At 42.6% G+C, this 282,671-nt stretch overlaps 12 protein-coding genes across 25 annotated transcripts in view; 7 read left to right on the forward strand and 5 right to left on the reverse strand.

The window, feature by feature from the left end:
• The first annotated feature begins 270 nt into the window (after positions 1–270).
• On the forward strand, positions 271–19,642 carry LOC110530133 (ras-related protein Rab-3A). Its single transcript, XM_021612974.2, has 5 exons — positions 271–423; positions 10,558–10,782; positions 15,294–15,412; positions 16,852–16,976; positions 17,249–19,642. The coding sequence occupies exons 2-5, from the start codon at positions 10,558–10,560 to the stop codon at positions 17,437–17,439; spliced, it is 660 nt and encodes a 219-aa protein (XP_021468649.1). The 5' UTR covers positions 271–423; the 3' UTR covers positions 17,440–19,642.
• Positions 18,490–21,831, reverse strand: LOC110530134 (transcription factor jun-D). Its single transcript, XM_021612975.2, has one exon. The coding sequence runs from the start codon at positions 21,505–21,507 to the stop codon at positions 20,602–20,604; it is 906 nt and encodes a 301-aa protein (XP_021468650.1). The 5' UTR covers positions 21,508–21,831; the 3' UTR covers positions 18,490–20,601.
• Positions 21,832–29,806: 7,975 nt separating this feature from the next.
• On the forward strand, positions 29,807–36,333 carry LOC110530136 (pyroglutamyl-peptidase 1). The gene is made up of 5 exons (XM_021612978.2): positions 29,807–29,991; positions 30,673–30,725; positions 31,566–31,682; positions 31,953–32,185; positions 35,347–36,333. Exons 1-5 carry the CDS (start codon positions 29,961–29,963, stop codon positions 35,564–35,566), a joined length of 654 nt encoding a protein of 217 aa, XP_021468653.2. The 5' UTR covers positions 29,807–29,960; the 3' UTR covers positions 35,567–36,333.
• A 261-nt stretch (positions 36,334–36,594) lies between these two features.
• On the forward strand, positions 36,595–47,600 carry LOC110530135 (regulator of nonsense transcripts 1). Of its 4 annotated transcripts, none has more exons than XM_036985690.1 (23): positions 36,595–36,960; positions 37,459–37,595; positions 37,745–37,834; positions 38,137–38,304; positions 38,481–38,661; positions 38,817–38,978; positions 39,096–39,183; positions 39,460–39,558; positions 39,755–39,863; positions 39,953–40,112; positions 40,219–40,337; positions 40,529–40,693; positions 40,967–41,081; positions 41,219–41,362; positions 41,687–41,900; positions 42,239–42,356; positions 42,483–42,639; positions 42,836–42,978; positions 43,205–43,379; positions 43,551–43,641; positions 43,729–44,126; positions 44,245–44,364; positions 44,518–47,600. In XM_036985690.1, exons 1-22 carry the CDS (start codon positions 36,793–36,795, stop codon positions 44,359–44,361), a joined length of 3,318 nt encoding a protein of 1,105 aa, XP_036841585.1. In that variant the 5' UTR covers positions 36,595–36,792; the 3' UTR covers positions 44,362–44,364; positions 44,518–47,600. The 4 variants fall into 4 exon arrangements, with proteins under 4 accessions (XP_036841585.1, XP_036841586.1, XP_021468651.1 ...); XM_036985691.1 differs by having other exon boundaries at positions 39,096–39,180; XM_021612976.2 differs by having other exon boundaries at positions 36,596–36,960; positions 43,560–43,641.
• A 4,113-nt stretch (positions 47,601–51,713) lies between these two features.
• Positions 51,714–86,335, forward strand: LOC110530137 (homer protein homolog 3). Of its 3 annotated transcripts, XM_021612979.2 has the most exons (12): positions 51,714–52,013; positions 52,110–52,250; positions 52,613–52,661; positions 60,536–60,692; positions 62,022–62,153; positions 62,322–62,429; positions 64,788–64,796; positions 76,404–76,537; positions 77,255–77,411; positions 84,088–84,195; positions 84,553–84,633; positions 85,641–86,335. In XM_021612979.2, exons 3-12 carry the CDS (start codon positions 52,639–52,641, stop codon positions 85,824–85,826), a joined length of 1,095 nt encoding a protein of 364 aa, XP_021468654.1. In that variant the 5' UTR covers positions 51,714–52,013; positions 52,110–52,250; positions 52,613–52,638; the 3' UTR covers positions 85,827–86,335. The 3 variants fall into 3 exon arrangements, with proteins under 3 accessions (XP_021468654.1, XP_036841587.1, XP_021468655.1); XM_036985692.1 differs by having other exon boundaries at positions 51,714–52,250; XM_021612980.2 differs by lacking the exon at positions 64,788–64,796.
• Positions 86,336–87,386: 1,051 nt separating this feature from the next.
• LOC110530139 (ubiquitin-60S ribosomal protein L40) lies at positions 87,387–89,479 on the reverse strand. Its single transcript, XM_021612981.2, has 5 exons — positions 89,326–89,479; positions 88,604–88,715; positions 88,157–88,243; positions 87,666–87,768; positions 87,387–87,537 (listed from the first exon to the last, which is right to left on the reverse strand). Exons 2-5 carry the CDS (start codon positions 88,704–88,706, stop codon positions 87,444–87,446), a joined length of 387 nt encoding a protein of 128 aa, XP_021468656.1. The 5' UTR covers positions 88,707–88,715; positions 89,326–89,479; the 3' UTR covers positions 87,387–87,443.
• A 996-nt stretch (positions 89,480–90,475) lies between these two features.
• LOC110530140 (ceramide synthase 2-like) lies at positions 90,476–109,973 on the reverse strand. Its single transcript, XM_021612982.2, has 11 exons — positions 109,706–109,973; positions 103,409–103,570; positions 102,447–102,564; positions 101,982–102,100; positions 99,256–99,313; positions 98,690–98,740; positions 95,827–95,919; positions 95,232–95,360; positions 92,519–92,628; positions 92,070–92,226; positions 90,476–91,977 (listed from the first exon to the last, which is right to left on the reverse strand). The coding sequence occupies exons 1-11, from the start codon at positions 109,966–109,968 to the stop codon at positions 91,753–91,755; spliced, it is 1,485 nt and encodes a 494-aa protein (XP_021468657.2). The 5' UTR covers positions 109,969–109,973; the 3' UTR covers positions 90,476–91,752.
• Positions 109,974–122,181: 12,208 nt separating this feature from the next.
• Positions 122,182–130,030, reverse strand: LOC110530141 (mitochondrial import inner membrane translocase subunit TIM44). Of its 3 annotated transcripts, none has more exons than XM_021612984.2 (13): positions 129,719–130,030; positions 128,123–128,227; positions 127,814–127,987; positions 127,523–127,603; positions 126,567–126,716; positions 126,141–126,274; positions 125,910–125,995; positions 125,536–125,628; positions 125,195–125,319; positions 124,862–124,912; positions 124,319–124,408; positions 124,064–124,199; positions 122,182–123,812 (listed from the first exon to the last, which is right to left on the reverse strand). In XM_021612984.2, the coding sequence occupies exons 1-12, from the start codon at positions 129,746–129,748 to the stop codon at positions 124,095–124,097; spliced, it is 1,224 nt and encodes a 407-aa protein (XP_021468659.2). In that variant the 5' UTR covers positions 129,749–130,030; the 3' UTR covers positions 122,182–123,812; positions 124,064–124,094. The 3 variants fall into 3 exon arrangements, with proteins under 3 accessions (XP_021468659.2, XP_021468658.2, XP_036841590.1); XM_021612983.2 differs by having other exon boundaries at positions 124,064–124,174; positions 129,719–130,028; XM_036985695.1 differs by lacking the exon at positions 129,719–130,030 and adding an exon at positions 129,018–129,690 and having other exon boundaries at positions 124,064–124,174.
• A 3,160-nt stretch (positions 130,031–133,190) lies between these two features.
• On the forward strand, positions 133,191–142,224 carry rb11a (Ras-related protein Rab-11A). 2 transcript variants are annotated; one of them, XM_021611238.2, is made up of 5 exons: positions 133,191–133,414; positions 136,277–136,472; positions 141,122–141,315; positions 141,702–141,782; positions 141,939–142,224. In XM_021611238.2, the coding sequence occupies exons 1-5, from the start codon at positions 133,375–133,377 to the stop codon at positions 142,079–142,081; spliced, it is 654 nt and encodes a 217-aa protein (XP_021466913.2). In that variant the 5' UTR covers positions 133,191–133,374; the 3' UTR covers positions 142,082–142,224.
• A 395-nt stretch (positions 142,225–142,619) lies between these two features.
• Positions 142,620–151,745, reverse strand: LOC110530142 (E3 ubiquitin-protein ligase MARCHF2). Of its 4 annotated transcripts, XR_005052906.1 has the most exons (6): positions 151,350–151,745; positions 148,706–148,963; positions 144,736–144,931; positions 144,428–144,637; positions 143,968–144,121; positions 143,220–143,356 (listed from the first exon to the last, which is right to left on the reverse strand). XR_005052906.1 is itself a non-coding variant. In XM_021612988.2 (5 exons), exons 2-5 carry the CDS (start codon positions 148,879–148,881, stop codon positions 144,092–144,094), a joined length of 612 nt encoding a protein of 203 aa, XP_021468663.1. In that variant the 5' UTR covers positions 148,882–148,963; positions 151,350–151,745; the 3' UTR covers positions 142,620–144,091. The 4 variants fall into 4 exon arrangements, 3 of the variants coding, with proteins under 3 accessions (XP_021468663.1, XP_021468661.1, XP_036841591.1); XM_021612988.2 differs by having other exon boundaries at positions 142,620–144,121; XM_021612986.2 differs by lacking the exon at positions 143,968–144,121 and having other exon boundaries at positions 142,620–143,356; positions 151,350–151,741.
• An 18,937-nt stretch (positions 151,746–170,682) lies between these two features.
• Positions 170,683–200,390, forward strand: LOC110530143 (solute carrier family 25 member 36-A). The gene is made up of 7 exons (XM_021612989.2): positions 170,683–171,140; positions 174,436–174,600; positions 181,660–181,737; positions 185,202–185,302; positions 194,287–194,353; positions 194,725–195,017; positions 195,357–200,390. The coding sequence occupies exons 1-7, from the start codon at positions 171,100–171,102 to the stop codon at positions 195,548–195,550; spliced, it is 939 nt and encodes a 312-aa protein (XP_021468664.1). The 5' UTR covers positions 170,683–171,099; the 3' UTR covers positions 195,551–200,390.
• Positions 200,391–202,209: 1,819 nt separating this feature from the next.
• Positions 202,210–282,671, forward strand: part of LOC118965528 (SPRY domain-containing SOCS box protein 4-like) — a 112,163-nt gene continuing 31,701 nt past the window's right edge. The window contains exons 1-3 of one of the 3 annotated variants that reach the window (XM_036985697.1): positions 202,210–202,400; positions 250,130–250,210; positions 267,845–268,781. In XM_036985697.1, coding sequence (XP_036841592.1) covers positions 268,049–268,781 — 733 coding nt within the window. In that variant the 5' untranslated portion in view covers positions 202,210–202,400; positions 250,130–250,210; positions 267,845–268,048. Of the gene's footprint in view, positions 202,401–250,129; positions 250,211–256,859; positions 257,152–267,844; positions 268,782–282,671 lie in introns of those variants that run through there. The other 2 variants (XM_036985698.1, XM_036985699.1) reach the window with 2 other exon arrangements.

Consider the following 282,671-nt stretch of genomic DNA (forward strand, 5'->3'; position numbering starts at 1 on the left):
CACTAGTTACCACAGCCACAACGTCATAAACCCCGCCTATTTTTTAAACGTATCTTCTTAAAATTTTATTTTAAACCTAACCCTAACCTTAACCACACCGCTAAGATGACCCTAACCTTAAATTAAGACCTTAAAGCAACCCACAATGTTTTTACATTTCTACTACGTAGCTGGACTTGACTTTGTGGCTGTGATAACTACTGTAAAGCGGTAGAAAGACGCTCCATCTTAACTCCTCCACCACATTTACTGGATTGGTTGAATAGTGCCTCAGGTTGCTCAGCAAGCATAACAGTATTGATTGGTCCTCCAGTCTGCCAGTCATTGTCTAGCTCTACTATCACGCAAGTGACGCCCTAGTTTCTGCAGGTGCAACACTGGGTACTACTGCAACGGAGCTACAGATAAAACAGACAATTCACGGTAAGCCGCAACCTGTATCGTCTGGCGAGGCATTTAAACAAATAACAGTAGCACCAAAAAGTGTTTGAATATTTTGGCAGATGTAAATCAAATAATGGAGAGGGCAAATGTAGTCGCAAAATAAGGAAGAGTAACCTTCATTTGACATATAGACAAGGATGCTTCGCTAGCATCAATAATAGACTAGTATGCTAGCTAAGCCTAATTGCAGGGAGACATGTATTTTCTGGTGAACTAATGTTTATGCTGTCAATGCGGCTCTTTAAAACGAAGAATAGCGACATTTTGTCATTAAAGCAACAGTCCTTTTGATTGACCGTGAGCAGCTATTATTGGGTAGAAGTGTTATTTTTTTTTCTTCTGATTGAGTTGTGCGCGAGACCCTGTACCCTTTATCCAGTTTGTGGACCTAGCTAGGAAACAGTGGTGACCCAAAGGGATGGTCTTAGCCTAATTGATCTCCCTGTGACCAAGACGGCTAACCCATGCAAATGCAATTAGCTACCAACATACGTTGACTATAGCAAATGTCAAGTTAAACCGCCTGATGTAACTGCATGTCCATTCAATGTTAGACATGCGCTAAAATCTATTCTCAAGACACCCAGCCATAGCTTGTTAGCCAGTTTAGCCAATGATTGCCTAAGCCGCAACGTTTCCGCCTTGCTGATCTTGGTCGGGTGCGTTGGCAAAGACAGGAGTGCCATAGACGATTTTAGTGTCTGAAATGTCCAAGCAATGTAAGCAGTAACTATATACGTTCATCTATAACATGTTTTTTAATTGAATATTGAATTGCTAAACTGTGAATAATAAAAAGATTATCGCAGTATCGTTTATTTCTGGTTAAACGTTATAAGCGCACTATAATATACAGGGGCAGACTATAGCACCCCAGGGCACGACATGGGACGCTCACTTTACTGTTTTCCCCTATGTTGTCGAAGAAGGGGGGGGGGGGGAATTGAATAATATGCAATACACGTTCCTTTAGGAATACCCTACATTTGGGAAGAGATGCTAAGGAAATGTCCACCTCCCCAAGATGGGGTTATGGACATGTTATTTGGGGGGGGGGGGGGTAAATCTGTTTTGATCCTGTGCTTTAGTGGAAAGATGTATTTTGAAAGTAGGTTAGCTGATTAAACTCAACTCCACGATTTACAATGGGGTTGAGTGGCGACTAGTGTGGGCGGGCTGCAGCGCTGACATCACACAATTGTTTTTAATCAAAAACGACTGATTACAGCACCCAAAGAATGGCCTGCAATTACAGGGAATTTGGAAAGTATTCAGACCCCTTGATTTTTTCCCCCCCACACATTTATTCTAAAATGGATTCAATTGTTTCTCTCAATCCACACACACTGCCCCATAATGACAAACTGTTTTTTTGACATGTTTGAAAAATAACAATTAAATATCAAATGTACATAAGTATTCAGACCCTTTACTCAGTGCTTTGTTGAAGCACCTTAGGCTGCGTTTACAGCCTTGAGTCTACTTATGTATAACGCTACAAGCTTGGTACACCTGTATATGGGGAGATAATCTCATTCTCTATAGATCTTCTCAAGCTCTGTCAGGTTGGATGGGGAGCGTTGCTGGACAGCTATTTTCAGGCCTTTCCAGAGATGTTCAATCGGGTTCAAGTCCGGGCCACTCAAGGCCATTCAGAGACTTGTCCTGAAGCCACTCCTGCATTATCTTGGCTGTGTGCTTAGGGTCGTTGTCCTTGTTGGAAGGTGAACCTTCGCCCAGTCTGAGGTCCTGAGTGCTCTGGAGCAGGTTTTCATCAAGGATTTCTTTACTTTACTCCGCTCATCTTTCCTTCAATCCTGACTAGTCTCCCAGGCCCTGCAGCTGAAAAACATCCCCACAGCATGATGCTGACACCACCATGCTTCACTGTAGGGATATTGCCAGGTTTCCTCCAGATGTGACGCTTGGCATTCAGGCCAAAGAGGTATTGGTTTCATCAGACCAGAGAATCTTGTTTCTCATGGTCTGAGAGGTGCCTTTTGGCAAACTCCAAGCGAGCTGTCGTGCCTTTTACTGAGGAGTGGCTTCTGTCTGGCCACTCTACCATAAAGGCCTGATTGGTGGAGTGCTGCAGAGATAGAACAACTATCTCCACATAGCAACTCTGGAGCTCTGTCAGTGACCTTTGGGGTTCTTGGTCACCTCCCTGACCAAGGCCCTTCTCCCCCAATTGCTCAGTTTGGCCAGATCTAGGAAGAGTCTTAGGGGTTCCAAGCTTCTTCCATTTAAGAACATGGAGGCCACAGTGTTCTTGGGAACTTAAATGCTGCATAATATTTTTGGTAACCTTCCCCAAATATATGTGCTTCGACACAATCCTGTCTCGGAGCTCTACGGACAATTCCTTCGACCACATTGGTTTTTGCACTGACATGCACTGTCAACTGTGGGACCTTATATAGACAGGTGTATGCCATTCCAAATCACGTCCAATCAATTTAGTTTACCACAGGTGGACTCCAATCAAGTTGTAGAAACAACTCAGGGATGATCAATTGAAACAGGATGCACCTGAACTCAATTTCAAGTAGTGATGCACCGATATGACATTTTTGGCCAATATCGAAATCCAATATTTTCCTTGCCATTAAACCCGATAACCGGGTTAAATAGTTAACACAAACACACGCACATACACGGATGCAGCGGTCTAAGGCACTGCTTCTCAGTGCAAGAGGCGTCACTACAGTCCCTGGTTAGAATCCAGGCTGTATCACATCCGGCTGTCATTGGGAGTCCCATAGGGCGGCACACAATTGGCCCAGCGTCGTCCGGGCCGTCATTGTAAATAAGAATTTGTTCTTAACTGACTTGCCTAGTTAAATAAAGGTTACACACACCACACTGACCAAATTGTTATTTTGTTGGCATTTACGTATGTTCCCATTTACCAGTAAAACATAATCAAAACATATTTATTTTACTTACTTGCTGTACTGTTTTGTTGTTCAGGATTTCATGGGTCTTTGCGTGTCAAGAGTCAGGGTCAGGGTATATGCAACAGTTTGGGCCGCCTGGCTCATTGCGAACTAATTTGCCAGAATCTTACGTAATTATGACATAACATTGAAGGTTGTGCAATGTAACAGCAATATTTAGACTTAGGGATGCCAGCCATTAGATAAAATACTGAACGGTAACGTATTTCACTGAAAGAATAAACGTTTTGTTTTCGAAATGATAGTTTCCCAATTCGACCATATTAATGACCTATTTCTGTGTGTTATTATGTTATAATTAAGTCTATGATTTGATAGAGCAGTCTGACTGAGCGATGGTAGGCACCAGCAGGCTCGTAAGCATTCATTCAAACAGCACTTTTGTGCGTTTTGCCAGCAGCTCTTCGCAAGCACAGCACTGTTTATGACTTCAAACCTATCAGCCTAATGGCTGGTGTAACCAATGTGAAATGGCTAGCTAGTTAGCGGGTTGCGCGCTAATAGCGTTTCAAACGTCACTCGCTCTGAGACTTGGAGTAGTTGTTCCCCTTGCTCTGCAAGGGCCGCGGCTTTTGTGGAGCGATGGGTAACGCTGCTTCGAGGGTGGCTGTTGTCGATGTATTCCTGTTTCGAGCCCAGGTAGGGGCGAGGAGAGGGATGGAAGCTATACTGTTACACTGGCAATACTAAAGTGCCTATAAGAACATCCAATAGTCAAAGCTTAATGAAATACAAATGATAGAGAGAAATAGTCCTATTATTCCTATAATAACTACAACCTAAGACTTCTTACCTGGGAATATTGAAGACTCATGTTAAAAGGAACCACCAGCTTTCATATGTTCTCATGTTCTGAGCAAGGAACTTAAACGTTAGCTTTCTTACATGGCACATATTGCACTTTTACTTTCTTCTCCAACACTTTGTTTTTACATTATTTAAACCAACTTGAACATGTTTCATTATTTATTTGAGGCTAAATTGATTTTATTGATGTATTATATTAAGTTAAAATAAGTGTTAATTCAGTGTTGTTGTAATTGTCATTATTACAAATAGATTTTTAAAAATCGTCCGATTTAATCGGTATCGGCTTTTTTTGGCCCTCCAATAATCGGCATCGGTATCAGCGCTGAAAAATCATAATTGGTCAACCTCTAGTCAGGAGACACTGTGGCTCCATCCGACTATACCCCCGGACAAGGCCAAACAGGCAGGATATAACCCCACCCACTTTGCCAAAGCACAGCCCCCAAACCACTAGAGGGAAATCTTCAACCACCAACTTACTACCCTGAACAAAGGCAGAGTATAGCCCACGAAGATCTCCCCCACGGCACGAAACCGAGGGGTGCGCCAACCCGGACAGGAAGATCACGTCACAGACTCAACCCACTCAAGTGACGCACCCCTCCCATGGATGGCATGGACGAGCACCAGTAAGCCAGTGAATCAGCCCCCATAATAGGGTTAGAGGCAGAGAATCCCAGTGGAGAGAGGGGAACCGGCCAGGCAAAGACAGCAAGGGTGGTTCGTCGCTCCAGTACTTTTCCGTTCACCTTCACACCCATTGGCCAGACTACACTCAATCATAGGACCAACTGAAGAGATGAGTCTTCAATAAAGACTTAAAGGTTGAGACCGAGTCTGCGCCTCACATGGATAGGCAGACCATTCCATAAAAATATAGCTCTATAGGAGAAAGCCCGTGCCTCCAGCTGTTTGCTTAGATGTTCTCGGGACAGTACGGAGGCCTGCGTCTTGTGACCGTAGTGTACGTGTAAGTATGTATGGCAGGACCATAGATAGATAGGAGCAAGCCCATGTAATGCTTTGTAAGTTAGCAGTAAAACCCAGCCCTAGTCTTACCAGGAAGCCAGTGTAGAGACTAGCATTGGAGTAATGTGATCAGAAGATAGCCCTATTTGGTAAAAGACCAAGTCCATCATATGGCCAGAACAGCTCATATAAGCAAAGAGAAACGACAGTCCATCAGTACTTTAAGACATGAAGGTCAGTCAATATGGAAAATGTATATCTTTATATCTTTAGAGTTTAAGTCGGGAGATAGTAACTTGTTAAACAACTTTTCCCGTGGCGCCCCAAATTCCATATGAGTTGATTGTTACATGAATTTAATCGAGTAACATTTAAACATAGTTAGTTGATAAAATAAGTAAGTCATCAGATTAACTCTTAGTGCTGAAACCCTGCCAAATTCAAAATACAAAATTGTAATATTAAACATTCATGAAAATACAAGTGTCCTACATCATTTAAAAGCTTAACATCTTGTTACTCCAGCCGCTTTGTCAGATTTCAAAAAGGCTTTACGGCGAAAGTATACCATGCGATTATCTGAGGACAGCGCCCCGCGTACAAAAGCATAACAAACATTTTCCAAACAAGCAGAGGCGTCACACAAATCAGAAATAGCGATAAAATAAATCACTTACCTTTGAAGATCTGCCTCTGTCCCAAGGATCCCAGCTACACATCAAATGATAGTGTTGTTCTATAAAGTCCTTCTTTATGTCCCAAAAAAGTCAGTTTAGTTGGCGCTTGATTCAGTAATCCACCTCTTTCCCTCGTTCAAAATGCATACAAAGGAATCCCAAAAGTTACCAATGAACCAACAATGTCCAAACAAGTCAAACAACGTTTCTAATCAATCCTCCGGTATCCTAATATGTAAATAAACGATCAAATTTAAGATGGGGAATAGTATGTTCATTACCGGAGATAAATAACAAAGTGCGCACCCTCATCCACGCGCGCCACAATACTGCAGTCAAAATGGGAGCCACCTAGAAAAACTACAAATTCTAGCTCATTTTTCAAAAACCAAGCCTGAAACTCTTTCTAAAGACTTGACATCTAGTGGAAGCCCTAGGCTCCATCAATTCCATTTATTTTCCCAATAATAACGATTAGAATGGGCAGACACCTAAAAAAATAAAAATAAAATCTGGATGGATTCTCCTCAGGGCTTCGCCTGCCATATCAGTTCTGTTATACTCACATACATTATTTTAACAGTTTTAGAAACTTCAGTGTTTTCTATCCAATGCTACCAATTTTATATGCATATCCTAGCTTCTGGGCCTGAGTAATAGGCAGTTTACTTTGGGCACGTCAGTCATCTGAATTTCCAAGTACTTCCCCCGGCCCTCAAGAAGTTAATGAAAGTCACGTCACGACAATGCGTAGGCACAAATCTGTGCGGAAACCATGCGTGGGATCACAAACTTGAGTACCACCACCACAGTTTTTCCACAGCTAGAGTTCCTGCACCTCTTATGCCTCGATCACACCGACAGCGTCATTGAGCAAAATAGTACGAGGCATCATCTGGATATGTGTGCAACCAAAGTTTAACATTTACCTTCTGCTACCATTTCTGTCAAACCGTCTACGAATACAGTTTGACACACGTTCGATAAATCAAACGTATGCACCACACAGAACGCACTGCAACTGCCTCTGCGATGCTGCAAGGAAAGCTCAGCGTTCCATTGGAAATGAATGTACTTCTGGTGTACCAAAATGAAATAACGCTAACGGTGTGATCGAGGCGTTTTTATAGAGTATTAGCGCAAAAGTATTGCAGAGTTCTTGCACCTAAAGGTAAACAGTACCGGCACTTAAAATGAGTAGCGGCACCTATTTCAGTCCAAGTCGAGCCCTGATAGCATTCCACAAAAATATATTGCTTTAGGTTATTTTAAGACCTCGTTCTCTTTAGTTGATTTAAATACATTTTTGACGGTTTTTCTCTGTGTAACTTCCCAAGTCAATAATTTAGTAAAAGGCTTTATGGCTCATTGAACATAGTCAACATCAATCATTATGATCTAATGTACTGCAGTTTTGACATAGTTATCTGTCCCTTTCCCAGCAGTAAACTTCTCATTCTATTGGCCACTGCTGTTGAAATATTTCAAAACTAGTTTGATGCCAAAACATGTGGACTTTTATTAAAACTCTACTTTTTTATTAAACTATTTTTCATAAAGTGGAATACTGGTGACATGAGTGATAATAATTTGGTAGGTCAGTCTACTTAACTGCACTAATATAAATGAGTCATCCCGCAGTGTTTGTCATTATACCCTGATGAAGACCGCTTATCTGTTAACGTTGGACATAAATATTTTTGCATCTGACCTCCTAGAGTGTGCGGCTCTCCTTTTATTTATTTTTTATGTGTTCCACTCCGCTAGCCAGCCTAAAGAGGTGTGCGTTTCTTTAGCCTCTAGATCAGTCTACTTAACTGCACATTTCCTCCATGGATTTCTGTCATTTTGAATGAAGACATTAATACTTTTGTGTCATCCATCCTCATCTACAGTGTGCAAATTAAAGGGCCCAGGGGGCTCAGTTGGTTCATGTTCTTTCAATCGCATTCATCGCTCTACTCCCACTGTCTTTCGCTAGCGAACTTACATCATTGTATTGACTGGGTCCAGCCAGCTAGTGAACTTGCAACATTGTTTCAACTGGGCCCTTCAGTTGTATTTGCCTCCTGTATTTCAGACCCTTTTCAGGTCTCCCAGCTTTCCTTTTGACAAAGAAGGTCAATTTGTCAGCAAGACGCATCAATTAACTCGGGCTACAAGAGTGTAGGCCTAATGACAGTCGCTGAATGTCATTACAGTTTTTGGTGTTTTGTAACCGATGTCTCTCTCCATTCCTCAAATGGCAGGTATAGTGGCGATTCCCTATGAAAAGCCACTGGCAGAGGAGAGAGCCGTCAATCACGCTTCCACAAGAAACCGCTTTCCAAGCGTTACTCTTTTAAAGTTTTAATGTCACATGCACAAGTACAGTGAAATGCCTGTCTTGCGAGATCTAAACCCAACAACAATGCAGTAATATAAAATAAGAACACGGGAATTAAGTAAGCTATATACAGGGTCAGTTCCAATACCATATTTACAACGTGCGGGGATACTGGAGTGAGAGCGGTAGATATGTATAGGAGTAAGGTGACTAGGCATCAGGATATGATAAACAGAGTAGCTGCAGCGTGTGTGCATTAAGCTTGGGCGGTATGTCGTTTACTGAGTTATTTGGAAATAGCCATGGGATGATTTTTCACTACCTTCAATACCATTTGAAACTCTTTCTTTAAAGTATTTCAATAAATTGTAATATTTGTAGCTACTTTTTAAAGTAATAAATACCGGCAGTCAACTTGTGCAATACGTTTGGAGATAAAGCAGATCGCTTTTTTTCCCTCTGTCACATTATTTCACATTAGGAAGCTTACCGTAGTTCCCCAGAACAGTTGAGACAGTCGTGTTTGTTTGTAATTGGCACAACGGGAGAAAGCAGGCGCAGGTCCAGCTGTGTATAGACTGGGGTCGTGTTTTGTAATGCAAGTAAAGGGTTCTTTTTTTTCTTCAATATAGTAATCAGGGACGTGCAACTATAGTATTCCTTCACAGAAAATACATTAGTGCAACACATTCATGAGAAAATAGCTTAATTGTCATCAGATGACAAGAGAAGTGCAACACTATTTGGCTAGCAGCCACACAAGTGGGCTAAATGAGCTGGTCTTTTTTGAAAAAACTATGCATGGCCATCAGATTTCTAATGTTTATTATAAAAATAATGTAGCCAGCTACATTTCCTAAGGTTTTGCTTAAACATAATCTTGCATTTAAAAATTGCATTTTTACCGGAGAAAAGTAGCTACACATCAGTCAGAGCGCTGTCTGCTGATAGAAAGCCCGTAAGAGGAATTCTCAGTGGAGAAGTGCAGCTGAAGCACTAAATGTGTCTTGATGTCGAGCAGAAATGACAATAAGAAGCTTTTCAGATCTGCATTTACAAAACGCAGAAAGATACAACGCATAAGAAATATATTATTTTCCTGTAAGACAAATGCAGAATTCTGCATTAACCCAACCCCTAAATTTGACTTGCTAGTTAATCAAAGTAAGTGGCTGAATTAAGGTGACTGGGCATCATATTGCTCTCTGCCATGTTTGAGATGTCTAAAGCCCTTTTGGATGAGTTAGTGGCAGCTGTACAAATATCTAGATTTCCTAGTTTTTTTTTCTCCTCTCACTTCTCGGCTGTTTTCTCTCTTCTCTTCTTAGAGCAGAGCAGGCCTGTTGCCCTAGCGACTTAAGATTTACACACAGACACCACGTGTACACATGCTACTTCAGAGCCGGTACTGTTCTTCCTTCAGACGATCATGCGTCAACTTTGTTCATTTGCACAGTTTCTCTCATTCACATTTGCTTATCCAAACTCACCAAAAATGACATTCGGTAGCTCCTAACTATATATGTATGACTTTATGAGCTGGATTACCTGTCTTTGCAATTAGTTTATTTTTGTTTGCGCTCGTTAGCATATTTAGCTAGCAGCCTCCATGGAAATCCCCTATTGTGCTTTTTTTGTTAACATTCTGGTAATAGATGCATTTTTTTGGCGCCCCCTTGTGTACTAAACCAGTAATACCGTATATTCCGGTATGATGATATGAAAATCTGGATACCGCCCAACCCGTGTGTGTGTGTGTGTGTGTTGGCGTGTCAGTGTGCATAGACAGTGCAAAAATAAAATACAAGGGGCAACTCTGATAGTCCGTGTAGCCATTTTGTTACCTATTTAGCAGTCTTATGGCTTGGGGATAGAAGCTGTTCAGGAGCCTGTTGGTGTCAGACTTGATGCACGTTCGGAAGCCGATAGAACAGTCTATGGCTTAGGTGGCTGGAGTCTTTAACCATTTTCCGGGCCTTAAGGTGAAGTCACCTTTTATATTAGGCATATAAAATATAAATAGCTCCAATACACATATTCCCATACAAAAGGTGCAGAGAGATGCAGTCTATAAGCTTCATGGCTCCTACAGCGGGCTCAAAATGCACTGTTTGAAAACTAATTATTTTGTAGTGGACCAACGTGCACAGGTCTACTAAGTGATTTGTTTGACAATCGGAAGAGAACCTCTAGGCAGGTTGTGTTCATGCCACATTAATAGGTAATGCATATTTACCATTAAAATGCATGTCTTTACTATTAGTCCCGTATAAAAAAAATATATAATAATCACAAACTGAAAGTCCTGGGAAAGAAATTTAGACCCCGAATGTCCCGGTGTGATTTGCGCTCTGCTTTTCTCCCTTCAAAGATGGCCTCAGCAACAGCCACCTATGGACAGAAGGAGTCCTCCGACCAGAACTTCGACTACATGTTCAAGATCCTGATCATTGGCAACAGCAGTGTGGGTAAAACCTCCTTCCTGTTTCGCTATGCTGATGACTCCTTCACGCCGGCTTTCGTCAGCACGGTGGGCATCGACTTCAAGGTGAAGACCATCTACAGGAACGACAAAAGGATAAAGCTGCAGATCTGGGTGAGACACTGACCTTAACTGATTCTGTCATCCCTCTGTTAACCACAAATGAGGTCATGTTTGTTATTAGGGGTCTTCTGGCTTTAAAGGTCCAATGCAACTGTTTTTATCTCAATATCAAATACTTTCTGGGTAACAATGAAGTACTTTACTGTGATTGTTTTCAATTAAAGTGGTTTAAAAAAAAGAAACAAACACAGCTTCTTAGCAAAGAGCAATTTCTCAAGCAAGAATTTTGCTTGAAGTGTCTAAGAGTGAGGAGAGAAACTGAAAACGACCTGTTATTGGCAGAGCGGTTTGGAACCGTGATGTCACAAGGCAGGCCAAAACTCCATCCCACCAACACAGGCTGACATTTCAGGCAGTCTTTTGAAACCGCTCTTACACTAAAAGAGCAGTATCATACTTTTCACAATTTCACATTATTTCTAACTTCATAGTGTATATATATATTAGTTTGGACACACTTACTCATGCAAGGGTTTTTCTTTATTTGTATATAATAATAATAGTAAAGACATCAAAACTATGAAATAACACATGTATTAATCAAAAAAGTGTTAAACAAATTTAAATATATTTTAGATTCCTCAAAGTAGCCAATCAATCAAATGTATTTATAAAGCCCTTCTCACATCAGTTGATGTCACAAAGTGCTGTACAGAAACCCAGCCTAAAACCCCAAACAGCAAGCAATACAGGTGTAGAAGCACGGCGGCTAGGAAAAACTCCCTAGTAAGACCGGAACCAAGGAAGAAACCTAGAGAGGAACCAGGCTATGAGGGGTGGCCAGTCCTCTTCTGGCTGTGCCGGGTGGAGATTATAACAGAAGGGGTTGGGAGACACTGTGGTCCCGTCCGACGATACTCCCGAACAGGGACAAACAGCCACCCTTTGCCTTGATGACAACTTTGCCCACTCTTGGCATTCTCTCAATCAGCTTCACCTGGAAGGCTTTTCCAACAGTCTTGAAGGAGTTCCCACATATGCTGAACACTTGTTGGCTGCTTTTCCTTGACTCTGTGGTCCAACTCATCCAAAACCATCTCAATTGCGTTGAGGTCAGGTGATTGTGGAGGCCAGGTCATCTGATGCAGTACTCCATCACTCTCCTTCTTGGTCAAATAGCCCTTACACAGCCTGGAGGTGTGTTGGGTCATTGTCCTGTTGAAAAACTAATGATAGTCCCACTAAGAGCAAACCAGATGGGATGGCATATCACTGCAGAATGTGTGGTAGCCATGCAGGTTAAATGTGCCTTGAATTCTAAATAAATCACAGACTGTCACCAGCAAATCACCCCTACACCATCACACCACCTCCATGCTTCACGGTGGGAACCACACATGCGGAGATCATCCGTTCACCTACTCTGTGTCTCACAAAGACACTGGGGTTGGGACCAAAAATCTCAAATTTAAGCTCATCAGACCAAAGGACAGATTTCCACCTGTCTAATGTCCATTGCTTGTGTTTCTTGGCCAAAGCTGGTCTTTTCTTCTTATTGGTGTCCTTTAGTAGTGGTTTCTTTGCAGCAATTCGACCACGAAGGCCTGATTCACGCAGCCTCTGAACGGTTAATGTTGAGATGTGTCTGTTACTTAAACTCTGAAGCATTTATTTGGGATGCAATTTCTGAGGCTTGTAACTCGAATGAACTTATCCTCTGCAGCAGAGGTAACTCTGGGTCTTCCTTTCCTGTGGCTGTCCTCATGAGAGCCAGCTTCATCATAGTGCTTGATGGTTTTTGCGAATACCCTTGAAGAAACTTTCAAAGTTCTTGAAATGTTCCATATTGACTGACCTTCGTGTCTTAAAATAATGATGGATGATCGCTTCTCTTTGCTTATTTGAGCTGTTCTTGCCATAATATGGGCTTGGTCTGTTACTAAATAGGGCTATTTTCTGTAAACCACCACTACCTTGTCACAACACAACTGATTGGCTCAAACGCATTAAGAAGGAAAGATATTCCACTATTTCTCTTTTAACAAGGCACACCTGTTAATTGAAATGCATTCCAGGTGACTACCTCATGAAGCTGGTTGAGGGAATGCCAAGAGTGTGCAAAGCTGTCATCAAGGCAAAGGGTGACTACTTTGAAGAATATAAAATATAAAATATATTTTCATTTGTTTTACTTTTTTGGTTACTATATGATTCCATACATGTTTTTTCATGGTTTTGATGTCTTCACTATTATTCTACAGTGTAGAAAATAGTAAAAATAAAGGACCCTTGAATGAGTAGGTGTGTCCAAACTTTTGACTGGTGCTGTATATAACACAGAACAATCTGGGTTTTGACTGCACTGGGGATTGCTCCCCCAAATGACAAATGTATCTCATCTTATGGATACATAGTCGCCTGGTTTAGGTGAAAAACTAACATTGACAGATTTAACCACAGTGGTAAGTAATCGCCAACCCTGGCCTTGGAGAGCAAATGTACAGGCTTTTGTTTCAACCAAGCACTAACACACCCGATCCAAAGAATAACTGCTCGACAAGAGCGTGATTAATTGACTCGGGTGTGTTAGTGTTGGACTGGAACAAAAGCTTGCATAACCTGTATGTAGCACACCAGGACCAGGGTTGGTGACTACTGTTTTACCTTATTTTCATATGAATGAGCTCAAAGGTCTTGGCATGCAGGCTAGTTCTCCAAGTTTGATACCAATAGGCTATACAGTAATGGGGGAAAGATGGGAAATATCGCATGACAATAGGCTAGACTCATACTATAATAGTAATATATGCCATTTAGCAGATGCTATTCCATACGAAAGTTTGGCTTTTTAGGGGGAGAGTTTGTTTAGGATTTTGGCAGACCTCTATGCTTTCATGCACACATCTCCATTAGAGGCCTATGACAGCGGTGCCTGGAGAGGGAAGGGGGCGGAGAGGAGCAGTATCCGCAGTATCGGTACACTGGCAGGAGGTTTGTGTCTCTAGTGCCAGTCTCTCTCTCTCTCTTTCTCTCTGTCTGTGGCTCCTGTGAGAATATGTTTAGTTCTGAAGAAGATTGGTTGTGACACCACGTGCGTCATGGTGGGTCGTCTGCATCCACCCCCTTCAGCAGAGTAGACCTCGCTGTCGAACAACATACAGTACCAGTCAAAAGTTTGGGGACACCTACTCATTCCAGGGTTTTTGTTTATTTTTACATTGTAGAATAATAGTGAAGACATAAGGAATCATGTAGTAACCAAAAAAGTGTTAAACAAATCTAAATATATTTTATATGTGAGATTCTTCAAAGTAGCCACCCTTTGCCTTGATGACAGCTTTGCACACTCTTGGCATTCTCTCAACCAGCTACATGAGGTAGTCACCTGGAATGCATTTCAATTAACAGGTGTGCCATATTTAAAAGTTCATTTGTGGAATTTCTTTCCTCACTGCGTTTGACTAAATCAGTTGTACTGTGACATGGTAGGGTTGATATACAGAAGATAGCCCTATTTGCTCAAATAAGCAATACACACACTGCTCAGATCTAAGGTGGTGGTAGCTATTCTCATCACAAGACTTTAATAAGGAGGGTACATCCACACCCAATATATAATCTTGATTTATATGATGCTTGACGTGTGGAATAAACCAAGATTAAATGCTGTCAGTGTGGGTTTACTATCTTCATATGATCTTGGGAGCACGACCACGTCCCTGTGTCATAAGATAGCTGAAGACCGAAAAAATGAACAGAGATGCTGATAAATGTGTGTGGTTTCCTAAATCGCCTCGATTAATTTGCCAAAGCGGCTGCCATTGCTGTCTCTCAAGTGTAGAATCATTTATGGGCTAATGACGCCCATCTATCGCACTGCTATCTCACTGCTTGTTTAAATGTGAAATATGCATAAATTGCTCCGCCATTTCCGGGTTGCTAAAATTCAAATAGTTCGCCTAATTTCAGTTTGTGACAAAACAAGCAATGGATAATGTAGAGAATCATTGTACCATCTAAACCGTTGTGAAATATATTTTTAATAAACCAAAAACATTGTTTTCAGCTGTTTGAAGCTGGTGTTCAAAACCGAATGTAAAAGACACAAACTAAACTTAAGCATAGAAATAGAGCACATAGAACCGATCTACCACTTCTTAAACAAGCTTTCAAAGAGAGGGGCAGATTTATAACTCGCATTTCAATGTGAATGTGGTCGGCTCGCCCCAAAAGTTACATATTTCAGGAATAAAACAGTGTTTTACCCTGATATACTGCACTGCGGCATGTGCTGGTTATAAATTGATACTATAACTAAACTTCTGACATCACATAGAATATTCTGATGTTAGTATCTTGTCTTTTTCTTTTTATCCACAACTACATTGTTATATGCAGCTACAATGTTTAAACGTGGATGTGGGGTTCAACTTAATGCGTTCTTCTTATATGCTGTAGTACATTGGGATTTGGAGTGCTTTTTCTGCTGCAGGACTATTTTTGTGCGTGATTATGTGTGTGTAAGATAATGATTCATTGTGTGATATGTGTGTTTCTCCCAGGATACTGCCGGACAGGAGCGCTACAGGACCATCACCACGGCCTACTACAGAGGAGCCATGGGCTTCATCCTCATGTATGACATCACCAACGAGGACTCCTTCAACGCCGTGCAGGACTGGTACGGGACCTGTGTGTGTGTGAAACAACTGTATGCATGTTTGTCTGTCTGTATCGGTATTTACACGATATACAAAAGTATGTGGACAGCCACACCCGTTGCCGACAGGTTAATAAAATGGAGCACACCGCCATGCAATCTCCATAGACAAACATTGGCAGTAGAATGGCCTTACTGAAGAGCTCAGTGACTTTCAATGTGGCACCGTCATAGGATGCCACCTTTCCAACAAGTCAGTTCAACAAATTTCTGCCCTGCTAGAGCTACCCTGGTCAACTATAAGTGCTGTTATTGTGAAGAGGAAAGATCTAGTAGCAACCACGGCTCAGCCACGAAGTGGTAAGCCACACAAGCTCACAGTACAGGACCGCCGAGTGCTGAAGCGGGTAGCGAGTAAAAATCGTCTGTCCTCGGTTGCAACACTCACTGTCGAGTTCCAAACTGGCTCTGGAAGCAACATCGGCACAATAACTGTTCGTCAAGAGCTTCATGAAATGGCTTTCCATGGCCGAGCAGCTGCACACAAGCCTAAGATGGTATTGCGAATAATGTCGCAATACCAAGCGTCAGCTGAAGTGGTGTGAAGCTACCGCCATTGGACTCTGGAGCAGTGGAAAAGTGTTCTCTGGCGTGTTGAATCATGTTTCACCACCTGGCCGTCCGTCGGACGAATCTTGGTTTTACTGATGCCAGGAGAACGCTACCTGCCCCAATGCATAGCGTCAAGTTTGGTGGAGGAGGAATAATGGTCTGGGTCTGTTTTTCATGGTTCGGGCATTGCCCCTTAGTTCCAGTGAAGGGAAATCTTAATGCTGCAGCATACAATGACATTCTAGATGATTCTGTGCATCCAACTTTGTGGAAACAGTTTGGGGAAGGCCTTTTCCGGTTTCAGCATGACAATGCCCCCGTGCACAAAGCAAGGTCCATTCAGAAATGGTTTGTTGATCGGTGTGGAAGAACTTTACTGGCCTGCACAGAGCCCTGACCTCAACCCCATCGAACACCTTTGGGATGATTTGGAACACCGACTGCGAGCCAGGCCTACTCGCCCAACATTCGTGCCCGACCTCACTAATGCTCTTGTGGCTGAATGGAAGCAAGTCCCCCGCAGCAATGTTCCAACATCTAGTGGAAACCCTTTCCAGAAGAGTGGAGGCTGTTATAGCAGCAGAGGGGGGGGGACTAACTCCGTATTAATGCCATGATTTTGGAATGAGTTGTTTGATGAGCAGGTGTCCACACTTTCATTTTTTTGGTCATGTAGTGTATGTTCTGCAAAATGTGAATAATTTGACGACTGGGTGAAACAATTGCAGTACCAGTCAAGCGTCACTTGCTTTGCCCGCTAGGATGAGGGTCATTGCATGGAACTCAATTTTCTTTAGCTGTGATTGGATCCGTAATATAACTACAACAGTTGAATGCGTGTGTGTCAGGTCCACCCAGATCAAGACGTACTCCTGGGACAACGCCCAGGTCCTGCTGGTGGGAAACAAGTGTGACATGGAAGACGAGAGGGTGGTGGCAGCAGACAGGGGCCGGCAGCTCTCTGACCAACTTGGTGAGTTGGAACACTGTACTTAATTACCCAATAATATAGTAATAAATCCTGTGTCCTTTCCCTAGAAAATGAGTCATTGTTTTATGTGCCTACTCTGCTGTTACTGTGTACAGCTGAGTAATTACGTTCTGGTTGCCGGAGTAGTTATTGAGCAACTTCACGCCATAAGTACAAGTTTATGTAAAGTGTTGCTCATTACAACAAATACACATCAAGTTACATTCATACGACTCTTAATTAAATCAGACATCTGTCTTTCCTCTCCTTTGCAGGCTTTGAGTACTTTGAGTGCAGTGCCAAGGACAACATCAACGTCAAGCAGACGTTTGAGCGGCTGGTGGACATCATCTGTGAGAAGATGTCGGAGAGCTTAGACAACGCCGACCCCGCCGTCACAGGGGCCAAACAGGGGCCCCAGCTCACCGAGCAGCCCGAACGCCCCCACCAGGACTGTGCTTGCTAAACACCCACTACACACGTACCACACACACCTGACCCCTCACACACCCCTTCCTACAGCCTCCTCAGCTGGTGGAAGAGGTCTGTGATGGGTTTGTGTTTTAGATGGAAGAGCCTGGCTGAATACTCCGTTATTCCATATTTCAGTCCCCCGTCCATCCATAGGTGTTTAGAGTCCAAAGTTCACATTCTGACTCCCCTTACTGCGGCCTCGAACCTGAAGGGATTTCATGTATTTTTTTTGAAGGGCCACATTGCTGATGATCTGTTTACTGTTGAGAGCTTTGTTGTTTTTTTCGATGTCCTCGATTAGCTGGTTAACAATCAAATCCATTTAAGTGGCGTGAGTGAGGTATGTTCTAAGTCCACATTTTGGATAACAAATGTTTTTACGAGATTTGTTTTTTCAAACATATCTGACCAAAATCCCATGCATATCGGTTATCAGTCATGGTCATTTCCTAATATTCTATCATTGCTGGATGTAAGAAAAAGAGAACTTGATGATGTGGTCCCTGTCCCAGTTTTTTTTTTTTTATTGTTATTTTTTTAACTCATCTTTTTTTTTTTTTTAGCAAACCTAGAAAAGTGTCTAAGTAGAAGAGTATATATAAATGTTCAACTTCGTAATATAATAAATATGCATTTTAGAATTCTAAAATATATAAACAAATGGTGTAAAATTACAATAATTTAAAGGTGTAAAAATATCTGTGCTTTGTGAGAGGTGCATGTTGTATTTTATTTTTTTTTTTTTTACCATGGAACGTCTAAGAGCTGTTGGACACGTCCCGCTGAATCAAACTGGCTTGTTTGTTTCGCTGTTAGGGTCGTGTGAACAACAGTTGAAAATGTAGCTTCTTATTCCTTGTCAGTGTGCATCACTGCTATTCTACAGCACAATCGCCTCTAATTCATGTGTATGACACGAGCACACACACACACAGTCAGGACAACACTGGGCTACTGCACCCATATACTACAACACTGACCAATGTTAACATCACATTCCAATCTCTTTCCCATAGTCCGTTTGACTTATTTATTTTTGGGATTTTTTTTTTTTTTTTTTTGCATGTTCAATGTCATGTTTGTGTGATTTTGGTCTGTTTCAGTGTAGAGATAATTGCTTGTTGGTATATACATGAGGATAACGTAGTCAATGAAATGCACTCAGGCACATTAAGGTATTTGGTCAGTTATGTCACGACCATCTATATTTACACACAGTATTATGTCTTATTTTTTTAGATGCGCTCTATCACGGTTGGAAAAAATACTTATCAGTATTGTGTGGGGGGGGGGGGGTTGAATTGGGTTGACATACTCCTGCCCGAAAACACTTACATTCCACTGTATGTTCTCCTGATTATGTACAAGCTGTTTCAAGGAACTGCTTTTACTTCCATTTTCCATGTTTCTAAGCCAACTGAACCTTTTAGGGTGGGTGTAGTACCAGTGTGAATACTGTATTACTCTCAGAGAAATACTGTGTCATTGGCCAGCCTGGTTCTCCAATATTAACTGCCAACAAACCTGCTAAAGGTCATGTCTGTTACAAATACTGTTTGTGTTTAGTCTTAAGGCAGCTTTGCTTTCATGTTTTTTCCAAAGACGTCCCAATTAGACTACCAAGCCAAAAATGACACCCACTAGGACAAGACTTGTTTGACATGTTTTTGGAGCTGCACTGAGTAAAAGGCCTGTAGTACAAGAGAAGCATTTGGTATGTATGCCTACTCCCTGTGGCAGTTTCCAATAAGGGAGAAGTATAATCGGTACTTTTTTATTTAACTTAGCAAGTCAGTTAAGAAAAAATATTATTTACAACGATGGCCTACTGGGGAAAAGTGGGTTAACTGCCTTTTTCAGGGGCAGAACGACAGATTTTTACCTTGTCAGCTCGGGGATTTGATTACTAGCCCAGCTCGGGATTTGGTTACACGCCCAACGCTCTAGCCACTCGGCAACCTGCGCCCCTAATCACTTCCTATTAAACAACTTTAGTTTTCTTTGTTGATTTTGTGTTTTGCTGTAAACTTGCCTCTGACTTAGGTATGTGTCCAATTCAGCTTTCTTAGCTCTCCTCCCTTCCTTCATCTTGTAAATAAGCATTTTTTTGTTGGGTTTTAGTCTTGAATTGTGCTGTAATACTGTAACTCCAGGTTTGCTAAAACCAAGGAATTAATAAACAAAATATAAAAGCAGTATTTGTATAAACTTAGTTAACATTTATTTGAATCTGAGGCAACTCCACATTTTAGCTTTCGATGTCCCTTAGTCCAAAATGATAGAATTATCACCCTCATCGAGCCACTAGGTGGCATAAGTGTAGAGCTCCCAGTACATCAAATGCATTTAGGGATGAAGTTCAGTTCAAGCATTATTTTTTTCCCCTTTTCATTCTGGTGACCTGTATTGTACTAATGTAATACAACAGGATAATAGAGGGGGTGGACATATGCACCTATACTAATGTCTCTGGGAGAGGCCCTAATAATAGTTGGCACAGTGTGTGATAGGGCAGTCAGCCCACAATAAGACTTGACAGATTAAATAATTCAGTGAATTTAATAAACATCTTTGAGAGATAAAATCCCATTAAAAATGGCTACATGGGGCCAACAACAATGAAGGCTACATTCATGGTGACAACACAGAACTGCACAACAGAATCAACAGAATTACTGTACACGAGCTTACAAGACATGCACAATTCATATTTGCAAAATAAGACGTTTTGGTAAATAAAATATAAATTTGTCATTGGTAAGTGCTTGTAAACAAGTAAGGCATATATTACACAGTGGATGACAGGCACTCAATGACATCCTGGTGTTTAGTTACACTCATTGAGATTGTCCAGTTTACATGCAGATAATGCTATCCTTGTAGGTAGGCTATGTATTGAATTTGTCCATTGGAGAGCTGATATGCATGTTGCCCGACAGAGGGCAGCAAAAATGGTCTGTTTGCTACAAAACGGGCTTATAGCCAACATTTTTAAGATAACCATAGTGTTCCAGTTCTAATGGATTTTCAGGTATGAATGTGTATTCTATTATATGAGAAAAGGCAAATAGCCTACTGTGTTTCAGTTAGTCAATATCCTCAGAGGATAACTAACCCCATAATGTTGGTTGCCTCAAAAGGCCTAAACAATCCTCTAGTAAACTTGTACTTGCTTTGGCATAAGCTGACATCCATTACTGACATGGTTCATAACCTTTTGTTTCAACTGGGCCACCTGCTCTCTGAGCACACTGGCTGTGGAGGCCAGTTCAGTGTTCTGAGTCTTCAAGTTTTTGACCTTGTCTTCAAGACGCGATATTCTCTCCAGCTTTCTTTTGCGGCACTTGGACGCCGCTATTCTGTTGCGCAGCTTTTTCCTCTCTGCTTTGATGCGCTCCTGGTTGTCCATGTCAATGGGAGACAACGGCGGGCTGTCTACAAAGCACTGCATGTCGGGGACCGTCTGCGGCTCGTCCTTGAACATCTGTAGTCGTGACAGCGCTGCCGCAGCCGCCTGTTGATGGGCGCTCATCAGATTAGAAGGTGGCGGTGGGAATGGAATGGTATCCGTGGAATAATTCACTGTGGTGCCCAGTGGGCTATTTCCATAGTCGTTCAAAGTCGTGTACACTGGCAGATCTGACGGCAAGCCGACCGGGGCTGCGTTGGAGCCGATTAGGTCCAGTCTCTCCGGAGGTGCGCACGTCCCCTCGCTCAGTTGGTTCTGCTTGTGAAGATCCTCCAGCGCCTTCACGAAGCCTTCCGCGAATTCTTGTTCGTCGCTGGCTGACTTCGGGTAGAGGAACTGAGAGGTTGGGGTCGTCGTAACCATTCCATTCGATTGGATAATCAACCGTTCTAGGTCCGGGGTGGCCAATTTCAAGAGTCCCAAGTCCGAAGAGTTCAGAATTCCGTCTGCGTCCCGGAGATTCTGTTTCAGATTGGAGCTTTGGTCGTCCAGGTTTAGACTCATGTCTTTTTTCATCATGCTGTTGTAGGAATAGAGGCTTGCGATCCCTCGAGTATTCAGCACACTACCAGGGTAGAGGGTTATTTCCATTATAACCCTTCACATGAGGGTCTGTTGAGCTTCACGCATAAACTAAGACGATTCAACAGTTAAACTCTGGCAATAAAACACAGTTCAGGTTAATTTCCTGTATTTTTTCCTCTCTTCAAACTCTGATCGAGTTAATCGACTGTCCCCCTTTAGCCTACCTTTTATGCCTGAGGCTAAAACAATAGTAGTGGCTTAGCTTTTCCTGCTCTTCTCGCCCGCGTCCAGCGCTTTTTCCCAATGGAACGACTGCTATGCACACACCCAACCCTCTGCTTGCTTGCTTCCTAACCCTAAAAATTCCATTATGTCACTTCAGCGCGCTAAGATTGGCCCAAAATGACGTATGCTTCCGGTCTGATTTAAATAATGGGCTGAACCAGTCATTATTACCATGGAGACTTTAGGTAAACTGCAAACAGTGCAGTGCATTGTGGTTTGATGTCATAAAATAGAATACTCGGGGTCGCCAAAAGAGACTGGGCGGGGCATTATTGGAAACTAGGAAGGCGCAAATAAGGTATATTCAGCTCACTCAATTTTAATTTAGACAATGGGGTCGTTTTGAGTGGTAAAGCGAAAGCAACCGACTGTAGATTGAAGTCGACGAGTGAAGTTGGGGGAGGTGCATCTGAGACAGCCGAAAATCGGACACGTGGTTTTCCAAAATCTAGGTTTAGTGCGACACGGCAGTGTTGCCATTGTTTATAATGCCGAAATAAACAACCCCCATATCACACACTCACAAGCTGAAAAAATATGTGTGCATTGTAAACCAATTGTTGAGAGTTCCTCAAATATCACGTTCATTTGAATTACAGTAAAGTTGGTTCCTGTTTCAGTCACGTCTTTGGTCACGTTCGCGTGGGTCAAACAAAAACACCCTAATGATTGGTTGACAAATGAACCTCCAACAATGCAGGCGATTGCTGCAGGATGAAGTTGGAGAAGAGCAACTGCAGAAACTTGCAGTCGACTACAGTCAACTTCAGGAGCTTTAATCACATGATTTTTTTGCAAGTCAGACACTTTTTATCCCCAAAATGCAACACACTGAAAGGCGGTGACCATGACAACTGATCCACTTGAACGCGCCCATTGTTCACACGCCATTTCAAATCAAATTGTATTTGTCACATGCGCCGAATACAACCGGTATAGATAGACCTTACAGTGAAATGCTTACTTACAAGCCCTTAACCAACAATACAGTTTTAAGAAAAATACCTACAAAAAAAGTTACAAATAATTAAAGCGCAGCAGTAAAATAACAATAACAAGGCTATATACATGGGTACTGGTACAGTGTCAAGGTAATTGAGGTAATATATGCATGTAGGTTGAGTTAAAGTGACTATGCATAGATAATAAACGGAGAGCAGCAGTGTAAAAGAGGGGTCTGGGTAGCCCTTTGATTAGCTGCTCAGGAGTCATATGACTTGGGGGGTAGAAGCTGTTAAGAAGCCTTTTGGACCTAGACTTGGCACTCCGGTACCTCTTGCCGTAGTAGAGAGAACAGTCTATGACTAAGGTGGCTGGAGTCTTTGACAATTTCTAGGGCTTTCCTCTGACACCGCCTGGTATAGAGGTCCTGGATGGCAGGAAGCTTGGCCCCAGTGATGTACTGGGCCATACCCAGTACAGATGGAAAGATTGTTGTCCTGGCATCACACGGCCAGGTCTCTGACCTCCCTATAGGCTGTCTCATCGTTATTGGTGATCAGGCTGACCACTATTGTGTCATCGGAAAACGTGATGTTGTTGGAGTTGTGCCTGGCCATACAGTCATGAGTGAACAGGGAGTACAGGAGGGGACTCAGCACGCACCCCTGAGGGACCCCGTGATGAGGATCAGCGTGGCGGATGTGTTGATACCTACCCTTACCACCTGGGGCGGCCCGTGAGGAAGTCCAGGATCCAGTTGTAGGGGGAAGTGTTTAGTCCCAGGGTCCTTAGCTTAGTGATGAGCTTTGAGGGCACTGTGGTGTTGAACGCTGAGCTGTAGTCAATGAATAGCATTCTCACATAGGTGTTTCTTTGGTCCAGGTGGGAAAGGGCAGTGTGGAGTGCAATAGAGATTGCCTCATCTGTGGATATGTTGGGGCGATATGCAAATTGGAGTGGCTTTGGGGTTTCTGGGATAATGGTGTTGATGTGAACCAATACCAACCTTTCTAAGCACTTCATGACTACGGACGTGAGTGCTACGGGTCGGTAGTCATTTAGGCAGGTTACCTTAGTGTTTTTTGGGCACAGGGACTATGGTGGTCTGCTTGAAACATGTTTGTATTACAGACTCCGACAGGGACATGTTGAAAATGTCAGTGAATGCCAGTTGGTCAGCACATACTCGGAGTACACGTCCTGGTAATCTGTCTGGACCTGCAGCCTTGTGAATGTTGACCTGTTTAAAGGTCTTACTCACGTCAGCTACGGAGAGCGTGATCACACAGTCGTCCGGGAACAGCTGATGCTCTCATGCATGCTTCAGTGTTACTTGCCTCGAACGAGCATAGAAGTAATTTAGCTCCTCTGGTAGGCTCGTGTCACTGGGCAGCTCGCGGCTGTGTTTCCCTTTGTAGTCCGTAATATTTTTCAAGCCCTGCCACAACTGAGCCGGTGTAGTCGCTGGTGTGGTAGGATTCAAACTTAGTCCTGTATTGTTGCTTTGCCTGTTTGATGGTTCATCTGAGGGCATAGCTGGATTTCTAATAAGTGTCCGGATTAGGGTCCCGCTCCTTGAAAGCGGGAGCTCTAGCCTTTAGCTCGGTGCAGATGTTGCCTGTAACCCATGGCTTCTGGTTGGGCAATGTACATACGGTCACTGTTCGGACGACGTCGCCGATGTACTTATTGATGAAGCTGAGGTGGTATACTTCTCAATGCCATTGGATGAATTCCAGAACATATGTGCTAGCAAAACAGCCCTGTAGCATAGCATCCGCGTCATCTCACCACTTCCGTATTGAGTGAGTCACTGGTACTACTTGCTTTTAGTTTTTGCTTGTAAGCAGGTTTCAGGAGGATAGAATAATGGTCAGATTTCCCAAATGAAGGGCGAGGGAGAGCTTTCTATGCGTCTCTGTGTGTGGAGTAAAGGTGGTCTAGAGTTAGTTCTTTTCACCTTCTGTTTGCACATGTGACATGTTGGTAGAAATTAGGTAAAACAGATTTAAGTTTGCCTGCATTGAAGTCCACGGCCACTAGGAGTGCCGATTATGGCCTTATACAGCTCGTTGAGTGCGGTCTTAGTGCCAACATCAGTTTGTGGTGGTAAATAGATGGCTACGAATAATATAGATTAGAACTCTCTTGGTAGATAGTGTGGTCTACAGCTTATCATAAGGTACTCTACCTCAGGCGATCAATACCTTGAGACATCTTTAATGTTAGACATTGCGCACCAGCAGTTATTGACAAATAGACACACACTCCCACCCCTCATCTTACCAGACATAGCTGCTCTGTCCTGCCAATGCACGGAGAAGCCAGACAGCTCTATATTATCTGTGTCGTCGTTCAGCCAAGTCTCGGTGAAACATAAGATATTACAGTTTCTAATGTCCCGTTGGTAGGATAGTCTTAATCCTAGATCGTCCCGTTTGTTTTCTAGTGATTGCACATTGGCCAATAATACGGAGGGAAGTGGTGGTTTACCTACTCGTCGGCAAGTTCTTACAAGGCACCCTGCCCTGTAAGAATTCATTAACATGGGCTCAGTAATAGGTGTGCAGTCAAACACTGAGTGGAAACATTTGATCTCAAAAATGGTTTAATACTGTGTCTTTCAATCCAAGCACTTTTCTAAGAGAGACGGTACAGCTTCGCCAAATAGATTAAGGGGCGTTTTATTGAGGATGCAATTACCTATAGGTTTTAACAAAAAAGAGGAAGGAAATACTGCAGAGAGAAATGGAAACCATGTTTTTTCTTAGTCAAACATTGGCTGTTATTTTCTAAGAACTTAACCAAAAAAATGTGAATGGTTAGCTTATAGCTCTTCTGTTGGTTATTGCAAATGATATTTAATCTGCCTGGAAACACAATATTAGACTGGTTAAGCATGAGAGATATGCCACCTCAGACCAGAAAGCCCGAGTGAGAAATAAGGAGTGATGAAAAATGGTTTCAAGCTCTAGGCCAATAAGACTGTAAAGGGTGATGGCGGTCTGCTGTTCCTATGAATAGCCCGGCGCAGCAGGGTGGTAGGCAGCCAAAATAGCCAAATTCCCCCAGTAAAAAGTAATGACGTCCATAGACTGGCTGCATCAGCACCACAGAATAGCAAGGGCATCATTTGTTTCCATGGCAACATTGACATAGGCTGTGACGCAAGAGCAGGTGAATGAATGGGGCGGGGAGGGGGGGGGGGGGGATGCGTGGGTGGTGAATGGAGGATCGGGCAGTATGTGTGTGTGATTGTGTGTGTGTTTATTGGTGAGAGACAATCTCCAGATTTACATCTTCCAGCATTCTTCAGAATATTATACATTAAAAATACATATGGTTAGGATGTCATCAATTAAAATATGTTCCTTTAGTGAAATCATCTCCCTTTGATGTCTCTTTCTTGGAATAGATTACTCAAACCAACCAAACGTTTCCTATTTTGTCAGAAACAACTGCCTTTTTTCTTTATTCATCCAGAATCAGCATGGCATTTAAAATCAGGCTAGAATGTATGAGTCATGTCCCGAAACAGGGGTGTGGCCTGAACACAAACCATGTTATTATGGTGAACAGATATCAACATGGGAGTGCCTTTATTATCAAATTCAATTAATGGATTCATATTTTGCTTTACATATGTGATAAAGCTGAGAAGATAGCTGAAGTGAGATGTAACAAACAACATTTCCCTTTTTTGTAATGAAGTTTATAAATGGCTAAATGCAAACCCTATCAGGTCCTATGAATTTAAAGGCCTCTACAGCTGACATTGCTCTATTCTGCTGAACCTGTCCTCATTTTGGAAGTTGGGATTTTTTAAATATTATTTACATTTTATTATATGCAAAGTGCCAATGTTACCAAATGAAGAGATTATAAATGCATGAGGAAAATACATCTGATAGTGAAAAGAAAACTTGAAATGCCTTATAAATACAAACATTTATTAATATACATTTGCTATCTTCTGGCTTTAGACAGACTTTACAAATTGATCATCGCATGTGTCATTTCAACAATAGGCAAAGAAAATTAGTCAAGCCAATAAACTCAGGAGAATGAACTATGGGAGCATGCATGCAGGGTCAGCTCTAGCATTTTGGGGGCCCTGGGCAAGATTTGGTTGGGTACCCCCCCACCTTGCGGCAAAACAAGTTTTAAAGATAATTGGGCACAGAGAAAATGTTGCAATTTCATAACAAATTTCATGCAATTCTACTAATTTTGCCATGGAACAGAGATATTTGTTTTCTCAGTTTTAAAGCTAATTTCCTGCAATTCTACACATTTTGCCATGACTTATGCCATGTTCATATGATATCTGAGTGAGAATGACTAACAAAATGATCGGCCATGATTACTACAAGTTTAGATAGCTGGCTAGACTAACTACCAATCTCAAAATTGTTAGCTGACAAAGGGAAGCCCAGCCTCGAGCTACCCAGTGACACAAGCCTATTAGACTAGCTAAATTACTTCCATGCACACTTCAAGGCAAGCAACACTGAAGCATGCATAAGAGCACCAGCTGTGGCGGACGACTGTGTGATCACGCTATCCGTAGTCGATGTGAGTAAGACCTTTAACAGATCAACAATTCACAAGGCCGCAGGACAAGACGGATGACCAGGACGTGTACTCAGAGTATACGCTGACCAACTGGCAAGTGTCTTCACTGACATTTTCAACCTGTCCCTGACCTACATGCAGACTACCATAGTCCCCGTGCCCAAGAATGCCAAGGTAACCTGCCTAAATGACTACCGACCCGTAACACTCACGTCTGTAGCCATGAAGTACTTTGTAAGGCTGGTAATGGCTCACATCAACACCATCATCACAGAAACCCCAGACCCACTCCAATTCGCATGACGCCCCAACAGATCCACAAATGACGCAATCTCTATTGTACTCCACACTGCCCTTTTCCACCTGGACAAAATTAACCCCTACATGAGAATTCTGTTCATTGATTACAGCTCAGCATTCAACACCATAGTGCCCTTAAAGCTCATTACTAAGCTAAGGACCCTAGAACTAAACTCCTCCCTCTGCATCTGGATCCTGGAATTCCAATTGGCTGCCCCAAGGTGGTAAGGGTAGGCAACAACACACCTGCCACGCTGATCTTCAGCATGGTGGCCCCTCAGGGGTGCGTGCTCAGTCCCCTCCTGTACTCCCTGTTCACCCACGACTCTGTGGCCAAGCACGACACCATCTTTAAGTTTGTTGATGACACAACGGTGGTAGGTCTGATCACCGACAAGCTTCCTGCCATCCAGGACCTCTATACCAGGAGGTGTCAGAGGAAGGCCCTAAAACTTGTCAAGGACTCCAGCCACCCTCGTCATAGGCTGGACCTAAGTCTATGTCCAAAATGCTCCTTAAGAGCTTCTACCCCCAAGCCACAAGACTGATGAACAGTCAAATGACTACTCTATTTACATTATCCGCCCCTTTTTTTAAAAACTCTGCTGCTACTCGCTGTTTATTATCTATGCATAGTCACTTTACACATTACCTACATTGACAGTCACTCAATTATCCATGTCAAATCAAATTGTATTTGTCACTTGTGCCGAATAAAACAAGTGTAGACATTACCGTGAAATGCTTACTTACAAGCCCTTAACCAACGATGCAGTTTTAAGAAAAATAAGTTAAGAAATGATTTACTAAATAATCTAAAGTAGAAGAAAATAGGTAACACAATCAAAGAACAATAGCGAGGCTATTTACAGGGGGTGCCGGCACTAAGTCAATGTGCGGGGTACAAGCATCTCCAATCCCAAATTAAATCTAGAATCGGCTTCCTATTTCGCAAAAAAAGCATCCTTCACTCATGCTGCCGAACATAACCTCGTAAAACTGAGAGCATACAGGTCGCAGTGGTGGGTAGTATATGGGTCTTTGGTGACAAAACGGATTGCACTGTGATAGATGGCATTCAATTTGCTGAGTGGAGTGTTGGAGGCTATATTGTAAATGACATCGCCGAAGTCGAGGAACGGTAGGATAGTCAGTTTTACTAGGGTATGCTTGGCAGCATGAGTGAAGGATGCTTTTTTTGCGAAATAGGAAGCCGATTCTAGATTTAGTTTTGGATTGGAGATGCTTAATGTGGGTCTGGAAGGAGAGTTTACAGTTAACCAGACACCTAGGTTTTTGTAGTTGTCCACATATTCTAGGTCAGAACCTTCCAGAGTAGTGATGCTGGACGGGCGGGCAGGTGTAGGCAGCGATCGGTAGGTAAAGCACCTTCCTTATCTAAGCTCACTGGTCACCATAGCAGCACCCACCTGTGGCACGCGCTCCAGCAGGTATATTGCACTGGTCATCCCCAAAGCCAACACTTACTTTGGCCGCCTTTCCTTCCAGTTCTGCCAATGACTGGAACGAATTGCAAAAATCACTGAAGCTGGAGATTCATATCTCCCTCACTAACTTTAAGCATCAGCTGTTAGAGCAGCTTACAGGACATTGCACCTGCCCATAGCCCATCTGTAAAAAGCCCACCCAGCTACCTCATCCCCATATTGTTATTTATTTATTTGCTCCTTTGCACCCTAGTATCCCTACTTGCACATTCCTCTTCTGCTCATCTATCACTCCGGAGTTTAATTGCTAAATTGTAATTATTTGACCACTATGGCCTATTTATTGCCTTACCTCCCTAATCTTATTTCATTTGCACACACTGTATATAGACTTTTCTATTGTGTTTTGACTGTACTTTTGTTTATTCCATGGGTAACTCTGTGTTTATGTCGCACTGCTTTGCTTTATCTTGGCCAGGTCTCAGTTGTAAATGAGAACTTGTTCTCAACTAGCCTATGTGGTTAAATAAAGGTGAAATAAAAAAAATAAAAACAGGTTAGTCGAGGTAATTGAGGTCATTTGTATGTGACTGACAAAACAAGAGAGAAACTGCCAAATGATGCCATCCTGATGTATTCTACTATTGTTACTCTCAATAGCAAATTGCGTTGCTAAATTACTCATATTTTTTTGTTTGTATTTTATTTATCTATTGGGTTGGTGGCCTTGATTGGTCGAGAGAGCCGGCCCTGCATGCATGCCATTCCAGTAGATGGCGATAGACCGCAGGATGTTGAGGTGTATGTACAGTGTTGTCAAAGCGTCGAAGAAAGAACGAGAACGCTTGAGCTCCTGCAAAAATAACGAATCAATAGATAGCGAAAGAGAACCGAGGAGGAATTCTCAACTCAACGGCGTTAAGAAATAATTGATGAAATCTTTGCAGAATTTACAATAACTCACAAATTATGGCGACTAAAAGCACGGTAATAGTGACAGGTAATTAATTTATGTAAATTGCGGATAGTTTGCTGTCAGTTTTCACCAAACTGTTGATTGAAATTAGTTGCCTGCACTATTTGAGCCATAAGAATAACCATTTTAGGTTTGAATGACTTTAACCTATAATGTTGTTTCTACACCTTGAAAACTAAATTATTTTTAAACTACTGTACAGTATTGTCATCTTCCATTCAGGAAATGTCTGTCTGTCAGATAGCCGACGAAACTCAACTCCGTGATGAAGCAGAAGAGCAAACCAACCAATGACAAGCATATCAAGACAGAGGCGGCAATGTAGTCATTCAGCCATTCATGGAGACATTGTTGCGGTGTGATACTCCTGTGAATTATGTATTGACAAGAAGTCTGGTCTTCTCCTATACAACTAAAATGAAAATTATAGCAGCCTATAGTGTCACCTCATCTATAAAACCCATACACTGATTGGCATATATTGTTTGACAATTGACTGTAGGTGTCAGCTGTTGTAATGGATAATATTTAACTTGATCTAACCTTTAGACTTTGAATGAAGAGTCTTGCCACTCTCATTTACATAGGCCTAGAGTGATAAAGCAGCCAGCTATAAAAACAGTGTTTCCCACCGGCGTTGGGGTATACTGGTGTTGCTATGCGATGACTTTAAAAGGCTATCAATATCATCTGTTTTTTTTTTAGGGTTTGAACCTTTTGGAGATCACACCATCAATGCTAGCTGGGTGGCAGTACAGGTACGTGAGTTCGAGTGCTCTGCAAGGCGCTGTCACGGTTTTCTGTATGTGAAGGAGAGTCGGACCAAAATGCGGCGTGTAGATTGCGATCCATGTTTAATAAACAAACGTAAAACACGAATCGATACAAACACTACAAAACAATGAACGTAACGAAAACCGAAACAGCCCTATCTGGTGAAAACACAGAGACAGGAACAATCACCCACAAACACACAGTGAAACCCAGGCTACCTAAATATGGTTCCCAATCAGAGACAATGACTAACACCTGCCTCTGATTGAGAACCATATCAGGCCAGACATAGAAATAGACAAACTAGACAATCAACATAGAATGCCCACCCAGCTCACGTCCTGACCAACACTAAAACAAGGAAAACACACACGAACGATGGTCAGAACGTGACAGGCGCATCATTGCATCATTAGGAGGTCTAAACTTATTGGTAACACTGATTGCACGTGTACATCAGTAAGTAGTAACACTGCTATTATTTAGTAGCAAAATTGTATCACATGAAATGTAATTTAGTAATTACATAGTAACACTGTTATTATTTAGTAACACAGTTGTATAACATTAAATGTAATTACATAGTAATGGAGTTTAGCGTTTTTCTTTATTACACAAGTGGAATAAAGAATAGCACAAATACCTATTTAACAATGTGTGAATGTTGTTACTACAGTTATTAGTGTTATCACGGCACACTACACAGGTATAAAATCAACAGGTTTTTAAAACAATGATGCACAACTCAAGAGGTATAATAAAGCTTTAGCAAATCAAATTGGTTTTGTGGTTTCTCGCACCCTTCCTGTTTCCTCTGTGTACAGGAACTGGAGCGGTTAGGCTTGGCTCAGAATGTGGATCTGCACATCTGTGAGGTGCCAGTGGAGTACCAGGCAGTTCAAAGTCTGCTTCCATCTCTATGGAAACAGCACCAGCCACAGGTAGCCAAAAGAAATCATAGCAAGAGTCAAGTGTTGTTCCTCACTTTTATATTTATTTATGGCATGGTATAAAAGCCCTGACAGTCTGCACACTTACTGTATGACATACAGTAGGCTATTTATTTCTACTGTATGATGTAAACATAATGACATCATTTATTGCCTTTATTGATATTACTCAGTATCTCATGTTACAGTGAATACAATAATCTCTTTAAATTCCCGCTAACAACCCCCACCCCACACATCCTCTTCTCCGCTGGTCAACAGTTGGTGGTCCATGTCGGAGTCTCTGGCATAGCCACCACGGTCACCTTGGAGAAATGTGGCCGCAACCACGGCTACAAGCGGGTGGACAACTGCAGCTTCTGTCCAGACTCTCAGTGCTGTATGGAGGGGGGCCCTGAATGCATCGATTCAGTCATAGACATGGACCTGGTATGCAAGAGGGTCAACTCCTCAAGGCTGGGTGTGGCAGTGTCGGTATCAAAGGACGCCGGCCGGTGAGTGATGTGCTAGACTCTACTCTCAATCAACCAATCATACTGTATACATCTGGCTCTTCTTTGGACACTGTGCTAACAAACCTCCAAACGAGCTTCAACGCCATACAACACTCCTTCTGTGGCCTCCAACTGCTTTTAAATGCTAGTAAAACCAAGTGCATGATTCTCAACCGATTGCTGCTCGCACCCTCCTGCCCGACTAGCATCACTACTCTGGATGGTTCTGACTTAGAATATGTGGACAGCTACAAATACCTAGGTGTCTGGTTAGACTGTAAACTATCCTTCCAGACTCACATTAAGCATCTCCAATCCAAAATTAAATCTAGAATCGGCTTCCTATTTCGCAAAAAAAGCCTCCTTCACTCATGCCGCCAAACATACCCTCGTAAAACTGACTATCCTACCGATCCTTGACTTCGGCGATGTCATTTACAAAATAGCCCCCAACACTCTATTCAGCAAATTGGATGCAGTCTATCACAGTGCCATCCGTTTTGTTACCAAAGCCCCATATACTACCCACAACTGCGACCTGTATGCTTTCGTTGGCTGGCCCGCACTATATATCCGTCGCCAAACCCACTGGCTCCGGGTCATCTATAAGTCTTTGCTAGGTAAATCCCCGCCTTATCTCAGCTCAGTGGTCACCATAGCAATACCCACCCGTAGCACGCGCTCCAGCAGGTATATTGCACTGGTCATCCCCAAAGCCAACACTTCCTTTGGCCTCCTTTCCTTCCAGTTCTTTGCTGCCAATGACTGGAACGAATTGCAAAAATCTCTGAAGCTGGAGTCTTATACAGTGGGGCAAAAAAATATTTAGTCAGCCACCAATTGTGCAAGTTCTCCCACTTAAAAAGATGAGAGAGGCCTGTAATTTTCATCATAGGTACACTTCAACTATGACAGACAAAATGAGAAAAAAAATCCAGAAAATCACATTGTTGGATTTTTAATGAATTTATTTGCAAATTATGGTGGAAAATAAGTATTTGGTCACCTACAAACAAGCAAGATTTCTGGCTCTCACAGACCTGTAACTTCTTCTTTAAGATGCTCCTCTGTCCTCTACTCGTTACCTGTATTAATGGCACCTGTTTGAACTTGTTATCAGTATAAAAGACACCTGTCCACAACCTCAAACAGTCACACTCCAAACTCCACTATGGCCAAGATCAAAGAGCTGTCAAAGGACACCAGAAACAAAATTGTAGACCTGCACCAGGCTTTGAAGACTGAATTTGCAATAGGTAAGCAGCTTGGTTTGAAGAAATCAACTGTGGGAGCAATTATTAGGAAATGGAAGACATAGAAGACCACTGATAATCTCTCTCGATCTGGGGCTCCACGCAAGATCACACCCCTTGGGGTCAAAATGATCACAAGAACAGTGGGCAAAAATCCCAGAACCACACGGGGGGACCTAGTGAATGCCCTGCAGAGAGCTGGGACCAAAGTAACAAAGCCTACCATCAGTAACACACTACGCCGCCAGGGACTCAAATCTTGCAGTGCCAGACGTGTCCCCCTGCTTAATCCAGTACATGTCCAGGCCCGTCTGAAGTTTGCTAGAGTGCATTTGGATGATCCAGAAGAAGATTGGGAGAATGTAATATGGTCAGATAAAACCAAAATATAACTTTTTGGTAAAAACTCAACTCGTCGTGTTTGGAGGACAAAGAATGCTGAGTTGCATCCAAAGAACACCATACCTACTGTGAAGCATGGGGGTGGAAACATCATGCTTTGGGGTGTTTTTCTGCAAAGGGACCAGGACGACTGATACGTGTAAAGGAAAGAATGAATGGGGCCATGTATCGTGAGATTTTGAGTGAAAACCTCCTTCCATCAGCAAGGGCATTGAAGATGAAACGTGGCTGGGTCTTTCAGCATGACAATGATCCCAAACACACCGCCCGGGCAACGAAGGAGTGGCTTCGTAAGAAGCATTTCAAGGTCCTGGAGTGGCCTAGCCAGTCTCCAGATCTCAACCCCATAGAAAATCTTTGGAGGGAGTTGAAAGTCCGTGTTGCCCAGCAACAGCCCCAAAACATCACTGCTCTAGAGGAGATCTGCATGGAGGAATGGGCCAAAATACCAGCAACAGTGTGTGAAAACCTTGTGAAGACTTACAGAAAACTTTTGACCTCTGTCATTGCCAACAAAGGGTATATAACAAAGTATTGAGAAACTTTTGTTATTGATCAAATACTTATTTTCCACCATAATTTGCAAATAAATTCATTAAAAATCCTACAATGTGATTTTCTAGATTTTTTATTCTCATTTTGTCTGTCATTAGTTGAAGTGTACCTATGATGAAAATTACAGGCCTCTCTCATATTTTTAAGTGGGAGAACTTGCACAATTGGTGGCTGACTAAATACTTTTTTGCCCCACTGTATCTCCCTCTCTAACTTTAAGCATCAGCTAGCTGTCTGAGCAGCTTACCGATCACTGTACCTGTACACAGCCAATCTGTAAATAGCACACCCGACTACATCATCGCCATATTATTACTTACCCTTTTGCTCTTTTTCACCCCAGTGTCTCTACTTGCACATCATCATCTGCACATCTATCACTCCAGTATTAATGCTTAATTGCAATTATTCCCCCCTCTAGGGCCTATTTATTGCCTACCTCTCTACTCTTCTACATTAGCACACATAGATTTTTCTATTATTTTTTATTTTGTGTTATTGACTATACGTTTGTTTATGTGTAACAGTGTGTTGTTTTTGTCGCACTGCTTTGCTTTATCTTGGCCAGGTTGTAGTTGTAAATGAGAACTTGTTCTCAACTGGTCTACCTGGTTAAATAAAGGTGAAATAAAAAAATAAATAAAAAATACTGCACTATTTATGATCCCTTACTTTTTTTCAATGAAACTCCATTAAAGGGATAGTTTACTCAAATTACAAATGTATTCTATCTAGGAACATCCAAATCTGTAATTGTAGCATACTTTTTAGGTATTGATAAGATAGTGCTATGCCAAAATTTGGGTGGTGTATGCCTTTATAATCTGAATTTCTCATTTTAGTTTCTGCTTCAGAAATCCTATTCACCTGAATGGCAAATCCATTGATTCTGATAAAAGCTAATGCCTCTTTTTATCTATCTTACCCTAACTCAACCTCTGTCCCTGTCAGATACCTATGTGACTACACCTACTACACGTCACTGTACCTGGGGAAGGGCAGGTCAGCGTTCGTTCACGTTCCTCCTCTGGGGAAGCCCTACAATGCCCAGGACCTAGGCAGAGCCTTGCAGGCCATAGTGGGGGAGATGCTGGAGCTTGTGGGTCAAGCTGAGGGTGATGACCATCACCGCCACCACTGCAGCCACCAGCACCATCAGCATGCTCACTAAAGAAAGACTTCCGGTGACCTTTGTCCTCAACTCACTGCTGCTGTCCTCAATGGACAGATAAAGCACTTAAAACATAATCAGCATCTACCCATGGTAGTCTGGGGAGCGTTAGTTAAAGAGAGGGGCATCGGCACTCCACTGTTGTAGAAACTAGAGAAAGGAAGAGTATGTGAATAAACATAGGCAGAGCCATGGCTCTATCCATGGATAGTATATCTATGGCTCTGGGTGTGGATGTTTGACTGCATTTCACAAACAAGAGTAATGGTCCAATGAACGGTGCTGTAGATGAGAGAAACATCTTTGTGTATCCAGTGTGCATGGACGTGTGCTTTTAAGCCAAGTCCTCCTGACAGCCATACCATTGGCTGCTTCTCACTATTTTCAATAGTTCCCCTTTTAGTTCCTTATTCACCTCACCAATCACTCTCGCTTTGACATAATGGTTAATGTAGTGTGCCGTTTATTGGACCAGCTCCAGCTCCCCTTTTGTCTGTCATTAATATTTGTTGTGAAATTGTACAATATCTGTATATTACTATAGTGTACAATATAAGGAGGAAAAAATATGTTTTCTTTGATAAATGTACCTCAATCACGTGTTAATATCTCAGGTAATTTATTGCATATACAATCAATATTTATAATGTGATGAATAATGAATGATATGACGTTTTTTATCTTGTGTTCGGTATCTGTATTCTCTACTTCAGAACAGGTCTAATCCTGTGATTAAATCACTAATGTCAGAGTTAGCCTCTTCTGTATTTTTGTAAGAAATTCACAAAATAACTATTGCTGTGGTGTATACGGTAGTAGAGTACTTGCTGTTCTTCATTACATCAATTGCAAATGAAAAGCATTCAGTTGAATGTCATCTGACATAATATTATCAGGAAGGGTAAGCACTTGTGCTAAACCATTTCTGACTGTGCCATAAAGCTCCGTGGACTGTACAGTGGGCCTAATCAAGGATGGTGAAAAATATAGACTTTTGTGTAAACGTCATGGACACTCCTGTGCTCCATGCATTTGTTCTGCGGTGCAAGGTGATACGTCATTATTTCGAGTGGGAGTTGAGGCTCTCGATCTCGTCAGTTCTTTATTCATTTGCGCAGGTTTTTCGACATTTGTTCAAGTACACTTTTGACAGGGATATCTACACATTGCTGAGTTAGCTACTGTACCTAAAATATCATTCTGAAATATCACTGTTGGTGGAGAACATGAGTGTTGAGGCGTACGGGCCGAGCTCGCAGACTCTCACGTTCCTGGACACCGAGGAAGCCGACTTGCTTGGAGCAGATACCCAGGGTTCGGAATATGAGTTCACAGATTTTACCCTACCGAGCCAGACTCAAACAGGCCAGACGCAGAGTCAGTTGGACAACCAGGTTCGTGGAGTAATTGTTGCTTGTTGTGGGGCAAACTAGCTCGCTAACAGCGTTCTTAATATGGATCTAGCTAGCTAGTTAGTTAGCAGAAGCTGCTAGGTTAGCATAGCTAGCTTTCGAGCTACATAGAAAACACATGCATCTGCCCCACAGGCCACGCAGCTGGCTAACGAATTAGCTTAGCCAGAATGTTTACATAATGATTTAGCATGCTAACATGAGTTAATATGCGTTCTGAGATGGACACCAGGAGTATTTGACGAGCAGTCTGTCGTTTTCTTGATAAGGTAGCCATGACTGAAACCATTTATCTGCATGACAGTCACAACAGGTAGTTGGCATGCTTTAGATAGTAGGCATAACGTTACTAGCTAGCTGCTGCGAGTTTGCTACAGCAAGTGCATGTGATAGCAAGTTATCTAACTAGCCGTCAAATGCACCTTTTCCAGGTTTACATTATTTTTGCCACTGTCTTTAAATGTCCACGTTACTCTCCAGGTGAATGGGCCTGATGGAGTTCTGCAGAATGGGGAAGACTCTGTTGTAAAAGCAAGTCAACTCCTTGCAGAGTTGAACTTTGAAGAAGACGAGGAGGACACCTATTATACTAAAGACCTCCCAGTCCATGCATGCAGGTAATGTTCAGAAATACTTTTTAGTTCTGTCGGACGGACAGATAAAGAGAAGAGGTTTGAAGTGTTGATAGCTTGTTTTATCCGACGTTACCTTGCTATGAACACCAATATTAAAGTTGTCATTGTGTTATTTCTTTCCTTTCGCCCAGTTACTGTGGTATTCACGATCCGGCATGCGTGGTGTATTGCAACACCAGCAAGAAGTGGTTTTGCAATGGACGCGGCAATACGTCTGGCAGGTAGGCTTCAAAGACCAACCAACGGGCGGTTGTTGACCTTCCATCTGTGGTGTATTTAGCTAAATGTGGTTGTTGTCTACTCGATGTGGGAGGCTGCACACATGAAGTAGAAATGTGATGCAAATGGAGACTGAATTGACTTGTACCATTTTAACATGGGTCAGAAAGACATTTACCTGAAATGTTGATATACCTACATTTCACAATTACATTTGAGTAATTTAGCAGACGTTCTTATTCAGAGCAACTTACGGTAGTGAGCGCATACATTTTTGTGCTTTTTCTCTCATCTACCATCTCAGTCACATTGTGAACCACCTGGTCAGAGCAAAGTCCAAGGAGGTGACTCTGCACAAGGACGGTCCTCTGGGGGAGACGGTACTAGAGTGCTACAACTGTGGCTGTCGCAACGTCTTTCTCCTGGGGTTCATCCCCGCCAAGGCCGACTCTGTGGTGGTACTGCTTTGCAGGTAAAGCAGATCTATGGTGTTTGTTAACCTTCTTTATACCATTCTGTATCACAATGATCAGATGCCCTGTTCTTGGGCCTTCTCAGACCCAGATCCAGTGGCTCTAATCATTGAATCAACGAGATTTTGTAATAGAGTGTGTTGATAGGCGTAATGTGTGTGTTTTGGTAATGCAGGCAGCCATGTGCCAGTCAGAGCAGTCTGAAAGACATCAACTGGGACAGCTCCCAGTGGCAGCCGCTGATCCAGGACCGCTGCTTCCTCTCCTGGCTGGTGAAGATCCCCTCAGAACAGGAACAGCTTCGGGCCCGCCAGATCACCGCCCAGCAGATCAATAAGCTGGAGGAGCTCTGGAAGGTTTATGAGATGCCTTATTTAGCATAAGTTAACCAGCAATTTGCTACAGGCCAGTGGCCTACTACTTTGGTCCTTTTGATATAAAAGCCAATTACAGAGCAGCACTCTTTTAGTTGTTGTTGTTTGACTGTATCAATCTGTCTTGGTGTCTTCAGGAAAACCCCACAGCCACTCTGGAGGACCTTGAGAAGCCTGGCGTGGACGAGGAGCCTCAGCACGTGCTGCTGCGCTATGAGGATGCCTACCAGTACCAGAACATATTTGGCCCCCTGGTCAAACTGGAGGCCGACTACGATAAGAAACTCAAAGAGTCCCAGGTAAGACCAACTGTGTTCTGCCGGACTGTTCAGGCTAGCGCTTCCTGCTTTTGGATGTAAAAGCAGTTTTGGTTTTACATGTTTGATTGATCGTTCTCTCGTCTGTTTGTTTCACAGACCCAAGACAATATAACTGTCAGGTGGGACTTGGGACTCAATAAAAAGCGGATTGCTTATTTCAGCCTTCCCAAGACGGACTCAGGTGGTAATTCCTTTTTTTGTTCATCTCCATCAACGTCACGTGGTCCATGTCCATTCCATTCCGGCCACAACCTCCCCTTACATTCTCCCTGACGCGCATGCTGGCCTGTCTTCTAGTCTAAGTCTGAATATATATATATATATGTGTGTGTGTGTGTGCATGTACGATTACATTTTTGTATGATGAATGTTCCAAAATCTATCAATTCTATATTGTGCCTTTCATAAGCTAATTCCCTTTCCCTTGCTGTCCCTCTTTTCATTCTCTGTATTTCTGTAGACATGCGCCTGATGCAGGGTGATGAAATTTGCCTGAGGTATAAGGGAGATCTTGCCCCACTCTGGAAGGGTATTGGACATGTCATCAAAGTACCAGACAGTATCCTTTTCATTGCTATGCTGTAACGTTGCTATCTTTTACTCTTCAGCATCTTGTTTGCCGCCCAATTGATTGACGTAATTATTTCTTTGTTTGGCGTTATCCTTTCAATAGCACCACATTATCGCCACATTAGTTTCTGGGAGGAATAGGTGTAAGGTTTTGTGGTGTATTGTCCTTAATCCTTCCCTAATAGACTATGGCGACGAGATAGCCATCGAGCTGAGGAGCAGTGCTGGGGCTCCCGTGGAAGTACCACATAACTTTCAGGTTGACTTTGTGTGGAAGTCCACCTCTTTTGACAGGTAGGAATCTTCTGACACAAATCAATATGTGATGCAATGGGTTGGGCTCAGCTGGCTTGACACGGGGACTTGTTTCAACTTTCCTCCAGGATGCAGAGTGCCCTGAAGACCTTTGCCGTGGACGAGACCTCTGTGTCCGGGTACATCTACCACAAGCTGCTGGGTCACGAGGTGGAGGACGTGGTCATCAAGTGTCAGCTGCCCAAACGCTTCACCGCCCAGGGCCTGCCTGACCTCAACCACTCACAGGTGGGTGTTATCGTAGACGGAATCTATGAGTATATTTGAGTTATTCCTTCGACGATCACGTTCGCTGACCGTTTGCCAGATGCCAACGTCGTGTGTCATCACGTAGGTGTATGCTGTGAAGACCGTGCTGCAGCGTCCTCTCAGTCTCATTCAGGGGCCCCCTGGCACGGGGAAAACGGTCACCTCTGCCACTGTAGTCTACCACCTGGCCAGACAGGGCAACGGGTAAGATGTGCTCACTTAATAGGGGACACTATACACAGTACTTAGTAAACAACTTCCACTACAATAGTGACTACATTAGTGTTGGTAGAGGTCATCATTGCAAATGACACATTGTTCTCAGTTGAGCAACCAAAGGGTTAATAAAAGCCCCTTTTATCCCTCCCTAACACCAGTTGTGTGTGTTTCCTCAGGCCAGTGCTGGTGTGCGCTCCCAGCAACATCGCTGTGGACCAGTTGACTGAGAAGATCCACATGTCGGGCCTGAAGGTGGTGAGGCTCTGTGCCAAGAGCAGAGAGGCCATCGACTCCCCCGTGTCCTTCCTGGCTCTGCACAACCAGATCCGCAACATGGACAGGTAACCTGGGACTGCTGCCCGGGGAGGAATGGTATCTTTATCTCATCAGGTGTCCTGTTAACTAGAGACAAAGGATCGATTCCACTTGAGAACTTGGCTATGGGCCACGAGAGTTGCCTCAGTTTGGAAGCATAGATGCGCAGGTCATGTTCCCGAGGTCTTTCCTCTGTCTTACAGCTTTTCTGCACGTTAGCCTTCATTATAGGCTACATAATTTCAGCACAGTAAAGAGCACTGTTTTCTCAGTTTGTGTTTTGCTGTATTTGTGTGCAGTATACCAGAGCTTCAGAAGCTGCAGCAGCTGAAGGACGAGACTGGGGAGCTGTCCTCCTCTGATGAGAAGCGCTACAGGGCCCTGAAGCGCACCGCCGAGAGGGAACTACTCACAGTAACGCCTGCTCCTTTTCCACACTCCCTTAAAACAAAGTCCTTCAAATGTCTTAATTCCACTGTGAATAAATATCTACTTCCTCAAGTTGATTATCACTGACCACGTCTCCCTTCACTCCCATCTCTGCTCCTCAGAATGCTGATGTGATCTGCTGTACCTGTGTGGGGGCAGGAGACCCCCGCCTGGCCAAGATGCAGTTCCGCTCCATCCTCATTGATGAGAGCACGCAGGCCACTGAGCCCGAGTGCATGGTGCCTGTCATACTGGGGGCCAAACAGGTACGTCTCAGTCTCTTAAGAAATCTCAAACCTCTAAGAAAAATGATGCCCAGTCACTTAGTTCAATGACAGGCCCCAACTTATCTCTGTTTCTTGTACAGAATGTTTATCAAAAGTTGTTGCTGATGGAAACGTGTAGTGCCATTTATTGCCTGCAGGTGTCTGTGCTTGGTTGAATTCAACATTGTTGCAGGTGCAGAACACTGAGTGAGGCACACTACCTACACCCAATGCTAGTTCCCAAACCACACGACATTGGATTTGAATTGGAATGACCTTTCTGTTCATACTAAATCTAGGATTTCTCGGTCTGTTTCTCTCCAGCTGATTCTGGTGGGAGACCACTGCCAGCTGGGTCCAGTAGTGATGTGTAAGAAGGCAGCCAAAGCGGGCCTGTCCCAGTCCCTGTTTGAGCGTCTGGTGGTGCTGGGCATTAGGCCCATCCGTCTGCAGGTGCAGTACCGTATGCACCCGGCCCTCAGCGCCTTCCCCTCTAACATCTTCTACGAGGGCTCCCTGCAGAACGGAGTCACCGCGGGTAAGTCACTGAGGGAGAAGGGTTAGGGGCCATTGTGTAGAACCCTCACAAACAGAGGTTAGGGTTAGCTTGTTCTGCTGATGTGCTTGGCCATCAAGCCTGGAATGGACTCCCTGCTGTCTACTAGCTAGATGGGCAGTTTACATAATCTGTCTCGAAAAGACCAAGAAAACAGAACAATCGTGTATTGCTTTATAACAGCAAGTTTTTTACTAAGTTTGCACAAGGTGGAAAACAAAGCTAAAACATGTCACTGGCTTCTACACTTAATTCTGGATTAACCTTCATGTAAATGCGCTAACTCTCCCCATCTTGACCCCTTTCTTTTATTTATACAGCTGACCGCATCAAGAAAGGCTTTGACTTCCAGTGGCCACAGCCAGACAAGCCCATGTTCTTCTATGTGACCCAGGGCCAGGAGGAAATCGCAAGCTCCGGAACCTCCTATCTAAACAGGTATTTGACAAATGGAAGCATTTGTCATTTTTGACCAAACAGACAGACTTCTTTCATAAAAAGTGTATTATTATATATATTTTTTTAATGAATAAGCTTTTCTTTTCTCTTTCTCTCTGTGTACAGAACTGAGGCTTCCAACGTGGAGAAGATCACCACTAGGCTGCTAAAGGCCGGGGCCAAGCCTGACCAGATAGGCATCATCACCCCCTACGAGGGCCAGAGGTCCTACCTGGTGCAGTACATGCAGTTCAGTGGCTCTCTCCACACCAAGCTCTATCAGGTACAGCATTCTCACAGGGTTAGGGAGAAAGAACATAAAATAATGGCACGCCACTGTGGCACTCAAGTCTGTAGTGCTTTCTGCAGTGACTTTAAAAAGAAAGAAAAATGTCTACCTTTACTGTTTTTAAGTGGAGGCCAGATGGTGATTGGAACAGTACTAGTTCATAGTTTCTCTGTCTCTTGGCTGTCCCCAGGAGGTGGAGATAGCCAGTGTCGATGCCTTCCAGGGCAGAGAGAAGGACTTCATCATCCTGTCCTGTGTCAGAGCCAACGAGCACCAGGGCATCGGCTTCCTCAACGACCCACGACGTCTCAACGTGGCTCTCACCAGGGCCAGGTAAGTAACACCAGGACATGTGCAGTCCCTCTTCTCCTCCCTCAGTCTCCTGATGCTCAACAGATATTTTGAAACATTTTATTATCCTGTCTTTAAAAAAAAATATATCTTTTGCAAGACTATTTAAATGTTTGTCTTTGGCGTTATGCCAACTTTTTGCTGTGATGATTCACAAATGATCATTACTCTGACAGTAAAGGGACTGTATATATGTGTGTGTGTGTAGGTATGGGGTTATCATCGTGGGCAACCCCAAGGCCCTGTCCAAGCAGCCTCTGTGGAACCACCTTCTCAACTACTACAAGGAGCAGAAGGTTCTGGTGGAGGGACCCCTCAACAACCTGAGGGAGAGCCTCATGCAGTTCAGCAAGCCTCGCAAGCTGGTCAACGCCGTCAACCCTGTGAGTCTTGTCCGGCCCCTTGAACACGCGCGTGTGTCTGACCGTGTACATGTTTACGCGGTGCGCTGTTTTTCCTGATTTTACTTTAGTGTAGACGGTACACCGCTATTAAAAAAAGAATGTGAGTCAGCTTCTGTTTCGACTTAGTGAAGTGTTTTTTTCTATGTGTGGGTTTTTCAGGGGGGCCGTTTCATGAGCACAGCCATGTATGATGCCAGGGAAGCTCTTATTCCTGGATCTGTGTATGACCGCAGCAGCACTGGTGAGAGGCGACGTCAAACTGTAAACTTGTGTCTTTGTACTTGTTTTGCCGCTGTCTAAAAATGGTCTCTTTTTATTCTCCCTTCAGCACGTACATCCAACATGTACTTCCAGACCCACGACCAGATTGGCATGATTGGCCCAGGCCCCATGGCCTCTCTGAACATCCCCATCCCCTTCAACCTGGTCATGCCCCCCATGCCCCCGCCAGGCTACCTGGGCCAGGTCAACGGCCCCCAAGCAGGCCGTGGCGGAGGTATGAAGGGTAAGGCGGGCGGAGGGGCACGAGGCGGGCGCCAGAGGAGCCGTGGTATGGCGAGCCATGGCGGGGGCAACGGGCAGCACGGCCACATGAGTGGCAGCCAGGCCAGCCAGGACCTGGGCTCCCAGCCCTTCTCCCAGGGACCCCTCACACAGGGCTACATCACCATGAGCCAGCCCTCCCAGATGAGCCAGCCTGGCCTGTCCCAGCCTGAACTCTCCCAGGTAAGTTAGCAGAACCCTTTACATATTCATCTTTTAGCAGACTTTATAGGTCTGACGTAGACATACAGGCATGAAAATCAGCAGGCTAAAAGCTTCTCCTTTGTTGTTTTCCTTACAGGACAGCTACCTTGGCGATGAGTTCAAGTCCCAGATTGACGTGGCCCTCTCCCAAGACTCCACCTACCAGGGTGAACGAGCCTATCAACATGGCGTGACTGGACTGTCCCAGTACTAGAGTGTAAGACGACAGTTATCTGTGAACTTTTTGCACTGTACATTCTATGAGCTAAACCAACAGTTACTGTAAGATGTTATCAGGTGGAGTAAGTAGGATACCAGAAGCTCTCTATCAGGGTATTACAATTAACTTTTGTTTTTATTTTACTCTTAGGTCGTGGGAAAAGGAGCTAAGCCTGTGCTGAGCTTAGTTCGCCTGCATTTTAATCTGGGTAAAATCAAAAAAAGAAACATGGATACCCGTTTTCCACGGCTACAACTGAAGCACCACTGTGTGAAAGCAACAGGAGAGAGACCGAGAGAGACCAACCAATCACAAGAGTGAGAGCAAAATGGGGGTTGAGCTGGACAGGCCGAGCGAGTGGGAGGGAGGGAGAGAGGAGGCCCTGCTCGCACACGGAGACATGGAGAAAAAGGAGAAGCAGCATACGTCGGAAGTAGCGCCATCGGAGAGACGGGACCTTCGGTGATGATTTGAGGGACGAAGGTTGTGGATCCTCTTGGGGGACACAGGAGTCACATCTCCCCGCCTCCTGGGATCACCAGTTAGTTGGCTGAGTTCCTTGCTCTTGGAGCAGAGAGACTGAGAAGAGGAGTTCTAACACAACCCTTCAAGCTCAATCCACAAAACCGTCTCCTGCCAGCCGGGGGGGGGGGGGGGGGGGGGGGGGAGCAGTCAGTCGATTTGGGAAAATTTCTAACATCAAAGTTGAACCGTGCTCTGCATTTGAACATGTTTGAGAGAGGGGGAGAGAGGAGAGTGCTCGTGCGGACCAAGAGGTCTTGGTGGAACATCTCAAGCGGAATCAAATGGTGCAGGAGTCGGGAAAGGATTCTGACCGTTCATCTTTTTCAGCTTTGAGTTGGAAAGTTTTCTACACGAGGTCTGTCGTCGCAGAGGTTCTGAAATAAGAAGCTTGTGAATTTCGCTGGCTTTCCGCTTGGGTCTTTCTCAAGGTGGTCTACTAAGGAAAAGTGGTAGAATGGCTCTTGGAAACTATATTAAAGGAAGACATTATTGTCTCGAGATCCAAAGTGGTAGTTTGCGAGACAAGTTTTCATTTTTTTCCTGCTGTGTATCGTTCTGTCGTACAAAAAGAGTAAAAAGAATATCATAACCAACTGATTGTAATCGATTGAAGCAGCTATCACTTGATCTTCTAAATGACATCCAGGTTATTAGTTTAAAAAGCATCACAGCTCCACAGACATGAAAGTGCTTGTAGGACACATCTTTTCCATGGCTACAATTCATTAACCCCACAGTAAGGGGGGAAGTTATCCCTAGAGCCCTAAGTTTAAACATGAAATTCTGTATTAAATCATGTTTTCCTTTTATTGGTCATGATTCGCCTAGCTTCAGATAAGAGGTGCTTCACATGGGAACATGAATTTATGTTCAGAGAGGTTCTAGACATGAAGCTTGTGAATACTACAGTCATAAGACTGGAAGTCTTGAAGTATAACTGACTACAAAGGAAGGTTGGAAGCGTCTGGCACCTTCTAAATGTAGGTATTCAGTGCTGGCTATCATTGGCCCCATATGAAAAAGATAACTGAAATTGATGAGTTTCTTGACAGATGGGAGGCATTTCTGTCTGCCAGAGGACGTGAATTCATTTTGGTCCACGTTGGTGTTGTAAACACAGGTAGTTTTTATTTAGTGCCCATTTTTAAAGGGTGTGGTGTAGATTTGTCTAGCCCCCACCACATCTTGCCCCCTTTAAAAAATGTTGGGGGATGTAGTAGATTGCGTGAACTGTATTTTCCAGTTGAAGTTGACATTTGACTTTTGCCCTCTGAATGTCCTTTAGTTTTGATGAAAACGCCAATACCTACATCTTCAAACATGTAGTAGGCCTACCCTGTCTCACACAGAGAGAAGATGTTGATGTTGTTTGTATCATTGATGGTAAAGTTTCCCACATGTAAAGTAGTATTTTGTGTAAGTCCTATTTCTGTCACTTCCCTGCCATGCAGTGCTTGACTTGGACAGAAATAGGTGCCGGTACTTATTTTGTGTGCCGGTACTGCTTATATTTATGTGCAGGAGCTAGGGTTGGGCGGTATCCAGATTTTCTTACAGTTTCTGTACCATACTGGGGTATACGGTATTACCGGAAGTGCACACAAGGGGCGCTATTTCAAAACAATAATAACCACAAACCCTCCCACCCATACTGTGGGCAGTATTGAAAATCATACTGTCTGTATTTTGAAATATCCTGGTATACGGTATATCGCCCAAGCCTAGCAGGACTCCACAATACTTTTGAGCAAATATTCTATAAGAGGTACAGCAGTTCAAGCGGTAGAACATTTTAGGTGCCGGGTCTCCACTCCGGTGAGCTCCTGCCCAAGTCTAGCGCTGCTGCCATGTTCGTTTTAGGTCTGAGATCTTTCACTCTGATATGAAATGTGTGTAACCATCACTCAGTAATTGTGGTACCCTTCCTTCCATGCTTGTGATAATTAAGTATCATTTGACATTTTTCATGTCATTCTGCTGAGTCGTGAGAGGCTACGATTTTCACAAGTCATAGTTGTATGCTAGTGACGTGGTTAAGCAGTCTGTTATGAACACCTGTGGAAAGATGTTTAAGATGCCACCCATTCTGACTAAATGTTTGTACTTACAGATATCAGATATTTTGGTATCTTATAGACATTAACCACTACCCTCAGATAAATTATGAAAATCTGTTATTTTCCCGTGACAACTATCCCTATCTGACAAACTGTGTATGTGCCATTCAATAGTACACATCAATTGGCAGGTTTCATCACTAAACATTCATGTATTTTTGTTGTTCCTTTATGAAATCGGCCTATAATTTCAAAGGGGGAACTACTGAAGAGAAAGGAAATGTTGCTACAACTAAATGCAGAGCATTGAAATTCAAGTAGATTAATTATCAGCAAATTATCATTTGAACTGTGTTTGAAGATGAGCAAACAACATCACTTTTGAGTGCCCCATGAGGTACAGGGAATTTAGAATGCAAAGAACCTTCAATTCGGACAAAATAGCCAAAACCCCCCCCCCCTGCCTGTCTGATCTTAGTATTATTTGCCTCTGAGGGGGTTTTGTATTGATGTGAGCAAAGTGATATTTCTTTCTCTGTGGAAATAGTTTGAATATGATTGTAGTTCTTTTGGTCATCTGTGTCGCTCACTGAAATATCATCCTTGCAAAATCTTTGAAAAATAAAGGTTGCTTCTTTTCGTTCATTTTAAGTGATTTAACTTCTTTAACGAATCACTGGAATTATGATTAACTCAACTGCTGTCAGCACTGAGCTTTAAAGACTTGACATCTAGGCCCCCCCTTGACATCTAGGTTATTGCGGAACCCAAAACTCAAGCTTAGGCCTACATGTGGACTTCAGAATTGTTGTCCTCGTTAGCCTATCATTGTAAACCCTTGTGTGGTGTTCATGTTCTTGATATTCACTTAATGTTCGCGGGTCTGATGGACCATAACAATTTACGTAAAAATACTTCATACTTAGATGTTGCCTTATATAAATTAGAAGCAATAGCGACAGCATACATGGTTCATATTTACATCTGCTGGATCACATTTATCAATAAAAGCGCACATTTTTTGGCAAATATCTATGAAAATCATGACGGGTGGAATAAATCATGTTTATCTTGAACAAATATAAGTGAAACAAGGTTTTCATCACTAATGTTTATTACTTTGAACTGAACAAATTGGAAGGACAAATTTTTGTATTTTATGGAAATGATAAACGAGCCCCATTGAACACAGGCCGGTCTACACCACAAATGAAGGCCTGTCTACACCAAATGAGGGACAGAGTTTTACTGTGTGTGTTGCATATGTATTTCTTGCACTTGATGCATGTGTACTGTGTCTTCCTGTCCTTGGGTCCACACATTACAGCGCTGCTTCTTGTTGCTACCAGCTTCATTTAGAATGATGAAAACACTTAGTTCAGGAATTTTACTAACATCTCACTCACTCACATATATACAGTTGAAGTCAGATGTTTACGTACACTTAGGTTGGAGTCATTAAAACTCATTTTTCAACCACTCCACACATTTCTTGTTAACAAACTATAGTTTTGGCAAGTCGGTTAGGACATCTACTTTGTGCATGACACAAGTCATTTTTCCAACAGTTAACAGACAAATGAATTCACTGTATCACAATTCCAGTGGGTCAGACGTTTACATACACTAAGTTGACAATGCCTTTAAACAGCTTGGAAAATTCCAGAAAATTATGCCATGGCTTTAGAAGCTTCTGATTGGCTAATTGATATAATTTGAGTCCATTGGAGATGTACCTGTGGATGTATTTCAAGGCTTACCTTCAAACTCAGTGCCTCTGCTTGACATCATGGGAAAATCTAAAGAAATCAGCCAAGAACTCAGATAAAAAATTGTAGACCTCCACAAGTCTGGTTCATCCTTGGGAGCAATTTCTGAATGCCTGAAGGTACCACGTTCATCTGTACAAACAATAGAACGCACTTATAAACACCATGGGGCCACGCAGCCGTCATATCGCTCAGGAAGGAGACGCGTTTTGTCTCCTAGATATGAACATACTTTTGTGCGAGAAGTGCAAATCAATCCCAGAAAAACAGCATGGACCTTGTGAAGATGCTGGAGGAAACCGATACAACAGTCAAACGAGTCCTATATCGACATAACCTGAAAGGCCGCTCAGCAAGGAAGAAGCCACTGCTCCAAAACCACCATAAAAAAGCCAGACTACGGTTTGCAACTGCACATGGGGGCAAAGATCGTACTTTTTGGAGAAATGTCCTCTGGTCTGATGAAACACAAATAGAACTGTTTAGCCATAATGACCATTGTTATGTTTGGAGGAAAAATGGGGAGGCTTGCAAGCCGAAGAACTCCATCCCATCCGTGAAGCACAGGGGTGGCAGCATCATGTTGTGGGGGTGCTTTGCTGCAGGAGGGACTGGTGCACTTCACAAAATAGATGTCATCATGAGGCAGGAAAATTGTGGATATATTGAAGCAACATCTCAATATATCAGTCAGGAAGTTAAATGGGTCTTCCAAATGGACAATGACCCTAAACATACACAATGTTGTGACAAAATGGCTTAAGGACAGCAAAGTCAAGGAATTGGTGTGGCCATCACAAAGCCCTGCCCTCAATCCTATAGAAAATGTGTGGGCAGAACTGAGAAAGCGTGTGCGAGCAAGGAGGCCTACAAACCTGACTCAGTTACACCAGCTCTGTCAGAAGGAATGGGCCAAAATTCACCCAACTTATTGTGGGAAGCTTGTGGAAGACTACCCAAAATGTTTGACCCAAGTTAAACAATTTAAAGGAAATGCTACCAAATACTAATTGAGTGTATGTAAACTTCTGACCCACTGGGAATGTGATGAAAGAAACAATAGCTGAAATAAATCATTCTCTCTATTATTATTCTGACATTTCACATTATTAAAATAAAGTGGTGATCCTAACTGACCTAAAACAGGGAATTTTTTACTTGGATTAAATGTCAGGAATTGTGAAAAACTGAGTTTAAATGTATTTGACTAAGATGTATGTAAACATCCGACTTCAACTGTAGTTACAGCAGACCAAAGTAGGAGAGTCAGACACACACACACACACATATGAAACATCACACACTTACTTCCGGTATTGGAGTTGTTGGTTCTGTGGGCCGGGTGGATGGGGCACCAGCATCCTTCTCATGAATCCTCCTCACGATGGCTGCAGAAGCTCTGGTCCTTGGATTGTAGGTCTGACCAATGCCTTGCCCAGCTCCTTGAGAAAGCTGTCTCCTCTGGAGCTTCCCTCCGTCCCAATCTGGGTTCAACATCATCCAGATGACAAATGTGCACGTTGTATGAGCTGGTCTGATGTCTCGGTTATCGAAGCGGATAATCTTGGAAATAATGTGGAAGTTTTCCAGAGACGTTGCATGGAAAAGTTATCTGCCAGTTTCTGCATCCCACATGGATTCTGTGGATTACACATTGGATCTGAAAACACCAACAAGGATAACAACCCTAAAGTATGCATGTAAATGAGTTTGGTCCATCTCTCCCCAATAACACGCCTTCCCTCCATATTAGTGCAGCCCAGAATTATTTTCTGGATGGTTTCTGGGATGAACAGTTCAAAAGAAGACTATGTCCTGCACATAAGTAACCTCCATCCGCGTCGGTCCTGGTTGCATCCTTATCACATTGGCAGCCATGCTCATTCCTTGAGCAAGAAGACCATTCAATTTCACCGTTTTTTTTTACGTCTGTATTTCTTCTCCTTCAGGCTGCTGATAATCTGGTTGCTGACGGGCTGGTCCTGGACTGGCTGAGGGTCAATCTCATCCTCTCCTTCCAACTCACTGTCAGACTCCGAATTGACAGAGACATGATCCTCATATTCAGAAGATTTTTCATCTTCCCAAAGAGGAAGGACGCTCCTTCCACACCAGCTTCTCTCTCTGCAAAAAAATATTTCTAAGGCCCTCTGAGCAGAGATTATTTTTGCCATACTGATTGATTGTGGTAAGGAGCCACACATGCAAAGCTATTTATTTATGTCCCTCCTCCAATTTGCACCTGGCTGGGGTCGAATGTGGGATAATACATTATTTAGATATGTTGTAAAAAAATATATATAAAAAATAAAAATTTGAAATAATGTATTAACATTAAGTAATAACATTGTGCAGGATCCCGCAAGACATTGTGTAGTTTCACACACTACCAAGGGTAAAGAGTGCGAGAAAAGCGGGAGACGGGCAGGGAGACAGACAGATTCTTGCTGTAATGTTGAAACAGCAGGCCCAGGGAGGAGGAAGACAAAGTGAAGGCACACAGCAAACCTTTTTGTTTAGTTTTTACTTGTTTTCACCTACACACACACTTTTCCACACTTTTATTACCCTCGGGTCAAGTGGACCCGAATACCACATATGTAATATAAATGTGTAGGGAGGGGGGTACACAGTGTGCACTCAATAAAAATGTGTAATTTTACAGAAAATGTGCCAAGGCCCATGAGTCTCAGGTTGAAAACAATAATGAATTGTATAATTTTTATTTTAGTAAACTTTGAAAATGGGTCCCACAGTCCCCAACACCACACAAGGGCTAAGGAATTTGTTTTAATGTGAGCAATGTGAAAATTAAATAGTGTATGGCCTTAATTAGTGTTAACTAGGCCATATTTATTTGCCTATGGTCAACAATGAAGTAGTTTACAGCACGAGTTTTGTCATTAAAATGAAATGGAATTTGACCCACCACCAAACTGTAACCAGCAGGTGGTGGTATATCGACTGGTTATAAACACAACTGTAGGAAATCGTTACCATGAAGCGCTGCACCGCGCGAGGTTCTTGACGGGATAAGAAATGTAACCAATATAAAAGTAGCGATACTTTGTAGCCTACCAGTGCATAACACTGTATGCTTGCGTCTCACATTGAGCCGTCAAGAGGAGTATAGCCTAGAACCAGAGCTTCGCGGGGCACTGCGCTACAACAAGGTTACTGAAGTACAGCCAAAGAGAAGAAAATCGGAGAAATATGCACATGATGGACCGCCCGGACTGTGGCAACTGATGCACGTTGCTCCAGTTTAGTGATGCCATCGATGTCCAACGTCGTGGTAAGCCTTTCCAAGTGAAGGGACAGAGCGCATATCATTTCATTGGCAGCTAATGTCCACAGTAGCCTATTCACAGTCAAGTCTTGCCCTTTGCAGTGAAATTCCGGTGGTAAATTGGGAAGCATCCGTATCCGGACACAGGAGAGGAAGGATTTCAGCGCCACTATTCTAAAACATAAAGGAGCCCATATTAGAGCTGGATCAATACATCTCATTAATATTTTACAACGACATGAGGTGAGTGTTTCGAGTAACAACTATTCAACTCTCACTGACTTATTGCATTGGACCGCTGCTAAATTTGCTATGAGAGAAAAGTTTAGGCTATGCTGCAGTCAGGACCATATTTCAAAAGTCGGGACAATTCGTTTTAATATTGGTGTACACAAACCTTGATCTGTAAATTGAAAGGCTATTGATACATTGACCAACCGGTCACTTTTTTCCCCGGTCATTATTATCTAGTCCAGTTGTCTGTTAATGTCAAAATATTGTTTGTTGTTGAAACCATAATCTTGATGTGCATACATCAAGATGACGTTTTCACCCGAAACATTTTGTAACACTAATCAGTGTGTGTTCATTTCCTTCTTCCATAGAAAGAACACATCTCCTGCCTAATAAGATGTATCCACACCATCGAGAAAGGTAAGTGGCTGTCATTTCAGTGGTGATATCCTCTCCTGAACACCTACTCAATAGCCCCTGTTGTCTGTTGTCGGTGGTGGCATAATGACCACAAAGTCCAAAGAGATCCATCCCAACAGTTGGCAGTAAAAGTATTGGTGTAATGACCTTGGGATGCCTATGACTCTTACAGGACCTCTACTTCAACAGGACGAGAGAGAGTCTTCTCTTGTGTCTTATGGAGTAGTAGTCTGATAGTGCACGGATCTGTGATCACAACGCAAGTAGGTCAAATGGCTCTGGAATTACATTTACAAGTTTTGGAGTGATGTTGATTTGCATCTGAGAATATCGCACTAGATTCATTGTTTCTTGATGTTATATTGATAATAAGTGGTTTCAAACTTGATTTACAAAGTAAACCAGTTAGTGTTTATGCTGTTTATCCATTTATCTCATGTTATGTTAGTGGTACTGCAGAGACCAGCACTACCTTATTTGAGCAGTACATTTATGTAATTGCTCTAAGGCCACTGTTGGGCTATTATTGCTGTACTCATTCAGGGAGAGTAGTACTCGCCCAGCACAGTATGCCACCAGAATCTCCTCTACAGAAGCATCCATGTAAATTGTTCTGTTTACAGCATGGAGAGGAATCTACTGTAATACTATGCCAAGAAACCCGTTAGAACTGATAGTGGGAGTGGTACACCATTCTACAAAAAGAGAACATGAATTAAAGTGGTTGTTAATCATAATAGATATAGGAAAAGCATCGTTGTGGAATTTCCATCACCAGAAACTTGTTTTTCATTATCTGAAATCGGATTCTTCTCCCTACCTCGATCCTGGTGGAATTCAGCTCACCTATTTAACAGCTGGAGCATATCTAATGAAACCAATCAATATTTTCAAACCGTGTGCAGGGTACAAATTAGGGCCCCCTATAACAATTCAAATATAAATGTGAGCACCCCCCTGAAATTGTGACTGTGTGTGCGTGCGCGACTGTGCACATACTATTTGTGTGTGTGTGTGTGCGTGTGTGTGCGTGTGCATGTGCGTGTGTGTCTGTGCAGCATTGGTACACACAGCACACGTACGTACGCACATCCCACTAAGCCATGTCCATCTGTTTAATATGAAGGATGAATAGTGGATCCTGGAAAGAGATCCGTTAGCCATTTAGCTCCCACAGAGAGACAGACATCTGAAACACTGAAACATCTGGCTTGCGCTGTGCCTGATGCAAGCCCTCAGGTCTCTTGTAGCGCCACACCTCCTTGGCACTGGAGGAATGTGTGTGGAGGTTAAAGAGGCAGCTCCCTGGCGTCCCGGTGGCTCAGGCTCTGCAGGGTGATCTCATCGCATTGGGGTGATCCCTGTGGAGCCGGGAGCCAGTAATGTTGCTCCCTATGATAGAGGTTTGAAGGACAAACCCCACTGACCAAAAGACCAATCAGATGGATGGTGGGTGTAGCTCAGTCCCCATAGAGGATCATTTCTCATGCCTGGTCAAAGTTGGGCTAACAAACCCTTCCCTAATTTCGGCACCAAACGCTCCATGGTAATAACAATCTAACCCAGAATGTCAATCAATTTTCTCATATGTAAACTAATGTTCTGGAAGCTTCGGTGCCAACATGGTAGTCGCTGAATTTCCATGTCTCAAAGTGAGATTGCCGAACTTTGTAGTCTACCGTTTCTGTCCGACTCTGTTCCACAGCACTGCTTCCGTCCCCTGCCTGGCCAACCCTCTGATCAGTGTCTGTCTGAGCCTGGGGTGACTGCCAGCCTTATAGAAGCTGGTTATTAAGCACGAGATCAGCTGACAAGAGTGGGATTACTGTGTGATGAGACAGAGAATTACAGCTCAGGGTTTTTATCAGGGAGTTTGCCAAACATGGTCCACAAGCCCATCGGGGGATGTGTGTGTCTTAGAGAGGGGGAGAGCGAGTCTGTGGGTCTGCTTTGATGGTGGTAGTGGTTATTAGCAGTAGGGTTAATGTGAAGAAAAGTCTTGACTTGGAAAGCAAAAACGCTGGCTAGCAACCAATAGTTGTCATTGTAAGCTAATTGTTTTTGTACACTTGGGATTCTTGAGGTTGGAATGTTAGTCCTACGCTAATTTACACCAAAACTCATGCGATTTAGAGATCCTGGCACATAGAATTAGAGCAAAGATTCAACACCCATTAACTTAAATCTGATCCTGTGTCTGCTTACCTTCATCATCGAAGAGGTCAGACTAGAGTTCATTTGAATACAGTTTAATGTGCACAGTGACCTGGTATTTGCCATGTCTTAAATCATCCATAAATGATCTAGTTGATATTTGTGCTAGGTTTATTTTACTTATCGCAATCATCAGCCAACGAAATGGACGGGATCGTCACTACCATATGTTGTTGTAATAATACACACTAGTACTCATCCAATACACATTAAATCAGACACTTAAACCCATATAAATGTCGTACATGTCAGTATGAGATTTAGTGGGTACTTTATAACATCAACCCTCTAACTGCAGTGGAGTGTATGTCCTGAATAGTTTGTACAGCTTTGAATTGAATACGATGAGGGTGAAAAAGGCAAACTATCAATCTGCAGCTACGTGTCAAGGTATAGTCCTTTTGACCTTACTGCGTACGTAATCCAAGTTTTTTTACAGCCTATACTCGTCTCCTCACATTTTACATTAGTTGTTAAGCAGACGCTCTTATCCAGAGCGAGATAGTGCGTTCATCTTAAAATGACTCGGTGTGTAACATATACGCTGGGAGTCAGAAAGCAGGTGCAGAAGGTGAGTTTAATACTGAACAAATACAAAAAAACAAACATGGGAAGCGTACTGAACGTGAGAGAAAACCAATGACACCTGACAACTGAGGGTTAAATAAAGGGGGAGTAATCAGGGTATTAATAAAGTCGAGGTGTGCTTAATGATGGGTTGCCAGGTGTGCTTAATGATGGGTTGCCAGGTGTGCTTAATGATGGGTTGCCAGGTGTGCTTAATGATGGGTTGCCAGGTGTGCTTAATGATGGGTTGCCAGGTGTGCTTAATGATGGGTTGCCAGGACCGGTGTTTAGTAAACTGGCGACGACGGGAGTAGACGTGACACTAACCCCGTGCGTTCTGGAGGGCAGGTAGCAGGAGCAGGTATGAAGTTCAGGGAGGAGGTGAGGCCCTGGTCGATGAAGTTCCCAGCGGCACCGGAGTCCACTAGAGCTGTAGAGACAACACTTGAGGGACAGCCAGCCAGTGAACTAGGAACCATAAAGGGTTTGGTGGGAAACGATGATAATGGCGTACTCACTCCTAACCTGGGAAATGGAAGATCACGGGGCTGCCTGGGTTAGGGCGCACCGGACACCGCTGAAGCTGGTGCCTCTCCTGGCCGCAATAGGAACAGAGCCCCAGCTGTCTCTGGCGACGCCGCTCTGCCACGGAGAGGTGTGTGGCCCGTACCTCCATCGGTTCAGGCTCTGCCTCAGGACAGCCATAGGAGGGAGGAGCGTGGCGATGTGTACACCGGTGCTCCCGAAGAAGGTTATCCAGACAAATGGCCATCGAGATGAGAGTGTCCAAGGATATGTTGTCATCCCGACATGCCAACTCCGTCAGGACCTCCTTGCGCAGTCCACTGCGGAATAGAGGGCGGAGTGGCGGCTCATTCCATCTGCTGGAGGCTGCCACAGTCTGAAAGGTGCTCCGCAACAGTCTGGGCCCTCTGCCGGTGCTGGAAAAGTCGCTCACCTCCCTCTCTGCCCTCTGGAGGATGGTCGAAGACTGCCCTGAACAGAGCCATGAACCTCTCATAGGAACCCAGCTCTTTCTCTCTCCCAGATGGCCGTAGCCCACTTCAACGCCCGTCTGGCCAGCAGGGATATTACCATGGCAACCTTGGACCTCTCGGTGGTGGGAGGTCTCGTCTGATAGGCGAAATAGAGGGAGAACTGGAGTAGGAAGCCACAGAATTTTGATGGAGTACCGTCATATTTCTCTGGAAGGGACAGTCCCTGACCTGGGTGGAAGAATGGGTAGTGTGGGGGGCTGGCTCACTGTAACAACCCATGGTAGGAGGCCCTCTGAAAGAGGTATAGAGAACCTAGAGAACGTACCCAGTTTTGCCAGCTGGTCATGGTGTTTATGGAGTAGATACTGTAACCTTGTTCATTAACCGTCTGGAAGAGCGTTGAATCTTCTGCTGCTTCCATATTGTGAGGTGTCATTCTGTAACATACAGGTGCAGAAGGTGAGTTTAATACTGAACAGATACAAAGAACAAACATGGGAAGCGTACTGAACGTGAGAGAAAACCAATAACACCTAAGGACTGATGACAACTGAGGATTAAATAAAGAGGGATTAATCAGGGCATTGATAAAGTCGAGGTGTGTCTAATTATGGGACGCAGGTGTGCATAATGATTGTTTGCCAGAACCGATAGTTAGTAAACTGGCGACATTTTTTTTGTTAGTGGGGGAATAAAACTGAGATGTCTTATTTATGATACTCTTTGTTTGAAGAAGTAGGGTTTCAGACATTTTTGGAAGATGGGCAGGGATAGGGGGAAGCTTCTTCCACCATTGGGGTACCAGGACAGAAAATAGTTTTGACTGGGCTGAGCGGGAGCTGACCCCTGTAAGGGTAGGAGGGCCAAGAGACCTGAGGTGGCAGAACGGGGTGCTCGGGTTGGGGTGTAGGGTTTGAGCATAGCCTGAAGTTATGGACCAGGGTCTTGAAGTGGATGCCAGCTTAAAATGGAAGCCAGTAAAGTGTGCTGAGGAGCGGAGTGACATTGGATAACTTGGGAAGGATGAACACAGTGGCGTCAGTTCAGCTAACCGTGGGTATGGCAAAGTGGGTATGGCAAAGTGGGGTGTACACCAAGCCGAGTGATTTGGTGTACAGAGAAAAGAGGAGAGGTCCTAGAAACGAGCCCTGGGGGACACCAATAGTGAGAGCATGTGGTGCAGACACAGATCCTCTCCACGTCACCTGGTAGGAGCAACCTGCCAGGTAGGATGCAATCCAGGAGTGTACAGAGTCTGAGACGTCTATCCTTGAGATGGTGGAGAGGATGTGATGGTTCAGTGTTGATGGCAGCGGGTAGATATAGGAGGATGAGAATAGAGGAGAGAGAGTCAGCTTTTGCAGAGAAGAGAGCCTCCGTAACACAGAGGAGAGTGGTCTCAGTTTAGTGAGCCGTCTTAAAACTTGACTGGTTAGGGTCAAGAATGTCGTTCTGAGAGAGATAACAAGAAAGTTGGTCATAGACAGCATGCTCAAGTGTTTTGGAAAGCATAGAAAGAAGGGATACTGGTCTGTAGTCAGAGGGGTCGAGTGTTGGTTTCTTGAGGTGGGAAGCGACTCTGGCCGTCTTGAGCCAATGGTCAGGGAGGAAGTGAAGAATGGGAGGTCTCCAGAGATCGTCTGGAGGAGGGGATGGGGTCGAGTGGGAACGTTGTTGGGTAGCTGGACATCACGGGTATAAGGATTTCATCTGGAGAGAGAGGGTAGAAAGAGGTCAAGACATAGGGTAGTTCTGTGTAATTGGGACCAGTGGACTCAGTTGGCTGAGTGGATGTCATCAACCTTTCTTTGAAAGTGGTTGACAAAGTCGTTTGCATAGAGGAAAGGGGAGCTGGTGGAGGATTAAGGATGAGAAGAAGGTGGAAGAGAATTGGAGGCAGGAACTTGAAATTTATAGTGATAGAAAGCAGCTTTAGCAGCGCATGCAGAGGAAGAGAAGGTAGAGTAGAAGGATGATAGGTCCTCCGGAAATTAGTTTTCCTCCATTTTTGATTAGCTGCCCACAGCCCTGTTCTGTGAGCTCGCAGTGAGTCACTCCGCCATGCAGCAGGAGGGGAGGGCCGAGCCGGCCTGGAGGAAAGGGGATAGTGAGAGTCATAGGATTCTGAAGGAGAGGAGAGTATGGTCAAAGGGACAGGAAACAGGAAATAAAAGATTTAGCAGAAGGGAGAGATGATATGATAGAAGAGGAGAGAGTGGTGGGAGAGAGAGGGCAAAGAATGTGATGGTGCATGCCCATCTGGGAAGGCTGAGTGGGCTAGGTGGACTAAGTAGGTAGGGTTGGAGGATGGGGTGAGGGGGTTTGCAAGGAGATTAGTACGAACAGCCTCTAGAAAATGAGGCACATTGCCTGCCTTGTGAGTGGGAGGGGACTGGGAAAAGTTGAGGTCTAAAGAGTAAAGTTGTGGAAAGAAAGAGGTGGAAAGAAATTGAGGTCAGGCGTCGGGATGTTGAAGTCGCCCAGTACAATGAGTGGTGAGCTATCGTCAGGAATTTAGTTTATCAAGGTGTCAAACACATTGAGCAACTTTCCAAGGGCACCAGAGGGGTGTTCTACAAAGAAGATTCAATGAGTTAACCAGATAACTTTGATAAACAACCCGAAATAACTATTGATTTTCTGGTTCATTAAGAAATCTAAACGTATGTGTTTTTGGTGTTGAGTCAATTGGACCATGCCCATTTCAAGCTTATCTTTCTCAAAATATCTAGTTTTAAATATTTTGTGGAAGTTCGCTAGCTAATTCATTTATTGATCCTGCTTTGTAGTGTACCCCTCCTGTCGGTGATAGGTAACAACAGCTTGAGTGGACAAGTGACAGTGGCAGCATGGAATTCAAATGAGGAGATGGACAGGTGAGAGAGGGGGGGAAATAAAAAATATCCACTGAAGAGAAATTAGTATCCTTTTGCCACCACCGCCACGACCAGATGCTCTTGGACTATGAGAGAACACATAGTCAGATGACGAAGTAGCAGTGCTCTCTGAGGTAATCTATGTCTCCGTTAAGGTCAAAAAATGTGGGGACTGAAGGACAGCACGCCGCTCAGCACTGATTGATGATTACCTAGCAAAGATGAAGAAAGACAACCCCCTCCAAAAGACACACCCACCAATTATCACAAAGCTACTACTCAAACTGACCTGAAACCAGTTCAAGTCAATGTTTCAACCCTTCACAGACACAAGTACTGAGCATTCAGCAGTTCAAACAGCAATGATTTAGCAGGCTACTTGGTAGAGAGACAACACTTAACTACAATTGCCCAAGCCAGACTATACCAACAACAACAACTTATTGAAAAAGAAAAGACACTTAGGCTACTCTTGCAGAGATTGGTTGTCTTCCCAGGCTATAGATGAGGCGCAGCCTCTCCACTTTGTCTAATTGCATTGCACAGTAACTGGACTTTAACTCCCCCTCTGTGTACAATCTTTCCACTGCTGTCATTCAGATTTGGTTGGGTTTCCATTTTCCGTGCCACAGTTGCCAAACTAAACTCGAACACCAGTGGCATTGTTGCTTTGCAATATTTACCTCGTTTCTAGGATACCTAGCATGGTCACACTGGCAGGAGCAGGGGTTGGGAGGGGACTTGTGCAAAGGTTCTGAGCTTTTTAGTCAACGGTCTTGTGCCAACCACAACCCACTGGCAAATGAGAATAGGACATAAAGAGCTGCCAAAGGTGACGCCAACGTCTGTAGCATTATGGCAGCCAGTCAAGTTTGGGAGCTATGCTCCATTATGGGAGGAATAGGAGGTTGTTTTTCCTCTGCGAAAGCACAAAGAAATTGTAGACATTTCATATTCATCAGAAAATGAACAGTAGGTCTTGATTAGAATATGAGGGTTGTCCGGAATCATGAGTTGTCAATTTGTTTAGTGAACTGTGTTCATTCAAAAAATTTAAACTGAGAAGAAAATAATTATTTAGAAAAATGGGAGCCTTGGTCAAGTTGTCTTTGCATTAGTCTTCACATACTCTAATTTGCTGGGCCATGTTAAGGAATATAAAATTATTGGCCACAATTTGTCTTCACATGCTTAGCTCCATGTCCCCTCCATGCCCCAGGGAGCAGCCAATCTTCAGCGCCAGGGCCCATGTGTTCCAGATCGACCCGAACACCAAGAGGAACTGGATCCCTGCCAGTAAGCATGCCGTCACCGTCTCCTTCTTCTACGACGGCAACAGGAACGTGTACCGCATCATCAGCGTGGGCGGTACCAAGGTGAGCCAGGCAGCTGTGCTGTCCTGTACAGTGACTCTCTGGAACATGAATGCAGACCACAGTTAAGAGTATGTGAATGTGTGGTCTTGTCGAAAGCTCTGATTTAGGGAAACATCCTTTTCGAGAGATGTTCTTAGGACATTGCGGGACGGTTGAAAATATGGTCTCCAGAGGTGCTTTCAGTTCACAATCATTTGCTTCTAGCCAACAACAAAAAAGCAATTTACAGTTTGACAAAGAGAGTAGATAAAGATGGGTCTGGTATGTGTAGTAGATCAGCATTGGCATGTTTTAAGATTGTGTTCACTCTTACTTTTGCCCGTACTCTCATTTATCCTTCCATCTCCAAAGACCTTGGTTGTTCACGAGGCTAAACATAAAATAAGTGGTTGTGGGCTTTTATTAATTTAAAAACAATTGAGCCATTGTTCAGTCAGTAAGAACTGGAGTGTGAACAGAAACTCAATGTCACCAAACAGCGCTCAGAAGATCAAGGCACAGATTCCTCACACGTTTTGAATTTAGATTCCCCAATGCTGCCCTGTAATTTATCTGATCTCTTCTTAACACCTCTGGTCTGACCCACATTCCCCACTCCCAGCAGACCCTGTGGTCAGCAACCTAATTCCACCCATCTGTTGTCTGGCAACGTGGTAATCTTTTGTACCACGTCATGTGAAACATGTTGCCCCTGACTCTTGTAATCGTTTGTTTAAAAAGCTCCTCTTCTTTAAGTTTCCCTTGCCCTCTGATTCTGGGGTTTTACGTCAGTCATATTATAGTAATTCTGCAGCTGATGCAGAAGTTTATAAATGGGTCTGCTTAATGTGTTTTCTCATGTGACGTGAAACCAAATGGAGGGGCTGTAGCCACTTCTCCGCACTGCCTGATGCAATGTTTGTTAATCTGTTAAAGGGTCGGCCAGTCAAATAAATGGCATTTGTTTGTTATGTCCTTAAAATAATGCAAGCCATTGATTGCCATGCACCCACAGTCCAATCTAAAAGATGGGCATGTCATGCTATCAGAATAAGCTCAGAAGACATTTCCAAAGGAGATAACTGTTTACAGAGAAGATGGGTATAACCATCTGTTTGTACAATGGATTTGAAACGATCCATTTGGATATTATGAAAAGGCAAACGGATGCTTCCCGTTATGATCGCAGATGTTTCACTTCTCTTTGTTCAAAGTCCGAGAGAAAGAGTCCTCACATTGGCACCAACGTGAACAATAATCTGTTGTGCATGATAGCTTTTGAGGTTCATCAGGTGAGGTGAGGAACTACTACTGCATTAAGCAATGATGTCCTCCTCCCTCTATCCCCAGGCCATTATCAACTGCACCATTACACCCAGCATGACGTTCACCAGGACCTCGCAGAAGTTTGGCCAATGGGCGGACAGCAGGGCCAACACGGTCTACGGCCTGGGCTTTGCTACAGAGCAGCAGCTGCATCAGGTGAAGATCTTCTAACTTCACTCGACACAAGGGTCTGGCGTCCCAAAATAATTCAGTTGTTGAATTATGGACAACTCATTTATCTTGTGCGATCATCATTTTTAGGCACATTATCCAAGGCTTACTGCAATGTCAAACTAAATGCATTTCGCTCTTGTCCGTCCTCAGTTTTCTGAGCGGTTTAAGGAGGTCAAAGAGGCTGCCCGTCTTGCACGCGAAAAGTCCCAGGATAAGATGGAGTTGGCCAACACAGCCCTCAGCATTGCTGCCCCACAGGTGAGCTCAGACAGAATGCTTTTAAGAGAAAAGCTTCTGAGGAGGATCTTTTGAATGTCTGCGGAACTCCTGCGGTACACATCGAGGTATTGCTATCTCCCGCCGGCTGCGAAAGAGAAACGGGATGGGAAGGAAGGCGTAGGAAGTATGAGCTGGGTCATTCGTCTCTGAGGAAAGTGAGAGGAAATCTAGGGCGATGGTAAAATTATCCCATGCAGCCCAGTGCTCTGCCTGGCTGGTTATGTCTGCTCACTGCAGAAACCTCTGAAATGATTTAATTGCATTGATCAATAGGCTATTCTGGTTATGGTGGTCACGTTAACAAAAATGTGTAATATACAACAGGGCCTGGGACCCCTTTTGTGGTAGCAAATTCATCAGTGGACCCTTTCGTAATCAGAACACAACTTGAGTGAGATATAAAATGACATGCAAGGAGTTTTGCTATGACTTCAGCAGTGCATGGCCGGACGAACCAAGTCTCGGGGAGGAACATTTTAAAGGCCCGCCTCTTGGCATCGGAGAGAACCTTTTGCAGCTTTAAAAGCGAATATCCTGCAATTCTACAAATGTTTCCATTTGTCAGAGAGAACGTTACAGTTTTAAAGATGGAATCGGCAGTAGGGGGAAACGGCGCCCCTGGCTGCTCCACCGGCTGCCTCGCCACCGTTATTGTTTTTGTTGCAGAGCTGAGGAGCGTGGTGAAGCATGGTAAAAAAAGAATTGCACTACATATTGTGCTCTTCTATCGCACGTGCAAGGATGTCCAAGGGGAGTAACTTCTTTGTTGTTGTAATATCGAAAAACGTCTGTGTCAGTTTTACCATGAATTATTCCAGCTTTAAATTACAGTGCATTTATCTAGAAATGTAACATTTTGGGGGGGGAGTACAATAACTATTGAGTTGAGAAATGTATAATTGGTGTGGAGTACTGTGATTAATAATATTAAGTTGTGTTGTATTTACACACTCTAAATGTATTCCACGGATCCATTGGCCAAAATTCATTTAATTTGTTAGCAATATTTAGAACAAAATAAATAATAATAATTGTAAAAAAAATATATATATATATATATATACACATATACAGTACCAGTCAAAGGTTTGGACACACCTACTCATTCCAGGGTTTTTCTTTATTTTTTCTATTTTCTACATTGTAGAATAATAGTAAAGACATGAACACCATGAAATAACACACATGGAATCATGTAGTGACCCAAAAAAGTGATCAAAATATATTTTAAAACCAATCAAAATATATTTTATATTCTTCAAAGTAGCCACCCTTTGCCTTGATGACAGCTTTGCACACTTGGCATTCTCTCAACCAGAATCATGAGGAATACTTTTCCAACAGTCTTGAAGGAGTTCCCACATATGCTGAGCACTTGTTGGCTGCTTTTTCTTCGCTCTGTGGTCCAACTCATCCTAAACCATCTCAATTGAGTTGAGGTCGGGTGATTGTGGAGGCCAGGTCATCTGATGCAGCACTCCATTACTCTCCTTCTTGGTCAAATAGCCCTTACACAGCCTGTACGTGTGTTGGGTCATTGTCTTGTTAAAAACAAATGATAGTCCCACTAAGCGCAAACCAGATGGGAAAGCGTATCGCTGCAGAATGCTGTGGTAGCCATGCTGGTTAAGTGTGCCTTGAATTCTAAATAAATCACAGACAGTGTCACCAGCAAAGCACCATCACACCTCCTCCATGCTTCATGGTTGAAACGACACATGCGGAGGTCATCTGTTCACATACTCTGCGTCTCAGAAATACACGGCAGTTTGAGCTGTTCTTGCCATAATATGGACTTGGTCTTTTACCAAATAGGGCTATCTTCTGTATACCATCCCTACCTTGTCACAACACATTTGCTCAAACACATTAAGAAGGAAAGAAATTCCACAAATGAACTTTTAACAAGGTACATTGAAATGCATTCCAGCTGACTACCTCCTGAACCTAGTTGAGAGAATGCTAAGAGCGTGCAAATCTGTCATCAAGGCAAAGGGTGGCTACTTTGAATAATCTAAAATACACATTTTGATTTGTTTAACACTTTTTTTGGTTACTACATGATTCCATTTTGAATTCAGGGTGTAACACAAGAAAAGGCTGAATAGGTCAAAGGGTATGAATACTTTTTGAAGACGCCGTATTATTTGTATCTTTTGAGATCTGGCTGCGGACCCCTTGGGTACCTTCATGGGAACCCCTGATATACAGTATGAGATGCCCTGATATACAGTATGAGATGCCCTGATATACAGTATGAGATGCCCTGATATACAGTATGTTTAATTGATATTGCTGTGTTCTTTATTCTCTTGCTATCGGACGACTTTTCTCCAGTTCTCACAGGTAGGTCTCACGTGTGTTTGATTTCCAACCTTCACCGTTCACGTCTAAGAAGTGCCAGTTGGGGTACCAATGTGCTATGACAAGAAAGTAAATCAAACAGAAAATCTTGTGTCTTTATCGTCGCGAGGTTGAGTTGCTCAGAGTTTGATGAACATTTACAGGGTAATAGTCACTCCTCAAACTGTTCTTGCTGCTGAAATTGATATCCTTTTAACCCAGCTAACAATTGTAGGGAGAGAGAACGTTTTTGAAATGTTACCCGTAATGTTCCTGTGATGTTTGAAAAAATGTTAGCCAAAACCTCCTGAGAATCTATTTAGCATGTTTTAGAGGTAGGAGAGCATTCCCTTGATGTCAAACAGAACATGGCTACCATGTTCTCACAATATACAGTATTAATGCATCTCATGAGATGCTGCAAAAACATTCGTGTCCAGTTTTCTGAGGGTTAGGAGAATATTCCATCAACATCACTCCAAGCATACACAGAACATGGTTGCTATGTTCTCAGAATATAATATATTATTGTTCAAGACATGTTTCATGGCAACGTTGGAAGAACATTCATGGGTCCAGTTTTCTGAGGTTTAGGAGAACATTCCATCAATGTCACATGAAACAAACACAGAACATGGTTGCCATGTTATCAGAATATCTACTCAACAAAAATATAAATCAAATCAAATCAAATTTTATTTGTCACATACACATGGTTAGCAGATGTTAATGCGAGTGTAGCGAAATGCTTGTGCTTCTAGTTCCGACAATGCAGTAATAACAAGTAATCTAACTAACAATTCCAAAACTACTGTCTTGTACACAGTGTAAGGGGATAAAGAATATGTACATAAGGATATATGAATGAGTGATGGTACAGAGCAGCATAGGCAATATACAGTAGATGGTATCGAGTACAGTATGTACAAATGAGATGAGTATGTAAACAAAGTGGCATAGTTTAAAGTGGCTAGTGATACATGTATTACATAAGGATACAGTCGATGATATAGAGTACAGTATATACGTATGCATATGAGATGAATAATGTAGGGTAAGTAACATTATATAAGGTAGCATTGTTTAAAGTGGCTAGTGATATATTTACATCATTTCCCATCAATTCCCATTATTAAAGTGGCTGGAGTTGAGTCAGTGTCAGTGTGTTGGCAGCAGCCAGATAGAAGCTGTTTTTCAGTCTCTCGGTCCCAGCTTTGATGCACCTGTACTGACCTCGCCTTCTGGATGATAGCGGGGTGAACAGGCAGTGGCTCGGGTGGTTGATGTCCTTGATGATCTTTATGGCCTTCCTGTGACATCGGGTGGTGTAGGTGTCCTGGAGGGCAGGTAGTTTGCCCCCGGTGATGCGTTGTGCAGACCTCACTACCCTCTGGAGAGCCTTACGGTTGAGGGCGGTGCAGTTGCCATACCAGGCGGTGATACAGCCCGCCAGGATGCTCTCGATTGTGCATCTGTAGAAGTTTGTGAGTGCTTTTGGTGACAAGCCAAATTTCTTCAGCCTCCTGAGGTTGAAGAGGCGCTGCTGCGCCTTCTTCACGATGCTGTCTGTGTGAGTGGACCAATTCAGTTTGTCTGTGATGTGTATGCCGAGGAACTTAAAATCTATAAACGCAACATGCAATGATTTTACTGAGTTACAGTTCATATAAGGAAATCAGTCAATTGAAATGAGATAATTAGTCCCTAATCTATGGATTTCACATGACTGGACACAGGCCCACCCACTTGGGTGCAAGACCCACCCACTGGGGAGCCAAGCCCAGTCAATCAGAATTAGCTTTTCCCCACAAAAGGGTTTTATTATAGACAGAAATACTCCTGTTTCATCAGCTGTTCGGGTGGCTGGTTTGAGACAATCCCTCAGGTGAAGAAGCCGGATGTGGAGGTCCTGGGCTGGCGTGGTTACAAATTATCTGACATACTGCCAGATTATCTTAAAACAATGTTGAAGGCGGCTTATGCTAGAGAAAGGAACATTAAATTCTCTGGCAACTGCTCTGGTGGACATTCATGCAGTCAGCATGCCAATTGCACGCTCCCTCAAAACTTGAGACATCTGTGGCATTGTGTTGTGTGACAAAACGTCACATTTTAGAATACTTTTTTTGTACCCAGCACAAGGTGCACCTGTTTAATTAGTTTCTTGATATGCCACACCTGTCAGATGGATGGATTATCTTGGCAAATGAGAAATACTCACAAACAGGGATGACATTTTTTTTTGCAATAATTTAAGCTTTTGGAACTTTCTGGGATCTTTAATTTCAGCTCATGAATCATGGGACTAACACTTTACATGTTGCATTTATATTTTTGTTCAGTATAAGTTGGACTCTCAAATGATTAGAACATTTAAACAAGTTAATCGGAGGATTTGCTCAAATTCCGAATTTGCTCAAATTGAGCTGTAATTTAATAGTTTTTATACAAAAAGCATAAGATTATTGATGTCTTGATTTTGTCTAAAATAATGGTAAGCAAAATCTGGCAAATTACTAAAGCACACTATCTTTAACCTTAATGTAAACTTGTATTGACATTGTTGTTTTTAGCTGTATATGTATTTTGAATGTTTTCAAAAATTGATTTGATTATTGGTGGATTTTTTTTTATTGTGCCCTAAAATTACAAAACGTTAACTTGAATTAACTGATTAACTCTGACAGCTAATAAACTCAGCAAAAAAATAAACGTCCCTTTTTCAGGACCCTGTCTTTCAAAGTTAATTTATAAAAATCCCAAAAAATTCACAGATCTGCGTGAACGTGCCTTTAGGCATGCTGCAAGGAGGCATGAGGACTGCAGATGTGGCCAGGGCAATAAATTGCAATGTCAATACTGTGGCATGCCTAAGACAGCGCTACAGGGAGACAGGATGGACAGCTGATGGTCCTCGCAGTGGCAGACCAGATGTAACAACACCTGCACAGGATCGGTACATCCGAACATCACACCGGCGGGGGCAGGTACAGGATGGCAACAACAACTGCCCGAGTTACACCCGGAACGCATAATCCCTCCAACAGTGCTCAGACTGTCCGCAATAGGCTGAGAGAGGCTGGACTGAGGGCTTGTAGGCCTGTTGTAAGGCAGGTCCTCATCAGACATCACCAGCAACAACGGGTGGGCACAAACCCACCGTCGCTGGACCAGACAGGACTGGGAAAAAGTGCTCTTCACTGACAAGTCACAGTTTTGTATCACCAGGGGTGATAGTCGGATTTGTGTTTATTGTCGAAGGAATGAGAGATACACCGAGGCATGTACTCTGGAGCGGGATCGATTTGGAGATGGAGGTTCTGTCATGGTCTGGGGCGGTGTCTCTCAGCATCATCGGACTGAGCTTGTTGTCATTGCAGGCCATCTCCACGCTGTGCGTTACAGGGAAGACATCCTCCTCCCTCATGTGGTACCTGTCCCGCAAGCTCATCCTGACATGGCCCTGCAGCATGACAATGCCACCAGCCATACTGCTCGTTCTGTGCGTGATTTCCTGTAAGACAGGAATGTCCGTGTTCTGCCATGGCCAGCGAAGAACCCGGATCTCAATCCCATTGAGCACGTCTGGGACCTGTTGGATCGGAGGGTGAGGGCTTGGGCCATTCATGTCTCAGTTGTTGAATCTTATGTTCAAACAAATATTTACACGTTAAGTTTGCTGAAAATAAACGCATTTGACAGTGAGAGGACGATTCTTTTTTTGCTGAGTTTAAATACATTTCCAGTCAAAAGTTTGGACACACCTACTCATTCAAGGGTTTTCAAAACTATGAAATAACACATGTGGAATCATGTAGTAACTATGCAGTAACCACCCTTTGCCTTGATGACAGCTTTGCAAACTCTTGGCATTCTCTCAACCAGCTTCATGAGGTAGTCACCTGGATTGCATTTCAATTAACAGGTGTGCCTTGTTAAAAGTTAATTTGTAGACTTTTTTTCATTCTTAATGTATTTGAGCCAATCAGTTGTGTTGTGACAAGGTAGGGGTGGTATACACAATATAGCCCTATTTGGTCAAATACAAAGTCCATATTATGGCAAGACCAGCTCAAATAAGCAAAGAGAAATCACAGTCCATCATTACTTTAAGACATGGTCAGTCAATTCGTAAAATGTCAAGAACTTAGTTTCTTCAAGTGCAGTCGCAAAAACCATCAAGCGCTATGATGAAGCTAGCTCTCAGGAGGACAGCCACAGGAAAGGAAGACCCAGAGTTACCTCTGCTGCAGAGGATGTTTATTAGAGTTACAAGCCTCAGAAATTGCAGCCTAAATAAATGCTTCACAGAGTTTAAGTAACAGACACATCTCAACATCGACTGTTCAGAGGAGACTGCTTGAATCAGGCCATCATGGTCGAATTGCTGCAAAGAAACCACTACTAAAGGACACCAATAAGAAGAAGAGACTTGCTTGGGCCAAAAAACATGAGCCTCCAGGCTGTGTAAGGGCTATTTGACCAAGAAGGAGAGTGATGGAGTGCTGCATCAGATAACCTGGCCTCCACAATCACCTGACCTCAACCCAATTGAGATTGTTTAGGATGAGTTGGACCGCAGAGGGTAGGAAAAGCAGCCAAAAAGTGCTCAGCATATGTGGGAACTCCTACAAGACTGTTGAAAAAGCATTCTAGGTGAAGCTTGTTGAGAGAATGCCAAGAGTGGGCAAAGCAGCCATCAAGGCTCCTTTGAAGAATCTAAATATATTTTGATATGTTTAACACTTTTTTGGTTACTCTTTTATTGTGTTATTTCATAGTTTTGATGTCTTCACTATTATTCTACAATGTAGAAAACAGTAAAAATAAAGAAAATCCCTTGAATGAGTAGGTGTGTCCAACCTTTTGACTATATAGTGTGTGTGTGTGTTCTAGACACGATTCATTGGGACGCTGCAATGACATTCCTGTGTCCAAGAACGTTTCAAAAACATAGGACATTCTGTGATGATCCCCTGGAGGTTTTTGTCTAGTTCCTGGCTATTTCCAGGGGACGTACCTTAAGACGTTTTTCGCCTGATGGTCCCAACGAAATGTTTTAAATAAACATGTTTCATTACACAGCACCCCTTGTTACTGATGCCGAGCCCATCAAGGCCCTGATTGGTGAACCACTGATCCATTGAACGCTATTTGTCTGTTGGCAAGGTTAGGGGCACCCACACTGTGCTTTCACAGTGTGGGTTACATATTTGACATTCATTATTACATTGTGCATGTATACAGTCATTATTATTCAACATGTCCCCACAACCGCTTGGTTCACGGCATTCCTTTGCACCCCACAGTAGCTCTACTTGCACATTCATCTTCTGCACACCCGACCATTCCAGTGTTTAATTGCTATATTGTAATTACTTTGCCACCATGGCCTATTTATTGCCTTGCCTCTCTTTATCCTACCTCATTTGCACATGCGGTTTATAGATTTTTTCTACTGTATTATTGATTCTATGTTTGTTTTACTCCATGTGTAACTCTGTGTTGTTTTATGTGTCGAATTGCTTTGCCAGGTCACAGTTGCAAATGAGAACTTGCTCTCAACTAGCCTACCTGGTTAAATAAAGGTGAAATAAAATAAATAAAATAAAAAAATCTGATCATCCAGCTACGCCACCATGTCTGTAACCAGGCTTCCATCAACCTTTTGATGTGGATGAATTAACTGACGCATGAAAAAAGTCATGCCCGGGCTGATGGAAACAGAAAATGTCAGTACAATTTCATAATTGTCGAAAGACAATTTGTTCGTTCGGCATGGTTTAACCATCATATTCTTATCTTGGGAGTCACGCGATATGTTGTGTGGTCCTCCCACTACGATTCAGAAACGCATGCAGTTATTAGGCTGCAGATGAAATAAGTTATGTTGAACTTCACAGGGTGGTGAAAGTACACAGTTATGAGCTTGATGCTGCTTTCCAATAAATATTGAGGGTTTTATTCTGGTGACGTGATTATCGATGCTTGGCTGAAGTTTGACAAGTAAACATGATCTTGCTTTTATCCATAATAGGCTAATCTTATCAGGCCAATCTTATCAGGCTAATCTTATCAGGCTAATCTTATCAGGCCAATCTTATCAAGCCAATCTTATCAGGCTAATCTTATCAGGGTAATCTTATCAGGCTAATCTTATCAGGCTAGTTTTAATAGGCTAATCTTATCAGGCTAATCTTATCAGGCTAGTCTTAATAGGCTAATCTTAGCTAATCTTAATAGGCTAATTTTAGCTAATCTTAATAGGCTAATCTTAGCTAATCTTGTATTTACAAGCTGTTGGCTAGAGCACACGTGCCAAGACCAGAGTGGGCACATTTACCATTAACGCAACAGTGTTTGTGACCAAATCATCAGTAGAGTTGAAAATGTGATGGAAATACATTGAACTTTAGATTTTTATTCGTTACGTGAAAACTAAAGCGAAAAAGTACCTTTTTATGTGCACTACGTCATCACACACTGCTTTATATCTGCAACAAGTCCGTTTGGTGGAAACACACCACTGGTGGGAAAATGTCGATTTTTGAATATTTGCATGGAAATCTGTTACTAATTGGATAGAAACCTAGCTCATTTCTGATTTCATCTGATTTGCTACACTTTGCACTTTGAAGTAAATCTCAGCTCTGTTAAAAGTACACTCAAAAATATATGTATTTTTTTATCATAGTGATCAAGGACGATACATAGATTAGTGGCTCACCAATCAGAGCCTTGTCTGTCTTTGTAAAACAGTAACAAGGGTGACGGGTTATTTGGGAACATCAGGCAAACACCTTCAGGGATGTCTCCGGAACAAGCTTGGAACGAGACCAAAACCTCCAAGGGATCATGACAGAACACCCAATCTTTTAAACATTATTGGACACAATGTTTCCATGAAACGTGTCTAGAACATTAATACAGTATCTTATATTCAGAGAACATGGGAACCATGTTTTGTGTATGTTTAGGTGTGACTTTGATAGAATATTCTCCTAACCCTCAGAAAACAAGGCACATTAATATTCTTGCAACGTCCCATGAAACATGTCTATCACATTTAATAAGGAATTTTCTGAGAACATGGTAACCACATTCTGGCTAAGTTCTATTTGACATTAAAGGTCCAATGCAGCGGTTTTTATCTCTGTCAAATCATTTCTGGGTAACAATGAAGTACTTTACTGTGATTATTTTCAATTAAAATGGTAAAAAAAAAGAAACAAACGTAGCTTCTTAGCAAAGAGCAATTTCTCAAGCAAGAATTTTGCTTGAAGTGTCTAAGAGTGAGGAGAGAAACTGAAAACGACCTGTTATTGGCAGAGCGGTTTGGAACCGTGATGTCACAAGGCAGGCCAAAACTCCATCCCACCAACACAGGCTGATATTTCAGGCAGTCTTTTGAAACTGCTCTTACACTAAAAGAGCAGTATCATACTTTTCACAATTTCACATTATTTCTAACTTCATTGTGTGAATATATATATATATACAGTATCAGTAAAAAGTTTGGACACACCTACTCATTCAAGGGTTTTTCTTTATTTGTACTATTTTCTACGTTGTAGAATAATGGTGACCTCGCCAGGCAGGCCAAAACTCCATCCCACCAAAACAGGCTGAAATTTCAGGCAGTCTTTTCAAACTGCTGTTACACTAAATGGGAATGATCATTTTCACAATTTCAGTATTATTTCAACCTCATAGTGTGGACAGGTATATAAAACACATGCAAATCACGTTTTGGAGTGCACTGGGCCTTTAAGGGAATGGTCTCTTAGACGCAGTCCTTGCGCAACACTGAAACATTCATATGAAAATGTTAGGTAAGAACCTAATGAGACTTAAAGGAGAAGTTTTCTTTTTAACAGCCAAATCTCAATTTTTCATGTAAATGGGATATTATAGAAGGTTCTAGACACCTTTTTTTGTGATTTCACTTGTTTTTGAGAAACTTACCCCAAACCGTAAATCACATCCTCACCCTAGTTGTGTAGTATGGGGGCCCTGAAAAAACATGAACAAAGGCTCCAAAAACACCCAAATACATCCTTTTAGAAATGTCAAAGCACTCAGTGTTGTGATCCAGGTCTTTAGATGTTGTACACATTAAATTGTGTCATTCCATTTTCTGCAGCGTTATATTCCTTTTTTTGCGACTCGAGCCGTTTCCCCTATCCAGCTGTCCCATTCTCATCTAGCCTGCTGCTGCATGTAACTGCCAAAATAAAGGAAACACCAACATAAAGAGACTTAATAGGGTTGGGCCACCACGAGTCTACAGAACAGGTTCAAGGCACCTTGGCGTAGATTTTACATCTGGAACTTCTTGTGTGGAAGCATCCCATGCTTTCAATATACTTTGTATCCCTTATTTGCTCAAGTGTTTCCTTTATTTTGGCAGCTACATGTCTAATGGACAGAGAGGGATCGCTCGAGTCGCAACAAAATGGAATATAACTTGCAGATAGGGTTCGGAATGACCTGCATCACTATATACTGAGAGCTTTGCCGTTTCTAAAAGGACGTATTTGAGTGTTTTTGGATCCTTTGTTCAGGTTCTTTTTCAGGGCCCCCATACTACACAACAAGGATGAGGAAGTGATTTTCTGTTTGCGGTAAGTTTCTCAAAAACGATTGAAGTCACAAAAAAGGTGTCTGGTACCTTCTATAGCATACCATTTACAGTTGTAAATGTTATCTAAAGCTGTGGGAACGTTTATTGTTAGCTGGTAATATCCTCTGGTGACCTCAGCCTCTCCAGAACTCCTGTTGTGACTGAGGGCTACAGAGCCTGGGAAGATCCACAGTGTGGACTCTCAGAGGAAAAAAGGGGGTAGATGTAATTCACTTCCCATGCCAAATCTATAGTGTAACAGGAAATTAAGATAGGAGCGATGTAACTGAAAGGATGACGTATAAACCATGATGGGAAGGGAATATTTAGCTAAATAACGCTAGACTACATTGATATAATAATCATACTTTCCATCAAGGATGGTAAACTCAGGACATTATATATGTAGCCTCAGCTAGAAAGAAAGTTGAAAAATAAACAAAAACATACAGTGACTATAAATACTGTTCCATGAATGAGAGAAAGGAGGTACAACACAGCTATGGGGAGTTTGTGGGTGCATAACGTTCAGAGGTACATCAGATTGGATCTTTCAGGTGCCAGACATGTCCCTGCTCCTGGGACAACAGGTCCCTGCGCTCCAGGAGCTGCCACGGGTCCCCGCCTAAAGGCGAATTATCTCCGCGAACCAAGGTTGTTTGGGTCAACGGGAGCCATAAGGATCAACGCCGCACCCTCCCTATCGTGGGCTGAATCAGTTCCACGGGGGAAATGCGTAAAGGAGGTTCCGAGGCCACTGGTGCACAAGAGCATCCGTACCCAATTGAGTATTCAGGTCCCTTATTGCGAAAAACAGCCAACAATGTGCGTTTTCTCGTGATACAGAAAGATCTGTCAGCCCTGCCCGGGGAGATGCATCACCCGGAGCGAGGGAAAGTGCGCTGCACTCCACAGCAGTAGGGAACAGGCCAAGGATAAGAGTGTGCGAGACCGCACCCCTCGCTGTCTGTTGATGTATGCCACCACTGTCCCGCTGTCGGTCCTCACCAGCATATGCCAGCCTGCCAACAATTTGAGAAAGCACTTGAGTACTCTATCTACACTGTCAAAAGCTCCAGGTAAATGATGTGCACCAAGTTTTGCGACACTGTCCACAACCCCAGAATTGAACTGCCCACGCACAGCGCACCCCTCCCTCGGGCAGATGCGTCTGTCTTTATCTCCTTGCGGGATATAACTGGACCCATGGAGGTCCCCAGCAACAACAGCCGTGGGTCCCTACGCCCATAGGCATGATGGGGACACCCGGAGTGACCGGAGAGGTTGCATCAGCAACAGCCCGGGGGGAACCACGGCTATCATATAAGCCGTCATCCACAATAGGCGCAGGCACTGTGTGTGACCTAGCTGAAATTGGGCCAAGCAAAATCGGAATCTGGCCTCCCTTTGCGTGGACAAGAATGCACGATTCTCAACTGAGTCTAACTCGAGACCCAGAAATGGAATACGAGATGGAGATAAACAGCTCTTCTCTTGATTCATTATGAGACTGAACATGGGAAACCAGCATGGATGTGTGTAACAGCACCTGCTACCTCGACTCTGCTACCATCAGCCCCAGATACCACATAGGTGCCAAACCTGCTTCCACAACTTTGGTGAAAGTGTGAGGCGAGAGGGAACGCACGGAAGGGAGGACCAGAAACTCGTACACTACAGCCTCGAAATGGAACCTCAAGGAACTTTGTGTGATATGGCCATATGAAAGTATGGGTCCTTGTGGTTGATGGAGGTGAACCAATCGCCTGGGCGCACTGACTGTAATAACCGGCTGTTCCTGAGCATTCGGAATTTGTGGTCTGAGGTGCTTGTTTAGGGCACGAAGGTCTAAAATAGGACGTAGGAACCACTTTGACAAAAACGTGTGGGATGCACAACTAATTGTAGCCTGTACCCCAATGTCACTGTTTGCATATTCCAGGGTGACACTGCACATGCGAGCCACTGGTCGACACAGACAGCAAGTCTCCCATAAAGTCTGTACTGGGGGAACATGGTTATTTTTTCATTTCCACCATTCTCGACAACTGTGTATCTGACTGGGGGGGGGGGGGGGCTCTTTTAATTCTGCTCCCATGTGGAGGACACGACACTCTTGACACCGTGGAACTTTGGGTAGAAACAATGTGTTTAAGTGCCAACATTTGCCTGAAGACAAGTCCACTCTGGGATCCGGGGCTTAGCCTAACAGTGACGAACCCTGATTGGCCATTGTCACAGCGAACATCTGGGGAGGGGGGAAAGGGGGGACCCCAGCCCGTGCCACCTCCCCTATCTTCACGCTATGTGCGTGGGAGCTGAACACATAAAAAATAAAAAATATATAATAATAAATACATAAAAAAAAGCTGTGGGCAAGCCACTGTTACTGACACCGTCCCTTCTTCTCGCACACAAGCTGACCCGAGTGGGGGCAGTCGGAGCATGCACCGCGTCGAGACATACCAGACAACAAAACGCCAGTATAGCCTTCGTTGCTTTGGTTGCGTTAGCCATCGTAGTAAGCCAGGCTAAACAGGCAGAAGAATAACAGAATCAGTACGAAACTCACAAAACCAGTTCCAAAGATTTAACACACAACATCCAGGAGGATGAGCCATGCCCTCCTTAAGTGGAATTGTTAAGTTGGAGCAAAGCCTGATAGATTTTGCGTTCCCATGTTTATTTAAAGAGTGCGTGAAACTTGTTCTGCTCATCTCGTGGTGAAGAGAGGAAGAATTGAAGGAATGAATCCGTGCCTTTGGGTTTATCACCTGTGGAACGCGGAGCTTCCGGTGAGGCTCGGTGTTTATTGGCCTTGTCAGGCGTGATTCCAATGTTTTTCAGTAAAGGGTGCAAGCACGTGCAAACTCCCCATAGATGTGTTGTACTGAGTTGACCGACTGAAAGAGAACCAGCAGACACTGTACCTCTCAGGACTTTGGTATTGGTTTAAAGTGTGTTGTTTATGTTGTGTTGTGTGTTAGGACCTCAGCGATGAGCTCCAGTCGCCGCCGGTGATGTGTGTGAACGGTCCTGAGGACAAGATGTTCCGGAGCCAAAGCGCAGACATCACACTGTCTTCTGAGAAGGAGCGCATTAAAAAGATGCTTTCTGAAGGGTAACCCACTTATACACGCTCTTGTCCTCAGCGTTTCACTCAAGCCAGGGTTCGTTTTCATTGTCTGAAAGTACACCGAATGTTTTGTGGAAATGTTCTTGGTCTCAAACCCGACTGTTCCATTTTAGAAGGTAAGATAATTGGTTTGGATCTCAAAGGTTCACACACGAAAACAGAGCTTTGGTAAAGAGGATTTTCCAGTCGTTGCTTGAGTTCTGATGGCCTGTTTTGATTACGCTTTCCCCATTGAATAGAGCTGCTTATGGGACACATGGTCCAGACAAGAGCAAGGGGGAGTGTAGCAAAGCTAATGTGCTGACTCACACAAAGAGAGAGAAGGTTGCATATTACCCTGCTATTCAGTGGCCCATTCTACTCACTCTGCTTTTGTCCCTGTTGCCCATTACACTGTTGTACATTATCACTACACAATGCAACTTTTATGGTTGCTATGGTGAGTTCTAACGATTGGATAATGTCTCGCTTTCTAATGGTGAAATTACATGGCATCTAAGGGCACAGGATCATGGAGCAGGAACATATTTAATGGACCAATTTCACAAATTTTACCCAAGAGTTGGTAAAGTACGGACAGTCTTGGTTACCGAGCGTTATCATTAAGCCCTTCTCCACCGTGTAGTGAATGTCGCCTCAAATCTGTTCCATTCCTGAGAGGTCAGATGATGTTTGCCTGAGGTCTCGTACGATGTCTTCCAGGTCTATCTGCGAGATGAACCTGGAGGCAGAGCTCTTCACCCTGCAGGACAGTAACTCCAAGCTGGTGGCGGCGCTACATGAAGCGAACAATAACGTGGAGCAGTGGAAGAAGCAGCTAGTTGCCTACCAGGATGAGACCGAGAGGCTACGAGACCAGGTGAGTGTTGTCACCATGAAAGATCCACCAGATCGCTTTGCTTTCTTTGATCTAGAACTATGGACGCCATTGTCAGATGGGTAAATCCATTTGAATTCCATCACTTTTTGACAGCAGCCCTTTTGATTGAAACAAAACGTTCCATACACGTTTGCCCATGGAAGAAGTGGTCAGAAAGGGACTTTTTGGACCTGAATGCCAAAACATTCAGGAGATAGAGGTGCTCAAAGTTTTCCCATTTTGAAAAAACCCACTATATCATGTGTTCATCACTGGAAAAGATAAACGGTTGAGTTTGATAGAATTTAAAAGCTTCTAAACATGGTGGTCAAACTATTTTATTTTTACCTTTTAATATCAATGATCTAAAAACGCATTAACTTCATATTGAAATATGTTGTAGCTTAGACCCTATTTCACGCCATTTGTGTTTTTTGTGTTGTGCCCGCCATCGGTTGAGACACAACGTGCTCTTGAATACACGATGGGTGCATTTCAATCATAGAAATAGGATGCATAGAATGGACCTATCCCTTCAGACCACTGCAATTTATCTGGTACCCCATTTAAATGTACATTTGATTGAAATTGTAACTTCTAATGACTACCACCATGGCCACCCACCGTCGAATGTCAATTTAAATGGTCATGTGTAATCTATCTATATTCCCAGATATTCCCATTCAAGTCCACATTGAACATTCTGATGTCTGGACCTCCAACCATCTTTGTGGTACCATTTGAACATTTGTCAGCCAAAACATGACACTCACCCTGTATTCAAGATCATGTTGTGTCTGATGGCAGGCAAAACACAAAAACTTTCGATAAAATAAGTAAAAATAGGGTCTAAACTACAACATATGCAAATATGAAAAGAAACAATGGGCAAATATGTATGGAAGTTAATACATTTAAATAGATTTGCCCATACCCGTTCCCACAAATGCTGAGTGGACCTAATCTCAGTGGAATCATGGGTAAATGTTAAAGTTCAATGTAATTACGCAAGTGCATGCAACCGTTCAAGAAAACAGAATTGTGAAAAATACATTGGTAGAATGTAAAGATGTGTTACATTTACAGTTGTAGAATGTAAAGTACAATTAAATACTCGACCATGATGAAGATTTGAAGTTATTTTCATGTGCTTAATACCTCACCTCACTTTTCGCTCACACCATAAATATCTCCATGCTGTGTCCGTGAGGTCACATTTTGATAGTTAAGGTCTGATTATCAACGCCAGTGCTGTAAAATTCTGCATCCAGAATCGAGACAGAAGGCGGTGGGGCCAGAGTAGCAGCAAAGCCTTATTCAAACATGAACAGGTGATGAGTCACCGCCGCTGATAATGACAACGTTTGAAAGTCTCCGACATGCCCTTTCCCTGCTGGGGAGGTCATGTAAGTTTTGATTGGGTCATCGTTTTTCAGACAATGGGTTTTTGTTTTAGTCTTTGGAGAAAAGGGAAAGGACTGTTGGTAGCTCACGTTATCATCTTTTGACAACACTGGCCTTAAGAGGCTGCAGACCTTTTCCCTGAAGCTTTAATCGAGGTGTGTTGGTTGGTTTGGATTACGGGGCACCCCTTGCAGTATGTTAAACATGCTCTTTGCATGTTCTCACTATCCCACCTATGTTTCTAAGGCAGGGGGTGTCAAACTAATTTTCCTGCGGGCCACATTTGGTCTTCACTGAGGTCCGGAGGGCTGCACTGAAATTTGTGTTATAAACTCAGCAAAAAAAGAAACGTCCTCTCACGGTCAACAGCGTTTATTTTTTAGCAAACTTAACATGTGAAAATATTGGTATGAACATAACAAGATTCAACAACTGAGACATTAACTGAACAAGTTCCACAGACATGTGACTAACAGAAATTAAATAATGTGTCCCCGAACAAAGGGGGGGGGGGGGGGGGGGGTCAAAATCAAAAGTAACAGTCAGTATCTGGTGTGACCACCAGCTGCATTAAGTACCGCAGTGCATCTCCTCCTCATGGACTGCACCAGATTTGCCAGTTCTTGCTATGAGATGTTACCCCACTCTTCCTCCAAGGCACCTGCAAGTTCCAGGACATTTCTGGGGGGAATGGCCCTAGCCTTCACCCTCCGATCCAACAGGTCCCAGACGTGCTCAATGGGATTGAGATCCGGGCTCTTCGCTGGCCATGGCAGAACACTGACATTCCTGTCTTGCAGGAAATCACACACAGAACGAGCAGTATGGCTGGTGGCATTGTCATGCTGGAGGGTCATGTCAGGATAAGCCTGCAGGAAGGGTATCACATGAGGGAGGAGGATGTCTTTCCTGTAACGCACAGCGTTGAGATTGCCTGCAATGACAACAAGCTCAGTCCGATGATGCTGTGACACACCGCTCCAGACCATGACGGACCCTCCACCTCCAAATCGATCCCGCTCCAGAGTACAGGCCTCGGTGTAACTCTCATTCCTTCGACGATAAACGCGAATCCGACCATCACCCCTGGTGAGACAAAACCACGACTCGTCAGTGAAGAGCACTTTTTGCCAGTCCTGTCTGGTCCAGCGACGGTGGGTTTGTGCCCACCCGTTGTTGCCGGTGATGTCTGGTGAGGACCTGCCTTACAACAGGCCTACAAGCCCTCAGTCCAGCCTCTCTCAGCCTATTGTGGACAGTCTGATCACTGAAGGAGGGATTGTGCATTCCTGGTGTAACTCGGGCAGTTGTTGTTGCCATCTTGTACCTGTCCCGCAGGTGTGATGTTCGGATGTACCGATCCTGTGCAAGTGTTGTTACATGTGGTCTGCCACTGCGCGGACGATCAGCTGTCTGTCATGTAGCGCTGTCTTAGGCGTCTCACAGTACGGACATTGCAATTTATTGCCCTGGCCATATCTGCAGTCCTTAATACCTCCTTGCAGCATACTTAAGGCACGTTCACACAGATGAGCAGGGACCCTGTCAGTAGAAAGGCCTCTTTAGTGTCCTAAGTTTTCTTAACTGTGACCTTAATTGCCTACTGTCTTTAAGCTGTTAGTGATTTAACGACCGTTCCACAGGTGCATGTTCATTAATTGTTTATGGTTAATTGAACAAACATGGGAAACCGTGTGTAAACCCTTTACAATGAAGATCTATGAAGTTATTTGGATTTTTACGAATGATCTTTTTTTTGCTGAGTTCATTTCCTTGCCGTCCAAATTAGTAAACTTTCCTCTATCCATAGTTTTGGGAATTTTCTATGCTCGCTGACTATCCAGCTTTCGTTTCTGCGATTGGTAGCAACATGGAAAGAGTGAAGAGATTGTGTAAATCTAGATCCAATATAGTTCCGATTTGGTTTTAGTCATTTCAAATGTAGACTGAGGTTGAACCACAAAACAGACCGCATTGAAGTTTGACACAAGCTCTCAGGCAGGGTTTCCCAAACTCAGTCCTGCCCGATTCAATTAACCAACTCAAACTTCTTATCAAGGACCCCCAAAATAGTAGATCTCCCTACTAAGGTTTTTCTTTTGTAATATATATATTTCCACATATTTTCATGTGTAGACCTTTAGGCTATAATATTGCTTTAATGAGTAGTAAATAATACAGGCTTCATACAGACATTGGTATGTCAAGTTCAAGGACTGTAATATTTGTAATATTCAAAGACCTCAATTATATATATATATTGTTATAGGCATAATACAACAACAACAAAAACTCCCAAAAAGTAGGCATTACCATTTTAAGAATAATGCATTTTCTATACTTTTCTAATGACATTATGCATTCAAATGATTATTACGTTCTAAAATATGTCAGAATAATGTGGACATAGATTGGATGTATGAATGGGAATTTGAATACTGGTTGATGTTGCAAGCTCATTAATAAAGTCTTATTTTTTTTATTTAACTAGGAAAGTCAGTTAAGAACGAGTTCTTATTTTCAACGACGGCCTAGGAACAGTAGATTAACTGCCTTGTTCAGGGGCAGAACGGCAGATTTTTACCTCATCGGCTTTGGGTTTCGATCTTGTAACCTTTCGGTTTACTAGTCCAACGCTCTAACCACGAGGCTACCTGCCGCCCCATTAATAAAGTCTATGTGGCGGTAGCAGTAATCTCACCTTCGCCATTTGAGATGTTGGGTCATTGTATCCTGTTTTTAAAACAAGCAAGTGACCAAAAAGGAGATTCCTATTGTACTGTAACGCTATGTATGAAAAGTTAAAGCCAACATTCGATGTTGTCCTCATAAGAACCCCACATGGCTTTTACAACAACAACAGACCAGCACAGCATCCATCAACTGAGCAGCAGGCAAAACCTGATCCTAAATGAAATCACTGCATAGAAAAAAATATGATTGTCAGTGGCGGTGGATAGGAGAAACAGAAATATAAATAATATTACCTGACTTACAGGTAGGCTATAATAAAACCAATATTTAATTTATCGAAAAATAAAAGGACAGAATTTTTTTATTTTTACATTTTTCCGTGGACCTCCCCAGTTTGTAAACCCCTGCTCTAAGGCATTATTAGTCTGAATGCAGAGAATCTCATCCATCTGTGGCTTAGAGAGTACACATGGATTCCCATTTTACCTCTCACCCCTGAGATGTATTTGAGAAAGTATATAATACTGTTCTTAATGAATATTCTGTGACGACTAGACAAGTGGATGATGAGACATTCTCCAATGCATCATTGCTAGCTGGGTCCAGTAATTGTAAAAGCTTTATCTATTTTTTCCAGTTCTATGTCATCAATATCTGTTCAGGGTCGCTGGCTGCTAAGTACTGAGTCACTAGGGGATTTGCTGGCTCCAAGCCTGTTGGTGAAATCCTTTGGATACATCAACCTTTGGATTAGACCACTTCAATGGTTTGAGTGGTGCAAGCTTATAATGTCTAGCCAGAGAACATTGATCCCCACAATTATTTGACCACTTCATGCAGTGTTTCACTGCACTGTGGATATACATCAACAGACCCAGACGACTACGATCCTCCCCGTCTTTACATTAATCGTCCTCGAAAAAGGCAAGCCATCCAGGTCTAGTGGACCAAGATCTCTCGCTTTTTTTGATCTGAATTGGGCGACCAGGTGGCTGAAAATGGTTCACGTCTCCTGGGGGTGGAAGAGAGAGGGGTTTGTAGGACAGCGATATCCTACTTTCAATGCCCTAGTTAGGAGAAAAATGAAAAATCACCAGAGGGAGCTGGCAGCTATCTGCCCCCCCCCCCCTCCTCCACCATACACAGTTAAAAATAATCCAGCCTCTCTCAAGACAGAGACCTTTTAGAGGTCTCTTTTTTAGTTTAGCTCCTATTTTACAGGCTGAGTTAACACTGCAGTGAGGTTTCAATTCCCCGTTACCTGATCATGGTGGTGTCTCGGTCCTTGGCTGGCGCAATAAAGGCAGCAGCCTTGGCCATGGTAAAGGGGGATCAGGGGGATGTTGTATGCTGTGTGTATTATTGAGACCACAATATCTGATCCTCGCAGAAGGCATTATGCCTTTGACTTTATCATCCAATGAGAGATATTTACTTTGTTAAGTACTCTGTACTAGAGCTTTGTTGCTTGCCAGTTTTTGCATTTGGGGCTTTGTACTGTTGTATATGTTTCGTGTGTATGACTTATTGTTTGGTTAGCAAGAGATGCTGCTTTTTTTGCATGTCTATGAACAGTATTTTTAGGGGGCACTGCTGTTACTTAATTGGGTTGAAGAGGGATAATGGGGTTGGAGGGGGGGTATCCTGTGGGAATTATCCAGGTTGAAAGATGGCAGGGTTCCTCACTTTTCCTGTATAACCAAGGACATTTTTATCCACAGATGGGGGAAAGGGTTTTGTATTTTCCTTTACCTGCAGTGTGGTAAAACAAAGCCAAACGAATGGATTGTTCTCATTAACCTGTAAATATCAGGATATAGGATGGGACAAACCGAACAACTTCAATGACTAATTTCTCTAAACGGGGGGGCATCACCTAATTCACTGGGAACACATTGCATAGGATGAAGAAACAATACTGCGAGCCGCAGCTCCATACTACTTGTCAGACACAGTGAACTGATACTATAAACGTGTTGTTGGGGTGGGATTGGCGTGAGGTGTGGGAGGTCCGTGAGTAGCTTTGGACCATTCCTTTGGATTCCTCATGTCTAACTCATTGTTAGAAAAAAGTTAGCTCCAAATCGGATGTTAGATACTATATTTATTGAATGTTATATGAATCCTATACATTAAACTAGCCAATTAGCGTGCAATACAATTATCTTATATTTCAATCAAATAATGTTGCAGTAATGCTAATCTGTTTCCAACATCAGAAACCGTTTCAGAACAATCTGAGATGGTGGGTGTCGAAATCCTCTTTCTTGTGCTTTTTGAGGTGGAAAGACCCTATTAAAGAGAAAAGATTCTGAAGGATTTGAATGACCACAACTGGGAATACACTGTAAAATGGCAGGGGCAAGCTGTAAAGACCAGGGATAATTCCTTTCTGGACTCAAGTATAGTACCATTCATGAGTCCAATCTATAGTGTCAACAAGAAAGTTGGACCCAGGGGTCCTGTCACACATGTCACAATAATGTTCCCGCTCCCTGTAGAGATCTGACAGGAGCTGCAGTCTCAAGTCTATGATCATTTCCCCTGGTCGTGACTGAAACCTCTCGTCTTTTGGCAGGTGGCTGATCTGGAGGCACATGGCGGACACGGCCCTAGTGACACGCTCAAAGACGAGTTGACTCGTTCTCTGGAGGAACTGGAGGCCCTGCTCAAGGCTAAAGATGAGGTCAGGGGGGCATGATATACACACAGGGGAAAAGGGAGGTATTGTAGGTACATTTATATGCCCTCCGGCAACAAGTGTAAGGCTGTTCTACTCATGCTTATGGATGAGGGTAGGGGGAAACGTTTCTAGATCAGACCAAGGCCGAGAGTAGCTGAGTTTAAATGTTTTAAATGGGATTTTATACCATTTTATAGATGGAGAACATAGTCTTATCACAAAGCTGGCAATTGAGATCAAATCAGTTGTGGTCTTTAAATGGAAGAAAGGCCAATGTGAACCTGTAACCTTCCTTTGTTTTGTGGTGCTGACGGCCAAGCTCCTTGGGCTAACTTGTGAATGATCATGCTTGTTTTCCAGGAAATCCACATTCTGCAGAACAAGAAAGAAGAATACCATGAGATGGAGCAGGAGAGAGAAGAGGCCATACACCGATTACAGGTAGACCTGCACACTGAAGAAGGCGCATTTGGTAAAACCTTTGCATGAGCAAGAACAAGAGACTGAAAAACAGCTTCTATCGCAAGGCCATCAGACTGTTAAATAGCCATTACTAGCCGACTACCACCCAGTTACTCAACCCTGCACCTTAGAGGCTGCCGCCCTATGTACATAGACATGGAATCACTGGTTTAATAATGGAACACTGGCCACTTTAATAATGTGTACATACTGCTTTACTCATTTCATGTATATACTGTATTCTATTCTACTGTATTTTACTCAAATGCCACTCCGACATTGCTGGTCCTAATATTTACACAACCGTTCAAAAGTTTGGGGTCACTTAGAAATGACCTTGTTTTTTGGAGAGAAAAAAATTGTCCATTAAAATAACATCAAATTGATCAGAAATACAGTGTAGACATTGATAATGTTGTAAATGACTATTGTAGCTGGAAACGGCAGATTTTGTATGGAATATCTACATAGGCGTACAGAGGCCCATTATCAGCAACCATCACTACTGTGTTCCAATGGTACGTTGTGTTAGCTTATCCAAGTTTATCATTTTAAAAGGCTAATTGATCATTAGAAAATTGCAGTTACGTTAGCACAGCTGAAAACTGAGTATCTGGAGCATCAGCATTACAGGGTCAAAATGTCCAGAAACAAAGAACTTTCTTCAATAGTCAATTACAACATGAACAATGTCTACACTGTATTTCTGATAAATGTTATGTTATTTTAATGGACAAAAATGAGCTTTTCTTTCAAAAACAAGGACATTTCTAAGTGACCCCAAACTTTTGGACGGTTGTGTACATATTTCTTAATTCTATTCTTTTACTTTTAGATTTGTTTATTGTTGTGAATTGTTAGATATTACTGCAGTTGGAGCTAGGAACACAAGCATTTCACTACACCCGCAATAACATCTGCTAAATATGTGACCAATACAATTTGATTTGAACAACAAGCAAGTAGGATGCTCTGTGGTTTCTCAGGAGATGGAGATGCGTAACCTGGAGCTGGAGCGGCGGGTGCAGAACGTGGAGCAGAACCTGTCCGCCTCCCTGGAGGAGCGGGACCGCACGGAGAGTGAAGTGCAGAGGGCCATCGAGATCCTGGACGTCAAGATCTTTGACCTGAACGACCTTCGGCAGAGCCTGGTCAAGCTCATTGACAAATAGTGTGAAAGAGAAGAGGATGGGTCTCTTAGGGATGGCCAAATGCAAAGAGAGGAATTTGGAAAAGAGAACGAGCTGGTCCTCTCTTGCTGTAAAGCACAACACCACTTCTGCTGTGGGAAGATGGCTGCTCTGGGTCCTTACAGCAGCAGCAGCAGCACTGTACAGCTTGTTAAGCGTAGGTTGTGGTGTTACCTAGGCAGTGTGTCTGCTATGTCCGATGTTGTGCTGTAATTCATGTTGCTGTCTTAACATTCAAGGCAATAATCTAAATGCTAGACTGTTCATTTGAGATTAGGAATATTGTCATGAGAACAATAAGGAGATCATTAGGTGCTTGTAGATATAGTTTTCATACTTTTGAAATCAACTGATTTTATACAAAATTGGGAATGTAATGCGATAATGAGCAACGTGGATGATCTGTTAATTCTCCAGTGAGATGAGATAAAAAATGGTTTTGAGAGATCTTTCAGTGCAACCAAACTATGTATTTGGAAAGAAGCAGTATGAATGCAAGAAGAAGAATGCAGAAAATAGATTTTTTTTAAATTTAAATGTGGTTGACAGCTATCACCTCATCCAATTAGAATACAACTCAAGAGAATTGGTATTGAAGAGGAAAATAAATTTGCCTTAATTGACAAATTATTCTTATTTTTTTTATACATCTGAGCAAAGTTAGTGAAAGTGTCAAGAGGCCGAAGGTTATGCCGCCGCAGTGGAGTTGACCTGTGACATGTTAACGATTCATGTATCCAATCAACTAAAACGCATACGTCAAAGAATGAGCGATGAGCGATCTGTAAAGAAACAAGGATTCACGGTACTGTTTTGGCACGTCAGCCGTCTCCGGGTTTGAGTTGTAGATATAGAAATGTGTTGGTACCATGGCATGCTGGTAGTAGTGTGATACAAGAGGTATGAAGCATGAGGGTATCTTGAATTCCTGTGAATGCTCCATCCATCTATGAACTAAAGACACCAAAGAGAGTGGAGTTCTCAAAGTAAGAGCTTTCGAAAGCTTGACTCGGCTTCTCCTGTGTTCATAGAATGTTAAAAGCTTAGATTAGTCCTGGTAATTAGGTAGATGATTTAGGCGATAAGAATTACATGTAAGTGCTTGCTCTTGCAATAAATCTATGTATAAATTAAGATTTGAGCGGTTGTCTCTAGCCAGATTGTCCAGTAATGAGATTTAATTGATATAAATGTATCATTGACACTTGAATCAATTCATCTGATCAGTGGTTATTTCCCTCCAGCATCTACCAGTAATAGCAGTAGGTAGGGCTTAATGTTTAGCTTAGAGACAATACTATATGCCTTATGTGAGTGGCTGTATTTGCATTTACTGTTAAAGAATGCCTGATGAAATTGCAAGTTTAATTGCACATATGATATTTAGATCAAGGCACACAAGTGGAGCAAAATGTTGCATTTTTAATGAGCCTTGTTCAAAGAAATTGTATTAAAAAATAATAAAGGACATGGAATAATCAGAAAATTTGCCTTGTTCTGTATAGTAAGTCAAGGTTTATGGCAGCATGAATGACAGTCCTCCCCTTTTCCAATTCAATTTTATTATTATTGAAAACATTGACAAAAGAGAATGCTAGTTTACTTCAGCTTCTTCTTGGGGCGCAGGTTGCTGGTGTGCCCACACTTTTTTTTGCGGCAGTTGACTGCACGGGGGTGAAGACGTGCGTAGCATCTGAAATGCAGAGAGCACCAACATCCTCAATGATAAGACCCCAAGCTCCACACAGACATGGATCAGTAGATGGCTGCGACTTGGTGGACATTTTTATTTTGTCTTCAGTTAAATGGAAGCAGACATACTTGCGGCAGATCATTTTGTCACAGTTGTATTTCTGCGCCAGCTGTCTCAGGGAAGGCTCGATGATACCTCCTCTCAGACGCAGGACGAGATGAAGAGTGGACTCTGGGAAGCAAAGTGGTGACACGTGAACAAAATGACACAGTATTCTTTATTTCATTGTATTTGAAATAAAGGATGGTCCACTCCGTAACACTTGCCACTGTGTTCCATGGAGTATCACAAAATGTGTTTCTAAACGTTGGACATTTGAACTGACATTGTATTTATATAAACATTTCAATAATGTAGGAGACAATAAACCTGCTAATATGTGATCTGTGAATATTACAGCATGCATACCATTGGACAGAAGGTCCACATGTTCCCATGGACTATGAAGAGATGATATAAGCCTCAATGCCATGATTAGGGTAAACACTGAAGACTGAGCAATTGTCCGTCATGGTCTGAACAAACAGCATTATTGATAATTGGATTTGTCAAGTAGTACCTTTCTGAATGTTGTAGTCTGACAACGTGCGGCCATCCTCCAACTGTTTACCAGCGAAGATGAGTCGCTGTTGGTCAGGAGGAATACCTGAAAGGGTAAACAGCAAACATATGTATGTTTGGCAGAAACCATCCACATGTACCCCAAATTAAGTAGTTGCCCATATACAAAGATCTAATGTGGATTTTAGAAGGATAGAAAGATTTAGAGAGGGAAAGCCTGGGCTCTCCAACCCTGTTCCTCTCCTCCTGTAGGTTTTCCCTCCAACCCCAGTTGTAACTAAATTGATTCAGTTTTATCAACCAGTTAATTATTAGAGAAGGGTGCGCTAGATTAGGGTTGGTGTGAAAACGTACAGTACAGTAGCTCTCCAGGAACATGTTTGACAGCCTTGGGGTAAACTGATCCTAGATCTGGGCCAAGCAACGTTTGCTGAGATTGATTTACCTTCTTTGTCTTGAATCTTGGCCTTCACATTCTCGATAGTATCACTGGGTTCCACCTCAAGGGTGATGGTTTTACCCGTCAAGGTTTTCACAAAGATCTGCATATTTGATGGCTGTAGTAGAAATAAGGCGGGGGTTGCATTTATTAAATTGACAGTAGTTGCTTGTTTCGCAAACATAGCAAGGACAGTTTCCTAGAAAAATATTAATCCTAGTCCTGGACTAAAAAAATGCATGCTCTAATGAGAATATCTACGTAGCTTTATCATGCGTCTGTCTGGGAAATAAGCAGGCTACTAGTTTCATACATCTAGCGTTAACGTTACTAGTTAACGTCAGCTAGCTAATGAAAAACTGGCAAGGATTGTCAGCTTGGTCCGGGCTGTTTAGTTAACTACGTGTCTGAATAACGTTATAGTAGTTTATTTAACCAGTCACTCGTCTGATAACTATTCCTAGATAACATGATTATCATGCTTTAAATATTCGTAATATGGCTGTTGGCTTAGCTCATTTGGACATGGCACACTGGGCCACGGGTGTTAGCAAGCTAGCCATCAGCTAATGTTAGCCCACTAGCCAACCACCTGTTCTCACACACAGTGGAGCTATCAACCAGTCAGTTTCAGATATCTAGACACATAACTGCTGATAGCCGATCCTCAACATATATTCATAACGGGGGCTATATTGACGCTTTAGCTAGCTGGTTAAACAACTCACCGTCAAACACCACTGCTGACTTCAGGAGAACAGAACATCAGGAACTTGAACGTGTTCTTCCTTCTAACATATCATGCACAGTTATCGCCATCTACTGGTCTGGAGGATTCTTGGCGCCTTGACCACCAGACATGAAAGGATTGCAAATTGGGATGGCTGATCACAGTGTTGCAAATCATGCCATGCTGGAAGATAATTGCCTTAATCAGTGTACAAATGCCTCCCGGGCTTTGTCTTTTTCTATATATGTTGTCTTTGGAAAGCAATCCAGCAAGCAGATGTCATAGGTGTTGCAATATCTACCCTTTGTGGTTTCTATCAAATTGAACCTCACCAACAACAGAGCCAGAGCTCACTCATCACAGTCACCTGGCGGGGCAGGTGGACGCTTGGCCTTGAGCCGAGAAAGCCGATGCAGCTCAGGTAGTGCCGCAAGTTTCACTTCTTCAGTCAAAAGTAAAGTTGTGCTTCTTCAGTCATACATACTACCAGTTCATCCAAATATGCTCACGTTAGGTAGGCTAGACATTGGCAAGCAGTTTGAAGACGTTCTCCCTCTAAACCAGAGATTGGCTACCTTGATGGGGGTGGCCACAAAAATCGTCACTGCTAATGCATGATGCGAAACCAAATTTCGAAATTGCACCTTGCGTATTCTGTTATAGTATTCTAACTCTCGACAGTGAGTTGAGACCCCGACTGAGTTCACCAAAAACAGTTGCCTGTAGCTCAGGACCTGAAGCAAGGATATGCATATTCTTGATACCATTTGAAAGGAAACACTTTGAAACTTGTGGAAATATTAAATTAATGTAGGAGAATATAACACATTAGATCTAGTAAAAGATAATACATTATCTTTGAAATGCGAGGGAAAGGCCATAATGTATTATGCCAGCCCAGGTGCAATTTAGATTTTGGCCACTAGATGACAGCAGTGTATGTGTAAAGTTTTAGACTGATCTAATGAACCATTGCATTTCTGTTCAAAATTTTGTATCAAGACTGCCCAAATGTGCCTAATTGGTTTATTAATACATTTTCAAGTTCATAACTGTGCACTCTCCTCAAACAACAGCAGGGTATTCTTTCACTGTAATAGCTACTGTAAATTGGACAGTGCAATTAGATTAACAAGAATTTAAGCTTTCTGCCAATATCAGATATGTCTATGTCCTGGGAAATGTTCTTGTTACAACCTCATGCTAATCACATAAGCCTACGTTAGCTCAACCGTCCCGCGGGGGAACCACCCGATCCTGTAGAGGTTTTAAAAACAGGTAGGCCTCAACACGCACTTATTGTCATGCAACAATTGATACATTGCATTTCACATGATTAAAAGTTTCAACTAAATTACCAAAGTCACTGAAGTTTGGCCTATACATTCCAAAATGATGGTTTATTCACCATTTAAAGGATGCTATTAGGCGGCATTTGCTATGACACAATGACCTGCACCCCTCTGCCCAAAGGTAAATTGAGTAAATTCAATGCAAAAGATCATTAAATATTGAAAACTCAGTGTTAGCATAGCAGGACTTCAGTGAATTAAATCATGTATTGTTCCAAAATCATACTTTTTACCAATGTCTTGGTAAAAACTTCATACATTGGTCAAACGAAAAGAACACCAGTCACACTCGGATATACATTTTAGGACATGTGTAATCTAGGCCAGCTAGGCTAGCACACTATACTATAATTTTTTAAGTGTATTTTGTTGATCCATGCAAAACTAGTCAAATCCGTTTTTCTGCAATTGCATTACAGATGTTATATAGCTCTATCATTTACAACAGTGTAGCCTACTCTAACCTTGGTTAACCCAGAACTAAAGTCTTGTGTAATTGGTCAGATGCTGGATTCTGGGTCCATACGTGTTAAGAGAAGAGATGTATCACTTACAAATTCATAACATATTGTACGAATTGGATGACGTAGTACACTATTGTGCACCATTTTAGGGGACTCTCGAGCACTACTTTCTAAATTACTGGCTGAAATTATACAAAAGCTCTGGAGCATCACGATAAGCCCACTATTATAAATCTTGACCATGAAATACAATTATATAGTTGAAAAACGACATGTTGAATTACAAAACAATTACATTTACAAAAACTGCACTCAAAACAATTCCTAGAGATATCAAACCGTTTTGTGACAAACATTCAGTATACTGAAGCATGAATCTCTTAATTCAACAAATAATCTGTAGTCAAAATATGAAAGCAATCTCTTTCATACACTTTCATACAGAGTTTTCCAGTCTTGAAAAGACTGAAATAGGCAGACCAATTGCTATCAAGTAGACTATGCGGAGAGGAATAGTGGCCAGATGGAGAAAAAGTACTCCATTCGAACTGGTCTATAATGTAACTTAATTGTTGACAGAAAACAATCACTCTGTCTAGGTTCATAATTCTACCTCGCTTTGCGCATCTTGCTCACAATAGCAGCTCTGTGATTGGTCAGGTTGTTTAAGACAAAGCTTTTGTTCAGCATTTTCAGTTTGGCGTTCAGGGCATCTTTACTTCTCTCCCAACAACACTCCCCCTCTTCGTCTTTCTCCTCCCCCTCTCCCTTGTCGTCGTCGTCGTCCTCTTCTTCCAGCTCACTCTCTTCATCGCTGCGTTCATCCTTATCCAGCTAAAGACACAAAAATATACACACCATGAACACTCATGAAACATGTGATAGGCTACTTGTTTCCTGGACATTTTGTGACCTCATATACTCACTTTGCCCAAGAATAGAAACTTGTTGGCCATCCGTAGGATTAACACAGCCCAGAAGACATGAAGTGCTTGTAGCACCATCAGAAGAAGGTTGAAAAAGTAGTAGCCAGCAAAGGGTTCAAAGACTTCCATGGACAACACAAGAGTTGTGTGGATTATTCTAGAAATCAGGGCAGGGAGGGGAAGAGGAAGCAAGTAATGCAATGATTAGAGTCAATATATCCCAGGTGTAAACCATTATATTCTAAGACATTTTGTTTATTAAATTGTTGCTCCAACAAACATTGTTGTGGATTTGATGGCCAATAAAGTCGATTTGATACAATTAAGTAACCAATGAAAAGCCTTCACTATCAATTACGAATAAATTCACAATTGCACACAACGTTAATGGTATTATAATGTCATGAAAAAACATTTAGAACTAAGAGACACCACTGAGTTGGTCTTACTTGCTGGGAAACACCACCAGGCGTGTCACCAGGAAAACCGCAGCAAAAATGACAAACAACGTGTCGCACGTCTTCCTCCAGCCCGTGCCATAGTTGAACATCTTTGCAGACTGTAAAAACGGTAATATATTCTAAGATGGATCCATAATGCAAACAAATGCTTAACATTGAAATATGTTTCTATTGGAATAAATTAGGCGATGAGGCTAATATGCATGAATGTGCATCACATTCATTACACTTAGCTTTTGGTCTCTTGAATTCTCTCTCTACTGGTGTTGAATTATAATTGACAGACTGGGTCACATTCTTGGCACTACAGGTAAACCAAGGTCACACTAATGTCTGACTATGAATAAGAAGTCTCGTTTATACCTGGTGCTAACATGGGTCCTTTGTCCTGATCTTGCCTACATTCTTTAATTGTGCCCACATCTCCAGAAATGTGTCTACACATGTTTTCCATCCACTGTGTCTGGATTGTGACCAGATTTCCTGGTCCTTCCTTCATGCAAATGATTTCATAGCTATTATTTCAAAGTAATATTTACTTATTGTAAGACACATATTGATTTAACCAGTCAATGGTGCTACCAGTCAAAATGAGAACTTGTTCTCAACTTGCCTACCTGGTTAAATAAAGGTGAAATAAATCAATAAAAAATAATATTAGAGGGCGGAATAATTATGATTCAAATGGTTTCTCTGTCCATATCTGTCTACACTTGTAAGGTATTCAGACACAATGCATGTCTGACTATCTCCGGGGATGGTTAGGAAGATCTGATCACAATCAGATCACAATGTGTCTTTTGATGGTTTACACCTGTCTAAATACATTTGAAGTAGGACGTTTACATACACCTTAGCCAAATACATTTAAACTCAGTTTTTCACAATTCCTGACATTTAATCCTAGTAACAATTCCCTGTTTTAGGTCGGTTAGGATCACCACTTTATTTTAAGAATGTGAAATGTCAGAATAATAGTAGAGAGAATTATTTATTTCAGCTTTTATTTATTTCATCACAGTGGGTCAGACGCTTACATACACTCAATTAGTATTTGGTAGCATTGCCTTTAAGTTGTTTAACTTGAGTCAAATATTTTGGGTAGCCATCCACAAGCTTCCCACAATAAGTTGGGTGAATTTTGGCCCATTCCTCCTGACAGAGCTGGTGTAACTTAGTCAGGATTGTAGGCTCCTTGCTCGCACACGCTTTTTCAGTTCTGTCCACAAATGTTCTATGTGATTGAGGTCAGGGCTTTGTGATGGCCACAACTTTGGAAGTATGCTTGGGGTCATTGTCCATTTGGTAGACCCATTTGCGACCAAGCTTTAACTTCCTGACTGATGTCTTGAGATGTTTCTTCAATATATCCACATAATTTTCCTTCCCTCGTGATGCCATCTATTTTGTGAAGTGCACCAGTCCCTCCTGCAGCAAAGCACCCCCACAACATGATGCTGCAACCCCCGTGATTCACGGTTGGGTTGGTGTTCTTCGGCTTGCAAGCGTCCCCCTTTTTCCTCCACACATAACGATGGTCATTATGGCCAAACAGTTCTATGTTTGTTTCATCAGACCAGAGGACATTTCTCCAAAATTTACAAACCAAACCATAGTCTGGCTTTTTTATGGCGGTTTTGGTGCAGTGGCTTCTTCCTTGCTTGAGCGGCCTTTCAGGTTATGTCGATATTGGACTCGTTTTACTGTGGATATAGATACTTTTGTACCTGTTTCCTCCAGCATCTTCACAAGGTCTTTGCTGTTGCTCTGGGATTGATTTGCACTTTTCGCACCAAAGTATGTTCATCTCTAGGAGACAGAACGCGTCTCCTTCCTGAGCGGTATGACGGCTGCGTGGTCCCATGGCGTTTATACTTGCGTACTATTGTTTGTACAGATGAACGTGGTACCTTCAGGCATTTGGAAATTGCTCCCAAGGATGAACCAGATTTGTGGAGGTCTACAATTTTTTTTTTTTAGGTCTTGACTGATTTCTTTTGATTTTCCAATGATGTCAAGCAAAGAGGCACTGAATTTGAAGGTAGACCTTGAAATACATCCACAGGTACACCTCCAATTGACTCAAATTATGTAAATTAGCCAATCAGAAGCTCAAAAGCCATGACATAATTTTCTGGAATTTTCCAAGCTGTTTAAATGCACAGTCAACTTAGTGTATGTAAACTTCTGACCCACTGGAAATGTGATACAGTGAATTATAAGTTAAATAATCTGTCTGTAAACAATTGTTGGAAAAATTACTTGTGTCATGCACATAGTAATGTCCTAACCGACTTGCCAAAACTATAGTTTGTTAACAAGAAATTTGTGGAGTGATTGAAAAACAAGTTTTAATGACTCCAACCTAAGTGTATGTAAACTTCTGACTTCAACTGTATGTGGGCACAATCAGAATGTGGACAAGATCAGGACATAGGACACAAATTAGAACCAGGTATAAACAGGGCTAGTGAGTCATAAGACATGCCATGCTAATTTGACCATTATGTTCCTCATTGATTGACAAAGTGAGACCAGTGGGGGGGAAAAGAGACATATTCCCAACACGTTAGACAAGCTCTAACCTGTTTAGGTGCAGTACATTTCACCGGTCCCAAGTGAAATACATGGTTTTGAATATCTTAGAACATACAGATTGATGTTTATGGGGAGATTGGCTGGGCTGTGATCCAGCTCTTACCTCTAGGAGGAAGTCAGAGGAGTCGTGAAGCAGCATCACCAGAGTACCTATCCGTACGTAGTTGGAACAGTAGGAGAAACCAAGCAGGAAGATGGTGGCAATGTGGTGAATCACCTGCTCCTTGAAATCCTAGAAATGAGAGAGCTAAGTAGAGTAATGTGATAGCTAAAATGTCAAAAGTACGACTTTGTGTAGTGTACATCCAGAAATGAAGAAACCCTTTCTGGGGAATACCAAATGCTTTGCTATGCCGTATTTGTTCAACATGATCTCAACGACTCGGCAGACCAGGGATTCAATCATTGAAAGACCCTGTTCACCCTTTATTTCTATGAGGAAGAAATGTGAGCTTTGAAGTCGATGATCCATTCACCGGACAGGTCTTTGAGTCTATTGTTAACCGTAGTACAAGTGACATGTACAGTGTCTTTTAAACAGCAGAACAGCCAGTAGAGCTGATCGTGTCTGAAATATGCGGGAGCGGCAAATAATGCCGCACCCCGACCCTTGCCCTTCTCTATTAGCCAGTGTGCTAAATAGGGACTGTCATGGTCCTGGCAAGGAAGTGAGGAGCAGGCAGATGAAAGGGACTTACTTTCCTCTTGACGTCCACAGAGACACAGAGAAGCAGGGAGAGGTAGAAGCCCAGCTCCAGCTGGTAGTACCAAAAGTGGGCCCTCTCAATTGGCTGCAGAGGATTTACACATCCTACATTTAGTCATCTCATATGTATATGCTGTATTCTATACCATCTACTGCATCTTGCCTATGCCGCTCGGCCATCGCTCATGCATATAGTTAAATGTACATATTCTTATTCATCCCTTTACATGTGTGTGTGTGGACAAGGTAGCTGTAGTGAATTTGTTAGATTACTTGTTTGATATTACTGCACTGTCGGAACTAGAAGCACAAGCATTTTGCTACACTCGCATTAACGTCTGCTAACCATGTGTATGTGACCAATACAATTGTATTTGATTTGATTTGAGGATAGGGAAACACAGTGTTAGCCTACAGCATGACTTTGATTGGGTGTAACATATGCACTTCCACTGGCTATGTACCGGTGCTGAATATCAAGGAAAATATACATTTTCATCTGCAAAAAAAAACCAAGATTTTAGAACCATAATAGAAAAGGTAAATACAGTAGTTGAATAAGCACACTTGGGATTATACAGTTAAAGTGTACAGAATGTTATTTTTGCTGATGACAATGAGCCGTTGCTCTGAGCTAAGCGTTTTGCGGGGAATGTCTTTGTCCATCACCAAATGAATGGGTAAATTAATGAGTGGGAATTCCAAACCATAATGAACCATACTGTACATCCTCATACTTAGGTAGGGCCGGTGATGTTTTGTTCCATCACGACTATGCACCAAATACCAACACCTGGTTTTTGATTGGATCTAACAGAGAATATTTCCATTGTTTAGTAGGCCATTTCACTAAAGGGACAAAAACAGTACAGAAAAGTACAGTGCCTTCAGAAAGTATTCACACCCCTAAAACTTTTTCCATGTTTTGTTGAGTTACAGCCTGAATTTAAAATGGAATGAATTTAGATTTTGTGTCACTGGCCTACACACAATACCCCATAAATGTCAAAGTGGAATGATGTTTTTTGTCATTTTTCTAATTAAGAACAAATTTAAAGCTGAAATGTCTTAAATCAACAAATATTCAACCCCTTGTTACAGCAAGCCTAAATAAGTTCAGGAGTAAAAATGTGCTTAAAGCGATACTTCAGGATTTAAAAAAATCTATTTCCCCTGAGTCAGATGAACGTGTGGATACTATGTTTATGTCTCTGCGTGCAGTTTGAAAGAAGTTTCTAACTAGCGCTTGCGGAATTACTAACTAGCGTTAGCGCAATTACTAACTAGCGCTTGCGGAATTACTAACTAGCGTTAGCGCAATTATTAACTAGCGTTAGCACAATAACTGGAAGTCTATGGGTATCTGCTAGCTGCTAGGAGGTACCCATAGACTTTCAGTCTTCCAGTCATTGCGCTAATGCTAGTTACCATTGGCTCACAAAACTACCTCTAACTTCCTTCATACTGGACACAGACATAAAAATGGTCTCCAGAAGTTAATATGACTTTGGGGAAGTAGATAAAGGGCACCATTGCCAACATCCCGAAGTGTCCCTTTAACAAGTCACATAATCAGTTGCATGTACTCACTGTGTGCAATACTAGTGTTTAACATGATTATTTTAATGACTACCTCATCTCTGTACCCCAAACATACAATTATCTGTAAGGTCCCTCAGTCAAGCAGTGAATTTCAAACACAGATTCAACACCAAAGACCAGGGAGGTTTTCCAATGCCTCGTAAAGAGGGGCACCTATTGGTAGATGGGTAAAAATCAAAAAGCAGACATTGGATTTTCCTTTGAGTATGGTGAGGTTATTAATTATACTTTGGATGGTGTATCAATACACCCAGTCACTACAAAGATAGGCGTTCTTCCTAACTCAGTTGCCGGAGAGGAAGGAAACCGCTCAGGGATTTCACCATGAGGCCCGGTGACTTTAAAACAGTTACAGTGTTTAATGGCTGTGATAGGAGAAAACTGAGGATGGCTCAACAACATTGTAATTACTCCACAATACTAACCTAAATTACAGCGTGAAAAGAAGGAAGCCTGTACAGAATACAAATATTCCAAAACATGCAATAATGCCAAAGTAAAACTGCAAAAAATGTATGTTTGGGGAAAATATAACACAACCCATGACTGAGTACCACTCTTCATATTTTCAAGCATGGTGGTGGCTGCATCATGTTATGGTTATGCTTATAATCGGCATGGACGAGATACATTTTTAAGATAAAATCCTAGAGGAAAACCTGTTTCAGTCTACTTTCCAATAGATACTGGTAGACAAATTCACCTTTCAGCAGGACAATAACCTAAAACACAAGGCCAAATATACATTGGAGTTGCTTACCAAGACAACATTGAATGTTCCCGAGGGGCCTACAATAGTTAGTTTTCACTTAAAGCGACTTGAAAATCTATGGCAAGACTTGAAAATAGCTGTCCAGCATTGATCAACAATCACCTTATCAGAACTTGAAGAATTTAAAAAAGAATGGGCAAATGTTGCACAATCCACATGTGGAAAGCTCTTAGAGACTCACCCAGAAAGACAGCTGTAATCGCTGCCAAAGGTGATTCTAACATGTATTGACTCAGAAGGTTTGAATACTTATCTATATTAGTGAATTTTTCTTCCACTTTGACATGAGTATTTTGTGTAGATCAGCAACAAAAAAACGACAATTAAATTTGTACCACAACAAAATGTTGAAAAGGTCAAGGGGTGTGAATACTTTCTGAAGACATATACATATTTGTGCTCTCTAAGTTAAAAGCTAGAGGGTTATAAAGGTAGAGGGTATAGACATGGATTGAAGGGAAAACAGAACATGTGAGCTTACTTGTTGTGGATATCCTGTCCAGCATTCTCTCTGGTCCCAGAACCAGGATTTCTAAAGGGAAAGGAGGTAAACAAGTTTCTCATGGAGATGATGCCCATGTGACCTGAACAGACCTAGGTTCAAAAACTATTTACGGTATTTAAATTACTTTCAAAGACATGTGGAAGTAAGTATTTTGATATTTTGTATTTGAAAACACAAGTAGTTATATATTTGTTTTATTTAAAAAAGTATATAACATTTGATTTGATATTAGAATGTATTTGGAAATAGACTTGGAAAGTAATGGCAGGTATTTGAAAAAACTCAAATACACATATGTATGTACTCCCATGCATTTGAACCAGGTCTGATTGGTTTTGAAATAATATATTTGGAAATAAGTATTTGAACATTCTTTCAGATAGTAGGCTGTTTATTGGAAAGTAATTGAAAATACTTCCAACAGAAGTAGTTGATTCGGGCCACATTATTTGAAAATGCTCAAAGTATATAAATTACACATAATCAAATACACATGTATTTGAACGTATTTCTGAAGGGTTGTGATTCATACTAATACCCACATTGATCAAAGTTGCGAGTCCAGCTAGGAACGCTATGAGGTAGAAGAAAAATCTCCAACTGCAAAATGACACAGGTTTTAGTTACAATTTAAAGGGCAATTCCGCCACTTTTCAACCATCATATCAATTCATCATATCCAGCACCAACCCAGTGTCTACATACAGTACCAGTCAAATGTTTGGACACACCTACTCATTCAAGGGTTTTTCTTTATTTTGACTACATTGTAGAATAATAGTGAAGACGTAAACTATGCAATAACACACATGGAATCATGTAGTAACCAAAAAAGTGTTAAATAAATATAAATATATTTTACATTTTAGATTCTTCAAGTAGCCAACCTTTTCCTTGATGACAGCTTTGCACACTCTTGGCATTCTCTCAACCAGCTTAATGAGGAATGCTTTCCCAACAGTCTTGAAGGAGTTCCCACATATGCTGCGCACTTGTTGGCTGCTTTTCCTTCACTCTGCGGTCCAACTCATCCCAAACCATCGCAATTGGGTTGAGGTCGGGTGATTGTGGAGGCCTCGTCATCTGATGCAGCATTCAATCACTCTCCTTGGTCAAATAGCCCTTACACAGCCTGGATGTGTGTTTTGGGTCATTGTCTTGTTGAAAAACAAATGATAGTCCCACTAAGCGCAAACCAGATGGGATGTCGTATCGCAGCAGAAGGCTGTGGTAGCCCTGCTGGTTAAGTGTGCCTTGAAGTCTAAATAAATCACAGACTGTATCACCAGAAAAGCACCATCACACCTCCTCCTCCATGCTTCACGGTGGGAACCACACATGCAGAGATCATTCGTTCCCCTACTCTGCGTCTCACAAAGACACGGCGGTTGGTAGCAAAAATCTCAAATTTGGACTCGTCAGACCAAAGGATACATTTCCACCGGTCTAATGTCTTTTTTATTAGATTTTTTATTTCACCTTTATTTAACCAGGTAGACAAGTTCTCATCTACAACTGCGACCTGGCCAAGATAAAGCAAAGCAGTTTGACAAATACAACAACACAGAGTTACACATGGAGTAAACAAACATACAGTCAATAATAAAGTAGAAAAACAAATCTATATACAAAGTGTGCAAATGAGGTGAGATAGGCGAGGTAAGGCAATAAATAGGCCATGGTGGCGAAGTAAATACAATATAGCAATTAAACACTGGAATGGTAGATGTGCACTAGATGAAAGTGCAAGTAGAAATACTGGGGTGCAAAGGAGCAAGATAAATAAATAAATACAATAGGGGATGAGGTAGTTGTTTGGGCTATTTACAGATGGGCTATGTACAGGTGCAGTGATCTGTGAGCTGCTCTGACAGCTGGTGCTTAAAGCTAGTGAGGGAGATAAGTGTCTCCAGTTTCAATGATTTTTGTAGTTCGTTCCAGTCATTGGCAGCAGAGAACTGTAAGGAGAGACGGCCAAAGGAGGAATTGGCTTTAGGGGTGACCACTGAGATATACCTGCTGGAGCGCGTGCTACAGGTGGGTGCTGCTATGGTGACCAGCGAGCTGAGATAAGGCGGGGCTTTACCTAGCAGGGTCTATGTCCCTTGCTCATGTTTCTTGGCACAAGCACATCTCTTCTTCTTATTGGTGTCCTTTAGAGGTGGATTCTTTGCAGTAATTCGACCACAAAGGCCTGATTCACGCAGTCTCCTCTGAACAGTTGTGGTTTAGATGTGTCTGTTACTTGAACTCTGAAGCATTTATTTGGGCTGCAATTTCTGAGGTGCAGTTAACTCTAATGAACTTATCCTTTGCAGCAGAGGTAACTCTGGGTATTGCTTTCCTGTGGCAGTCCTCATGAGAGCCAGTTTCATCATAGCACTTGATGGTTTTACGACTGCACTTGAAGAAACTTTCAAAGTTCTTGACATTTTCCAGATTTATGTCTTAAAGTAATGATGGACTGTCATTTATCTTTGCTTATTTGAGCTGTTCTTGCCATAATATGGACTTTGTCTTTTACCAAATAGGGCTATCTTCTGTATACCACCTCTACTTTGTCACAACACAACTGATTGGCTCAAACGCATTAAGAAGGAAAGAAATTCCACAAATAAACTTTTAACAAGGCACTCCTGTTAATTGAAATGCATTCCAGGTGACTACCTCATGAAGCTGGTTTAGAATGCCAAGAGTGTGCAAAGCTGTTATCATGGCAAAGGGTGAGTACTTTGAAGAATCTCGAAAAATAAAATATATTTTGATTTGTTTAAAACTTTTTGACTGGTACTGTATGTGAAAACAGTGCATTTCTATGATCTGTGGTTAAAAAGATAAGAAAGTTCCTCACAGGGTAGGATTAAAAGTAATTAAACAGTGATTTAAAAAAATATATATATATAAAGTCATCGGGTAGAGCTTTTTAACTTTATATATTTCTTTCTACAAAAGGTAGAAATATTGCCGTTTTCACATATGTAGACACTGGTATTGTGCTGGAGATAATGAAAATGTTGAAAAGTGGTGGAATTGCCCCTTAAAGTCTTACAACTTGAGCTGCGTTGGCAACATGAAAGTGGAATGACATCAAACTTCATTGAATTTTACAGTCCTTTTCCGGATAACCAGGTCTTCATTGTAAAATAAACAAGAATTTGTTCTCAACTGACTGGTTAAATGAAGGTTATATTAAATTATAGGGGGAAAAAATGGTCATACAAGTGAATGAAAGGGCAAAAAGCCTTTGCTTAGTAAAGACGGGGCTTACCAAGCCTCGCAGAACCTCTTGGTGTAGCTGGGCCTGTCGTGGTTTCTGCGGTGACGGAACCAGGTCTCAATTTGTCTCTGGGTTTTATCACATTGTGCCATTAGACTGATGATATCACTCTAAATATGAAGGATATAGACAGAACATTACTACAGCTGTAAATATACTACAGCTCTCGCTAAAAGTCATTATTTATTCGTCCAATATGTCCAAACCTATTTGTAATCTGTTACTATTCCAATGTAGTTACACAGTAACTTAATTCTGTGGTTATGCACCTGTATCAACATTTCCCAGGAACTCGTAGAGCAGGATGCTTGTGCACGATCTACTTCACTATCATAGCAGGCATGTCCCCGTCACCCTTCTATTCCCACAGTGCAAACACTTCCAGCAGCTATGTTGACGTAAGAGACCGAGACCGGCACATACCATTGTCAGAGTTTGATGTCTCTGGACACTAACCTGAGATGGTTGTCGGTTTTGTTGGGTGTAGAATGACTCGAGCTTTGTGGCGGGAGCGACAGCCATGCGTAATCGGTTCCTCAGCCCCACACATCTGCCCAAAGGGGGAGCCACAACCCTAGCGGTGAGGAAAACATACACGCAAATGTTGACCTTAGTATTACTAATGACAATATAGGTGTGTTTCTATAGTTCTTTGTTAATCTATACATGATGTGTGTGTGTGTGTACTATACAGAATAGCTGTGCTTGTCTTTTATTAATTATTATTATTATTGTGTATCCTGTACGTACGACTAATAACACTTTAACTTAAAACTTGTCTGTGTTTTGCCATAATAACCTCTTTAAGCCATTTGTTAGGCCAGAGAAAGCTTACGGGGGATCAGTCGGGTTACCTTAGGACACGGCTGCTGTAGCAACAGAGCCCGTCCTCTCTCCTCTCTACCTGCTGCTGCTCTTCTCTTTCAGCAAAGTGCTGACACCTGCTCCCTCTACTATTCCCAACTGGCCTACGCTACCGCCAACAACACCCGCCAACAACACCCGCAGGCATACAGGGCAGGGCAACCAACAATACAGCCTCCACCTGTGCGGATTTCATTTCACTGCTACTGTTTGTTGTCGGGTGATGTTGCATGACAAGACCTCATCGGGAATTCAATCAAACCCGTGCTGCGGAACAGTCCCACTGTGGAAAGATCATGCTATTCTTCAGCTCTAAAAATACTTGATGCCATTACTCGAACATTTTCACTCTTTCCCTTGATTTCAGTGAAAGGGTGCAGTTTCACATTTCTGTGCAATCAGATTGTTCCATTGTGTGAGCTGAATCTTCCCCTTTTTACAAGTCACTGATTCATATTTCAGACACACATTCTTGTTGATTACTGGCCAAAGTATTGTTGCAAACGAAGATCGTATCCAAGATGTGGTCCATACAGTAGTTCCAAAAAAGTTACCTGTCAAATACTAGACGGAGGACAATGAACCCCAGAGCCAGAGGCAAGGCGAACAGCAGGTCACGGGGTCGCGGACACTCCTGCATCTGCTCCATGTCTCTCCAGGTGATCCCAGGAGGCAGCCAGTACTCATGCCTCCACAGATCTGGCAGGAGGTCCATGCTGGTTGAAGGCGTGAAGAGGGATAAGTGGCTTAATGATATATAATTGATTTGAGTTGAATTTGTGAATCGTGGATGTCAGTCTGACAGTGTGACTATGCTCTGAATGCTTCTTAATCAGATAACATTTTTGTGTCATCTTTACGATAAGGTTGACATAGCAGGTAATATGTGTAGTACCAGCAATACATTTCGGTCATTCCATGAAATTAGTCCCTTTTGATATTATAAGTAGAAATTGTACACGAGTAATGAATTGTAAAAGCCTGTTATATTAAATGAAGTGCTCTTTAATAGAGATCACATGGAAAATTCATTACATCTGATTTTTAACATAGACTTGCTTAAGTGCCAAGATTCAGCCTTTTGACATGTCCCTCTGTGCACTCTGTGACTCCTAGGAAGAGTTTTATCTGCATAACCTCAAAATGTCTCCAATTTTTCACCATCCTTGTAAAGCCCTCCTTATTTTGTTGCTTTTGCAAAGTCATTTCTGAAGAGTTATTATTATGAGTTGTTATTTATTTCATGTGATTAGTGATTCAATTGTCCCTCCCTGTTATACACAACAAGCTTCCATTCCCCCTGTCACAAGGGGATTTATGGCTGATTTAAGATGAAATCATCAACCCTGTTACTTTAATTGGCACCTAATAAGGACTTACATAGTAGGAAAACATGTATTTTATTAAGCTAAATATGTGCTCTTCATCACAGAATGTTAAAATTACAAACATTAGGAATACCTTCCTAATACTGAGTCGCACTCCCCCCCCCCCCTTTTGCCTTCAGCCTCAATTCGTCATGGACTCTACAAGGTGTCGAAAACGTTCCACAGAGATGCTGGCCCATGTTGACTCCAATACTTCCCACAGTTGTGTCAAGTTGGCTGGATGTCCTTTGGGTGGTGGACCATTCTTGATACACAGAGGAAACTGTTGAGTGTGAAAAACCCAGCAGCGTTACAGTTTTTGACACAAACCGGTATGCCTGGCACCTACTGCCATATCCTGTTGAAAGGCACTTAAATCTTTTGTCTAGCCATTTCACTTTCCGAATGGCACACATACACAATCCATGTCTCAAGGCTTAAAAATCATTCTTTAACCTGACTCCTCCCCTTTATCTACACTAATTGAAGTGGATTTAACAAGTGACATCAATAAGGGATCACAGCTTTTACCTGGATTCACCTGGTCAGTCGATGTCACGGAAAGAGCAGGTGTTCCTAATGTTTTGTATACTCAGTGTATGTACACAGCATATCAATAAGCAAGACAGGCAGTCAATAGCGATTTAATGTGCAAACATTGGCCATTGGGAAGCAGAGTTCTTTTTTCAGCCACTCTGGCTATATGTCAGCCACAGGAGATTGGTGGCACCTTAATGGGGGAGGACGGGCTTGTGGTAAATGGCTGGAGCGGAGTCAGTGGAATGGTGTCAAATACCGTTCCAGCCATTATTATGAGCCGTCCTCCCCTCAGCAGCCTCCACTGATGGCAGCATTTCTATGAAGATTACATCACACAAAAACTCTGGTAGATTTGTCCCAAAGCAATGTGTAGACTGTGTCTTGCTTGTGCTACGGCATTACAGTACCAGTCAAAAGTTTGGACAGACCTACTCATTCAAGGGTTTTTCTTAATTTTTTACTATTTTCTACATTGTAGAATAATAGTGAAGACATCAAAATAATGAAATAACACATATGGAATCATGTAGTAACCAAAAGGTGTTAAACAAATCTAAATATATTTTATGTTTTAGATTCTTCAAGTAGCCACCCATTGCCTTGATGACAGCTTTGCACACTTTTGACAAGCTTCACCTGGAATGCTTTTCCAACAGTCTTGAAGGAGTGCCCACATATGCTGAGCACTTGTTGGCTGCTTTTCATCCCAAATCATCTCAATTGGGTGGAGGCCAGGACATCTGATGCAGCACTCAATCACTCTTATTCTTGGTCAAATAGCCCTTACACAGCCTGGAGGTGTGTTTTGGGTCATTGTCCTGTTGAAAAACAAATGATAGTCCCACTAAGCGCAAACCCAATGGGATGTCGTATCGCTGCAGAATGCTGTGGTAGCGATGCTGGTTAAGTGTGCTTTGAATTCTAAATAAATCACAGACAGTGTCACCAGCAAAGCTCCCCAACATCATCACACCTCCTCCTCAATTATTCTACTCTGCGTCTCACAAAGACACGGCGGTTGGAACCTAAAATCTCAAATTTGGACTCATCAGACCAAAGGACAGTTTTTCACCGGTCAAATGTCCATTGCTCAAGTTTCTTGGCCCAAGCAAGTCTCTTCTTCTTATTGGTCCTTTAGTATTGGTTTCATTGCAGCAATTCGACCATGAAGGCCTGAGTCACACAGTCTCCTCTGAATAGTTGATGTTGAGATGTGTCTGTTATTTGAACTCTGAAGCATTTATTTGGGCTGCAATCTGAGGTGCAGTTAACTCTAATGAACTTATCCTCTGCAGCAGAGGTAACTCTGGGTCTAGCTTTCCTGTGGCGGTCCCCATGAGAGCCAGTTTCATCATAGCGCTTGATGGTTTTTGCGACTGCACTTGAGGAAACTTGAAATTTTCCTGATTGACTGACATTCATGTCTTAAAGTAATGAGCGACTGTTGTTTCTCTATGCTTATTTGAGCTGTTCTTGCCATAATATGGACTTGGTATTTTACTAAATAGGGCTATCTTCTGTATACCACCTCTACCTTGTCACAAGACAACTGATTGGCTCAAATGCATTAAGAAGGAAAGAAATTCCACAAATGAACTTTTAACAAGGCACGCCATTCCAAGTGACTACCTCATGAAGCTGGTTGAGAGAATGCCAAGAGTGTGTAAAGCTGTCATCAAGGCAAAGGGGGCAACTTTGAAGAATCTCAAATTTAAAATATATTTGTATTTGATTAACACTTTTTGTTGGGGTTACTACATGATTCCATGTGTTATTTCATAGTTTTGATGTCTTCACTATTATTATACAATGTAGAAAATAGAACAAATCTGAAAAACCCTTGAATGAGTAGGTGTGTCCAAACTGTTGACTGGTACTGTGTACTCTGGGGGGAAATGTTCATTCAAATTGCCACCAAGTTTTTATTTCAGCTGTTCAGAAATAGTAGGCAGAAACAGGCTACATCATACATCAATGTCCATCAAATTGGTTGACGGTTCAGAAGAGGGTGAGTAAAAACAGAAACTTGAATGTCGCTGCCTTTAAAAAAAAGTACATTTCAACACTATGAGGTCGAAATGACACGCTGAAATTCTGAAAATGATGATGATGTCCTTTTTGTGTAAGAGCTGTTAGAAGAAAATTCTGTAATTTCAGTCTGCTCAGGTGGGATGGAACTTTTGGCCCCACATCATGACGTCACAATGTGAACTGATTATAATAGACCCGAGACATGTACTGTATAGAGCGTTTGGCCAATGCAGTTTCTGTCGGACTTTTCAGAGATGGCCACTTTCTCCTCCACAGCCATTGCTAAGCGTGTGCTCTCTATTTCGGAGACTTTTCCAAACATTTTAAGATGTCCAGTGAAAGCAGACTTGGATACACATTGTCCTGAATGCTAATCAATAAAAAAATGTCTGTTAAATTCGCTGTTCTGTTTTGCTTGTTTACAGTGGTTCAATTCATTTTGTCAGAGGCACTCTCATATTGTTAGGTCACCAACATTTTTAGAATAAAGGCACTAACATGGCAGCTGTTTTAAACTTGGCTGAACTCTCTCTCTCTCTATATATATATATATACACAGTTGAAGTCGGACGTTTACATACACCTTAGCCAAATACATTTAAACTCAGTTTTTCACAATTCCTGACATTTAATCCTAGTAAATTCCCTGTTTTAGGTCAGTTAGGATCACCACTTTATTTTAAGAATGTGAAATGTCAGAATAAAAGTAGAGAGAATGATTTATTTCAGCTTTTATTTCTTTCATCACATTCCCAGTGGGTCAGAAGTTTACATACATTCAATTAGTATTTGGTAGCATTGCCTTTAAATTGTTTAACTTGGGTCAAATGTTTCAGGTAGCCTTCCACAAGAAGTTGGGTGAATTTTGGCCCATTCCTACTGACAGAGCTGGTGTAACTGAGTCAGGTTTGTAGGCCTCCTTGCTCACAAACACTTTTTCAGTTCTGCCCACAAATTTTCCATAGGATTTTTATTTTATTTATTTGACCTTTATTTAACGAGGCAATGATGGCCTAGGAGCAGTGGGTTAACTGCCTGTTCAAGGGCAGAACGACAGCTCGGGGATTTGAACTTGCAACCTTCCGGTTACTAGCCCAATGCTTTAACCACTAGGCTACCCTGGTGCCCCAAGATTGAGGTCAGGGCTTTGTGATGGCCACTCCAATACCTTGACTTTGTTGTCCTTAAGCCATTTTGCCACAACTTTGGAAGTATGCTTGGGGTCATTGTCCATTTGGAAGACCCATTTGCGACCAAGCTTTAACTTCCTGACTGATGTCTTGAGATGTTGCTTCAATATATCCACATAATTGTACTCCCTCATGATGCCATCTATTTTGTGAAGTGCACCAGTCCCTCCTGCAGCAAAGCACCCCCACAACATGATGCTGCAACCCCCGTGATTCACGGTTGGGTTGGTGTTCTTCGGCTTGCAAGCGTCCCCCTTTTTCCTCCACACATAACGATGGTCATTATGGCCATCAGAACAGAGGACATTTCTCTAAAAGTATGCTCTTTGTCCCCATGTGCAGTTGCAAAATGTAGTCTGGCTTTTTTATGGCGGTTTTGGAGCAGTGGCTTCTTCCTTGCTGAGGTTTCAGGTTATGTCGATATAGGACTCGTTTTACTGTGGATATAGATACTTTTGTACCTGTTTCCTCCAGCATCTTCACAAGGTATTTTGCTGTTGCTCTGGGATTGATTTGCCCTTTTTCGCACCAAAGTATTTTCATCTCTAGGAGACAGAACGTGTCTCCTTCCTGAACGGTATGACGGCTGTGTGGTCCCATGGTGTTTATACTTGCGTACTATTGTTTGTACAGATGAATGTGGTACCTTCAGGCGTTTAGTAATTGCTCCCAAGGATATACCAGACTTGTGGAGGTCTACAAATGTTTTTCTGATTTCTTTTGATTTTCCAATGATGTCAAGCAAAGAGGCACTGAGTTTGAAGGTAGGCCTTGAAATACATCCACAGGTACACCTCCAATTGACTCAAATTATGTCAATTAGCCTATCAGAAACTTCTAAAACCATGACATCATTTTCTGAAAATGTTCAAGCTGTTTAAAGGCACAGTCAACTTAGTGCATGTAAACTTCTGACCCACTGGAATTGTGATACAGTGAATTATAAGCGAAATAATCTATCTGTAAACAATTGTTGGAAAAATTACTTGTGTCATGCACAAAGTAGATGTCCCAGCCGACATGCCAAAACTATAGTTTGTTAACAAGACATTTGTGAAGTGGTTGAAAAACAAGTTTTAATAACTCCAACCAAAGTGTATGTAAACTTCCGACTTCAAATGTATGACTCTGTAATAGACCAGTGTCTGTTCATTTGGGTAAGGGGGTGGGCTCTATGCCATCATATCAGCCAATCAGGGATGTGTATGTAAATATCTTCACATTTGTTTCCAAATACCCACATGATCAGACTGAGCATTTCAAGGGCCAAAGGAGGCTCAGGGAAATAAATTATTTTTAAAAATACATATTTTGGTGTTATTTTCATTAAATAAGCACACACATTGATTTATTAGACAAAGTGATGATTAAAAAATAAAATTACAAAGACTGCATGGGGGCTTTAATAATGAAAAACCCATCAGAATTGCTGAAAAGTTAGGCTACAGTGTGAGGATGTTAATCATGTGATCATGAGAAACAATAATCTTTGTGGGGGGAAAGTGTATAATTCAATTAATTAACGAGATCAATGCATTTTGTTATTTTAATGGAAAGTCAAATAGGCAACACTATTTCACCTGGTTGACCTGTATCAAAATATATATTAATTATCTATCTTAACTTGTTGACGGTTGATTCTATACAAATAACATACCATTTATATTGAGAACTAATAGTTTAGGTAAAAACGGTTGCAACAAGAACAGTTATAACGACCTACCTGTCGGAGCTTGGCTGGAGTAATTGAGGATACGTTGCCAAATAAAAAGACGAATCAGCAATTAATCCATCCAGCAGCGAGTTTTCCCTCTCTCTTTTCTTTGTAAAACTCCGTCGGGGATCAATTGAAGATCCAACTGCGCTGTGCCCTTTGATTCCACTGATGCCAAAACAGCGTTTGCGATTTAGCAAAAGGGGTGTGTTCAGTGTGCGAAAGTTTTTAAGCTCCACTGAGGAACGAAGACCAGAAGAAAAAACGGTCATGGTTTTATGGCTCCATTTTTTAAAAGGTGCTCTGCTTAAATTCCTCTCCCTAACCACCAGGTAAAAAAATGTGTCTATCTACCAGTAATTGAAATGTGACTGAAAATGACCATATAGAATATTGATGGCTATATGCTTACGGTATAACTTGTTTGAGTATAGCACTTTGTCCATCCTTGAATCGAGGCCAAATGTAATGTCAGTGTGCTACTTGACCATTGTGTGACACAGAAGTTAAATTATTTAGTGCCTGTATGGAGTTCTTTTGTATTGTTCATGCATGAACGTTATCCTTTTTACATCAGCAGATGGCACAAAGTGCTATTCAGAAACCCTGGCTAAAACCCCAAATAGGAAGCAATGCAGATGTAGGTGCACGGAGGCTAAGAAAAACTCCCTAGAAAGGCAGGAACCTAGGAAGAAACTTAGAGAGGAACCAGGCTCTGAGTCTTCAACACGCATGTAAATGAAACCTCTAAGCTAAGGAATGTGTTGTGAGGTCACAAGTTTAGTGATCTAATAAATATATTATTTTGGAGAAGCAGGGACCATTTCGCTCTCTGTCTCCAAACACAGGTTACATTTTGAATTTCTCCAGTGCTACTGAAAATCTATTCCATCTGGGAAATAACTAGTATCGTACGAACCATTCTGATCTTGCAAGCTTACATTCCGTTTTTGCTACACAGAATGAGAGCTCATGAGATCAGGATGGTTCGTACACGGATAGGAAAAGACAGCCTTTCTGAACATTCATTTTTCAAACACGACACTCAGTCACACCCTTCTTTGCTTTGTTGATTACTTTCATCAGTTCAAATTGAAAATGCCCCCCTGCAGCGTCAACGTTGGTCCCCTCTTCACCATGGAGCTTTTATTGGCATCGTCAAGCTTGCTTGCCTTCCCTTTGAAAAGGTCAAAAGAAACAAAGCCAACTTGAAGCATAGGTCTATGTTTGGTCAGCCACTCCTTGTGTGTACTCAAGTGGATCAGCAGTCAAGGAACGTAAACACGAGTTGTGCACACTGCCGCCCACCCTCCACACTTACTGCCAGCCAGCCACACAGGCCGGTAAAATAGTTATGCTGGTGTGGTAAGGAGCCAGACGACTGTCACTAGATGTAATCGCCATTGTTATGCAGATGCCACAATCACTTTTCTTATGCACGTGTACATGGATAGTACATCTGATCCATAATATTATGACAGTGAGCTGGCAAGATGATTCGGCTTATACACTGAAAAACATGTAAAGTGTTGGTCCCATGTTTCATGAGCTGAAATGAAAAATCCCAGAAATGTTCCAAAAGCTTATTTCTCTCAAAGTTTGTGCACAAATGTGTTTACATCCCTGTTTGTGAGCATTTCTCCTTTGCCAAGATAATCCATCCATCTGAAAAGGGTGGCATATCAAAATGATTAAACAGCATGATCATTACACAGGTGCACCTTGTGCTGGGGACAATAAAAGGCCACTTTAAAATGTGCAGTTTTGTCTTACGAATGCACAGATGTTGCAAGTTTTGAGGGAGAGTGCAATTCTCATGCTGACTGCAGGAATGTCCACCAGAGCCGTTGTCAGAGAATCTAATGTTCATTTCTCTCCTATAAGGCGCCTCCAATATCATTTTAGAGAATCTGGCAGTACGTCCAACCAGCCTCACAACCACAGACCATGTGTAACCACGCCAGTCAAGGACCTCCGCATCTGGCTTCTTCACCTGCGGGATCGTCTGAGACCAGCCACCTGGACAGCTAATGACACTGAAGAGTATTTCTATCTGTATTAAAGCCCTTTTGTGGGGAAAAACTCATAGGTGCGAAAAACCCATGGGGGCCCCCACTTGGCAGCCAGGCCCACCCATGGTAACACTCCTGCCCAGTCATGTGAAATCCATAAATTAGGGCCTCATTTTTTTTAATTGACTGATTTCCTTATATGAACTGTGACTCAGCAAAACCTTTGAAAATGTTGCATTGTTGCGTTTATATTTTTGTTCAGTATAGATTCAAAGATGAAAACATATGTAGGAAATGGTCTCTGAGTTGACGTGGGAATTAACAGTAGAGGGTGCTACATTGGTGGCAGAAGGAGTGAGTTACCCCTATACAAAGACCTACCCTGAGAGCCACTACTTTATCCTCTATTCATCACTCTGGTAAAGTTACCGCAAATATTCTCTCTTTTTATGGGGAATACATACTGGATGATTTATTTTCTAAGCATGTCAACCATCCAAAATGTTTCGAGGTTAGGGTTCAACACGTGATATTTCATGCAGTGTCAACGCTTTGGTCCGTGGTAGGAATGAAGAGTCCCATTAGCTTTGTGCCTACCAGGTTACTACATTGTCAGAACCCACTGTGGCACAATCAGCCTCGCTAATTGCTTGCCTAATGGGATGGGAGGTGTGGCTGTTATTCAGATCATCCTATTGGGCTCCCGTCAACTGGAAGCAATTCACATGCAATTTTAACTTGGTGATAACTCTTTGTCTTATTACAATAGCATCACCTCTGTCACTGGTTACACACCATTCATTTCCATTGCTAAAGCTGTAATTACAAAGGGCCAATGGATATGCCTTCACAGAGGCCCATTGTCAACTGTCGTAGGTCACTCACTCACTAGGAGGTGGAATTGCAGGAGACATATTGGAATTACACTCCTGGGAGGTTGCTGTGTGTACACCAACTTACCTGAGAAAAGAAAGGTACAGCAATTGATAATAGTACTAGAAATGTATTGAGTGAGGGCCCAGAGTCTTTCCTGGTCAGTTCACATGGTCAGTGAAAAACTCCTGACCCTAGTCATTACATATGTTTACATGCCCATATAATCACGTCATGAATTCATGGATTTCTGTTTGTCTGCATTACCACAAAACAACACAACACTGGTGATGACACAAGCTACGAAGGACTGGCACTAAATGGAGCTGTAAGTACCCCAGGTTACCAGATGAGGTCATTGGTTAGCAAAAATAGAAACAGCTACCAGCTCTGAACTCATTGTCCACCTTTAGCAAGTTTCCTAATTTGAGGCAAGATGACAAGACAAGACTAATAGTTGATACTAAAGCCTTGTTCACATTGGCAATTTGAAGTGACTCAAATCCTTTATTTTTTTGCAAATCTGATTCGAATCTGTTCTTTTTCCTGCAGTCTGAACACCAGCAAGCACATGGAATCAGATATTTCAAACCACCTTCGTAAGTGCAATTTCTCGCATGGAATAGCCTTCATTTCTCAGAACAAGAATAGACTGACGAGTTTCAGAAGGAAGTTCTTTGTTTCTGGCCATTTTGAGCCTGTAATCGAACCCACAAATGCTGATGTTCCAGATACTCAACTAGTCTAAAGAAGTTTTATTGCTTCTTTAAATCAGAAGAACAGTTTTCAGCTGTGCTAACATAATTGCAAAAGGGTTTTCTAATGATCAATTAGCCTTTTAAAATGATAAACTTGTATTAGCTAACACAACATGCCATTGGAACACACTAGTGATGGTTGCTGATAATGGGCCTCTGTACACCTATGTAGATATTCCATTAAAAAACATCTGCCATTTCCAGCTACAATAGTCATTTACAACATTAATAATGTCTACATTGTATTTCTGATCAATTTGATGTTATTTTAATGGAGAACAAAATGTGCTTTTCTTTCAAAAACAAGGACATTTCTAAGTGACCCCAAACTTTTGAACAGTAGTGTATGTAAATGAGATATTTCAGCATTTCATTTTCAATAAATAAGCAAACATTTCTAAAAAAAAATTCACTTTGTCATTATGGGGTATTGTGTGTACTGTGTCAGCAATCCATTTTGAATTCAGGCTGTAACACAACAAAATGTGGAATAAGTCAATAACTCTGTACATGTTGCTGTAAGGACATGGATTTCTGAGCCTGTGGTTAAAAACTCCTAACGAGCCTGCAGAAACAAAAGTCGCACAGATACTATGTCTCACTTGCTAGAGGGACAGCCGGTGCGGTGCGTATGGAGATTGATACAGGGGTAGCTGTATTTCTGGTGTCAGACACAGTCAACAAAAAGTCAATGAAACACCTTCCACATCAGCCAGCACACACATCGCGTTAAAGACTTACACAGGTGAAACTGTTTCCGTGACAGGCATCACTGATGTCACAGTTCAGTTAAACTGAATAAGCTGCCAATAAACTGACAAGCTGACGCTCTACGTCGCGAAAGGGGACTATCTACCACTACTGGGACGTTTGTGGTTGGAGAAAGTCACACTGGACAGGCCATCAGTGTGAACACTAAGACGTGGAGACAAGCCTACCTGCCATCTTAAAGAAATGTGGAGGAGTCTTTCATGGAGAGTTGGGTAGTATGAAAGACATTACAGTGAAGCTAGGCACTAAGCCAGACAGCAAACCAACGTTTCTGAAAGCACGACCCGTACCTTATGCTATCAGACCAAAGGTCAAGGATGACTTGGACACTCTAGGAAAGAACAAAGTCATGGAGCCGGTCAACGTGAGTGAATGGGCAACACCCATCGTACCAGTCCTTAAGAAGGACGGTGGAATCAGGATACAGTGCCTTGCGAAAGTTTTCGGCCCCCTTGAACTTTGCGACCTTTTGCCACATTTCAGGCTTCAAAAATAAAGATATAAAACTGTATTTTTTTGTGAAGAATCAACAACAAGTGGGACACAATCATGAAGTGGAACGACATTTATTGGATATTTCAAACTGTTTTAACAAATCAAAAACTGAAAAATTGGGCGTGCAAAATTATTCAGCCCCCTTAAGTTAATACTTTGTAGCGCCACCTTTTGCTGCGATTACAGCTGTAAGTCGCTTGGGGTATGTCTCTATCAGTTTTGCACATCGAGAGACTGACATTTTTTCCCATTCCTCCTTGCAAAACAGCTCGAGCTCAGTGAGGTTGGATGGAGAGCATTTGTGAACAGCAGTTTTCAGTTCTTTCCACAGATTCTCGATTGGATTCAGGTCTGGACTTTGACTTGGCCATTCTAACACCTGGATATGTTTATTTTTGAACCATTCCATTGTAGATTTTGCTTTATGTTTTGGATCATTGTCTTGTTGGAAGACAAATCTCCGTCCCAGTCTCAGGTCTTTTGCAGACTCCATCAGGTTTTCTTCCAGAATGGTCCTGTATTTGGCTCCATCCATCTTCCCATCAATTTTAACCATCTTCCCTGTCCCTGCTGAAGAAAAGCAGGCCCAAACCATGATGCTGCCACCACCATGTTTGACAGTGGGGATGGTGTGTTCAGCTGTGTTGCTTTTACGCCAAACATAACGTTTTGCATTGTTGCCAAAAAGTTCAATTTTGGTTTCATCTGACCAGAGCACCTTCTTCCACATGTTTGGTGTGTCTCCCAGGTGGCTTGTGGCAAACTTTAAACTACACTTTTTATGGATATCTTTAAGAAATGGCTTTCTTGCCACTCTTCCATAAAGGCCAGATTTGTGCAATATACGACTGATTGTTGTCCTATGGACAGAGTCTCCCACCTCAGCTGTAGATCTCTGCAGTTCATCCAGAGTGATCATGGGCCTCTTGGCTGCATCTCTGATCAGTCTTCTCCTTGTATGAGCTGAAAGTTTAGAGGGACGGCCAGGTCTTGGTAGATTTGCAGTGGTCTGATACTCCTTCCATTTCAATATTATTGCTTGCACAGTGCTCCTTGGGATGTTTAAAGCTTGGGAAATCTTTTTGTATCCAAATCCGGCTTTAAACTTCTTCACAACAGTATCTCGGACCTGCCTGGTGTGTTCCTTGTTCTTCATGATGCTCTCTGCGCTTTTAACGGACCTCTGAGACTATCACAGTGCAGGTGCATTTATACTGAGACTTGATTACACACAGGTGGATTGTATTTATCATCATTAGTCATTTAGGTCAACATTGGATCATTCAGAGATCCTCACTGAACTTCTGGAGAGAGTTTGCTGCACTGAAAGTAAAGGGGCTGAATAATTTTGCACGCCCAATTTTTCAGTTTTTGAATTGTTAAAAAAGTTTGAAATATCCAATAAATGTCGTTCCACTTCATGATTGTGTCCCACTTGTTGTTGATTCTTCACAAAAAAATAAAGTTTTATATCTTTATGTTTGAAGCCTGAAATGTGGCAAAAGGTCGCAAAGTTCAAGGGGGCCGAATACTTTCGCAAGGCACTGTATGTGGAGTCTCAGTGTTGTCCACTGAACAGTATCCGCTACAACACATCGACAATCTTTTTCATGGGTTAAGCTGGAGGTCAAATGTTCAGCAAAATCGACTTCTGCCAAGCTTACTTGCAGATGCACGGGAATGAAAAGTCAAAGTTCTTACCTGGGGTTACTGAATTACTACGGATGCTTTATTCCGAGGTTAGCAACGATGGCTTTGTTGTTGTTAGCACACACCTACAGCGTCAAGTACTGCAAGTCTGAGCTGCACTGCAATTCAGATAGACTCCAGGTTACCACTTCCTGTGCTCAAGCTGGAGTCAAGCCAAGTGGACATCTTCTACTTCAGACAAGTGGAAAACACATCAGTCACTTCAAAACAAGCTCGGAGAAACACCAGAAATGACCCGGTATTATCTGATTGGATCGAAGCATTGAGGGGAAAGCGAATACATGTTCTTCATGCCAGGAACATTTTAAGCTAAATGTTCCGATCTGTTGTGTGTCAGCCTCATTGCTTAAACACGTTTTTTGGATGCTAGTGGTTGTATTCATTTGGGATATATCACATCCCACAACTTTCCCAGACCTTGTTTGGATATTTAATATCTCGCACAGAATAGGTCAGCTTTTATACTATGGGGGATAGTAGATTGACATTGGCAGCTTATATACTATCCCCCACAGTACAAAAGTTGATAGGCTAGTGCTTTTGCTGTTCATTAGGTCTACTCATCTTGTTGGCTGCCGAAAAGTAAATGTGGACAGTTCTTCCAATATGTGCCTCGGGAATTGGATAAGGACGCGCAGTTGCGTACCCGATGTGTCGGTCTTCACTTGTAGCCTGTGAGAAAGACCCAATCAGGTGATGGGCATTGGCTGATAAAAATTGAACTATCTGAGAGAGCCATGTGAGTGAGAGGTGCTTCGGAGCATGCAGCCAGGAGAAGAGAATTATAATGATCATATTCAGCCTAAGGGCACAATGACCACTGGCCGCAAAAGGCATGGATTCTTTTAGGGGCATTACGGCCACACAAAGGGGATGCCGCTGGGAAATCGGGGCATTATTATTAAATTTGAGGCATTATCAAGTGCTTGTCAAATTGTGAATGAGAGACTGACAAAGTGTGTGCAGCCTGCGCAAATAACAAAGCAGAGCTCATGCCTTTCATGTTACTTTTTTCAAATCATCATTAGTCGCATCATGCAGCCTTAGAATGTATAAAAAAATCAAAACGTATCGCAACGTTTTTTTATCACAACTAAAGTTGCATGAACAATTCTAAACAATTCTAAATTAAGCATATAGGAGGACCTGTTTCTTTGTTAACCGCTCAACACAGAATAGTGCGCATGTGTCGTTTGAAGAAAATATCCTTTCTGTTTTTTATTCAGCTATGTTCAATTGTATTCTTCATACTATAAAATACTATAAAAGAAAAATGCCACGGAATTCTAAGCAAACCTTATCTGCTAAATGAACCAGTGTAGCTTCTAGCCCTATGTCATAGCCAGATCAGGGCCTAACATAAGTACAACTCAAGAGTATCCTTACCTCAGAACACAAAGGAGATGTCAACAGGAGAGTCAAGTCAAACGCTGTGAAGGACAGAGCTTTCAATCCTGGAGAAACTGCCTAAGCTAGGAACTACCTCAAAGGACCAAAGTGGGTTCCTGCTGTAGTCCTTTCTCAGACTGGTCCTGTGTCCTACACTGTTCAGACTGAAGTGGACATTTAAAAAAAATATTTCACCTTTATTTAACTGGGCAAGTCAGTTAAGAACAAATTCTTATTTAAAATGACGGCCTACAGCCTTCATCTGGAAAAGCACACAGATCAGTTACTGTTGAGTAAAGCAACACTGACAGAACCACCAGTCAGTCATGAGTGGTCAAGAACTGTTACTAGGTGAATAATGTGGACGATTTAAGCAGGAGGGGGAGAAGATGTGGTGTATTGGCGCTGTGCCGCAGAGTATCATGGGGGTTGTAATGTTGTAGACCTTGTATGTCTCAGATATATGGTTGAACTGACTCCTGTCTCATCATTATTGAATTTCTATTAAGACGTGGTTATAAAACCCATGACACTTTTAACCCATTTTAAACACGGTGTGTTTGAGCTACAGACTTCTGTAACATCCTATTTGTTTGGAAGGGGCCCGGGGAAGGGTCTTTTTTTTTTTTTTTTTACAAAAATGAGAGAACTTATTAAAGCTACAAACTATTAAAAGCTATCTATGAAAAGCTGAGACTCAAGAACATGCACATGTAACATGTAACATGTAACATGTTTTTGCGGTGAAAACTGCAGTATTTCAATCATCTTGATGGAGCAGTGTGGATAAAGGTCAAATTTGGAGTACAGTTGCCTGTACCATCCCTGCGTTGAGGTACGTTTTCCGACCCATAGCTCGTGCTGGCTCCACGGTGTCTTGATCTAACCATGATTGCTTTCCGACTCTAGTGCAGCTCAGTGTAAACAAGCGGTAAAGGAAGGGTCGGAATCTTCTGGCAAGACTGCATCCAATCAATCAATCTGGATACAATGAACAGAACCTAACCATAACCAATCAGGACCATGGACAGCAGCTACATAGTGAGAGAGCCATGGAAGGCACTTGCCAAGAGCAAAACATCCCCATTGATTCTGTCAATCTGTCATCTGTTGTCCCTGTAGGGTTATTTTTACATGACCTACTGCACAGCACAGAATGCACCTTCTAGTGTGTCTCTTCTAATACTGAAGTCATAGTCTGGTAGCGCGTGAAAGACATTTAGCTGCAAGGACTTTGCTCTTGACTTTTCTGTTGGTGCACTTAATCTCCTTTCAGCTCCGCCCTGATCCAGTCTTTAGAACGGCACACTGAACCGTTCAGTGTGCCGTTCTAAAAACTGGATCAGGGCCACAAAGGATCACAGTCCAAATGTTTATAAAAAAAGGGTCAGTGTACTCTACTCAAAAGTAAAGTTCTGTGAACAACTCCGGTAGTCCATTTTAAAGTGTTTAACCTTTTTGTTTGTGGGTATTCACTGAAATGCATCTACTTTGTGTTTCCCTGTGTGTGTGTGTGTGTGTGCCTGTGTCCTCAGGCTCCGAAGAGAAATCAGTAAGAGAAAAGAGTAGAGGAGAAAGGAGGACAGAGGAGTAGCACTGATGGCCTGAGCCATTTATCACAGGAGACAGCAGTGGAATAGGCTCCCCTGTTATTGGCCCCGTGTGTGTTGTTTGAAACTTTATCAGCCTCAATGGCCAAATCCAAACAATGTGTGTCAGTTTTACAGATGAAAAACAAAAACGATGTGCTTACACTCACACGTGCTACATTAAAATTATATGTAGTTATCATCAGTGCCGATTTTAGCATGCAAATCTTGGTGGGGCAAAAAAAAAAAGTGTGATGCATGCTAGCAAAGCCACTACACAACACATTAATTGCACTACAACAGCAACAAACGGTGCCCACAAACTGCTAGGGCCTACATAAAGCTATCCTAACAGAAGTGGTGGTTGCTTTGCAATGCTTGCAGTTAGCCGCTGATTCCTTCCAAACAACTCATCTCAACTTGTGTAATCTTTATGTCCAATGAGCACGGATTCATTTTATCTTTAATTTCTCTTCATATGACAAGGATTAAAAAGGATTTTCCACTAGATTAATCGACTTGATTCATGATGACTGCTAGCTAAGACTATGAAAGCAAGATGTTGACATGATCAGTCCAATCAAAGCTACTATAGATTTAACGTGATTCGATGTCATTTTTATCTGTGGACAACGACCTTGAGCCTTCTTGGAAGGGCACTTGTAATTACTCTGTGGCAGGACCCAAAGGGCTGAAATTTTGGATGTCTACCCTTAATAAGGACTTAAACTTGCCGATGACGTACTGTCCCCATGAATGACAGAACACTGAGCCAATCACGGCGCAATGCTCATATTTTCTGCTGGCTGCCCCTCCACCACAGAAAGCATTGAGCTAGGCTGAAACACCTGCATTTTGGAGCTGCCTTACTGAAGAAAACAAAAAAAAGACCATGTGTGTATGCAGCTTTATTAACCTTATCATATATATTTTTTACATTGTTTGCAAACTGACATGTGATACGTCTTAATGCCTAAATAAAATGCAAAACAGGCAAGCCCAAAAATGCCCCACCTGCCCTGAATGACGGGTCGCCGCTGGTTATTATACCACTAAAGACTAATGCTGGCGAATGACAATGAAAAACATGAAGAAAGCCTCAGTATCATACAGCATTCTTTTCTCAAGGCAAAAAAATAAAGTGATACAATACATATATTTCCTTTGGTCGACGCAAATAGATGGATGTAAACAAAAGTGAGACTCTCTCAGGATGGAATCACAACCTGAGAGTTCCACAAATCTCCAATCAACATACTCGTGCTCAACGCTGGCAAATAATGTATCTCAAGTTAGGATTCAGCCCAGCGTGAACAGGGTTATTTTTCACAAAAGAACCCTGTTCTTAGATATACTGTAGAGTATGAGGTTTCTACCACTTCAAGAGCCGATCACTTTCTTCAACTTCCAGTGAGCTTTGAGTTGCCCCAACCTCTGTTTTAGGGTCAGATATCGTTTTACACGTCTAATTATTACATATAGGTTTGGGCATAGGGGAAATGTAATTCTAGAGGGGCAACTTCTACTTTCAAATGGACCTTATCTGTCAACCACAAACACCCCCCAAAAAACAAGGTTAAATCGATAGTCACAGTGCATTCGGAAAGAATTCAGACCCTTGGCCTTTCTCCTCATTTTGTTACAGCCTTATTCTAAAATGTATTAAATTGTCCCCCCCCAGCAATCTACACACAATAGCCCATAATGACAAAGCAAAAAGTTTAGGTTTTTCAAGTCCGGGCTCTGGCTGGGCCACCCTAGGACATTCAGAGACTTGTCCCGAAGCCACTCCTGCATTGTATTGGCTGTGTCCTTAGAGTTGTTTTCCTGTTGGAAGGTGAACCTTCGCACCCAGTCTGAGGTCCTGAGAGCTCTGGAGCAGGTTTTCATTAAGGATCTCTGTACTTTGCTCCGTTACTGATTATTCTCCCAGTCCCTGCCGCTGAAAAACATTCCCACAGCATGATTCTGCCTTCACCATGGCAAGCTTCACTGTAGGGATGGTGCCAGGTTTCCTCCATACGTGACACTTGGCATTCAAGCCAAACAGTTCAATCTTTGTTTCATCAGACCAGATAATCTTGTTTCTCATGGTCTGAGTCTTTAGGTGCCTTTTGGCAAACTCCAAGTGGGCTGTCATTTGCCTTTTACTGAGGAGTGGCTTCCGTCTGGCCACTCTACCATAAAGGCCTGATTGGTGGAGTGCTGCAGAGATGGTTGTCCTTCTGGAAGGTTCTCCCATCTCCACAGAGGAACTCTGGAGCTCTATCAGAGTGACTATCGGGTTCTTGGTCACCTCCCTGACCAAGGCCCTTCTCCTCCGATTGGAGGCCACTGTGTTCTTGGGGACCTTCAATGCTGCAGAAATGTTTTGGTACCCTTCCCCAGATCTGTGCCTTGACACAATCTTGTCTCGGGGCTCTACGGACAATTCCTTTGACCTCATGGATTAGTTTTTGCTTTGACATGCACTGTCAACTGTGGGAAGGTCTGTGCCTTCCCAAATTGTTGTCCAATCAATTGAATTTACCACAGGTGGACTCCAATCAAGTTGTAGAAACATCAAGGATGATCAAAGGAAACAGGATGCACCTGCTCTCACTTTCAAGGCTCATAGCGAAGAGTGTAAATACTTATGTAAATAAGGTATCTGTTTTTAATTTTTAATAAATGTGCAAACATTTCTAAAAACCTGTTTTCGCTTTGTCATTATGGAGTAGTGTGTGTAGATTGCTGAGGATTTGTATTTATTTAATCCATTTTAGAATAAGGCTGTAACGTAACAAAATGTGGAAAACGTCTAGGGGTCTGAATATTTTCTGAATATTCTTGTTAGAAACCCTTCTGTCAACACATTCATGGTCCAAGTAAAACGTTTCCATAAAAACTCCTGGTTTATATCCTTTAATCTAGAGCTCACCACATTAAACCATATTTTTGTTAGAATGATGGTCCTTGTTTTGATGAATAGTCCATCTCAGAGCATTAGATTTACATGTTATCTATATAGACGGCTGAAATATGATATTGCCCTTTGTCATGAGATATCACATTTCCCCCATGCTAGAACCAACTCTGAATGAAATACTCGAATCAGTTAGCTACAACACTCCCTGAAATATTATTTTCTGTTATTGAGTTATGGTTAACAAAAATAACCCTTTCAGTTACCAGTATTCCAGTTTCCTGATGTGAAAACCGTGTAATACAGACAAAAAATAAACGTGTAATGTAATTTTTTTTACATCTAAAAACAGCCATATACATACCCGTTGCAGGCAGTCTCTCATACAGTACCATATAAGTACATCTGGAAGTACTGAGAACATCAGTGCAATGTCTATGAGGTTCAGCTGAAAAAGTAGCTGCCTTACGACAAGCCTGACTGTGGTCCCACCCTAGCTTGCAATGAAGCAGTTTGACATATTTAACAGTTAGTCTGAACTGCCATGAGTATTTGGACACGTGACACGATGGATCTTTAAACATACATAGATATCCTATTTATCTTCAGTTTGTCTTCCCGTAAAAAGCATAAAACATTCTAACAAATGTCCTTGTTTTTGAAAGAAAAGCTCATTTTTTGTCCATTAAAACAACATCAAATTGGTCAGAAATAGTGTAGACATTGTTAATGTTGTAAATGACTATTGTAACTCGAAAATGGCAGATTTTTTTACGGAATATCTACATAGCCATACCGACGCCCATTATCAGCACCCATCACTCCTGTGTTCCAATGGCACGTTGTGTTAGCTAATCCAAGTTTATCATTTTAAAAGGCTAATTGATCATTAGAAAACCATTTTGCAATTACGTTAGCACAACTGAAAACTGTTGTGCTAATTAAAGAAGCAATAAAACTGGCCTTCTTTAGACTAGTTGAGTATCTGGAACATCCGCATTTGTGGGTTCGATTACAGGCTCAAAATGGCCAGAAACAAAGAACTTTCTTCTGAAATTCGTCAGTCTATTCTTGTTCTGAGAAATGAAAGCTATTCCATGTAAGAAATAGCCAAGAAACTGAAGATCTCGTACAAAGCTGTGTACTACAGAAAGCAAACCTTCACAGAAAGCAAACTTGCTCTAAACAGAATAGAAAGAGTGGGTGCACAACTGAAAGCAAACTGTCCTTTCACTTCGTGTCCGTACACACTCCATTTCGTTCCTAAGACCACACACACACACACACCAGTAGAAGATCCCATCTGCGCCATGAGGACTAACCACAAACACACCACTCTAGTACGCATCTGGAAAGTGACATGCCGCCACGTCCTCTTGACATACAGTGTGGCTCCTGGATGTGTGTGATGTTGCGGTGTACACTGGCTTGTGTGTGTAGATCCTGGATGTGTGTGTGTGTCCCGGGAGCGTCCCTTTGTCGGGTCCCATTCTCTCAAAGAGCCTGCTCGGTGCTGGAGGCAGACATGTCCAGTAGGCTCCAGGCCGCGTCGGGGTTGAGCTCCTCCTGGTCCCGACACAGAGCCCACACGTACATCATCCTCAACACCTTCTCCTGGGGGAGGGGAGAGAGAGGAAACAGGGTTAGGAGTGAAGGAAAGGTGGGAGCAACAAGACTTATCACCAGCAGTCGAGGAAAAAGGGCAACGGTTAGAAGAACGGGACAGAAGAAACAGAGTTAGGAACAGGGTTAGGGAAGTAGAACAAAAGATACCATCGTAGGCAGGAGAGACACAGGTTTAGGGGCAAAGTGACCCAGAATAAAATCTGCCAGGATAGAGAGAACCCTTTTAGGAGGCAACTCACCGGATCTCCTTCCACCAGGTCTCCCTTGGGACTACGAATCACCATGACCACCTGGGCCTGGAAGGTGATGATCAACACGGGGCCTTGATCCATGAGCTTCCCCATCGCCAACTGAGAGACAGAGATGAAAGAGTAACTGAATGAATGAATAAATGAATAAATATAAAAAGGACTAAATCAGCATGCTTCCAAAACGTTGGTGACGTGTACAGGACATTGCCCGGTTGGGCCTGAGCGACACAGTCATGTACTTACATCTACGTTGTCAATATCTAGGACCTTGGACTGGAACATTAGACCCAGGGCCCTGGCCTGCTGGATGGGGTGGGCCAGCTGACTGTATGTCTGAGGACGGAGAGAGAGGAGGGTTAAAACACATTCACAAGACATCAACCACACAGGGTAGCCTAGTTGTTAAAGTGTTGGACTAGTAACCGAAAGGTTGCAAGATCGAATCCCCAAGCTGACAAGGTAAAAATCTGTCGTTCTGCCCCTGAACAAGGCAGTAGACCCAGGGCCCACTGTTCCTAGGCCGTCATTGAAAATAAGAATTTGTTCTTAACTGACTTGCCTAGTTAAATAAAGGTAAAATAAAAACACATCTGAAGGAAGAATTCTATTTGGAACAAGAACTTTTGAGAGGTTCCTTTCATTTGAAAAGTACGTGGCCTGCTAAGAAAAACGAACACAAAATATCTCAAACGGAAGAACACAAAGTGAACCCTTTTGTTCAGACATCAATACAAGTGGAAAGGGTGAAAGGAAAAGAAAGCATGCTGTCTGTATGAAAGTACTCACGGCTTCATAGCACCAGTCTTTCAGCATCTCGAGCTCCCCGCGGATCATAGCCTGCAGAAGACAGAAGGACAAAGGTGGGTTCAAGGACATTAGTACGGAGAGAAAATAAAAGTATGAAATGTAGGTCGCTCTGGATGAATGTAAATGTAGTTAATTTACATAGATATTTAGCATGCAATATCTATATGTTTGAAACATCTATTCAACTCTAGTGGCCTATAGATTGCACCAGTGTTACACATCTCAAAAGTACATGTATTATTACAATTTAAAATAGCAAAATATTGATCAACAAAAATGCTTAAAAAGTGTTAAAGTGTTCGGACCCCTTACCTCTAGGATGTTGGGGATGATGTCCTTCTCACACTGTTTGAGAAAGGAGTCCTTGTCGAAGCTGGGATCTGCCTTTAAGATCTCCGTCAGCACCTGAGACATCTCCGTGGTAGAGAAGAGACCACCTGCCAACCAAATAAACAAGGATTTAATGGCAAAATAGTGGAAACTTACGTAGTCCTGCCATCTATCAGAACTTACGAAAGAAAATAGGGTAGTCACCTAGTGGCCACGGACATAACAGACAATATAACAGAGAAATTATTGAATGCACCCCCTAAACCCCTGACTGATATGATTATTCAACAGACAGATTTTTTTTATAAGGAGAGGTTGTTTACCTAGTAGATCGGTGACTCTGTCGGTCACGGCTCGAGATGCTCTGACAAGGGCGTTGTCACTCTCGTCATACTTCATTTTCATCTCAAAGAACCCTGAGGAGAGAGGAGAAGCAACATAAGAAATACTGAACTGAAATTATCCCAAAGACTTCCAAGACTCTGGGACCATCCACAGATAATCGAATAAGATACAATGTCATAGAAAATGTTTCTGATCAGGAAAAATCCCATTTCTGATAGGCTTGACATTGAGGTATACCTTGCCAACGAATATAGTGCCACCTGCTGACAGGCCAGTGAAGTGCACTCAACCATAAGATGTGACCTATGATTACATCACTCATGTCTGATGAAATACAATAACATTGTCTTACTGTTGAAAACCATGTTGTTGTCTTTAAAGTCCTTCCACTGTGTGTACCACTTAGAATCCTTGTGCAGCACAACACCCATGTCCTCTCTATAAATCAACATAGACTGGTTACATCAATAGGTTGTATTTCCTAATAATTTCAAGCACGGCTGAATGGACACCCATTGCATTGTCAGTGAATGGGAAAACGTATCTGTTAAAAGTATGTCATGGCTATGAACAAGGGACATACTCGTTGGCCTCAAACACTCGGTTGTCGCTCTCCCCTCCCTTGGAGGAGAATTCCCTCCTCTTCCTGAGTTGAGAAGGAGCCCTGTAAGTACCATCGTCCACCACATCAATCTCTCTCTTCACTGACTCCATCCCCTGTACACACAAAGAGGGGAACAGATGAGGTCAGTTAAATGATGCCATAGAATCCATGACATTTGACACCATTTTCAGCCTCGAGTTGATGCTTCAATGTCCCTCAACGGCTGGTATTTAACCAAAACAATTGGTAACACCTTCTACATAATGATCAGTAATAACCATGTAACCAAGCCAATTCTTAAGCAGGAGCTGGGTTAAAAGCAGACCAAGAACTAAAAAGAATAAAGCGTTAACACATTTCCTTCGATGGAGAGGTGGGTTGCTTGTTTAAATGTCAGTCTCTGACCTGTGAGATGGCCCTGAAGGCGCTGGTCACTCCCAGCTTCTCTCCCCCCTTGGACACAGACTCAACTGAGTGCCTGGCAGTCTTGGCTGCCTCCTCCACCCCCTCCTTGATTTTCTTCCCCAGGTCTGTACGGGTCACCTCCTCAAGGCCCTGGACAAACAGACAGACATAGACAGAATGACTTCAGAGTTCAGGCATTATCATGGATGTGAGAAAGACTGTGGTGAGCTACTTTAAAACATTAATTGTTACAGGACAGTACTGTTTTACTGTAGCACCGCAAATTTTCGGCCAACCTTAACTTGACGATACTATCTTCGTTCTCGATTTGGTCAAACATGTTTCTTATAAAATGTCTGTGTCCAGTTGCAGGTGGTTCGTTTTGAATTTAGAAAATGTGCCAAAGCAATCCAACAATGTCCATTTCAAATCTTCTCTCATCGATTGAGACTGGTGGGTTCACCCCAAAGTGCCGCAAGTCACGAAGACACTCACCTGTCTCGATCAATGAGAGAAGATTTGAAACAGGCAAGATGAGCATTTTCTAAATTCAAAATGAACCACCTGCAACTTGGACACGGACATTTCAGAAGATAGGTTAGGCCGAATCGAGAACGAAGATAGTATCGCCAAGTTAAAGTTGGTCGTAAAATATCTGCGCTAAGCCAAACAGTACCTATCCTCTAACTAACAGGTAATGGAAAATCACATTAGCCTGTGTAGCCCGCTACTATAAACAGTACGTTATAATTGTATTTCTGGGTTGGCACTAAGATAGAAGTTCAACTGATAAACTGTAAACACATGCAATTATATTAAGGAATATACAAATATAGATAAACCCCATTGATAGGATATAAAGGACTTGAAACGCTTGCACTTTGGCCTAATACTAACTTCTGATGTCAATAACTTTTCTTCTAGAAATCATTTGTAAGAGTGTGAAAATGACTCACCTCCTTCACAGTTTCAGACAGAGTCCCAAAGGTCTTCTTGAACACCTCAGAGGTCTTAACGGTTTCAGACTCAATGGTTTTCTGGAGGAAATAAAGAAATGAGCTTGATGAGTGTCCTTGATCACAAGTATGTGTGTGCCCAGCACTGACACAACCTTTTGAACTTATTGTCAAGACCTTCGATAGTTGAAGATTAGTGATGGGCTGGCGAAAAAAAAGTCTGCACAACCAAGGTTGGTACCATTGCCTTAAAGAGAGACAATACATTCCAAAATAACAATTTAAGCTTACAAATTTCCTCCGAGCCTGTTGCAGGGCATCCGACTCCTCTAGCCTCTTGGCCTCCTCTCTGAACTTCTTGATGTTCTCCTTCATCTCCTTGTCCTTACCAAACTCCTGCCTCAGGTTCTCCACAAACTCCCCGAAAAAGCCTTTACGACTAGGTCGTTCTGACGCATACCGCACCTGGGAGAAAGAGGGCACAATTATGAGTGAATGACAGATACAATGTTAAGAGTTTGTGTGTTAGCTAACGCTAGTTAGCTACCTCCAGATCTATCATTATTTGAAGGCCAATGGTGATACTGCTTTGGTCTTTACCTGCACAGGGACAGCCGGAGACCCACATATCCTGTAGGCATCTCCTCTATTGAATGAGGAGACGACAGCACGGGATGACAGGAGTAGAAGACGTCTTCCGACCAGCTAAAGAGAACAACAACATAGGCCAGGGATGGGCAACTTTGATGGGGGCCACAAAAAATCTGAATTCATCATGAGGAGCCGGGATCTGCGTACCCAGCGGGTCTGCATACCCACATCCATACACACCTCCTTGCGAGCAAAACATTAGTGGCCCCGCTCTTGACAGCAGAGAGAACATTTCTACATTTTAGAGCTAATTTCAAGCATTTCTACACATCTTGCCATGAGGTGTAGAGAAAATGTTGCAGTTTTAAAATAAAGTTTGTAGCAATTGTACACATTTTTCCATGGGGAGGAGAGAAGATTTTGAAATGTTATAACTAATTTCCTGCAATTCAGCTCATTCTGCCATGGGGAGGAGAGGAAAATGTGCTATTTTACAGTTAATTTCATGCCATTCTATACATTTTGCCATAGGGTGGAGAGAAATGTTTGCATCTTTTCTTAAATATTATATCTGAGAGATTTACTACCAAAATCAGTGGGGCCCCTGGGTAATTCGACCATAAGTTTAGATAGCTGACTGCAAAACTAATTTAGCAACCTAAAAAAAAAAAACTTCTCAACAGCAAATTGAGACCCAGTCTGATTTCCCCAAAATAATCCCTGATGTAGGCTATAACAAAATATCCCTATTGACCCTATTACAAAATATCCCTACTGACGCTATGACAAGACATTCCTACTGACGCAATGACAAGACATTCCTACTGACGCTATGACAAGACATTCCTACTGACGCTATGACAGGACATTCCTACTGACGCTATGACAGGACGTTCATACTGACTTGCTTGATAGATGTGATTTCTGCTCTTCACTCCGTTGTCAGTTTAGCTTACATTTCTTTGATTTTAGTAGCACAAAGCATTTTTGTAGTTTTCGGTTTGGCTATTTGTTTCAAGTGTATGTGGCGGTTCTAGCTTGTATGGGGCGAACCACCCCTTCAGCCCTGCCCCCGGCAAGATGCCGCCCGTACCTAAATCCGCTACTGATTTGTATTCGTCTATAAATATTTATCTTTGCCAAAATTGGCCGGGGTAATTTAGGCCGTCATTGTAAATAATAATTTGTTCTTAACTGACTTGCCTGGTTAAATAAATAAAAAAAAAACATTGCAATGAAAGCTATTACAAAACATGCTCTAACTGTCCTGGCTATGGTGAGCTATTATTTACAGACGTGTTTGATGTACGAATTATTTCCGACAAGCAGACGAACTGACCAGTTATGTACAATATTAATAGGCTATGGAGAACGCTTGAAATGTTTAGCGTTCTCGCTAGCTAGCATATGTTCACGAACGAACACCGACTGGCCCATTCATCTATTCATAACTGTCTTCAGATGATAACGTTTTCACGAAATAACGTAAAATGAGTGTTCCTTTTAAACGTTAAATATAGAGCCCTAAAACAATTTCGTCAACATCCACTCTTCAGCAGTGCAAGCCAGGGGGAGAAATGTGAAAACGAATGTGCATAATCTCACCTCATAGCACCGACACACGGAGGCTGCCATCTTGAGTGATGGCGCACGTGACGTGACCACGTGTAACTCCGCTGAGGGTTTCACTAGTTTACCAAAACCACAAAGTCAAAATTGGTTGTATCATAAATATTTATGAAAACAAAAAAATAGATGTTTGGTCTTAGTTTAAGGTTCGCGTTAGCCAAAATGTTAGCAGTGTGGTTAAGGTTAGGGTTAACATCAGATTTCAAGAAGATAAATTGTAGAACTGGGCAGGGTTTAGCCATAATTTCGACTGTGACCGTGGTAACTAGGGACGACCCTCCGCTATAGAGATAGTCGAACAAGGAGAAAGTAGGATAGAGGAATCCCATTGGCAATGACCGCAAGTAAGCAACTGACTGTCGACCAATCGCATTCACGTTGTCATGCTGCTTCACGGAGTTGCTAAACTAATCATCACGCAATCCCTTCTCGGGGTATGAATCGAGAAACCTGCCTATTTTCCTCGAAAGTACGCGTTGTCATGATTCCAAAGCTCTACGAAATTACAGAGAACACGTTAATTATCTCACATCTTGGAAAATATTTGTTGACGAAATTCATGCTACTGTTGGGTTTTTGAGTTTGCGCCCAATACACTCCTTGAAGGAGCGCTCTCTTTATCACAATATCGCCAAAAATGCACCGCTCGGCCTATTGACGACGCATGGGCAACGTACACAATAGGTCTTCAAACGAATCCAATGGAATTCCCCACCTCGTCAAAAGTATCTGTGCTCTTAATCAGACAGTTTACCACTGGAAAAAAATGGTCAAGGTTCCTGTCTGGGTGTTCCCTCTCAAATTTCAAGTTTGAAGTTTTTATTGTTGATTGTGAAATACATTTCTTGCTTGCTCTTTCCCAACATTGCAGTAATCAATATCAGTACTACTACAAAACAATTAAAAGTAAAGTAGAACAAAAACACACAAGACACAAATAAGAACAAGAGAAAGTAAGTAAGCTATATACAGAGTCAGTTCCAGAGTCAGTGCCAATACCATATTTATAATGTGAAGGAATACTGGAGTGATAGAGGTAGATATGTACAGGGTAGGGTGACTAGGCATCAGGATGTATGATAAACAGAGTAGCTGCAGCATATATGATGATTGTATTTGAGTGTGTGTGTCCGTGCGTGTAACGTCAGTATGAATGTGTGCGTGTGTTATGTGTGTGTGAGCAAATTAATTGTGAGTGAGTGTGTAGAGTGTGCATAGAGTGGGTGTGCATAGTGGAAAAGTAAAATAGAAGTGTCAATGCAGATTAGCCATAAAAAAAATGATTAGCAGTCTTACGGATTGGGGATAGAAGCTGTTCAGGAGCCCGTTGGTGTCAGACTTGTTGCTCCTCTTGCCATGCGGAAGCAGAGAGAGCATTGGCTTGGGAGGCTGGAGTCTAACAATTTTCCAGGCCTTCCTTTCACACCACCTGATACACAGGTCCTGGATGGCAGGGAGCTCAGCCCCAGTGATGTCCTCAACTGTCTGCAACACCCTCTGTAGCACCATGTGATCAAGGGCGGTGCAGTTGCCATACCAAGCAGTGATACAACCAGTCAAGATGCTCTCAATGGTGCAACTGTAGAACCTTTAGAGGTTTTGAGGGCCCATGCCAAATCTTTTCAACCTAAGGGGGAAGAGAGGCTGTTGCGCCTTCTTCACGACTGTTTGCATGTGTGTGGACCATTTTAAGTCCTTAGTTATTTGAACACCAAGGAACTTGAAGCCCTCGACCCGCTCCACTGCAGCCTTGGTCTTACTGACATCGTTAGCAACTTGAAAATGGTGTTGGAGTTCTGCGTGGCCACGCAGTCATGGGTGAACAGAGAGTACAGGAGTGGACATAGCACACAACCCTGTGGGGCATGTGTGTTGAGGGTCAGTGTGGCGGAGGTGATGTTGTCTACCCTCACCACCTGGGGTCGGCCCGTCTGGAAGTCCAGGATCCAGTTGCAGAGGGAGGTATTCAGTCCCAGGGTCACAAGCTTGGTGATGAACTCGGAGGGGACTATGGTGTTGAACGCTGAGCTGTAGTCAATGAACAGCATTCTCACATAGGTATTTCTCTTATCTAGGTGGGTGAGGGCAGGGTGGAGTGCAATTGAGATTGCGTTGTCTGTTGGGGCAGTATGTGAATTGGAGTGGATCCAGGGTGGCTGGGATGATGGTTTTGAGGTGAGCCATGACCAGCCTTTCAAAGCATTCCATGGTTACAGATGTGAGTGCTACAGTACGGGATGATAGTCATTTAGACAGGTTACCTGGGTGTTTTTGGGCACAGGGTCTATGGTGGTCTGCTTGAAACATGTAGGTATTACAGACTGGGTCAGGGAGAGGTTGAAAATGTCAGTGAAGACACTTTCCAGCTGGTCAGCACGTGCTCTGAGTGTGCATCTTGGCAATCCTTCTGGCCCTGCAGCCTTGTGAATGTTAATTTGTTTAAAGGACTTACATCGGCTATGGAGAGCATGATCACACAGATGTGAGTGCTACAGGGCGGTAGTCATTGTGGCAGGTAGCGTTGAGTTCTTGGGAACAGGAATGATGGAGGTCAGTTTGAGACATGGGGATTACAGACTGGGAGAAGGAGAGGTTGAAAAGGATTGTGAATATGCCTGACAGCTGTTCTACGCATGCTCTGAGAACGCGCCCTGGAATGCCGTCCTGCCCCGTGGCCTTACGAATGTTGGCCTGAATAAAAACCTTACTCATGTGACGTCGGCCTCGGTGAGCGATATCACCCAGTCTCCTGGGTCGGCGTTGCAGGCATTGCATTGTATGTGTTTACGCATGATATTTTGTATAATGCTGCTCAGCGCTTACTATATATGCAATGTATGTTGTAATGACCATGGCAGAGAATGTGGTAATGACATTGTAATAGCAGTCTGCAATAGCTCACCTCTCAGCCTGACTTTCTCTTGATTGTGATTGCCACTATAAGCTTCATGAGGAGGGAGACTATACTTTAATATTATTAATAAGTAATAAATATGTATTTGTTTTCAGTTGATGTTAGTATTGAGATTCGTTAATTTTCATGAGACAGCTGTAGCACTTTAGTTGACGGTCTGTACCTTCTAACCTGTACTTGGTTAGAAGACCTGCTGAAAATGAATATACATTGCAGATGCTCATAGTACACCTACATTTATTGACTAATATTTATAATAATTTATGTATGAGATAATGCTTGCAGACAGGTTACGTTTATAAGCAGACCTTCAAATAGGCTACAGTGAAGAAATGTTGTAGCAGGGATCAGCCATCAGCACAACGGTCCACTGCCAATTTAGGACATGAACTATATGTATGAAGCAGTTTTACCGTGTGGTAAGCAAACTGAGCATGCAACACACCTTCAATTGCTCACAGGAGTCATAGGTTGTGCTTTGTTTCCTATTAGTATGACAGACAGCAGCGGCACCGTGTGGAAGGCATAGAAACAGGGACTCCTCCCCTTCTGCAGATTTCGGGGAGACGCTCTTCCTGCGGTCAGCCTGTTTGACAGCCAGCATTGGCGCATTGTCTTTCAAATTCATGTCATTTTCTCCTGTACATACAGGTAATTCAGAGACAAAATATTTTACTAATTATTTTCCGAAAGAAGCGTTGGAGAGGCCTCGTCTAGAATGGGGAACAGAGACGATGAATACGACTTCTTGTTCAAAGGTACATGTTGATGACTGCAGCCCCCCGCTGATAGCACCTTCAATAATTATGTGATTGTTTAATTCTAAAGACAAATCAGACATCAGCCTTTTGAACGAATCATAACCAATAGTTTGGAGGAATGGTTTTGAAAGAAACATTGTATCAGTCTCTGGTGGAAAACGTTTGCTACTATGGCTATATAAATGCTGTCATTGTAACATTGTAAGTAAGATGCAACACCCTATCTGCGTTGCCTCTGACTTTATCAACTTTGATAAGCCCATAAAAGAGTAACTATTTGTAAACCGGTTACTGACAAGAACTCGGTTTTCCCTTTTATGGTTTAAAGAGCTATATGAAGTTAAATATTTTGTAGTTAATAGTAGCCTATAGGCCCATATGCAAATCTTGCATTTATCTAGGCCTAGACCTACTGTAACTGTGGATGTTTATTGTGTTCAGCTGACAGTGAAATGTTTTGACATACGCTATATTTACACAAAAGTATGTGGACACCTATTCAAATTAGTGGATTAGGCTATTTCAGCCACACCCGTTGCTGACAGGTGCACAAAATCGAGCACACCGCCATGCAATCTCCATAGACAAACATTGGCAGTAGAATGGCCTTCCTGAAGAGCTCAGTGACTTTCAATGTGGCACCGTCATAGAAACGTGGCATCCTAACAACTCAGACGTGAAATTTCCTACTAGAGCTGCCCCGGGCAACTGTAAGTGCTGTTATTGTGAAGTGGAAACATCTAGAAGCAGCAACGGCTCAGCCAAGAAGTGGTAGGCCACACAAGCTCACAGAACAGGACCACTGAGTGCTGAAGCGCGTAGGGTGTTAAATTGTCTGTCCTCGGTTGCAACACTCACTACAGAGTCCGAAACTGCCCCTGGAAGCAACATCAGCATAATAACTGTTCGTCGGGGACTTCATGAAATGGGTTTCCATGGCCGAGCAGTCACACACAAGCCTAAGAATATCATGTGCAATGTCAAGCGTCGGCTGGAGTGGTGTAAAGCTCGCCGCCATTGGACTCTGGAGCAGTGGAAACGCATTCTCTGAAGTGATGAATCTGGAAGTCCAACGGACAAATCTGGCGGATGCCAGGAGAACGCCAGATACCTGCATAAATGAATAGTGCCCACTGTAAAGTTTGGTGGAGGAGGAATAATGATCTGGGGTTGTTTTTCATGGTTTGGACTAGGTCCCTTAGTTCCAGTGAAGGGAAATCTTCTCTGCAGCATACAACAACATTCTAGACAATTCTATGCTTCCAACTTTGTGGCAACTGTTTGGGAAGGTCTTTCCTGTTTCAGCGTGACAATGACCCCGTGCACAAAGCGAGGTCCATACAGAAATGGTTTGTCGAGATCGATGTGGAAGAACTTGACTGGCCTGCACAGAGCCCTGATTTCAACCCCATCAAACACCTTAGGGATGAATTGGAACGCCGACTGCGAGCCAGGCCTTATCGCCCAACATCAGTGCCCGACTACTGCTTGTGGCTGAATGGAAGCAAATTCCCACAGCAATGTTCCAACATCTAGTGGAAAACAATCCCAGAAGAGTAGAGGCTGTTATAGCAGCAAAGGGGGACCAACTCCATATTAATGCCCATGATTTTGGAATGAGATGTTCGAAAAGCAGGTGTCCACATACTTTTGGTCAAGTAGTGTATCATGTGAGCATTTATGACACAACAGATGTTTTTAAGCACTGGTTGTTGGGGTGGGATTGGTGTGGGGGGTCTGTGGGTGGCTATTGATCATTTTTTGGGATTCCTCATGTCTTAAATCATTGTTAGAGAGAATTATGGTCCAAATCAGATGTTAGGTAATATATTTATTGAAGATATGAATCCTTTAAATTAAAATGTCCAATTTAGGTGGAATCAATTAGCTTAATTTCTCAAATATCAAATTATATTTCAACAAAATAATGTTCCAGGAAAGCTAATCTTATCTGTTTCTAACTACAGAAACAATTTAAGAACAATCTGAGATGGTGGTGACATGACTTGCTGAAATGATATCGAATGACCCTGCTGTTTGCCACTGACACCCCATATAGAGGTCTATTTATGATGTGACACAGAGTATCCCCTGTGGACTAGACATCCGAGAATGAAGAGTTCTGCTCTTCCTCCCTCGCCATAATTTAGAAAACCTACTGAAAACAGGAAACCAAAAAGTGTCCCACAACTGTCAATTCAGGTTTGATGGAGCATGTTATCAGCTTCCTGCAGCAGCAGTGTGATGCCACAGGGCCAAAGTTCCCCTTGATTTCCTGTATTGAGAGAAAACAAAAAGGACTCCACCTCGACAGCCCCATTCTGAATGCCAGGCCTACTCCTGATATCTCAGCTAAATTTAATAGGCTTTCTGTCAGCCTCTTATTGTATCATTGAGCTCAGTGCTTCTCAGCAGTGACCATGGGGTCCCACTGTGTACAAGTTGGATATCACTCCAACTGTGCATCAACTATTATGTCTCCTTGGTTAATTAAGGGCAACCGATTAACCAAAAGACCCATAAGCACATAGAAATATTGACAGAAATATACAGACACATGCCACTTCAAAATGGGTCGATTTCAGCCTTCCACTTATTCAATATTGTCAATGGGAGTGAAGGATTAAAAAGGAAAACCTGCATTATGTAACACGGTCGTAGGTGGGAGGGCCGTGTTACATATGGTGAAGAATGCAAACATCCAAGTTCTAGCCCAGGATCCTGGATACTAGTACATCTGCGAAATACCTGTTGACTACGCTACCTCATCTGACTTTAGGCTAAATGCATTTCAGCCAGTGTGTTTTCTCAGTCTTTATCTCATTCTCTCCATATCTCTCTCTGTTTCTTTATCAACAGTCGTGTTAATTGGGGACTCGGGCGTCGGAAAGAGTAATTTGCTCTCTCGGTTCACACGGAATGATTTCAACCTTGAGAGTAAGAGCACCATCGGAGTGGAGTTTGCCACCCGCAGCATCCAGGTGGATGGGAAGACGATAAAGGCCCAGATATGGGACACGGCTGGACAGGAACGTTACAGAGCCATCACCTCCGCGTAAGTCGTGTGGGATCCCTCAAAACAGCCTGTTGAAGCCTCTTGAAAATGAAATGATTGTCAGCAAGGATCGCAGAAAAGAGTAATCAAAATCAAATGTTATATGTCATGTGCCGAATACAACAGGTATAGACTTTACAGTGAAATACTTACTTACGAACCTCTAACAAACAATGCAGTTAAAAAAAAAAAGGAAAATAATAAATAAAAGTAACAAGTAATTAAAGAGCAGCAGCAAAATAACAATAGCGAGGCCATATACAGGGGGGTACCGGTACAGAGTCAATGTGCAGGGGCACTGGTTAGTTGAGGTAATATGTACATGAAGGTAGAGTTATTAAAGTGACTATGCATAGATGATATCAACAGAAAGTAGCAGGGGTGTATGAGAGGGGACATTGCAAATAGTCTGGATAGCCATTTGATTAGGTTATTTTATTTAGCCAGGTAGGCTAGTTGAGAACAAGTTCTCATTTGCAACTGCGACCTGGCCAAGATAAAGCATAGCAATTCGACACATTCAAAAACACATAGTTACACATGGAATAAACAAAACATAGTCAACAATACAGTAGAAAAAAAGAAAGAAAAGTCTATATACAGTGAGTGCAAATAAGATTAGGGAGTTTAGGCAATAAATAAGCCATGGTGGCGAAGTAATTACAATATAGCAATTAAACACTGGAATGGTAGATGTGCAGAAGATGAATGTGCAAGTAGTGATACTGGGGTGCAAAGGAGCAAGATAAATAAATAAATAAATAAATAAATAAATAAATAAATACTGTATGGGGAGGTAGATAGCCCATCTGTAAACAGCCCATCTGTCTATGTACAGGTGCATTGATCTGTGAGCTGCTCTGACAGCTGGTGCTTAAAGCTAGTGAGGGAGATAAGTGTCTCCAGCTTCAGTGATTTTTGCAGTTCGTTCCAGTCATTGGCAACTGGAAGGAAAGGCGACCAAAGGAGGAATTAGCTTTGGGGGTGACCAGTGAGATATACCTGCTGGAGCGCATGCTACGAGTGGGTGCTGCTATGGTGACCAGTGAGCTGAGATAAGGCGGGGCTTTACCTAGCAGAGACTTGTAGATAACCTGTAGCCAGTGGGTTTGGCGACGAGTATGAAGCGAGGGCCAACCATCGAGAGCGTACAGGTCGCAGTGGTGGGTAGTGTATGGGGCTTTGGTGACAAAATGGATGGCACTGTGATAGACTGCATCCAATTTGTTGAGTCGAGTGTTGGAGGCTATTTTATAGATGACATCGCCGAAGTCGAGGATCGGTAGGATGGTCAGTTTTACGAGGATATGTTTGGCAGCATGAGTGAAGGATGCTTTGTTGTGATATAGGAAGCCGATTCTAGATTTAATTTTGGATTGGAGATGCTTAATGTGAGTCTGGAAGGAGAGTTTACAGTCTAACCAGACACCTAGGTATTTGTAGTTGTCCACGTATTCTAAGTCAGAGGAGTCCAGAGTAGTGATGCTGGACGGGCCGGGAGGTGCAGGCAGTGATCGAATGAATAGTATGCATTTAGTTTTGCTTACATTTAAGAGCAGTTGGAGGCCACGGAAGGAGAGTTGTAATGGCATTAAAGCTTGTCTGGAGGTTAGTTAACACAGTGTCCTAAGAGGGGCCAGAAGTATACAGAATGGTGTCGTCTGCGTAGAGGTGGATCAGAAAATCACCAGCAGCAAGAGCGACATCATTGATGTATCGAGAGAAGAGAGTCGACCCGAGAATTGAACCCTGTGGTACACCATAGAGACTGCCAGAGGTCCGGACAACAGGCCCTCCGATTTGACACACTGAACTCTATCAGAGAAGTAGTTGGTAAACCAGGCGAGGCAATCATTTGAGAAACCAAGGCTGTCGAGTCTGCCAATAAGAATGTGGTAAATGACAGAGTCGATAGCCTTGGCAAGGTCGATGAATACGGCTGCACAGTAATGGTCTCTTATCGATGGCGGTTATGTCGTCATTTAGGACCTTGAGCATGGCTGAGGTGCACCATGACCAGCTTTGAAACCAGATTGCATAGCCGAGAGGGTACGGTGGGATTAAAAAAATTTGGTAATCTGTGAACTTGGCTTTCGAAGACCTTAGAAAGAAAGGGTAGGATAGATATAGGTCTGTAGCAGTTTAGGTCTAGAGTGTCACCCCCTTTGAAGAGGATGACGACCGCGGCAGCTTTCCAATCTTTGGGAATCTCAGACGATATGAAAGAGGGGTTGAACAGGCTAGTAATAGGGGTTGCAACAATTTCGGCAGATCATTTTAGAAAGAGAGGGTCCAGATTGTCTAGCCCGGCTGATTTGTAGGGGTCCAGATTTTGCAGCTCTTTCAGAACATCAGCTATCTGGATTTGGGTGAAGGAGAAATGATGGGGGCTTTGGCGGGTTGCTCTGGAGGGTGCCGGGCAGTTGACCGGGGTAGGGGTAGGCAGGTGGAAAGCATGGCCAGCCGTAGAGAAATGCTGATTGAAATTCTCAATTATAGTGGATTTATCGATGGTAACAGTGTGTTCGGAAAATTATGATTAAATGACTGAACAAATCATTTTAAATGGAACTGTAACTAAGTAAACTTATACTCTGTTTTATTATATCTGATTAACAATACGAGTTCATAAGAAGCGATTGTGTGACACGGACAAGGAGTAATTAAAGTTAACGAACACCATTCCAACTAGGCAGAAACAAATGGGTTGTGGATTAAGTAAATAGTAAAGTAAATACCATTCTCACAAAGGTGTTCCTTTTGTCCAGGTGGGAAAGGGCAGTGTGTAGTGCAATAGTGATTGCATCATCTGTGGATCTGTTGGGGCGGTATGCAAATTGGAGTGGGTCTATAGTTCCTGGGATAATTGTGTTGATGTGAGCCAGCCTGTCAGAGCACTTCATGGCTACAGACGTGAGTGCTACGGTCGTGAGTGCTACGGTCAGTAGTCATTTAGGCAGTCTACCTTAGTGTTCTTGGGCACAGGCACGATGGTGGTCTGCTTAAAACATGTTGGTATTACAGACTCTGACAGGGACAGGTTGAAATGTCAGTGTAGAAGTAGTTTAGCTTGTCTGGTAGGCTCGTGTTAGAGTCCGGCTCCTTGAAAGCGGCAGCTCTAGCCTTTAGCTTGGTGCGGATGTTGCCTGTAATCCATGGCTTCTGATTGGGGTATGTATGCATGGTCACAGTGGGGATGACGTCATCAATGCGCTTATTGATAAAGCCAATGACTGATGTGGTGTACTCATCAATGCCATCGGAGGAATCCTGGAACATTTTCCAGTGTGTGCTAGCAAAACAATCCTGTAGCTTAGCATCTGCTTCATCTGACCACTTTATTGGATCTAGTCACTGGTGCGTCCTGCTTAAAATTTTTGCTTGTAAGCAGGAGGATATAATTATGGTCAGATTTGCCAAATGGAGGGCGAGGGAGAGCTTTGTATGTGTCTTTGTGTGTGGAGTACAGGTGGTGCAGAGTTTTTTTCCCCTCTAGTTGCATGTTTAACATGCTGATAGAAGTTTGCATTAAAGTCACCGGCTACGTGGAGCACCGCCTCTGCGTGAGTGTTTTCTTGTTTGCTTATGGTGGAATACAGCTCATTCAATGCGGTCTTAGTGCCAGCCTCAGTCTGTGGTGGTATGTAAACAGCTACGAAAAATACAGATTAGAACTCTCTAGGTAGATAGTGTGGTCTACAGCTTATCATGAGATACTCTACATCAGGCGAGCAATAGCTTGAGACTTCCTTAGATATTGTGCACCAGCTGTTATTTACAAAAATACATAGCCCACCACCCCTCGTCTTACCATACGCCGCTGTTCTATCCTGCCGGTGCAGCGTATAACCAGGCAGCTGTATGCTGATAGTGTTGTCGTTCAGCCACGACTCAGTGAAGCTTAAGATATTACAGTTTTGAATGTCCCGTTAGTAGTTTAATGTTCCGCGTAGGTCATCTAATTTATTGTCCAAAGATTACATGTTTGCTAGCAGAATGGAAGGAAGTGTAGGTTTATTCGATCATCTACAAATTCTCAGAAGGCAGCCCGCCCTCCAGACCCCTTTTCTCTGCCTCCGCTTAACGGAAATCATGGGGATCTGGGCCTGTTCCCGAGAAAGCAGTATATCATTTGCATCAAGCTCGTCAGACTCGTTAAAGGAAAAATAAAAAGGATTCTGCCAGTCCGTGGTGAGTAATCGCAGTCCTGATGTCCAAAAGTTATTTTCGGTCATAAGAGATGGTAGCGGCAACATCTTGTACAAGATAAGTAAAAAAAAAGAAAAAAAAAAAGAAAAGTTACAAAAAAAAAAAACCACAATCGTTGGGGGCACGTAAAACGTCTGCTTTCTTCTCCGGCGCCATTTTATGTATAATGTAGTGGTCTCAAATTATAGTCTCAGAGAGGAAAAAGGTGATTCAAATCAATCAACTGCTCAAGTCCTTGATTAGTTGAATCAGGTGTTTTAGTGCTGGGTTGAAGTGTGGAACATAAACCTGCATACCCTATAGCTCACCGAGATCGGGTTTGTTGAGCACTAGCCGATTACTAGCCTCATCATCAATCAGTGCCTGACATGGAGCCTCACTTGGGATACATACATTGTCTGTTTGTGCATTGAGATTGATACGCAGTCTCTTTCCGACAGCTATTACAGAGGGGCAGTGGGTGCTCTCCTAGTGTATGACATCGCCAAGCACTTGACCTATGAAAACGTGGAGCGCTGGTTGAAGGAACTGAGGGATCATGCCGACAACAACATCGTCATCATGCTGGCGGGCAACAAGAGCGACCTGCGCCATCTCAGGGCTGTGCCCACGGACGAGGCCCGGGCTTTTGCAGGTTCTTGCATATTTTGGCAGAGGAAACATAGCCTGGCCACAGGTCTAGTTGTGCTGTCTTGCCAACTCCTATGGTCATTGTCTTGTCTTGTCTTGGCATCTAGGACTAGGCTCAGGGGTACAAGGGCTTATTGGGACAATCTTGGAAGAGTCTCATCTTTATATTTTGTGGTCCTAAATGACCACTGAAGAGATGGATAGGATGAAAGTGAAATGAGAGCAACACCATATAGTTGCTTTCACCTATCTGGAATTTGTATATCAGTGGTCATCACAAGGGAAGGGAGGAGAGTATAATATTGGGACTCAATGTGTAATACAGAAGGATTCTGTCCTGGAACAATTTCTTGACGTGTGACTCACTTTGCCTTTTATTTAACCCTGCAGAGAAGAACACTCTATCCTTTATTGAAACTTCAGCCTTGGATTCAACAAATGTAGAAGAAGCTTTCAAGAACATCCTTACAGGTACAGTACAAGAGCAAAGCAAATTGATTTGACATTTCCCAACTTTTGTTTTCTTTTTTTCTTAGACACATGCAGATTAAGTAGACTAGAGAATAGGAAAGAAATCCTCTTTGAAGTATTGAGATGCACCACAACAGTCTAGTCTACTCTCCGCAGAAATCTATCGCATCGTATCGCAGAAGCAGATCGCTGAGCGGTCTGCCCATGACGAGTCCCCTGGAAACAATGTGGTGGACATAAGTGTTCCACCCACCACAGACCAGAAAGGGAACAAACTGCAGTGCTGCCAGAATCTGTAACCCATTGACGACCATCACCGTTCCTCCCTTTCTGTCATCTCAAAGTTTCTGTCATTTCATTTTGTGTAATATATTTATTTGGTTTTTGATAGCTTGTTCACTCACATTATATTAATGCCATGAAATTAAATTTTATAATACAAGTAGTTGAGTGGATCTCTTTCATGGTACCTGTTTACTTTTTACTCCTTCTAGACCTGCAAGGAGAGTAATCCCATAAATATCCACTAGATGGTGGTATGGAGTGGTGCAGAATATATATATTTTTTTCCATTTAACTAGGCAAGTCAGTTAAGAACAAATTCTTATTTACAATGACAGCCTACCCCGGTCAAACCTGGACGATGGGCCAATTGTGCGCTGCCCTATGGGACTCCCAATCACAGCCGGAAGTGATACAGCCTGGATTTGAACCAGGGACGCCTCTTGCACTCGTAGTGCCTTAGACCTCTGCGCCACGCGGGAGCTAGATTGTTACAGATCCAATACTCCTGTATAAGTAGCACAAAGAGTTTCAGAACACATTTTACACATGCAAGCCATTGCACGGTGACAAGAGTCCCTTATATTTTATTCCACAATGACCCAGCTTACTCAAAAGGAGTCCAACAGGAAGACTAAAATTACATCAAATACTTTTGCATACATTGACTGACACCAAAGCCCACTCTCTCCTCCCAACTTCTACCAGCTTCAAAAAGGGAAAAGATTTTTTCTTAAACAGAGAACTTCATATTTAAACATGGTCGTTCACATGGTTGTTCTGAGTAAATTCACGAGTCTATTGGATGGCAGTTGTCCAAAAAAAGCTAAATACATTGTGACGGGGGGGGGGGGGGGGGGGGGTAGGTAGTATGTTACTGTATTAACATGCTGCATCAGTATCCGCTATTGGCTGTCACCTTATGCTCCAGTCCAGTGTTCATAATCCGGCGATGACATCAGTGACACGTCCTTCTACGAGTCCAAAAAATCCCCAAATCAAAATGGTTATAGTGCTTAAATGGGCTCAAGTGCTTCAAAAGTGAATATGGAAAAAGAATCCCCCAGAATGGTCCTTAAGAGCGCAGAAGTTCGAGTTATGTAACACTTTATTTGCGAGAACACGTCGCTCTGTGCTCATACGATGGTCTCGTCAGTCATTTTCTTGGTTGACTTCGTCGGCACGGAATGTTGAGTGGAGTGCACTCCTTTTATGTCGGGCATTAGCAGGCGCACTTTCTGATTGGTCCTCCTCCACTCGGAGTATAACTGACAGTGATAGCGGAACGATACCTGAGGGGCACGAAGACAGACGTCAATGAAACTAGACATTTGATATGACCTGCACAGAGCAGAATCTCTGAATATATGGTTGCTATTGCAGGCACGCACAACCAGGTATCAATTCCCTTTCAATTCAGAGAGCAAACCCATGTCCAATTCTTCCTAATTGAAAAGCATTGAAGATACTTGGAATTTCAGTGTACTTCCTGAATTGACTGGAATTAAAATGGAATTGACCCCAACCGTGCTCAAAACAAAACGTGAAACATATTGCATGACATTTGTATTTGGTCTACAAAATGGTTCCGCTTCAGTTGCTGATTTTGTAACTAAGTATTTTTTCAGAGTACAGTAGTCTTTCCAGAGAAGAGACAAAAGATTGTTGCAGACAAAAAATATTTATGTTGGCTCATTACTTGTCTCCCCTGAATATAAAATGGGAAGGGTACAGAATTCCAGACAAGAAAAAAAAATAAAAAAATGTATTATTCGTCTTACAAAATGTATTAATAGCTATTGTAAAGCACACATTTATACTGCAAAAAAAATGCTGTCAATTAACAAAGGTGGTGTAAAGTAATCCATGAGGTGTGTGTGTTCTGTGTGACCATGGTACTTACCTACGGAACAGCAAGAGGAACTGCCCGTCCCTACCTTCAGACTACGCTCAAATCCTACACCCCAACCCAAGCATGCCGTCCTGCCACCTTAGGTCTCCCACTCCTACAGGAGGGCAGCTCCCGCTCAGCCCAGTCCAAGCTCTGCTCCCTGAAACTAGGACAGAGTCCCTGCCCATCTTCCACAAACATAACTCTTCAAACAGTATCTTAAATAATCCTCCTCCTCACCCCTCTCCCCCCAAAAAAATATATAAATACCAAAAAAAAGAACACTTTACCAGCACTTGACTCTACTGAGATAGAAATGTTACATTTTTCCTCAACCTAGCTATGCCTGTGATGTGGTTGTCCCACCTAGCTATCTCAAGATGAATGCACTAACTAGGTCACTCTGGATAGGAGCACCTGACAAATGACTAAAATGTAATGTGTATCTGGTCTGTGTGTGGGGCCTAGTTACCAGTGTCCAGAGGATGTAGATGGTGAAGAGGGCGATGGTGAGGGCAATGAGTCCCACGGCCTCCAACCGGCTGTTGAGGGTCAGGTGGTCCTGGGCTCCCCTCAGACACAGCCAGCCTGAGATGGCCGCCAGTGGCGTGATGAGCAGGAAGCAGGCCATGTCGCACAGCAGCGTGCGCTTCTCACTGCGAGGCCCCGGGTCCCGCAACCACTGGGAGGATGCAACGAAAGGACCACTATTATTACAGACGTTTTCCCGTCAATTATTATGGTGTTTGAGGACACACACACACAGTGCCAATGTTGTACCTGTGTGAGGGGCTGGGGTCGCCGTTCAACAGTGAACTCTGTGTGGCAGAGCTCACAGTAACTGGTGTTGGAGGACGACAGCCACTTCTCCAGGCAGCTCTTGTGCACCTTACCCAGGGTCCCTGTGCAGTCGCAAGGGGAGAGCAGCGTCTCACCACCGGCCCCCTCGTGGCAGATACGACACATGCCTTCATTACTGGATAAATAGAAGAAAAAAATATGTGCCTAGTGACCACTCATTTCAAAACACATTACATACTTACGAAATAAGGCCCGAGGAGGTGTGGTACATGGTCAATATTGGCCATATATCACAACCCCCCCCCCCCCTTTTCTTTAATTGTACCAGTTTCTACATTGCAGAATAATAGTGAATACATGAAAACACATATGGAATCATTTAGGAACCAAAAAAAAGGTGTTAAACAAATCATATGTTAGTATGATATGAACAATTAATATGTGAGATTCTTCTTCTTCACCCCTTGCTTTGATGTCAGCTTTGCACACTTGGAATTTTCTCAACCAGCTTCATGAGGTAGACACCTGGAATGCCTTTATTAACAAATGGCCTGTGTCTTTTTAAAAGTTCATTTGTGGAATTTCTTTCCTTCTTAATGTGTTTGAGCCAATCAGTTGTGTTGTGACAAGATACAGAAGATGGCCCTATCTGGTAAAGACAAACTCCATATTATGGCAAGAACAACTCAAATAAGCAAAGAGAAATGACAGTCCATCATTACTTTAAGACATGAAGGTCAATGAATCTGGAACATTTGAAGAACTTTGAAAGATTCTTCAAGTACAGCTGCAAAAACCATCAAGCGCTATGATGAAACTGGATCTCATGGGGACTGCTACAGGAAAGGAAGTCCTAAAGTTACCTCTGCTGCAGAGGATAAGTTCATTAGAGTTAACAGAAATTGCAGCCCAAATAAATGCTTCACAGTGATCAAGTAACAGACATCTCAACATCAACTGTTCAGAGGAGACTGCGTGAATTCGGTCTTCATTGGTCGAATTACTGCAAAGAAACAACTACTAAAAAGGACACCAAAAAGAAGAATAGACTTGCTTGGGCCAAGAAACACAAGCAATGGACATTAGACCGGTGGAAATGTGTCTGTTAGTCTGATTAGTCCAAATTTGAGATTTTTGGTTCCAAACGCCATGTCTTTGTGAGACGCAGAGTAGGTTAACGGATGATCTCCACGTGTGGTTCAAATCGTGAATCATGGAGGGGGTGTGATGGTGGGGGTGTTATACTGGTGACACGGTCAGTGATTTATGGAGAATTCAGGGCACACTTAACCAGCATGGCTACCACAGTATTCTGCAGCAATACGCCATCCCATCTGGCTTGCGCTTAGTGGGACTAGCATTTGTTTTCAACAGGACACCTCCAGGCTGTGTAAGGGCTATTTGACCAAGAAGGTGAGTGATTGAGTGCTACATCAGATGACCTGGCCTCCACAATCACCCGACCTCAACACAATTGCGATGGTCCAACTCATTCCAAACCACAGAGTGAAGGAAAAGCAGCCGACAAGTGCTCAGCATGTGGGAACTCCTTCAAGACTTTTGGAAAAGCATTCCAGGTGAAGCTGGTTGAGAGAATGCCAAGAGTGTGAAAAGCTGTCATGAAGGCAAAGGGTGGATACTTTGAGGAATCTAAAATATATTTTGAATTGTTTAACACGTTTTTGGTTACTACATGATTCCATATGCGTTATATCATAGTGTTGATGTCTATAACATTCTACAACGTAGTCTATAGTAAAAATAAAAGAAAAACCCTAGAATGAGTAGGTGTCCAAAGTTTCGACTGGTACTGTCTCTCTGTGTGTGTGTGTGTGTGTGTGTGTGTGTGTGTATGTATGTATGTATGTATGTATGTATGTATGTATGTATGTATGTATGTATGTATGTATCTGGTTGAAGTCGGAAGTTTACATACACTTAGGTTGGAGTCATTAAAACTCGTTTTTCAACAACTCCACACATTTCTTGTTAACAAACTATAGTTTTGGCAAGTCGGTTAGGACATCTACTTTGTGCATGACACAAGTAATTTTTCCAACAATTGTTTACAGGCAGATTATTTCACTGTATCACAATTCCAGTGGGTCAGAGGTTTACATACACTAAGTTGACTGAGCTTTAAACAGCTTGGAAAATTCCAGAAAATGATATCTTGGCTTTAGAAGCTTCTGATTGACTAAAATTATATCAATTAGCCTATTGGAGGTGTAGCTGTGGATGTATTTCAAGGCCTACCTTCAAACTTGGTGCCTCTTTGCTTGACATCATGGGAAAATCAAAAGAAATCAGCCAAGACCACAGAAACAAATTGTAGACCTCCACAAGTCTGGTTCATCCTTGGGAGTAATTCCCAAGCGCCTGAGGATACCACGTTAATCTGTCTAAACAATAGTACGCAAGTATAAACACCATGGGACCATGCAGCCGTCATACCACTCAGGAAGGAGACACGTTCTGTCTCCTATCGATGAACGTACTTTGGTGCGAAAAGTGCAAATCAATCCCAGAACAGTAGCAAAGGACCTTGTGAAGATGCTGGAGGAAATAGGTACAAATGTATCTATATCCGCAGTAAAACGAGTCCTATATCGACATAACCTGAAAGGCCGCTCAGCAAGGAAGAAGCCACTGCTCCAAAACCGCCATAAAAAAGCCAGACCACGGTTTAAAATTGCACACGGGGACAAAGTTCGTACTTTTTGGAGAAATGTCCTCTGGTCTGTTGAACCAAAAATAGAACTTTTTGGCCATAATGACCATCGTTATGTGTGGACGAAAAAGGGGGGGGCTTGCAAGCCGAAGAACACCATCCCAACCGTGAAGCACGGGGGTGACAGCATCATGTTGTTTGGGTACTTTGGTGCAGGAGGGACTGGTGCACTTCAAAATAGATGGCATCATGGGGACGGAATATGATGTGGATATATCGAAGCAACATCTGAAGACATCAGTCAGGAAGTTAAAGCTTGGTCGCAAATGGGTCTTCCAAATAGACAATGACCCCAAGCATACTTCCAAAGTTGTGGCAAAATGGCTTAAGGACAACAAAGTCAAGGTATTGGAGTGACCATCACAAAGCCCTGACTTCAAACCTATAGAAAATTTGTGGGCAGAACTGAAAAAGCGTGTGTGAGCAAGGAGGCCTACAAGCCTGACTCAGTTACACCAGTTCTGGCAGGAGGAATGGGCCAAAATTCACCCAACTTATTGTGGGAAGCTTGTGGACGGCTATCCGAAACATTTGCACCAAGGTAAACAATTTAAAGGCAATGCTACCAAACACTAATTGAGTGTATGTAAACGCCTGACCCACTGGGAATGTGATGAAAGAAATAAAAGCTGAAATAATTCTCTACTATTATTCTGACATTTCACATTCTTAAAATAAAGTGGTGATCCTAACTGACCTAAGACAGGGACATTTTTACTAGGATTAAATGTCAAGAATTGTGAAAAACTGAGTTTAAATGTATTTGGCTAAGGTGGATGTAAACTCCCGACTTCAACTGTATATCTGTCCATTGTTAATCTCCAAGGAAGAAATTGTGTACATATCAGATCACCCTCTGCAGGGTCGGTTAACAACCAAATGCATCCGGGCTTCCAAGGAAATGGAATGAGAGCCTGTGACGCGACTTCCGCTTTTGGCGACACTCCATCGTACCTCTTCCTCCTCCACATTAACTGAATTGGTTCAACAGTGCAGAAGAGAACCTCCAACAGTGTATTGTTTTATTGTTAGGACAAGAAAGAAAGAAATGCTACTATTGTATGCCTGCTATGTTAGGTTAATGTCAGATAGAAGCAAAGGGACACAGTCTCAGGAAGCCATACATACACAGAAAGCGGGATACCTAGTCAGTAGTACAACTGAAGGCATTCAACTGAAATGTGCCTGAGTAGAAACTCTCTCGAGGAACCACCTTACCTCTGTGAGCCCACAGCTTTGACAACAGTGGAGAGTGAGCGACCATCTTTGGCCGTAACCTTAGCGACGTACTGGGCCTGGCCAGCATCTGGCTCCTCTACCACCTTGGGCAGGTCGGCGCTGCCTGAGTAGTCACACAGGGAGCCAGGCAGGTGGCAGCAGCCTGATGTAGTCATGGCTCTGTTGGTGGTGGTGAAATGCCAGAGGAGCCAGCAGTCAAGGAGTCAGTCACACACCTCTCCTCCCACTGTTGGGCAACTGTTTGGATAGCGTGACAATGTTAGAACGCAGCATTGTTACAACTCTTTGCAGTGTCAAAACCGGAATTGGTAACTTCATGTAACAAAGAGAATTTGAATCTATTAACGGGGACATTCTTTAAATCATAGACCATTTTGACAAGTACAGTACCAGTCAAAAGTTGACACCTACTCATTCAAGGGTTTCTTTATTATTTACTATTTTCTACATTGTAGAATAATAGTTTAGGTGTCTTCCCTATGAAACAACACATGGACTCATGTAGCAACCGAAAAAAAAGTATTAAACAAATCAACATACAGTGGGGAGAACAAGTATTTGATAACCTGCAAAATCGGCAGTGTTTCCTACTTAAAGCATGTAGAGGTCTGTAATTTTTATCATAGGTACACTTCAACTGTGAGAGCCAGAATTCTTACTGGTTGGTAGGTGATCAAATACTTATGTCATGCAATAAAATGCTAATTAATTACTTAAAAATCATACAATGTGATTTTCTGGATTTTTGTTTTAGATTCCGTCTCTCACAGTTGAAGTGTACCTATGATAAAAATTACAGACCTCTACATGCTTTGTAAGTAGAAAAACCTGCAAAATCGGCAGTGTATCAAATACTTGTTCTCCCCACTGTATGTTTTCTATTCTTCAAAGTACTCACCCTTTGCCCTGATGGCAGCTTTGCACACTCTTGGCATTCTCAACCAGCTTCATGAGGTAGTCAGTCACCTGGAATGCATTTCAATTAACAGGTGTGACTTGTTAAAAGTTCATTTGTGGAATTTCTTTCCTTCTTAATGCGTTTGAGCCAATCAGTTGTGTTGTGACAAGGTAGGAGTGGTATATAGAAGATAGCCCCATTTGTTGAAAGCCCAAGTCCATATTATGGCAAGAACAGCTCAAATATGCAAAGAAAAATGACAGTCCATCATTACTTTAAGACATGAATGTCAGTCAATCCGGAAAATTTTAAGTGCAGTCGCAAAAAACCATCAAGCACTATGATGAAACTGGCTCTCATGAGGACCGCCACAGGAAAGGAAGAGCCACAGGTACCTCTGCTGCAGAGGATAAGTTCATTAGAGTTAATTGCACCTCAGATTTCAACCCAAATAAATGCGTCGCAGAGTTCAAGTAACAGACATCTCAACATCAACTGTCCAGAGGAGACCGTGTGAATCAGGCCTTCATGATCGAACTGCTGCAAAGAAACCACTAAAAAAGGACACCAATAAGAAGAGACTTGCTTGGGCCAAGAAATATGAGCAATGGACATTGGTCTGATTAGTCCAAATGTGAGATTTTTGACTCCAACCGCCGTGTCTTTGTGAGACGCAGAGTAGGTGAACGGATGATCTCTGCATGTGTAGTTCCCACCGTGAAGCATGGAGGAGGTGTGATGGTGAGGGTGCTTTGCTGGTGACACTGTCTGTGATTTATTTAGAATTCAAGGCACACTTACGTGAACCAGCATGACAACCACAGCATTCCGCAGCAATACGCCATCCCATCTGGTTTGCTCTATAATTTGTTTCTCAACAGGACAATGACCCAAAACACATTTTCAGGTTGTGTAAGGGGTATATGACCAAGAAGGATAGTGATGGAGTACTGCATCAGATGACCTGGCCTCCAGAATCACAAACCTCAACCCAATTGAGATTGTTTGGGATGAGTGGGACCGTGGAGTGATGGAAAAGCAGCCAGCAAGTACTCAGCATATGTGGGAACTCCGTCAAGACTGTTGGAAAAGCATTCCTCATGAAGCTGGTTGAGAGAACGCCAAGAGTGTGCAAAGCCTTCATGAAGTTAAAGGGTGGCTACTTTGAAGAATCTAAAATATTTAACACTTTTGTTGGTTACTACATGATTCTGTGTGTGTTATTTCATATGTAGAATATAGTAAAAAATTAATTAAAATCCTTGAATGAGTAGAATTGTCCAAACTTTTGACTGGTACTGTATGTGGTGGGGAATCGATGGCATGTTTACTATGTCATGCATCTCACGTCACAGCTAAACTATTTACGAATGAGCTTGTAACAATGTTACATTGTACCATCAACATACACATTTAACAGGTTGTCAGTTATAGACAAAGCTTGGTTCCAATGAATCAATAAATAACCAACAGACACAGTCGGGCAGGTGAAAAGCTAACGATAGCTAGTTAAGACATTCATGTTTTCACATCCTCTAAACGCTAGAAAGCTGGCTAACGTTAGCTAGCTAACTGTTCAGTGATCGACATTTCCACTAAAAGTTAGCAACCAAGCTAGGTAGATAAAGAAATACAATACAGTGAAAATATATTAAGGTGAGCACTTAGCTTAGCTAAATATATATATATATATTGAAACAGCCGAAACAACAAGGGATAACGTACCGTAGCCACCAGCAAGCTCTCCCTGGCCTTAGTTAGCTATTTAGCTAGCTAGCTGTATGAGATGACATTGACATTTAACCAAAACGATGGTTCGGGAAGAATACAAAAAACAACGACAAGCCGTGTATCTGCTCCATTGTTGGCCGGATCATTTACTTGTTTGTAGCAGTCTCCTCACAGAAACGGTGTAACTTGGACAAATTTGTGACAGCTAGCTTGTTAACATTTTTACACTGGCTGGCTAACATCTATCAGCTGTGCACTGCTGTATCATTATGGTCCAAGCTATCCGGGATCCTTGGGACGTCCCTATCAAAGATTTGTTTCACTCGCTAACCCAAGATAGACCAGCGCCTGTCGTTTCCAACGTGAGCAAATTAAATCATAGCGGGGCATAACAAACAAAGAGGTGGGCAGAGCCAAGCACGAGCTAGTGAGATCCTATTGGCGCGTGCTAAGCATTTATTTACATATTTCCGTTCGGGAACGCTTTACCTGTGAAGTGCGCGTCTGCAACAACTCAATTCGCACTTGTATTCCTTTTAAACAACACTTTTTTTTTTACAAGTCTGGCAAAGGGTAAAGTCTACAAAACGTAGAACCCCTCTGTTTGTTACAGATCGTAGTTTTGGAAACAGAAAACTGTATGGAGATCAAATGTTAATCGATCAGAAATTACCAAAAAGTTGACCAAAATCCATCTCGCGACATCTTCTCCCCTTCCGTCAACTGGAATTCTTCTCATCACCATATTTGAACATGAATGGAAACGCAAACCAGATGCTTCACATATATACATCCGGTGAAATATCTGGCTCATTGCTCTTTCTTAGTCTTCATTTTTTTGTTATTATTTTTTGTTTTTTTAAATGGCGGTTGGCAATCATAAGGTGCATTACCGCCACCAACTGGACAGGATTGTACATTCATTACACTTTGTAATAAAATAGATACAAATAAAATAAAAACACTTTCGACTAACATTCAAAACCCACTACCCCATTCCCCTACTTATACCCTATCTGCTCATACATAGTGCCAACGGCCTGGGAGGACGGGACACCACCATGCAACACACCCTGTAACTCTTCTGAAGTAAAATCTAATACACCCAACAAGTACTTCTTTACATCGGCCACAACATTTATTTTCTGTGATTTACATTCCTTTTCTGCAGTACAGTTAATAACCATTGCTATGAATGGCCTATCCCTCTGTGTTGGCACAGATTTACTACTCACAGGGATCCTCTCAGGATCCCTCGCCCTTGACCCATCCTCCTCTACTTCCTTCACTGCCTCAGCATATGACATCTTCTGCACTACTCTGACCCTGGCCACCTCAATCTGCCTCTCTTGCACTGGACTTTTTCGATCCCCAGCAACATGGGCACCCCTACAGTTGACACACACAACTTTTTTGCCATAGGGAATAGAGAAATGTTTGCAGTTTTTAATATGATATCTGAGAGAGGCTGACTAACAAAATCACTGTCCGCTAATTCAACCATGATAACAAATTTAGATAGCTGGCCGCTACACTAGCATATCAATAAAAAAAGTTAGCTGACATGGGATAATTGACTGACATAAGAGAAAAACTGGTGATGCACAACCAAAATTGCACTTTGTGTATTTTTACTATTCCAACTCGTAAGCTGAAACCCCTCATGGGGAATTGATCCATGGTTCTTCAAAAGAGGGTATGCGTCTCGTGGGCCGCCAGTTGCCCCTCCCTGACATAGAGTTATGCTGAATTTATAGCTAACAACAACAAAACTGCTTTGTGGATTAGTTTTCTGCTCCAATCATAAGCACAGAAAGTGCAGCCACGAGCTGCTATTTAAAGATAGTCCACTAGAAGGAGGAAACCATTTTTATGTTGTCCATGACAAAGAAAATTAACAAGATTTCTTGGTGCTTTCAAGACACCTGGGAATTCCGAAATAATAAAGGACAATTCATGACATCAGTGATCTTCAGGTCGGAAAGTCAAAGCTCTTTTTAGAGGCCAGAGTTCCCGATATGGATGACCGTTCAAAATTATTTTCCCAGTCGTCTTGAACACACTGAAGTCGGAAGTCAGAAATTTCCAAGTTCCAGTTGTTTTGAATGCGGCATCTAGCAAAGTTAGAAAATCTTTGTCAACGGTTTTGTTGCTGTCATGCACGTCGCCTCATTGCATCATGCATTTGTTAGGCCGCGTTCAAGTGCTAGTCGAAACTAGGAAACTCGCAAATGTCAGATTTGCTAACTGGTTGTAGTTATACACGTGCCGCGTTCAACCAATTTCCAAGTCGGAAATTTCTGAGTTTCCTAGTTCCGACTAGCACTTGAACGCGGCGTTAGTTTACACATATGACGCATTTGATGTAATCTAGTCAACAAATGCATCATTTGATCGTGAATGTTACACAGGGTGAATGACTCCAGGATTTTTGGAGTGGACTCTCCACCACTATGCTACTGATGCTACTGAGCCAGATGTCTATGTGTCAGGGGAGAAGCTCCAGGTGGTATCCGATTTTAAGTACCTTGGCATCATACTTGATTCCAACCTCTCTTTTAAAAAGTATGTGAAAAAGGTCATTCAAATAACCAAATTCAACCTAGCTAATTTCCGATTTATACGAAATTGTTTGACTACAGAGGTAGCAAAACTGTACTTCAAATCTATGATACTCCCCCACTTAACATACTGCTTGACTAGTTGGGCCCAAGCTTGCTGTACAACATTAAAACCTATTCAGTCTGTCTACAAACAGGCTCTCAAATGGCTTGATAGGAAGCCCAATAGCCATCATCATTGTCACATCCTTAGAAAGCATGAGCTCTTGAGTTGGGAAAATCTTGTGCAATACACCTACGCATGTCTTGTATTCAAGATCCTTAATGGCCTGGCTCCCCCTCCACTCAATATTTTTGTTAAACAGAAAACCCAGACATATGGCAGCAGATCCACAAGGTCTGCCATGAGAGGTGACTGTATAGTTCCCCTAAGGAAAAGCACCTTTAGTAAATCTGCATTCTCTGTGAGAGCTTCCCATGTCTGGAATACACTGCCACCAGACACACATAACTGCACCACATATCACACTTTCACAAAATGCTTGAAGACATGGCTAAAGGTCAATCAGATTTGTGAACATGGTCCCTAGCTGTGTGTTGCCGCTTTCCATGTTGTCTGTTGTCTGTAGCTTGTGAGGTGTGGAAACACTTTGTTGCTTTTATGAATTTTGTCTTGCTGCTTTTTGTTTTATGTTGCTCTGTCTGTATGCTGCGTCTTGCTTGTCCTATGTTGCTCTGTCTGTATGCTATGTCTTGCTTGTCCTATGTTGCTCTGTCTGTATGCTATGTCTTGCTTGTTCTATGCTGCTATTGTCTATATTGTAATTGTTTTTAATAACCTGCCCAGGGAGGTTGAAAATTAGCCGGCTGGCTAAAACCGGCACTTTTACTGAAACGTTGATTAATGTGCACTGTCCCTGTAAAAATAAAAAATAAACTCAAACTCAAACTAATATGTGACAGCACTTCAGATGTCGGTAGTTCATTACGGACTCAGTCAGTCTGTCACTTCAGCCAGGAAAGAACACCAGCACAGACTTCGTGAGGTCAAGTCAGACAGTAACAGTTGCTAGCTTATCGATGAATGAGGTACGTTTATGAAGGCCCCTGCGACTTCACCAGTGGCGTTGCCCATCAATGTGTTCCCTCGCAAGTTAAAAGACTGGCAGAGGCTAGGCAAAGAAAACGCTCTCCAGTTTTAACTTTGCCCGCTTGCAAACTGTTGCCACCGGAGTTCTCTACTTTTTATAAACGGTTTGCTGTTCCCTGTTAACGTTTTGCTAACTGGGCACTTTGAAGATGAACCCCTACAAGGATGTCAAAGAAAACGCATGATATTGGTGGTGGCAGGGGCCCACTTAGTGATTTGGAGGTCCCAGGCAGAGGCCATTCTGAGCCCCTCCGATGTCTATGTCTATCGGAGCCAGCTTTTAGCTGAACGAAACAGAATGAAAAGGCAAACTGAAGAGTTGAAATGCCCTTCACTAGTAGGTCTTGGCATCACCTCATAGAAAAGGGGTGGGCAATCATTTTGGCTTGAGGGCCACTTCGGGATTTCAACGCACAGATTTTTTTCCCAGATCGATTTGTTTGTCAAAAGCAAAAGGCTCCCAATGAGCCTAAAGTATGTGGACAACTGATCGTCACACATCTCTTTCCAAAATCAGGGGCAATAATATGGAGTTGGTCCCTTCTTTGCTGTTAAATCAGCCTCCACTCTTCTGGGACGGTTTTTGACTAGATGTTGGAACATTGTTGCAGGGACTTGCTTCCATTCAGTCACAAGAGCATTAGTGAGGTTTGGCACTGATGTTGGGCGATTAAGCCTGGCTCACAGTCGGCATTCCAATTCATCCCAAAGGTGTTAGACAGGGTTGAGGTTAGGGTTCTGTGCCGGCCAGTCAAGTTCTTCCACACCTATCTCGACAACCCATTTCTGTATGGACCTCGCTTTGTGCATGTGGCATTGTCATGCTGAAACAGGAAAGGGCCTTCCCCAAACTGTTGTCACAAAGTCGGAAGCATGTATGCTGTAGCATTAAGATTTCGCTTCACTGGAACTACGGGGCATAGCCTGAACCATGAAAAATAGTCCCAGACCATTATTCCTCCTCCACCAAACTTTACAGTTGGTACTATGCATTCGGGCAGGTAGCATTCTTCTGGCATCCACTGTTATGGGATTTTTATGAATAATGACTAAATTATGTATACATTGAGCTTAGAATTATAACTAAACAGAATACTTCTCTGTTACTGTATGAATGTATGAATCTTATTATAATCATAATACTGAATATAATGTGTGTGGTTTTAGACAAGAATTAGAACAAGACTTTCTGTTCCTTGTTAGAAATGAATGGAGCTATCGTCAGACCAGTTGGAATACTGTGTTCCTTATAGGACATTTTGTCCCTACCCAGGGAGGGGAGAGACCTTGGGCTTGTAGTAGATTGTCTGCCACCTGTTAAACAATGTGAGAAGGCTTGTGAACTATATTGCCATTGTATCTGAGAGGAGGAGGGACATTTATGATGAAATGTGAGGTATATAAACCAATGTACATGGTATTATGACCAGAGCTCTCGGGAATAAACGCTACTGATTAATTTTGAGACTGATCTTTGTCTATTTTATGCAAATAAGAACCTTACAAATTCTTCGAAATGGACAAAGTGTTTTGCTTTGTTACAATTGAATTGGTTAATGAACATATTAAATTCCTCTAACATCCGCCAAACCCAGATTCGTCTGTCGGACTGCCAGATGGTGACGCATTATTCACCAGTCCAGAGAATGCGTTTCTACAGCTCCAGATTCCTATGGCGACGAGCTTTACACCACTCCAGCCGACGCTTGGCATTGCGCATGGTGATCTTAGGCTTGTGTGCGGCTGGTCGGCCATGGAAACCCATTTCACGACACTCCCGATGAACAGTTCCTGTGCTGACTATGCTTCCAGAGGCAGTTTGAAACTCAGTAGGTTGCTTTGCAACCGAGGACAGACAATTTTGACACACTTCAGCGGTCCCATTCTGTGAGCTTGTGAGGCCTACCACTTGACGGCAGAGCTGTTGCTGCTCCGAGACGTTTACATGTCACAATAACACCACTTACAGCTGACTGGGGCAGCTCTAGCAGGGCAGAAATTTGATGAACTGACTCGTTGTGGAAAGGTGGCTTTCTATGATGGTGCCACGTCGAAAGTCACTGAGCTCTTCAGTAAGGCCATTCTATTGCCACTGTTTGTCTATGGGGATTGCACGGCTGTAGATAGATACACAGATCGATGTAGAAACTGACACTCAAAAACCAAAACCCAACCATTGTCCTGCCGGTGACAGATCTGTCCTATGTTGGAGCAATGGAAGACACAGTGAGAAATTACTATTGAAATTGTCAAAGAAAGTTAAGAGCATAATTGGTATTCTTCTAATCTTCTGGGTCTAGTTAAAAGCATAAGATAGGATACCAACCTATAATCTACAATAGTCTATCTACAGGTAACTGACAAAATAAAGGAAACACCAACATAGTGTCTTAATAGGGCGTTGGGCCACCAACGGTGTAAAATTGCGCAACTTAAACATCCTCAGCAAAAAGAGCTAAATTCATTACAGATTTCTTGAGTTCTGGGGATTTTGAGGAAGTGAAATAGGCTTCCGCGTCTGCTGTGTGTCATGGGGGAGAAGCATCACCAACCGAACGTGGAATCGGTCAGGAAACACACCTCCAAGACTGAAATCTCGTTTTTCTAATGAGCAACAGAAAAAACAAACGTGCCAAACGGTGTGTTCAGTGGCTTTTCACATGTGAGAGTTGAAAACAAGTCCTAGATTTATGAAAGTTATCTGTATAAACCCAATGTTGTTGTACATCGTCTATTGTGGATCATTACTGTTCTGTTGACACACATGGGGCTGATGATGGCCAGGAAAACAAGGAAGAGGTCAAGGTGCCAGCAGCTAAGGGCATCGTACTCGATATTGACTTCACTTCATTCACCTTAAGACAGGATATCCTTCCCCAGCACTCATCAGGAGGAGAAGGATAGAGTATTGGACATGGACACTGTGAAATCAGCCCCTTTCCGGGTGGAAATCAGCCCCATTTCGAAGAGAAGTATTGCAATGGTGTATGGTCGCCCACCACCTGTCAGTCAAAATTATAAGTTCCTTTTGTTTGACTGATTCTGTGACGGCCTATGTCATGCTCCCGAGTGATGCAGCGATCTAAGGCACTGCATCTCAGTGCTGTGTGACAAAACTGCACATTTTAGAGTGGCCTTTTATTTTCCCAAACACAAGGTGCACCTGTGTAATGATCATGCTGTTTAATCAACTTCTTGATATAGCACACCTGTCAGGTGGATGGATGATCTTCGCAAAGGATAAATGCTCACTAACAGGTATGTAAACAAATTTGTGCACATTATTTGAGAGAAATAAGCTTTTTGTGCATATTATGGAACATTTCTGGGATCTTTTAGTTTTGCTCATGAAACATGGGACCAACACTTTACATGTTGCGTTTATATTTGTGTTCAGTGTGTGTCATTCACAACATATGAACGGGAGCTATAATCCTTTCAAATCAGAAGATACATCTCCTTGAAATGTTGATATTTTGTTGCGTTGACAACCAAACACAATTCAATATCAGTAAATATCATTACATTTTAAATCAACCAGAGCTTGAAACCCTAAGCCTATTGTACTGTCTATTTTTTTTTGATGAATTCTGGGTTGATTTGAAACCATAGCTGTTGACGACATTGCAAATTATATTTAGGCCTAAACAGCATCATTAATGATAAGGTATAGTCACATTTCATTTGCTCTGTTAAACCTACTCTTTCGAATGACTTCGACAGCAACAGTCAATCTATTTCATTTTTAAGTGGAGATCTTTCAACAATCATTCTCACGATAGCACATTGATCGCAGTCAGTGACAAATATTGTAGCAAAGCTGGGCTTGATTAAAATGCTGAATGGGAGACCTAAGGATAGCTGTTGATAGATATATTCTGCAGTAGGTGAGTAGGTGCTTCCCAGCCTACTGTTTTTTTTCCTGACAGTGGATATACCGTCAAAGGTCTGACGTTGTTTTAAAGTTGCAAATTCAACATATTTTATACAAGGTTTGTCTATGCTGAAATTTGGTGACCATGATGACATAATCCTGTGGTTGAAATGTCACCCTCAAAACAACAGTTTACATTGAGGACGTTCTTTCAAATCCAATGCATTTTCCACGTCACAATAAGTTGTCAAAGTACGTTGAAACGACATTGATTCAACCAGTTTGTGCCCAGTGGGAGACTACTTACGTTGCTTCCAGAAGCATACAGTTAGTGCTGTGCATGATCATGAGGTGTATTTGCTATCATATATTTTCTAACACCACATTCTTTGATCACAGCATTCTGCACTACTCCAACACCAGAGAACGCACCACGACAAGGGGACCACCTTGCCTCCTAATCCACAAAGAGGAAGGAGAGGCTCAAGTAGAGTTCCTTTTTTCACTGCCATAACCATCAATCGTTTCAACTCAGTCCTACTGACATTTGCTGCTGTCACTGATTGGGCAATAATAGTTTTTTTTTGTCAACCAGTCTTTTCGACTTTTTTAAAAACGGACACCTCAAAACTCTCCTTTCACATATTAAGTTCCTCCACGAAGCTTCCATAGATCTGTCTCAACAAAAAGGTAAGTAGATCTCGTTCCTCTTCAGACCATCCAGGGTGAGACCAATAAGGATCCTCCGGGTGACCTTCAGGCCATCCAGGGTGAGGCCAATAAGGATCCTCCGGTTGACCTTCAGGCCATCCAGGGTGAGACCAATAAGGATCCTCCGGGTGACCTTCAGGCCATCCAGGGTGAGACCAATAAGGATCCTCCGGGTGACCTTCAGGCCATTCAGGGTGAGACCAATAAGGATCCTCCGGGTGACCTTCAGGCCATCCAGGATGAGGCCAATAAGGATCCTCCGGGTGACCTTCAGGCCATCCAGGGTGAGACATACAACATACAGGTAGAGCTATGCATGATCAGTATTATCTATATTTGCTATTATCTATTTATCTACATTATTTTGTTCAGTATCCTACACCACTTCACCATCACCAGAAGAAGAACTTGCCTCCTGCTCACCAATGAGTAAGGAGAGGCACATGAAGCGTCCTTTCACTTCCTTCAATAAACTGTAATTTCCCCATTCATGAGTCCTTAAGTGAAATTTCTATAAAACACATTTTAAAGTAGATTGATGAGATCAACAAACAAGAAAATGATTGGGCATTCTAAGTTCAAAGAAACCCTTCATGGCATTCTATGAGTCTCACTTCCGTGGTTGAGTTCCAGACAGACTAGACCTTGTTGCCAAGGCTGTAAATCCTATTGTAGTCTATTCTCCCCTTTGGACTCATTAATAAAGTCCCTAGTAATCAGGTTAATGTGTGACACGAGTGGTCTGACAAAAATATTGGCAATGAATATGAGTACACCACTGCAAAGCATGAGGCAAGCTGACCATCTCTAATAAATAGTCGACCATTGTTTGTTAATAAAGGGACATTTCTAAATGTTTCAACTTCATATTTATCATCTCCAGCACCACCCCAGCATACAATGGCAAGAAAAAGTATGTGAACCCTTTGGAAATACCTGGATTTCTGCATAAATTGGTCATAACATTTGATCTGATCATCATCTCGGTCACAACAATAGACAAACACAGTCTGCTTAAACTAACACACAAACAATCGTACGTTTTCATGTCTTTACTGAACACACTGAGTAAACATTCACAGAGCAGAGAGAAAAAGTATGTGAACCCCTGGATTTAATAACTGGTTGACCCTCCTTTGGTAGCAGTAACCTCAACAAAACGTTTTCTGTAGTTGCAGATCAGACCTACACAATAGTCAGGAGGAATTTTGGACCATTCCTCTTTACAAAACTGTTTGTTCAGAAATATTATTGTGATGTCTGGTGTGAACTGCTCTCTTGAGGTCATGCCACAGCATCTCAATCGGATTGAGGTCAGGGCTCTGACTAGGCCACTCCAGAAGGCATATTTTCTTCTGTTGTTGATTTACTTCTGTGTTTTGGGTTGTTGTCCTGTTGCATCACCCATCTTCTGTTGAGCTTCAATTGGCAGACAGCCTAACATTCTCCTGCAAAATTCTTGATAAACTTGGGAATTCATTTTTCCGTCGATGATAGCAAGCTGTCCAGGCCCTGAGGCAGCAAAGCAGCCCCAAACAATGATGCTCCCTCCACCATACTTTACAGTTGGGATGAGGTTTTGAATTTGGTGTGCTGTGACTTTTTTTCTCCACACATCGTGTTGTGTGTTCCTTGTAAACAACTCAACTTTAGTTTCATCTGTCCACAGAATATTTTACCAGTAGCGCTGTGGAAAATCCATGTGCACTTTTGCAAACTTCAGACGTGCCGCAATGTTTTTTTGGACAGCAGTGGCTTCTTCCTTGGTGTCCTCCCATGAACACCATTCTTGTTTAGTGTTTTACGTATCGTAGACTGATCAACAGAGATGTTGGCATATTCCAAAGATTTCTGTAAGTCTTTAGCTGACACTGTAGGATTCTTCTTAATCTCATTGAGCATTCTGCGCTGTGCTCTTGCAGTCATCTTTGCAGGATGGCCACTCCTAGTGAGAGTAGCAACAGTGCTGAACTGTCTCCATTTAATCGACCATTTGTCTTAACGTAGACTGATGAACATGAAGGCTTTTAGAGATACTTTTGTAACCCTTTCCAGCTTTATGCAAGTCAACAATTCTTAATCTTAGGTCTTCTGAGATCTCTTTTGTTCGAGGCATGGTTCACATTTTATTTCTTTAACAAGGCAAGTCAGTTAAGAACAAATTCTTATTTACAATGATGGCCTACCGGGGAACAGTGTGTTAACTGCCTTTTTCAGGGGCAGAACCACAGATTTTTACCTTGTCAGCTCGGGGATTAAATCCAGCAACCTTTCAGTTACTGGCACAATGCTCTAACCACTAGGCTACCTGCCTCTCCACATCAGGCAATGCTTCTTGTGAATAGCAAACTCAAATTTTGGGCGTGTTTTTTAGAGGGCGAAGGCAGCTCTAACCAACATCTCCAATCTCGTCTCATTGATTGGGCTCCAGGTTAGCTGACTCCTGACTCCAATTAGCTTTTGGAGAAGTCATTAACCTAGGGGTTCACATACCTTTTCCAACCTCCACTGTGAATGTTTAAATTATGTATTCAATATAGACAAGAAAAATACAATAATGTGTGTGTTATTAGTTTAAGCACACTGTTTGTCTATTGTTGTGACTTAGATGAAGATCAGATCAAATTTGATGACCAATTTATGCAGAAGTCCAGGTAATTCCAAAGGGTTCACATACTTTTTTCTTGCCACTGTATGTAAAAATGGTGCATTTCTATGTTCTGTTGTCAAAAAAGACAAGTGTTTCCAAGGACACTGGTGTGCATCGTGTGATTTTGACCAATTGTGAGTAGGCATTATCTTTCTCAAAGTTTTTCCAAAAACATTGTCAACCAATTAGTAGGCAATGCCTTCTCAAAATTGGTAAAAATCACACGATGCACTGGTGTGCATGAAAACATAGAAGTGCACAGTTTTTATATATGTTGGGACGGTGATGGAGATTAATATTATTAGCTTTTCCTTTAACGTTTCAAAGGCTGTCCATAATATACTATGATCATGTATTCAATCACACATTCAATAAGTTGGTTGTAACAGATGCTATAACCGTATGAATTACTCCAATGTTACACAGAGGCCCCAAAGGTCACTAATATTGACGGCACCGTCTTCCAACCGCCCATTGGCTAACATAGCTAAATCTATAAACACACTCTGAAGCGTGCTTCCCATTAGATGGTGTCTCCTCGATCAGAGTCCAGTGGGAGTCATGAGACTGGAGCACAAAACCTCAATGTGTGTTGGTGGGATATCATGAGATGTGTGTTAGCAATTAGCAGAGTGTAACACAACCATCTCACGTTCTCTAATGTGTAATGCACTTTCTTAACCTAAAGAACATTTTCTTACTGACAGTCCCTGTTTTGGGGAAAAGCTTTGGGATGGAGCTGGAGAAATGTAACCACTATGGATGCAAGGACTGATATCAAATGGATAGTTTTAACCATGTTTTGATGCTATATAGTGTTTGCTACATTTACTTTGTTTACAAACATTGGAGTAATACAAGTTTGTGTTTTGGGTTCTGATGGGGTACGACAGTTGAACTAAGCTCATGAGGCATTTACTATTTAAACAAAATAATGTGGACACCCCTTCAAATTAGTGGATTTGGCTATTTCAGCCACAACGGCTACTGCAAGGTGTATACAATCAAGCACACAGCCATGCAATCTCCATAGACAAACATTGGCAGTAGAATGGCCTTACTGAAGAGCTTGGTGACTTTCAATGTGGCACAGTCATAGGATGCCACCTATCCAACTAGTCAGTTCGTCCAATTTCTGCCCTGCTAGAGCTGCTCGGTCAACTGTAAGTGCTGTTATTGTGAAGTGTAAATGTCTAGGAGCAACAACGGCTAAGCTGCGAAGTAGTAGGCCACACAAGCTCACAGAATGGGATGACCGAGTGCTGAAGCGCATAAAAATCGCCTGTCCTCTTTGCAACATTCGCTACTAAGTTCCAAACTGCCTCTGGAAGAAACGTCAGCACTAGAACTGTTTGTCGGGAGTGTCATGAAATGGGTTTCCATGGCCGACCAGCCTCACTGGGTTTGGCGGATGACAGGAGAGTGCTACCTGCCCCAATGTACAGAGCCAACTGTAAAGTTTGGTGTAGGAGGAATAAATATCTGGGGCTGTTTTCATGGTTTGGGCTAGGCCACTTATTTCAAGTGAAGGGAAATCTTAACGCTACAGCATACAATGACATTCTAGACGATTCTGTGCTTCCATCTTTGTGGCAACAGTTTGGGGAAGGACCTTTCCTGTTTCAGCATGACAATGCCCCCTGTGCACAAAGCGAGGTCCTTAAAGAAATGGTTTGTCGAGATCGGTGTGGAAGAACTTGACTGGCCTGCACAGAGCCCTGACTGCAACCGCATCGAACACCTTTGGGATGAATTGGAACGCAGAATGCGAGCCAGGCCTAATCACCCAACATCAGTGCCCAACTTCACTAATGCTCTTGTTGCTGAATAGAAGCAAGTCCCCACAGCCCAACATCTAGATGTCCCAACATCTAGAGGAAAGCCTTCCCAGAAGAGTGGAGCCTGTCATAGCAGCAAAAGGGGGACCAACTCCATATTGATGTCCATGATTTTGGAAGGAGATGTTCGACGAGCAGGTGTCCACATACTTTTGCTCATGTAGTGCATATTCTTCAAGAATCAATGGGTAAATATAATTACATTTATAAGTCCCAAAATGGATGTATTAACTGCAGATTGCCCATTTAAATTACCTTCAAAGTAATTGCATTATGATTGGGTTATTAATGTTTCATTGTGTCACAATGTTCCCATGAACGATTGGTTCTCCATCAAAATGTCTGCGGTCAGTCTGCCATTTGAATGGAATTTGTTCAGCTATGACTTATAAGTTGTTTTCAGCTACATGAACCAAAAGTAAACATGACCAAGTGACAATGATCACGTTCCCCTGCTCAGATGTTGCATGCATCAACCAATGGTTGCGTATCCACCTCATCGATTGTGTTATCGACTGACAGATTGCTAGTGTATGATGTGGTTAGCTGATACTTACACACACACGTTCTCGTGTTTCCACATCGTCCACACTAAATTGTGGAAAGACTGGTTGCATAACAAGTTGCATTTGTCACATGCACAAGTATAGTGAAACGCTTAACTTGGAAGCCCTTCCCAACAGTGTAGTATTCAATATCTAAATATTAGAACAAAAACGACAGGAAAAATAAGCAATAAGAGGGGAAGAAGAAGAAGAAGGTAATAACTAGAGAATGTAAGCTGTATACAGGGTCGGTGCCAGTACCAAATGTACAATGTGCAGGGATACTGGAGTGGTTGAGGTAGATACAGTATGTACATGTCGGTAGGGATTAGGAGAAAGTGGCTGGTAGCAGAATAAATAACAATAACACAAATTAAAAAAACTATAGTAAACAATATCGTAGCAGCATAAGTGCTGTGGGTGCCTGCGTCGTGGTGAGTGTGTGTGTGTGTGTGTGTATGTTTGAGTGTTAGTTTGTGTGTGTGTGTGTGTGTGTGTGTGTGTGTGTGTGTGTGTGTGTGTGTATGTTAGTGTGTGTATGTGCAAGAGTGTCAGTGTAGGTGGCTGGAAAGTAAACAGGGCTGGAAAGTGACTGGTAGCAGGAATATATATATACTTATGGTTATATACTAATGGTAATATACAGTATAAGTACACTCTCATTCAAAGGTTTGGGGTCACTTAGAAATGTCCTTGTTTTTGAAAGAAAAGAAAAGCAATTTTTTTGTCCATTCAAATAACATCAAATTGATCAGAAATACAGTGTAGAGATTGTAAATGACTATTGTAGCTGGAAACGGCAGATTTTTTTATGGAATATCTACATAGGCGTACAGAGGCCCATTATCAGCATCCATCACTCCTGTGTTCCAATGGCACGTTGTGTTAGCTAATCCAAGTTTATCACTTTAAAAGTCTAATTGATCATTAGAAAACCCTTTTACAATAATGTTAGCACAGCTGAAAACTGTTCTTCTGATTAAAGAAGCAATTAAACTGGCCTTCTTTAAACTAGCTGAGTATCTGGTAGCCTAGTGGTTAGAGCATTGGACTTGTAACCGAAAGGTTGCAAGATCGAATCCCTGAGCTGACAAGGTAAAAATCTGTCGTTCTGCCCCTGAACAAGGCTTTTTCTTTCCCACTATTCCTTGGCCGTCATTGAAAATAAGAATTGGTTCTTAACTGACTTGTCCAGTTAAATAAAGGTAAAATAAGATCTGGAGCATCAGCATTTGTGGGTTCGATTACAGGCTCAAAATGGCCAGAAATAAAGAGCTTTCTTCTGAAACTCGCCAGTCTATTCTTGTTCTGAGAAATTAAGGCTATTCCATGTGATAATTTGCCAAGAAACTAAAGATCTCATACAACGCGGTGTACTACTCCCTTCACAGAACAGCGCAAACTGGCCCTAACCAGAATAGAAAGAGGAGTGGGAGGCCCCGGTGCACAACTGAGCAAGAGAACAAGTACATTAGAGAGTCTAGTTTGAGAAACAGACACCTCACAAGTCCTCAACTGGCAGCTTCATTAAATAGTACCCGCAAAACACCAGTCTCAATGTAAACAGTGAAGAAGCAACTCCGGGATACTGGCTTTCTAGGCAGAGTTTCTCTGTCCAGTGTCTGTGTTCTTTTGCCTATCTTAATCTTTTCTTTTTATTGGACAGTCTGAGATATGGCTTTTTCTTTCCAACTCTGTCTAGAAGGCCAGCATCCCGGAGTCGCCTCTTCACTGTTGACATTGAGACTGGTGTTTTGCGGGTACTATTTAATGAAGCTGTACATTTAAACAGGAGTAATAGTGACCTGTAGCAGGATAAATAGATACTAATGGTTATGGTAGTAATAAATCCAATCAATAATCATTATAGCAGCAGTGTGTGAGTGTGGCATCAGTAGTGAGTGAGGGTGTATCTGAGTACGTGTATGTGAGTTGGTGTGTGTGTGAGTAAGAGTGACATTGATGGTGTTTGTATCTGAGTGGGTAGAGACCTGTGGATGGGCACAAACTAAACACTAAAGCCGGGAACTAATTTCCATTTAGTATTGAAATAAATTACAAATAAAAACTTGAAGCTGCAAGTAACACTTACATTATTAAAGTTTTTGTAGGGTAGTCTGTGGGAGTGGGAGAGCAGTAGTTATTAGCCATTTAACATTCTTATGGATATGTGGTTTAGGAGTTTGTTGGTATGAGCCTTGATGCACCAGTAACCCCAGCCGGACGGGAACATGGAGAACAGTCCATGTTTCGGGTAGCTGGAGTCTTTGAGAATTTTTCAGTCAGTCAGAATGCTCTCGATAGTGCAGCTATAAAAGTTTCTGAGGGGCCATGCCAAATCGTTTTAGCCTTCTGAGGGAGAAGAGGCACTGCCGTGCCTTCTTCACGACTGTGCTGGTGAGATGGACACTGAGGCTTGAAGCTCTTGACCCTCTTCACCGTGTGCACCCACCTCCTCCCCATTTCAATAATGCACTATGGCGTGCAGCATAATCCCATTGCTGCAATCTCGTGATCCTCTTAAACTGTTAGTTTGAGAAACCGCAGACAAACTTTGTGGAAAAAAATGTGGTAATTATATTTCATTAAGTTACTGTGCTCTCGTCCTCACGGCAAGGTGACTTACATAACGTACTTTGATCACTTTAGCTCATGCCAAACCATGATCACTTTAGCTCATGCCAAACCATGATCACTTTAGCTCATGCCAAGAACCTCATTTGGGTGGCTAAATGCAGAATTATGACCAAGGTTTTGAACTGGCAACTGGGGGAGGGCTGCGTGGGTGCGTCCCACGCCACTGTTTGCCAGTCCAGTACCATCATTCGTCATCTCAACTGTCAATAGCAAATCATTACCCTTTTTCCATGTCCTGTATTGCGGTTGCCAGTTTCTCCGCTATCACTGTACTGCAGTGTCCATTGTTGATTTACTTGTGCAAGATAACAACAAAGGGAGCTGGATATTGGGTAAATCCATTTGAATTCAATCACTTTTTGACAGCACCCCTTCTGATTTAAACAAACCCTTCCATACACATTTGCCAATTGTAAAAGTGCTCAGAAAGTAACTTTTGGAACCTGAATGCCAAAACAAAGTGATAAATGTGCTCAAAGTGGACCTGTTTTGCATACCATACCATACCATACCATACCATAAGACATCCATGTCTTCATCACTGAAAAAGATAAATGTTTGTGTTTGATATAATTTAAAAGCTTACAAACAGGGTTTTCAAACTGTTTTATAATTTCTGGTAAAAATGTTTGTTTTTTAAAATAAATATTGTAATTTTTTTTCAACCTTAAATGTCAATTATCTAAAAACAAGTAAACTCCGATTTTCTTTCTCCATATTCACTTATGTTGTAGAATGGGCCTATCCCTGAAAGCCATTCCTTTGGCATAAAAGGTCCAAAAGGTCACTTTCTGACCATTTCTTCCATGGGCAAACATGTATGAAAGGCTTTGTTTAAATCAAAAGGGATGCTGTCAAAAAGTGATGGAATTCATATGGATTTACCCTACTGTTTTAAGAGATTGGTATCCAGGAAAACTATAAGCTTCTTCTCTCTACTTATTCTTCCTCACATCTGATCGGGTCTCTTTTCATATTTATTTTTAACTCGAAGGGAAAGTGCTGTGTATTTTCATTGTTACAGTCTTACAGGACAGTTATACATCATGGGAGCATAATCTACTTCCTATGAGCTGCCGATCTCGTTTTAGTCTGCCAGGACAGTCATAAATAACTTTAGCCTCCATGCACATGACTTCAACTTGTCAAATTGTGCCTCCAATTAGGAAACCAAGAGGTCCATTCATCCCCTATTAGCTCAGCCAACCACATTTCCCATAATGGATGTTACAATCTCTTTCAACTGATCTGGTTGCTCTCACAGGGACCTCAGTCTGGTTTCACATCATTGTCAGTCTGTAGCAAGTCTGCTTTAGGACTATTGGGCTTAGACTCCCATGCCACAATTGTATATCTTTTTTTATTTCCTGTTCCAGTAAGAGAACTGTTTTCCCCCATATATCGTTTTTCACAGTTCATTGTACATACGAGGTGACCTCTCCTCACTAAGTTGGCAACCAAATTTTATTTCACGGCATCCCATAAAGCACAAAATGGGCATATACATTGAAAATGCAGTGTACATAAACCAAAACATTGTTTCATCTCGGGCCAGCAAACCTTGCCAATATATCCTCCAAACACTGGCTTCACGGGCATTATCACTTTTTATACAACGGGTTCAATATTCAAATAATGATTGACATATTTCATTAAAAACGTTATTTGATTTAATTAATTCATACTATTTCATCCTTCCACAAGATATAGTCCCGACACAAATCTGGGGTTGCTACCGAAGCACTCGATGTTCATTCTATTGGTTCGGTTGCCAGAGACGCGACCCAGTCGTTCAGTCTTTTTGTTCGACTGGGTCGAGTCCATATGTAACAGTATAACTCTAGACCGTACCCTCGCCCATACCCGGACGCGAACCCTCTGCACACATCAACAACAGTCACCCACGAAGCATCGTTACCCATCGCCCCACAAAAGCCGCGGCCCTTGCAGAGCAAGGGGAACTACTACTTCAAGGTCTCAGAGCATGTGACGTCACCGATTGAAACGCTATTTAGCGCGCACCGCAAACTAAGCTATCAGTTTCACATCCGTTACACATAGGTACCGAACAAAAAGACTGAACGACTGGGTCGCGTCCATAGGCACCTATAGACTCGACCCAGTCGTTTTGTTCGGTACCTATAGACTCGACCCAGTCGTAGGTTGTAAATGTTTCATTGTCATTCTAGCTGGCAAAGGTTCTTATCCCTTGCTTGCCAGCTAGCCAACTACGGCTAATTTACAGTCACGTCAAACAGTGCAGCCAGAATAACAACTGTAGTTGTATTTGCATTTTTATGCTGTTTTGTAGTGACATTTATTGTGACTTCCATAACAATGAGCTAATGATGCGCGATTTCGCCTGAAATAGAACATGTGCTCACTCGTCAGGACACTTGTTCAGAGGAGCTAGCCTACAACACAGCTAACACAATCACTTCAAATTGAAGCTGGAAAGACCGCAAACTACAGTAGCTGCACTTCGTTTAGTTGTACCTTTTTTCAATTCGCATTTATTTGTATATATCCACAAAAATGATGCAAACTGATTCATGAGTTCGACTGGCTGAGAAACGCTGCCTGCCTGTCTCTCGTCCCGACTCGCTCATTACTATGGGACAGCTGGAGATGGAAATTGAATATTGAAACAATGTTGCAAATGTCGGAGAGACAGACAGCAAGGTTTCTACAAATTATGTTTTCTTGATAAGTGCGTGAATTAGACAATGTTCCTGTCCTGCTAAGTATTCAAAATATAACTAGTACTTTTGGGTGTCAGGGAAAATGTAAAGAGTAAAAAGTACATTATTTTGTTTAGGAATGTAGTGGCGTAAAAGTAAAAATCGTCAATAATATAAATAGTAAAGTAAAGTACATATACCCCCAAAAAACGATGTAAGTAGTACTTTATACCCCTGGATTTAGCTGGTGGTAACGTGTGGAATAGACACCGACTGGAATGCGGTTTAATCAGCGTTCAGTATTCGGGATTAGACCCACCCGTTGCCTAATTAAAAATAACAAATTAACAACAACAAATTAATTCATGCAATGTGCATATGACATCATGTTCATAGGTTAAACACCGGCAAAGATTTTGAATAGACATATATGACCACATGTCATATCCTCATAACCATTACTTGTTAAAAAAATAAGTTAATTTAGTTATTTATACATGTGGGACCTAAAACTGCCCCTTTTTATATAGGGTGCTGCAGCTGATCATGTGAAAGATTGTATAAAGGTTTCATGTGAAATTTGCGTGATCGGGCGGAGAAATTGACGTAATAAGGCAAACTGTCCAATAGCGGACGCTGTTTTGCAGCCTATATGATTCTACAGTAGTTATATACTAGGGATATGACCTATCGCCTCTCACTGCAGCGGTGAACAGTTGAGAAACGAAAGCTAGGGGGACTGTTGCAAAAAAGCGATTGATAGAAGCAAGAATACATAAAACAATCTTCCTTTTGAATTTCTCTTCTTTTGTAGTATAACGCTCTACAAATTCAAATAAGGTCTGTTCAAAGAGGGGATTGCTCGAAACGAAGATAAGGGTTTGTGTAGCACGCAAGTTGACTAGCTGTCTAGCTAACGTTGCTACGGCAAAACTGAATCACCGTTCTAACTGTTACTGATTTGATAATCGACGTCGCTGATTTATCGACGTGCGCAAGTCGTCTTCGAAATCGGGGTGGTCGACCGTTCGCCATCCAACCCTGTCTTCCCTCTTGACGCAGTCCGAAGAGTGTACTGGTTCAGAGAATGCTAAAGAATGAGTCAAAGGGATACCTTGGTTCATTTGTTTGCCGGAGGGTGAGTAGCTATTATTTGCTGGGAATAAAGTTAGCTAGGCTACACAACATTTCGTGACTGACTTTTATAGTCAAAATTAGCTTGCATGGCTATCTTGGTGAAAATAACACCAATTTATTTCCAACATTGCCATTTTCCTAGGCGCGCGTGCATGTTACATTAGCAACTGCACTACCCGACCCATCCTCAGGCAGCAACTAGCCAGTTGCAGTATCAAAGTAGGTACCACGGTCTAGCTAGTTAGGCGCTGGCCACTGCTATTGTAGCCTAGTGTCAACACATCAGAGACATTGCAGTAGTGTCCGATGTTGACTTTTATCACACACGACAATTATTTCATTTGACAGAACAGGTTGACACCCACGCATCACACTCCTCCACAGTGGTCGTGGTTTGCCCTGACAGATGAGAAGGCTCGTGAATGAAACATCCATGGCGCACGAGCCTTTGTTTTTCTCGAGCAGCGGTTGACCGATTAGCTATAGCTATGTCGCCGAACAGCATGATTACATTTCCTGACACATTTATTTAGCATTTTATTACTGCGACAAAACACCTGTATAAAACACACATTTGTAAAGACGGAGAATATGCCCAGGCCTACAGGATTCGTACACTGTATCAACTGCTACCACACCATTCCATAGACTGGAGAAAAAGGTCAGGTCAAAACAGGGTTGTAATCATTAATCCGAACAGGAATAATGATGATTGCACTATAATGATTACATTATTCCAAACAGTTGGAACGTTTTACAACTAAAACGAGAGTTTTCTATTGGACAAATTCAGGTAGGTCCCTCCCCGTTTCGTTCCGTCTGCTTCCGTTTAAAAAACGTTTTGCAACTAAATTTGCGCAATGAATACGCCCCTAGGTAGGCTACAATATGTTAATTTGACTGACACACACGGTAGGCTATAAGTAAAACTCAACGCCACGATGTAATTCACATCAGCGGAGTTGAGCGGTGACTAGTGTGGGCGGACTTGGGCTCCGACCTCACATAAAATGTAGTTGTTTTTAATCGACAACTAAGGATTTCAGCACCCCCAAAATAGCCCGCAATTATATTGCACATTCATTGTACTGCTCGACTCCATTGTGAAGTTGTTTTACTTGGTTAAGGATAGTCTAGTTATGCATGTCAGTGAAAATATTGAGGAACAGTATTCTCCGTGAATTCTATTTCTAGCACGCACATAGAACAAAACGGGTCTCGTTTGATTTGGGCAGAAGTCTCCCAGTGTTTATTTCAAGTGTCATTCTCATTGTCTAAAATAAAACTGTAAGAATGTCTCAATTGTAAACGTTGTCAACATACTACCTGCGTGTTTCCGTTCCTGTAGTGTATATTATTGGAGACATATGTGTCACTAATTTTCTAGCTTTGCTACATTGTAGTAGACCTTTACATTCAATACATCATGCTGACACAGGGGAAGTTGAAAGGGTACAAGGGCACCTGTCTGTAGTCTAGGCTGTGGAAAATTGACTTGTTATTTGTGTTGATTCCATGTCAGACTGCTCCAAGTAAATTGAGATTGTAGATTTCACCAATGTGCTTAGGGGCATTGAAACATGACCCGTTGGTTATTAGAGCCATTCTCGCAATTGGACACTAAATATGCCTACTTATCACGGCAAATCTAATTCTAGTATGGTTTTAGGCGCAGGTCTTTGGATGACACATTCAGAGGAAGACAAGATGCTGCTTGATTCCATTGTAGTGCCAGAATAGTTTTCTTCATTTCCTCTTTCTTTCTTAGCTTTGTTTTCCCCTTTTTATGTTGTTTACTTTGTCTGTCAGCCTCTTCTTTTCTTTCAGGCACTCTGCAAACTTTTAAAATGTCAGCATGTAAGGCCTGCCAAACCAGAACATTTTGTATCTCCTTTATTGGGCTATGAAAACGCAATGTTATGGGCACAAGTTGTGACAAAGTTACTTCAGCGAGAAGCAAATAAATACAGTCCCCTTGATATTTCTCACAACAGGGCTCAAGGCCTGTGCATGTTAACTCTTACTGCCTGTTGTACACACACACACACACACACACACACACACACACACACACACACACACACACACACACACACACACACACACACACACACACACACACACACACACACACACACAGCAGCAGCAGCATGGAACAGCCTTCTGAATCTAGGCCAAAGGTCGCTCTTGCCTGTATGTGGGTTAGTCTGACAGAGCTCAGCCTGTAGCAGCCAGTCAGCACTCACCATGCATGATACTCACATTCAGTAAACCTAACCTACAGATTATATACACAATGGTGACTATTTTCAGGAACCATTCCACTATAGTTGTGCCTTGTAGTGCGCATTCTACACAGCCCTGAGCCCATGTTGAGGTTCATTTTACGAATATTATTTGAAAGAGGAGCTGGGAAAGCCTGTAACCTAGCAAACACAGGAGGGGGGGGCAGACAGACAGACCATGTCAAGGTGTTACAGGCAAAAGGGCCAGCACCTCAGTTTGCACATTGTCACAGACAAGTTAGTCCAGTTCAAAGTCTCCCAGGCAGTGGGTTGGCCCCTGGCCACAACGGTTAGAGACTATTTACAGTTGCACGTTTTTATGTTAAACTCAAGCTGAATGTGTGTCAATAGGCTGAACCTGACCCAGATCCAGCTGCTGCTAGCATTGAAAATCAGCTGGTTGTTTCCAGAAATACCAGGTCTAGATGTGGGTGGTTCTTACTCTACTTCTCCACTGCGTTGTTGGCCCCAATAAAATCGGAGTTGAATAATCCACCATTCACTTTAGGAGATTTTATGCCCGTCTTAGTATCACAAAGCTTCACAACGTTAAAAAAAGCAACAAACTAGAATATAGCTGTTTGTTTGGTAGCACTTTCAATTACAGCACAGAATAAAGTAGTTAGGCCTATAACATGGTAAAGTAGTTAGGCCTATAACTTGGTAATAAAGTAGTTAGGCCTATAACTTGGTAATAAAGTAGTTAGGCCTATAACTTGGTAATAAAGTAGTTAGGCCTATAACTTGGTAATAAAGTAGTTAGGCCTATAACTTGGTAATAAAGTAGTTAGGCCTATAACTTGGTAATAAAGTAGTTAGGCCTATAACTTGGTAATAAAGTAGTTAGGCCTATAACTTGGTAATAAAGTAGTTAGGCCTATAACATGGTAATAAAGTAGTTAGGCCTATAACATGGTAATGAAGTAAAGTTTAGCACAGTATTTACTGTACCTTTGGCTATTCTGACCTGCCCATCTTCCTCCCCTACTCTTTCTCTCTCTCCCCATCTAGGTGTGGGGGCACAGTGGGTGCTATTCTGACTTGTCCGCTGGAAGTAGTGAAGACCAGACTCCAGTCCTCTCATGTCACCTTTTACATCTCTGAGGTGCAGCTCACCACCGTTAACGGGGCCAGTGTGGCCCGCATGGCCCCCCCGGGACCCTTGCACTGCCTCAAGTAAGTTCACCAACACACAGGGGTCACAGAGAACGTCCTACACATTATGTGAGTTTACAGGGTTTGGTGGGTCAGTTCTATTTTCATTTCAGTTCCAGACTATTCAGGTGATGAACTGAAATGTTTGCACTTACCACAGAGAATACACAGTCTACTCAGTGAGGTTGGAGTCAATTCTTTGAAGTTGAGTTCAGTTCCAGTCTATTCTTGGGATGAGTGGGTGTTTATGGACATTGCACAAACAAAAACCATGTGGGTCGAATTCCGACCCAAAACGTTCACGTGTAACCTGATAAACTCTGTTGACATCAGTGCAGGGTTTCCGTGACCCCAACATTTATTGTCAATCTGATCTCTTATCAATTCAATTAATCAATTGAAAACTCACAACGGAATGGAGTTAAAATAGAAATCATCCTAACCCTTGTACCAGCAACTGGCAAACCAACAGCAGACCTTCCTCCATCATCAAACGGATCACCGACCCTCTCGGGAAGAGTTTATATCTGGCTGTTTACCTGTCAAGGTCACCTACAGTATCATACCTGCCCTTTAATACCATTACCGAACACCCTATGACTCAAAGATGAGTTACTGTAGACGGGAGTGTTACCAGACAGAAACATGTTTCAACTTCTCCTTTTTCATGGTTACGGAGCGGCCATCTTTTATTGTCCACAAAGGTCGTTAATGAAAGAGCCTACTTTACCCAGTCTAATTTTTTTTATTAATCTAGGAGATTCCTTCCCTGCTTTCATCATACTATGTTATGACTGAATCTTCACTTGCATTCAGCATTTTGATCGCAGGAATATGGATCTTCCTTACAGTGTCCGACATTAACGATGCCCCGGGACCAGTAAGAACATGTCGGGCCAGTGGATCTTGTCGGTGCATTTTTGCATTCTAGTTCAACATTTACCTACTCTGTCGCAGTCTACGACTACAGTCGTGCTTTTTGTATTTGAGCAATACGATTGGCCGTTCGTTCAAGCACCACGTTCCCGAGCACTCAAGCTGTACAGAAGCTAATGCGTTCACACAGCACACTCGAGCTGTCCAGAGCAAAAAGACTAGCCCATCAATCAACTCGCTGAGCTTATTATTTTTTTTAAGGAAAGTGATTTACAAAATGAATTGTGAACATACTAGCAATATGCTGGCTACTGTTGATTGTCTGCAAAGAGAAAGTTACAAAAATACACTTTAGCATTAGTCTTGGCTAGCCTACTGTAGCCAGGTCGCTATCTCTTTTGGAACGCAGTTCTCTTAAAGGGGCAGCGTCCTATTTTTAGATAAAATAAAAATATTTTCAAAATGGCATATTTTACAAACAAAAATGAATACAATGCAATTCTAAAGAATGGAGTAATGACTTTGCTAAATTATATTACACAGCTTTTTAATACATATAACCAAATGTTGCATGTTAATAGCTGCATATTGAGAGAAAGGATGCCAACCTGTATGATCCTAATTAAAACCACACCATGTCCGGGCCAGTAGAAATTCTGTTTGGGCAAGTAGATTTATGGCCAGGCCAGTGAGAGAAAAAGTTTACGTTGGACCCTGCCCACACACAACCACATAGCGGGAATAGCTTCTAGACATTATTTTGGTAAAACACATCTCAGATTGGGGATTTAGCCTTGTTTTCATCATTTCCAATAAGGCAAAAATATCCCTTATCATATTGGACAAGAACAAGTTGTTCCATAGCATACTTAAATCTGCCTCTCGCTCACTTGTAAAAATAGGAGAACAGAAGGGGGAGAGGCTTAGTGTGGTTCTGTTTTGGTTTGCTTATACCGACAGCTGTTAACATGCCCTCATCTCAAATATTCCCCACCGAGGGGCCTGGAGGCACAACCTGTTTCACAACTGGCGTTATGAAGGGAGCATACAGTAAGTGAGGGGTAATGGAGGCTTGAGCGTATTATGGCCCAGTATTTTTAGATAGACCTTGTAGTTGTATGGGAATACAGTGCATTCGGAAAGTATTCAGACATCATGACATTTTCTAGATTTTGTTACATTACAGCCTTATTCTAAAATGGATTGAAGTTTTTTCCCCTCATCAATCTACACACAAAACCCCATAATAACAAAGCAAAAACAGTTTTTTTGAAATGTTTGTAAATGTATTAAAAATGGAAATTCAGACCCTTTACTCAGTACTTTTTGAAGCACCTTTGGCAGTGATTACAGCCTCGAGTCTTCTTGGGTATGACGCTACAAGCTTGGCACACCTGTATTTAGGGAGTTTCACCCATTTCTTCTCTGCAGATCCTCTTAAGCTCTGTCAGGTTGGATGAGGAGCGTTGCTGCACAGCTATTTTCTGGTCTCTCCAGAGATGTTCGATTGGCTTTAAGTCCGGACTCTGGCTGGGCCACTTAAGGACATTCAGAGACTTGTCCCGAAGCCACCCCTGCATTGTCTTGGCTGTGTGCTTAGGGTCATTGTCCTGTTGGAAGGTGAACTTTTGCCCCAATCTGAGAACCTGCTCCAGAGTGCTCAGGACTTCATCAAGTATCTCTCTGTACTTTGCTCTGTTCATCTTTGCCTCTATCCGGTCTAGTCTCCTAGTGTCTGCCACCGAAAAACATCCCCACAGCATGATGCTGCCACAAATGCTTCACCGTAGGGATGGTGGCAGGTTTTCTCCAGACGTGACGCTTGGCATTCAGACCAAACAGTTCAATCCTGGTTTCAGGGTTGGGAGTCCCATAGGACGGCGCACAATTGGCCCAGCGTCTTCCGGGTAAGCCAGTGTAGGCCGTCATTGTAACTGACTTGCCTAGTTAAATAAAACAATCATCAGACCAGAGAATCAAACTCCAAGGGGGCTGTCATGTGCCTTTTTAACTGAGGAGTGGCATCCGTCTGGCTACACTACCAGAAAGGCCTGATTTGATGGAGTGCTGCAGAGATGGGTGTCCTTCTGGAAGGTTCTCCCATCTCCACAGAGGAACTCTGGAGCTTTGTCAGAGTGACCATCAGGTTCTTGGTCACCTCCCTGACCAAAGCTCTTCTCCTCCGATTGCTCAGTTTGGCCGGGTGGCCAGCTCTAGGAAGACTCTTGGTTTAAAACTTCTTCCATTTGAGATTGATGGAGGCCACTGTGTTCTTAGGGACCTTCAATGCTGCAGAAATATTTTGGTACCCTTCTCCAGATCTGTGCCTCGACACAATCCTGTCTTGGTGCACTACGGACGATTCCTTCGACCTCATGGCTGACACGCACTGTCAACTGTGGGACCTTATATAGACAGGTGTGTACCTTTTTCAAATCATGTTCAATCAATTGAAATTACCACAAGTTGTAGAAACATCTCAAGGATGATCAATGGAAACAGGATGCACCTGAGCTCAATTTCGAGTCTCATAGCAAAGGGTCTGAATACTTACGTAAATAAGGCATTTGTTTTTTAATTTGAATATATTTGCAAAAAATGTCTATTGTGTGTAGACAGATAGAAAATGTATCCATTTTAGAATAAGGCGGTAACGTAACCGTGGAATAAAGGAAGGGGTCTGAATACTTTCTGAATCAACTGTATTTGTGGGTCTCAATGAAATACTGTAACGGTCGTCGTATGCGAAGGTGTGGACCAAAGCGCAGCGTGGTAAATGTTCACGTTATTTTTATTTAAACTGAACACAAAACAAAATAACAAAGAGAATGAACAAAAAACGAAACAGTCCTGTCAGGTGCAGAAACACAACTACTACCCACAAAACCCATGTGGGAAAAAAGCTGCCTAAGTATGGTTCTCAATCAGAGACAACGATAGACAGCTGCCTCTGATTGAGAACCACACCCGGCCAAACAACAAAGAAATACAAAACATAGAAAATGAACATAGAATGCCCACCCTACTCACACCCTGGCCTAACCAAAATAGAGAATAAAAGCCTCTTTATGGCCAGGGCGTGTGTCATGGGGGACTAGGTGTGTGAGGGAAGAATCAGGCGCAGAGAGTTCCACAGGAAGAAGTGCACTTTAATATGGCACCAAAAAGCAATGCCCACAATACAGGGCGCGAAAAATATGGACCAACCCAAAACACAGGGTACCAGGTCCGGAGCACGAACACACCTATCAACACAAACACGTAACACAAGAATAATCCCGCACAAAACAAGGGCGGGTATACTAGCTTTAAATAAGGAAGCCCATCAGGCAAACACAAATAGACACAGGTGCAACTAATAAGACAAAACAAACAGAAAAGGAAAAAGGGATCGGTGGCGGCTAGTAGGCCGGTGACGACGACCGCCGAGCACCGCCTGAACAGGCAGGGGAGCCAACTTCTAGTAGGCCGGTGACGACGACCGCCGAGCACCGCCTGAACAGGCAGGGGAGCCAACTTCCGCGGAAGTCGTGACAGCGTCACAAATACATTGTCAGAGAATCACGTGGCAGTTATCTTTTCAAGGAAATTAAATATTACACTAGTTTAGCACAGTGTCTGTAAATAAATATTGATAAAGATGTGAGTCGAGGTGCAAAACATAAAAAATAAAAAATCCTAATTGAAAAGAAAAAGGCACAACGTGCACACATGGGTTAGGTGTCTATGATGAGCGAGCGTTGCGCCTTTTCATTTTCAGGAAATATTGATTTCCCATTTATTTGTCTCTGCCTGCAAATCGTCTTCTTAAAGGCAGGCTATATCCTATATGCAAAACGTAGCTCAAGGGAAGTGCAAGTGTCTGCTGTCATCATTCTTGCTGCTTCAAGTTCAGAAGCTATATGTGCAAGATCATGTGCGCGTGTGTGGTCTCAATTAAATAGAGTAGGCTATATCCTACGCGTGGACGAAGAGGCATGGGACAGTTATCTTTTCAAGGAAATGTACTTCCTAAATATGTTTGGGCTATAGTTGACTACATTGCCTAGAAATAATAATTGATCACCCAGAATTGTCTTGGTGTGAAAAAATCAAACGTAGCTCAAGAGAAATTGCAAGTCTCTTAAACCCCTTTGAGTCGATTTCTGCGGCCCCGCTGAATTCTAATTGGCGTAATAAAATCCGCCTGTTTAAGTTAGAGATTGCATTTTGGATGAGTCTCAAACGATCGCATCCGCCGATGTTGCCCTTCCGCATCTGCGGTGAAAGGTGGCAGAGCTACAGCAGTGTTTTGTCGGACCATGAGACATCCTTTAGCGCCCGAACGGTTTTGCCCAACAAAATATTATGACACCTCTATTCGCTGATATAGCCCAGTAATACCGACAGCCTAATATAATTGGCCACGAGAATTCCTGGTAATTTAACCTATTTCTATGGTTATTTTTGCTCATTTTGATGTTGCCTACAGGGCACAAAATTACTTGGGACTATGGCTGCCAAGTGAGCTGCGTCACAGGTGCCTTAAATAACATTGCGGGACTGCGATTGGGTTCGCGACCAGTTCTTGCGGTAGCGGGTCGGAGTCGGACAGAAAGCCAGCGGGTGCGGTATGGAAAGCTGCGGGCGGGAGCTGCGGCCCAGACCTCTAGCTGGAGGCTTGGTTCCGTCTTATCACAGCTCCGCTGCAGTGTTCTTGGACCTGCTTCTCTCCCGTCTTTCCCTCAGTCAACCTCCATGCTTCCGCCCTCGGGAAGCACTAGCTGAAACCCAACACCACCACTAGGCAGCACAGGGAGAAAAACCCTGCCGAAGTGGGTCACCAGCGTACGCAGCGCTGGCCAAATGAGCTGAGCTCTGTGGCTGCGTAGATATGAGGGAAGACGCTGGAAGTCTTCTAGGACTGTGTTCACAGTTGAATCGAGTGTCCTTAATCCTTGATATAAGGCTATTTCAAAGCAGTGCGCGTGTGCTATCTCGGTGGAGTAGGTTAATAGTGGAATAACCTTGGCTTGAATTCAGGCTAGTGATTCCTAGGGTGTAGGGTAGCAGCGATGTCAGGAAATGGGGTAACATTTTGTCATGGAGCTCATACACTGAGTGGACAAAACATGACACAGACTATCCAGGTAAAAGCTCTGATCCCTTATTGATGTCACTTGTTTAATTCTCTTTAAATCAGTGTAGATGAAGGGCGGGAGACAGGTTAAAGAAGGACTTTTAAGCCTCTTTTAGAGACATGGATTGTGTGTGTGTGTGCCATTCAGAGGGTGAATGGGCAAGGCAAAAGATTTAAGTGCCTTTGAACATGGTATGATAGTAGGTGCCTGGTGCACCGGTTTGAGTGTGTCAAGAACTGCAAAGCTGCTGGGGTTTTCATGCTCAACAGTTTCCCGTGCGTCTCAAAAATGGTCCACCACCCAAAGGACATCCAGCCGACTTGACACAACTGTGGGAAGCATTGGAGTCAACATGGGCCAGCATCCCTGTGGAACGATTTCCATGCCCTGACGAATTGAGGCTGTTCTGAGGGCGAAAGGAAGGTGTTCATGTTTTATACACTCAGTGTATAGGCTAATGACACTATAAACACAGCATGAGCACAATCCTCAGCCATTACCATGTTACATAGAGCAGCTACTCGCACTGCGTGCCCTCACAATGTCATGCTGTCTCCATTGGAGGCCTGCCATCTATCTTCACTGTTTGGCAAGCCGCCTAATGCTACTCTTATCGCTCGTCGCCGATGACACAGCGTTACGTATCAGGTATATTGCCCTGTAGTACATTTCCTCTCGTTTTAAATCCCCATAATGTCCCAATGTCACACTCCCACAGACGAATGCTGAGATGCGTCATCTAATCGACTGCGTCATCAGTTCTATTGACCCGCTTTTACACGTTTTTGGTTCCTTCCATTTGTGACTAATATTGTAATCCACAGATGCGTTTATGGTCCATTTCCTGATGCTGTGTGTTATTGTAAAATGGGACATAAATGCATCGGTATATTAGTTCAGATTTTAGGCAAAGGCCGATGTGCTATGGCCATGGCAGTCTGATTATACACATTGGCACTAGCCCACGACTGGAGCACTGTCTTGAAATCCATATTTTCTTATGTTTCAGCATAATGAATAATTAGCTCTTTGATTTAGCACTATGCTAACTGACAACGCCCCTCTCTACTCCCTCCCTCTACAGGTTGATACTGGAAAAGGAGGGACCCCGCTCGCTTTTCAGAGGGCTAGGGCCCAACCTGGTGGGTGTGGCTCCTTCCAGGTATGACCTCACTTGTGCAATAATTATCCGTCCTGTTGTGGCTTCTGCTGCTATTTTCTGTCTTTCTTGTGCAGGCTACTTCATGGAGCTTTTTTTTCTGGCAACTGCAGATTTCAACGTGGGTGGCCATGTAGATTTGATATTCTATTCAGCTGGAAAACAGAGATAATTACGTTCGTCTTTGGTTTCCCATCATTTGACCTCTGCTTCAGAATCCCTTTTTTGTTTTAAACCACAACCCCCATCGGAGGACAAGATGATTACCACAACTTACATTATTTTTCATTACACCACACAGAACATAATCTTTGTTCCATGAAAAGAACAATACATGATTGCTACCGAGTCTCAGTAAAATTCCGCTCCTGCCCCGTCCTCATTTTGCGCCTCTACCGGGGCATTACTCATTCTCCCTAGTGGTAGAACCCAGACAGAAAGGAGACCGCTCTAAGTGTGAGCCATATTACGCAACAGCAGCCTCCGGGGTCCAGTCTCTGTTAATCAGAGTCACTGTGAGCAGAGCAGCGGCCGTCCACTGGGGCTGCTGCTGGGTCATGTGACTGAGGGTGTCGCTGCCGAAGCAATCGCAATGCAGCGGCACCATTGGCCCACTCTGTTGTTGTGTGTTAATCCCCCCTTCCCTGGGTGAGATGGTTCTTTCTGTCTCTGTTTATCTTACACATTTTTGTATTTATTTTTTATCTCTGTATATTTCTCCATCTGCGTTTCTTTCTTTACCTTTCTGCATGTAGAATATCTCTCTCGCATTCTGTTTTTCTCACCTTCTCTGTGGCGGCGTTATATGCCCTTTGACGGTCTGCCCTGTTTCCGGCTGTGTATTTTGTCTGTCTAGGCTGTACCTGTGAGTATGCAGAGTCTGAATTGTGTGTGTGTGTGTGTGTTTTCCCGTCCTCTGTGGAGTGAGCTGCTCTCCCTAGCTGTGGCGGCTGGCTGCCTCGTGACGGGCAGGGAAGAGAGGGGACGTTATGTAAAGTCTGCCTCAACACTGCAGCAGAGCGAGACCAACAGCAGGGCACACTAAACCTGAGCATGCACACGCCTTTGCTAGCACTGCAGGACAGGAGAGAGGGAGGTAGTGAGAGAAAGGTGAAAGACTGACCTGAGCTCAGACTGCCTTGGAAAAATACTGAGGAGGAAAGAGTGAGAAATGCAAGGGGAGAGAAATAAAACTGCAGGGTTCCTCAATGCTGGACTGGGACAGAGAAAAAACAACAACTCTTCACCCAATACTGCCCACCAGCGACTTGACACTAACCAGGCTTTGCCTACAGTAACACAGCAGGACACCTCCTATAACCAGGCTTTGCCTACAGTAACACAGCAGGACACCTCCTATAACCAGGCTTTGCCTACAGTAACACAGCAGGGACACCTCATCTAACCAGGCTTTGCCTACAGTAACACAGCAGGGACACCTCATCTAACCAGGCTTTGCCTACAGTAACACAGCAGGACACCTCATCTAACCAGGCTTTGCCTACAGTAACACAGCAGGACACCTCCTATAACCAGGCTTTGCCTACAGTAACACAGCAGGACACCTCGTCTAACCAGGCTTTGCCTATAGTAACACAGCAGGACACCTCATCTAACCAGGCTTTGCCTACAGTAACACAGCAGGGACACCTCATCTAACCAGGCTTTGCCTACAGTAACACAGCAGGGACACCTCATCTAACCAGGCGTTGCCTACAGTAACACAGCTGGACACCACATCTAACCAGGCTTTGCCTACAGTAACACAGTAGGACACCTCATCTAACCAGGCTTTGCCTACAGTAACACAGCAGGACACCTCATCTAACCCAGCTTTGCCTACAGTAACACAGCAGGGACACCTCATCTAATCAGGCTTTGCCTACAGTAACACAGCAGGGACACCTCATCTAACCAGGCTTTGCCTACAGTAACACAGCTGGACACCACATCTAACCAGGCTTTGCCTACAGTAACACAGTAGGACACCTCATCTAACCAGGCTTTGCCTACAGTAACACAGCAGGACACCTCATCTAACCCGGCTTTGCCTACAGTAACACAGCAGGGACACCTCATCTAACCAGGCTTTGCCTACAGTAACACAGCAGGACACCTCATCTAACCAGGCTTTGCCTACAGTAACACAGCAGGACACCTCATCTAACCAGGCTTTGCCTACAGTAACACAGCAGGACACCTCATCTAACCAGGCTTTGCCTGCAGTAACACAGCAGGACACCTCCTCTAACCAGGCTTTGCTTACAGTAACACAGCAGGACACCTCCTATAACCAGGCTTTGCTTACAGTAACACAGCAGGACACCTCCTCTAACCAGGCTTTGCTTACAGTAACACACCAGGACACATCTATCCAGGCTTTGCCTACAGTAACACACCAGGAACACCTCTTATAACCAGGCTTTGCCTACAGTAACACAGCAGGACACATCTATCCAGGCTTTGCCTACAGTAACACACCAGGAACACCTCATCTAACCAGGCTTTGCCTACAGTAACACAGCAGGACACCTCCTCTAACCAGGCTTTGCCTACAGTAACACCTCCTATAACCAGGCTTTGCCTACAGTAACACAGCAGGACACCTCCTATAACCAGGCTTTGCCTACAGTAACACAGCAGGACACATCTATCCAGGCTTTTCCTACAGTAACACAGCAGGACACCTCATCTAACCAGGCTGTGCCTACAGTAACACTGCTGCTGTGTGCTCTAGCTGTGGACAGATAATGGCTGATTTGTCTCCCCTTGGCAGCGGGCTGCTGAGCTGAGCATCTTGTTGGCCATTCGAGCATGGCTGGATGGTTGGCTGGGCAGTCAGCTGTTCATCCAGAGCACAGCACACACTCAGCATCACGGGCTTTAAATCAGTCCATTTCACCATCACTAAGGTTGGCTGTTGCGTAATGCTTACCCTCTGACAAACGCACACTGAGGTGGTTGGTTGTAAACCCCCACAGTGGAAATGTCTACTTGAGTAATCCTGTGATTTGAGTTAAGTAGAGAGAGTAGGAGTTGCAAGGGCAATAAATCTCCAGCTAGAGCAGGGCATGTGATCTGGGAGTGGAGATGTACGCGCTACGCAGGAACCCTCCTAATGGACCATTACATAGGCCTAGATGGAGGTTTAATGTGGGTTGGTGACATGGGGACACAGACACAACTACCCAAATGAAGGCAACTGGTTTCAGTGGAAATCGCTCATGTCATCAGTCCCAGGCCATTTACTCCGTGTCAATTTGGACAGAGGGGACGATGCCTGTCATTTATACTGTGCCATTTTGCCCTAATCTCACAAGAAGGAAACATGTTTTTCGTTTACTGTGTTGGTATCGACTATCGTGACCCAAGAAAATATTGTTTATTGGAAACGGCCCAGAGTTCCGGTGTTACCGGTTTGATTCACGGTATTCTTAGCTCCCATCAATTTCCTCCTGTTTCCACAGAGCCATCTACTTTGCAGCTTACTCCACTGCCAAGGAGAAGCTGAACGGTGTGTTCGAGGCTGACTCCACGCAAGTTCACATGGTGTCTGCAGGCCTAGCAGGTAACAGTCGTTCCACAACCCCCCCCCCCCCTCCCCCGGCTATATAACATCTGGTCAGTGCAGTTTCTACTGGTTGTTGCTGCTTTCAAAGTTGACTTGTTTAGACAATTGATTTCCAGCAACTTATTTTATTTTGACGGATTACATAGAAACATCAAGGGGCTATTGTTTATTTTTTAATATTTATTTTTTGTTTTAAAGTAACATTTTAATTTAATGAAATAGATTTTATTATTTTTTTACATTGTGTTATGGGGTGTATGGAGTTGCTGTTTTCATTTGAAGATAATTAAATGTTTTAGAAACATTTCTCTAGCTTATATCCAGCTACGGCTATGTGCTAGACATTGCCACTATATGGCATACCTTGTTGTGGACATTTTCTTGTGTTTTGAATATCAACCACAGATGGTTTGTCCGAAAGCACAATTGAAGACTTTCAGGATCAAACGGTCAAACCTCATTTTATATTTATAGTGACAGTGAAGAGGTTACGGCTTATTCTGCTCTTCAATATTGCAGTTCTTAAGTTAAGATGTGAAAAACATTTTTTTTGTCAAAGCACTTAGAAAATACAAAAAAAAAGTGTGAAAAGGACAAAGCACACAGTTAACTGTTGCATTTTGTACTAACTGCCTCTATTCATATATTTAACTGCTCTCTCTCTCTATAGCTTTGTCTTTAACCTACAATGATTTACAGCCAACATGGCAGAGGCTCAACATTACACTACATACCACTATAATACTTACCAGTAGCTAGCTGGCTGGTCCAGCAATTTGAAAAAAGAAACATCCTCAAAGTTTGGGTTGTGCTTTCTGTCCCACCCCCACTCCCCCCAGTTATTTTTCTCCTTTCCCCGTTTCTTCATTTGTCGTCTCTTTTGAGGCTCTTCGGAGGACCCTAAATCGTGTTGACGTACCAGTTGGTTGCTAAACAGTGAGTGTGGCCCTTCACGCGCTGTCTGTGCTGTGTGTGTGTGTGTGTGTACAGTAGTAAAGGGCCCCAGGGTGCTAACATGTCAGGGGCCTCACTGCGGGAGGTCTCCTCGCCTCGCGGCTACACGTCGGCCGGACGTTGTTGGGCGGACGCCTCAGGTAGCACCCCATTTCCTTTCACTGGTATGACCATTATGCTAATGATGATGATGATGATGATGATGCTATTGATGCTAGTAATAATGATGATGCTGATGATAGGTCACGGCCAGCTGGTTTGCAGCTCTCGTATCTCCTGTAACTTTAATGTGATTGCGCCGCCTTGATACACTGCCCCCCTCCCCCTTTTACCAGCCTGTTACACCCTCCCCCGCCCCCCACTGTAAAAAAAGGAAATGAACATCACACTTTGATTTTCCTTTTAAATCGGCATATGAAGGGAAATGCTAACCTTGTCACTATTAGAGGGTTGAGTGTCCTTATTTGGCTTGTCCATTCAACATCGTTAGTCTTGAACAGCGAACACAGCAGACGTAGTAAATCTGTGGCTCACGTGTGGTTCAGCTATGTACGTCCGCCCTCGCCTTTGAAGGAGGCGGCTAACGGGAGCTCTCCACTGTGCCTTCAGTGCCCTAAATATGGCACCCTTGTACGGTGGGGTCCGAAATGATTGACACCCTTGATATAGACGAGCAATTATGACTGTAAAATAAATAATTAAAATACTGTACGCTATATTGTATGCTAAAAAAACTGCAATTGCTGAGAGAATCTTTTTTTAATTTTTTTTTACCAAGTAATACTCAAAAAGGTAGGGGTCGAAATTGACACCCATAAATATTATTATAAATAAAGTAGTCAGAAGTTTATTATTTGGCTACATATTCCTAGCACGCAATTACTACATCAAGCTTGCTTCCAATTTGTTGGAAGCATTTGCTTGTTTGTTTCGGTTGTGTTTCAGATTATTTTGTGACCAATAGAAATGAATTGTAATACTGTATTGTGTTATTTTGGAGTTAATTTATTTTTCACAATAAAAGTATCTTTCTAACCACTTCTACATTAATTTGGATGCTACCAGGAGTATGGATAATCCTGAATGAATCGTGAATAATGATGAGTGACAAAGTTAGAGTCAAAGATCATAACCCCAAGACATGCTAACCTCTCACCATTACCATAACCTCCCCTGTTATGGTAATGGTGAGAGGTTAGCATGTCTTGGGGTTATGATCTTTGACTCTAACTTTGTCACTCATCATTATTCACGAGCTCACCCCCCCCCCCCCCCCCCCCCCAGAGTTCCCAGTTGTTTTGAATGCGGCATTGGTGACCCTCTTTGTGCAGACAGATGGATACCTTCGCCTCCTCTATCATATTTTAATAGAGGGCTCCATTCAGTTTAAAGCACACTGCATTACAGCAGATGACTGCAGTAATAACACTGGAACTAAGCCACACCATTGAATTTGTTTAGATATGAAACAAAGGGGCCCAGCAGGAAAAGGCTGACTGACACTCCAGTAAAAAAGAAAAGGAAAATGACTGTTTGCGAGGTCAGGCCTCCACACAATCCTTTGTCCAAAATACTATCAGACCCGATCGGTGGTATTCTTGAATTGGCATATCACAAAACTGCTAATCAGACCTTCTAAGTTAAGTCATTTATAGACTATATTAATACATATGAGATTATATGCCATTCTTTATAAACCAGCTTGACAAGGTTAGCATTTCAACCCTCTCTTGCACTACTTGACCTTTTTTTATTAGGACAGCATTGACGTTGTCCCCAATTTTTTTTGGTGTGTGACCCCATTGCTCCTGTTTAGAATCAATAAAAGTGATTATGGTAATGATACGATGGTACACAAGGAATCAGCTAAGAAAATAATTGAAAGAAAATATTGGATTCTTATTGTGTACCTCGCATGTTTATTTGTTTTGTCCTGCACATCATTTGAATTCTACCAGAGGGCTGATGTTCCGTTTACGACAGACTTGCATTTCTCTCTTTCTTTCCCTTACCAAGAAAGACATACCTGACAAAACGTAGGGGAGAGAAGCGACACAAGACGTCCTCTTGCATTTAAAACAGGTGTGGGTCGGGAAAGGTCACGGGGTCGGGGGAAGAGATGTTGTGTGACCCCTTTCTTCTCTCACCTTTAGTTGTTGGTTTAACAAAATGGTGGGTACAAATTAGAGGTTGACCGATTTATGATTTTTCAACGCCGATACCGATTATTGGAGGACCAAAAAAGCTGATACCGATTAATCGGCGGATTTTTAATTTTTTTTAAAAATAATGTAATAATGACAATAACAATACTGAATGAACACTTATTTTAACTTAATATAATACATCAATAAAATCAATTTAGCCTCAAGTAAATAATGAAACCTGTTCAATTTGGTTTAAATAATGCAAAAACACAGTGTTGGAGAAGAAAGTAAAAGTGCAACAATATGTGCCATGTAAGAAAGCTAACGTTTCAGTTCCTTGCTCAGAACATGAGAACATATGAAAGCTGGTGGTTCCTTTTAACATGAGTCTTCAATATTCCCAGGTAAGAAGTTTTAGGTTGTAGTTATTATAGGAATTATAGGACTATTTCCCTATTGGATGTTCTTATAGGCACTTTAGTATTGCCAGTGTAACAGTATAGCTTCCGTCCCTCTCCTCACTCCTCCCTTGGCTCGAACCAGGAACACAACGACAACAGCCACCCTCGAAGCAGCGTTACCCATGCAGAGCAAGGGAAACAACCACTGCAAGGCTCAGAGTGCGTGACGTTTGAAACGCTATTAGCGCGGGCTAACTAGCTTGCCATTTCACTTCGGTTACACCAGCCTCATCTCGGGAGTTAATAGGCTTGAAGTCATAAACAGTGCAATGCTTGACACACAACGAAGAGCTGCTGGCAAAACGCACGAAAGTGAATGTTTACGCGCCTGCTTCTGCCTACCACCGCTCAGTCAGATACTTAGATACTTGTATGCTCAGTCAGATTATATGCAACGCAGGACACGCTAGATAATAACTACACATGGTTGATGATATTACTAGATAACTAGTGATTATGATTGATTGTTTTGTATAAGATAAGTTTAATGCTAGCTAGCAACTTACCTTGGCTTACTGCATTCGCTTAACAGGCAGTCTCCTTGTGGAGTGCAACGAGAGAGAGGCAGGTCGTTATTGCGTTGGACTAGTTAACTGTAAGGTTGCAAGATTGGATCCCCCAAGCCAACAAGGTGAAAATCTGTCGTTCTGCCCCTGAACGAGGCAGTTAACCCACCGTTCCTAGGCCGTCATTAAAAATAAGAATGTGTTCTTAACTGACTTAACTAGGTAAATAAAGGTCTAAAACATTTTTATTTTTTTTTATTCGCAAATCTGCACCCAGAAATACCGATTTCCGATTGTTATGAAAACTTGAAATCTGCCCTAATTAAATTGGCCATTCCGATTAATCGGTCGACCTCTAGTGCAAATGTGGGAGTGGGGAGGCTTAGGGGGATCTTACCTGTTTATATAAAAAGTGTGTGTGTGGGGGGGTTGGGGGATAGTGGGTTGGGAGTGATGCATTGTCCTCCTATTCTTCCTGTTGGAAAAAAAAGTGGGATTAGGTAGGATTGGTAAATTTCCTCTCCCATCTATGCATTTGTGGGTGGGTGGGTTGGTTGGTTGTCTGCTGCCTGTGTGTGACTGTGGTACAGAAAAGCCTGTGTCTATTTTAGGGCTTTACTGTAGCTTTCACCCCTGCGTGAGGGGGGGGACAGCCCCAGCCACCTCAGCCCCCTCTCCCCCCCCCATATCTGCAGGCTTCTAGCTGCAGCTGTGAGGCGGAGTAGCTTTGCCCCTACTCTGTGAGTACACGCCATAGACGCTATCTCTTCTTCCTCTTCTTTTACTTCTTCTTCTTCCGCAGACTTTTCATCCTCTTCACGCAGTTGCCTTAGGACGGTGTCCCTTGAGACAGTAGAGGCTCTAGATCAAGACTGTACTGTAGAACTTGTTTAGAGAAGATGCTATCGTCCATCTTAGCTCTTGGCGCAACGTAGCGACGCATATGTATACTTCTGTTCGTTTTCCAATGGCCTTGTTTGACTTCTGTTGTTTAGAGATTACAGTGCCTCGACCACAACGGCACAAAGCACACGTGATGTGCCAGATTTCTGTCCGTCTTTAAATATGCACACCTTATTGTCACACTACCATTACCGGCACCTTACACATTTGTCGTATACCTCGTAAAGTGTATGACATAACACTCACTTGTGAAGTAACATACTGACTTGATGCATTGTCAGGGGATTCATTGGTCTCTCGGATTGAAAACTCATTCAGACCCACATTAGTATAAGCAACTTATTAATAACACAAGAATAATACATGTTTTGGTATCACTTATATACAGTACCAGTCAAAAGTTTGCTCACAACTAGACATTCAAGGGTTTTTCTTTATTTTTACTATTTTCTACATTGTAGAATAGTAGTGAAGACATCAGAACTAGGAAATAACACATGGAATCATGTAGTAACCAAACAAAAGTGTTAAACAAATCAAAATATATTTTAGATTCTTCAAAGTAGCCACCCTTATGCCTTTGAGAGCTTTGCACACTCTTGGCATTCTCTCAACCAGCTTCACCTGGAATGCTTTTCCAACTGTCTTGATGGAGTTCTTGTTGGCTGCTTTTCCTTCACTCTGCGGTCCAACTCAACCTAAACCATCTCAATTGGGTTGAAGTCGGGTGATTGTGGAGGCCAGGTCATCTGATACAGCACTCCATCACTCTCCTTCTTGGCCAAATAGCCCTTGCACAGCTTGGAGGTGTGTTGGGTCATTGTCCTGTTGAAAACAAATGATACTCCCACAAAGCGCAGTCCTCATGACAGCCAGTTTCATCATGGCGCTTGATGGGTTTTTACGACTGCACTTGAAGATACTTTAAAAACTTCTTGAAATTTTCCGAATTGACTGACAATGTCAAAGTATTATTTGAGCTGTTCTTGCCATAATATGGACTTTGTCTTTTACTAAATAGGGCTATCTTCTGTATACCACCTCTACCTTGTCACAACACAACCGATTTGGGCTTTTAACGCATTAAGAAGGAAAGAAATTCCACAAATGAACTTTTAACAAGGCACACCTGTTAATTTAAATGCATTCCTGGTGACTACCTCATAATGCTGGTTGAAATAATGCCAAGCGTGTGCAAAGCGGACAAGGCAAAGGATGGTTACTTTGAAGAATCATAAATATAAAATATATTTTGATTTAACACTTGTTTGGTTGCTACACGATTCCATGTCTTATTTCATAGTTTTGATGTCTACACTTTTATTCTACAATGTAGAAAATAGTAAAAATAAAGAAAAACCCTTGAATTAGTAGGTGTGTCAACTTTTGACTGGTACTGTATGTACTCTGTGCATTCGGAAAGTATTCAGACCCCTCGACTTTTTCCACATTTTGATACATTACACAGCCTTATTCTAAAATCGCTAAAGCAAAATTTAATCTCAATCTACACACAATAGCCCATAATGACAAAGCAAAAGCAGTGTTTTTACAAATATTTTTGCACATGTATAAACAAATACATTATTTACATAAGTATTCAGACCCTTTTGTATGAGACTCAATTGAGCTCAGGTGCATCCTGTTTCCATTGATTATCCTCGATGTTAATACAACTTGATTGGAGTCAATCTGTGGTAAATTAAATGGACATGATTTGGAAAGGCACACACCTGTCTATATAAAGGTCCCACAGTTGACAGTGCATGTCTGAGCAAAAACCAAGCCATGAGGTCAAAGGAATTGTCCGTAGAGCTCCAAGACCGGATTGTGTCAAGTCACAGATCTGGGGAAGGGTACTAAGAAGTTTCTGCAGCATTGACGGTCCCCAAGAACACATTGTCCTCCATCATTCTTAAATGGAAGAAGTTTGGAACCACCAAGACTCTTCCAAGAGCTGGCCGCCCGGCCAGACCGAGCATTCCGGAAAGAAGGGCCTCCGGGAGGTGACCAAGAACCCAATGGTCACTGACAGAGCTCCAGAGTTCCTTTGTGGAGATGGTTGTTCTTCTGGAAGGTTCTCCCATCTATGCAGCACTCCACCAATCAGGCCTTTATGGTAGAGTGGTCAGACGGAAGCCACTCCTCAGTAAAAGGCACATATGACAGCCCGCTTGAAGTTTGCCAAAAGGCACCCAAAAAACTCAGACAATGAGAAGCAAGATTCTCAGGTTTGATGAAACCAAGATTTAATGTTTTTCAGCGGCAGGGACTGGGAGACTAGTCAAGATCGAGGGAAATATGAACGGAGCAAAGTACAGAGAGATCCTTGACGAAAACCTGCTCAGGACCTCAGACTGGGACGAAGGTTCACCTTCCAACAGGACAACAGCCCTAAGCACACAGCCAAGACAATGCAAGAGTGGCTTCGGGACAAGTTTCTGAATGTTCCTGAGTGGCCCAGCCAGAGCCTGGACTTGAACATGTCTGGAGAGACCTGAAAATAGATGTGCGGTGATACTTCCCATCCAACCTGACAGAGATTGAGAGGATCTGCAGAGAACAATTGGACTCCCCAAATACAGGTGTGCCAAGCTTGTAGCGTCACACCCAAGAAGACTCAAGGCTGTAATCGCTGCCAAAGGTGCTTCAACAAAGTACTGAGTAAAGGGTCTGAATACTTATGAAAATGTGATTTTATTAGCAAAAATGTCTAAACCTGTTTTTGCTTTGTTATGGTGTGTGTGTGTGTGTGTGTGTGTGTGTGGAGAAAATAACAATTTATTCCATTTTACAATAAGGCTAACAAAATGTGGGAAAAGTTGAGGGGTCTAAATTCTTTCCCGAATGCACTGTGTGTATATACACGCACGCCTAGATCCCCTGGGAAATAACACTTGACTTCCTCTACTCAGAGATATTCAGTTATTCCTCTTAGGTCCTCATGAATAATTCAAGAAAGCCAGACTCCATTTTGTTTCCTCATGGTCCGTGGCAACCGATGAGGCCTTCAGCTGAGGCTCACACCATGACGACACAGCACAGTTACTTGTTATTTATATGTAGGCCTACTGTAAGGCTGAGCTCTCCCCATCTGGGAGCTAGCTACTAATGTTCACATTTAAATTTGACAAAATTCATTGACTCATTTATACGGTAGTCCTTTATCAGGCACTCTTAACCAGAGTGAATAATAATAATATGAATTGAGGAGGCGGAACAATAGAACAGCGCTATTATACTTCTATAGTGCCTGTTCTGTACGTGACATTCAGGCCCACCTTGTTTATACATAATTAAGAATAGTATTTATGATTAAATTACAGCCAAATCTTAGATACATGTGTTACAACTTCTAGATATGATAATGAATAATGTTAGATACTTAGACTAGGCTACATCTTTAAGCTGAGTTTTTTTGTTGTCCGTGCTGTATTACAATCTTGATTGAGGAATCCTGTGAGGACAAACCGTCTGCCTTAATCGAACGATGATTAAGGCCGACTGAATGAATGAAGTTCATTTTTACATCATCTCTGGCCTGATTCCGGAATACCGGGGATAAGGAACGGTTTTACGAGATTGCCAAGATGTAAACAAACGGCTCATAAACGCAGCTTAAAGATGTCAACAATGCTATTACACACTGTGGCCAGTTGAGAAGGAAAGTAGCTTCCACCGGGGTTGTATTTCACAAACGCAGGATCGATAGATTGGTCAGCACTCAGTTCTAACTCGTACTTTTTCTCGTTCATAAAGCCAGCTGAAGTTTAATGTCATTCGGTTGGGTTACTGCGAGTATTGAGTCGGTGATATCATTCCCGATATTCAAGTTTTTCTTTCTTTATCATCCAGGAAATAGAGGAAATGTTCTTAGCTGGCCAACTCCTTGCTGGTGCTTTGTGAAATACCCCCCCACGCGTAGGCCAGTGTACATCTTTGTCCTTGGATAGGCTGTTTTTCACACTGTGTCACTCTCCCCGTCTGAACCTCTGAACTCTTCTTCCCAGGGTTCACTGCTATCACTGCAACCAATCCCATCTGGCTGATAAAGACCCGGTTGCAACTGGATGCCAGGTAAGCACTTAGCAGGGAGTCTGAATCTAGGCCATCGGCCGATTTTAAATTTAAAAAAAGTTAGTTTCCCCCTTAGCTTATGTTATTCCCCAGCTGTTTCATATTTTACTGGTTCTCTAACTATGTTATGGGTTGTCATGCTTATTTGACTAGTTTCATATTGCATTGACTCATGGTACTAGGGTAAAGGGTGTTCTTCTGAGTAGTATTGCATATACTTTATTGGACTTTGCAAATCCCTTTTCAATTATTACCTGCCAATTGTTTCCTGTTTTCTGTATGATTAAATATCCTTTTGCATACCTTTTGCATACCTTTTTTGCTATGTTCAACTATTAAATTTACTCACACGCTACATGTTTTTACAACAGGAACCGTGGCGAGCGGCGCATGAATGCCTTCGAGTGCATGCGGCGGGTCTACCAGACGGAGGGCTGGCGGGGCTTCTACCGCGGTATGTCTGCCTCGTACGCCGGCATCTCCGAGACAGTCATCCACTTTGTCATCTACGAGAGCATCAAGCGCAAGCTGATGGAGTCCAAGGCCCAGGCCAGCATGGATCAGGACGAGGATGAGTCGGTGAAAGACGCCTCAGATTTTGTGGGTATGATGCTGGCAGCCGCCACGTCCAAGACCTGCGCCACCTCCATCGCCTACCCCCACGGTATGCACCTACACCTTCCATTTCTATTTATTATGTGACCTCAAAGAATAAATGAAAAGAAAAGACAAATTAAGACAATGTATTCTGATCATATCTTTGATTCTGTTTTATTATTTTTAAAAGTTCAAACGAATCATGGTTATTAATACATCATTTGGTTGTTGCTCCCATCTCACGGGGAGGAAAAATTATTTTCTTTTTTTCCATATTAGTATTGGTAACGTTCATCATGTTGAAGAAAATATTGTCTATCGTATCCGTCCGGAATTTCTATACTGTTGTGTCCATGTTCTAAGTTAGTCCCCTCTTCTCTACCCCCTCTTGCCTCTTCCTTTGTAGAGGTGATCCGCACCCGGCTACGAGAGGAGGGCAGCAAGTACCGCTCCTTCTTCCAGACATTGCTGACAGTACCTAAGGAGGAGGGCTACCGCGCCCTGTACCGCGGTCTCACCACCCATCTGGTCCGCCAAATCCCCAACACTGCTATAATGATGTCCACCTACGAGATGGTGGTCTACCTGCTCCAACGCTAGCCCCTCCCCTTCCGGTGTGGAGAGGAAGTAGGAAGTGACTGACTTGGTTGGGGATATCTAAGATGGAGACCAAAGGAAAACTGATACTGACCAGAACCAAGAAGAAAGAAGAAGAGCTCCCCCACTAATTCCCCACCAACAACCCCAACCCCCCTAAGCCTACCCCACAAGGGGGCGCTATGGTCTGGGATGATAGAGAAAGGATGGGGTGGGAAGAAGAGAGAGGGACGGCGAGAGACCGTTGGGTCAGTCCTTTACAGAGCCTGTCAAACAGTCTCAAAGATAGACGGAAATCATTTTGTGGCCTTAAAGAGTTTAGTCTGTCTCTCTGTAGAATGAAACTAATCTGCTTTAGCCTGTACGGAGATGACAATCTGAAAGGGGAATGCAAGAAAACAATCGGTTAAAAAAACAGGTGTCATAACAACACTATGAAAATTATAGAAAATGTTTATTGCAAAATGTTCCACCAGTAGTTCTATTTGATTAGATTAGCACTTTTCCCCTAGGATTCAGCATACAAGCCAGGGATGGGCAATTGGCGGCCCTTGGATCAACTTCCCCAAACTCAGTCGGGGTCTCAACTTACTGTTGCAAGTTAGAATAGCAGAATGCACAAGGTGCAATTTCAAAATGCATCAGCAGTTTCTCTTATGTCAGTCAATGACAGTCAATTAGCCCATCCATGTCAGCGAAAAATGTTTTTGAATAGTAAGTTAGTCGAGCGGCTGGTGGGCCCGCATTGATTTTGCTACATGCTGACCACACTGCTTGCGTTGCAAAATAAATGTACACATACATGTTATTCAATCATTGCACCCACACTGCTCGCGCGCGCCAACGAGCATCTGCGTTGCCAATCGCTAAAATAGAAGTCAGTTCTATTTGTGACGCTCAACGCGGTGCAAGTTCTGCCTCTCCCATCTCCTCATTGGTTTATAGAAGCAGATACCCACGTGCCATCTCCTTATTGGTTATACCCACGTGGGTGATTGAAAGATGAACTGAGGTCGGTCGGTCGTGGTAATACTATGAAAGTTAGATGCCAATTGCTATATAAAGTCCAAAGAAGGAAAAAGCCTGGAAAGAGGAAAGATGACTAGAAACAATTCTGTTGACCGTTTTATGTGTGGATTAATTGCGCATCAGGTAAAATAACAACTCAACATTTATATCCCAGGACAAATTAGCTAGCAACAGCAAGCTAGCTAGCTAGCTAAATTGCCATAAATGTTTAATGCTTTTTGACCTGTCCCCAAATTAATATAATTGGTTGAGTTTGTTTTGTTATTTCAACCTGCGTGTCGCGATCACATTTGGTGTAGGGGGGACAAAATCAATTGCGCACTCGCACGTCCGGTCTGGGCATGGTGCTAGTCTCTCAGTTTCACTCAGATAACATTTCTCTACACACCATGGCCAAATGTGTAGAATGACAGGAAATGGGGTGTAAAACAGCTCATTTTCCTCTCCGCCCCATGGCAAGATGATTAGAATGGCATGAGATAATTTATAAAGTTGCAAAAAAATGTACTCTAAAACTTAGTCTCTGTCAATAGGGGGGCTGCTAAAATGTTATGCTCCCACCCCCCATAAAAGTTGTCCATCCCTGATGCAAGCTAATGTTTGAAACAAGCTGTGCATGCTTTGTTTCAACAGCTTGAACCCAAGCTTGGTGTTTAAGGAATGTCAAACAAACATTGGCGAGGGAAGTTGTTTTTAAATGACAATTTTACGTTTTTACAACCATCTCTAAGTGGTACGCTATAGAAGGATCCAGACACTTGTTTTTGGCTATTTCACTTGTTTTTGAGAAACTTACCCCCGGCCAGTGTCACTTCCTCAATGTCGCTGAAAAAAAACATGAACAAATGCTCCAAAAACATCCAAATACGTATTTTTCTTTCCAAACTTTATCTGCAACGTTATATTCCACTTTGCGGCGACTCGAGCTCCTTCCCCTATCCAGCTGTTTCATTCTTTGGTAGCCTGCTGCTAGAATGGACGGATAAGTATGGCTTGAGTCACAATAAAATGGAATATAACGTTATAGATAATGTTCGGAATGACAATTTCATGTGTACAACATCTAAAGACCTGCGTCACTATACTGAGAGCATTTACATTTCTAAAATGACGTATTTGGGTGTTTATGGAGCATTTTGTTCATGTTTTTTCAGAGCCCCCGTACTGCACAATATGAATGAGGAAGTGACTCACTGGTTAGCCTAGATTTCTCAAAAACAAGTGAAATAGCACAAAAAGTGTCTATCTTTCTATAACATGCCATTGTAAAAACAAAATATATATATATAGAGAGATGGTTCTTAAAAATAAAAAAAAAGATTTAGGCACCGTTTCTTTCTCCCCCCCAGATCATTTAAGATCTCTAGCTAGCTATATGATAAGAGAATAGCAAGCAAACATTTCACGTACTGCAACGAGTTTGTCTTCAAGCATTCCCCTGAAGGCCAGAGTTACCCCTTATAGTCTGAAGCAATGCATATGGTGCACAAGACTAGGGATCGCCGCTGATCACAACACATGCCACAGACGCTTATCCAGTGTTTTGTATAATGGTATTGTTTCTCTGATACTAGTCATTGGGAGGGACATGGTTGTCTCTCGTGAGTGCACAGGATTTCTTTGATCTGGATAGGGTGCGAGTCTTTCCAACAGGTACCAACACTTAGCTGGTTAGAGGTCTGTCTACCGGTGTGACGCCGCTACTTGAAGACAATTTGTTAAATGTTGGAAGTCAGGAAGTGTCAATGTCATTCCATCATCTCTCCCAACCTTTCGTGTGAGATTTGGATGGTGACTGTGGGTCGATGTGCATTTGACTCTGTGTTTGTGTGTGTGTGTGTGAGGTGAAAGCGAACTGCCCTGATATCTACTCCAGAGGTAGTGAGTGCCCTCCACTAAAAGTTAATCATGTAGATTACTGCGGTTGGGAGCAAGGCAAAGCAGTGAGCCACACCAGCTGCTACACAGTAGCCCTTCCCTACCAGTGGCTCCCAACTGAAGTTTTATACACTTTTTTTTGTGGCCTTTTGGGTTATGTGCTTAACATTTTCTTGTGTGGACATTTTAATCTTGTATTATCAGAATAGTATTACTGTATATGCAAAAACGGTGTTTTGCTCAGCAGTTCCCATTGCAGATACTGTACAGTTCAGAGTACTTCATCTTGTGAAGGATATTCATGTGTATATAATACATATGCATATCAACTATTGTGTGTATTTTGCTTAGGTCCATGTGTTATTATACTGTAGTTTATAGTTGCAAATTATTTGTTTGATTGCATTTGTGTACAATTGTAAGATGTTTGAACCTGTTGCAACATGGTGTGTTGACATTATTTTTCTTTTTGTTCAAGTTTTATATTATACAATTTGTATTTCATTTTACATCATGCAAGCCTTGGTGCTGAAAGACAGTCTTTGATTTTATGTCAAAGTATTATTTTTCAGAATTATATATATTTTTGTGTGTGTGTAAATTCCCCTCAATCTGATTTTTACATTTGAATTTGCTCTCCAGCCATCTTCAAGCGATAGTATCCTGTATATCTAACTGTGTAGGCTCCTGCATCCTATCTGGTCTTTGTTACAAATTCTCAATCTGGTATTTAGTAGGGGAAAAAAAACAGTGATGGAGCGTAATATAAATGACTATTATATTAATGTCAATATTATGACAAGGTGATGTTTTGGCGTTCAAGTCACCCTGAACTATTTGAAACTGATTCAGGCTCTGGATTCATGACTGAAGACCATCCGACAGTGCAGAGGCTACATTGGATTATGGTGCGCATCGTTTAGATGGTTGTAAATATCCTTCTGTACATTGAAGTTTTTACCCGAGGCCTCTGCCTATGGTAGTTGTTCATTTTGTCAGGCCAATTTCAAGTATTTTTTCCTATCCACTGGCATACTGTATAGAACTGTACTGTGGAGTCCTTTTCCCACAGACTATAGCCTAGCTGTTTTTGTTACTATCATTGCCCTGACAGTCATACTGTGACTTGAATAACTAGTATACAGTACATAACTGATGTATTTTGTAGTGGAGCGTAGACTTGCATATAATGTGATCTGTTAGACTTTAGTGACTGCCCCGTGCTGCTATCTAAGAGATGGGGCTCAATGCCACTACGCTTCCACTCCACTCAAGACGGCTCTGTTGTATTGAAAACAAAACACTACACAGACCAGCAGGTCTGCAGTTTCATGACTTGTCCCCACATAGTCTTGGGTTAGTAGGTTGGCAATACCTCAACCATGCCACTAAAGACTAATCCATTTAACACTGTGGATGCCATCATGGTGGGTCCCATATGGCTTCTCTATTGGCAAAAACCGGAGTCTGCCAGGGAGTATACAGATTTTATACAGCCAAGGTACAGTTTACACAGTTTGGAAAAGTAGGCGTACATTTCTATGGTACGGTACTGGAGAACTAGTAACTCAAGAATCTACTTCTCAGCTCTCTATCAATGTTATTTCGTAGTCAATAGGGGTCCAGGTTGACATGACTACCATGCTGCCCAATTGATATCTGGGCTAGAGAAATATGCTTACTCATTCATGTCCATGTTTTTGCCTGACTCAATACTTCAAGGAGAAATGTGATTACTATATGTAAAACATTTCAGTGAACTGATTTTTTTGGAATGCTGTTTTGTTGATTGTTTTCCCTCTTAAATCAGCCAGTACCCCCCTCCTATTTGTTTGGTTTAAGCTGGTGAAATTAATGTGGCCTATTCTTTGCCATCTATGTATCATCATACCTCCTTTTTGTACAAAAGTCAATAAAAACCAGATTGCAACTCCCATTGCTTGTTTGCTTAATTTTTTCTTATGGCCTAGAAGCACAGGAAAGGAAGGTCATGTTTGTTCTGAAAAAATGGACTGGATTTTCTTGAAGGCTATAGGCCATTTTATTCTGACCCTGTTTTACACTGTTCTACTCCATTTCTCCACAAGGTGTCGGCAAAGCCAATGTGACGACTGTATACACTGTGTGTACAAAACATTAGGAAGACCTTCCTAATATTGAGTTGCGCCCCTTTTTGCCCTTAGAACAGCCTCAATTCATCATGGCATGGACTCTACAAGGCGTTGAAAGCATTCCACAGAGAGGGTGGCCCATGTTGACTTAAATGCTTCCCAAAGTTGTCAAGTTGGCTGGATGTCCTTTGGGTGGTGGACCATTTTTGATACACATGGGAAACTGAGTGTGAATAACCCAGCAGCGTTGCAGTTCTTGACACACTCAAACAGGTGCGCCTGGCACCTACTACCATACCATTTTCAAAGGCAGTTAAATATTTTGTCTTGCCCATTCACCCTCTCAATGTCACACATGCACTCCATGTCTCAAGGCTTAAGTATCCTTCTTTAACCTGTCTCCTCCCCTTTATCTACACCGATTGAAGTGGATTTAACAGGTGCAATCAATAAGGGATCATAGCATTCACCCGGTGAGGCTGTCATGGAAAGAGCAGGTGTTCCTAATGTTTTGTACACTGTAAATCCCGCTGTAAACTATGTAGGCGTCAGTGGTGCTCTCTTTAGCCATAACTCGATGCAAAGAGGATGTACTTTTCCAACCCGAGCGATGGGCCGTCAGGTCATCCACACAACCATGGAAGAGGTTCTGAAGATCAATTAATTAATCAATCATAGATCTTTGTCTCCCTACTTTTCAAAACAATATAAAGACACCGATTTCCTTTGTTTGGTCTCTGCCAGACCTCACAGGCCCACCCATGGTTGCGCCCCAGTCATGTGAAATCCATAGATTAGGGCCTAACGAATTCATTTCAACTGACTGATTTCCTTATATGAACTGTAACAGTAAAATCGTTGCATGTTGTGTTTATATATTTGTATATACGGTGTCCAGTGGAGGTCGTTGTTTGAAAGCAGCTTGGAATCGAAGAAAGCACCAGAACCACTGCGAAATCTGAATCTTGCATTATTGCAGGTTTGAAAAATCACGTGATCAAATGAAGCTTTTGACGTCATTGATTATATACTTATGATAAAGCGATGCAAGCATCCACACTGCTTCAAAGCATTCCTCGGAGCTCCGTATTACGACAAAGCAGCGAGAAGCGCCCATCTCAAATCGAATAGTAATCTACGCTCGGTCATATAAGGCAGCATATGGTGCATCGTCCAGAAACATACATCACGTTCCCATTAAATGTTTGAATTAAAATTCGTTTTCATTGGGAAGGCAGATAAAGTACTTCTGCATGAGAAAACAAAGAATCATACTCATTACTCCATGTGCTAATGTGCTAACCTCACTTTTGTTTGAACCAACTTCGCCGTGGGCTTTGAACCGACACCTTGCCCACGCCCGGTAGGCAGCCAAGGTCCAAAACTTAATGCAATCAACTTCCCCCCAATGCAAAACTTACCCGGACAAGAATAAATGAATCCCCTCATTGAATGAATATTGACATCCATTCAAATCTCATTGACTGTGGTCTTTTCTCAAACATCCCCACTCGCGTCCTCTCTCCTAGCCTCCTTCTCAAAACCCATTGGAGGAGAAGGTAAAAGGGGCGGGACCTCTGGCTTTCTCATCCAATTGGTTTTGAGAAGGAGGTGACGAGCGAGGACACGAGGAAAATAAAATTGAGATTAGGCCTGCACTCTGTGTGTTCGAGCGATTATGAAGTAACAAAGAAACGAATGCGGTGGGTTGTTACAATTTTTTCGGTAACATTTTATCAATATCAAGCGGGTTTTTTGTACGCGAAAGAACTTTGCGAGTGTCCTGTGGTGTTGACATTCTTCACAATTGTCGCTTTGAAGTTGACTTCTCGACGGTGAGTGTTGTTCCAATGTTTACGTGCCTTCAAAATGGAAAGCCCTCGTTTAGGCTACAGCAAAAAAATCTGCAAAGAATAATGTGTATATAGATTTGTTTATTTTGGTACACTCGACAACCTATGAATATGCAGGCTACTTATTTGTAGTTTAAGATATATTTAATATCAGTTTCAGAACACATTTGAAAACACCTAAGTTTCCATTAGTGTGTCTAATGGTAACCTAGGCAAACCAATGATTTAGTTGAATAATCGTTCAAGACAATAAGCTATTACTCAAAAGTTGGTTTCTTTTTTTAATTTCATAGTGATTCTGGTTCTAATCTAATTACATTGGCTGGCAAACCGGTGTTTCATAATGACGTCTTCTTCCTTGGCCGGATGTCAGTCACTTACTTTAATCCTACGTCAGGACAGTGATTATATTTGATCCACGAAGGGAAAAGCTCTTGTAACATTTGCCTATACCCGAGTATCCACCCATTTGTCCTCTTGTGTGTTTCTCTCACTGTTTTTGTGTACATACCATTTGGGCACCTCGTTTACTCGTTCACATGGTCAACTGATATATTAATCACATCTCAAAATGGTGGGACAAGGTTACTTGATTGTGTCTCTGATACACCATGTTCTGTGTCATGCAGGACATGGATTTGCATGGATTATGGTGGTTGTCTCTGTTTGCACACACCTGTACTGACAGAATCGCGAGTATACTTTTGTTTGACCTTTTTTACTCTTTGTTGAGATGAAAAGGGTGGCGTGTCACTTTACATTTTATTTAAAAAAAAAAATATTTTCCCAATAAATAAATCTAGTATTGCATTTGATCAACAGTGTCAAATGTCTTTAATTACTTTCCTCCCTCTCAACCTTCATACTAGAGTCAATCCATGTTAGGGATGGGCAGTTATATCGAATATCTGAACAGACTTTATTTGATTAGGCTACATGGGAGTTTTTATTTTAATATTTTTGCTCTGTTTAAAGTTAAATGATCTATGTGACACTTCTACATAGCCTACAAGGATATACTATTACATTCCATGTATTAAAAAAAATAAAATGGCAGTTTTATTGCAGTATTTATGTGTGCCCCATTATAAAAGATGCACAGGTAGTCTACACACTTTATATAGGTGTAGCTTGTTGTTTTTGTTAATTCAAAGTGGTAGAGTAAGTGAACTCCATTTTGCATTGATTCAAAATCTTTAATTCTGAAATTTTAAATTGGCTAAATGAGGATGAGTAGGCTACAATGATCAACCAACAGGGATGCTGTTGTTGTAGACAAGGACCTGAGAGGGCAGCAAAATAGCCTCAATTAGCCTTGCTACTGTAGTTAGCTAGCTGGAGACTAGCTAGCTAGCTTTTTTCCAACGATTTGATTCAATTAAGACCGGCACTACCAGATGGTATGATAAATAACCTATGGTAATAATTTATTATCACCGCGCGGTCATGAGCAGATGAGCTCCTGCATTTTTCAGCATGTTTTGAGAAAAAAATATTTAGTTAAACTTGGATTTTTTTGGCAGGGACACGTGCAGGATGCTACCAGCTACTACAACCTTCACTCCAATCCTACAACCTGATTTTTTTTTTTTTTTTTTTTTTTTTTTTTTTTTTTTTTTTTTTGTTGATGGAATTACCTGAAGAGCTTCATATCACCAATGATTATTATTATCAAACTATACAGCAAATGCTCTGGCAAACAAACAGAAACCTGAGAACACCATCCAACCTGGTACTGAGTGTGTGATGTCTAGTCTGAAGCTGTCTTTTATTTTCAAAAGGCAAGAAGAAAATACATTGCTATGATATATTTTACTTTAAAAGGACTGAATGCTAAGTTAAGGCTCACAGCTGCATGTGAGCTCTCACACTTTTCAACATGTTTTTTACAATAAGATAGTTTTTGATTTTTTTTTTTAGTTTACTTGATGCTACCGTCCACAGCATAACCTTCACTCCAGATCAAAACTCCAAACCTACAACCTAGGCATGAAGTGTCGGCGCCTTTGAGCCAAACACATGGCAGGAGTCTCACAGGCTACCCTTCCCAAATCCAGAGACCTTGAAGCACGCTCTTGCTTTTTTAGGGCCATCCACTGGCATTTTCTTCAAGAAATCTGCCTCCAGAAGTAAAGCTTCCTACTCCCGCTGCCTACTGCACTGCTGCTTGGATTCCACCTGGCGATCTGTTCACCATCTGCCCTGGCTTGTCTCCCCTGTCTGGTACAGGTACCCCCACCACACTCCCCCCTCCCTACCAAGCTTTCGCTTGCCTTCAGCACACAGGCACTGTTGGGACGAGTGACTCTGAACTTACAATGGCTAGCCCCAAGTCGCAATTTTTTTTTTCTTGTACACTTTGCTATTTGCCTCATGGCTCGTGCTTGCTTTGGTGACTGAACCTTCTTGTTTGCCCTACCGTGGGACAGACTGTTTGTTCCCACACTTGGGACTCTGACTATTGGCTACATACTTTTAGCCCCCCATCCTGTTCTAACCACTCGCTGGCTTTGTATTCCTGTTACCTGATGAAATTGCTGTACAATATGATCCTGTTGCCATCAAATGCACATTAAAATGTCATAAATCAACACTGCAGTGCTCTCCTGTCCTCTGCCGTGCCTTGATTGTATTACTGTTGATGATGTACACCCTGGCCCATCTACTGTTGCTAGCCCCAATTGACTTGTGCTCTGTCTGTTTCACTTTTTTTCTGCTCTTGTAAAAGCCTGGATTTTCTGCACGTTAACACTGAACTTTTGACCTAAAATTGATCAATTGAAAGTGTGGGTTCCCAGCTCCAATGTTGGTCAGTACGGAGATGTGGTTAAGAGTATTTTGAATACTGATGTTAACCTTTCTGTCTTGCCGAAAAAGGTTATAACCAGATCTTCCAAAGGTGGGGGAGTGGCTATCTTTACCAAGAATTACCTTCAGTGCTCGGTTGTCACCACCAAGTCTGTCCCCAAACAATTTGATTCACTGGTTTTAAGCATTAAACTTTCAAATGGCTCTACATTGACTGTTGCGGGGTGTTATCGTCCTCCATCAGCACTGGCCTGTACCCTACCTGCCCTAAGCTCTCTCCTGGTCCCTTACACTAAGTCTGAATTTTTCCTGCTAGGTGACCTAAACTGGGACATGCTTAAACCACCTGACCAAGTCCTAAAGCAATGGGACTCCCTAAATCTTTCTCATTATTACCAATCCCGCAAGATGTGACTCCAAACACCTAGAAAAGGCTACTCTTCTTGACGTTATCCTCACAAATAATCCCGATGGGTACCAGTCTTTCTGTAATACCCTTAGTGATCACTGTTTTACAGGCTGTATTCGTAATGGCTGCTCAGTGAAATGTCCTGATTTGTCAAAGACGCTTGCTAAAAACCTTTAATAAGCAAGCCTTCCTTCATGACCTGGCCTCTGTAAATTGGTATAGAATCTGCTTGTTCCCCTCTGTTGAGGATGCTTGAACCTTCTTTTTTTAATCTCTTCAATGATATTAACACACCCCCATAAAGAGAATTAAAAACCGGTTCAGCCCCTGGTTTGACTGATCTTGCAGAGTTACTTCACCTCAAGAATTGCATTTGGCAAAAGGCCCGGCACACGTATACTCAGGCCTACTGGCTCTAGTTCAGGCAAATGAGAAATAAGTGCACTTCAGGCTATCCGGGAGGCCAAAGTTGGTTACTTTAAGGAGCAGTGCTCGCTCTGTGGGTCTAACCCCAAGAAGTTCTGGAAAACGGTTAAAGACCTGGAGAATAAACCGTCCTCACAGCTGCCCGTGTCCCTTAATGTTGACGCTGTGGTTGTTACTGACAAGAAGCACATGGCTGAGTTCTTCAATCACCACTTCATTAAGTCAGGATTCCTATTTGACTCAGCCATGACTCCCTGCCCGTCCAACATTTCCTCATCTCCCACCCCTTCCAATGCGACTATCCCCGATGCTTCTCCCCCCCCCCCCTCCTGCCGCGTTACAAAGTTTCTCCATGCAGGCGGTCACTGACACGAGGTTCTAAAGGAGCTTCTTAAACTTAACCCCCCCCCCCCCCAAAAAAAACCCCAACATCTGATTTAGATGGTGTAGACCCTTTCTTCTTTAAGGTTGCTGCCCTTATCATTGCCAAGCCTATCTCTGACCCTTTTTAACCCTTCTCTCCTCAGGGGGGGTTCCCATTGCTTGGATGGCAGCCACGGTTAGTCCTTTAAATAAAGGGGGAGATCAAGCTGATCCAGCTGCTATAGGCCTATTTCTATTAACTTCTTGGTGCAGCCATCCCGTTTAGCGAGATCATTTTTGCCAACATCCGCTGAATTTGAAGAGTGCCAAATTCAAATTAAATTCCTAAATATATTTAATTTTAATGAAATCACAAGTGCATTATAGCAAAACACATCTTAGCTTGTTGTTAATCCACCTGGTGTGTCCAATTTCAAAAAAGCTTTACAGCAAAAGCTATCACAGTTTTCAAGTTAGGAAATCTCTCTCAGCAGACAACATTACAAACAGCAAAGTAGATTGGTCAGAAAAGCAATAAAATGAATCGCTTACCTTTGATCTTTGCATGTTTGCACTCATGAGACTCCCAGTTACACAATAAATGTTCCTTTTTGTTTGATAAAAATTATTTTGTTGCCGTGTTTTGTTCAGAAATCCACAGGCTCGTGCATGTCATGATGGGCAGACAAATTCCAAATAGTATCCGTGAAGTTCGTAGGAACATGTCAAATGTTTTTTATAATCAATCCTCAGGTTGTTTTTACAATAAAAAATATTTAAACCGGACCATAGCTTTTTCAATAGGAGAGAGAAAATATCTGCTCCAAGCTGTTGCGCATGCAAAACTCTGCTGGCACCCAGCCATCCACTGATGCGATGTGATCGTTCTCGCTCATTTTTCAGAATAAAAGGCTGAAACTGTCTAAAGACTGTTCACACCATGTGGAAGTCATATGGAAAGGACTCTGGTTGATATCCCCTTAAATGGAGGGAAGGCATGCAATGGAACAGAGAGCTTTCAAAATAAGAGGCACTTCCTAGTTGGAGTTTCCTTAGGTTTTCGCCTGCAATATCAGTTCTGTTATACTCACGGACAATATTTTGACAGTTTTGGAAACTTTAGTGTTTAGTGATTACTACTTCCTGGGGGTTTAGAGCTTGAGCTAGTCACCTCATACAAGTACTTGGGAGTGGCTAGATAGTGCACTGTCCTTCTCTCAGCACATATCAAAGCTTGAGGCTAAAGTTAAATTTCGACTTGGTTTCCTCTATTGTAGTCGCTCCTCTTTCACCCCAGCTGCCAAACTATCCCTGATTCATATGACCATCCTACCCATGCTAGATTACGGAGACGTTAGGTAAGGGTGCTCTCGAGCGGCTAGATGTTCTTTACCATTTGGCCATCAGAATTGCCACCAATGCTCCTTATAGGACACATCACTGCACTCTATACTCCTCTGTAAACTGGTGATCTCTGTATACCCGTCGCAAGACCCACTGGTTGATGCTTATTCATAAAACCCTCTTAGGCCTCACTTCCCCCTGAGATATCTACTGCAGCTCTCATCCTTCACATACAACACCCGTTCTGCCAGTCACATTCTGTTAAAGGTCCCCAAAGCATACACATCACTTGGTCTCTCGTCTTTTCAGTTCACTGCAGCTAGCGACTGGAACGAGCTGCAACAAACACTCAAACTGGACAGTTTTATCTCAATCTCTTCATTCAAAGACTCAATCATGGACACTCTTACTGACAGTTGTGGCTGCTTTGTGTGATGTATTGTTGTCTCTACCTTCTTGCCCTTTGTGCTGTTGTCTATGCCCAACAATGTTTGTACCCTGTTTTGTGCTGCTACCATGTGCTGTTGCTGCCATGCTATGTTGTCGTCTTAGATCTCTCTTTTATGTTGTGTTGTCTCGTCGTGATGTGTGTTTTGTCCTAATATTTTTAGCAAGCCCCCAACCCTGCAGGAGGCCTTTTGGTTGGCCGTCATTGTAAATCCGAATTTGTTCACAACTGACTTGCCTAGTTAAATAAAATCAAAAAACGTGTTCGTCTAATTAGCATGAGTCTTTTTCCCTCTGTGCCACACACACTGGCCTCTGCTCCTCTCTCGCCCCTCCACCACCCTTCTGCTGAAACGAGCAGCACCAGCACTCGTGCAAGCAAGTTTTCATTGAAGACATGTCATTTATTTTCATCATGAGCAAAAACCATAGGGTTTTCTACCCAAAGTTGCAAAGAACATGGTGTGATCCCTTTTTAATAAACATGAGCAAAATGGATAAAAGGGTGTAGCAGGAACAGTGGCATCTAGTGGGAAAAACCTGGTACTTTCACACTAATCTATAGTACCTAATGCAAGCAACTTCAATGGCTAATTCCTCTGAACAGGGTGGGAAACATCACCAGATTAACAGGGATTACGCTACATAGGATGTAGAAGCAATACTCCAAGATGCCCCTCCATACTACATGTCAAGCATAGAGATCTGGGATTGGTGTGGGTGTCTTTGGTGATGTTATTTGTATATATTTTTTTCCCATGTCTTATTCATTCTAAATAATTATGGTTCAAATCACATGTTGTGTACTATATTGTTTATTGAAGATTATATGAATCCTATGCATTTAAAAGGGTTAATTTGGGTGCAATCAATTAGGGTCCTATTTCACTTATAATTCACTATCACAATTCCAGTGGGTCAGAAGTTTATATACAGTAAGTTGACTGTGCCTTCTAAACAGCTTGGAAAATTCCAGAACATGATGTCATGGCTTTAGAGCCAAGCTTCTGATAGGCTAATTGACATAATTTGAGTCACTTGGAGGTGTACCTGTGGCTGTATTTCAAGACCTACCTTTAATCTCGGTGCCTCTTTGCTTGACACCATGTAAAATCAAAAGAAATCAGCCAAGACCTCAGAAAAATTTGTCTGGTTCAGCCTTGGGAGCAATTTCCAAACGTCTGAAGTTGATTTTTCAACGCCGATACCGATTTTATTGGAGGACAAAAAATCCGATATCGATTTAGTGTGTGTATATGTATGACAATTGCAACAATACTGAATGAACACTTATTTAAACTTAATATAATACATACTATGGGTGTTCTTAAGGTGATTCCACAGGTTGGTGGTATTTTTTTATTTAGCCGTTGCTGACCCCATGCTTACATCTTTATCACAAATAAGACACCTTGCTTTCTCTGGTGCCAATTCCATGGAAGTCCCACACTGGTGTTCTGCTTTTCTCTGCCATCTGTAAAACACACACACAGCTCTGAAGTGACAATGATACTGAGGAGTCTGCTTAGGAGACAAATACTCTCAACTGTTTGAATAAAAATAGAGTATGTTACCTGTGATGAATGTTGAAAACAAAAACTGTCATTTCTATATGCAGGAAATCCTATTTTTAATAATGGACATGATACGAATTGACTACCAAAGTGCGAGTCATAATTCCCATGACACCTTCTAGCAAAATCTGAAAAGCGGTTCATTCTTTTATTCCATAGGATATTTTTAGATTCACTTAAAATAAGGTCTGTTTCGTGTAGGCCTACACCACCTAGCCAATTTTATAACTGTATATATCCATAGGACAAGGTAACTCTGATCAATATTGGCTAAATATAAGTGAAGATCTTTTTTTTTTTTTGTAGAGTGGATTTATGAAAATATTTTGACAAACGTTACCTTATCCTAGTGAGATTTACACGGGTATCAAAACGCCGAGGTGGTTTAAGCCTGCACGAAACACAGACCTTATTTGAAGTAGATCAAGACATTCTCTATGGAAGACATTAATGGTAAAATAACGAAGGAACCCCTTTCAAGTTCAGCCGCAAGTTATTACAGGAATTATAACGCGTCAACTATTTCTCTCTAAACCATACAGTGCCTTGCGAAAGTATTCGGCCCCCTTGAACTTTGCGACCTTTTGCTACATTTCAGGCTTCAAACATAAAGATATAAAACTGTATTTTTTTGTGAAGAATCAACAAGTGGGACACAATCATGAAGTGGAACGACATTTATTGGATATTTCAAACTTTTTTAACATATCAAAAACTGAAAAATTGGGCGTGCAAAATTATTCAGCCCCTTTACTTTCAGTGCAGCAAACTCTCTCCAGAAGTTCAGTGAGGATCTCTGAATGATCCAATGTTGACCTAAATGACTAATGATGATAAATACAATCCACCTGTGTGTAATCAAGTCTCCGTATAAATGCACCTGCACTGTGATAGTCTCAGAGGTCCGTTAAAAGCGCAGAGAGCATCATGAAGAACAAGGAACACACCAGGCAGGTCCGAGATACTGTTGTGAAGAAGTTTAAAGCCGGATTTGGATACAAAAAGATTTCCCAAGCTTTAAACATCCCAAGGAGCACTGTGCAAGCGATAATATTGAAATGGAAGGAGTATCAGACCACTGCAAATCTACCAAGACCTGGCCGTCCCTCAACTTTCAGCTCATACAAGGAGAAGACTGATCAGAGATGCAGCCAAGAGGCCCATGATCACTCTGGATGAACTGCAGAGATCTACAGCTGAGGTGGGAGACTCTGTCCATAGGACAACAATCAGTCGTATATTGCACAAATCTGGCCTTTATGGAAGAGTGGCAAGAAAGCCATTTCTTAAAGATATCCATAAAAAGTGTCGTTTAAAGTTTGCCACAAGCCACCTGGGAGACACACCAAACATGTGGAAGAAGGTGCTCTGGTCAGATGAAACCAAAATTGGACTTTTTGGCAACAATGCAAAATGTTATGTTTGGTGTAAAAGCAACACAGCTGAACAGACCATCCCCACTGTCAAACATGGTCTCTCGATGTGCAAAACTGATAGAGACATACCCCAAGCGACTTACAGCTGTAATCACAGCAAAAGGTGGCGCTACAAAGTATTAACTTAAGGGGGCTGAATAATTTTGCACGCCCAGTTTTTGATTTGTTAAAGTTTTAAATATCCAATAAATGTCGTTCCACTTCATGATTGTGTCCCACTTGTTGATATACAGTTTTATATCTTTATGTTTGCAGTCTGAAATGTGGCAAAAGGTCGCAAAGTTCTAGGGGGCCGAATGCTTTCGCAAGGCACTGTATCTAACGGGTGGCATCCACGAGTCTAAATATTGCTGTTACATTGCACAACCTTCAATGTCAGGTCATAATTACGTAAAATTCTGGCAAATTAGTTCGCAAAGAGCCAGGCGGCCCAAACTGTTGCATATACCCTGACTCTGCGTGCAATGAACGCAAGAGAAGTGACACAATTTCACCTGGTTAATATTGCCTGCTAACCTGGATTTCTTTTAGCTAAATATGCAGGTTTAAAAATCTATACTTGTGTATTGATTTTAAGAAGGGCATTGATGTTTATGGTTAAGTACACATTGGAGCAATGACAGTCGTTGATTTTTTTTATTTTTTTATTTTTGTAAGATACGTTGCTAGCTAGCATTAAACTTACCTTGGCTTACTGCATTCGCGTAACAGGCAGGCTCCTCGTGAGGCAGGTGGTTAGAGCGTTGGACTAGTTAACTGTAAGGTTGCAAGATTGGTTCCCCCGAGCTGACAAGGTAAAAATCTGTCGTTCTGCCTCGTTCCTAGGCCGTCATTGAAAATAAGAATGTGTTCTTAACTGACTTGCCTAGTTAAATAAAGATTACATTAATCGGCCATTCCGATTAATCGGTCGACCTCTAGTCTGAAGCTACCACGTTCATCTGTACAAACAATAGTACGCGAGTAAACACCATGGGGCCACGCAGCCGTCATACCGCTCAGGAAGGAGACGCGTTCATCTCTAGGAAAAGTGCAAATCAATCCCAGAAGAACAGCAAAGGACCTTGTGAAGATGCTGGAGGAAACCGGTACAAAAGTATCTATATCCACAGTAAAACGAGTCCTATATCAAATTTTCAATCAAATTTATTTTATATAGCCCTTCGTACATCAGCTGATATCTCAAAGTGCTGTACAGAAACCCAGCCTAAAACCCCAAACAGCAAGCAATGCAGGTGAAGAAGCACGGTGGCTAGGAAAAACTCCCTAGAAAGGCCAAAACCTAGGAAGAAACCTAGAGAGGAACCAGGCTATGTGGGGTGGCCAGTCCTCTTCTGGCTGTGCCGGGTGGAGATTATAACAAAACATGGTCAAGATGTTAAAATGTTCATAAATGACCAGCATGGTCGAATAATAATAAGGCAGAATAGTTGAAACTGGAGCAGCAGCACAGTCAGGTGGACTGGGGACAGCAAGGAGTCATCATGTCAGGTATTCCTGGGGCATGGTCTTAGGGCTCAGGTCCTCCGAGAGAGAGAAAGAAAGAGAGAATTAGAGAGAGCATATGTGGGATGGCCAGTCCTCTTCTGGCTGTGCCGGGTGGAGATTATAACAGAACATGGCCAAGATGTTCAAATGTTCATAAATGATCAGCATGGTCAAATAATAATAAGGCAGAACAGTTGAAACTGAAGCAGCAGCACAGCCAGGTGGACTGGGGACAGCAAGGAGTCATCATGTCAGGTAGTCCTGGGGCATGGTCCTAGGGCTCAGGTCCTCCGAGAGAGAGAAAGAGAGAAGGAGAGAATTAGAGAACGCACACTTAGATTCACACAGGACACCGAATAGGACAGGAGAAGTACTCCAGATATAACAAACTGACCCTAGCCCCCCGACACATAAACTACTGCAGCATAAATACTGGAGGCTGAGACAGGAGGGGTCAGGAGACACTGTGGCCCACTCCGAGGACACCCCCGGACAGGGCCAAACAGGAAGGATATAACCCCACCCACTTTGCCAAAGCACAGCCCCCACACCACTAGAGGGATATCTTCAACCACCAACTTACCATCCTGAGACAAGGCTGAGTATAGCCCACAAAGACCTCCGCCACGGCACAACTTAAGGGGGGGGGGGGGGGGGGGGCGCCAACCCAGACAGGATGACCACATCAGTGACTCAACCCACTCAGGTGACGCACCTCCTCCAGGGACGGCATGAGAGAGCCCCAGTAAAGCCAGTGACTCAGCCCCTGTAATAGGGTTAGAGGCAGAGAATCCCAGTGGAAAGAGGGGAACCGGCCAGGCAGAGACAGCAAGGGTGGTTCGTTGCTCCAGAGCCTTTCCGTTCACCCTCCCACTCCTGGGCCAGACTACACTCAATCATATGACCCACTGAAGAGATGAGTCTTCAGTAGAGACTTAAAGGTTGAGACCGAGTTTGCGTCTCTGACATGGGTAGGCAGACCGTTCCATAAAAATGGAGCTCTATAGGAGAAAGCCCTGCCTCCAGCTGTTTGCTTAAAAATTCTAGGGACAATTAGGAGGCCTGCGTCTTGTGACCGTAGCGTACGTGTAGGTATGTACGGCAGGACCAAATCAGAGAGATAGATAGGAGCAAGCCCATGTAATGCTTTGTAGGTTAGCAGTAAAACCTTGAAATCAGCCCTTGCTTTGACAGGAAGCCAGTGTAGAGAGGCTAGCACTGGAGTAATATGATCAAATTTTTTGGTTCTAGTCAGGATTCTAGCAGCCGTATTTAGCACTAACTGAAGTTTATTTAGTGCTTTATCCGGGTAGCCGGAAAGTAGAGCATTGCAGTAGTCTAACCTGGAAGTGACAAAAGCATGGATTAATTTTTCTGCATCATTTTTGGACAGAAAGTTCCTGATTTTTGCAATGTTACGTAGATGGAAAAAAGCTGTCCTTGAAATGGTCTTGATATGTTCTTCAAAAGAGAGATCAGGGTCCAGAGTAACGCCGAGGTCCTTCACAGTTTTATTTGAGACGACTGTACAACCATTAAGATTAATTGTCAGATTCAACAGAAGATCTCTTTGTTTCTTGGGACCTAGAACAAGCATCTCTGTTTTGTCCGAGTTTAAAAGTAGAAAGTTTGCAGCCATCCACTTCCTTATGTCTGAAACACATTCTTCTAGCAAGGGCAATTTTGGGGCTTCACCATGTTTAATTGAAATGTACAGCTGTGTGTCATCTGCATAGCAGTGAAAGTTAACATTATGTTTTCGAATAACATCCCCAAGAGGTAAAATATATAGTGAAAACAATAGTGGTCCTAAAACGGAACCTTGAGGAACACCGAAATGTACAGTTGATTTGTCAGAGGACAGACCATTCACAGAGACAAACTGATATCTTTCCGACAGATAAGATCTAAACCAGGCCAGAACTTGTCCGTGTAGACCAATTTGGGTTTCCAATCTCTCCAAAAGAATGTGGTGATCGATGGTATCAAAAGCAGCACTAAGGTCTAGGAGCACGAGGACAGATGCAGAGCCTCGGTCCGATGCCATTAAAATATATATCGTCACAACCTGGAAGGACGCTCAGCAACGAAGAAGCCACTGCTCCAAAACTGCAATAAACAAGCCAGACTATGGTTTGCAACTGCACATGGGGACAAAGACTGTACTTTTTTAGAGAAATGTCCTCTGGTCTGATGAAACAGAAATAGAACTGTTTGGTGAAAAGGGGGAGGTGTGCAAGCTGAAGAACACCATCCCAACCATGAAGCACCGGGGTGGCAGCATGTTGTGGGGGGGCTTTGCTGCAGGAGGGACTGGTTCACTTCACAAAATAGATGTCACTATGAGGAAGGAAAATTGTGGATATGTTGAAGCAACATTTAAGACATCAGTCAGGAAGTTAACTTTTTTGGGACAAGGGGCAGCATTTTCACTTTTGGATGAATAGCGTGTCCAGTGTGAACTACCTCCTACTCTGTCCCAGATGCTAATATATGCATATTATTAGAAATAAACTTCAGTGTCTTTTAAAACTGTTTCAATGATGTCTGTGAGTATAACAGAACTCATATGGCAGGTGAAAAGCTGAGAAAAATCCAACCAGGAAGTGGGGAATCTGAGGTTTGTGGTTTTTCAAAGCTCGGCATACCAAATACAGTGTCTATGGAGTCAAGTTGCACTTCCTACTGCTTCCACTAGATGTCAACCGTCTTTAGAAACTTGTTTGAGGATTCTACTATAAAGGAGGGGCTCATGAAACCTGTTTTGAGTCAGTGGTCTGGCAGAGTGTCTCGGGCTAGTGACGTGCGGTCCCGGCAGAGTTTGCTCTCGTTCCAGTGCTTTTCTTCAGACATATGAATTATCTGGTTGGAAGCTTATTGATGATTTATGTTAAAAACATCCTAAAGATTGATTCCATACATCGTTTGACATGTTTCAAAAGGACTGTAACGGAACCTTTCGAGTTTTTGTCTGGGCGAAGTGCTCGCGCCTCATGGAGATGGATTACTGGGCTGAACACGCTAACAACAATTAACTTTTTGGACATAAATTATGGACTTTATGGAACAAATCAGTCATTTGTTGTCGAACTGGGATTCCTGGGAGTGCCTTCTGATGAACATCATCAAAGGTAAGTGAATATTTATAGTGTTATTTCGAACTTCTGTTGACTCCAACATGGTGGATATTTCTCTAGCTGGTTTGGGCTCTGAGGGCCGTTCTCAGAATGCTTTTTCCGTAAAGTAAAAAAAATAATCTGACACAGCGGTTGCATTAACACTTGGTTACAAATGGATCTTCCAAATGGACAATGGTACAACATTGGAAGTATGCTTATGGTCAAAATGGCTTAAGCACAGCAAAGTCCAGGTATTGGAGTGGCCATCACAAAGCCCTGACCTCAATCTTATAGAAAATGTATGGGCATAACTGAAAAAGTGTGTGTGTGCGAGCAAGGAGGCCTACAAACCTGACTCGCTTACACCAGCTCTGTCAGGAGGAATGGCCCAAAATTCACTCAACTTATTTTGGGAAAATTGTGGAAGACTACCCAAAACGTTTGACCCAAGTTAAACAATTTAAAGGCAATGATACCAAATACTAATTGTGTATGTGAACTTCTGACCCACTGGGAATGTGATGAAAGGAATAAAAGCTGAAATAAATAATTCTCTATTCTGACATTTCACATTCTTAAAATAGTGGTGATCCTAACTGACCTAGGACAGGGAATTTTTACTAGGATTAAATGTTAGGAATTGTGAAACTGAGTTTAAATGTATTTGGTTAAGGTGTATGTAAACTTCAACTGTACATGTAAAATACCCATCAACACCAACGTGTGAAGTTCATAGGAACATGTCAACTTTGTGTGTGTGTGTGTGTGTGTGTGTAATAAATATATATGTATGTGTCTTGAAGGAAGGCTATCACTTGTTTAGAAGACAGGAGAATGTCTTCTAAACAAAATAAGTGTTGCTATTACTTGGCAGGGGGAGATACTTCTGATACCTTAAAGACTTTTTTTTCCTGGTAGATGTTATCCAAGACGCCTTTTCCATCTGTTCGACCAGAAATCAAAGCCTTTGCTTATCCCTAATGTTTTGGACGGAAAATGTAAATGCCATAACTTCAACACCATTTTTTTTCCCATATTGTGTGTGTGCGCGCGCACACACACACACACACACACACACACACACACACAGTATATATTCCAGTATACAGTATATATTCCTCTTGCTCCGTTGTGTACCGGGGCCTCCCATTCTTTCTATTCTGGTTAGCCAGTTTGCGCTGTTCTGTGAAGGCTATTCCATGCATTTCTGGAATAGCCTTTATTTCTTAGAACAAGAATAGACTGACAAGTTTCAGAAGAAAGCTCTTTGTTTCTGGCCATTTTGAGCCTGAATATTGAACCCACAAATGCTGATGCTCCAGATACTCAACTAGTCTAAAGAAGGCCCGTTTTATTGCTACTTTAATCAGAACAACCGTTTTCAGCTGTGCTAACATAACTGCAAAAGGGTTGTCTAATGATCAATTAGCCTTTTTAAAATGATAAACTTGGATTAGCTGACACAACGTGACTTTGGAGCACAGGCGTGATGGTTGCTGATAATGGCCTCTGTACGCCTATGTAGATTCCATAAAAAAATCAGCTGTTTCCAGCTACAATAGTAATTTACAACATTAACAATGTCTACACTGTATTTCTGATCAATTTGTAATTTTAATGGTTTTGTGCTTTTCTTTCAAAAAACAAGGACATTTCTAAGTGCCCCCAAACCTTTGAACGGGAGTGTATATATCCTTACAAATGAGGGCTAGGTTTTGTTTAAAAAAATAAAAAGTGTATTGGAAAGTTCTTGCTAGCTTACTTTTTAGTTTGGATCCCGCGATGCTGTTCGCATCAGTTGCTGGGACTGCTAGTCTCGGTCTAGTGATCCTTCCAAACAGTGATCCTTCCAACCCAACACCTATTTAGTGTTGCTAGCTAGCTGCATATCAAGCTAGTGTTTTTTTTTTTTTGGGGGGGGGGGGGGGGGGGGCTTGAATGCAGCCTGCGATGAGGTTAGTCATTGTGGATTGTCCCAGGTTTATGGCTGTTTTTCAATTTCCCCTGTGACCTGTCTGGAACTGGGAAGAGTAACAGCGTAACCTGCGTTGCTACCTACCAAGACCAAAGCCGGCGGGAGTACCATTGAGGACAGTGGTGTCTATCACACGTGAATTTTTTTTTTTAATTAACAAAGAGTTCTTCAAGCAGTTGATACTTCAAGAAAATAGCTTTAAGTGTTTTGACCAAATACTGGTGGATTCAACTAATAAGAATGGATGACCTGACCACAGAGGTCCAAGACCTGAAGAACAGTTTGCAGTTCTCCCAGGGTCAGCTCGATGAGTTGAAACAGGAGAACGGCAAGGTTGCAGCAATCTGTAAGTCATTGAGCGAGGACATCAGTTCTGTGTATGTGAATCCATGATAACAATGATTGATAAATCAGACTTGAGAGACAATCAAGTCGGAACATGGTTTTGGACGGAATTGCAGAGGGGAAATTGGGAGGGGAAATTGGGAAATTGAAGATTGAGGTGGAGCGCACCCACAGGACTGGAAAACCCACCACCGGCCCAGGTGATAGGCCCAGGCCGATAATGGTCAAGTTCGAGGTTCAAGGACAAGGTAGCGGTTCTGGAAAGAGCCAATAACTTGAGGAAAGAACAGTTGAAGTCAGAAATGTACGTACACCTTAGCCAAATACATTTAAACTCAGTTTTTCACAATTCCTGACATTTTAATCCTAGTAAAACATTTCTGTTTTAGGTCAGTTAGGATCAACACTTTTATTTTAATGTGAAATGTTTGAATAATAGTTATTTGATTTATTTCAGCTTTAATTTCTTTCATCACATTCCCAGTGGGTCAGAAGTTTACGTACACTCAATTAGTATTTGGTAGCTTTGCCTTTAAATTGTGTAACTTGGGTCAAACATTTTGTTTAGTCTTCCACAAGCTTCCCACAATAAGTTGGGTGAATTTTGGCCCATTCCTTCTGACGGAACTGGTATAACTGAGTAAGGTTTGTAGGCCTCCTTGCTCGCACACGCTTTTTCAGTTCTGCCCACTAATTATCCATAGGATTGAGGTCAGGGCTTTGTGATGGCCACTCCAATACCTGGACTTTGTTGTCCTTAAGCCATTTTGCAACAACTTTGGATGTATTATTGGGGTCATTGTCCATTTGGAAGACCCATTTGTGACCAAGCTTTAACTTCCTGACTGATGCCATGCTTTTGCTTCAATATATCCACATAAGTTTCCTTCCTCTTGATTCCATCTATTTTGTGAAGTGCACTCGTCCCTCCTGCAGCAAAGCACACCCACAACATGACACTGCCACCCCCGTGCTTCATGGTTGGGATGGTGTTCTTCGGCTTGCAAGCTTCCCCTTTTTCCTCCACACATAAGTGGTCATTATGGCCAAACAGTTTTATTTTTGTTTCATCAGACCAGAGGACTTTTCTCTAAAAAGTACGATCTTTGTCCCCATGTGCAGTTGCAAACCATAGTCTGGCTTTTTTATGGCGGTTTTGGAGCAGTGGCTTCTTCTTTGCTGAGCTGCCTTTCAGGTTATGTCAATATAGGACTTGTTTTACTGTGGCTATAGATACTTTTGTACCCGTTTTCCTCCAGCATCTTCACAAGGTCATCTGTAGGAGACAGAACGCGTCTCCTTCCTGAGCGGTATGACAGCTGCATGGTCCCATGATGTTCATACTTGCATACTATTGTTTGTACAGATGAATGTGGTACCTTCAGGAGCAATTTCAAATGCCTAAGGATGAACCAGACTTGTGGAGGTCTACAGTTATTTTTCTGATGTCTTGGTTGATTTTTTTTTTTTTTTTGTTGATTTTTCTAATGATGTCAAGCAAAGAGGCACTGAGTTTGAAGGTAGACCTTGAAATGCATCCACAGGTACACCTCCAATAGGCTAATTGACATCATTTGAGTCAATCAGAAGCTTCTAAAGCCATCATTTTCTGGAATTTTCCAAGCTGTTTAACTTATGGCTGCAATCGGGATAAGTGTCATCAACAACTGCTGAATAGCATACCGCTACATACAATAAACATTTATATTCATGAAATCACAAGTGCAGTATAGGAAAACACAGCTTAGCCTTTTGTTAATCCACCTGTCGTCTCAGATTTTGAAATGATGCTTTACAGCGAAAGCAATCCAAGCGTTTGTAAGTTTATCGATCGCACGATAAAACATTAAGTACACTTAGCATCAGATAGCTCGGTCACGAAAAGCAATCAAATTAATCGTTTACCTTTGATCTTCGGATGTTTTCACTCACGAGACTCCGTTACACAACAAATGTTCCTTTTGTTCCATAAAGATTATTTTTAGATCCAAAATACCTCTTTGTTTGTCGCGTTATGTTCAGAAATCCACAGGAAAGAACAGTCACGACAACGCAGACAAATTCCAAATGGTTTCCATGTCCACAGACACATGTCAAAAGTTTTTTTTATAATCAATCCTCAGGTTGTTTTTAAAATATATAATCGATAATATATCAAGCGCAAATGTCTTTCACAGTATATGGAAAAGCAATACCTATCCACTCTGTTGCTCGAGCAATACTCATGTGACCACTTGACGGGATGTTATCGTTCTGGCTAATTTTTCAAAATAAAATCCTGAAACTGTCTGATGACTTGACACCTTGAGGAAGCGATGGGAAAGGAATTTGGTTCATATCCCTTTAAATGGATCAAAGGGAGGCTGTGGAACATTGCGTTTTCAAAATAGAAGCCACTTCCTGCTTTGATTTTCCTCAGGGTTTCGCCTGCAATATCAGTTCTGTTATACTCAGACAATATTTTGACAGTTTGGAAACTTTAGTGTTTTCTATCCAATACTAATAATAATAATATGCATATATTAGCAACTGAGACTGAGGAGCTGGCCGTTTTACAATGGGCACCTTTTCATCCAAGCTACTCAATACTGCCCCTGCAGCCATAAAAAGTTAAAGGCACAGTCAACTTACTGTATTTAAACTTCTGACCCACTGGAATTGTGATACAGTGAAATAATCTGTCTGTAAACAATTGTTAGAAAAATGACTTGTCATGCACAAAGTAATGTCCTAACCGACTTTCCAAAACTTTAGTTTGTTAACAACAAATTTGTGGAGTGGTTGAAACACTTAGGTTCAACCTCAACGAGGACTATCCTAAAGCTGTGCGCCAGAAGAGGAAAGAACCTATCCTAGCAATGAAAGCTGCCAGATAGCGTGGGGACATAGCAGATGTAAGTGATTACAGGCTCGTTGCCCACCCACCTTTCCAGAAGCCTTGAAGGGATGAGAGAGCCATGCCAATGGGTTCGTAGCTTTAACCCTGCAGCACGCGCAAACCAAATGATTTAATGGACTGCTGAATGCATGTATTTTTATCTTGCTTTGTTTGTGCTTTTCAGTGTTATGTCTCTCTGATAAGCTACCCAGGAAATGGATGAAAATGGCCCATATTAATATGATCTCAGTAAAAAGAAATGTCCTCTCACTGTCAACTGTTTTATTTTCAGCAAACTTAACGTGTAAAATATTTGTATGAACATAACAAGATTCAACAACTGAGACATATAAACTGATTAAGTTCCACAGACGTGTGACTAACAGAAATCGAATGTGTCCCTGAACAAAGGGGGGGCCAAAATCAAAAATAAGTCAGTATCTGGTGTGGCCACCAGCTGCATGAACTACTGCAGTGCATCTCCTCATGGCCTGCACCATTCCCCCCCCCCCCAGTACTTGCTGTGAGATGTTACCCCATTCTTCCACCAAGGCACCTGCAAGTTCCTGGACGTTTCTGGGGGGGAATGGCCCTAGCCCTCACCCTCTGAACCAACATGTCCCAGATGTGCTCAATTGGATTGAGATCTGGGCTCTTCGCTGGCCATGGCAGAACACTGACATTCCTGTCTTGCAGGAAATCCCACACAGAACGAGCAGTATGGCTGGTGGCATTTTCATGCTGGTGGGTCATGTCAGGATGAGCCTGCAGGTAGGGTACCACATGAGAGGGGAGGATGTCTTCCCTGTAACGCACAGCGTTCCGATTGCCTGCAATGACGACAAGCTCAGTCCGATGATGATGATGGACCCTCCAAATCAATCCCGCTCCAGAGTACAGGCCTCGACGTAATGCTCATTCCTTTGATGATAAATGTGAATCCAACCATCATCCCTGGTGAGACAAAACCGAGACTCGTCGGTGAAGAGCACTTATTTCCAGGCCTGTCTGTTCCAGCAACGGTGGGTTTGTGCCCATAGTCGACGTTGTTGCTGGTGATGTCTGGTGAGACCTGCCTTACAACAGGCCTACAAGCCCTCATTCCAGCCTCTCTCAGCCAATTGCTGAGAGTCTGAGCACTGATGGAGGTATTATGCGTTCCTGGTGTAACTTGGGCAGGTGTCGTTGCCATCCTGTACCTGTCCCACAGGTGTGATGTTCGGATGTACCGATCCTGTGCAGGTGTTTCTACACGTGGTGTGGCACTGCGAGGACGATCAGCTCTCCGTCCTGTCTCCCTGTAGCACTGTCATAGGCGTCTCACAGTACGGACATTGCAATTTATTGCCCTGGCCACATCTGCAGTCCTCATGCCTCCTTGCAGCATGCCTAAGGCACATTCACGCAGGTGAGCAGGGGCCCTAGGCATCTTTCTTTTGGTGTTTTTCAGAGTCCGTAGAAAGGCCTATTTAGTGTCCTAACTTCTCATAACTGTGACCTTAATTGTCTACCGTCTGTAAGCTTAGTGTTTTAATGACCGTTCCACAGGTGCATGTTCATCATTAATTGTGGGAAAGCATGAGAAACGGTGTTTAAACCCTTTACAATGAAGATCTATGAAGTTATTTGGAATTTTATGAATTCTTTGAAAGACAGGATCCTGAAAAAGGGATTATTGTTTTGTTTATTTAATGTACTTCAACAAAATGTTTCAGGCATGCGTACCATTTGTTTATAACTAGAAAGGATTACAGAACAATCTGGGTGTCAATATTCTTTCTTGTGCTTTTTGAGGTGGAACAACACACATTACTAGACTACTAGTCAGAATTTGACTTTCGGTGTGAAAGCAATAGGCCTGTCTAGATGGTGGAAACCTATCCATTTCTCAGTATTGGTGATCACTAAGGAAAGGTTATAAAGCAATACTATTTAGACTTGGCATTGGCCTGTTTTTTAAATGCTTTGAAATGTGTATTTTACTTTTTCTGTGGGAGTCCTTGCATTCACCTGTCAATTCATATGATTTCCCTCAAAGGGAGGAAGGTTGCATTGTCAAAGCCCTGTGCCCCGGTTCGGGTTCAGAGGCTGGCACACCTGGCTGTCATTGGCCAGGGAGGGTTTAGACACTGAACATCTGGGTACTGTGGGTCCTCAGGGAGGGGGCCAGGTGCCACCCTTTTTTTAATTTGACTATTCGGTATGGGTGGCGTGGGGGGGGGATGAATGCCCTGTCAAAGGGACTGGGGAGGAGGGGCCAAGAAAGCGGAATGAATGGATGGATGGATGGATGGATAGAGGGGAAAGAATAGGAGGTATCCAACACCATGGTGATGGGGTCCTTTATCTGTTTGCTGGATCTGCCCAGCCAGTCACAAAAGAGAGGAAGACCAGAGGCTCCCCAGGGCAGTCTGACTGTTTACCTGCTTTCCCCCTCTTCTGTGCCTTTTCTCATTCTCTGTCTGGCTCTCTCTGTGGTGTTTTTAAACAAATGAGCATGTCTCATTAAAGAAAGATGGTCAGTCTGACTTTCTCTCTCGCTCTTTTTCTTTCTAGTATTCTTCTTTCATTCTCTCTGTATACCACACATTTCGATCAGTGTCTTCCGTTCTCCCTGTCTCAACACCCTCATTTCTCATGCTCTTATCTGTCTTTTTTTATTGCGCTCGTCCTTCCTCTCTCAGCCAGTTATCATACCACAACTCCCCCCCCCCCCCCCCCCCCCTGCCTCCCTTTCAATGCACAACGATAGTTCAGCCTCTTTCTGTTTCTCATGCCATCTGACTCACTTGCCTGTAGCATGAATTCTGTTTTTCGCTTCACTCATTTCTGGTCATCTCTCTTGCATTTTCTTCTATCTTTCATGTTCTCTCATCTACTCACTCATCTCACTCTTATTTGCTAACTCGGTCATTCTGACTTGTTTTTTCACTCTTTCATTCATGCTCTCCCCCCTTCCCCTCTTTCTCTCCCTCGTGATAAATGACCTAAAGTAATGAGGGGTTCAGTTGACAGACCAGCAACTATCCCACCTAGTACTAAACTGAAGCACTTTAAAGATGAGCATATCTATTTTCAGTTGTTATTTAAAAAAATGACTAGTGCCGGCTGTCGGCTATAGAGCCGGTTACACACACATTTTCATCCATGTACTTTTTTTACAATTCACAAGTCAGATATGCATCTTCCAGTGATCTATTGAAATGACAGTTGGCTGTCAGCAACAAAGTGAGCGACGACGGGGAAACACTGCTGGTTTGACAGTGCTGTCTGTCCCGGTACCTGGGTGGGTAGGTGTGTCGTACGCTGTGTTTGCAGTCAAACTTCTTTACATGGAGGGAGAGCGAGTGATGCTCGTTCATCGTCTGTGAGTCAATTTGCACGTCCCATATAATGTTGTAACAATTAGTCGACATCTACTTAGCCTGTTTTCTGGCACATTAAGTGATTTTCTGTCGCATGTTTCATATGCCGCCACGAAGTGTTGGCTCATAGGCTTACTATGCTTTGATTTGACGATCAACAAGCTTGACTGGTTTATAAATGGTGTTGAACTAACTGAATAAAGTCCATCATGTTGTCATTTAGAAATCATACAACCTAGTTTAATGTCCATGTTATGCATCGGGACAAGTAAACTAAAAGATCTGGTTTTGTATTTTCAATATAAAGTCCAGTGGTGATGATCCCCATGATTTGCGTGAAGAGGTGGGAGAAAGGGGCCAGAGTGGGCTGCCTTCTGAGAATTCGTAGGCAATCGAATAAACCCCCACTTCCTTCCATTCTGCTAGCAAATGGGCATTCTCTGGAGAATAAAATTGATGACATTCGTGGAAGTTAAATCCGTTGTACCAAATTTCTATCAGCATGTAAATGTGCAACCAGAGGGGGAAAAAAAAACTCTGGCCCACCTTTACTGCACAAACAGAGACTCATACAAAGCTCTCCCTCGCCCTCCATTTGGCAAATCTGACCATAATTCTGTAAATCTGCTTACAAGCAAAAATTAAAGCAGGAAGCACCAGTGACTAGATCAATAAAAAAGTGGTCAGATGAAGCAGATGCTAAACTACAGGACTGTTTCGCTAGCATAGACTGGAATATGTTCTGGGATTCCTCCGATGGCATTGAGGAGTACACCACATCAGTCATTGATAAAGCCAATAAGTGCATCTCTGATGTTGTGACCGCACGTACATACCCCAACCAGAAGCCATGGATTACAGGCAACATCAGCACTGAGCTAAAGACTATAGCTGCCGCTTTCAAGGAGTGTGACTCTAACCTGGAAGCTTATAAGAAATCCCACTATGCTCTCCGACGAACCGTCAAACAGGCAAAGCATCAATATCAGGACTAAGATCGAATCTTACTACACCGGCTCTGACGCTCGTCAAATGTGTCAGGGCTTGCAAACCATTACAGATTACAAAGGGAAACACAGCCGAGAGCTGCTCAGTGACACGAGCCTACCAGACGAGCTACACTACTTATATGCTCGCTTTGAGGCAAACACTGAAACATGCATGAAAGCACCAGCTGTTCCAGAAGACTGATCACGCTCTGATGTGAGTAAGACCTTTTTAAAAGGTCAACATTCGCAAGGCTGCAGGGCCAGACGGATTACCAGGACGTGTACTGCGAGCATGCGCTGACCAAATGGCAAGTGTCTTCACTGAGATTTTCAACCTGTCAATGTCTGTAATACCAGCATTATTTTTTAAGCAGACCACCATAGTGCCTGTGCCCAAGAACACTAAGGTAGTCTGCCTAAAATGACTACCAACCCGTAGTGCTCACATCTGTAGCCATGAAGTGCTTTGACAGGCTGGCTCACATCAACACCATTATCCCAGGAACCCTAGACCCACCCCAATTTGCGTACCGCCCCAACAAATCCAGACGAAATCTCTATTGCACTCCTCACTGCCCTTTCCCACCTGGACAAAAGGAACACCTATGTGAGAATGCTATTCATTGACTACAGCTCAACATAGTGCCCTCAAAGCTCATCAATAAGCTAAGGACCCTAGGACTAAACACTTCCTGACGGGCTGCCCCCAGGCGGTAAGGGTAGGTAACAATACGTACGCCACGCTGATCCTCAACGTGCTCAGTCCCCTCCTGTACTCCCTGTTCACTCACGACTGCACGACTCCAACGGCATCATTGCGTTTTCCGATGACACAACAGTGGTAGGCCTGATCACCGACAACGATGAGAGCCTGTAGGGAGGACGTCCGAGACCTGGCCTTTTGGTGCCAGGACAACCTCTCCCTCCAATGTGATCAAGACAAAGGAGATGATTGTGGACTACAGGAAAATGATGACCGAGCACACCCCCATTCTCATCGATGGGGCTGCAGTGGAGCAGGTTGATACTAGAGACACAAAGTTAATCTGCCTCTGGGGAAGTAGATAAAGAGACCCATTGCCAAAATACCAAAGTATCCCCTTTAATTAGTGATGCACCGGTATGACATTTTTGTCTGATACCGATATCTGATTTATTTTCCTTGTCAAAAAAACTTACCTTTTTTTAAATATTTTTTTTTTTTAGATATATTTGTTTTTTTTGCGGTGGTGTTAAGTATTCTAGTGCAGGTGAATTGTTAAAACACACACGGACGCATCGGTCTAAGGCACTGCATCTCTGCAAGAGGCATCACTTACAGTCCTTGGTTTGAATCCAGGCTGTATAACTTCCGGCTGTGATTGATAGTCCCGTAGGGCGGCGCACAATTGGCCCAGCGTCATCCGGGCCGTCATTAAATAACTTGCCAAGTTAAAGGACACACACCACTGACCAAAACTTTATTTTGTTGGTATTTATGCATGTCCCCATTACCAGTAAAACATCATCAAAACCTATTTCACTTAGTTGCTGTGCTGTTTTAATTTTCAACCAGGATTTCTATGGAACGCCGTTTGGGTCTTTGTGTCAAAAGATCACACGTCAAATAACACTATTTGACGTGCCAAATAACACGACATCCGTTTCAGTAGCTATAGTTAACTTGCTAACTATATAGCTTGTTGTCATCTAAAATAACCCTAATTTATTAGACCGTTCTTATTTGATTAATGGTTGTCGAACCCATCTGTGAAGCTAGCCACAATAGTGGACTTTGCGGTTAGCCGTCAAAATAAAAGTATGACATAATTCTACTATTTGTATTAACGTATCTCAGAGCATCGTAGCACCATTAGGTGCAAAAACTTGACTTACCCAGTTGCGGCTCACTTTCTGGGGGCAGGCCACTTGATTTCGTCTCTGCGTTATACTGGCATCGAACATGTCACCCTCCCTAGGAGAGGGGGTGACCTTGATAATTTATTGTTAAAACGAAAGACCCTTGCTCCCTTCGGTCTCGACGTAGACTTTGATGTGAAGCCATTCTTGTGATTATTGTGACTTTGCCATTGTAATTGTTTGTAAGCTTGTGTAGTCTAAAATGAATCTATGATCGTATGCTATCCATTTGTATGCATCACTGTCAATGACATACTTGTATTTCAAACGGCAAATTCCACTATATTGTACCTAATCCCAATTGTGACTACCTTCTCAACAGAACCCGGTCCAGTCGAGCCAGATGAAGCTAGCTGGCTGCTTACAACATTAACTTTGGGCAACAGGGTTAAGTAGCTGGCTAGCTATTTATTTTCACGAACTGAAGTTCAATTTCAATAGGCGAACAAGTGGCAACCTAGCAAATACTTAACTCACAAGGATTGATAAGAATAATGAAAATGACTGCAGTTGTCATTGTTTTTAGGCTGGTTGTAGTGGTGCGGAAGTTGCAGTCGAACAAATGATGCTTCATTGTAAACGCGTCGTTTTTGGCCGGTGTTTGCTTGTTTGCAGACTTTTGTACAGCTTTGACAGTGCTACTGTATCTTTTTTTGACACGCAAAGACCCAAACGGCATTCTGTAGCATGTATGTCGTGAAACTAATAGCAGTGACGCTATTACTGTGTAACTCCGGTAGGGCAACATCTGAAAAATGGAACACTTGGTAGTGTGTACCTGTGCTCGACCAGTCGGCGAAAACCAACATCACCCACGGCAGAACACTTGATTGTCAAGGGCATTGAATTGAATTCCGCTGTGTATTTTGGATGGAATCAAGGCATTAGAATGTACCACCAAAATAGTGACTCCTTGCTGTCCCCAGTCCACCTGACTGTGCTGCTGCTCCAGTTTCAACTATTCTGCCTTATTATTATTCGACCATGCTGGTCATTTATGAACATTTGAACATCTTGACCATGTTTTGTTATAATCTCCACCCGGCACAGCCAGAAGAGGACTGGCCACCCCACATAGCCTGGTTCCTCTCTAGGTTTCTTCCTAGGTTTTGGCCTTTCTAGGGAGTTTTTCCTAGCCACCGTGCTTCTTCACCTGCATTGCTTGCTGTTTGGGGTTTTAGGCTGGGTTTCTGTACAGCACTTTGAGATATCAGCTGATGTACGAAGGGCTATATAAAATAAATTTGATTGAAATTTGAATAGAGCTTGTTCGGCAAACAATTCTTAACCCGGGGATCCCTCGGCCTGGGGGTTCCTGGCTGGTTACTTTCCCTATTTGGCTAGCTATGATACAGTGTGGAAAACACTGTATCGTTAATAAAATGTCATTTGTTACCTTCCACGTGTCTGCTTAAATTTAGCATTCAAAAATCCTGTGATATTTGAACAGTGGAAGTCCTGACATATATATATATATATATATATATAAGAATTTCTTTCAAGGGAGACCTGGCCAAGATGGTATGATTTCTAGCTAGTTTTTTTGTTTTACATACTTAATTATTCCTCCAGGGCTTGTATGCTAGCACAGCAAGCGGGCAAAAAATATGTCAACACGTCATTTTTTTTCCTCCTCAAAAAGACGTGCTTATATCTGGGGTAACTTTTGCATTCGGTGGCACACACGCTCAACCATCATAGGTGTTCAGACAACTCTCTCTCTCTCTCTCTCTCTCCTCTCACTCGGTCTCTGTTTCTGCATCTCTCTCTTCACTATGTGTTTTAACATGGGCACAGTATTTCATACCAGGTGATTTGACAAATAAGCATAGGTGGCTGCAAGACTAACCTGGTGTCTTTGTTGTGTCCCCCATCTTCTCTGAAGTTATTTATTCTCATTCCCAGAGAATCAAGATCTGTCTTTAGAGTGAGCCGAGTGATGGCACTTCTCATTTGCATTTAGATGACAGACGGTCAGGTTTCCCCCATCCTTGCTTGTCATGTTGTGGTGAGTCAATGTCTGGCTGGGTGTTAAGGGGACTTTTAGAGTGTGTATGTGTGCTTACACATAATTGTGTGTGTGTGATCCAATTCTAGTGTGTGGTTGTGTAAGCCGGTGTTCCCCAATGTGGTTTTATTTGTTCCCCTTTAGGAGGGGGGGGGGGGGGGGGGGGTGATTTTCATTGTTGGACATGAACTGTCAAACACCAGGAAATCAGCTCCAAGGGATTTTAATTTTGTTCCCAAGTATTTCTACGCATATTAGACACATGATCATATACAAATGTAAGCCAGGTTTGATCTACTGGAATATTTGACTAAAACATGTCTCTTTTGACTGCAAGAAGCCCAATGATTTTCAATTATGTTCCTGCAACCCCGATAATCCCCCCCCCCCCCCCCCAAGAAAAAAATTGTCCCCCGGCTGACTAGTTGATGATCCTTTGTGTAGGCTATACTTCATGTCTGTGTGGTTTGCCATGTCTGGGGTGTGTTCATTCATTACAGTGTGGTTTCATAATGTGTCTGTGTTTGGCTGCCACAGACAGACTGAGCTGTCCTGTGATCCAGTGAGGTCATACAGTATGTGGTCTGTGTGTTCCATGTGGTTTGACGCCTGATGGCTTTTCCGTAAGATGACGGTTTCCCTAGACACTGGACTAAGGTCAATTTAGTGCCGTACCACCCTAAGGATTAAGGTTTTGGATGTTGGGTGAGTAAACTGAGGTGGGGGAAGGGGGGCATGAGCAATGACATGGTTTTAGAGGCCCTCCTGGCCACAGAACATTTTGTTTTTTAAAGAAAATGTCCTGTAATACTACACATTTTGTCATGGGGCAGAGGTAACGTTTTACCCCTTCTAAAGCTAGTTTCCTGCAATTATTCATTTGCCATTGGCTTATGCCTTTTGCGTAGGGTTATCTGAGTAACTCAAACAAAACAAAATCAATGGTGTCATGTAATGAAACGTAATTTATTTTACATTCTCCTTGGCGGTCTAGCTTTTATTTTGGTGATTTGTTAGTTCTCAAATAGGATCTAATCAAATAAGATATTGCTCAATTATATTTTAAATCTGGTTTTAGACGTTTAAGTTAACGCTGTAGAAGAAAAACCTATTTAGGCGAGGTGCTGGCTGGCGGAGTAGAAAACTTGAAAATAAAAGAGCCGCACACTCTAGGAGCTCAGATGCCAAAATGTAATTGCCAACGTTTCGACAGCCAAGCGGTCTTCATCAGGGTGTAATCACAAACACTGCGGAATTACTCGTTTATATTGTCATAAGACACAGGTGTCTGTAATCATGGCCAAAAGTGGCCTAATATCATTGGTTAATTATCAAATATTAAAACGGCATACAAAAAACAGCATACAAATGGATAGCATACGATCATAGACTCATTTTAGACTACACAAGCTTACAAACAATTACAATGGCAAAGTAACAATAATCACAAGAATGGCTTCACATCAAAGTCTACGTCGAGACCGAAGGGAGCAAGGGTCTTTCGTTTTAACAATAAATTATCAAGGTCACCCCCTCTCCTAGGGAGGGTGACATGTTCGATGCCAATTTAACGCAGAGACAATCGAGTGGCCTGCCCCCAAAAAGTGAGCCGCAACTGGGTAAGTGAAGTTTTTACACCTAATGGTGCTACGATGCTCTGAGATACGTACTTTTAATTCGCGCTTTGTTTTACTCACAATTTTTACCACAAGGACAAATTATAAGATAAATAACTGCCTTAGTGGAGCACGTAATAACACCTTTGATTGGGATCGATTTCCCTGTTTGTGGGTGTTTTGAAGGATCTACATTTATAAGTGCCATTGCATTGAGCACAGCCATTACATTTGTAATTTCCATCCAGTAGGGGCGCAAATAGACGTTTTTCAGGAATTTCTTGGGGTGGTAAATCAGAGCGTACCAATTGGTCTCTGAGATTTCTGCCCCGTGAGAATACGACCAAGGGAAGGTCCGAAAACACATTACCGAGACGATCTTTTAAGCAAAGAGACATGGGCAGGGCTCAATATCTTGCTTGATAATTTAAAGACACTCAGTCCCATGGGTTCTGGGACAGTGGGAACAGTCTCCTCTGCCTCTGATAGTGGTTTCTTCTTACCCCGTCGGGTGCGGCATCTCTACGATGAGCGTGCCTGCGGCCTCCTCCGCCCTTCTGTCCCTCCATCTCGTAGATGCGCGTGCCTGCGGTCACCTCTGCCCTTCCGTCTGTCCAGTCTCTCGTTGAATAAAAAAACTACCACTGGAAGCCGACGAGGCGCTGGTTGTAGAGCTTTGATCAGACTGGGGTCTGATCGACGTAAGCGGCATCCCTCCTTCGTCTGCCATGGAGAGGAGGAGCAGGACCTCCCTTGTCAGGGTTTCTCCAGAAGTAGACTTCATCCTCGGCCTTGTCTTTTTTGTCTTGGTTGAATTTCTTGATTTTTAAGTTCCTTTATTTCTGTAGACAACTTGTCCTGGAGCGCTTGGTTAGTTCTCATCAGTTCATTGAATATGCCATCACCATTAACTGCTATTTGTAGAGCTGCGCTCTATAATTGTGTTATCCATGTCAATAAAATCCCTTTTCAACTGGTCAACAATTAATGTCATTAAATCAATAAAGCATTTGTTCAGGATGGCACACCAGCGCCTACAGAAATCATCTGTGCGCTGTCCCAATGATGGTAATTTTTTTTTCAGTCCCTGTGGAATAATGCCTCGACGCACATAATCACTAAGAGTGACTATGTAGATGTGTTCTCGTCTGGCGCTTAGATACATGTAACAGTTCTTTCGAGAGGTCAGAATTACCTCCCGGCATGTCAAAAAGGGACTCAAACTATGATCTTATCACGCTCTCTTTGGCTATATTCAAAGTAATCTTGTATGGGTCTATGACCAGTGTCAGGAAAATAATTATCATTCGGCATCGTTTTAAAAGCTTTTTTGTCGGTACGGTGCCGTTTACTGGGTAACGGAACAATCTAGATGAAAAAGAAACGCACACCTATTTAGGCGAGGTGCTGGCTAGCGGAGTAGAACACCTATTTAGGCGAGGTGCTGGCTAGCGGAGTAGAACACCTATTTAGGCGAGGTGCTGGCTAGCGGAGTAGAACTTGAAAATTAACACTCTAGGAGCTCAGATGAAAAAACAAACGTTGTACCAGTTATTTTAGCAGTATGGCAGCCACAATTTAGCGTTGGCGATGCGCCGTCGCTAAATGCATATAGGGGAAACGTGGTGTGTGTGTGCGTGCTGGTCATGCCAGAGCCATGTCCGAGATGAGCTATCTGGGGACACGAGAGACAACTGGGCGACTGGAGTCGGTCAGTCACGTTCTGCTCTGGAAAATGTCATGGTGGGATGGAGGAAAAAGGGGGGTGGGGGGTGGAGTGAGGCAGAGGGGAAGATGGTGATGATGAGATTGATAAGCATAGAGGGATGAAGAAAAGAAACCAAGACTAAGGCCACCCTGGGTCATTGGATAGATGGCTGTCAGTTCTGAGAAACAGTAGAGTGCATGAGTGGGTGGGTGTCTGTCTGGGAGAGTGAATGAGACAGGGTGTTTGTGTCTTTGGGCATGGGTCATGCTGTGCCACTTTGCCTTGACTGGCTCATTGTATTGACAGGAGTTACTGGTAGCCCATAGAAAGGAACCAAGTGGTTTTCATAGAGCATTATACAACAATATGGAAACACAAGTGCACCAGCATAGAGGTCGCCTGGATGGGATAGTCTACACACGTCTTGGTGTCTAGCCAACATTTAATAGCCCATTAATAATTTCCCCACATGTTGGCCTACATTAGTTGGCGCGCGCGCACACACAGTACTACAGGATACACATGTTACAGAACTCCATAGCAGCGTGTGCGTGTGCGTGTGTGTGTGTGTGTGTGGTGACATCCTGTTAAAGTGGAGCCATCAAGGGCTTTTGATTTAGTCTGGGCCTAGCACCCTGTCTAATCTGCTACAAAGACGGCGAGGGGTGGAGGGAAGAAAGAGATGGAAAGAGAATTGACGGCTTCTTACTATATTGACTTGATTCTACAGCATGACTGGATTTAGACAGGAAGATAATCTTGGCTAGAATCTTAATTTCCTGTGAAATGGGCCTAATAATGTTCAAGAAATCCACAGATCAACATAAAACACACTCTGTAGCGCATACTCAGTATTAGACTTCAAGGTATTTAAAAAAATATTTTTTTTTAACCTTTTTTAACTAGCCAAGTCAGTGAAGAACAAAATCTTATTTACAATGACGGACGATGCTGGGCCAATTGTGCGCCACCCTGTGGGACTCTTAATCACGGCCAGATGTGATACAGCCTGGATTCAAACCAGAGACTGTAATGATGCCTCTTGCACTGAGATGCAGTGCCTTGGACCACTGTGCCACTTGAGCCCTATTATTTCATCCCAATTAGCACTGATTTTTCTATGTGCGTGGAAGTGTGGGTGGGTGGGTGAGCGAGGGAGATTAATTTTGCTGATGTTGGGGGGGGGGGGGGGGGGTGGTGTGTGTTGAAAATATCATTAGCTGAAGAAGGTACCACAGAGGCATCCAGGTAGGCTGTGGCCCTCCACCCAGACACTGTAGTAGTGAGGCGGGCACCGGGTTCAGAGAATATGGAGCACCCCCCCCCGGTTTATTCATTAATTCACTTTCTTGTTTCATTTGGGAGAAGGATCTAGGTCAGACCTTTTATAGTGTGATACAGAGGAAAGAGATGCTATTTAATGAAAGTCACTGGCAGTGCTAAACATGACAATCCATATGCTAGTATGATAATGGTAAATTAATGGTGAAGCCATGTTTCTATTATTAGCTTGCCACCTGAATGTGTCAAGCTACATTGTGTTTCAGGTTGGATGTATTGTCAGTTGTTTTGTGTTGAGGGGAAAACTTGTTTGCGGTTTTTATGGTGTTAGATAACGTTATTCCTGTGAAGAGATGTCGCAAGATAACAACCTTAATTCCACACTAGACAACCCATCTGGATAGACTTTCTATAGACTCACTCTGCTAAATGGTGTAGGCCTTACAATGGTTGCTGGTGCAGCTCAAATAGGTATGTATTGCTGCTTTTGTTTTAGAGGACTATGTAGCCCTACGTACTCAAAAGCGTACTTCAAAGTAATGGGTCAGACACACACATCCTGCACTCTCTTTAGACTGAGTGTAGAGTCCCGCCTTACACTGGGACCTTGACTAATTCAGGAAGGAAACCTATTGATTTCAGCCAAGCAGGGTCACCTTTTATCTACAGGAGAGCACAGGACACTGCTGCTGGCCTGGGGAGGCTGGATGGAAGGAGCAAGATTGAGGTAGATGGATGGAGGTTGACAATAGGCTAGGGCTGTCCCTGACGACGACAACAAATCTTGGTCATCCTCTTTCAACCAATCGATTGGTCAAAATGTTTAAACTTGTATTTTTCCATATCGACACAACCTATGTTTGAATAAAATCAACAGTACAGTGTCCTTACTCAAGATTCACAGGAGCGCTCCAAACAAAAGTCAATTAATAAATGTACAGCTTATAAATGGATTGAAATAAACCCAAACTTTTTTTCCTCACAAGTGTAACCTGGGTTGTGCTGTCTGCAAACAGTGTCCACGCCCACTATGACAATGGTAAAACTGGTGGTGATGAATACATTAACAGAAATTACCATAACCAAACATTGTAGATTAGAAATTAATGGTAAATGTACTTCTGGTGTGCCATCCCTGTGGCCTCCAATGGATTAGTCCACTCACAGGCATGAATCAGACATACAGTGCCTTGCGAAAGTATTCGGCCCCCTTGAACTTTGCGACCTTTTGCCACATTTGAGGCTTCAAACATAAAGATATAAAACTGTATTTTTTTGTGAAGAATCAACAACAAGTGGGACACAATCATGAAGTGGAACGACATTTATTGGATATTTCAAACTTTTTTAACAAATCAAAAACTGAAAAATTGGGCGTGCAAAATTATTCAGCCCCCTTAAGTTAATACTTTGTAGCGCCACCTGTTGCTGCGATTACAGCTGTAAGTCGCTTGGGGTATGTCTCTATCAGTTTTGCACATCGAGAGACTGAATTTTTTTTTTCCATTCCTCCTTGCAAAACAGCTCGAGCTCAGTGAGGTTGGATGGAGAGCATTTGTGAACAGCAGTTTTCAGTTCTTTCCACAGATTCTCGATTGGATTCAGGTCTGGACTTTGACTTGGCCATTCTAACACCTGGATATGTTTATTTTTGAACCATTCCATTGTAGATTTTGCTTTATGTTTTGGATCATTGTCTTGTTGGAAGACAAATCTCCGTCCCAGTCTCAGGTCTTTTGTAGACTCCATCAGGTTTTCTTCCAAAATGGTCCTGTATTTGGCTCCATCCATCTTCCCATCAATTCTAACCATCTTCCCTGTCCCTGCTGAAGAAAAGCAGGCCCAAACCATGATGCTGCCACCACCATGTTTGACAGTGGGGATGGTGTGTTCAGCTGTGTTGCTTTTACGCCAAACATAACGTTTTGCATTGTTGCCAAAAAGTTCCATTTTGGTTTCATCTGACCAGAGCACCTTCTTCCACATGTTTGGTGTGTCTCCCAGGTGGATGGTGGCAAACTTTAAACAACACTTTTTATGGATATCTTTAAGAAATGGCTTTCTTCTTGCCACTCTTCCATAAAGGCCAGATTTGTGCGATATACGACTGATTGTTGTCCTATGGACAGAGTCTCCCACCTCAGCTGTAGATCTCTGCAGTTCATCCAGAGTGATCATGGGCCTCTTGGCTGCATCTCTGATCAGTCTTCTCCTTGTATGAGCTGAAAGTTTAGAGGGACGGCCAGGTCTTGGTAGATTTGCAGTGGTCTGATACTCCTTCCATTTCAATATTATCGCTTGCACAGTGCTCCTTGGGATGTTTAAAGCTTGGGAAATCTTTTTGTATCCAAATCTGGCTTTAAACTTCTTCACAACAGTATCTCGGACCTGCCTGGTGTGTTCCTTGTTCTTCGTGATGATCTCTGCGCTTTTAACGGACCTCTGAGACTATCACAGTGCAGGTGCATTTATACGGAGACTTGATTACACACAGGTGGATTGTATTTATCATCATTAGTCATTTAGGTCAACATTGAATCATTCAGAGATCCTCACTGAACTGGAGAGAGTTTGCTGCACTGAAAGTAAAAGGGGCTGAATAATTTGGCACGCCCAATTTTTTAGTTTTTGATTTGTTAAAAAAGTTTGAAATATCCAATAAATGTCGTTCCACTTCATGATTGTGTCCCACTTGTTGTTGATTCTTCACAAAAAAATACAGTTTTATATCTTTATGTTTGAAGCCTGAAATGTGGCAAAAGGTCGCAAAGTTCAAGGGGGCCGAATACTTTCGCAAGGCACTGTAACATTTGTCATAACATTTCATTTAATATATTTGCCACTGCTCGACTAAAACAATCTTGGTCGACCAACAGCCTGTCGACTAAATTTGGTCAGCCCTACAGTAGGCAGCATTTATAGAGGGAAAGCATTGGAAGAGTTTCATGTTTTATCAGTGGTGGAACAAGTAGCCAATTGTTATACTTGAGTAAATGTACTTTTTAAAAATTGTATTATTCTTTTTTTTAATAGAAAATGACAAGTGAAAGTCACCCAGTAAAATGCTACGTGAGTAAAAGTCAACGTATTTGGTTTTAATTATACTTAAGTACCAAAAGTAAACGTGTAAATGATTTCAAATTCCTTATATAAAGTAAATCAGATGGCACTTTTTATTTGTTTTTTTTTTTTTACAGATCGCAAGGGGGGCACACCAACACTGACATCATTAACAAATGAAGCATGTGTGTTTTAGTGAATCTGCCAAATCAGCAGCAGTAGGGATGACCAGGGATGTTCTCTTGCTAATACTTTGCATTCAAAATAAACATACTTTTCATTCTCAGGGAAAATGTATGGAGTAAAAAAGTAAATGTATTTTCTTTAGGAATGTAGTGAAGTAAAAGTTGTCCAATTATAAATATTAAAGTACAGACACTTTTTGTTGTGAGTAGCACTTTAAACTAAACTATTTTTACTTGCGTTTTATTAGTCGTACTGGATATGCACGGTGTACATCGCCCACTAAATGTTTACTTGCAGGTTCCATCTCGACAATGCAACAACAGTAAGAAAAGAATACCAACACAAAGTAATTGGCAGTATAATAAATGTATTGAGATTAGATGTATTGTTGACGGCCTAGTGAAGGATAAGTGTGAGAATTAAGATGGAGTAGGTCTGTAAATAGAGGGGATTTATAATGGCTGGTTGATAGCATCCAGAATACATTGGAAAGAGGGGGAGAAGAGGACATTTATTTTCAGTGTAGGAATGTGCCTCTCCTAGAGGTGACATGTTTTCAACTGTAAATCTATATAAGTAGGGCAGTACCATGGAGGTTGTTAGGCTAGCCTTTTAATGTTTTACCCTCTCACCGCTATAACTAACTGGTCCTATTTCATTCAGTTGACTGAGTCTCAGTGAGGCTGTTCAGACTGGGCCACTGCCCCAGATCCCCAAATCTCTCTAATCCCTCTGGGATTTAAGACACTAAATCTCCAGGGAGCCGGAGCCAGAAAGCTTGAAGAAACAACACTGGTGGCTTGGTGGTGCAGAGCCATATAGACAGAATAGAGTGAACTAAATCCACCATCTTGGCTCCAAACACCCCCCATGGCAAAATAGTGTAGTTTACATTTGGGGGGGGGGGGGAAATAATATAGGCTAATTGCTCTGGAATCTCTGTCATGTAGAAGATTCTCGAACAAGTTTATTTTTATACCCTTTCAGACTTTACAGCAGTGTTCCCAACAGGTGGGGGAAAAAAATACCCGGATATCAGCTCTAAGTGATTTTATTTGAGCATCTGTTTCCAAGTATTCCCACGTGAAATCTGGCAATGTTTTTTAGAACCCAATTTATAACCACATTCTTGCAGGATAAGCCTTTTATGTCTCCCGTGCACGTGCAGGCAAGTTTAGGAGTGGGTGGATGTCTATTTGAATAAATCCATTAAATATACACATCACAAAGACATCCATTCGTGTTTCTTAGGACCTGCCTAAAACGAATAAGTATTCATGTATTTTCAAAAGAATAGAAAGGCATATTTTGAGATGAATTATGCTACTTGACTGTGCCATGCACATGAAATGAATAGTTTTCTTTAGGAATGACCCCATTTGAATCGACTGGTCGATAGGCTGTTGGTCGACCGAGATTTCTTTAGTCAAGCAGAAGCAAAAAATAAATAAAATGGTGTACGAGACACCGGTCTGATTTTGTTTCTGTTTGGGTGGACTAATCCATTGTGGAGACTGTGGGGGGTGGCACAGTCCATCACTCTGACATGTGCTATTGAAATAAGCATGTTGTATATTGCTTATATTACATAAGAAATGCGCTTTCTCCTGTGTTAGATAGCGGTCGCTGTCCACGGTTCTGAAACGTCAGTGCGCTGTTGAAATGGTGCCTTTTTCCTAGACCATGTTGCTATGTGCATTATAGCAGTTACCCAGCATGTTGGAGGCAGAAGTGGAGTTAGGAGACGAGAAAATGAAGGCAAGGGTTGTTAAGAAAAGTGAGGAGAGCGGAAACCCCTCCTTAAATATGTCTGCCATCAACAGCCTAACTGTTAACTGCGCCTGGCTTTTATATATCTACACAAATTAGACAGATCCTGCTTGTTGCCTGTGAGTGTTTGTTTAATAGCCTACTGATTCCGTGAGCACCAAACCTCATGCAACCACGTCGGCTGTTTTTAATCTTTGCTATGCTGTAATAAAGGCTTTTCGTTAGAACCGCCTCTCTGGTATTGCATATTCTATTTATAGTTTACACTTCCAAATTGTCTGACAAATTTATATTCAGAAAAGCCCACATTTCTCTTGATCTCCTTGTTATCATTATAAGTAATGTTATCATTAGTAGGCTTAGTAAAGCAGCCTTGTATAACTACCATTGAGCTGTAGGCCAAAGAGCGCATCCTGTTTAGTCTCTATACTGTAACTTACTTACGCCTATATTTCAATACTTCTATAGGCTGTGTCAATCATTCCTTTTTTTCCATGTCATCACACAGCAAATGAGTCATTCATGATTTGAAATGCAATCAAGCATTTTAGGTATAAAATAACAAACCGACCCTTGAACAATTGGCATAAACAATTCCATGTCGTCAATTGCATTCCCAAATGCATGCTTGTTTTTAGTCTTTGCTGTAATAAAGGCTCCCCCCCCCAAAAAAACATTACAATGCTCTCTATTACGCTTATCATTTATTTTGTTTGTTGTTCCCCATGGTCAGAAAAATGGCTATTGTAATCTAACTGGACCTGTTTGGCATGCATAATATGAACAACGCTTGCGCTTGACCAATTTTGTTTTTTTCTTGATCCAGTATTTTCCACAATTAGTCAAATTTATTCTACACTTCTGACTTCCCCCTTTACCTCCTGCACAACCAAACATTCCCCCGTTTCGAGTTTGTCATCTGCATCCATTTAGCTGTTAAGGTGTTCAGAGTAACAGATTTATTGACGCGATTATGATAAGCTATAGTTTAGGCCTTATTGGTCACGCGTATTCAGACCCCTTGACTTTTTCCACTTTTTGTTACGTTACAGCCTTATTCCCCCCCCAAAAAAAATCCATCATCAATTTACACACCCTACCCAAATAACACAACACAAATTTTGTTCATTAATCAGATGATGCACTTAGGTTACCTTGAAATGTTTGTGTGCGCCAAAAGTTTGAACGCACCTACTCATTCAAGGGTTTTTCTTTATTTGTACTATATTCTACATTGTAGAATAATAGTGACGACATCAAAACTATGAAATGACACACATGGAATCATGTAGTAACCAAAAAAAGTGTTTTCTAGAAGACAAGGTGAGCGCTACCATCAGTCCTGTAAAGCATTCGGAGACCATTCGTGTGTGGGGTTGCTTCTCAGCCAAGGGAGTGGGCTCACTCACAATTTTGCCTAAGAACACAGCCATGAATAAAGAATGGTACCAACAAATCCCCCGAGAGCAACTTTTCCCAAACATCCAGGAACAGTTTGGTGACAAACAATGCCTTTTCCAGCATGATGGAGCACCTTGCCATAAGGCAAAAGTGATAACTAAGTGGCTGGGGAACAAAACATCTATATTTTGGGTCCATGGCCAGGAAACTTCCCAGACCTTAATCCCATTGAGAACTTGTGGTCAATCCTCAAGAGGTGGGTGGACAAACAAAAACCCACAAATTCTGACAAACTCCAAGCATTGATTATGCAAGAATGGGCTGCCATCAGTCAGGATGTGGCCCAGAAGCATGCCAGGGCGGATTGCAGAGGTCTTGAAAAAGAAGGGTCAACAAAAAAGCCTTTGACACTTATGAAATGCTTGTTACTATGGAATACTGAAGTATAATTACATCTGACAAAAATACTGTATCTAAAGACACTGAAGCAGCAAACTTTGGAAGTTAATATTTGTGTCTTTCTCAACTTTTGGCCACGACTGTAGCTACTTTTTTAATATACTTTTCTGGTTACTACGTGATTCCATATGTATTTCATAGTTTTGATGTCTTCACTATTATTCAATGTATAAAATAGTAAAAATAAAGAAATGCTTGAATGAGTAGGTGTCAACTTTTAACGTGTGTGTGTGCTACTGTTCAGAAGTTTGGGGTCACTTAGAAATGTCCTCGTTTTTGAAAGAAAAGCTTGATGTTTTTTGGGAGGTCTATTTTAAAATGGCATCAAATTGATCCGAGTGGACATTTTAATGTTGTAAATGACTATAGCAGCTATAATGTTTTTAAAAAAAAACATTTTAATGGATTATCTACAAAGGCCCACTTTTTATTGGCCAGTCTGAGATATGGCTTTGTCTTTGCAACTCTGCCTAGAAGGCCAGCATCCCGGAGTTGCCTCTTTACTGATGTTGAGACTGGTACTTTGCGGGTACTATTTAATGAAGCTGCCAGTTGAGGACTTGTGAGGCGTCTGTTTCTCAAACTAGGTACTCTAATGTACTTGTCCTCTTGCTCAGTTGTGCACCGGGGCCTCCCACTCCTCTTTCTATTCTGGTTAGCCAGTTTGCTGTTCTGTGAAGGGAGTAGTACAAAGTGTTGTATGAGATCTTCAGTTTCTCTGCATTTTTTTTTTGCTTCTTTAATCAGATCAACAGTTTTCAGCTGTGCTAACATAATTGCAAAAGGGTTTTCTAATGTTCAATTAGCCTTTTTAAAATGATACATTTTGATTAGCTAACACAACGTGCCATTGGAACACAAGCGTGATTGCTGATAATGGGCCTCTTTACGCCTAGGTAGATATCACCTAAAAAAAAAAAGCTACATTAATCATTTACAACATTAACGATGTCTACGTTGTATTTCGGATCAATTTGATATTTTAATGGACAAAAAATGTGTTCAAAAACAAGAATTTGTAAGTTACTCCAAACCTTTGAGTATGGATGTATGTACAGTTGAAGTCGGAAGTGTACGTATACATTTAAACTCAGTTTTTACTCAGTTAGGATCACCACTTTATTTTAAGAATGTGAAATATCAGAATAATAGTAGAGAATGATTTAGTTCAGCTTTTCCCTTTGATCACATTCCCAGTGGGTCAGAAGTTTACATACACTCAATTAGTATTTGGCAGCATTGCCTTTAAATTGTTTAACCTCTTGGGTCAAATGTTTCGGGTAGCTTTCCACAAGCTTCCCACAATAAGTTGGGTGAATTGTGGCCCATTTCTCCTGACAGAGCTGGTATAACTGAGTCAGGCTTGTAGGCCTCCTTGCTCACACACACTTTTTCAGTTCTGCTACAAATGTTCTATAGGATTGAGGTCAGGGCTTTGTGATGGCCACTCCAATACCTTGACTTTGTTGTCCTTAAGCCATTTTGCCAAAACTCTGGATGTATGTTTGTCCATTTTGGAAGACCCATTTGTGACCAAGCTTTAAATTCCTGACTGATGTCTTGTGGATATATTGAAGCAACATCTCATTTTCCTGCCTCATGAAGCCATCTCTTTTTTGTGAAGTGCATGCAGCAAAGCACCCCCACAACATGATGCTCCCACCCCTTTCCTTCACGGTTGAGATGGTGGTCTTTTGGCTTGCAAGCCTCCCCCTTTTTCCTCCAAACATAATGGTCATTATGGACAAACAGTTATATTTTTGTTTCATCAGACCAGAGGACATTTCTCCAAAAAGTAGGATCTTTGTCCCCATGTGCAGTTGCAAACCGTAGTCTGGCTTTTTGATGGCTGTTTTGGAGCAGTGGCTTCTTCCTTGCTGAGCGGCCTTTCAGGTTATTTCGATATAGGACTCGTTTTTACTGTGGATAGATACTTTTGTACCTGTTTCCTCCAGCATCTTCACAAGGTCCTTTGCTGCTGTTCCGGGATTGATTTGCACTTTTCGCACCAAGGTACGTTCATCTCTAGGAGACCGAATGCGTCTCCTTTCTGAGCGGCATGTCGGCTGCGTGGTCCCATGGTATTTATTCTTGCGTACTGTTTGTACAGATGAATGTGGTACCTTCAAGCATTTGGAAATTGCTGCCAAGGATGAACCAGACTTGTGGAGGTCTACAATTATTTTTCTGAGGTCTTGGTGGATTTCTTTTGATTTTCCCATGGTGTCATGAAGGTAGGCCTTGAAATACATCCACAGGTACACCTCCAATTGACTCCAATTATGTCAATTAGTCTACCAGAAGCTTCTAAAGCCAATACTTAATTTCTGGAATTTTCCAAGCTGTTTAAAGGTACAGTCAACTTAGTGTATGTAAACTTCTGACCTACTGGAAATGTGATACAGTGAAATAATCTGTCTGTAAACAATTGTTGGAAAAAATACTTGTCATGCACAAAATAGATGTCCCCACCGACTTGCTTAAACTATAGTTTGTTAAGAACTAGAAATTTGTGGAGTGGTTGAAAACAAGTTTTAATGACTGTATGTAAACTTCTGACTTCAACTGTATGTATGTTTCTAACACACATACACACACATTTCTCATCTTTTGGTTCGTTTATATTCCGTTGCCATGCTCGGTGGCAGTGTTATTATCCTTTGCTTGCGGATAGCTAGCCAGCTAGCTACAGCTACAACGTCACTATCTCTGCATCCAGAATAACAGCAAAGTTTATTCTGTTGCATTTCTTTAAGCTGTTTATCCAGCTTATACCACAGTTGCCAAAGAAAACAATACTAAGCCCATATTTACTGGTAGAAATATATATATATTTTTTATTTTCGTTTGTATAAGAAAATGCCTACTTTCTCATCTTTTGGTTGCTATAGATGCGATCTAGTCGTTCGTTCCATTCGTTCAATATTTATGGACGCAATCCAGTCGTTCTTTATGTTCCTTTGCCGTGCTCGCTGGCAACTTTCGTATGCCTTGCTTGCCAGCTAGCTACAGCTAACACAGTCCTCGTTGGACCTGCGTTTACAATGTATCCAATTTCAGTATGTGTGGTGGTTGGTTTAGCTTTCTGTAACTTTGTAGCAAGTATGGTCTGCATGTGTAGGTGCATAATGCTTCATGATTGCAAGGTGTACCGATATCTGTTTTTAATATCCATTCTAGAATGCCCTTCTAGCCAATCAGAAACAAGTATTCAACAATGTTGTGGTATAATGAAAAATATAGCAGAATAAGATGCAAATAATAATTTTCCCACAACTTGCGTCACGGCAACATGTTAACCGCTGTCATATAAAGTGATATTTTGAAACGGAGCCCACTTTTCACCTTAATTACACTCACTCCGCTTTGTTAGGGAGCAGGCGAAGGGTCTTAAAATTATAATTTAAAAAAAAATATTGAGTACTTTCATCATGATCCGTTTTTTTATTATTATTTTTTAGAAAATAATAGCCATCTATATTTTCAAAAGCATTTGCGTCTCGTGCTCATATTTCACAACCGTCCCCAAGCTATTTGGTCTATACTTGATTTAGGCTACATTATTGCACGCTAAATGTTTCTGATCAGTAGTAGTAGTAGCATAGCTCATCTATTCAGCAACAAACAGATGAGCTATACCACCTCCGCTTATTTGCCCTGCCAGAGAATTAACCAAATATACAGGCCCGAGATTCAGTGAAACAGACGAGTCACAGGCTTTTGGTCAGGAGTAGCCCTAGACTACTACATGACTGAAGAGCAAAATAATCCACTTGTTAAGGTACATGCTGGCAAAATGTTCTGATCAGTGCTAATGAATGAGCCAACTAGACAAGATGGTTATCAGCAGCACTCACCTCTCATCTCAGCTAACATTTCCACACCATAATTGTAGCCTAACCAGTATCCCAACAGTGCAAAATCTACAAGCGTACTTATCTTTTGGTTGAATGAAAAATCGGACATTGATTGATTTATCAAGACGCGTCCCCACGCTTGTCTCGAAGCAGCGCGACGTGATGCTGAAATAGTTGAACACGCCATTGCTTGATGTTCTATAACAATTGGATTGCTTTGGGAGTTTCCGTTAGCTACAGTTTGATGCCTTCAATTGCATAATCCTACTTAATTCCAATATTTTCAGCATTCAGTGACATTTATTCCCACAGTAATTCTTCATGGATCCATCTAGTTGAGGTTATGAAAACAGTGTGTGGTAGGCTATGTGAAAGAAGGATGAAGTGACATGCCTCCCAAAGTTTGGAACTGGCAGGAGGATAGTAGTAACGGGTGTGGTGTGTGTGTGTGTGCCAATGCCGCCTCAGCATTACGGCTATGTACTAAGCCATAGGCAGAACTTGACCGTAATCGTGATTAGTTTGTTTGGCCGGAAAAAAAGTATAGACTTTGTCGCCGGCGAATCCTTCCAGATAGAGAATTTGGCGAGATGCTTGGTTCAAAAAATGTATTGGTTTGAAAGGTATATTAAAAGCGAGAGAGGGAGAGACATTCATTCATTTTCTAAAATAGAATGGAGAATGTAGATCTACTTATCCATTTCATTATTTCAATCCGCTCTATTTCTATCCATGGTTCCACATCTGTTCTGCTCTTCAGTGGTAGTCCTTAGCCTGACCCTCGACCCAGATGTACGTAGCCTAGCGACTAGCCTTCTGTTTAGTGAGGGAAATTTAGCAGTGGGGTAGAATGAGGGTTTCTGCCGTCGACTGGTTGGGCATGTGGATTAAGTGAAAGATGGGAGATGGGATGGAGTGGAGGAGGACATGTAACGATATATTTGGCCTACTTCCCCTTTCATACCCTTTTCTGTCTTCATGAGGGAAGTTGTCTTTTGCGTGCATCCCATCCCTGTCTGTCGACAGCACGTGTGTGTGTGCCTTGCCTTCCTCCGTGGTTGTCATAGAAACGTTAGAAGGACATCTTCCTCATAGGGTTCTGGGTTCATGTGTTGGAATGGATAACGAATGAGATAAGCCTTTGTTTCTCGCAGGATATTCATTGATTTGCCCTTAAGGGCAATTCCACCACTTCTCAATCTCCAGCACCATATGTATGTATGTATGTATGTATGTATGTATGTGTGTGTGTGTGTGTGTGTGTGTGTGTGTGTGTGTGTGTGTGTGTGTGTGTGTGTGTGTGTGTGTGTGTGTGTGTGTGTGTGTGTGTGTGTGTGTGTGTGTGTGTGTGTGTGTGTGTGTGTGTGTGTGTGTGTGTGTGTATATGTGTGTGTGTGTGTGTGTGTATATATATATGTGTGTATATATATATATATATATATATATGTGTATATGTATATATGTGTGTATATATATATATGTGAAAACACTGTTTCTATGATCTGTGGTTGAATTATTATTTATTTTTTTAAACGTGCAACCAGTTTCTAGCCAGAGGGAGGGTATTTTCTTACTCGCCACCATAAATCTGTTTTTGAATATCATTGTTTTTAAAATGTTTAGACTTGATGTGTAAACATTTTTTAACTACAAAATGTAAAAACATGCCGTTTTCACATGTGGACACTGGTATGGTGCTAGAGATGATGAATATCAGGTTGAAAATCAAATCACATTTCAGAACTTGACAGGCCTGCACAGAGCCCTGACTTTAACCCCATCGAACACCTTTGGGATGAATTGGAATGCCGACTGCGAGCCAGGCCTAATTGCGTGATCTTACCAACACTCTTGTGGCTGAATGGAAGCAAGTCCCCGGAGCAACGTTTCAACATCTAGTGGAAAGCCTTCCCAGAAGAGTGCAGGCTGTTATCACAGCAAGGGGGGGGACCCACTTAATTTAATGCCCATGATTTTGAAAGGAAATGTTCGACGAGCAGGTGTCCATACTTTTGGTCATGTAGTGTATGTGCTGTACATATAACTAGGAATAAAGTGACGGCTGAACTCCTGATGAGTTGGTACAAAAAGGGTCAATGCAGATCGTCCGAGTAGCTATTTGCTTAACTATTTAGTGGTCCTATGGCTTGGGGGTAGAAGCTGTTCTGTTGCTTCGGGGTCTATTGGCTTTCAGTTTCATATGGGTATCAGCTCCGTCATAGGAATGTGGAATCTCATCGTAGCTTTCTTATTTGGATACCTTTTTATACTGTAGCTTTGAGATGGATGTATGGAATCAAATGTTCTTGGTTGCGTACACACGTTTTGAAGACGTTATCGCGGGTGTCGTGAAATGCTTATTTCCCTTGCGCCAACAGTGCCGTAATACCTAACAATGCAAAGCAATAGAGCCCCACAGTGGAGGTGTCATAATAACAGGGAAATGGTTCCAATCGATTTTTCAAAATTTTTCCAATAGGGGATTTTAGAAACACTTAAAATAAGAACTGTTTGGTGTAGGTTTACCCTGGCGTGACATTTTGATAACTGTAAATCTTTCTCGCAAATGTGACTTCTTAAAATTATATTTTTTATATAATCATTATTTTAGTTTTACCACCCCAACAGATCCACAGATGATGCAATCTCTATTGCACTCAACACTGCCCTTTCCCACCTGGACAAAAGTTACACCTATGTGAGAATGCTATTCATTGAGTAAAGCTCAGCGTTCAACACCATAGTGTCCTCAAAGTTCATCACTAAGCTAAGGACCCTCAGACTAAACAACTGGATCCTCGACTTCCTGACGGGGCACCCCCAGGTGGTAAGGGTAGGGAACAACACATCCGCCACGCTGATCTTCAACATGGAGGCCCCTCGGGGGTGTGTGCTCAGTCCCCTCCTGTACTCCCTGTTCACCCACGACTGCATGGCCAGACACGACTCCAACACCAAGTTTGCCGATGACATAACAGGGGAAGGCCTGATCACCGACAACGATGAGACAGCCTATTAGGAGGAGGTCAGAGACCTGGCCGTGTGATGCCAGGACAACAAGCTGTCCCTCAACGTGATCAAGACAAAGGAGATGATTGTGGACTACAGGAAAATGAGGACCGAGCACACCCCCATTCTTATCGTCAAACCAGGATAAGCCTATATGAAACACAGCCCTTATTTGAAGTGTTTATAAAATCCTCTGAGGTAAAGGGAGTGGTGAAAAATGATTGGAACCATTTAAGGGCACTATGACTCATACTGTGGTACTCTATATACTCCATATTAGAATGAGGAATGTCAGAGTCTGGAATATAAATATACATGCAATGTTTCAAAAGCAGTGCTCTATTACTGATACTGTAAAAGTTATTGATTTGGTTTCTAAAGCGGAGCTGAGATTATTATTTTTTTTAATCTGTTTTTTTAGAGATTGTGTGCCTGCATGTTTGTGTGTTTACGCATGCGTGTGTTTCTGTGTGTGAGGGAGAGACCTGTCTTCCCACTAATTCCAGGGTAAAGTGGCTTATTTAGCTCCACAGCCCACCCCGGTCTTGAGGAAATGGAGAAACCATAAACCAGACAGCCAGCCTCATGGGCTTTCCCCTGGCCTGGGCCGTGCAGCAAAGTGCTGAGTGTGTCAGCGTTTTCTCTCTCTGTGTGTGTGTGTGTGTACTCTATCTCTAAGTGTGTGCGTGATGTGCAAAGAGCCCCCATCTGAAAAGCCTCTTTGACCGACAGTTCTGTGTTTATGTAAAGATACTCTCTCATGAAAAATACACTTTTGACAAAAATTACACTGTGTGCGCGGGCGTGTTGGTGTGTGTATGTTTTATGAATCTGAATAAGATTAACCTACAACTCCATATTTGCCAAACACACACCACACACTTTCCTGTCCACTTCATTCACATTGAGGGTGATATTTTGAACCTGAAAACATTTTTTAAAAATGTCTATAGTAAATTGAGTTTCAAAACCGTGGTGCATATGCAAAAATGTCACTCTCAGTCCGACAACTAAGATGTCTCGTTTTTTTCCCTCGTTTGTTCTCTATTACTCCTTTATTGTTCCTCAAGCAAGGGGGAGGCCGATGACATGACAACTTCCCATCAAGCCAACTCCTTGAATGCCCTACTCCTTGAAGTTGGCAGTTGTCTAAAAAAACACTTTCTCTTTTTACCCTTTAGTGTGTGTGTGTGCACCTCATTGTGTTTATACTTGGGATATCGCTTTTCAACAGGAAAAGGACGTCTCAGGGATTCAGGGAGGGTAAGCTGATCCTAGATCTGTGCCTCAGGGCAACTTCCACTGGGAGCCATGTCTGCTGCTGAATACTATCGGTTCACATTTGTCTTGTTTCACACACTCAATTTGCATCATTCCATGTGTTGTGTTCTCTGAGGTCTTCTCAGGTCCAACAAGTTGGAACCCGTTCCAAAATGGACCCGGGGCTTAAATAAATAAATAAATACATAATTTAAAATCTGGAAACCCAGTCCGAACAGACCCGAGGACAACCATAACTGGCCCCGTATAGACCCGGTCGTGTCCAGATCTGATCCAAGAGAGGGAAGTGACAGAATAATAAAATAAAATAAAAATATATATATATTGTTATTAACTTAAGCTGTTGATGCACACACAGAGATCAGCAGGTGGGGGGAGGAGGGGCGGTGTGTTATGTGTGTCTGAGTGGCGAGATGGAAAGACCACGGCAGCCAAACTGACACGCAGTAGTTACTGTAACAACTGTAGGTTATTCATCATCCAGTGTGATGACATGGTACCTGTTTTGATTGCATCAGACAGAGAAGAGAAGCTCGTTAAGCTAGCTAGCTGGGTTGGCTATTTGTGGCTACATAGGCTGCGCTTTCCCTAGCCACGTTTTTCTCAACTCCACAATGTACATCGATGGAGTTGCGTGGAGATGAGTGTGTGGACTGTATCTCCGACTACATCGAGCCGCTGTCAGACAATACTTAAAAAAATTAATAATAATAATTCTTAAACACTTACCTATGTCCTCTGTAGCTGCCTGCCTTTCTTTCCTTGTGGAAATTATTTAATAAAATGTTAATCAAATACGCGGAAACCGTCGGTGGTATCGACTAACAGCGACTCTAGTTGAAGGTACACTCCGCCCACATTTGTGCAACCTAACTCCGACTGTACATATCGTGGAGTTGAGAAACACAGCTACGCTACCCGTCCCCATCCTACACAATTACAACAATCACTCCATTCTAAATATTAAGCAGCAGCCTACCTGTTGGCTCATGGTTGTTGTAGACAATCATTGTCATTTCACTTTTAACTGCTTCATTTGAATTCCAACTTGCATGTCACGGCACCCAAAGACTAGTGCCACTTTGATGACTTGTGATTGGCCGACAAAATAAGCTACACGTGCCACTCGTGAAAAATCTGAGCAGCAGCATAAATGAGACAATGTTCTCTCTACTGTTTGCTTGATAACTCTACCTCTTATCTGTTTCAGACTCACACCATATGTTGTACTGATCTTTGAACCAGAAGCACACCAACAGACTGACGATGTTGCTTTCCTAAGAACCAACAGGTAATAAATGCATTGCTCTTGTTTGATTCTTGCTTGACCCATTTGATCCTTAAGTGAACTGTATTGTTAGTATGTGAATGTGTCTTACCCATGGTTTGGGCGATTTGTAACTGGGTGATTTCTTAAGTGTATAGCAGACGGTACATGTACATTGCTAAATATAATACGCTTTTGTGTTTTATGTCCAAAGCGACTTAGTTGTGCGTGCGTACATTTTTACGTAAGGCTGGTCCCGGGAATTGAATCCACTACCCTGGCGTTACAAGCGCCATGCTCTACCAACTGAGATACAAAGGACCACTGCTCCATTGACCTGATAAGGGGCAGGACCCTTTTCCCAGTATCGTGCCGGCCCAAACTCCTAAGGGGTTGGGGGTACTGCTAAGTCTTCTCTTTCAGTGGGCGCTTTATATAGAAACGCACACTGCACACTCAGTGAAACTAGGTCAGTCGTAGCATGTATGAGCCTAGCTCTCTGGTGGCGTGGTGGTGTTAGCTGACCTCTGATTATTTGCATTGACCCCGATTTAAACCAGGTAAATAATGGTGAGGAAACATTGCTGTATGTGGGAATATACACGAGTGCATTACACACACACACACTCCCTCCTCACTGAAAGCCTCTTAAACCTAGTGAATGCAGGGTGAAACCTCAGCCCCTTGCTCCTGTTTACTGTCCATTGACTGGTGCCCTGAATATTTCAGAGGCAAGGCAGAAATGCTGTTCACTACCATTCCCTCCCTCTTCATTTCCGTATGAACTGTAACTCAGTAAAATTGTTGCATGTTGCGTTTTAAATGTTGTTCATATAATCTTTTAAATTTAGCTTATAAAAGGTGTCATGCTCATGGCTCCAGTTATGCATTTGGTTTGCTTACCTGCTAGCTAAGTTGCTAGTTTGCAAGATAAAGCTTCTTTTAATTTTTTTACAGCAGCAGAGACAATCCCCTCATGGATCAAGATCCCTGCTGCCTGATATTTGTTTTGTGTGTGCCGCAAACCTTTTTGAGAGATTGCAATTACCACAGCTCATGAAGTTGGACTTTTTTTTACGTTACCTTGCACTTGTTAGCATTTAGCTCGCATCCGCTATGGGAATTCATTGGTACTTTTTTAGCATTTGTTAGGACTGTTATTATGTGTGTATATGTGTATATGTGTATATGTATATATGTATATATGTATATATGTATATATATATGTGTATGTATGTATGTATGTATGTATGTATGTATGTATGTATGTATGTATGTATGTATGTATGTATGTATGTATGTATGTATGTATGTATGTATGTATGTATGTATGTATGTATGTATGTATGTATGTATGTATGTATGTATGTATGTATGTATGTATGTATGTATGTATGTGTGTATGTATGTGTGTATGTGTGTGTGTGTGTGTGTGTGTGTGTGTGTGTGTGTGTGTGTGTGTGTGTGTGTGTGTGTGTGTGTATATATATATATATATGGAAAGAAATAGCAGGTAATACCGTATGGTAATACCGTATGGTACAGGAACTGTATGAAGGTATGCAAATTCAGATACCGACCAACCCTAGTTCTTGCTGTGGTGAAAAATCAAACTATTTTGGTAGGCACGAGCTAGCGGATTGATATCCAGTAGTGAATAAGTGAGTGAGGTGAGGGATGCACTGTTTTCCTTATTTTAGAAAGGGGGAAGATCAACAGGGAAGAGGGGATGCACCAGATGGGGCCCTATAAAATCTGTGAAATCAACTTAATGTATTGAACTTTATTAGAAAATGTATTACTTTGTCCAAGATTGTTAAGACATGAACAAAATGCTTAAGGGATTTTCCTTAAACTTTCTCAAGAGGCAACGGCACACAAATGCCCCTCTGTGTGTGCATGTTTTTCAGTCGTTAATGATGACAACCGTTCCATTTACCAGAAAACGGTTTTGTCAACCTGGCTTTAGAATGTCCAATGTTGTTTTTCTATTAAAGTGCAATTTTGAGAACGAAACCTGGAAAAACTAAACAAAGAAACAATTTTTCTGCAAAAATTCTGATGGAATTAGGCATTGACCCGTTTATTGTTTTAATTTTTGTACCTTTAAAAAAATAAAATCTAATGTAAAGAGAATACAGTGGTCTGGATCTCTTTGTCATATGTAGCTATAGCCCTCTTTGGCACAATATGCTGTGTTACAATTTCACAATTAAACCTAACAACAATGGAAAGCGGGGAAAAAACGATTGCATGGTAGACATTGAACTAATGAAATTGAACGTGTGTGAGATTTTAGGGGCACTATGGGATAGCTCGGGGAAAACTTGACGCGTGGCAACAAGGGGTCGTGGGCGACAGACTCAGACAGCAGATGCCGGGAGAGAGGGAGATGGGGGGGGGGGGGGTGGAGGCCATCAATCAGGTTTAACTGTGACCTGTAACCTTTTACCCCCTTAGGACCCTCACAGTCTGGGTGAGTGCGGTCTGTATCACAAGAACTGGGGTTTACTGGAAAATGGAAGGAAATGTTTGGGGAGATGGAGGGGGGGTGGCGGCGTTAGGGAAAGAGCGGAAGCGAGACCGACGTTGGGAGATGGCTAGAGATGGAGATGGAGGCGCTATACGAATCATAAATTCAATTTCTAGTCCCTTCAGCTATCTGGGACCCAAGAAGCATGTTGACACAGAGATGGACTGTGTGTGTGAGAAAGATGGAAACATATCGTTCTTTTCCTGTCTCAGCTCTCAGCATCCTATCAGTTGTAAACCTTAGTAGTACTATTATTTACCTACTCTAGCTGTCTGTGTGCATGCTTCAGTAGTCTGCCCTGAATATTGTAGTCTATACGCAAGATGACCCATTCTCATGCTGATTATCAAGTAGATCCAGCTGTGGGATTATAATTTTTTTGAGCGGATGGTATCACTTGGAGCTGATTTTCTGGGTTTTATATATCCGTGCTGCCAGTTGGGGAACCCTGCTGTAGAGTAATTTCCTGTGCCCTTACATGGTGTTGGAGAACATTTATTCACAGTCTAGAGAGACTTAAATTGTGGCTGGCCCCTGAATGTGTGTGTGTGTGTGTTCACACGTATGGGAGGAAGGATGACGGATGAGCAGTGGGTGAGTCTTCCCTCTGCCACCCTCTCCTCCCCATCCCTTTCACCATCACCCTCTCCAAACTGAACCTTTCCTCTTTCTGTTTGTTTGCCATCTGTCTGGGGTCACTTTGACGACTGCCAGATGAGCGTCCCGCCCTTCTCCACGTCCTCTTTCTCTCCATCCTCCTCTATCCGAATCCTTAGGGCTCTAGTACCCTGCATTGTTTTTCTTATCTCCATTCATCCCCTTCTCCCTTTCTCGCTCCCTTGGGCCTTGTGTTGAATGGTTGGGAGGCTTGGTCTACGACACGTGTGTTGGTAGAAGATGGTTCACACACACACTTTTGCTCTATTGACAATATGGGATACTCTGCTCCCTATTCTTTCTATGGGGGGGGGGGGGGGCGCTTGTCCTGCAGATTAACCCCCTCACACACTTTAACGAAGCACACCCTACACTCACCCCTTCATACCAGCTCACACGCACACACTAGTGATGCGTGGGTCAGCTGTTTGTTCACATGCACCCACCTGCAATTGCTAATAATCCATCCGCAACTGGCTGACTGAAAATCTGAGTCCCGACACTAACCCGCTAATATAGTAAATACACTGTAGGCTACAGCCAAATACGGTAGGGGGTGCAGGATTTTTGGGGGGATATGTTTCTGCTAATAATTTGACATTTTGGTAGGCTATTTGTTAGTCAGCTTGTCTATAATTGGATACATTCAGCTTCTCTTCTGTCATATGTTGCCTTACATGCTGAACACACCGCTTGCATTATGCAGGCTAGTGTTGCAATATGAATGTACATCTTATTCAATAATTTCATCCAAACTGCTCGCTCGCGTCAACGAGTGTCTGCATTGCAGAACTTGGTTATTTTTTTGGGACGCTTGACACGCTGCAAGTCCTGCCTCTCCCATTTCCTCATGGGTTTTAGGAGGATATACCCATGTGAGTGATTGAAAGATGAACTGAGGCCCACACACCAGTCCAGTTGGTGGTGGTAATGCACCTTGAAATTGGTTGCCAACCGCCATGTAAAGTCCAAAGAAGGAGCGATTACTAGAAACTAACTCAGTTTACCCTTTTATCTGTGGATTAATTGTCTGAGTAGAGGAGCTTGTGCATTTCAGGTAAAATAGCAACCCAATGTATATATCCCAGGACAAATGAGCTAGCAACAGCAAGCTAGCTAGCCAAATTGCCATAAATGTTTCATGTGTTTCGACCTGTCCCCAAATTTAATATAGTTGGTTCAGAGTTTTAATGTTTTTCTTTTATTTCAACCTGCGTGTCCTGATCGCATCAGGAAACATAATGAAACAGAGAGTGTGCACAATAATGGAGCGCGAGACGTGCCTATTGAGCGTCTTTGTCCCTCCCCTTGTTCTGGTCTCGACATTTAAAATGATGCTCGAGACACTTTCCTCACACATAAGCAGTAACCTCAATAATATTGGCAGGACGTAGCAGTGGTCATTTTCCCTTCAACTGAAATCGTTACGGTTCAGTATTTCTACCCCCCCCCCCCCCCCCCCCCCCCCCCCCCCCCCCCCTTAAATGCACACGCTATCCACACGTATGGGATGGCAGGGTAGCCTAGTGGTTAGAGCGTTGGACTAGTAACCGGAAGGTTGCAAGTTCAAATCCCTGAGCTGACAATGCAAATCTGTCATTCTGCCCCTGAACCCACTGTTCCTAGGCTGTCATTGAAAATAAGAACGTTCTTAACTGACTTGCCTAGTTAAATAAAGGTAAAATAAAAAAATCCCCAATTCAGTGTAAGACAATGTTGGGATGAAAACCTCACACATCCCATCATAGGGCAGACACTCCTGCAGAGCACCCCCAAAAGGAGGGTCCTCACCAGTACCTGACTGGTACACTTGACCACACCCTTACAAATGAAATATTACAGGCAGAGGTGTATTGCATAATTCACTTAGACTACCGCAGAGATGAGAAGCGGCTGCTCGGCTATTGAAACCCATTTCATGAAGCTCCAGATGAACAGTTATTGTGCTGACGTTGCTTCTAGAGGCAGTTTGGAACTCGATAGTGAGTGTTGCAACCGGGGACAGATTTTTACGTGCTTCAGCACTCGCTGGTCCTGTTCTTTGCGCTTGTGTGCTCCTAGATGGTTCTACGTCACAGTAACAGCACTTAGTTGACCAGGCAGCTCTAGTAGGGCAGAAATATGATGTTGGGAAGGTGGCATCCTATGACGGTGCCATGTTGAAAGTGAGCGCTTCAGTACAGGCCATTCTACTGTTTGTCAATGGAGATTGCATGGCTGTGTGCTCGTAAAAATTTTTAAAAAAAAAGGGTTTATACACCTGTCAGCAACTGGTGTGGCTGAAATAGCCAAATCCACTAATTTCAAGGGGTTGCCATGTCGTGCATGTCTAACTAATAGGCAACTTTGAACCGAACCGTTTCCCTCCTATCTTTGAACACACCGTAGTTACTTTCAAATTCTTTCTTTGAAACAAAAATCTGAAACACACAAGCGTTGGTAATGTATATTATGTTTAGCCTACGGTGACTGCCTACATTGTCGGCCGTTTAACCTGCGTGGGCTAGCCTCCGTGGCTATAATGGCTAACGGTGAGTAATTTTAGTGTGTGTGTTGGGTTAAGGTAAATGGGGTTAGAAGTATATTTGACTCAGTTGATCCGCAGCGAGGGCTTGTGTTTTTACAGTGCTATGCGTTTCCCCTTTACCTCGCTCCACCGTAGTGGGCTGAGGTGGGACTGGGAGGGTGAAAGGGGGCGATTGAGTAGTCTGTGTGTGCGTGTGTGGTGCAGAGAGGTGGAGGTTCAGGCCCGGTGTGGTGTCAGTTAGTGCTCCCCGGTGGTCCGCGTGGCCCAGGAAATAGGAAGTCCACTCAGATACTCTGTGCCTCATTCATGACGATGGAACACTCACGCTGTCTGTGCTGGTGCCGGAGGGATGTGTGTGTGTGTGTATACTGTGTCTTGAGCTGAAGTTTTTATTTGGTCTGTCTATGGCAGGAAAAAGCTGTCAAACTGTGTGTCTGGAATGGAGCACATAAATAACTGTTTAAATGCTGCTGTATGTGTATGAAATATGTTTGTATTATGTTGTATGTCTAAATGTGTGTTTAGATTCTGCATAAAGGCATGATTGTATATGTACCTGCGTTTCTAAAGTGTATATACCATATGAGTAAGTGTATATTTTGTACTATATTTTAATATAGGCTTAGACTATATGATTGTTCTATCCGTGTGTGTATTTTATGCGTTTGCTGCGTGTCTCTCGGTATCTGTATGGCAGAGGGGGTTGGTTGGGCTCAGATGGGGTGAGGGAAATGAAATGGGCGTGTGTGTGTGTCCCCCAGCCCGTCTGTCTGGTCTCCGTCGTAACCCTGCTTGATGAGATCAGAGGGGTTTGGCTTTCAGCATGAGGCAGCCAGCCAGCCTTCCCTCTTATCCTTGTCCTACTGTCTCTCTCTCGCTCACTCACTCACTCACTCACTCTGTGCTGAACTGAAACTAACTCTGAAGAAGAAGAGTGCTCGATAGCGACAGGCGGCGGACGGCACGGCAACAAGAAGAGTCGCCGAGGGCAGTAGCGATAGCGGCCGGGCGGCTTAGCTTCTGCCAGGCAGGGAGGGAAGAGAGGGTGGGTCACCTCTAGGGAGAGGGAGGCTTTTCCCTCAGCAGGACTCAACTGGCTTGTGTTCTCTTCTCTGTTCTTTCCACAACGGAGAGAGGGAGCGCTTTTATCACCGCTCTTCTCTTGATTAGTTTTTTTTTTATCGGCTTTGAGGTGGAACATGAGACGCGGAGTTTCACAGAAGAGCTACACTGCTGTTACTACTTACTGTAAGCGGCCTGTTTAAGACTGTTAGAGAGCGCGTGGTAGCGAGGTGGATGGCTTTTGTGAAAGTTACGTTTTTGTGTGCGTGAATGAGGGATGCCGACACCTCGTGATGCACTCTGTACTGTTTATTTGACTATGTACTCCTTATCTAAGAGTTTATTATTCTCTGTGTGTGTGCGCGTGTGGCATCCTGCATCTCTCTCATGGCTGACAAGATTTCTCCCAGACGCTGCGTGTTTCCTCTCTTCCCTGTCCCGTCTTTAATTTCCCTAATGGACCAGAGGCCCCAGCTGTACAGGATACTCTTCCCTCCGCTCCGTGTGTGTCGGGAATTATCCTATATACCGTCCTCGGATTTCCCTCCCCTTACTGACACTTAAAATCATATCTACGCCTGAATTCTATCTATTCTAAAACCTGACATTTTCTATACCTCTGACTTCTATATATACCCCCCGCATTCATCTAATATGGTTTGTGCCACAGCTATAGGTTTCTGTTGTCCTACCATGTTTAGGTTAGAGGGGAGGGGGTAAATCTGAGCTGTGCTGCCGGGATGGTTAGATAGCGGGGCTTCATTCTGACTTCATCTCTTTTGTTTTGTCAGCTGCTGACCTCTTGCTTGGCTTGTTATCGCTCTCTTTCTCTCTGTCTGCCATTATGTTTGTGTGCGTCTCTCGCTCTTTCGCCCCCCCTTTCTTAGATAAGGTGATTTAGAGAGTAGCAGAGGTTGTGGTGAGTTTCTCTGGCCCATACTGTGTGTTCAAATCCCTATTGTTTGTGTGTGTGGTGGGGGGGGGGGGGGGGGGGGGGTTCCGGAGGAAAGTCCTTGAGCAGTGACTAACATTATGCTTGGGAGAAGACAGCTGTTAGGAAGTCGTGTTCCATGTACATTTTGGGTTGGTATGCTGTGCGTGTCTCCGCAACGCTAGCATGCAACTGTGTGTGTGTTAAGTGCCCTTCTATGAGTTTATACCACTGGCGTCAGTTCAGCTAAACCTAGGATATGGCGGGACGGGTTAGGGTTTACTTTAAAATGCTATTTGGAGAACAGAACAAATTACCCCCGCCATTCATTATTATTGTAATGTTTGTTTTAAACGTCTGTGGATCGGCATATACACTGTCAACCACTACTCAACCTTATCATAAATGTACTTTTACTTACGCATACAGTAGGCTGAGTATTGTATAAGGCACAATCATCGTTTTAATTCAGGTTTTTTTTTCAGGCTTTGGACTCAAAAGCCTATACGTAGGGTCTATTCATAAACTCTAATATGCGTATGGATGTTTTGAATTAATCATCAGGAAGCACTGTCCGTTTTTGTGTTAGGTTTTGAAACGACTACCACTGTTTCAACCTGCTGTTGAACTTCTTTCTTCAAATTGATCATCACAGTGACTTGATGATATGTGTTTTGATGTGATTTTCGACATCAATGCATTTGCATTGCTGTCAGTGGTTAGAGGGACAATAGAGCCCTGAGTGTACCAGGCCATTAGGACTTGATGCTCACTAGGGAGATGGGTACTACCAAGCATGTCCAGAGTGCATAAAACGAGATTACCATGTCTCAATGGTCACGTGAAAATTTTACTGCGGTCATGACTGCCGGTGTGTCTGCCGCCATCGCCTCATGTTTCAGTATGATAATACATGGCCCCATGTCGCAAGGATCTGTACACAATTCCTGGAAGCTGAAAATGTCCCAGTTCTTCCATGGCCTGCATACTCACCAGACATGTCACGCATTGAGCATGTTTGGAATACTCTGGATCGATGTGTTAGACCGCGTGTTCCAGTTCCCGCCAATATCCAGAAACTAAGCACAGAAATTGAAGAGGAGTGGGACAACATTCCCCAGGCCACAATCACCAGCCTGATCAACTCTATGCGAAGGAGATGTTGCGCTGCGTGAGGGAAATGGTGGTCACACCACACACTGACTGGTTTTCTGATCCAAGCCCAACTTTTTTTCCCCCAGTCATGTGAAATCCATGGATTAGGGCCTCATTTATTTACTTAAATTGACTGATTTCCCTATCCTTTCCTTAACTCAGTATAATCTTTGAAATTGTTGCATTTTATGCTTGTTCAGTGTAAATTCAAACTGATATATTGGTGCAATTATTTTTAACCAAGAGCTCAATGACTATTAAAATGCCCATAAAGGCTAGTAATCCAAAACACATGGCATATCACAGTGCTCTGTGTGTTCCTGAAGACATCTCTGCCAATCAAGCATTCATTGATTGCAGCAATGCAAATTGCTTGGGCCGTTTTGTCGGCGGCATTATATAATTTGTACCCACTGATAGGGTGTAAGTGCTGTTTTACCCTTCGCTGATGATTTATTGTTGCTACATAGAGCGGGATGAAGAAACAAAGGCACAAAGAAAGGGGTGGGCGTCGGGGGTACTCAAATATTATTTGAGACGGTTTGGTCACACATTTCCTATGTGGCAAATTCCAGATGTCAATTGTCATCGTAGAAAGAAACCACCTCGTGTCCCATGCATGGTTTTTATGTTCAGTTAACATAATTTAAATCTATGGATTTAAGGCATCTGTAATAGAATATACATATACTGGTCAAAAACGTGTAGACATTACTAAATGCATTTCTATAGCTTCCAAAATATTTTTACAAGGTGGGGGAGTGCCAAGATAACCTTGTTGGCTTCTATACAGCGACCCTGGCAGACATCTAGTGTATGTTCACATTGTTTTGTTCACGCCCCTCTTGTTGGCGGAGCGTATATTTAAGCCGTTTTAAAACTTATTTCCTGCAAGTTAAAAAAATATATTTCTTTTTCATTTTGCGATGTCTCCTCTGTGTTCATATGAGTGGCTCAAACATTGCAACCAAATCAATGGGGACCCCTGTGGGTCTAGGCCCATGGGCACATAATCTGCCCATGATAACTACAATGTTTAGATATGTTAACTTAGCTACCATGCTAAAGAATGTTAGCTGACATGGTCTAGTTACAACAAAAATGGTATAGAATCAATCCCTCTGTCGAAGACACTTGGACACGTACTCAGGCTGACTGGCTCTAGTTCAGGCAAATGAGAAATAAGTGCACTAGCTATCCGGGAGGCTAAAGTTGGTTACTTTAAGGAGCAGTGCTCGCTCTGTGGGTCTAACCCCAAGAAGTTCTGGGAAACGGTTAAAGACCTGGAGAATAAACCCTCACAGCTGCCCGTGTCCCTAAATGTTGTGGTTGTTACTGACAAGAAGCACATGGCTGAGCTCTTCAATCACCACTTCATTAAGTCAGGATTCCTATTTGACTCAGCCATGCCTCCCTGCCTGTCCAACATTTCCTCATCTCCCACCCCTTCCAATGTGACTATCCCCGATGCTTCTCCCTCTTTTTTTTCCCCCTGCCCAGCTACAAAGTTTCTCCCTGCAGGCGGTCACTTGGACGAGGTGCTAAAGGAGCTCCTTAAACTTCTTTAAGGTTGCTGCCCGTACTATCGGCAGCCTTTCTCCAACCTTTTTAACATGTCTCACCTTTCTGGGGAGGTTCCCATTGCTTGGAAGGCAGCCACGGTTGGTTCTTTATTTAAAGGGGGAGATCAAGCTGATCCTAACTATTATAGGCCTATTTCTATTTTGCCATGTTTATCAAAAGTGTTGAAAAAACTTGTCAATAATCAACTGACTGGCTTCTTGAGGTCTATAGTATTCTCTCGGGTACGCAATCTGGTTTCCACTCAGGTTATGGATGTGTCACTGCAACCTTAAAGGTCCTCAATGATGTCACCATTGCCCTTGATTCTAAGCAATGTTGGGCTGCTATTTTTGACTTGGCCAAAGCTTTTGATACGGTAGAACATTTTGTTCTTGTGGGCTGGCTAAGGAGTATTGATGTGTCTGAGGAGTCTTTGGCCTGGTTTGCTAGCTACCTCAAAAGAGTGCAGTGTCTCAGCCACTGCCTGTCACCAATGCAGTACCCCAAGGCTCAATCCTAGGCCCCTTGCTCTTCTCAATTTACATCAATAACATAGCTTAGGCAATAGGAAGCTCTCTTCCATTTATATGCAGAAGATAGTCTAATACTCAGCTGGCCCCTCCCTAGATTTTTTTGTTAAACGCTCTACAACAAAGCTTTCTTAGTGTCCAACAAGCTTTCTCTGCCCTTAACCTTGTTCTGAACACCTTCAAAACAAAGGTCATGTGGTTGGTAAGAAGAATGCCCTTCTTCCCACAGGTGTTATTACTATCTCTGAGGGTTTAGAGCTTGAGGTAATGACCTCGTACAAGTACTTGGGATTATGGCTAGACAGTGCACTGTCCTTCTCAGCATATACAGTGCCTTGCGAAAGTATTCGGCCCCCTTGAACTTTGCGACCTTTTGCCACATTTCAGGCTTCAAACATAAAGATATAAAACTGTATTTTTTTGTGAAGAATCAACAACAAGTGGGACACAATCATAAAAGTGGAACAACTTTTATTGGATATTTCAAACTTTTTTAACAAATCAAAAACTGAAAAATTGGGCGTGCAGAATTATTCAGCCCCTTTACTTTCAGTGCAGCAAACTCTCTCCAGAAGTTCAGTGAGGATCTCTGAATGATCCAATGTTGACCTAAATGACTAATGATGATAAATACAATCCACCTGTGTGTAATCAAGTCTCCGTATAAATGCACCTGCACTGTGATAGTCTCAGAGGTCCGTTAAAAGCGCAGAGAGCATCATGAAGAACAAGGAACACACCAGGCAGGTCCGAGATACTGTTGTGAAGAAGTTTAAAGCCAGATTTGGATACAAAAAGATTTCCCAAGCTTTAAACATCCCAAGGAGCACTGTGCAAGCGATAATATTGAAATGGAAGGAGTATCAGACCACTGCAAATCTACCAAGACCTGGCCGTCCCTCTAAACTTTCAGCTCATACAAGGAGAAGACTGATCAGAGATGCAGCCAAGAGGCCCATGATCACTCTGGATGAACTGCAGAGATCTACAGCTGAGGTGGGAGACTCTGTCCATAGGACAACAATCATTCGTATATTGCACAAATCTGGCCTTTATGGAAGAGTGGCAAGAAGAAAGCCATTTCTTAAAGATATCCATAAAAAGTGTTGTTTAAAGTTTGCCACAAGCCACCTGGGAGACACACCAAACATGTGGAAGAAGGTGCTCTGGTCAGATGAAACCAAAATGGAACTTTTTGGCAACAATGCAAGACGTTATGTTTGGCGTAAAAGCAACACAGCTCATCACCCTGAACACACCATCCCCACTGTCAAACATGGTGGTGGCAGCATCATGGTTTGGGCCTGCTTTTCTTCAGCAGGGACAGGGAAGATGGTTAAAATTGATGGGAAGATGGATGGAGCCAAATACAGGACCATTCTGGAAGAGAACCTGATGGAGTCTGCAAAAGACCTGAGACTGGGACGGAGATTTGTCTTCCAACAAGACAATGATCCAAAACATAAAGCAAAATCTACAATGGAATGGTTCAAAAATAAACATATCCAGGTGTTAGAATGGCCAAGTCAAAGTCCAGACCTGAATCCAATCGAGAATCTGTGGAAAGAACTGAAAACTGCTGTTCACAAATGCTCTCCATCCAACCTCACTGAGCTCGAGCTGTTTTGCAAGGAGGAATGGGGAAAAATTTCAGTCTCTCGATGTGCAAAACTGATAGAGACATACGCCAAGCGACTTACAGCTGTAATCGCAGCAAAAGGTGGCGCTACAAAGTATTAACTTAAGGGGGCTGAATAATTTTGCACGCCCAATTTTTCAGTTTTTGATTTGTTAAAAAAATTTGAAATATCTAAATGTCGTTCCACTTCATGATTGTGTCCCACTTGTTGTTGATTCTTCACAAAAAAATACAGTTTTATATCTTTATGTTTGAAGCCTGAAATGTGGCAAAAGGTCGCAAAGTTCAAGGGGGCCGAATACTTTCGCAAGGCACTGTATCAAAGCTGCAGGCTGAAGTTAAATCTAGACTTGCGGTTTCCTTGTAATCACAGCTCTTTCACCCCAGTTGCCAAATTAACCCTGGTTCAGATGACCATCCTACCCATGCTAGATTACAGAGACGTAATTTATAGATCAGCAGGTAAGGGTGCTCTCGAGCGGCTAGATGTTCTTTACCATTCGTCCATCAGATTTGCCACCAATGCTCCTTATAGGACACATCACTGCACTCTATACTCCTCTGTAAACTGGTCATCTCTGTATACCCATCGCAAGACCCACTGGTTGATGCTTATTTATAAAACCCTCTTAGGCCTCACTCCCCCCTGAGATATCTACTGCAGCTCTCATCCTCCACATACAACACCCATTCTGCCAGTCACATTCTGTTAAAGGTCCCCAAAGCATACACATCACTGGGTCTTGTCTTTTCAGTTCGCTGCAGCTAGCGACTGGAACGAGCTGCAACAAACACTCAAACTGGACAGTTTTATCTCAATCTCTTCATTCAAAGACTCAATCATGGACACTCTTACTGACAGTTGTGGCTGCTTTGTGTGATGTATTGTTGTCTCTACCTTCTTGCCCTTTGTGCTGTTGTCTGTGCCCGATTAATGTTTGTTCCATGTTGTGTTGCTACCATGCTGTGTTATGTGTAACTGACTTGCTATGTTAGGTCTCTCTTTATGTAGTGTTGTGATGTGTGTTCTTTATTTACTTATTTTTAATGCCAGGCCTCTGTCCCTGCAAGAGGCCTTTTTTTGATAGGCCATCATTTGTAAATAAGAATTTGTTCTTAACTGACTTGCCTAGTTAAATAAATAGTTGTTTGCAAAATGGCAACTTGTGCATTCTACTGGGTTCTTTAAAAGAAAGCTGTGACCCCGCGTATTGAGTCCATTCTGGATCCGGACAGTGTTCCGCCTGAGTATGGCTGGCGTATGTAGTATTTTTGGAGGGGTGACTGGAGGGAGAGTGGCTAAATAAACTGACAGGGGAAGTTGGAGGGAGAAGGATGGAAATAAAGGGATAGATTGAGAGCTCTCCCGTCGTTTTCTCCTTGGCTTAATAGGATCAACGGCCCCCGTTAGCAGTGTGGAGTATCCTTCCTTATCTCTTAGAATTCCACAGGATGATTCATCTTTGTCTGTATTTTGACATACTCTAAAATAATAACATACTGCGTACAATCTACCTACCGCTGGCATATCCTCACTAGAATTTGATCTCAATTATGTAGACGCTAACGGTTGTTGTCGAATAGTTTGTAAAGGCTTTACTCTCCACTGCAGTTAACACTTCATAGCAACACACACGCCACTAATTGGAACCAGGGTTGCTAGGTATGTGTTGGTCTGTTTAAGCACACACTGTTTTGGATTCCCGTTAACAGGCTGGTCTGGGTTATTCCTCCTGTGAAGCCGACAGACCGTGATCTTTTTGGTAATTTCCCAAACATTCTTATGAGTTTTCCCTAGAAGTCCTCCATCTTGTGTTTGTGTAGCTCTTCCGAGGTAATGACTCTACTGTGACAAATAATGTCCGTGTGAAGGAGCTGTGTCAGAGTGAGATTGCGTGTGTGTGTCACATCAAAGCCCGTCTCCCCAGTCAGAGCATTTTGGATATGCATGAAAGCATGGCTCTAAGGCAGAAGGGACCGAGCAATGATTTTATACACGCATTATGCAACTGATTTTTTTTTAAAAGCGTTGTTAGAGGGAAGGTAGCCAAGTCACCCCCACCCATGTTACGCATCCCTTTGTTTGGTTCTGTCTTTTTCAGTGACTTTCTCTGGTCTGTGGCTTCGCTCTAGTTCTTGCTCTGTCCTTCGTTCGCTCTTGCTCTTGTGCGCGCTCTCTTGCTTTCTCTTCATATACCTCCATTTCATCATGCTTTTCTGTCTCCCTCAAGAAAGAAAAAATATTATTTAGGTCTTTCCCATCCTATATGCTGTCCTTTCTGCTCCCCTAACTGCCATACCTGTCTAGCCCAGCTAAAGGAAGGGATGATGACAGAGAAGAGCAGACTCTCCTAAATAAGTCGTCAGAAGGCTGGGGGGAGCGAGGGAGTGTGCCAGAGATGGGTGAGAACGAGAGGGAGAGCGGTCTAACTCAAACGGGATGGTAGGATCTAAATGTAAACAGCTGGTATGTTGCAGCTCTTCACTGCAACCTCTGGGTCTAGCCCCCTTCAGAGGGGTAACGTGGTGTTGCAGGTCAGAGGTCAAGCACCCCCTTGAGGAAGCAGTAATGCATAGGTTACCACCCACGTGCCCCCCCAGACTGGGTCTAGGCCAGCTTAGCTCGATGTAGAGGAGCCATCTGGGGGAAATGGGAGGAATAGACATGCTGTGTACACTCGAGGTCGACCGATTAATCGGAATGGCCGATTTTAATTAGGGCCGATTTCAAGTTGTCATATCAACCGGAAATCGGTATTTTTGGACACCTATTTTGCCAGTAAAGAAATGTACACCTTGATTTAATCTTTATTTAACTAGGCAAGTCAGTTAAGAACAAGTTCTTATTTTCATTGACTGCCTAGGAACGGTGGGTTAACTGCCTCCTTCAGGGGCCGAACAACATATGTTTTCACTTTGCCAGCTCAGGGGATCCAATCTTGCAACCTTACAGTTAACTAGTCCTTGTGCACTCCACAAGGAGTCTGCCTGTTATGCAAATGTAGTAAGCCAAGGTAAGTTGCTAGCTAGCATTAAACTTATTTTATAAAAAACAATCAATCATAATCACTAGTTAACTACACATGGTTTATGATATTACTAGATATTATCAAGCGTGTCCTGCGTTGCATATAATCTGACTGAGCATACAAGTATCTGACTGAGTGGTGGTAGGCAGAAGCAGGCGCTTAAACATTCATTTCGTACGTTTTGCCAGCAGCTCTTCGTTGTGCGTCAAGCATTGCGCTGTTTATGACTTCAAGCCTACCAACTCCCGAGATGAGGCTGGTGTAACCGAAGTGAAATGGCTAGCTAGTTAGCACGCGCTAATAGTCCTATAATAACTACAACCTAAAACTTCTTACCTGGGAATATTGAAGACTCATGTTAAAAGGAACCACCAGCTTTCATATGTTCTCATGTTCTGAGCAAGGAACTGAAATGTTAGCTTTCTTACATGGCACATATTGCACTTTTACTTTCTTCTCCAACACTTAGTTTTTGCATTATTTAAACCAAATTGAACAGGTTTCATTATTTACTTGAGGCTAAATTGATTCTATTGATGTATTATATTAAGTGTTCATTCAGTATTGTTGTAATTGTCATTATTACAAATAAAATAAAAAAATTGGCCGATTTTTAATCGGTATCGGCTCTTTTGGTCCTCCAATAATTGGTATCGGCATTGAAAAATCATAATCGGTCGACTTCTAGTGTACACACACACACACACACACACACACACACACACACACAAAGGGGTAAACGCAGGCAGGCCACTTCTGTATTTTTATCCCCCACTAATTTGGCTTTTGACCTGTCAGATCAGCTGTTTTGCCAATTATTTGGGAAAATATCAGTATTGGGCTACCTGTGTAAACGCAGCCATAGACTCAGATAATACGGAGAAAGACACTTGTACAGAACTACACCTAGACACACACACACACACGACTACAGTTTGGCTACAGTTACTAGCTAATGACATTCTCCCAGAAACTTCCATAAGAACCCAGCCCTAACCCACCTGCCCACTTATGACACACTCGGAACAGTTAATTGGACACACCGACACAGACACACACTCCCTGCTGGGAACTGAACTCTCTGGTGCCACACACACACTGCCAACTCTCATGACCTCATTCCTCTTCTCATTTATTGGGAGGAAGACCGAGAGAGGGGAGGGGGGGCAGGACTCACAGCTGTGTGGCTGTCTGGCCGTCTGGTCACCCCCCTTCCTGTTAACTTACACAGACAGACCTCTCTCTCTCTCTCAGGCAGTTGCTGACCTCACTCTGTCTGAGTGTTGTGTTGTACAGTACTGCATTTGTGTCTGTGGATATTAGCTTACATAGCAACAGTAGACCTGTATTTCAGTTTATCATCTGTGTGTACAGTACTATATAATATTACACACACACACACACACAGCTGACGTGTGTGTGTGTGTGTGTGTGTCTACCCCCAAGCGGTGTGTCAGTCTGGTATGAGTGTCCCTTTCCCTGTGTTCAGGAATAGCTATCCCTCATTCCTGGAAGAGAATGATGTGTCATTTCAGCTGAACAGGAAGTGTGTGTGTCCCAAACAGGAACTGCCTGCTATTGTTACATAGGGCCCTAGTATTTTTAGCTTATCAGCCAATCTTCCATTATCTAGTTCACAGAGCGTTATTTTTCACATCACCATGGATCAATGATGCTGCGGCAAGGAGGGATTTTGTTTAAATTTTCTTTTTTTTGGTTTTGGAAACTCGGATGAAGCAATATATTTAAAATATATATATTTTTTTTGGCCGACTCGGCTGCTTTTCTAAAAGGCGGTTATTGAAAATGTATTATCTAAAGGAGCATTAGTGTCCTCGCAGTTCTACTCTAGGGGAAGTATCTCACTTTTGGTGTGTTTTGTTATAGCTCTCGTTCTCTCTCTGGTCTCTAGAACTTTTTTTTTAGTGTGTTTTGCAAGGAGGCAGCGATTTGGGCCAGAACGGCGCAGTCATAAGCTGTAACGTACCCTTACATGCACTCACATTCCTCTCTCTCTGCTTTCTCCTCTCAGGAGTGTTGTTGGCGGCCCCCTTTTGAAAGCGGCGTTGTGGAGTCTGCCACCGACAGGAGTGCGTCATCACTGCTCCCTGTGGTTCCCCTGGTTACTGCACCGAAAAATCTGCTTTAATGAAGTAACGCCGGGGTGACAGAGGACCGAAACCGACCCAAACTAACACCTTCCTCCCTGCCCCTCTCCCCCTTTCTCGCCGACACCATGGGTCAGAAGATCTCTGGAGGCGTCAAGTCAGTGGACAGTCGTGGCGAGGGTGGCTCGCCCTCCTTCCGCCCGTCGACCCACCGCCGGCACCTCCACCCCGAGCTGCGGGGCCCTGACTTCTACAAGCCGCCGCGGCTGGACTTGCTGCTGGACATGCCCCCCGCGCCCCCTGACCTCCAGCTCCGCCATGCCTGGAACCCGGAAGACCGCTCGCTCAACGTTTTTATCAAGGAGGAGGATAAACTGACCTTCCACCGCCATCCTGTAGCGCAGAGCACCGACTGCATCCGCGGCAGAGTGGGCTATACGCGGGGGCTCCACGTCTGGCGGATCCACTGGCCGGCGAGACAGCGAGGGACACACGCTGTGGTGGGAGTAGCCACGTCCGACGCCCCCTTACACTCGGTCGGCTACACGGCACTAGTAGGCAGTGACTCGGAGTCCTGGGGGTGGGACTTGGGCAGGAACCGACTGTACCACGACAGTAAGAACCGGGCCCAGGTTTCCCTACCTTCGTATCCGTGTTTCTTAGAGCCTGAGGAAGCTTTCGCATTGCCGGACGCTCTTCTAGTGGTGTTGGATATGGACGAGGGCACGTTGAGTTTCATGGTGGACGGACAGTACCTCGGTGTGGCATTCAGAGGCCTGAAGGGGAAGAAGCTGTACCCGATCGTCAGTGCCGTGTGGGGCCACTGTGAGATCAGCATGAGATACGCCAACGGACTGGATCGTAAGTGTCCTCCTCCTCCCCCCCCCCCCCTTCATCTCTGCTATCTCTCACAGGAACTAATAAGTAGAGGTATTTTGCAATGCGTCATTGTATAAGATGGTAATACAATGATAAAGAAAAATGCTCATTACCACTGATTTGCCAGGATATTAGAAGCAGCATGGTAGGAGGTCCTTTCAACCAAAGTGATCACGAAGGAGAGCAGCTGAGGAAAGGAGGTCTTTAAAGCTGGGATCATCAACTAGTTTCAGCCCCTGGCCAATTTCTTGAGTGGATGGTCAGGGACCCGGAAACATATTTACAAATCATTTGTATTTTATTTAACTAGGCAAGTAAGTTAAGAACAAATTCTTATTTTCAATGACGGCCTAGGAACAGTGTAACCCGTCATTGAAAATAAGAATTTGTTCTGCCTGTTCAGGGGCAGAACGACAGATTTGTACCTTGTCAGCTCGGGGATTTGAACTTGCAACCTTTCGGTTACTAGTCCAACGCTCTAACCACTAGGCTACCCAAACGGATGTAATATTGGACAAACATTTCAAACCTTGCTTATATATATCTATATATCACTCAGTTATGCGTGTGAGTACTTTGGAACAGCTTTCCAAAATGTAAGTCACTTGGAGCTGATTTGCTGGTCTTTTTAGAATGTCTTTTTTTTTATGTCCAAAAAGGGACTTGGGACAAAATGTCTTTTTTTTTCTCAGACCTTGTGGGCCAAATAAGTTTGGGAAGCCTGCTTTGAGGGGTGGGTGGAACTTTGCATTGCGACATTATAGGATGCTTTCCTGGAATAACTACAATTACTGTTCAGAACATCAGAGGTCAGATACAGACGCCAAACAGAACCATATCTGCCTACAGTATCTTGTTCTGTCATTATCTACCCATAAAGAGGGAGTGTGGACACTGAAGTCATTTAGCTTCGCAATGAACAGGGTTCTTTGTTTACTGCACTGTTGATATGTCACGTTTAATTTGATAACGCATACAGCCGTACCACTTTGAGATATAACACATTGTATGATAGTATAGAAGCAGTATATCAATTCCAAATGACGAAAGATTAAAAACACGTGAAGACTTCTGTGGTGGTCTTATATCTAGGGCTGTGATGGTCATGGACTTTTGGGTGACGGTAGCACATTTTTCTCCTCCGCCCCTGACTATGTGCTGCCATAGAAAAAAATTATGAGCATCCCCATTCTAGTCAACGATGGCATAGTGGGTGGACGAGCGGTCATTGCGAGTGTACCCATAGGAGAAAAGCAGGAAGTAAATTATGTATTTATTCAACTGACATTACAAAGTTAACATCAGCCACATCCAGTTAAAATCATTTGAATGAATATTCTGCTTTAACGTGGAAATTGAATGGAAATACCAGGCAGCCTTTGCGAGTGTACCCAAGCGTTTACCAGTCAAATTGACAGAATTAGAAGTACCAAGCCCGTTCTATGCGGGATGTTGCCATGGCAGCCGAAGACAGATTTGCTTGTTTCAGCAAGGAGTAACCGAGTTGAATCACATTGTTAAGAGTCCATGTTATGGCTGAAACTGACTCGACTGCACGAATGCCCGGATGTCTCCATTGCACACACAGTATGCAGTGCATTCGGAAAGTATTCACACCCCTTGACGACATTTTTTACATTAGGCTTATTCTAAAATGGATTAAATAAAAAATACAAATCCTCAGCATCTAAACATAATACCCCATAATGACAAAGCAAAAACTAGTTTTTAGTAATGTTTGCAAATTTATTTAAAAAAATAAACGTATCACATTTAAGTATTCAGCCCTTTACTCGGTACTTTGTTGAAGCGATTACAGCCTCGAGTCTTCTTGGGTGTGACGCTACAAGCTTGGCACACCTGTATCTGGGGAGTTTCTCCCATTTTTTTTCTCTGCAGATCCTCTCTAGTTCTGTCAGGTTGGATGAGAAGTGTCGCTGCATAGCTATTTTCAGGTCTTTCTTCAAGTCCGGGTTCTGGCTGGCCTACTCAAGGACATTGAGACTTGTCCTGAAGCCACTCCTGCATTGTCTTGGCTGTGTGCTTAGGGTCATTGTCCTGTTGGAAGGTGAACCTTCACCTCAGTCAGATCCTTAGCAGGTTCTCATCAAGGATCTCTGTACTTTGCTCTGTTCATCTTTCCCTCGATCCTGCCTAGTCTCCCAGTCCCTGCCGCTGAAAAACGTAGGGATGGTGCCAGGTTTCCTCCAGATGTGACGCTTGACATTCAAGCCAAATAGTTCAATCTTGGTTTCAGCAGACCAGAGAATCTTGTTCCTAATGGTCTGAATTCTTTAGGTGCCTTTTGGCAAACTCCAAGCGGGCTGTCATGTGCCTTTTTGCTGAGGAGTGACTTCCGTCTGGCCACTGTACCATAAAGACCTGATTTGGTGGAGTGCTGTAGAGATGGTTGTCCTTCTGGGAGGTTCTCCCACCTGGAGCTCTTTCAGTGACCATCTAGGAAGTCTTGGTGATTCAAAACTTCTATTTAAAAATGGAGGCCACAAAAATGGAGGACCTTCAATGCTGCAGAAATGTTTTTGTACCCTTCCCCAGATCTGTGCCCCGACACAATCCTGTGTCCTGTTTTTGCACTGACATGCACTGTCAACTATGTGACATTATATAGACAGGTGTGAGCCTTTACAAATCATGTCCAATCAATTGAATTTGAAAATAAAAGAGAGCCGCACACTCTAGGAGCTCCGATGCAAAAATTGAATTACCAGCTCTTTTATTTTCAAGTTTTCTACTCCGCCAGCCAGCACCTCGCCTAAATAGGTGTGCGTTTCTTTTTCTTCTAGATCAATCAATTGAATTTACCACAGGTGGACTCCAATCAAGTTGTAGAAACATCTCAAGGATGATCAATAGACACAGGATGCACCTGAGCTCATTTTCGAGTCTCATAGCAAAGGGTCTGAATACTTGTGTAAATAAGGTATATGTTTTTTATTTAATACATTTGCTAACATTTCTAAAACTGTTCGCTTTATCACTGTGTGTAGATTGAGGATTTTTTTTATTTTTATTCAATCCATTTTAGAATAAGGCTGTAACATAACATGGAAAAAGTGAAGGGGTCTGAATACTTTATTCTCAGCAAAAAAATGAAAGGACCCTGTCTTTCAAAGATAATTCATAAAAATCCAAATAACTTCACAGATCTTCATTGTAAAGGGTTTAAACACTGTTTCCCATGCTTGTAGGCAATTAAGGTCACAGTTAGGAAAACTTAGGACACTAAAGAGGCCTTTCTACTGACTCTGAAAAACGGCAGAAGAAAGATGCCCAGGGTCCCTGCTCATCTGTGTGAACGTGCCTTAGGTATGCTTCATGTGGCCAGGGCAATAAATTGCAATGTCTGTGCTGTGAGACATCGAAGACAGGGAGACAGGACGAACAGCTGATCGTCCTCGCAGTGGCAGATCACGTGTAACAACACCTGCACAGGATCGGTGCATCCGACCATCACACCTGTGGGACAGGTACAGGATGGCAACAACTGCCCGCGATACACCAGGAACGCAAAATCCCTCCTTCAGTGCTCAGACTGTCCGCAATAGGCTGAGAGAGGCTGGACTGAGGGCTTGTAAGGCCTGTTGTAAGGCAGGTCCTCACCAGACATCACCGACAACAACGTAGCCTATGGGCAGAAAGGACTGGCAAAAAGTGCTCTTCGCTGATGAGTCGCGGTTTTGTCTCACCAGGGATGATGGTCGGATTCGCGTTTATCGTCGAAGGAATGAGCGTTACGCCGAGGCCTGTACTCGAGTGGGATCGATGTGGAGGGTCCATCATGGTCTGGGGCGGTGTGTCACAGCATCATCGGACTGAGCTTATCATTGCAGGCAATCTCAACGCTGTGCGTTACAGGGGAAAAAAATCCCCCCTCTTGTGGTACCCTTCCTGCAGGCAATGCCACCAGCCATACTCCTTGTTCCGTGCGTGCCTTCCTGCAAGACCAGAATGTCAGTGTTCTGCCATGGCCAGCGAAGAACCCGGATCTCAATCACATCTGGGACCTGTTGGATCAGAGGGTGAGGGCTAGGGCCAGCCCCCCCCCCCCCAGGTGCCTTAGTGGAAGAGTGGGGTAACATCTCACAGCAAGAACTGGCAAATCTGGTGCAGTGAATGTCTGTTGTTGAATCTTGTTATATTCATACAAATATTTATACATGTTTGCTGAAATAAACGCAGTTGACAGTGAGAGGACATTTTTTATTTTACCGTTTATTTTATTTTCAATGGCCCCTCTTCATAATGAGTAATGCTGTCAATTTATTGAAGTGCTGAGTCCTTGAGAAATCCAGCAGTCCCCGAGGCCCTGTGACCACGACACAGGTAGTAACTTTGTGTGAGGCTTTTATCTTGTACCTGGATACCGTTTTTTTAATTAGGGGCTTACATCTTATGTCCTCACAAGACCTCCTCTCATTATAGAAGTCTAACCATTCTTCCTTCATATAATATATTTCTCAACACGTGGTGAGAATCGCCATGTCTTCCTCTGGTCTCAGTTTAAACATTCTCTTTGAAAGACTTGTTTAAACCCCCCCCCCCACACACACACACCTGCAAAGAGTGTTCTCATAACACAGACTTTTGATCTGAACCCCCCCCCTCCCCCCCCTACAGAGTCATATCTGATATTACAACATGGAATGTTTTTGTCTGTTGCTGGGTGGAAACCGAAAGGAAAAAAGCCCCTGTAAAGTTTGCTGTGTTTGTTCTTGCTAGATGAGCCCCTTGGTGTCTGAGACCAGAGGAAGACCTGGGGATTCTCACCACACACACACACACACACACACTGACCTTTCTTTGAAGTTGTAAGGTTTGTTAAACCTGTAGTTTTCATACCACTGCGCACATCAGGTGACTGTTACGAATATTTTGTACCGCAATGGCTTATGTTGGTCTTTTCCTGAGTTAAGGCCTTGTTCAAAGCAGCCCATTTGTTATCCAGAACGGCTTTAACCGAACCGTTCACATTTACCATTTTGGTGCTGTTGAATATCACGGATTGGAGCCGCAATGGTCTAGCTCTGAGAATCTCGAAGCCTGTTCAAAGCACCCGTTTTAAAAGTATTTTCAGTGCCTGAAAAATGCTTTTAGACAGTTGAAAGTGGGCTTTCAAGCTTAGTGCTGAGAAAGTAGAACGAATGTTGAAAGCTCTCCTTGAAAGGTGGTAGTGTTAAAGAAATGGCTGCCGGTGTACAGTAGGAGCTGAAAGCCTCGGCTAAAGAGCCGTTTTTGAAGATGTGACGCGCCTTCATGCGTTTACACGTGTCTGTGTGCGCGATGGTGTTTTTGTGTGAACGCCTGTGTGCGCCTTAATGTTTCTGCATGTTTTGTGCACTTACGTATGCATGTTTTTGAGTAGGCCTAGGTCTGTGGGTGTGTTAGCGGAGGGGGGGGGTGTGCGTCTCTCTGATTTATTTATATGCCAAGGCATGACCATCAGAATAATGAAATTCTGCCTTTTACAGAAGGAGAAAGAGGGAGAGATTGAGCAACAGAATGAAACACGAGGGCTTTGAACTTTTCAGTCTATAGCATCTAAATGAGAACGAAGGCACAATAAACGAGCTGGGGAAGTAGAGACATATGGGGCGACATGCCATGCATCACTATGCTCCCATGATATATATTGAGAAATATGTGGATTTATTTGAGGTCACATCCTGAATCAGATGATTGTGATCGGGATGCTTTCAATTTACTGTGATACAACAAGGAAGGTAGATACCCTTAGACAAATGCTACTTTTTGGTGGAGAGAAATGTAGAGATGGGAAAGCTAGTTGTCCTCCATAGCAGTGTGTGTGATTTAAGAGTTTTTTTTTTTTTTTTTTTTTTTTTTTTCTGGAATTGATATAAGACGTGACTTTAAAAAAATAGATGCACATTTTGAGCACTGCCAACAAGTGATGTTTAGATTGTTGGAATTGAGATGAAGTATGAATTAAGCTAGCAGCAGCTGTTGTTTTAGCACACTTGACTCACTGTTATGAAGTCTTCATGAATGTCTGTCTGCCACTGGGATGTGTGTGTGTGTGTATGTATGTGGATCTGCTCCTGTTTGTGTGGGTGTTTGCTTGTCTCTGTGGACATGTATTTATTTTATTTTTGCTTGTTGGCGTGTGTCTTAGTACACCGTGTTTGCTTGTCCCCATGGGAGTCTGTGGACTGTGTGTAGGAGGAAGCCAACAACTGAGTTTACCCAGAAATCCCCTGGAATTCTCTGATGGCTCTGTGTGTTGATTTGAAGTGGGTGAAATGAACGCTCTGACTGGGGTGAGCTTCCAGAGCAGAGAAAGGAAAGGCGGCGGGGATGGAGAAGAAGGGACTCTGCTGTCTGAGGTCCAGTGTCTGTATTGGGAAACTAATGTTACGCCCAGTGGGCTTTGGCTGAGACGCATGCAGCCACTGTATGTATTGCGTGTGCGTCATTGTATCATATGTGCCTTCATCCCATCCAGTGATGCTCATAGAGCCCCAGTGTCGTGAACAGCGGGGTGGGACAGGCACAATGTTGTGTGTGGGTAATTTATGTGAGCGGGGAGAGCGTCTGTCAGACAGGGAGCCGTGTGTGTCCTGTGTTTCTCTCGCCACAGAGCCCCAGTGTGTGTCTGATCAGTGGGCTGAATCTGTCTGGTGCTTTGCTACTGATGGGGTCCCCCCTCTGGTTCCCAGGAATGTGCGTCAGACAGCTGGTTCTCTCACACACACACACACACACACACACACACACACACACACACACACACACACACACACACACACACACACACACACACACACACACACACACACACACACACACACACACACACACACACAAACACACACACTGAGACCTCACTCACCCCTTATCATAACCTCAATGATTCACCTAGCTCATGACTGTCAGCCAGTGTGTGGTGGGGACTGTGTTCAGGACTTTGGAGAGCCGTGTGAGTGAGAGACGGTCCTCGGAAGTAATGATTGTGAGACGGGAGAGCCATGTGTATGTCTGTCACGTAGCCCAGTGTGTGCGTAGGTTATAGTTCTAGGCAGATCCAGAAAGGAGTGTTTCCAGAGTAGAGTGTGGTGCCAGGGATGCCTGTGTGTCTGGGGCTCTGTGTGTGTGTGAATGGTAATGCTTGGCAGTACATTAATGACTTTATGTAATAGGGCTTCCCGCATTGACGAATAGTATGGAGCTTATTAGATTGATGGATTGCAACGCAGAACATGAAGAAATTCACAGCCATTGTATCTCCCAAAAAAGCTGTTTGGCTTTTCTCATCTTTTCTGCTATGGCCTATTGCCCCCGAAGTAGTTCAACACGATGGGCTACTTTAGTTTGCACAGTTTCTCAAAGAATAAAAATTTGTTGTGGTCCGGATACATGGCTGCTATTTAGCTTGAGTTACGACCTTATGTGACCTTTGGTGTACATCTCCCATTAACATTGACACATTTTACATGAATGAACCAAGCATCACAATAAAGTTATTCCTCTGTCGTGCTCTGTATCTCACAGCAGGCAAGTTGGTAATAAGCAGATAATGTACTCTACGTCCTCCTCGCTTGCCGCTATGGTGAACAACACGGATAAAGCAGCAATATACAGGTAAGTGATAAAATAAAGGAAACGCCATACATGGTGTCTTACTAAATAGGGTGTTGAGCCACCAGAACGGCGTCATTGGCCTAGATTCTCCATGTGTCTGGAACTCTATTGGAGGGATGCGACACCATTTTCCCATAATTTGAGGTTTTCTACCACCACAAAACACATCAGGCGCCACTCCAGAATCTCCCAGAAGTTTATACATGACCCTAACCATGATTGGATGTTAATTGTACCTAAAGACATAGCAGCTCTGTTTCTAGATCCTTAGCAACATTGCAGTATTTGTATTTCTTTTTTGTTACTTCTTACGTTATCCCAGACCGTTTTTGCATTAGTTTTTATTATCACAGAGGTGTTAACTCACCAGAACAGAAATACAACTTTCCTGAAATGGATTCTGTTGTTCATACACACACCCCCCCCCCCCCCCCCCCCCGCCCCCCCCCGCCTATCCCGGAGGCTGCTCCAAGACACCGTCCGCGGAGAAGAGGTATTCGGAGTGGTCTTCTAGTCTGACTCGGGAAGCCTGCACATCATCCACCGCTTCGTAGTATATGTTCAGTCCCTGGACAATTGCAGTACATTCGTAAAGTATTCCGGTCCCACAGTTGACGGTACATGTCAAAGCAAAACCCAAGCCGTGATGTCGACGGAATTGCAGGTAGAGCTCCGAGACGACATGATTGTGTCGAGGAACAGATCTGGGAAAGGTACAAAAACATTTCTACAGAATTGAAGGTCCCAAAGAACAGTGGCTTCCATCATTCCTAAAATGTAAGTTTGGAACTACCAAGACTTTTGCTAGAGCTGGCCACCTGGCCAAACTGCGCAATCTGGGGAGAAGGGCCTTGGTCAGGGAGATGACCAAGAACCCAATGGTCACTCTGACAGAGCTCCAGAGTTCCTCTGTGGAGATGGTTGTCCTTCTGGAAGGTTCTCCCATCTCTGCAGCACTCCAATCAGGCCTTCATGGTAGGGTTGCCAGACGGAAGCCAATCCTCAGTAAAAGGCACATGACAGCCTGCTTGGAGTTTGCTTAAAGGCACCTAAAGGACTGAGAAACTGAATTCTCTGGTCTGATGAAACCAAGATTGACTGCTTTGGCCTGAATACCAAACGTCACGTCTGGAGGAAACCTGGCACCATCCCTACGGTGAAGCGTGGTGGCAGCATTATGCTGTGGGGATGTTTTTCAGCAGCAGGGACTGGGTGTTTAGGGTTGAAAGAAAGATGAAAGCAGTGAAGTACAGAGGGATTTTTGCTGAAAACCTGCTCCAGAGTGCTCAGGACCTCCAGACTGGGGCGAAGGTTCACCTTCCAACAGGACAATGACCCTAAGCGCACAGCCAAGACAACGCAGGAGTGGCTTCAGGATAAGTCTCAATGTTCTTGAGTGGCCCAGCCGGAGCCCGGACTTGAATTTGAACAAACATCTCTGGAGAGACTTGAAAATAGCTGTGCAGCGACGCTCCCCATCCTACCTGACAGAGCTTGAGAGAATCTGCAGAGAAGAATGGGAGAATTCCCCCAAATACAAGTGTGCTTGTAGCATCATACCCAAGAAGACTTGAGGCTGTAATCGCTGCCAAAGGTGCTTCAACAAAGTACTGAGTAAAGGGTCCGAATACTTATGTAAATGTGATATTTTAGTTTTTTGTATTAATCTAGACACCATTCTCCATAATGACAAAGCGAAAGCAGGTTATTAGAAATGTTTGCTAATTTATAAAAATAAAAAACATTTCTTATCTCGATAAGGGTTCAGACCCTTTGCTATGAGACTCGAAATTGCGCTCAGGTGCATCCTGTTTCCATTGCTCATCCTTGATCTTTCTACAACTTCATTGGAGTCCACGTGGTAAATTCAATTGATTTGATGAGACTTGGAGAAGCGTGCACACACACACACCTGTCTATATAAGGTCCCACAGTTGACAGTGCATGTCAGAGCGAAAACCAAGCCATGAGGTCGAAGGAATTGTCCGTAGAGCTCTGCGACAGGATTGTGTCGAGGCACAGATCTGGGGAAGGGTACCAAAAAATGTCCGCAGCATGGAAGGTCCACAAGAACACAGTGTCCTCCATCCTTCTTAAATGGGTGACGTTTCGAACCACCAAGACTCTTGCTAGAGCTGGCCGCCTGGCCAAACTGAGCAATCGGAGGAGAAGGGCCTTGGTCAGGGGTGTAACCAGCAACCTGATGGTCAATCTGACAAAGTTCCAGAGTTACTCTGTGGCGATAGGAGAATCTTCCAGAAGGACAACTGCAGCACTCCACCAATCAGGCCTTTATGACGGAAGGCACTCCTCAGTAGAAGGCACATGACCGATCGCTTGCGGTTTGTCTAAAGGCACCTAAAGAGACCCGGAGCATGAGAAACAAGATTCTCTGGTCTGATGAAACCAAGATTGAACTTTTTGGCCTGAAGGCCATGCGTCACATCTGGAGGAAACCTGGCACCATCCCTACGGTGAAGCACAGTGTTTTTCAGAGGCAGGGACTGGGAGACTGGTCAGGATCGAGGGAAAGATGAACAGAGCAAAGTACAGAGATCCTTGATGAGAACCTGCTAAGGACCTGACTGGGGTGAAGGTTCACCTTCCAACAGGACAACAACCCTAAGCACACAGCCAAGACAACGCAGGAGTGGCCTCGGAACAAGTCTCTGAATATCCTGGAGTGGCCCAGCCAGAGCCCGGACTTGAATCCGATCAAACATCTCTGGAGAGACTTGAAAATAATCCTACCTGACAGAGCTTGAGAAGATCTGCAGAGAAGAATGTGAGAAACTCCCTGAAATACAGGTGTGCCAAGAAGACTGAAATCGAGGCTGTAATCGCAGCCAAAGGTGCTTCAACAAACTGAGTAAAGGGTCTGAATACTTAGGTACACGTGAAATTCCTCATTATGGAGTGTTGTGTATAGATTTTGTCCCTTTTTAGAATAAGGCTGTAACATAACAATTTGGGATAAAAGGGTGTCTACTTTGAAGAATCTCAAATATAAAATATATTTAAATGTAACACTTTCCATGTGTTATTTCATAGTTTTGACGTCTTCACTTTATTCTACATTGTAGAAAATAAAGATTAACCCTTGAATGAGTAGGCGTGTCCAAACTTTTGACTGGTAGTGTATATATGCGGTGGTGTCAGGAAGACCCAAAAATAGTCAGACTACAGTCACCCTAAGTCATGGACTGTTCTCTCTGCTACCGCACGGCAAGTGTTACCGGGGTGCCAAGTCTAGGTCCAATATCCTTCACAGCTTCTACACCCAAGACATAAGACATAAGACTGCTGAACAATTAATCAAATGGCTACCTGGACTATTTGCATTGTTTGTATTTACACTGCTGCTACTTGCTGTTTTTTTTATCTATGTATAGTCACTTTAATCCTACCTACATGTACAAATTACTTCGGCTAACCTGTACCCCCACACATTGACTCGGTACTGGTACCCCCTGTATATAGCCTTGTTACTTTTTTTTTTTATTACCATTTTAGTTTTTACTTAAGTTTATTTAGCTAATATTTTCTTAACCTACAATGCAGTTAAGAAAATAGAATTAAGGGCTTGCAGGTAAGCATTTCACTGTAAGGTCTACACCTGTTTTATTCAGCATTTCAAGTAGAGGAGTGGACTTGGCAGTCCTTTTTGGGGAAGGGACACGGTACAGCTGTGGCAGATGTTTCAGCCTTCCCTGTCCTGTGGGAGTTTGTGGCACAAACATGAGGATTCTCTCATCTCTCTCTCCCTGTTGAAAACACGGTGAGAAGAGAGAATCTCTCTCTCTCTCTCTGCCAAGCTAAATATGAGCGAGATTAATTTCTCACTCTAAATATTTGATGAAAGTTATGCCAACACTATCATTTTAATTAGCATATGTGTGTGAAAGAGAAGGGGGGGGGGGGGGGGGGGTTGGACAGAGAAGATTGCTATCAGCGTAAAACATCTAAGAATAGGGCCAGGAGTTTTTCCTGGCGTTGTCATTTAATCTGGAAACACTCCTGGTCCTGAAGCATGGGCTCTGTGTATTAGAGCCGCATCTATAACAACTGGTACATGACCCTTTTAACTGTTTATTATAAAGCATGTTTTAAAGCTTGGTAGGAAGACCATGACCGTGTGTGTGTGTGTGTGTGTGTGTAAGCTCCGTGCCTCCATGCAGCCCCCATCGCGTGTTCCAGGACTCTGGAGAGAAGCTGCTACCGCTAATGGGTGCTTGGCTAGTGTCCAGCAGACAGACTGGAGATACTCTAGGGAACAGGGAGAGTTTGCGCATGAGGCTAATAGCAGCTTTGCCCAGAACTAAGCGCTAACCCTACTGTGCAGCAGCACACTGTTAGCGTTGAGCTCTGGATAAATGCCAACTCACTAACGGCCTGGCTGCAGGGAGCTGGTTGGCTGGCAGCTCACAGCTTGGGCCACTTCCTGTTATGTTGACTGATCTATAAATCATCTAACCCGCACTGGTTTATGAATGGATCCTTATTGTATAGAGAATTTGAAAAAATGCCACTTCTGGCCGTGTACAAAACTGAATAAATAGGAGGGAAAGCCAATGGGGTCAACTGCCGGAAGAGCAGGCCAACGTGGAGAGAAAATAGTTTTTCAAGCGTCTCCGGCATAGCAGGTCCATACGCCTAGGTAATATTCCGTTTAGCAATAGTACATCCTAGCACCAGGGTGTTGCATATTCGAGGCTACAAATGCCTTACGTAGTTGGGTAACCTGATTTAAGTAGTTCAGAAAAAAGCGAATGCTTGAGGGGATGTTTCAGGTAGGTTTGTGTTTCATAGGATACCGGTACTACTACTACTACTACTACTACTACTACTAGTAGTACTAGTACTAGTAGTGGTGGTGGTTAAGGAACACTTCAGGAGGAAGTTGCGGTGTTTCGGTCTTTTTTCTCCCCCTCTTCCGTCGCTCTTGCTCGCTCTCTCTCTCAAAACAATGTTCATCAGCATCTAAAGCGACGACAGGGCTGTGTAGATTGGGAGTCATTGTACAGGGAATCAAAGCAAAGCTAATTGGCACATTTTATAAAGAGGAGGAAAAAAAGAGTCGGAGAGAGAGGATGTGGTGTGGACTTGCATGCACACAATGCACAGAACACCGGAACACACACAAACACGCTGCACACACAAAAAGACACGTCACAATGTGTATATTTAAAACATGATTTTTTTAGTTTTCATATAAATTGAGTAATAACCTTACTATACTTACCATACTACTACATAAGTCAAAGATTCACAGGAAGACCATCTCTGCAGATGACGCCAACACCCCTGGAATGGCTTGCAGTTTCCCCATCCGTATTAAGAGCCACTGGTCGCTCACACTCTGCTCAGAGAACTCCCTCTTCACTCTCCTGTAAAAGTCAACCTTGCATCACATCTCCATGTGCTTGTGGAAGAAGACATTTCCTGCTCAGGCAGGTTGTGGTGGTGGTGGAAGCTGGCCATGTTTAGGGACTTCCAGTACCACTCACAATGTAAGACCTTGTAGAAGCTCGGGAGGGCCTAACCTAAATTCACACAACACCCGTTGTAGATTTACCTAAATGAATATGTGGAATGTTGAGGAATACTCTAAAATAAGCAATGATAACCCTGACAAGATTACGCTATTTGAGTCTTACCATTTGACAATGATATTTGATAGTCTTGCAGGAAGGTACTAATGTCCCTGTGGAAACCATGGTCCCATAGCATTTTTAACATGGAAATAGTTATGTCATTCAGCCTACAGTCGCAGCCAATGTGTGGTGTTCAATGTAGGCCTGCATTCCGTGAGAAAACATGCAGGGCTTGACATTGACCTGTTTATCTACTTCTCCTTCTGACAAGGTGACTGAAAATGTTTGACGCAAGAAACCATAAAATGCATTATTACAGAGCGTCAGATAAATTATGCTACCCTCTGCCTATTGGATACTTGGCTTATTCAAGCATGTCTCAAAAAAACAACACTGCCCCTTTTTTTAAGAAGGGAAAACAAATCTCTTTACTTGAATCACTTCCCCATTGATCTATAACTGGGCTAATAACTAACCAGCACAGGATATGAACAAACGTGCCCATGTGGCTACAGGAAGCTCTCGCGTTGATCTCAAAACAAGCGTATCTACTCACTACCCACTGATGCTTTTATCACAGTCCAATTCAAAGTGAATGGCACAGAGCCATATATGGCAATGCTCTATTTGCATATAGGCCTACTGCAACTCTAATTTGGTT

The sequence above is a fragment of the Oncorhynchus mykiss genome, chromosome 8, assembly GCF_013265735.2.
Source record: "Oncorhynchus mykiss isolate Arlee chromosome 8, USDA_OmykA_1.1, whole genome shotgun sequence".
In the NCBI taxonomy this organism is placed as follows: Eukaryota; Metazoa; Chordata; class Actinopteri; order Salmoniformes; family Salmonidae; genus Oncorhynchus; species Oncorhynchus mykiss.

Excerpts from the sequence above, each read along its gene's own strand:
- LOC110530133 (XM_021612974.2), top strand. The coding sequence starts at position 10,558 with ATGGCCTCAGCAACAGCCACCTATGGACAGAAGGAGTCCTCCGACCAG. Across the intron at positions 10,783-15,293 it reads GGATAAAGCTGCAGATCTGG|GATACTGCCGGACAGGAGCG; the intron begins GTGAGACACTGA and ends TGTTTCTCCCAG. Across the intron at positions 16,977-17,248 it reads GCAGCTCTCTGACCAACTTG|GCTTTGAGTACTTTGAGTGC; the intron begins GTGAGTTGGAAC and ends TCTCCTTTGCAG.
- LOC110530134 (XM_021612975.2), bottom strand. The coding sequence starts at position 21,507 with ATGGAAATAACCCTCTACCCTGGTAGTGTGCTGAATACTCGAGGGATC.
- LOC110530136 (XM_021612978.2), top strand. The coding sequence starts at position 29,961 with ATGGCGACTAAAAGCACGGTAATAGTGACAG. Across the intron at positions 29,992-30,672 it reads AAGCACGGTAATAGTGACAG|GGTTTGAACCTTTTGGAGAT; the intron begins GTAATTAATTTA and ends TTTTTTTTTTAG. Across the intron at positions 32,186-35,346 it reads GTATCAAAGGACGCCGGCCG|ATACCTATGTGACTACACCT; the intron begins GTGAGTGATGTG and ends TGTCCCTGTCAG.
- LOC110530135 (XM_036985690.1), top strand. The coding sequence starts at position 36,793 with ATGAGTGTTGAGGCGTACGGGCCGAGCTCGCAGACTCTCACGTTCCTG. Across the intron at positions 40,113-40,218 it reads CTGACCTCAACCACTCACAG|GTGTATGCTGTGAAGACCGT; the intron begins GTGGGTGTTATC and ends GTCATCACGTAG. Across the intron at positions 42,640-42,835 it reads TCCACACCAAGCTCTATCAG|GAGGTGGAGATAGCCAGTGT; the intron begins GTACAGCATTCT and ends GGCTGTCCCCAG.
- LOC110530137 (XM_036985692.1), top strand. The coding sequence starts at position 52,639 with ATGTATCCACACCATCGAGAAAG. Across the intron at positions 52,662-60,535 it reads TATCCACACCATCGAGAAAG|GGAGCAGCCAATCTTCAGCG; the intron begins GTAAGTGGCTGT and ends TCCATGCCCCAG. Across the intron at positions 62,154-62,321 it reads CAGAGCAGCAGCTGCATCAG|TTTTCTGAGCGGTTTAAGGA; the intron begins GTGAAGATCTTC and ends GTCCGTCCTCAG.
- LOC110530139 (XM_021612981.2), bottom strand. The coding sequence starts at position 88,706 with ATGCAGATCTTTGTGAAAACCTTGACGGGTAAAACCATCACCCTTGAG. Across the intron at positions 88,244-88,603 it reads CAAGATTCAAGACAAAGAAG|GTATTCCTCCTGACCAACAG; the intron begins GTAAATCAATCT and ends TTACCCTTTCAG. Across the intron at positions 87,538-87,665 it reads GACAAAATGATCTGCCGCAA|ATGCTACGCACGTCTTCACC; the intron begins GTATGTCTGCTT and ends TCTGCATTTCAG.
- LOC110530140 (XM_021612982.2), bottom strand. The coding sequence starts at position 109,968 with ATGACCGTTTTTTCTTCTGGTCTTCGTTCCTCAGTGGAGCTTAAAAAC. Across the intron at positions 98,741-99,255 it reads GACTCGCAACTTTGATCAAT|AAATCCTGGTTCTGGGACCA; the intron begins GTGGGTATTAGT and ends CTTTCCCTTTAG. Across the intron at positions 92,629-95,231 it reads CCTCTGACTTCCTCCTAGAG|TCTGCAAAGATGTTCAACTA; the intron begins GTAAGAGCTGGA and ends CCGTTTTTACAG.
- LOC110530141 (XM_021612983.2), bottom strand. The coding sequence starts at position 129,748 with ATGGCAGCCTCCGTGTGTCGGTGCTATGAG. Across the intron at positions 127,604-127,813 it reads AACAGGCTCGGAGGAAATTT|AAAACCATTGAGTCTGAAAC; the intron begins GTAAGCTTAAAT and ends TATTTCCTCCAG. Across the intron at positions 125,629-125,909 it reads CAACAACATGGTTTTCAACA|GGTTCTTTGAGATGAAAATG; the intron begins GTAAGACAATGT and ends CTCTCTCCTCAG.
- rb11a (XM_021611238.2), top strand. The coding sequence starts at position 133,375 with ATGGGGAACAGAGACGATGAATACGACTTCTTGTTCAAAG. Across the intron at positions 136,473-141,121 it reads TACAGAGCCATCACCTCCGC|CTATTACAGAGGGGCAGTGG; the intron begins GTAAGTCGTGTG and ends TCTTTCCGACAG. Across the intron at positions 141,316-141,701 it reads CGAGGCCCGGGCTTTTGCAG|AGAAGAACACTCTATCCTTT; the intron begins GTTCTTGCATAT and ends TTAACCCTGCAG.
- LOC110530142 (XM_021612986.2), bottom strand. The coding sequence starts at position 148,881 with ATGACTACATCAGGCTGCTGCCACCTGCCTGGCTCCCTGTGTGACTAC. Across the intron at positions 144,932-148,705 it reads AAAGCTGTGGGCTCACAGAG|TAATGAAGGCATGTGTCGTA; the intron begins GTAAGGTGGTTC and ends CTATTTATCCAG. Across the intron at positions 144,638-144,735 it reads GACCCCAGCCCCTCACACAG|TGGTTGCGGGACCCGGGGCC; the intron begins GTACAACATTGG and ends GCATCCTCCCAG.
- LOC110530143 (XM_021612989.2), top strand. The coding sequence starts at position 171,100 with ATGAGTCAAAGGGATACCTTGGTTCATTTGTTTGCCGGAGG. Across the intron at positions 174,601-181,659 it reads GGACCCTTGCACTGCCTCAA|GTTGATACTGGAAAAGGAGG; the intron begins GTAAGTTCACCA and ends CTCCCTCTACAG. Across the intron at positions 185,303-194,286 it reads GGTGTCTGCAGGCCTAGCAG|GGTTCACTGCTATCACTGCA; the intron begins GTAACAGTCGTT and ends TCTTCTTCCCAG.